Source organism: Vidua macroura, chromosome 26 (genome assembly GCF_024509145.1).
Source record: "Vidua macroura isolate BioBank_ID:100142 chromosome 26, ASM2450914v1, whole genome shotgun sequence".
NCBI lineage: Eukaryota > Metazoa > Chordata > Aves > Passeriformes > Viduidae > Vidua > Vidua macroura.
Window position 1 is genome coordinate 4,327,894 of NC_071596.1, and position 280,417 is coordinate 4,608,310.

Consider the following 280,417-nt stretch of genomic DNA (forward strand, 5'->3'; position numbering starts at 1 on the left):
AGGGGTGTGGGAGCTCGGATGGGGGCTCACACGGATTCCATGGGCTTTTGGTGTGGCAAGGAGCTGGATTTTGGGCTGGCTGAGGAGTAATGAGGAAGGGGTAAAGAGAAGACATGCAGTTTTCACGTTGGAGGTGCATTTTCAGCTGGCAGGCTCTTCCTGGTCCCTGTGTGACCCACCTGGGGCATCGTCCCCAGTGTCCTACCTCATCCTGTGCTTTGGTGACTGGGCTGTCCCCTCTTGTCGTGGATGGGTGGCGTGGCTGTGACTCTGCTCTGCATCTAAAGAGCCTGGGGGCAGCACTGGGGGGACAGGCAGGTTCTGTCTGTGCTGTTTTGAGGTGCCCCCAGGCAGGGTGAGCAGCCCGTGCTGGGCACGTCCCAAAGGCAGGGGAAGGAAAGCTTGGGGACAAGCTCCTGCCTTTCCTGCCAAGCTCTTTGCAGGGGGACAGAGGGCTGTCCCTGAGGGGTCTGTGCCCCAGAGCCACTGTCCCCAGCGCTGGGCTGGCCAGGTCAGCTCATGGAGCACACAGGCTTGGATTTCTCTCTTCTAACCCAGCAGAGGCAGGTTGTAATTAGGCTGTGCTGTCGTGTAACCGGATCTCCCATCCCAGTGCTTTGTTCTTGACTTACCCTTGACGTTTTCCAGTGTCTCTGAGCGAGCTGTATCCCTTATCCATGCCCCATCCTGCCTCCTGCAGAGAGATGCTCTCGAGGCAGGGCTGCCTGGCAGTGTCCTGGGCAGTGTGTCCCCTGAGAGCCTTGCTCTCCTCCAGGCCATCTGAACCTTCTCATGAGGAGCATTTACGGGTGGCTCAATTGCAAGTTTTTCTAGGAAATATCAGAGGAGCTTGTGGTCCTCACATCAGGGCCCTAGAACACTCTGCAGAGAGCTTTAATCTTAAAATAAAATCAAAGCAAGGCTTTCAACTTGGATTTTCTTTGGAAGTCACTTTATTTTAAACCCATTTTTTTGTTCTGAGTAGTCCTTTAGGAGTGAAAAAGCCCCATATCATGAATCTTGCCTATGTAAATAATTTTTGGGCTTGGGCTTTTTGAAGTCACAAGAAGGGTGTGCTGCTCAGTGCCCTCTGCCAAGGCAGTGCCAGAAGTGCTGGCATCACTTGGGAATCCTGTCTGTCCATCCCATTCCATCTGTGTGTGCATCTCTGCTCGTGGCCACAGCCTCTGGCTGTGGATAATGGGAGTGGAGGGCAGAGGAACCCTCTGGGCTGCTTGCAGTGCTGGAATCTGACAACATCCCGAGTTGAGAGGGACCCACGGGGATCACGGAGCCTTTGGGAGGGTGTGCTGGAGGGAGCCTTTGGCAGGGTGTGCTGGAGCCTTTGGCAGTGGTTGCTGGAGCCTTTGGCAGGGTGTGCTGGAGCCTTTGGCAGGGCGTTGTGCTGGAGCCTTTGGCAGGGTGTGCTGGAGCCTTTGGCAGGGCGTTGTGCTGGAGCCTTTGGCAGGGCGTTGTGCTGGAGCCTTTGGCAGGGGGGTGGTGTGCTGGAGCCTTTGGCAGGGTGTGCTGGATGGAGCCTTTGGCAGGGTGTTGTGCTGGAGCCTTTGGCAGTGGTTGCTGGAGCCTTTGGCAGGGTGTTGTGCTGGAGCCTTTGGCAGGGTGTTGTGCTGGAGCCTTTGGCAGGGTGTTGTGCTGGAGCCTTTGGCAGGGTGTGCTGGAGCCTTTGGCAGGGTGTGCTGGAGCCTTTGGCAGGGTGTGCTTTGTCACAACGGGGCGGGAGATGGAAGAACCCACTCTCTGGGGAAGGCCTGGGGGCTCCTGGGAAAGCTCAGGGCCAGGTGGGACGGGGTGAGGGGAGGATGGAGCAGGCAGCAGGCAGCAGACGGGCGCGTGGGACACGCTGCCGGCAAGGAGGCGGTGGCAGGGACGGGAACAGCCCGTGCTGGAGGGGACACGTGGCCCCTGCTCAGCTCGGTGCCAGCTGCTCCATGGCCACCCCCTCCCAGGAGGAGCAGGGAAGGAGCCCTGTGCTGTGCTGTGGGAGCTCCCTGCTGCCTCGGCAGAGTCCGGGCTCCACCGTGTCCCTGCTCCCCTGGAACGGCCCCGTGGATGTTGTGGCAGCGGGCACAGGGTGGGTGGCTGCTGCTGAGCCTGCCTCGACCCCAGTTGTGCCTCCCAGGTCCTGCTCCTGGTCACCCACTGCTGCCTGGCTCAGCCCCTGGCACTGCTTCCCTCGGGTTCTGTTTGCCCAAGGGGAAAACTGGAGCAGCATCCTCGCTCTGCATCATCGTGGGCAGAGAAGCCAGAGCCTTTCCCAGTGCTGGGACCAGCCAGGAGCATGGCAGCCCAGTGTGGGAGGCAGCTTTTGCTCTCCCACCTGGTACCTGCTGTGCTCTGGGATGGGACTTCAGCATTTTGGGACAGTCCCAGCATGGGCTCTGGCACTGCATCATTGTGATTTGGGAATCACCCAGAGCCTGAGGCTGTGACCAGAGCTCCTCTAGGATGGGAGGGATGGGAGGTGCTGCAGCTGGCTGCTGCTGATCCCTGTGTGTGAGGCTGTGTGTGAGCAGAGCTCAGAATCAGCCTCTGGGCACTCGGGAGGCTCCAGCCCTGACCAGGCTGGGGCTGACACAGAACCCTGCAGCAGCTCCTTGTTCTCCTGTTCTCCTGTTCTCCTGTTCTCCTGTTCTCCTGTTCTCCTGTTCTCCTGTTCTCCTGTTCTCCTGTTCTCCTGTTCTCCTGTTCTCCTGTTCTCCTGTTCTCCTGTTCTCCTGTTCTCCTGTTCTCCTGTTCTCCTCCTCCTCTCCTCCTCTCCTCCTCTCCTCCTCTCCTCCTCTCCTCCTCTCCTCTCCTCCTGCTCTCCCAGACTCCTGCAGCTGAACACCCAACCCGAGTGCTGTCCGTGGGCTTGGTGGCTCCAGGGACAGATGGCACCACGGGCACTGCCTGTTTTCATTTCCAGCCCCTCTCATAGGTGGCATAGCTGGGCCCCAGGCCCTGGGGTGTCCTGTTCTGCCTCACCTCTGGGCTGTAACTCTATGTTCCCAGCAGTAACTTCACCTGCCAGGGAGGTCTCGGGTTCCTGTGGGCTGGAGGGGTGCCCAGGAGCCCCAGCACTCACTCCCTGCCCTGTGTCCTGGCAGGGAGCACAGCCCTGGCTGTGCCCATGGGCTCTGTGACCAGCCCTGGCTGTGCCCATGCCCTCTGACCAGCCCTGGCTGTGCTGACACAGCTTTTGGGTCCCTCAGGGCTGGGGCAGGGTGCCCTGAGCACTGCTGGTGGGATAACACAGCAGGAATCCTTCTGGACATCCCTGCTCCCAGCCTGGCAGGGGCAGAGGACAAAGTACAGTGCTGCTGTGTGGGTCACTGGCACCTGCTGGAGCTTTCCCAGCTCCTGCTGGGATACTGGGGGTACTGGGGGGCTCTGCCTTGCCTCCCAGTCTGCCACTGGGTCCTACACTGGTGGGAGAGGCCCTGAGTGGTTGTGGGGAAAACCCTTTGGGTTCGTTAATTCAAGCTCAGGAAAATAGGTGGTCCCAGCTGTGCTGGAGGGAGTTTGGGGGTCAAGGAAAGCCAAAGAGGCTTGTTTGCACTCATGAGTGGCTGCTTGTGGTCTGGCACTGGGCATCAGCATCCCCCTGTGCTCTGCTGGGAGCTGGGCTGTGTGTGGGCTGGTGGCCTCCTTGTCCCCAGCAGTCACAGTGGCCCTGTCTGCCCTGTTCCCCTTCCCTTCAAACTGAGCAGGGGTGACTCTTGGAGAGCTTCTCCCGACCTTTCCAGCTCTGTGCCCTCAGCTGCCACCAAGTGACATGGTGACATTTCAAGTCTTGGATGTCTGAGCAATTTTATGAAAAAAAAAGCTAGCAGAAATGAAATGCTTTGGCTTTTTGTCTCTGACAAATTGGATTTGTTAACCTGAAGCTTCATCTGTCAGCTGGCAGGGCCCCTCTGCAGCTGGCAGCCGATGGGGTGGTGGGAAGAGAGGAGTGCAAGTGTGTCTGGGACATGAGGGAGAGGGAGGGGTGACACCAGCAGTGCAATATTTGCTGCATTTTCAGCAGTGCATTTCTGGAGGCCCTTTTGGAGGAGATGTGGCAAGGTGAGCCATTGAGCCACACGATGGTTTGGGTTGGGAGGGACCTTAAAGCTCATCCAGTGCCACCCCTGCCATGGCAGGGACTCCTTCCACTGTCCCAGGCTGCTCCAGCCTGGCCTTGGGCACTGCCAGGGATGCAGGGGCAGCCCCAGCTGCTCTGGGCACCCTGGGACAGGGCCTGCCCACCCTCCCAGGGAGGAATTCCTTCCCAATATCCCATCCATCCCCGCCCTCTGGCAGTGGGAAGCCATTCCTCCTTGTCCTCCAGAGTCCCTCCCCAGCTCTCCTGCAGCCCTTTGAGGTACTGGAAGGTTCTCTAAGGTCTCCCTTCTCCCTGCAGAGCCCAGAGCCCGGGCGTGTCCGGGCAGGGCAGCGCGGGGGGCTCGGCGTGTCTGTGCAGAGCTGGGCCCTTCCCGGAGAGGCAGGAGCCAGCCTGTGCCACTGCCCCACAGGACAGCCCGTGCCAGGGCAGTGCCAGTGCCAGGGCAGTGCCAGGCTGCTGCTCAGTGACAGGTGAGTATTTCCCTGGTGCTGTTCGTGCTGTGTGTCTGGTGCTCTGGGTGTGGGGGCAGGAGAAGATGCGCCCCCAGGCCCCTGCTGCCATCCCTGCTGTGCCTGCAGAAGGATTCCTGCTTCTGCCAGGCTCTGCTGGAGAGCTCTCTTCAGATTTAGTCCAGTTTAATTCCACTCAGGGGTCAGGCACGAGGAGCCCTGGGTGCCTGGAAAACAGCACTGTTGCTTCCCTTGCCTTTTCCTTTTTTCCTAAAGGCAGCAAACAAGGCTCTCCACGGAGGAGCGTGCGTGGGGAGAGCCAGTTCCCTGTGGAGAGCAGCTCCCTGCCCAAGGGCTGCCAGCAGCCCCTGCCTGGAGCCTCTGGGGACCTGCACCAGCTGCAGCTCCTTCGTCTGAGGCATTCCTGAGCCTGGCTGTGCCCAGCAGTGGCTCTGTCCTGAGTCCTCAGCAGATCCATTACTGCCCACGTGGGCTCCGTGGCAGCTTCCAGCCTGCGTTGGGGTTTTGCAGGTCTCGCTTGGCTGCTCAGCAGGCTCCAGTGTGGGATGGCTGCAGGCTCTGGAAGACTCTCCAGTGCTGCTCATATGGAAAACACTCTCAGTAACCACAAAGAATGGAGGTGGCGCTTCAAAAAAACACAAATAAAGGTCATCAGTAGGGGCCTTACGGGATGGAGACAGCATCGTGTGATGTCTGCTGCGGTTGTGTGACTTGAGAAGCTCTTTCCTGCAGGGTTAAAGCAGAGCTGTGCAGGCCACGTCCCATCCTGTGGATGTCCTTGGGCTCTTCCTCTGCAGCCCCCAGGAGATCACCACCAAACCCCCCCCAACAGCCCCAGTGACCTTTTCCTCAGGAGGGCTGCTGGGGTTTTTGGTTGCACGAGTCTGTGTGCATCAGCTGCTGCTTGGAGCAATCCCATGGGGAGGCACACAGCGAATCCTGAATCCTCCCACGAGAGCAGCCACAGCACTGGGCCAGGAGAGCAGCTCCAGCTCCCAGAGCACCTGAGTTGGCCCCAGCTGGCTGCCAGCCTCAGAGGGATGCACAGGAAAGTCCCAGGCCAGGGGCTGTGTTTGAAGCTGAGGCACCCAAACCCTCCCTGCGCTTCAAGCAGACCAAAGCTCGGGCACGGCGGGCAGTGAATCCCTCAGGAACGCTGCCAGGAGAAACACAATGGAGTGAAAAATCCCTTTATTCAGTTTTCCCGTGTCTGAAGGGCAAGTGGAAGATTTGGGCATGGCTTTTTCCCACTGCAGAGAACAAGGTGAAACCTTCAGTCCAGGTGCTGGTGCCATGATGTGTGTGGCATCTCCTCCCAGCTCTGTCACCTCAGCGTGAGGATTTGGTGTGTTCTGCTGCTTGAAAATAAACAAGGAGTTATTTTGGAGGCAAACAAGATATCAACGGACCACTGGATTTCCTCAGTCATCCTTGATGCTGCACGGGGGAAAAATTAATAAACTATCTGCCAGCCCCAGGAGTGATTTGTTAAAGCCAGTGATAATGATGGGCAAAATGGAGTTCCTGCCTGTGGTGGGCTCCCTCACGACCCTGCACGTTCACCCCATCTCTAAAACATCTCTGTTCCTGTCGGTGGGAAAGGAGACTCTGATCTGCTGTCCAGGTTTGAGCCCCTCTGGCATTGAGAAGAGCAGCACGGGGCTCTCCAGCCTCCCTGGGGACTCGTTTGTACTCTGAAAATTGGGTCCTTTTAGGTGTTTTGGGATACATGAGAAATCTGGATTATCCACAGAGTCGCTGTCCTGCAGTTACTGCTCAGATTTTGGTAAGTTTGGAGGCTTTTCAAGGCTCTTCAGGAACCGTGCCCAGCATGTACCCAGTGAAAACCTTTCCAGCTGGGTTCATCTGGGGGTTCCCCTGTACCTGTCTCTGTGTACTCTGGACCCTCTCTGTAAGCAGAGCAACACCTGTTTTTTTTTTTTAATGGAAGAGCTTTGGCCTGCAGTGCTGGCAAATGAACTGGAATTCCACTGCTCCTGGAGGAATGGGGAGTTGATGGGATCTTCATGGATGGAGCTGTTCAAGGCCAGGTTGGGCAGAGCTCTGAGCTGGCACCTGTGGAAGGTGCCCACAGCAGGGGAGTGGAACTGGCTGATCTTAAAGGCCAGTCCAACCTAAGCCATGACTATAACCTGGATATATATATATTATATATATATATTTTATAAGCTGGTTCATGCTGGATGCCAGCAATGGGTTGGATCCTCAGCCTCACCCTTAGGTTGTAGATGCCTTCATCTCAGGGTGTGAGGCTGGATTATCCCAAGAGAGCCTCTGGGTTGTGTTGGAGCCTCCAGCTGCCCCCATCCCACCAGGCAGGGCCCTCTTGATAAGGTCGTGTGGCAGCCGCTGCGAGCAGCCCAGCCCTTCTCTGGCACAGAAAGGACAAATTAAATAAACATGCTTGATTGCTTAAACATTTGTTTTTTAAATTAGCAGCAGCTTTTTTATATTAAAGTCTGTGGATATGCTGCTGGGGAACACTTTAGCAAGTTGTTTTTTGCTTTTTTTTTTTCTTCCTGGTGCTACTTTTCCAGAGTGGTTCGTGATTTAGAAAGCAAATGCAAAATGCAGGCCAAGTTTGAGGTTGAATCCAGTAGAAGATGTTGATGGGAAGAAACTGCACTGCTTGGAGCTGTGGGGCCCTGTTTGGATGCATGATGGGACAGGCCTTGAAGGCAGCAGCATTTGTAAATTGTGCTGTGCAAGTGCTGGAGAGAAATGTCTGAATTATGGAATCACAGAATGGTTTGGGTTGGTTGGAAGGGACCTTAAGATTGTTTTCCCAACACCTTCCACTGGGCCAGGTTGCTCCAAGCCCCATCCAAGCTGGCCTTGGACACTTAGGAATGGCTTAAGGTGCTCCATGATTGTCCCCAGCTTCTCATAGAAAGTTTCAAGTTGTCCATAAAGTGTCCAGATGTTGAAATCTCCTGGCAGAAGGTGTTTGGAGATGCTGTGTATGGGTCTGTGTGCTGACGGGGAGTGGATTTGCAGCCCTTGCACTGTGCTCTAGCTGGGTTGGGCTTGGCATTTTCCCCTCGGTGCATGGCACGGTTGGTGTCCCTGCACCAAGCCCTGCACCAAGCCCTTCCCTGGCTGTGCCTCTGGTTTTGTGTGCTCTCTGCAGTGTCTGTCCTGTGTGGATGGCAGAGTGTGAGCGTTACAGCCCGTGTGCCATTGGATGAGGGCCTTTGGATGCTGCTCTGATAGGAACCTACGTTGCTAATTGGCATCTCTGGGAAGGCAAAATGCAGCCAGTGAGCAGCTAATGCTTCAGCTTGACCTTGCTTGGAGCATGTGGGGCTTGGCTGTTCCCATGGGCTTGCTGTCAGTGTCCTGGAACAGCATCTGTGCAGGAGGATAACCCAAATGACCAAGTGTGGATCCCCGTGGGTACCTGCAGGAGCCCCATCCCTGCTGGGGCTTCCTGGGGGTGGGGACGGTGCAGAGGAACTGTGACTGTAGAAAGGAATAAATAGAGTTCCACGATGCCACTGCTTTTTGTGTCATCCCTCTGGGTTATTCTAAGCTCCTGGCAGCTGGCTCATGGACCAGCCTGGCTTGGGGGAGCCCACGGGAGAACCCTGGGCTGGCGCTGCTCATTTTCCCTTTGCACGGACTCCAGGGCACATCCTTAATTTTTTAATTAGTGGATGCATCCCCCTCCATGAGCTCAGCTCCAGCTCAGCTGAGTGTCCATGCATGGATGGAGGATTGCCTCGATCCCAGCCCTGGGCGACAAGCAGTGGGTTTTATTGTTGTTTTGTTTTTACCTATTAAAGGTTTAATAAATGGAATTAAATACTGTGAAACTTAAGGTAATTAAATGTGGAAGCAGAAGGAAAAGAATTGTAAAGCATCCTCTCCAGGAAACTAATAGGCTCCATGCCTCCTTATCTTAATGATTTTCATAATTTAGCTGAATGCAGAGATAATGGATCTGATGAACCTTTCTGGAGCTGATCTGAGATTTAATGGGCGTCTTGCTGGGGAGGGGGGTGGGGGCAGGTGCAATCAATGCGCCTGAGGAGGGAGATAAGAGCAGGAGAGGCTGGAATAGAGGCAAACGGCTTTTCCATCCACGCTGAGTGCTCCCTCCTTCCCACCTGGAATTAACCTCGGAAACCATTTTCCAGAGCCACGTGCTTTCCTCCGGCTCCACGCTGCCAGTGGGTTTTGCCTTTCTGCACAACCTCTGACCCTCCCCGGGCCGAGGGAGCCGCAAAGCCGGGATCAGCTGTGTTAATCTGGTCTCGCTGAGGCGGGATCAGTGAAACCACCTCGCAGATTCACTGTATTATGGAGCAGATTGAGGGACTTAGAGAGCAAATTTAATAAATATCATTTCGATATTACTTGGCGGGGAAAGAAAAAAATAAAAATCCTCCGAGAGGCTGATGCTGAAGAGCCCCGTGAAGGTGCTTGAGAGGGATGTGGTGTGCGTGGAGCTGGGGCAGAGGGGATGGGGACATCACTGGATGTGGACACGGTGTGCTGGGGATGGGAGGAGAGAGAGGATGTCCCTCAGGGCTGGTGACAGCAGCACACCCAAAGGGAAGTAGGGCTGGCTGTGCCTGGGGAGGGTGGCAGTGGGGAGGTTTGGCTCTCTCGGGTGCAGCTGAGAGTCTCCTGCTGCCTCCCTGGCTCTGCTGGCAGTGTGCAGAGCACTCCAGCAGCTTTAGGGCGTTGGTGCTGCAGCTGAGCCTGGTCCCAAACAGCTTTGCTGGGTCACTGTGTCCGTGCAGTGATGGGGATGCAGAGCCAACCCAGGTCCTGTTTGCAGATGGGGTCTTCTGCCCATCCCTGAGGACAGCAGCGTTGCCAAGCAAAATCCTGCCAGTAGGACCGGGTGGAAGCTCTGTCCACAGGGGAAGGAGGGAAAGTGATTACAACGGCAAATCCCACACTTTCCAGGGCTGGCTGTGTTGAGGGATGCTTGGGCCGTGCCAGGGTGAGGGGGTGGGCACTGCTGCCCGCTGTCTGTCCCAGGAAGGTCCCTGGATGGAGCACTGGGCAGCCAACACACAGCCCGAGGGGCTGCTCTGTCTTTGTCCCCAGCAGGACCCCCTGCCTGCTGCAAAAACACTTGGGTTAGGAGAAATGTGTGACCTCTTGCTAACCCCCTTCCCTTTCCCCTCTCGCTCTGCAAGATGTTAAAAAGAAAGGGGGGGAAAAAAGGAAAAAAAAAAAAAAGAAAAAAAGAAAAAAAAACCCACGCTGGGGCCAGTCCAAGGAGGGTGAAAGCCGGGGACCATATCATTAAAATGCTAAAAATGAGCGTGCTGAAAACAGACACAATTGGGTATTTAAAGCTCTGAATGAAAAGAGTGTGTGTTAGCCGGCTTGTGGAGAGCTGGTCTCCCAGAGCCCCTGGAAAATATGTGGTCAAGCCCGCACCATTAACTTTTTGTTTCTGGTTTGTGAAGTAGCTGTGAAATCTTGGGGGGACAGGGACCCCACGTCCCTGCCAGGCCCGTGGGACGCCCGTGTTCTGGTGGAGGGGCAGCTGTGCCAGTCCCACGGGCTGTGCTGGGCAGTGCTTTGTGCACACCAAGCCTTTTGCAGTGCTTTTTATCCCAAAATGGGGTAAAAAATCCCCCTCATCACACAGACCCGTGTGTCCACTGCATCCCCAGGGGCTCTTCTGCCTGTTCTGCTGGGATTTGCAGCAGCCAGTCCCTGGTGCCACTGAGGAGTGGGGTGTGTGGCTGGGGTGGGAAGCAGGAGGTGTGACCCCTCCTTCAGCCCTGCCTCAGGCCAGCCACAAATTGAATCACTGCTAACTAAGTCACTTTGGGGCTGTTGAATCATTTGTGTGCAGCTTAGAATCATGGAATTTTTGAGGTTGGAAAAGCCCTCTCAGATCAGTGATCATGTCCCCAAGTGCCACATCCACACGGCTTTTAAGTCCTTCTTCAGGGATGGGGACTCCACCAGTGCCCTGGGCAGCTGTGCCAGGGCTGGACAACCCTTTAGATGAAACAACCTAAACCTCCCCTGGTACAACTTGAGGCTGTTTCCCCTTGGCCTGTCCCTGTTCCCTGGAGCAGAGCCCAACCCCTCCCGGCTGTCCCCTCCTGTCAGGAGTTGTGCAGAGCCACAAGGTCCCTCCTGAGCCTCCTTTTCTCCAGGCTGAGCCCCTTCCCAGCTCCCTCAGGAATTCCCCAGCTCCTTTCCTTTCTCTAGACACGCTCCAGCACCTTCATGTCCTTAATCCTGGACTTCTTAAACCTGCACATCTTGGGCTGCTGGTGGCCACCAGCTCAGGTGCCCAGGGCTGTGCCAAGTGGTGTGAAGTCGTCCAATATTTTATGGTGCCTTTTCACACGGAAATGTGGATCTTTGCAGCCCCACTCCAGCATGTTTCCTGCATCCCAGCTCACCCCTGGGTGGAGGTTGTGGCCTGTGGGGTTATTTCTGTGCACAGGCACGGGTTTCCCTTTTGAGCATACGCAGAGGGAGCCACAGCAGTGCAAAATGCCCCTAAAATGTCTCCCAGGGCAAGTATTAACTGCCAGGCTGGGCTGGGCTCCAGCAGGCAGGAACAGATGAATCAGACATTTAATGGTAAAATCGAACCCCTCAAAGTATAAAAAACAACCCAGTTCCAGCAGGCTCCTCTCTGCTGACCCCAGAGCCCCAGGCGAGCAGGAACGAGAAGGGATTTCAAACCAAACTGGGATTTTTTTTTTTTTGGGGGGGGGGGCCCCCCACCATATCTCTTGGCTGCCAGCCTCTCTGAAGGGAAGTTTCACCCCGCCTCCCGCGGTCTCGGATGTCAGGTTGGCAAGAAAAATCCCATCTGTTTTCAATCTGGATCCTCACTTCCATCCACCCAGCCTCTCTCCTCCCCGCGCTCCCCCGCTCCCAGCCCCCAGAGCTGGCGTGTGCGCCAGGCAGGCCTCGGTGACGCTTTCTTTTTTTTTCTTCTTCTCTCCTGGTTTTTTATTTTTTCTTCTAAAAATGTATGTGGCCTCTTTTGCCCCCCCGCAGCCTCCCCCCCTTCTCCCAGGCACATGCTCCAGCACAGCCCTCTCCACGCCGGGGCCTGCCAAGAACCTCTCTGTGCTCAGCCCCGCTACGGCCGCTGGCTCGGAGAATTCCCAAATGACCGAGGATTTTCAACTCAGAGTTTAAAAAGAAAAAAAAAAATAAAAAAACACCCAGAAAAATATCTCTCTGTGTGGAAAAGGAAAAAAAAAAAAAGGCAAAATTGAGAGGGGAGCAGAGGGAAGAAGGAATTTTGTTGTTGTTGTGATTTTCCTTTTTTTTTTTTTCCTGGTTGGTTCCAACTTTTCGGTATGATTTGGAAAAGAGCAAGTACAGAGTGTTTTGTTCGTGCCTGGAGATAACAGAGCTGCTCTGAAATCCCTTATAGAGTCAATGCAAAGGCGTATACGTCGCAATCGTGATATCCTAATCTCCCTCTGAAGAAAACCCTTTTGTTGCACACCCCCTCTCGCCGCTCCCTTCGCTGTCCTCTCACGCTGCGTTTATATCTTATTTAAACTCTAAAGTCCTTAGGCTAGGAATTACCTTCTCCCTTTACAGATGGCTGCAAGAGCTCAGCACGGCTGTGCAGCTCCATGAAAAATAAATGAAGAAGGTTTTGGCTTCTTTTGTTGATGGTTTTGCTTCCTTTTTTTTTTTTTTTATTTTTTTTTTTTGTGTTTTTAGAGGTGAGAGTTGAATCTCATCACAGATGAGTGGTGGCGGGCATTGTGTGGCCAAAAGCACTGCCGTGAATCTCAAAGCAAGCGTTATCCCAGCACCCGCTGCCGTGCCTCAGTTTCCCCTTCCAGGCCGCCCTGGTGAACGGGGACGCGAGCGGGGTGCGGGGGGCGCAGCGAGGGGGATTCTCCTCTGATTCCGGGGAGTACCGCGGAACGAGGTGGGGGGAATGTCTGAGAGAATCCAAAGGGTCCGGCGTGGGGGGACAGACCCCAGCGGGTGTGACGGAGCCCCAAGGGCAGACCCCTGAGCCCCCGGCCCTGCTGTGCTCTCGGGGGTCCCCCCGGCCGGGCCCCGCTGCCCCCGGAGCCGCCCCCGCCCCGCCCCGGCCCCGCCCCGGCCCCGCCCAGCCCGGCCGGGCCGCCGTGGGCTCCGCCGAGGGTCGGGGGTCCCTCCCTCCGCCGAGGGGTCGCGGGGTCCCCGGGGCCGCCCTCGCCACGGAGCCTCCGCACCCCGCCGGCGCCGGGACGAGTCCGAGACGGTCGGTTTGATTTAAAAATGTAATTATTTAACGCTTTTTTTTTTTTTTTTTTTTTAAACAAGGGAAAGCTGTTTCTCCCTCGGCGCGCACGCCCGGGGAGCGGGCGGGGGTCTCGGGAGGCCGGAGGGGCCCCGCGGGCGGGCGATGGGCAACCGGGCCATGCGATGGGCAACCGGGCCGGGCGATGGGCAACCGGGCCGGGCGATGGGCAACCGGGGCCGGGCGATGGGCAACCGGGCCGGGCGATGGGCAACCGGGCCATGCGATGGGCAACCGGGGCCGGGCGATGGGCAACCGGGCCGTGCGATGGGCAACCGGGGCCGGGCGATGGGCAACCATAGGGGCTCGCAGGGATGGCAGCGGGGGCTGCGGGGCGGCGCTGGGGAGGGAATTCCGCTCCCTTTTCCTCTCCCCCTCCCCTCGCTCTGCCCATCCCTCTCCCATTTCCTCTCCCCTCTCCCCCTTTTCCCCAGCCAAGGGCTCGCAGGGGCGTTTTTTGCTGCGGAACAAGAAAATGTGAGAACCCTGCGCTGGGGCGCTCGCCCGCCGTACAAAGGGGCAGCTCTGCAGCTCGCCCTCTTCCCCAAGTTGCCTCTCTTACTACGTTTCCTTTCCGTACTGGAAATGCCTTTTCTGAATCTTATTTTTAATGAGTTCGAGGCAGCCCGGGGCTGCAGGAGAGCGCGATGCTCTCGGCAGCGCGGGGCAGGACACGGGCTGCAGCCTTTGAGTAACGGGCAGAGTTTATTCACTGTAAACATTGCACAACTCCTGTGCTCCGTTCCCAGGATTAAATACAACTCATTTTCTCGGCCTCACATGACTTGTTTGCTAGTGCTATTAGGCTACTGCTCAAGCTCAAGATGCAGATTTGTCTAAAATGTGTAATTTTAGAAACGTAATAGATGGCGGAAAGAACCTCCATTTAGCTGCAGGAACTGTGTAGCTGGAGCTTTCATGAGAAATAACCACATTTTATCCCTTTATTATTCTTTTCTCACTTTGGCAAAAGCAAAGAACTTTTCTGTTGCAGGTAACTCAGGTAACTTTTATGTCAAGGCTCTGACTTGAATTCGCAGCAGTTGGTCTGACTGGAGGCAGTTATAGCAAGAGTTGAAATTAAATTTAAATTTATATTGTTTGTTGTTGGAGAACTCTCCTGCAGCTAAGGAAAGAAGCGTAAAGATTAAGCTGATCGTTGCTATATATGAAAAGTGGTTTCTAACATTAACATTATGGCTCTTCTCAAAAAAAGAAAAAAAAAAAAAGAGAATTCTCTAGCCTGTACAGCTCTATCTTTCTATAGCTGCATCTTGTTATCCTTTAATTTCCCTTTCCCTGAAAACGTCACTTAGCAGAGGAAAAATCACAAATTCAAGCACACTGGGATTGCCACACATGGTACAGGGGAACATCTGCTGGAAAGAGACTCTGAGAATAACAAACCACCTGCGCTGAGACGCTTTTCTCCCCTGGAGCCAGCCCGGTGTTTGTTGGTGTGGGGCTGCAGCCCACGGGCGGCTGCTCCTGGCGACACCAGGGCCTGCCAGCGCCGGGGTTTTCGGGGCTAACGCTGTTGGTTGGGGTTTATTTCGGGTTTTTGCTTCGCCCAAAAAGGAAGGAGTGAAAAATCTGCGTCTGAGTGAATCAGGCTGTTTCAGCGGCTTCTTGGTGATGCGCGCGTTCTCGAGCGGTTCGGGGGGGTCGGTGCCTTTCGCCGCCCCCTCGCTGGGCTGGCTGCGGGCTGGGGGCGGTGGGACTGGGCTGGAGGAGGGGGCTTCACTCCCCTCCTCCGCCGTCCGTCCCTGGAGAGGAGCCGGAACGCCTTCCTTCACGTTCCTGCTGCGAGAAGCAGCCGCGGAGAGGGGCGGGGAAGGGATCGTTATCTCTTATTCTCTTATCTCCACGGGAGTGTCGTTGGTCCCTAGCGCAGGAAGAGGGACATCATCTCCCGGAGAATTCTCCCAAATCTTCCTGCCAAGTCCGAGTGGAGCCGAGGGAGTGAGGCAGTGTCGGGGTTCCTGCTCTGCTCTCCTGCTGCTCTGCAGCCTCCTCCTGCAGCCAAAGCAGGGATTTACCAAAGGCATTGAAACCAGAGAAGGCCCAGTTATACTTTTGACTTGGAAGAGATGTGCATCGGTTTTTTTGGGAGGTGGAGGTTCCAAAATAAACTGGCTGAAGGTTCAGTGTGCAGAGAGAGAGTGAATTTAGTATTAAGTACTAAATTCCTGCGAAGGTGACAGTTGCAGCAGATAGATGAGGAAATCCCTCATTACCCTGAAGAGCTGGAAAAGCAGGATATGGTGTTTTATTATGTTTCTTAACCTTGATCACAGCGAGTTTCAAACACCTTCTTCACCCTGGCTGTTGAGTGCCCTGTGGGTACAGATTCTTGTAAGGCAAAGCTATTTCACTAGATTTAATCTCTAAGGAGCGTGCCAGAAAAACAGCCTTTGGGGGAATGGCAATCTGCTGGCTTCCTTGTCTGCAGAATGGGAATAGCAACACGCAGCTCCTTGCTGGGAAGAGCTTTAGGGTCCGGCGGTGAGAAGAGCTGAAGTGCCATGGCTGAATCATTCAGCCAAAAGCGAGGAGCCAGCGCAGAGGCGAGGCTCGCCCAGCTCCCGCGGCAGGTCGGCGGCGATGCCAGGAATAGATCCAGGATCTCTGATTCCTGCTCCTGCTCCCTGTCTGCGGCGTGTGGGCACAGGCCAAGAGGAGCAGCAGCGCCGGTGTCACCCGGCTACGTGCAGAGGAGAAGGTGGAGGTTGCACAACCCCGTCCTTGGTGCTTTTCTGGGGGCTGCCCTGCGGTGCCAGGTGTGGGAGTGACAAGCTGTCTGACACCGCTCAGCCAAGAGCTGGAGTGAAGCCACTGATCCTCATTTCGTGCTGGCTCCTGTGCAGCCCTCGTGTAGTAACAGCTGTGTAGAGGCTGCTCACCTGGGCTGAAGCATTAAGGGCTCACCTGGAGATAAAAGGCACTGCATCCCATTACCACTCCCCCCCAAGCCATCCTCTGCCCTCTGTTTGAAGAGATTTTGAACCCTGGGTATGTTTTGTTCCCGTGCAAGGCTTTGCTGTTGGAGTAGGCAGAGTTTGCAGCACATCTCATGGCACCAGGGAAGTGCAATCTTGTTACATTTGAATTTATTTCATGCTGCATTTGCGGGTGTGAAGAATGAACTGGTAAAATTAGGGACTGTGGAAGGTGTGAGACACCGAGTTTGTTCAAATGCTGACGGTGGGAAAACATCTGTTGGAAGCTCTCTTTGAAGGAGTAGCTGCCCTTCCAGAACTCTTTTGTAGGAGTAATAACTGTTGTGGTAGGTGAAACTTCCTGAATGAGGAGGCACCTGGGAGCTGTGAACGTGCACAGGCTGAGGCAGGGATGGAGGTCTGAGGTCTGTGAAACTCACATCTCTACAAGAACTCTACGAGACCTTGATTTCTCTTGTCTGTCTTATGCCACTTCTGAAGTGACTTCTGCCTTAATTTTGCATGATCTCGTGTGCATTTGGGTGAGTTTGGATTCTTAAAGGAGCTCTTCTGCCCTTCCTTGCTCTTTACAGGTAACTTTTATGGGGTGGTAAGGGTGTGTTTCCATTTCTCCATGTACTGATTAGTGCTCTCATTAACACTTAGTGAGTGCATTGCAAAAATTCTTCATTAAATCAGTGCAGAGGTAGATTTTATTTGTGTGATGAAGCCACAGAGTGTTCAGTTTGGGAGCAGCAGCTCCCAAATCGCAGGATGACTTACCTGCTAATTTTGACTTGCTATCTATTTCTGAGCAGGCAGGAAGCAGCGCTGCAGCTGAGGGAACTGAGGCAAGGCCCCTGGTTATGGTAATCCTTAAGTAGTTCATTTGGGTGTAATGCCTTTTTTTACAGTTGCTTCCCTATTACAAACAGATTTTGTGATAATGGCACCTGTGCCATTCAGACGGGATCATTATTATAATAGCAGCAAGTATTGTTAGGGAATCGGGATGTGGAATTTATGTAGGATCGTTACAACGGCAGAAGCAATGCCATAAATAAAACGATGCTGTAGCAGCAGCACTAAACCTGGGTGTAAGAGGGAAAATGACAGTTCAAATTTCCCCCGGATTTGTGGCATAGAGGGGAGGAGGAGGAGGAGGGAGCGTGGGTGGCAGGGGCTGTCCCTGTGGCAGGGGATGCGTGGCAAGGAGGAGGGATGCTCACCCTGCGTAGAAACCATCAGCTGGAGTCGTTTCAGAAGCCAGCTGGGAAGATTGTTGCAATTAATTAGTTGTAGAAACGGGGCGTTGTTCCTATCCTGGGTGTTGTTCCCGGGTCGGCTCCATTGGCACAGATTTTTGGGGATGGGTTTCAGGCGAGGCTTTTGCGTGCCCAGCCTGTCCCTCCTGCGTGGCTGGGACAGTCTGTGCCTGCCCACACGTCTCTTCTTCTCCCGTTGTTTCTCTGAGGGAAATGTGGGAAAGCTTGAAATTGCATCTGTGAAATAATGATGGAGGTTGAGAGAGTGAGCAGCCCAGCAGGACTTGACAGAAGAGGCTGATGTAGTAACTGGAAGCAATAGTAGCAAACTGAAGGAAAAAGGAAGAAAAGGTAAAAAAAGTGTGCGTCTGAGAGGTTACTGAGGGTGTGGAGTGGAAATTATCCTCCCCTCCACCTCTTGCTGTGAGCACATCTCTGGAGATGGGTGTGCTGTCTCAAAGGCCGGGCTCGTGGTCAGGTTTAGCAAAACCAGATAATCCAGATGGCTAATCTGGAGCGTGGTTTGGCCAGCAAAGCCCTTCTGGCAGGGAACAGCAACAGTGCTCTTTAAACAAAGTCCTTGCTAATGCAGCTTCAGCATCGTGTGGACAGAGCACAGATGTCTTGCTCAGGGTTTGATTATTATTATTTTTTTTTTAATAAAATCCCTTTTGTTTTCTCTCAGTGACCCCTGGTTTAAATCCCTGATGCCAGAGGGGAGCTGTAACCCTTCGGTGGGCTCTGAGGTGTTTGGGTTTTGTCACCGTGTCCCCAGTGAGGGCGGTGGCCGCTCCTGTGCCCGGGGTGTGAGTGGCAGAAGGACGCTGGGATGCTGCTCTGCTTGTTGGGCTTTGAACTCGCTTTTTTTTGCCCGGGGCCCCGTCGGGACAGGGGTGATGGGCAATTGCTTTTTGATGCTTGGCGCTGCCTTTGTCAGTGGACATCTGGTGCCAGGATTGCTGCTGTCGGGGCTGGGGGTGGGCTGCAAGGCCGGGGAATTTGATGGATTAGTGTGGTTGGAGGGCTGGGGGAGGGGACGGGTAGGGTTTCAGCTCTCCCTGCAGGTAGAGAGAGAATTTGGGGATTAGGGGCACTTTGCTGCAGAAGGGGAGGATTCAGAGAAGAGGAAGGGTTGGGAAGAAAATAGTCTTTCCAGTTTTCCCGAAGAGATGACATTTGTTTGCTCTGTGAGGCAGCACAAGGGAAATGTGTGTGTCCGGAGCAGGGGATGAAAAAAAATCCACAGCAAATCTGGTGCAGGTCTGTCCCCCCAGCTTTGTCACCCTTGGGAATCCTGGTTGCTCGTGCCTGGCTTTGGGGTCACTCAGTTCATTCCCTGCTTCTTCCTATGGATTCAATAACCTTCTTCTCTCCCCAGAGATCAGCTTAAATTAAAACTTTATCCTTTACTTAAGGAAGCAAGCAGCAGCCTGTCCTCATGCTCTGTTACAGGATCTGGGTACTTCGCACAGCCCTGTCCATCTCTTTCCCTGAGGTCACCAAATGGGCTGCCCTGGGAATTGGCAGCTCTGGAGCAGCAGGAGGGGCACGTGGGGCATCTTTGCTGCTGATCTCCTTGAGTGAAGGAGTAGAAAGAAAAACTGGATTTTTAAAAGCTGCCCTGAGGGCAAATAATTTGATATTGCCTGGCCTGGGAAGGGGAAACCGGCTGATTTCGTGGTGGGGGAGCAGTCCCAGTGACACCACCAGGATGCATCACACCATCCTTTCCCAGAGGTCACTGTGCCAGCCCTGACCATGGAAATGTCACCTGGCTGCCTGCAAGAGCAGGAGGATTTTCATAGCCATGAAGGCCACCAGGAACTGGCCAAAATGGGCACCTCGAGGAACAGCCACAGTGAAATCCAATCTTGGCCAGGTGCTGTGTCCTGGGGTCAAACCCACGTGTAAAATCTGCCAAAAGGTTTAGTGCCTGCTGGCTTTGCCTCCTGGAAATGCTGTAGGAGGGGGTGGGGTCACCTCTCAGGGGGCACAGCCAGGCCTTTAATTTGTGTGTTTGGGCTGGGGTTTTTTGGGGGGGCTGGGTTTTTATGAGGACTGGGATATTTTTTGGGGCTGGGTTTTTTTTTTTTGGGAGCTGGGTTTTTTTGGGGGGGGGTAGGGTTTTTTTTGAGCAGGCTGGGGTTTTTTGGGGGGCTGAGGTTTTTTTGGGGCTTGGTTTTTTGGGGGGCTGGGTTTTTTTAGGGGGCTGGGTTTTTTTGGTGTGGGCTGGGTTTTTATGGGGACTGGGGTTTTTTGGGGGGGCTGGGTTTTTTGGGGGGCTTGGTTTTTCTGGGACTGAGGTTTTTTTGAGGCTGTGTTTGTTCAGGGCTGGGTTGTTCCAGGTGGGAAGGACGTTGGAACCCACAGGACGTGCCCTCCACACAGCTCCTTCTCACCTGCCTGACGTGGGCCCTGTGCAGACCCAGCCAGGCAGGGAATTCCCTGCTTGTGCTGTAAAATAAGCTCCTGTGGGTGATTTTCTTTATGCCTTTTCCATCAGAAACTGAGAAAACTGGGAGCAAGGAGGAGCAGGAGATTTGTGTGCAATGAAGGGAACGTTGGGATGAGATGAGGATGGTATTGCAGAACATGAAATAAGGATTGTTGGGACTGTGGGATCTTTGGTCCTTCCTTGTGTTGCACAATGTCAAGGTGCTGAACTGCCCTTGTGAATTTTGGTTTCTTCTTTGTGTTGAAGAAAGTGGTGGCCAAGGGCCATGGCAGTGCAGCAGATCTTGTGTCTGCAAGGTTTCTGAAGATGCAAAACCTTTAAATAATGGTCTGAAGAAGACAGGGGAATGAAAAATAAGGGATAAAGTTACAACTCCCATCCTGAAAATGTGTTTATTTAACTTTAGCAGCAAAGGGCAGAAAAATTTGGGGGAGGGGAGAAGGAGGGAAGAAGTGACTATAAAAATGCATGCAGGGAAGTGAACAGCTGTGTCCTGTGAAATGGGAGCTGCTGGGATTCAGAGGATTATGTCACTAACCAAGACCTGGTGTTTGCTCTGGAGCTGAAGGCTGGAGCCCTGAGCATGCAGGCAGGAGGGAAAATCAGAGTCACGCAATGGGTGAGGCTGGAAAGGACCTGCAGAGGTTCAGGCTGCTCCAAGCTGCCCAGGTGGGTTCTGTCCTGCTGGAGAAGGGTTCCAGCAGCCAGGAAGGCTCTGGTTTTGCAGTGTCTTGTGAGTCCTGTTCTGGGAGTGCTCTCGTGCCATCCATGCCTTGTTCCTGGAACACTGAGTATGTGTGGAGGAGAGAAAACCTGGTGATTTGCCATTCTCCAGCATTTCTAGATTTGGTGCCACAGCAGGCCACGGGCGAGTGCTCCTCTGTGCTCCCTGCCCCATCTGTGCAGCGCTGTGCCAAGCACTGGTGGCTCAGAGCCAGGAAAAGCTTCACCCAGACAGGTAATTCCTCTGAAGCTCTGCTTTTGGGTGCTGCTGGACCAGATGAATCACCAGTGCCTGCAGCCTGACGTGTTTGATGGTGGCAGGGCTGTGCCTGCAGGGGAAGGAATTGTAGTCCATTACCAGGAGTCCATTTCTCTTGCTGAGGGTGGAGCGCCCGGTTCCTCGCTCGTGGGCCATGAAACACTCCTGACAGCACGTTCCAGAGCAATATCCCCACGTGAATGATGGCCCCACGCTTGCTTTATGCACTGCCCTGGGAGGTGGGGATGTGTAAATCGCACCATCCCGGTGATTTAGCCCCAGGTACAGTTGTGATTCAAAATGAATTTCTGTCCCCGCTTCTCCCCCGTGCCCGCGCTGCTGTAACAACTCGTTGTAAACCACGAGGAAATTGCAGCAGCCCCTGTGCCAGGAGGATGTGGCTGTCCCCTTTGTGTCCCCTATGGGCCCTGTGCCAGCACAGGTGGGTTTTGGTGTCAATCCCAGTCTGGCTCTGGGACAGAGAGATCCAAATCCATTCCCATCCCTGAGCAGGGAGCCACGGCACGCTTTCCATTGGGCTTAATAGGGAAGATGAGTGACATGTTTAAAGTGGCTTTAGGTTTTATGCAAAGCCAGTGATGCTTAAGACAGGTGGGGGATTTTAGGGTTTTCAGCAGGGCAAAAAAATTCCCTTGGAAAGTGTCTCAGGTCCAGTGTGAAATTTCCGTGGATTCAAGGTGATGGGAGTGTGGGTGACTTGTGCTTCACACCTCGTTGCCACTCTGGGGAGTTGATTTTCTTCCCTCCTGCTTTGGGGAAGAAAATGTCAAAGTCAGGAGAAAGACACATTTTCTTTGTGGCAAGGAATGAACATTAATATTAAAACTTCTGGGGATTTTTTTTTTTTTTTTAAGATTAGTTTTGCTTCTTGGCTGTACTCTGGTTTAGGTCTGGAATTGCTCTGGAAATGCAAGTTTAGGCAAACAGAGAAAAGGTGAATGTGGACTCCACTGTGCTGATTTCCTCATGATCTGCAGAACTCTTCTAGTGCTTCACCATTTTCCTGGCTCTGCTTGATGTCCAGGACTTGGTTGTTCCTGAAAATGTAAAGGTCAGGGGTACTGGAAAGAGATGAACCCCAAAAACTCAATCCCTGTTTGAGGCTTTGGCTCTCCTAACACAGACATGGTGTGGGTGCCTTCTTACAAATTCTTAAATCTACCTTTATTCATTTCACTGTTTCAAAGTGAAATAATTTTTTGAGAAAAATCTGCATTTGCTGTTCCTTGCCTGTAACCAAGTGTGGTTTGTGGATAACCAAATAAAATTCTCAGTTCAAAGTGTTTCAGCAATGTGTTAAAGTTTATGGAGCATTTAACAAACTTTTTTAGTGTGCAATAGTTTATAGTGCCAGCAAACAGCCAAGTGTCACATCAAAGTTGTAGTCCTTTCTCACTTAATGGCTCAATGTTTAGTGCTTTTTTGGTTTATCTTGGGTGGCTTTTCAGCCCACAGCTCAGAATGGCTTTTTCTTTCCTTTTTTCCTTCCCCCAAAAACTCTAAAAGTCAGATTATGGATACTGATTTAGGGCCCACAATTCAAGCCAAGTGCTTGGATTTATTTTTATCTTTAAAGAAAGAAAACCACCAAAGGCAAATAATCCCAGTGACTTCAGTGCAGTTCTGCCTGGGCAGTTCCCTGCTGGGCAGGGAGAGCAGAGGAGCAAAATGAAATCTGCTCCCATCAGAGGCAGGGAGAGTTTTGCCATCAACTCTTGCAAATCCTGAATGATTTTTCTCTTCACCAGGAGCTGGGATGTGTCTGCAGCTGAGCCCGAGCCCACTGACACCTGTGGGGCTCCACATTTGCTGCCTTTTATGGCCAGATTTTGGGAATTGCTCCTGTTCTGGACTGGGAGAGGATGGGCTTGAGGGAACTCTGTAAGGGCTTTCCTCTGCCCAGGTTCTGTAGGAGAGGAATAAAGAGGGAATGTACAGGAATCTGAGCCTCCAGAGCAGCTGCTGCCATTGGGAATGTCCTGGAGCTGGGGGCTGTCACTTCTACTAAACTTGAACTAAATAGGTGTAAAAACTCAGTAACAGCTTCTAGATAATGCATCGTAAAGCATCTGATTGACTTTATTGTGGATTTAATTACGATGATGCACACACACATAATCACGTCCGTGCCCAAGATCTATTCAGCAGCACAGGGTTTATATAATGTTATAAATAATGAAACCTGAGCTGTGGCAGGAGCTCCCTGTAGCATCCTTCGTCCTGAAGAAGTCTCCTCTTCCATGTGAGTGACACAGGGCTGGATTGCTGAGGTTCAGCCATTTCCAGGGGGGCTGGGTTGTGGTGGCAGGGGTGTGATTTTTGCCACAGCGCCTGCGTTTCAATCTGAGTTTGCTTTGGAAATTTCCTGTGGAGTGGAAGACGGCGTAAAATGTCTTATTAATGCTGATGGGATGAGGCTTTGGCATACCCAGTGAATTGCTGTATGAGAGGCATGTAAACAAATTTGAAAACCAAAATAATCTGCCTGTGTATTATTAAAAAACAAGCCAATATGCAGCAAGAGAATGTGAGGAAATGCCATTTTGAGTTCCTAGCGACAAAGCTTTCGCACGTTCCTGCCGTGATTTATATAATTGCCGAGTCGCTTTGATGGCTTGATGGAATTACAGCTCTGCGTTACACGATGGATAATCAATCAAAATAAACGGTGTTTACCCCTCTGCTGCAGCGTGTGTGTGACACAGATACATCCGAGAGGGGAATTATTCCTTAAGGCTGGCATTTGTGCGGAGTTTCGGGTGTGATTTTGGGATCTGATATCTGTGTAAACCTGACCTCACCTTGTTGGCTTCAAAATCGTGCTGGCTTCAGCAGGGGCTGTAGTAACTTGCTCTTTCAATGGTGCATGTAGGAACATTTCTGCCTAAATATGCAGTGGGCTTGTTTGTTTAAATATCTCAGAAAATCAAACCGCAGCGAGGAGACAGAAGGTGCCAACACCTGAGCTCTCTGTCAGGGCTGGGTAAAGCTTGTAGGCTGAAATTCTGCCTTTCTAGGCAGGCTTGGAGTTGGTCTTGGCTGATATTAAATGGGCTGTTCTCCGCCTCATTTGCTGCACAAGTTATCGGAGTTTTAGTGTCTGGCTTTAGAAGAATTTCTTACCCTATTTACCAGATGTGCTGTTGTGGAATGTGAAAACCATTTTCTGCAGGACTTCTGGAGTAAAAATTAAGCCCAGTCTTTGTAGGCAGCAGGATGATGTATCAGGGATTGATATTTGTGTTTGAAGAGGTGGCTTTGCAGGAGATGATGCTGTTTTTTACTGCAGAGAGCACCGTCCTGTCCCCCCCAGTGCCTCTTTCCCTCTTGCCTACCCCTGTTTTCATCCTGTTTCCCTGACTCCAGGGGTTTTTGGGAGGCTCTGGAGCACAGCCTGAGTTTGAGTGGCTTCCCCAGCGCTGCAGAGCCGGACTGTGCAGGGCAGCCCTTGGGTCAGAACCTGGCAGATGCTGAGGAGAGGTGATGAAATGGAGAGGCTGGGGCAGGGCTGCAGGCACAGCAGCCCAGCACTCGCCCCTTCCTCTCTGCCCCAGCCCTGGCTCCTGCGAGGGGGGATTTTTGGCCTCTCTCCCCATCGCTGTCCCCGGAGGACCCCTTCTCCTCTCCCTCCTCGCCTCGCTGTAACGGGATCACAGCTGCTGAGTAAATGTTAAGATAATGGTGTTATTACGGAGTAATTATACTGCAAGTTATTGAATTAAAAGTGATGAGGCTGCCGGTGCTGCTGAGTGGGGAGAGGAGGGAGAGGCTGGGTGGGAGAGCAGGGAAGGTGGAGAACGGAGCAAACCTAATAAATTTCCTCTTGTCGAGAGCCCCTTGCTGCCTGCCGGGACTGGGACTGAGAATGAATGAAAGGGAAGCTCAAAGAGCTAATAAATAAACCATTTCCCTGAGAATAGAGGGTATAATTAGAAACCGTGGCCCTGTGGTTTTGTGTCTGCCCCGGGGTGGAATCTGCTCAGCGCTGCGCTGTGGCGATAAAACAGGGAGACAATGTGGAGATGATGTCGCACAGTTGTTAACTTTTGAGGAGGGAGATGCTTTGTTCCTCTCTTTTTCTAGGGAAAAATAATAATAATAATAAATAATTTAGGCTTTATGTTACAAAACTTCAATAACTGACTGTACCCTGGGGCCTCTCCATCAGCAACTCTGGCTGATCCTGCATTTTTCCTTCTGTCTATTTTCTTGGAGGGGAGGGTGATTTTCACTGTAGCCCTTAGAAAACTTTACTTTGTTTCATTTTTCTTTTTTTTTTTTTTTTCCCTCTCAAGAAAGCCAAACCTATTTGTTTGTTGGGGTTTTTTCCTATCTCAATCTGAGATTTATCTACAAATTGAACATCTCCCACTCCTCTCCAGCCACAGCATTGCTGCCAGAGCTCCAGGAAGATCCTCCTCCATCCAAGGAGGATCCTGGGTGGCTTTGCATGAAAAGGGGATGATGCTTATGGTTGGGACCAGGGCAGGTCCCCCCACACGGGTGTTTGTGAAGATTAAGTGATTCTTTCTCAGAAGCTCTTTGGTAGGTATTAGAGAAATGAGGAGTGTTTACCTTACTTTACAGTTTAAAAAGCCCTAATAAAATACACAACAGGAGTGTTAACAGTGAAACTATTTTGAGGATTATTAAGCTGTTATAAAAGAATGGAAGAAAATCTGCCTGGCTTTATGTTCTATGCCACTAGATATTCAAATTAATGCCTTCCTATAGCAGCTCCTTCAGAAATCTTTAAGGCACTTAATCATCTTCAGTGAATTAGGTACTTGGTGGTGTTAGAAAGCTCTTCAGCATCCTCTATTCGTGGAGCAGGGGAGGAAACTGAGGCAGAATGATTTGGGCAGTTCATTCACCATGGGAAGGGTAGAGTGGGAATTTGATTGACATGGGTTGGCATGGTGTATAATGGAAAATGCCCTTGTCCAGCAGTGCTTCCACTGCCTGGCAGTGCTGGGTCCTGCTCCTTTCCTCACCCCCACCTCTCCCTGCTGTTGGGGAGCAGAGCTGTGCTGTTGGCACCAAGAATTCCTCATGGATTTGCCCTTTGCCTAATGGCTGCTGTGGCAGTATTTACAGCTCGGTGCCCATCTCAGGGAGGCCCATAAACCCTGATATAATGGTATTTCCTTGTAAAAGGCAGTTTGTAAAGCTCTGTCTGTGGGCAGCTGCCACCATATCCATGGGATTTATTTCCAGTTTATTTACAGTTTGTGCTCATGTATATGCAGCTCTTCTTTCCCATCATAATCCAAAACTTGATTGTCCCTTGGACTTGACTGTCACTTGCAGCGCTGGCTGAGCAGGTCCCTGGGCTGCTTCTCTCATGCAGGTTGATTTTTTCATTTGATTTTCTGTTTAGAAGGATGGAGAGAAATGTCTGTAGGCATTGCATCAACCTTGCCCTTGGAATTTGCCCCAGGGAGCTGCAGCTGCCAGGCTCCTGTGAGCAGGGCAGAGCCCTTATTGTGGGGCAGACCCCTGCCCCACAGGGGTTGTCTGTGAAATTCATGGCTTAGATTTAGGCTAATAAATGATTTCCTGGCTTTGATGGTGCATCAGTTCTTTGGTTTAGGAGTGGCTGATTTAAGGGGTGATTTCTCCCTGGTCTCTGCAATCTGTTTGTGGTAGGTTCTGGGGACTCTTTTTTCTTTACCTGTTCTTACAAGTCCTGAGTGTAGGAGGTCAATACCTGGAAGTGCTCATTTAAAAATAAGGTTCTGGCATCCAGCAAAGGGCTGCAATGCTTTAAATGACTTCAGCTGCCAAAATTTGGTGTGTCCTCAATATTTCTACTTGCTTCCACTCCTAATGATCCCACCTAAGAGAGAGGCTCAGCTCTCCTCCATGCTGGATATCCTTGGTGGAAGTCAAGGCTCTGCCTTGGAGGGGAGCAGCCACTGCAGAGCTGCAGCTGAGCTGGGAATGGCTCCAGATCTTCAGCATCGAGGTGCAATCCCTCATCCACTGAGCAAACCTTGAAGCAGATCCCAGCAGAGCCCCAATCCTGGGCAGGCAGCTGGAGAGCTGCTGAGCCAGGGGTGCTTGCTTCAAGGAGCAGCTCAGAAAAGGGACCTGAGCTGGTGGATTCCTTTGGTGTGTAGAGGAACACGCTGTAGATATTCTGAAAAAAACAAAATCAAATGGGAGAACAGGTAGTGGAGCTCTTTGAAAGTTGTTCAAAGAGGCTCTGTCAATGTGAAACTTCTATTTATGTTTTTTTTTTCCTGCCTCCTCTTTTCTTTTGTTGATACAATCTTGGAAGTGGGAGGAGGATTTACAAAAATGCTTGTGTTTATAAGCTGCTGCTTCAGACACCTTTTTTCCCCTTGTAAATATTGCGTAAGAAGCCAAAAAGAAAAACACAGAGACCAAACAGAGAAAAGTCCTCATCAGACCATTTCTCTAATCACCCCAGAACCTGAAAATCAGCTTTGTCGTGGGCTGTGCTGCAAATGTGTCCCCACAGATGCACCAAGGACAGACCTGTAAAACCCATCCCAACCTTTCAGCCAGACCAGTGACTCCTCTAAAGGTCTGTTGGGACAGAGCAGGGGCTCAGCACCACCAGGGCTCTCCAGGAGGCACCTCCAGACTCCTTTGGTCCCTTCTTCAGGTGGATTCATCACTCTCTGGCTGGGAAGGATTGTGTGGTGGTATTGAAGGGCACATAAAATAGCCTTGAAGTCAAGGGAAGAGGAGCATCCAGCCTGAGCTGTGCTAGACCCCATCAGGACATCCCCCAGGCCAGCACTGAGGACCACAGCAGCAGAGGGAAGACAGCCAACACTTCAAGCAATAAAAGTGAGTTTTTAGAAAGTTTTCTGCAGCTGGTTTCAGCAGCAGCACTGGGGTGGTATGAATGGTGTCCAGACCTGGCACAGGAAGCCAAGGGGAACTGAGGAAGGTGTGAATTTACTGAAATAAGCACCAGAAGCTTTGTGGATGCTGCCTTTTTTCCTCCTTCAGGTCCTCCCTGGTTACTTGGAGGCTGTATATGGGCTGAGCAGCCTCAGGAGAAGGTTATATCAAAGCAGACTTAAATTTTCCTGTAAAGTAACAAGTGAAGGCAGAACTTATGAGGTCCCTTGGCTTTTCCTTCCCTGCCTGGCTCATGGGAGCTCCATATGTGCTTTGGCTGCTGGGCAATGCTCAAACAAGCTCACACTAAAGCCGTGCCAGCCCCGGGTTTGCAAGGAGCAGGGCTCTAAAATAACTGTTTTTCTTGGGGATTTGCTTGGGTTTGGCTGAACCATTTGCAAAGGTGCAAGGGAACGGGGAAGAGGGAATGGGCCAGCTTTGCTGCGTGGCTGGGCCATGGATCTGTGCTGGCAGGGAGCGAGAGCAGGCGATGAAGAGCTCAATTACAGGGAAGGATGTGGGAACTCGTGTGCTGAAAGGCAGCAGGGTTTGCCCAGGATGTGGGGGGATGGAGCTCAGCAGCTCTGCTCCTAGTGCTGGAGCACGGTGCCCAGGCTGGTGCTCCTGCTGGGAAGTGGTTTTGGTGTCCACTGCCAGTACCTTTACCTCGATTTTTCTGGCTGTCAGAAAAACTCTAAGGGCCTGGAGGACTTGAGCTCAGATGGCTGGTCTGGGTGTCTCTCCCTGGAAGCTATGGAAAGCAGGACTTGCAGTCCTGTTTGAACTTGTTAGTTGACAAGTTAAAAGGTTGTTTTGACCCTTCAGGATATATATTTTTTTTTTTAAATATTTCTTTCACCTTCCTTCTTCCAGCTTTATGAGAGGGCCAAGCCAAGAGCTTTGTACCCAGCAGTAGGAGTGTAATTACAGCAAGTCTGGGCGAGTGGCTCTCCCCCAGGGCTCTTTCAGAGTTGGGTTTTGCTTCTCTTTTTCTCCCTCACCCTGCTCCGTGTTATTGTTCTTGTCCCTCCACCTCCTTTTCTGGGGAAAACTGTTTGGGATCTGATATTCCCTTGTGCAAGTTTCCATTTCCCTGTGACTTTCCATCTCATCTGGAAGCTGGATTTGTCTTGGAATAAACTGGGTGCAACTCCAGATCAGCTCTGCTGGGAGAGCAGTGCTCATCAAAGTCCCTTAATTCTCAATTAGTCTGTCTACCCAAGGCTTTAAAATTGGTTAGCTCAAGCCCATTAGAAGTGAAATCTGAATTAACCTTTCCTCACACAGGCCACCCCTGGGAGCCCCAGTGGCAGCAAAGCTGGTTCCCAGTGGGGCAGCCCCTTCCTGGGCCAAAGTGGGAGCATTTGGGTGCATTCCCCTCCCAGGACACCCAGCACAGCAGGGCTGCTCCTCTTCCCGTGGCTCAGCCCTGCTGTGAGCTGACCCTGGCATGGGGCTGCTGTGCTGGAGTATTTTTAGAGAAGATAAGAGAGTGGTGGCAGGAGAGAGGTCTCCATTCCGAGGCACTTGGACTCTTTAATTATGTTTTTGGTCTAGAAAATTATATGGTTCCTAAGCATAAATAGAGAACCCAGGGAAGGTAATTGCACCTCTGGGTGCAGATGAGCTGGTGGCAGAGGCCGTGTGGAGTCAGGATCAGTGGGAAGAGGTGCAGGAGAGGGAGAAATGAGCTGCTTGGAGCTGCTGGATGCTGCCCCTAGCACTGCCCCCCGGGTTCCTGACACCCCATCCTCTCCATGGTGCTCACGGGGGACCCACAGCCCCATAAAGGTGGGGACCAGTCCTGTGAGCCACCCCACTGCCATTAATCTCTGCATTTTGGGGCAAACCAACCCTTGGGCCCTCCCTGAGTTGTCCACAAAAATCATGGTCGTGATCAGCCCCTGCCAGAATTGCCTTTTACCCACTTGGAGCTGATTTCAGCACAATTGCTGACTTGGCTTTATTAGTTTCTTCATTATCTTTGGAGTCCTGCCAGATGTCCTTGTGGCCTGTAAATTCTGCATTCTTTGCATCCATTATCAGTGGTACATCCTTCTTTCCAAGCTTTGTTAACCTCTCTCTAGGTCTGAGATCATGAGGAGCATGTCCAGCCCTAAACTTTAACAAGGCAATTCTACCAACAAGTAATTTGTTTTTCTAACACCTGGGTATCACTTAGAGCTTGTTTGCTGCTCTGTTTCGTGGATTAAATCTCCCTTTTTGCTGATTAGGCTTGAAAGTATACAAAGACCAAACATCAAAGAACATGCTTGCTTAAGAAAACTTTACATATTCCACATTTTGCAACACCTGGGCACAATAGCTAGTCCAGGTTTTCTGGAGATGGTGGAGATGTGCCCCTGCCTTTGGCTGGGGTGTGCCCTGACCTGCACTTGGCTCCACAAGGAGGAAAAACATTTAAAAAGCGTTTCCATGTTTCTGCCTTCCACCCTGCAAGGACAGCCTCAGTTTTCTCTGCATTTCCTTTTCCTTCAGAGCAGCCTTGGTTTCCAGCTGTAATCCTCAACATGCACGCCTTGCCTCTGTGTGCTGCCCAAAATGATGTCCTTATCCTGCAGCAGAAAGGGTGAAGCAGGACCATTTTCTTTTCAGTTTTTTATTTTAATACAAGCTTAACATTTGGGGCGTGCTTTTCTTTTAAAGCATTTAATTTAAAAACCTCTGAAGCTCTGCGTTGGCAATTTTCTGCGTGTCCCCACATTTGCATGGTTCCTGTGATTGCACAAGGAGGTTCCTCCAGGTGGGACCTCATTTTTCAAGCCCTTCCCGCCCCATCCCTGGAGTCCTGATGTTCTTGGGATCTGCAGCCTGTAATTTGGGGTGAGTCCAGCAAACTCTTTGCCTGAGAGGGAAATCAAAGGTCTTGATGATGGGAGGAAGCCTGACAGCTGGAGCTGGGAGATAGGAGAGGGACTCTGGAGAAAACAACTGGGATTGGGTGAGGAAATTTGGGCTTCAAATCCACCTCCAGCTGCAGTTTGTGGAGCAGTTTTGCAGAGCCTTCCCCCAGCCTCCCTCCTCTGGTTTAACCCTCCACATGGCCGAGTGCTGGAGACGGGGAACCTCCCCCTTCTCCTTCCTCACCATTCCCAGTATAAATACATGGAGCAAAGCCGCCAGCTCTGTTTATTGAACACAAATAGAAGATAAAATAGTGGAAAACTAATTTTTTCATGCTCATTGGTGGGAAAGATTAAAATTATGCAAATCCTCGGCAGCGAGCTTGGTGCAGAGATAAGGGGATGTTCAAGTCAGCTGGCTGCCTGCTAATTCACTCATTGAAAAAGAAATGAGCAGGAAAGCTGTGAGCGGCGTCACCGGCCCCTCACGGCGCTGGGATTTCTGTGAACAAAGAAAAAACCCTTTTTTGGAGTTGTGCAGGATCCATGCTGAGATGCTCAGCTCACTGTCACGTGTCTGCCCAGTGCCTGGGGAGCTCTGGGGTGCAGCACCTCCACCTTGGCCAGGATGTGTCTGCAGCCAGTGTGCAATGACTTGAAGTTGCCTGATGTGGTGGTTCTGGGGGTGAATCAGGTGAAATCTGCCACCTTGGTCCCTCAGTTGGATTCCATAAGCTGGCAATTGAGTGGGAAACCACCAAACATGAGCAATGCTGGTCTTGGTGCTTTTCTGCTGCACCAGTGTGGCTCTGGGGGGCCGCTGGATGCAAAGTGGGATCAGCAGGACGTTCATTAAAAGGGTACAAAGGGTTCTGCAAGGCAGGGGAAGGGCAGGTCCCTGGATCTGGGCTTCCCCCAGGATCCCAGTGCTGCCATGGAGGAACCAGTGCCCGCCTCTCCCACCCATCTCCCCCTGCTTTGTAGTGGGAACCGAGGCTTGAAATTCCCTGCATGGGCAGGTTAATTAATTTTTGCAAAGCAGCAGCGCTCTGGGGGTTTTCCCGGGATGAAAGGGCCGTGTGTGTGTGTCTGGGGAGGATCAGGGTGTGTGCAGATGTGTTTGTGGTCAGGAAGAAGCGAGTGAAGGAGCATCCCATCACCCTCTGACTCTGGGTCTGACTCAGCCCTGAGCTTTGGCCAAAGGGAATGTAACTCCTTTTTACACCAAACTGAGCCTGTAGTGCTGGAGAGAATTTAGTGCCCACCCCAAGAGAGGTACTGGGGTGAATTTTTTGCTCACTGTGCTGCTTGCTTTGCCCAGCACAGGCTCCTTAGGCTGTGCATTTATTTCTGGGGATCTCTCAAGATGTTCCAGGCACAGGGGAGACCAAAAACCCCCACAAACCCAAACCTTGCAAAGCAGCTGAAGCTGCCGACCATGCAAAGGCACCCAGGAAATGATGACGACTGCTCATTGTGCTGGGAGAGGGACCCGCTGCCAGCGAGTGTTTTTGGAAGGGTTTGTCTCACTTCCTGTCAAATCAATATTTATTCACAAATCTATTTGTTTGCTTTTGTCATTGAAAACTCTTGTGGGCCTTTTTTTGTGTGTGTGTGTGCGTTGTTTTGTTCCCCTTGTGTATTTTTGGCTGCGCAGTGCTGGCGAGAGGGGCTGCCACAGCCTTTCCTGGCTCCAGTCGTTCCAGCTGCTTCTCCTAACCCGTGGTTTGGAGCCTCTTTTGTAAGGTGGGACCTGCCTGGCAGCTCTCCTCTGCCTGGGCACGGCTTTCTCCCCGCTCCCCCCACATGCCCTTGGGCTGGAGGGGATGATGGATAGGAAGGGTTTGACCTCAGTGAACATGAGCAGTGTTTTTCCATGACTCTGCTGTGGAACAGGGGTGTGGAATAGATCAACTACCCCCCAAAATCACAGCTTCACGGAGTGGTTTGGCTTGGCAGGACCTTAAAGCCCATCCCATTCCACCCCCTGCCATGGGCAGGGACACTTTCCACTGTCCCAGGGTGCACCAAGCCCATCCAACCTGGCCTTGGGCACTGCCAGGGGTCCAGGGGCAGCCACAGCTTTGGTCCTGCTTGAGTTTCACCATGCTCACCAACCTTCCCCTTCATTTCTCTTCCATTTCACTGTGAGTGAAACAAATAATGGCTGGAGCTTCGCCCTCCCTCAGCTGTTCTCCCTCTTCTCTCCTCCTCCATCCCCTGACTCATTCCTGATGCCTGAGCTGTTTGTTCCCTCCCTGCCCGTGCTCTCACCTCCTGCCTGGTTCATTTGTGCTGCCGAGGTGCTCAGCATGTGGACAGGGATGGGGATGCAGCACCTCTGCCTCCCTCCCTCCCTCCTTCCCTCTTTGGGTTTGGGCTGCTGGCCCAGCCCTTTGCACCTGCCCAAAGCTGCAGGATGGGGACGGAGCTGCAGGTGGACTAAAACAAAGATTTTTAGAGCCAGCTGAGGACCTGCTATGCTCCAGGGTGTGGGGAGAGCTTTGCCTCCCCCTGGGTTTGTCTGCTGAGCCCCATAGCTGGAATATTATTTATCTGCCCCCAGCCAAATCACGCAAAGCTAAATTGAGCTGTGGCAGGCGAAAGTGTGAAGCGTATTATTAGGAACAGGGAGCTCTTGTTCCACAGCTGCTGCTGCTGCTACCGTTGGTAATTAATGTTTGAGGAATTGCAGATCTTCATTAGGAGAACAATTAGATTAACGAGAGAACTCGAGCCGAGGCTGTAGTGGGAAAGGGCTGGGGGGAGGCTTTAAAAACAAACTAAAATCCCTCCCTGGCACCCTGCCTCGCTGCTCCAGAGATGTGCTGATGCTCTTGGGGGCACTGGGAGGAGACTGGTCTGTGACAGGCACTCATGGAGCGGGTGGGGGCTTCATTACGGGCAGGAAAGAAGCAATCCTTGATTGTCATAAATATTTCAGGCAGCCCAGCACCCATCCTCGGCCACAGCCCAGGGTTATTAGCAGAGAGGGCTTTGGGCAGAGGCTGCTCAGGGCTCTGCAAGGTCCTGGGCTTGCATCATTAAAAGCTTTAATTGGTGTCCTTGTTGTTGGAATCACTGACCCCTTCCAGGCAAGAGCACCCTGGCCACGAGGTATCACCTGCAGGGCCTGGGCTTAATTCAGGCCAATAAACAGCCCTGAAGTTGAGGGATTTGAGATGCTTCTTAATAATATTCTTTCAGCAAGAGTTGTTTGGGGTTCTCCCCACCCCCTACTTTCTTCCCTGTGCCCTGCCCCGTGCTGGGTCCATCCGTGAACCCACAGCAGCTTTGCCCTCACACAAGTGAGGTGCTCACAGCTGGTTGATGAGCAGGATGCAGCAGGACTTCACTCAGGATAAATGAACCATTTAGAGAGGTTGTAAAACCACAGAAAGTAGCAACAGAAGGGAGGTTGGAAGGTCAATTAGTCCCTCTCGCTGGCCCAAGTGTGTTTGGAAGTCGTTGGAGGCAGATGCATGCCTGGCCTTCCTAAAAACCTGCAGTGCTGGTGTTCCATCCCTGGGCTGCTCCCTGGGTCAGGCTGTGGCTCCACTGCTGGCTCAGCCCCACACAGCCTCTCCCATGGGGCACCAGCAATGCTCTCCCACTGGGAGATGCTCCCAGCACCCCTCTGGAGCAGCCACACCGTGCCCAGCTTCTGGTGGAAGGGAGGGGATGGAGGTTTCTCATCTCTTCTGGCTTTAGGAAATTTAACCACAGGGAACTCTTGCTCTCCAGCAAGGTGGGAACTCCTGAGTGCTGCCAACAGGTCTGAGCTGGGATGGTTCCACCTTCTGGAACCATGGCAGGGGATGGGAACAAGAGGATCTTTAAGGTCCCTTCCAACCCAAACCACTCTGGGATTCTGAGGGGGAGGCTGTGGCTCAGCTCCCAAAAGTGTTGGGTACAGGGTGTTATAAATCCCAAAGGTGCTGGAGGGGGGCTCAGCTCCCACGCCTTCTCCCCAGCCCCAGGAGAAATCTGGAAGTTTTGCCTTTCAGGGGACAGCAGATTTCTCCCTTCTGTAATTGATGGGGACAAAAAAGTTGCATTTCCTGGCGACTCCAGATGGTGCAGTGACAATAAAGCCATTTTCTGCAATATGGTGGCTTCTGCATGCCCAAGGAGAGATTTGTTGTTGGACCAGCTCCTGTTTGGCTCGGTGCCCCTGAAGATGGACGAGTCCCTCCCGAGCCCTGGCTGAGGGTCGGGGCCCTGGGAAGCTCCTGCAGCCGTGATGAGCAAGAGGAAAAGAATCTGCTTTGCTCTGCCTTGCCCTGCTGGAGATGGAGGACACACATCTCCCTCCCCCCTGGCCTGGCACAGCCCCGTTGCCTGTGGATGGTCCTCACCTGCCCAGGAAATATTATTGCATGTTTAATTCATGGCTCTGTGAAAACATCGCCGTCAACGCTCAGCCAGCCTCGTCCTGCCTGATCCTTCTGGTGATTGACTGCCACAAAGACACCGAGATGATCTCAGCAGCTTGTCAGAAAAAGCCCTTATGTTGGTTTAAAGTAAAATATAAAGCAACATGCCGAGCAGGTGGAGGCTTTTTGAATGCTGGGTAATGGGAATGTTCTCCCATGGTGCTCTCACAAGCTCCTTTCCTACAAGCTCCAGCAGGGATGTTACCAATCTCCAAATGTTTATAAATGTTTTAAGGCACCTCTGATGCATGCCTGGGCTGTGCATGGGCTGCTGTATCCCAGCCAGTGGAAGCAGCCACCTCTGGGCTGGGATATCTGCACTGGCCTTTACAGCTGCTTGGAGCAGAGGGGGAGGAATACCAGATTCAGTAGAAGCAAACCAGCTGGGTGAGATCAGGCTGTCAGGCAGGAGCTGGAGTACTGCGAGGATGGTGTTACTCCCAGTTTCTGCCTAGTTAGCAGCCTCTTAATTTTGCATCTTGTACAGAAGATGAAAATGGCAGCAGAGCCCTGCTTGGCTTGGAAGCGCCCCTGGCTTGTGCCATCTGAGGGCTGCTGCACGTTGGTGTGGTTTGTGGGGCTTCAGTCAATGCATGAGGGTGATTTCTGGAGGCACCTGCTGCAGCTGGGGCTCTCTGCAAGGATGTGACAAGAGCCAGAGGCTTCCCCAGACAGACAGCCCAGAATTAAATCAGAGGGAAAGCAAGCACGGAGCGTGGATGTGGCTGCCTGATCCCACTGCTGACCTTGAGCAGTGCAGCCTAAGACTCTGTCCAGTCTCTTCTGGTGTCTACTGGTCTGCAGGGCTCCACCAGCCCAAGCAGTGACCCAGCATCCTCACAGCTTAGCTCTCAAATTCAGATGAGATCACGACAGCAAGTGATGGATGGGGTTTTTTCTTTCTCCCCTCCTTTCTTAATCTCCCCTGCCTGGTGGGTCTGAGACACAGGATTCCTGCCAGAGCAAGGGAAGGGATTTGCTCATCTTCTGTCTTGCAAGCTCAAAACCAAATCCTCTTTGTGGAATTTAACCCCCTGTGTTGGCTGGCAGGGCTGGAGCGCCTGGCACGTGGGGAGGGAATGAATGCTGAAGGAGAAGGCAGGGTGAGCTCCAGAGGGGAGGCCCAGGGATGACATCTCAGTGCCCAAGGGGTGCACTCTGAGTGGGGCTTGATGGCAGCACTGTTGATCCTGGGGTGGACAAAAAGCAGCTGGAGGCATTGCTGGGCCTGTGGCTGTGGGAGCCACCTTGCCCCGTGTCCTCCCGAGCAGGCAGCTGCCACAGCCAGGGAAGGCAACACTTCCTAATAACCTTGATTAGCTTTCCTTGCTGGTCACTAATCAGCAAGATGCAAGGCGTGGTGATGAAGCCAGGGACAAAGAAAGACAAGCCTCTTTATCCTTCTTACTGCAGCTCAGCAGCCCGTCCTCGCCTGCAGGAGGATTTGCTGGGGTGGTTTTGTGGCTGCCACTCACCCTCCCAGCTCCTCCATCCCCTCCTCACTGGAGCACAGTTCTGCCTCTTCCATGGGGTGTGAGGAAAGCAAACAGCTCATCAGCTGTGCTGTTGCCACAACGATTTTCATTTAGCATCAAATAGCAATTAGGAGAAACTTTGCTTTGTTTGCTTCACTACTTTTATTTCCTGTCATTTGTTTGTCACCGATGAGCAGAGTGCACTGCAGCAATCCCACGGCATCTCCCAGCCCAGGCATGTGCAGACAGGAGTGGCCATGAGGTCTACAGGCCGTAAAAAGGAAATTTATTTATTTTCTTCTGTGTTTCCCAAGGCTCTTGGCTTGCCTGTATGTGGGGTAGGGATGTTCCTGGGCTGGAATTCATGAGAGAGGAGGGACAGTCCCTGTGCATTCCAGGTGTGGGAGACCCTAAAGATGCTAAGCAGTTAACTTTTCCTCTGTCTTGGTGTAAATCCAACTTTGTCATCCTCCATGGAAGCCTCTCTGGGTTCAGTGGGCTGGAAGGGAGCAGGTTCCTTGTCTGTGGCAGGTTAAATCTTCCAGGTTGTTGCCTTTAGAGAGAGTTTTATATTTTGCTTTCGGTGTGAGGTGTGTGCCTGCGTGTAGTTTGGGGATTTTTTGGGGTTATTTCACTCATAACTCCTATTGCTGGGGACTGTTTCTACCTGGGGACCAAAATGAGCCATGCAAAATCTGGATGCAGCTGGGGCTGGTGCTCCCCTCGCTGGGGCCATGCCCTGGTGGGAGCAGCAGGAGGGTGCCCCTGCCACCCCATTGCCCAGGTGCCATTGCCACCACGTTGCCCAGGTGGCCCTGCCCAGGTGGCACTGCCCAGGTGCCCCGGGGCTGCCCGGGTGTGCTCAGAGGAGGAGCAGGAGCTGATGGAGACAACAAAAGGAGGCGATGGACCGGCGGTCCCAGTAATGAGAAGGTCGTTCTTGGCAGGGGCTGGTGACATCCTACACCCATCCAGCACTCACAGCTGGAACTGATAAAGCACCCTCATGTTCCTAATTAACTTTCTTGAATGGTTTTTTTTTCCTTCCTTTCGATTTTTCATCTCTTTTTTTTTCCTTCTGCTCGGGCTGCGGGCTGGTGGGAGATGCTCTGCTTGGCCACCAGCAGGAGGGGGGCAGGTTGCCACACTCTGCACACTGGAGCAGGGATCTGTGTGGGGCAGGGACTGGCCTCCCATGCTCCTGGCCTGCCTGCTGGGGCTGGGAACCCACTGCTTGTCCCCAGGGGATGGTTTGCCCAAGACTTTTTGGTAAGAACCACCTATTTTGTGAGGAACCAGTCCCCAGAGGGCTGCAGGAGAGCTGAGGAGCTGGAGGAAGGCCAGGCAGGTGTCTATCAGCAGGTGAGCTCCCGTCAGTGAGGAGCAGCCCCAGGAATGGGCTTTGCCCCCCTGCTTGCCCAGGAGTTTTGGGGTGGAGGAGGGGGCTGCCATTCCCTGCTGCTGAACACAAAGGGAGTCCCTGTGCAGACCTGGCAGAGCGGTTCGGAGGCTGGAGAAGGTCACAAGATGCAGCAGCATCCAAATTTCTGTGTGAAGGGAGCAGAAAGCCAAAGCTGGAGGGATTAGCCAGGTCAGAGGGACTGATGCCATCTGGATGGGCTCTTCCTGGTTCAGGTCATCTTCGTGCCATGCTGCAAGCCAGGAAAGCACCAGTTCCTCATTGCTGAGTGGTTTTCTCATATGTTCCTAGTTGGACACGCAGAGATGTGAGGCCAGGCAGCCTTTCCTCCCAGGAATGTGGAGCTGATCAGAACCTGCATTTGATCTCAGAAAAAGCCTTTTCCTTAGCTTGGACTCCAGACATGAGAAAAATCTGTTGCACTTTTGTTGGTGTGGGCAGCTAAAGCAGCTCTTTGGGCTCTTTGCTGAGATTTTATCTTTTTTCCCCTCTGCTGGGTGCAGTAACCCAGTGCCACCCATCAGCCCAGGTGCCAGCCTTGGGGCGCAGCTGCTTTGGGAGGGGGCTGCTGGTGGTTTTAGCATTGCTTTCTGTCAGAAGATGGTGTTGGAGGCCCTGGCAGAGCCGGGGGTGCTGCAGGACGTGGCTGGCGGGTGGTTATTTACCGGCGCCGTCGGCGCGCGCGTGGCGAGCACGGAGACGGGATGCAGCCTGTGCCCCAAGGAGCTCCCAGTCTGTCAGGCAGCTGAGCTGGGCCTAATGATGAATGACTTCCTAAATAAATAAATAAAGCTCAGAGGCAGGGAAAAAGAAACGTGAAGTATTACCCCGAGCCACAAGGCAATTTAGTTGACGGTTTCTGATGCCGTCAGGCGCTCGGCGGAGATTGGGATGGTTTGCTGGGAAATGCTGAAGGATGGGGAGTGTTTGTGTGGGAGCGAGGGGAAGGGGAGGGGGAGTGGGGTCCTGGGTCAGATCCTTCCCTTTGTGCATCCTGGAGGAGAGCCCAGCCCTGCAGAGAAGCCACATCTCCTGCTCTGCACTGCTCCAGGAGGATGCTCCTGGGATTTCTGGTGGTTCTGGTGTTGCCTCCGTCTCGACTTGCAGCATGGGGGTCCTTTGGGGTCCTCCCTGGGCTGTGGCCACAGCCCCCAGGGTGTGGATGGGCTTCCTCAGCAGGGTGCAGCCAGGGGAACTGTGCTTCCTCCTCCTCCTCCTCCTCCTCCTCCTCCTCGTGCTGGTCCCCCCGGCGGTGGCGCTGCCCCTGTGCCCTGTCCGTGCTGGGCTGCACCTGCTGAACGCTCCTGACACATCACTGCCTGTCACAGCTGTCACTGCGGGGGGAAATTAATTCCTCCTGACCATCCCAGCCCAACCCCAGCTCTCCTGGCTCCTTTCTGCTGCAGTGACCACAGCTTAACCCTCGCTGTGCCGTCACACCCCCGGGCAGGGAGCAGCATCTCTTGGAACACCCACACGGCTGTGCCCCAAAATGCCCCTTGTGCCCATTGCCTGGGGACAGTGCTGGGCACTTCACTCACATGGGAGGACCAGAAATGCCACAGGGGGAAAAAAAGAGCGAGAGAAAAAGGCTCTGTGTGTGTGTGTGCGTGCAAACACAGCGAGCTGTCTTAGTGTGCAGCTTCCTCTGGTTTCCCACATTGTAAAAAGGGATAATGCTGTCATATTAAAGCACTTGGAGATGTGGGGATGAAAAGCAGCGAATAGGACCGAGACAGTCCTGATCAAAGCTCTTTTTTTTTTTTCCCTCCATCTGTGTTTGTTTCCCCATGGAAGATAATGCTCTGCCTCTTTCTTGTAAATATTTTTTTAAGATCTAAGTAACTCCGTGATAGATAAACAGCCATGCTTCACTCTGAAGGATCTCTGCTGCCTGCTCTAATTGTGTTTGCCAAACCCCTGGCCTGCCTTCAGGAGTGGCTTGGGGAGCTGCATTCAAGCCCAGAGGAGAAACTGTGTCCAGCAGCTTTGGGGTGGAAGGCACTGACTTGGAAATGCTCCATCACCTCCTTTTTTTTTGAGGGGGCAGGATCAGGCCTCTTATGAGATCTGCACAGCCACTGGAGCCTGGCACCTAAAGCAGCCTGAGTGTGGCTGCCCCATCCCTGGAAGTGTTCCAGGCTGGATGGGCCCTGCCTACCCTGGCCCAGTGAGTGCCATCCCTGCCTGTGGCAAGGGGGGTGGAAGGAGGGCATCTCTGAGGTCCTTTCCAGGCCAAACCATCCTGGAACTCCATGGTGTGGGCTGTGCAGGGCTCCAGAGCCAGCTCTGCACCTTGGCATCTCCTCATTGCCCAGCACCAACGGGGAAGGTGCCCAGGTGGGCTCCTGGGCCAGGTCCCTGCCCAGCCCTGCTGAGGCTGGCCTTGCCAAGGCCAGGGTGTTGGAGAGGAGCAAGCTGGAATTGTGGGGTAGTGAATTCAAATTTCATCTCTGCCCTCCTCAGGGGAGGTGACAAATGAGCTGGTGGTTGTGCTAAAAGCTTTTCTTTCTCTCTTTAAAGAGGTTGCTGGGAGGAAATGAAGTGACCCACTGACCTCTGTTAATACGCAGCACAAACGAAGCTGGTGCTGCTGGAAGGAAGAGCCCTCAGTGCAGCCCTCTGCCTGCAAGGTGTTTGCTTCCATTGATGTGTCTAATGGGAGCAATTCTCCCACAGCAGCTGCTGAAAATGAAGATATTTAATCATCTCCCAGATCCTACTGGAACTTTTTGCAGAGAATTTCTTTAAAATCGCCCTTCTCCTTTTCACAGGCAGGTGAAACACAAAAGAAGCCCAAGTGCTTTTTTTTTTTGGGGTTGTTTTTTTTTTTTTTTTTTTTGATTTATTTTTCCAAGTTGTCATATTGTAATGAATCTGAAATGAATGCATGGTTCCTCCCTCCTGGATTTTTTTCAAACACAGAGCAAATGTTTCAATTACCAGCTCCGTGGGGGCTAAGAACAAGTAACATATGGCAAAATGTTGCCCAGAGAGGCTTTGGATGCCCCATCCCTGGGACTGTTCAAGGCCATGCTGGACAGGGCTCTGAGCAGCCTGGTCTAGAGGAAGGTGTCCCTGGCATTGACAGGTTGGAATGACATGATCTTTAATGTCCCTTGCAACCCAAAGCTTTCTGTGTTTCTGTGAAAATCCTTGCACAGTTCTGACCCATCCCAGTGCCTGTCACTGTGCACACACTGGCTTTTAGCAGCATTTCCCTCTTTAAGCAGTGAGGACCAAGGTAGCCAAACCCCTCCTCTTGTATCCCCTCGATACCCAAAGCAGCTTAAGGGAGTTAGGTGTCCAGCACCCTCTGAAATGGGAGTTGCTGGGGGGAAAATCTTCAAAAGCACCTTAGCAGCTTAGGTTAAGTCCCTTTGACTCCCAGGGGAACTTAAGCTCTTAAGAAATGTAGGTGCTTCAGAGCATTTCACCCTCTGTGCCTCGCTCCCCTGGGTCCCTGGCTCAGTCCCAGCTGCAGGAGCTGCCCTGGGAAGCTGCTCCTTGCAAACACTTCTCAGTTTTATTATTTTTAATAATGCTCTGCAGGACCCCGTGCTTGGTGCTTACAAGCTGCACACATGGCCTTGCTTAGAGCTGGAGATTAGGCAGCACACAAGAATGAATGTCTTACAGGAGCTCTTTTACTGTAAGAATTAATCTTATTCCTGAAATGTGACCGTATCTAGCACAAATCTGACCCCACTGGGGGCCACGGCTTCACTTAATTGCATTCTTTAGCAAGGATTGAGGTCTATTAGGTGGTTTGCTTGTGTTGCAGGGGATCCTGTGCCAGAGAATTTAGTGAGGGTTTGCAGGTCCGTGGAGCAGCACAGGAAAAGTGCCATTATGTTGGCTTGGCTGGTGCCAGGAGCTTGGCTGGGTGCTCAGAGGCAGGCAGGGGTGAGCAAACCTGCTCCAGAGAGCACAGAGAAGGTAAGAGAGCACAGACAGGAGCTTGGCTGGGTGCTCAGACACAGGCAGGGGTGAGCAAACCTGCTCCAGAGAGCACAGACGAGGTAAGCTGTGCCCTGAGGAGGGGAGAGGATGGGTGGCAGAGCCCTTGGGATTTGAGCTTTCTCCAGAGCAATTCCCACTGGATTTCAGCCTCCTTGTGTGGCAGCTGGGTTCCAGCAGGGCGACTCAGAACTCAGAACAGACTCATCCCCTGCACTGGAGGCAGGAATTGTGCAGGGGATGAGTCTGCTCCTATTGCCAGGAAGCAGAGCTAACCCTGCCCCAGCCTGTCCTCACATGCACAGGGGAGCCAGGTGGGTGCACATCCTGCTGTCCTGATCCCACATCCCATACCCGGGGGGGGACAGCAGTGATGTACCTGCTCTGAAGGATGACTTGCTGGATTGAAGCTGGCATGTCCTAATATCTCTGCCAGCACTTTCTGTCTCCGTCAAGGGCTCGGGAAGCACATTAGCACCGGAGCAGAAGTGTCACCCTCTGGCATCTCCTCCTCTAATCTTGGAGCTGTTGCTGTATCCCCTTTTCCAGACCTTCTCCATCAGAGCCCATTATAAGGCAGGAAAAGCCGTGCTGGGTGTGGAGGAGGCACAACATTTCCCTGACATTCATTCCCCTGCCTTCAGCTCCATCCTGGGGGGACTTTGGGGACGTTCTTCAGGGAGCAGGGCAGGCTCTTGGCTGCTCTCAGCTGTGGAAGATCACTGGTGCCGTGTTTGGGGAGCACACGAGGCTCAAGGAGATGTTTGGTGGCATTTCTGGCGCTGGCGGGGGTGGATATACTGCTCTGATAAAGAAAAAGAAGACTTTCTGAAATGGTGGCTGAGCCAGCGTGGTTTGTTGGATTTTATTTTAATATAGGCACCTAAAATAGTCGGGTGCATTCTTGCTCTCTCCAACGCCAGCCGTGCTGGTGGGAACGGGGAGCTGCGTGACTGAAGGAGGAAGAAGGGAGAGCCAGGGAGCTGCAGCACAGCTCCATTTGCTGGGCTGGCATCGATGCCACATCCCCAGTTTAATTAACAGTTCCCATCACAGCTATTCACGATGTTCCCACTCTCTGCTCGCCCCTGACAGCAACAAAAGAAACCCCAACGTGTTGTTCTGTGCCCTGGAACCCTGTGAATCCCGAGCTAGGGCTGGCTGGAGCCTCTCTGTGTTTCTCTAAGTGTGTCTAGAACAAACATTTGAAGAGATTCCCAGTGATAGGACTCAGAGTTTTTTTTTTTTCTCTTTTTTGTTTCAGTATTTATGCTCGTTTTTCGTGAGCCGGCACAGAGCACGGTGGATCTGGGCTAGCACAGAGCACACAGCAGAGGCTTTGTAATCCTCAAAGTGCAAGTCCAAAGCTTCTCTCTGAAAAGTTGTTCTTTAGGGCTGAGTACATATGGGGGACTTCTTGTTTATCCTGGCTTTTCTTTTAATTCTGCACGGTTCAGCCTTGGAGAGTTAATGGGGCAGAAAAAGATTAAAATGCCCCTTCACGCTGCCTGTCCCGACAGTGTCCCACCCTGATGTGTGTCAGAAAGCTTAAACAGCCTCACCATCCCCTTAGTCCTTCCAAAGCCTTTGATCATTGTGCAATATCTCCTACCTGGCTTTCCTCCAAAAGGTGATAAACCCTGGGTTTGATTTCTAATTGGAGTAACGATAGCGGGAAGGAATCTGTCAGATCTGAGAGCATCCTTGCACAGCTCTGGCCCTTTATCCCCGTGCTCAGAGTCTGGCTGATGGGAAACCTCTGAGCTGCCGACCCTGCGAGGAGGTTGTGGCTGCAGCTTTCACTCTATTTTCAGCCCTTCTGGGGCAAATCTCACCTCTGTGAGTGAGGGAAGCGTTTACCAGTATTGACACACAGGACTGGGGTGGTGGCTTAGAATTCAGCTGCCTTAATGCCATTCCAGCTTTGCACAGGGATCAGGATAAAGCTGTAAGCAGGGAGCTCCGTTCGGAGCCAGGAGTTGTCTCCATGGAAATGTGCTGGCAGGGTGAGGGGAGCAGGCTGGTGCTGAGCTGGATCTGCCCTGCCACAGCCCTGCTGATCTGCTGCTTCTGTCCTGCTGTCACGTTCTGCCACGTCCAGGGCAGAACTGGGCAGGAGAAAATCTCTCCCACCTCCTGTGGAGGCTGCGTTTGCTTGATCCATCAGGATCAGCTGTGGCACCCCCTGCTCCAGGTATTCTCTCTTCCAGTTTTGTGTAGCTCAGTAACACAGTTCCTCTGTGTGGTGCAAGTGGGGAAACTGAGGCACCGAGTGGGGCAGAGGCTCTCAGGCATGCAGAGTAGCTGCTGCAACCCCAGCCTGGCTGGAGCCTTTCCATTGTGTGTTTCCTGTGCAAGAGAGGCTCTGGGACACCCACAGTGACACCTGGCTCAGGGTCAGGGCTGCTGTGTTGGGGGATCACAGCCTGCCTGGGCAGGAGGATCCCTCCCCGAACCACACAGATCCTCAGCAGACAAAAGGGGACCCAGCAAAGGCATCTCCTGTTTCATCTGCCCTCTTCGGGGGGGATTTGTTTCCTTCCTTGCTGGGTTTTTCATGTGTTGTTTCCTCATGCTGTGCTTTTGTGGAAAAATCACCCTTTCAGAGGGTCCTTGGGCCCTGTCGGGTCAGATCCCTTCCCACCTCACTGCTCGGTGCTGCTCGGCCTCTCCTGTGCTGGGGAGGGAGAGAACCCAATGGGTTAAACTTCAAACTGGGGCTGGGCTCACCCCGTGGAGCTGGGCTCTGCCCACGGAGCTGGAATCTGCCTATGGAGCTGGGATGTGCCCATGGAGCTGGGCTCTGCCCGTGGGGCTGGGATCTGCCTGTGGAGTTGGGATGTGCCCATGGAGCTGGGCTCACCCCACGGAGCTGGGATCTGCCTGTGGGGCTGGGCTCAGCCCATGGAGCTGGGATGTGCCCATGGAGCTGGGCTCTCCCCATGGGGCTGGGCTCTGCCCGTGGGGCTGGGCTCTGCCCGTGGGGCTGGGATCTGCCTGTGGAGTTGGGATGTGCCCATGGAGCTGGGCTCTGCCCGTGGGGCTGGGATCTGCCTGTGGAGTTGGGATGTGCCCATGGAGCTGGGCTCACCCCACGGAGCTGGGATCTGCCTGTGGGGCTGGGCTCAGCCCATGGAGCTGGGATGTGCCCATGGAGCTGGGCTCTCCCCATGGGGCTGGGATCTGCCCATGGAGCTGGGATCTGCCTGTGGGACTGGAATCTGCCCATGGAGCTGGGCTCACCCCATGGAGCTGGGCTCTCCCCATGGGGCTGGGATGTGCCCATGGAGCTGGGCTCACCCCGTGGGGCTGGGATCTGCCTGTGGAGCCCGGCGGGTGCTCAGTGCCACCCCTCAGTGCCACCCTGGGGAAGGTGCCCCGTGTCCCTGCAGGGACCACTCGGGCTCTGCTCATCCCCTGCCCCTCAGAGCTGTTCCTCTGTGCTCCACAGGTGCTGACAAGGCTGGGCAGACGCTGCAGTTCCTGCTGAGCCGGAGCCTTCCCGGCTGGGGCCGAAGGCCTTTGCAGAGGATGAGGATCCTTCCCAGCCCTGGAATGTCTTCGCTGGTCTCCCTCGTCAACGTCCTCTCCGTGCTGCTGATGGACTGCCTTGCTGAAAGTGAGTGACTCTGCTGTCCCCCTGCTCCTTTTTTCACCCTTTTCATCGTTGAACAAGTGAAGCTCAATAGCTGATTGAGTGTTTCATTTCCCCACGTCCTTAACTTTCCACCAGTGCCTTCCTCTTGTTCCCAGCCCCGCCTTGGAGGGACACAGGGCAGCTGGGTCCTCACAGCCTGCTTTGAGTTTCAGGTTGCCTCCAAGGCTGCCAAAGAGCTGGGGAGAAGGAGGGAATCCGCCTGACAGCTCTTGCCAGAGCCTTACCCCACCTTCTCCCAACCCCATCTCCACCCAGCTCGCCCATATTGTCCTCTCCTGCTCCTGCCTTTCAGGATCTGTCAGACACTGGTGACCATTGTCAGGTTACTTTCTGGGGCTGGATTCCAAACAGCATTTCAAGAAAGAGTATTATGTTTCTCCTTCCCCTGAGTGAACCAGTTTCAGTTCAACACAGTTTTTATCTTTGCTGCCTTTCAATTCCTGCTTTAAAAAATGAAAAGGGGAAGGAAAAAAAAAAGAAGTGAAAATCTTCAGCGACTTGAATGTAATGTTCCTTCGACATGAAGGCTGATCGCTTGGGATCAGTGGGGAATAGACTTTTCCAAGCTGATTGAATTATGAGGGTTTTTTTCCTCCCCAGCAAAGCTGCTTGAAGCTGGTGAGAGGGCTGCTCTGGTCAGCGTAGCCCTTGACAGCTTTTCACGTAAACACTTCGTTATCAGGGTTTATTACGACGACGGGGATTGAATGGATCCGCGACCTTTTGTTGCTGGGAGATGTTTTTGGAACGGTGCTCTCTGTCCTCTCTGCAGTGGGCCAGTGGGGATGTGTTTGCCCTTGCCTCTCTCTGAGCTTTGCTGGGTTCATGCTTAATCCCTCTTTGCAGAGAGAAACACTGAAAGCTGATGTTGTGTTTTATTCTTTTTCGTTTCATAAGCCTGGCAAGTGAGCTGGGCTCCGGGAGGGTCATGATTGGGTGAAGTGTTGGCTGTGGGTCAGTCTGCCCCTCAGATGGTACCACTGGTGTCCAGAAAGAGACCCACAGCTTCAGCCCCAGCTGTCTGGAGTGGCAGCAGCACTGCAGAGTCTGGCAGGGAACTGCCACGAGCCTTTTGCCCAAGGATTTATCCTTTGGAGCTGATGCTATGCAGGGTCTTTATGAGCACCCAGAGTCAGTGGGTGCTGCTTTGTGGGCTCAGGGTGGCTTTGTTGGCTTGTGAAATTGGGCACTGGGAATCTCCATTCCTGGCTCTTCGTGCAGTGGAGTCAGGAGTGGGGAATCAGTGGAAATCTGGAGTCAGGGCTCCGGGGTCTTGTTCTTGCCACTGGTTTCCTGTAACAATGCCTGGCAAAATCAGTTTGCAAAGCTCTGCAGGCATGGAGGGAGAGCTCAGGTGTTCTGCAGCACTACAGCCTCTCTGTATAAGGAGAGCCTTGATTCATCCCCAGTGATACCTGAGTAAAATTGGTCCATTTGAATTTTGAGTGTACAACAAGGCCTGTGTGCTGAGTGCTGAGAGGGACATGGCAGAATCAAGACTTCTCCAAATCACAGCTGTGTGACCTCAGTTCTCTTGTGGTTTTCATTTTCCTGGAAGGAATGAACATCTTGTCTGTCCCTCATCTTTGGGGTGAGGTTTGCTCAGAGATTCCAGCAGAGCTGGCAGATCCCATGTGCTGTCTGACTGCTATGGAGCCCTTTTGGGGGAAATGTGCCCTCAGGAAGGGCTGGTGCTGGTCAGACACAGAATGCACCAGCAGAGTGGCCTGAGCCCTGCTGAAATCTGCCACTGCTCTGCAGACACCTTGCTGCTTGCAGCCAAGTTTCTCTCTCCTGTAGTTCTGCAGTGTCCTTGGATCCTGAACTGTGAGGGTTTGTGCTTTTTTTCCCCTCTGGCTGCTCACAGATGTCCGTGCAGGAACTTTGCAGGTTTCTGGGACGGGGCTGCTCTTACCTGCTTGCTGTGCAGATGTTGGGCCAGGTGTTGTCTCTTCTCTTGACCTGTGGAGCATGCCAGCAGCTCCCTGCCCTGTGCCTGTGGGGATGCTGCCTGGTACCAGCTGAGAGCTGTTGCTCTCAGCCTGGTGAGGATGAGTGGGCAGTGAGTTGATGGTTCCTGGCTTTGGAGGGGCTCCTAAATCCTGGGTGATCCCATTCCAGCCAGCAGCACCCGAGCTGGTCGTGCTGCTCCCCACTGAGCCCTGCAAACAGCAAGCAGCTTTGTCTGTCACAGCTGCAGAGCCTGTGTGAGGAGCTGTCACCCTTCTGACAATGTCCTCTCCCATCAGATGGCCCCGGGCTCTGTCACATTCCCGTAATCCCCTGGCCAGCTTCCATTTGGCCACGGTGCTGACCCCGTTTCCTGCCCTAATTCACCCCAGCCCCTGCAGCCCCCCGGCACACGGTGCTGCTGCCCCTCCTGCGATGGGAAGCCCATGCTGGAGATGGGAAACCCCTGGGACTGTGGCTTTTGGAGGACATCACCTCCCAGCTTCGCAGGGAGCAGATCCCAGTGCAGCAGAGCCTGGGCTGAGCTGGACTTGCCTCCTCTCCCAGTGCAGCTCTGGGGGAGCTGTGGCCTCTGCAATCAAAGGACCATTAAAATACTTCCCTTGTTTCCGAGGCTAATTGATCTCAGTCAGTGATTTAAATCTTTCTGTGGCAGGAGTATTCTATTTAAAGGAAACTGCCATTTAAATTAAAAATCCAAAGCACCACACTACTTTCTGCCTGCTGTTCCTCCTTGGGAAGCTGAAGAGAACAATAATTGAAAGGTGTGACACAGACATGTTCTTTCTTTTTCTTTGGTTGAATATGGACATTTTCTTTGTTTCTTCCATATGGTCAAAGGCAGCCATGGAAGTGGAAATTACTAATTCCATGATTATTTTCAGTGGTGTCATTAAATGGAAAGTATTAGCCTTTTCTTAAGGATTCTGCTGTTTGTGTGAGTACCCTGAATTGGCATGGCTGCAGGAAGTTAGGGGAGGCCTCCCCAGGAGCTGCACAGCCAAATGTGCCCCTTGGAGCTGAGAGGAAACCAGGCAGCAGAGACAGATGAGGCCTGGAGATGAGTCCTGGGAGAGGAATAGCTCCCAAATTGCTGATGGACCTGGGCACAGCACCAAGCCTTGCTGTTTCCTGTTCACACACCCAGCCTGAGCCATCAAGCCTCTGTGGTGAGCACCCTGAAACACCTCATTCTGTGTGTGCACAGAGCCAGCCTCTTGTAGCTGGAGCTGTTCCTGCCCAGGTGTGCAGGGCACAGCTGCTTTTGGCCAAGGGCAGTGGTCAGGTCCCCCTGCCCTCCTCTGCCACCCGAAGGAACCACGTGCCTGCTCCAAGTGCTCCTCAGTGGCACATAAAAAGCCATTTACTGCATGGAAATGTGGCCATTTTTCTGACTGGAATCAGCATGCTCGCTGTTTTCAAGTGGATTTTTCTCATTGATTAAACCTTTGTGTTTTACAATAGCACTTTGCTAATTGGCACTTTGCATACACAGAAGGCTGATGCGTGGCTCTCTCCACCCCAGCAAAGATTTAAGGGCAGGGAACATTACTTATTACTTACATTTCCTTCCTTTTATAAATCACGGTATAGAACCCTTACTAGCACACTCTGAAGTATTACCATAAATAATTAAATCTAAATTGCAATTGACAAAATAAAAGAATAAAGCCCCTTTTATGATGCATTACCATGGCTTTCTTCCCTTTTAATTGCCCTTGCTCCATCATTAATTTGCAGAACACAGTAATTCACGGGAGGTGCATGTGAGGGGGGCTCTCGTGCTCCGTGAGCATCCCTGGGGCCAGCAGAGACAGCAGCCAGGTTGGCACCACGTGGGACTCAGGGAGATGATGGAAAGCCTGTGATGGGATGGCAGTGGGGCTCCTCTAGGTCCATGTCCAGGTGTGTTTTGGGGAGCTGGTGCCCTGTTAAAGGTGTGTGGCATGGAAGGTGTGTGCTCTGTGCCAGCAGGGGCAGGAGCTGGTGGTTGGCAGCACGGCTTGGCTCACTGAGATCCAGATCCTATTGTAAAATGCAGGTGAATCCAACGGGTAGAAATGATGTCTGACTCCAGTTCAGAAGGCTGAATGATTTCTTTATTATAACTATGCCATAATACATTAATATACTATATAAAGGAAGATACTAAAACTACAAACCTAATTTCTCTATCATATCTAACTACTAACAACTTGTAACCCTGTTCTGGAGAGTCCAGCCACAGGTAGATTGGATTGGCCACCAGGCTCAAACAATCCTCACCAGAATCCAACCAAGCAATCACCCCAGGTAAACAATTCTCCAAACACATTCCACATGAGAAAAACACGGAGCAGGAATAGGAATTGTTTTCTCCTTCTTTCTCTCTGTGCACCTCTATGAAAAATCCTGAGAGAGAGAGAAATGTGCTGCCACAAGATCCCACCACTTACAGATGTTTCTGCCTCCTCTCCTGAACAGTCCCTCCCAACAGGATTAGCCCCTGCTGCACAGCTCGCAGCTTTTAGCTCTGGAGGCCCAGGCTTTGATCTGCTGTTGGCCAAGACAGCACTTGTCAGGTAAGATGGGAGTAAAAATCAAGGAGGCTCCATCTGAGGACTTGATAGACACGTTAAGTTGACATCAGTGGGGAGGAAATCTCTCCGTGCTGGGGGAAAGCTGCTCCAGTTTGAAGTGTTGGAGATGGATCCAGGACAGCCCAGCAGTGCTGGCTCAGGAGAGGGAAGGTGGCTCAGTGTGGTGAGGCTGAGCTGTCCCACAGGTTGGGTCACAGACCCTGATTGTTTGTGGACAGGGAACTGCAGGGGCTGAGGAGCCAGGGAGATGCTGCAGAAAAGCTTTTCCCCCTTGGGGGTGGGCTGGAGTGGGAGCAGAATTTACAAATTTAAGGTGGGAGCATAGAGGAGGTTTTGTGGTCGATTGGAGCATGGTGGAGTTTTCAGTTGCACGTTGTCCCTGCAGTGAGTGGAGTCTGAGAGAGGAGACAGCTGAATCCTGGAAGGGTAGAGATCACTGCTTCCCTGCCCAGATCCACCTGCTGCTCCTGTTCCCTGTGCACCAGTTGCCTTTGTAGGCAGGGGACACCTCCCTGTCCTTCTTGCTGCACTGCCCTTTCCTTCTCTGCCTTCTCCATGTGCCAGCTGTGATCTTGCTCAGGGTTCTGGACTGGTTATTGTCTCACTCAAGGACACTGAATTAAGCTTCTATGTCACCTTGTTTAAGTGCCTGATTAAATTAAACCTTGCCTGACTGTATCAAGTGATGTATCTCTTTTTCTTTTTTCCTTTTTTTTTTTTTTTTTTTTTTTTAAGATAACTCAAATTGGAAAGTTTCTGTCTTCTGTAGGACCCAGAGAGGAAATAAATCATGTGTTGAAAGAGCTTCCTTGGGGGCAGAGGGGGCTGTCACTTCCCAGGTCTCAGCTGTGCCCCACGCTGGGAGTGCTCATTAGATTAATCTCTGCTGAGGAGCACCTGGGGACAGCAGCAGCCACGGTGTTTGGGACCCAGCCATGGGTGTCTCCTGGTGAAGGATCTTTTCCCAGCCAGAGGCTCTTTCTGCTCAGCTTCATTAGATGGCTAAGTTAGGGGAAAAGAGCATCTGTTTGTTGTGTAAACAAGTGGCTTGTGTGAAAATGTCACCTGCAGAGGATTGGGATGGAGGAAACGTCTGTCTTCATACCTGGATGCCAAAACTGGGGCTGTTCCTCTGTGTCAGGCTTTGCCAAGAAGCCAGGACTTCTTCCTTTAGGACTCTTCCCCTTGGCTGTCCTTTTCACACCAGCACTTCTTGCCCTTGCTGCCAGGAAGGACAGGATCTTTCCAGAGTCTCTCCCAGGCCCTGGGTCACGTTGGCTTTTCTTCTGTCTGGCAGGCTCTCTGTGCTTGTGTCTTTTCAAGACCAACTCAGTATGAATCTCCTGGGCCACTGAAGGGAATCTGTGAGGGATTCCTCCTTTTTGTGGCCTGGCAAGCCCAATATTATTCTTAGAAGGCAAGCAGAGTGTTTTTCAAGGACGCCCGACCAGAGGAATGTCGTTCCTCCATGCGTGGGATGGAATCTGGGCTCGAGCTGGCCTGTGAGACACAATCTCTCAAGAACAGTTTTATTTACTCTGTGCCACTCTTCCCCTCCAGTCAAGGATGTTCTCTTGCAACATAATTGGTCCCAGTTCCCACCTTAGAAAGCTGTGATGTTCTGTGCACTGCAGCTGCCTTTCATTTTTTGGGGATTGTTAAAGTTCATGAAAATAGTCACGTTTTACACCATCTGCTGTGTGCAAGGAGGTAACCAGGGTACGGGCTGCAGGCCAGGGAGTCGGGATCATCCTCACTCTGTGACTGCACCTTCCCAACCCTCCTTTTGCTTGCCTCGATTTGCTTTTTTGAGCGTGTTGTTGTCCAGTGTGATCAGCCCCAGCCCTGGTTTGGTTACAGCAGCCTGGGTTGTGCTCCTGCAGACCCTGAGCAGCCCTGTGGGGTTTGGCAGCAGAGCCCAGGGATGTGGCAGCGATCAGAGCTCGCCCAGGCCCGAGGAGCGCCAGGAGAGCGCAGTATAAATAGATTTTGGATGTCTGCTGCTTTGACTTTGAAAGGGGATATTGGGATGAATGATTTAAAGCGTTGACAGGAGGGACTCTGGGCTGACCTGTTTTCACAGAATCGTTGCATAGAGAACCCTGAGCATGTCCCATCCTGGTGGTTGCAGACATGAAACGCTCCATGCAAGCGTGGTGGAAACCAGCGCCGCTCGTTTCATCTGCAATGCACGGAGTCATTTCTGTTTCCTTTTGAGGCCGAGAGGAAAAGCAAAGCTTTAAAGAAGGAAAAAAAAATAAATAGAAGGAACTGCAACTGGTTTAGCATTCTACAAAGTTTCTCTGAGTCTTCCAAATCTTTAATTGACTCAGGAGCATAAAATTGAGAAGGGGAGAGAGTGAGAGAGCGTGCGAGTGGCGCGAGTGATTTGAATAATTTATTGTCCTTTGAAGTTGCAAGAGAAATTTCAGCTGCCTTGGGGAGTAATTTCTCCCCATTCTGAAAGGGTTTCTCCTTATTTTAAACTCATTCAGAGGATGATAGTTTTGCATTTTTTGCATAATTAATGAGCATAGCTCCCCCCACTCTCACACAACCTCTAAAGAGTGGTGGGATGATGAAACTTGGTGGTTTTTTTAATTAATAAAGTCAAATTAATTTGACTGTGTCCTCATCCTCCCTCACCTCTGTTGGAATCCATGGATTTATTCATAAATTAGTCTGAGCATGCTGCTAGGAGTGCCGACATTTACAAATCTTTAGCCTGGACTTTGATTTGTTGGGATGAATTTCTGAAAAGATGGTGTAAGGTTTTTTTCAGTTCAGCTCTTAAAGATCACCTTGAGACTGGCTCCAGTGATCTCCCAGGGAGCCAGGAAGATCCTCCAGCTCTCATTTTCCTTTGTCTGTCTGTTTGGGGAGGATCTGCTTGCTTTTGAGGGCGTTTGTGGGGGATTTTTTTTTCTGTATGAGTACTATGATACACCCCTTTTCTTCTAGGATCTGCTAATTGTGATTAATTCTAGTAGCTGCCACTTGAGGCAATGAAAGGGAGAGGGATCTTCTTCCTGGTGTCTGGAAGGGCTGCAGGACAGCCTTCTGGTAAGAAGCCATCCCTTGACAGGTGTCAAACATGAACAGGGACTGTCCTACTCCAGAAAAGCTCACCTTCCTCAATTACTGTCTTTGACAGAAGAATTGAAGGCGTAGCTGCTGCTTTTCCATGTTTCTATTTCCCTCTCATTACCATCTTGCCCTGTTTTTCTGGCTCGCTGGGTCTCAAGTGTCCCAAAGCTGAATTCATCACACTTCCACTGCTGTCAGTTCTCAGCACTGTTGTTGAAGTCTCCTTTTTTTTTGGATTCTTTTGTGTTGATGTTCCCACTACAAATCCGAATGATGAGTAGTGTGGTTCAGAGTCAAAGTTCACCACTGTTAGAGGCTGTGCTCATCCATTAGTCATGGCCTTATTAGCTCTTGGTTTCTCATTTTTGAGATCTCCTGTCCCAAGATCCTCGACATCCCAGTTTCAATAAGCAGTGCAGGCTCACTGTTTAGACCCAGGTGTTTCAAGCTTGTATATCCAGAATCTCCTTTTGTTCCTTGGAAAATATGAGCTGAAGTCTCTCACCAGAGGTCAGATAGGAATGGTGTAATGATCTTTTGAGAACACCCCGAATTCTGGGCTCTAGGAATTGCACCTGTTCCTGGAGACAGAGCCTCCTTCTCTTGCCTGAAGGAAAGAAGCAGTAAGTGGAAGTAATACAGCTTTTATTTACAGAGTAAGAGAGCAGAGCTTTATCAGACATATTTTATTTGCCTGGTGTGCCTTTCATCCCCAAAAGATCCCCACGTGCCCGTGTGAGCTGCCTGATCTTGGCTGGGGTCAGCATCTCGTGCATGCAGCCCCTGCTGAGCTGCATTTCCCTGGGTGTTTGCAGTGTGCAGAGCCCTGTGGGGTGTCACTGACCAGGGTGTGGAGCTGATCCCATCCTTGGGGTCTGGCTGGGTGTTTGCAGTGTGCAGAGCCCTGTGGGGTGTCACTGACCAGGGTGTGGAGCTGATCTCCCTGATCCCATCCTTGGGGTCTGGCTCTGCGCTCCCTCAGCAGGACCACGAGCTGCAGGAGCTTGTAGCAGTTTGTTTTCCCCTTGCTGCTGACTCTGCTGTCACTTTGCAGTGGCACAGGACCACAGCTGGGCTGGATTAAGATGGCATTGCCCCCTGGGAGCTGGATCTGGGCTCGTTAAGCTTTTGCTTCTTGCAGGCTTGTCCCGTAGGAAATGCTTTTTCATGTTCTGGTATCCCCTGTGGACTCCGGTTCTTTAGTGACTCAAACAGAGCAGTGGAGGTGGAGCAAAGAGCCAAATCCTTTTTAGCTGGGTCTTTTCTAGGTGGGTGGTGAATCAGGCTGCTCCAGGGTGCCAATATCGATGACATGGCTGGAGGAGAAGCTGTCTTAGCGATATGGCAAGGGCAGGCAGAGCTCCCTGCCTCAAGCTCCTGCTTGCTAACAACCTGGAATTGCTGTCATTGATGGACAAGGGGCCCTCATTAAGTTGCCAGGACAGCTCCTTGGGTCTCTGGCTCTGCTCTGGGTTGTTATGCCTTGTTATGGGACTTGTGGACAGATCTGAGATGAGATGTTGTTCCAGCTGATGGAAAGCACCCGTGCATCCCCAGGGTCCTGGCTGGCCACGCTGCTGTGCTCCTGTGCTTGCTGGAGCTTCCTGATTAAGGGAAGTTTGGGTTGGATATTAGGAAGAAGGTTTTTACAGAAAGGGTGATAAAGTTCTGGAATGGCTGCTCAGGGAGGTGGTAGAGTCACCATCCCTGGATGTGTTTAACAAAGCCTGGATGTGGCACTGGGTGCCAGGGTTTAGTTGAGGTGTTTGGGCTGGGTTGGACTCAATGATCTTTAAGGTCTCTTCCAACCCGGTGATTCTGTGAGTTCTGTGAATCCTGGGCTGCCATCCTCCATTACAGCAGTGCTCATCTTCTTCAGCTCCTGCTGCTCACAAGCAGCAACTTTCTCCTGGCAGTGCCAGCAGGTGAAGGAGGATCCTGGCCAGAGGCCCACCTGCATTCCCACCAAGTTACTCCTCGGCCCTCGGGTTCGTCAGTGCCAGGAGAGGGTGGAAGCAGAGATCAGCAGCTGGGGCACCCTCTGTGCTCCCCAGTGGGATGGGTGAGGGAAGGGAGGTGGGGAAGCTGAGGCATGGGAGGAGGATCTTTGTGGAACGGCCACACAGCTCCCTGTGCTGTCCCACCCAGCAGTTTGCATCCTGTGTGTGTATCACTGCACGTGCCCTGACCCTTTGCATAAATCACAGCTGGAAGAATGTTCTCCTGGGCTGTATCAAGGTGCCAGTCACTGCAGCTGGGACTCATCCTTTTTGCCATGGAGAGAGGTGGATCCTTTCCATGCATAGGGATGTGCAATGGTAGCCTGGAGGGGTCCTGTCAGAACAGGATGACTTCATCCCAGCTGCTGCTCCCATGTGATAAGGAACGGCCCCATCCCTGAAAACCAGCAGTTTAAGCAGACCAGAAGGAAGGATTATGCTTCCCCTCCAGCAGGCAGGATAACGTGGTTTTTCTCACCTTGCATGTCAGAACTGGGAACAGATTTTTGGTAGCCTCAGTCTCCTCCTGCCTCAGTGCTGCAGGCTCGTCCCTCCCTTCCAAAGGGTCTGGATCCCAGTGCGCTGCAAACAGGAGCTTGAAGGCTGTATGGATGTGCCAGATCCACAAATTACCATCCTCGTGGTGAGGATGGCATGTGCTGCCTCAGCCTGGCCAAGGGGAGAGGGGGGAGCTGGCACAGGGGTTGGGGCTGTTGGACTTGTGTAGTAAAGGTGTATTAAACTAATTCTTCATCTTCCTCACCCATTTCTGCGTGTGTTAACTCCTGTGCTGGTGCCATCCTTCTCTGCTTTCCTTCCTCCTCTGGGGCTTTGCAGGAAAGGAGAGGGGGTGATCCTCCAGGTGACATTCCCCCTGCCTGCAGGGGAACAGGCTGCATCCTGTGGTAACCCAGCTTTTCTGAGTCAGGTAAGGGCTTTGGTGGCTCAGCAGCAGGGGAATAGCCAGGTGGAAGCATTTCACTTCTAAAAAAAACATCCTCAATCTTCTTTTTTTTACCCTCCTCTGCCCAACCTTGCCAGTCCCATCTCCCTGAAGAGAGCCAAGAGCTGCTGACAGTAAGAGGAAGTCTCCATCTGAAGCCTATAATTATCCTGTCTGCCTTCCCAGAAAAGGCCAGTTGGGGAGCGAGCGTGCTCCTGTTCCCCAGACCAGCCCTGCCTTCTCCTGCCTCCCCAATTACTGCTTAATGGACTTTTTATGATGATAAGACAACTGGGTTGGGGAGAAGTTATTGACGGGGAAATGGAATATAATTCACTCCCTGTTTGTTTGTTCTGTCAGAAAACCCTCATTTTAATTTTATTTGTGAGGCACTGAGAAACAGCCCTCAGAAAGAAAAAGTGCAAAATCTGTCAGTAAAACCCTGGATTTCATGAGGTCCCTCTGCAGGACCTCTCCAAAGGGTGTCCTCAATCCTGTGGAGTGTCTCCATAGAGACTCCTCCCCAGTCCTTCTCCCAGTTTGCAGCTTTCTCACTTGTCCTGAAGAAAAATGTGAATTCTGGAGCTCTGTACCCCTGTCTGCAGCTCCCCCGCTCCCGAACGCCGCTGCTGTGGAGCACAGACCTGTTCCAAACAGCGCATCATCCTTGCTCCCCACTCTCCATCTGTCTCAAACTCGGCTGCTCTCTCTTGTTTTCATCTGCTCTGTGGTTTGTCTCCTCCATCTAATCTTCACTTCCTTGCTCTGGCTCCGAGCGCCTCCCTCCTCTCCAGCTTGCTCCAGTTCTCTTGCACAGAATCGTGGAATAGCCTGACTTGGAAGGGGCCCACAAGGATCATCAAAGTCCAACTCCTGGCCCAGCACACGTCAGCCCCAAGAATCCCTCTCTGTGCCATTTTCCCTGCTGATGTCTTCTCATTCCCACCGATTCTCCCACCCTTCCTACCTTCTGCTCCCCCTTTTATCTCCGTGTCCCCTGGGGTGACAGAGCTGCTCCTCTGGCTGTCCCTCGCTGCTCCACGCTCCCGTCCCCCAGCTCCAGTGCAGGGCATGGATCTCCATGTCCAGGCAGACCACAGCAGCACCTGTGTGTAAAACTGCTCCCTGAAGCAGCAGACAAACCCTGGGAGCATGGCTGGACCCCAACCCCTCCTTCCTGGACAGGAGTTGAAAGCACAACTGCCCAGGGCTGGGGCTCTGGATACCTTGGGCTTGTTCTCCAACTGGGAGTTGTCTCCATCAGCAGTTGTGGAAAAGGGAGATGGAGTTCCACTAGAACAGCAGAAAGCTCCAGCCCAGAAACCAGAGGGAGGAGGAAGAGGAGGAGAAAATGGGGTTTAATCCTGTGCACAGCAGTGGGAAGGCCATCAAATTTACTCCAGGTTGTTCTGAAAATTAGCAGGAGGTGAGAAATAACAGGGAGAGATGTCTAGATGTCTCATTCCAGCTGACACGACTTGGTTATTGGGAAAGTCCAGAAAAATTTCAATTTTTATCTTCTTCCCCCAAGAAGCACCTCTTGGGGGAAGGTCTCTGAGTTCTCTCTGGTGAGGTTTTTGTGGTTATTTTGTTTTTCTCTCAGTCGTCCAAGGCTGCAGCTGTGCTTGGTGCCACCCGGGGTGCTGAGTGTCGAGCAGGTCTGTTCCCAGACCGTCCCCTGCTCCAAGCTGCGTGTGGTGTCTAGACCAGGACAGACAGGCAGGTGTGAGAGATGAGGGTTGTCACCTCCCCGCGACGCGTGGCAGCCGGAGGTGCGGGAAGGGCGAGCCCAAGGTCAGCCGAGTTTGCACCAGAGCCAGAATCCCAATTATGGGAATGATCTGGAGCTTGGAAGAGCACGCTGAGTTGTGCAGCAAAAAGCAAAATAACGTTACCCATGAGTGGCTTCATGGTCTCATCTTTAAACCTTTGTTCTCAAAGGTGGAGCTGCATGTCTGTGGCTCTGTGTGTGTGCACAAAATGGTGAATTTCCTTCTGCTGAATGTTTTTGAGCGAGGATGGAAGTTGTCTCTGGCTCTCGTGTAGCACGGACACTCTCCCAGGTGGGCAGCTCCGTGGGGAATGTCGGGCTCAGCACCACGGGGCCGTTTGTTGGAGGTGGAAGGGGAAGGATGAGCAGCAGGACGGCTGTGCTCGTGTGCAGGGGAGCTCGTCAAGCGGCCAAGCAGCAGGAAAATGGCCTTCCTGCTGTGCCCTTGCTGCAGCTTCAGCTCCTGTGGCACTCTGGGGGCCAGTGGAGAGCCAGCTCCTTCCCCTGGTGGGATAATGAGGGTTAGTCACCAGCCAGGGAGGAGCTGGAGCTTTGCGTGGGTCGGCGGGACGGGCACGTGGGCTTCCACAGAGCACCCAGCAGGCACCAGGGCTCCAAAAATGGGAAAAAAAGCCCGTCTAAAATACGTGTTTGTGGCTGCCCTTCTTTTGTCTCCGTGGATTGCTGCTGCTGTGGGCGAGGGGCCCTTTCAGGCAGGCTCCTGCTGCTCTGAGGCCAGCTGGAAAACAAGTGGGTTTGCCTTTGCTGGCAGCCCATTGTTGAGGTGCTTTCCTGGGCGTGGCAGGAGCAGGGGGCGTGTGAAGCACACAGGTGAGGTTTGTCATCTGCAGTCAGCGCCAGCTCCCTGCTGTGGGGCTGGAGATGAGGGGAGAGAGCTGGAATGGGGGTCAGGGAGAGCCTGGGGGACAGAGGGACAGTGTCACACACACTGATGGGCAGGGACCATCCTCCAGCCTGTTCCTTGACACCTGTGGGGCCAGGAGGAGAGTGAGTGGAAGGGGACATGTCCCCATCCCTGTGGGAGCAGCTTTCTGCCTTGGGCCGCCCCAAAGCTGCCAGGTGGAGCTCAGGGGGGAGCAGCAGTTCTGGGGTGCTGTGGAGAAAGCTGCTCCTGTCCTGTGGTGTGTCAGGGAGCCTCAACTCCTGCCCAGGCTCCTGTTGCCTCCATAACCCACCCGTGGTGCCACAGGAGAGCGGCCAGCTCCGTCCAGGCATGGGGAGGGAGGGCAGGGACGTGGTGCACATCCATAACTGACTCTTCCTTCTTCTCCCCCTGCTCCCATCAGCTGTCAGCTCAGATATGTGAAGCTCATTTGTTCTCCTGCCTCTCTCCCACCCCTCAAACCACCTCTGGGTTCTCCATCCCTCTCCCTGTCTCTGGTTTTTGATGTTTCAGACAGACATATGGTGGCCGGGCTGTCTCCCTCGCTGCTCGTCCATCACTGCCTATTCACCGTGGCAGAACTTCCTGAGGGACACTGGCTTTAAAGGCTGAGATGTCCCCTCCTTCTCCCCACTCCTGCATCTCTCCAGCTTCCCTGCTGCAAAGCTCTCAGCCTGTTGTGTCATCCGTGTATCCTTAGCAGGGAGATGTTGGGTGGTTTTTACGCGACTGTGTGCGATTAACTGCTCCTGCTTTGGTGTCACATGGAGGAGGGAAGGAGGAGAGGGGAGAGGGGGCAGCAGCATCGTTGTGTTTGGTGAGGAACTGCCTGGCTGTGCAGCCCTCACCCGTGGGCTGGGGGGTGAGGTGGAGACCCCCACCCTTCTCACCTGAATCCCAAAATCCCGGCGTGCTGTGTCCCTTTGGAGCAGGTGCTGCCCATGGTTCCCCAGGCTGTGGTTTGGGAAGGGAATCCCACAGGAGCTGATCCCTGTGTGGGGATGGGAGGGCGAGCGCTGGGCTGGGGCCGGAGTGGTCAGGGGTGTCCAGAGTGAGGCCAAGGGAAGGACATGTGTGTGCTGTCGGAGCACAGGGCACAGGAACCAGGAGGGATCTCTCTCTGTTCCTGTGTGCTGATGGAGCTGCCAGGATGGATCTCTCTATCCTTCTGTGCTGATGGTGGAGCCCAGGGCACAGGAACCAGGGGGGATCTCTGTCCCTGTGGAGCTCAGAGCATGGGAACCAGGAGGGATCTTCCTGTTCCTCATGGAGCTCAGGGCACAGGAAACCAGGAGGGATCTGTGTCCCCATGTGCCCAGGGCACAGGAACCAGGAGGGATCTCTCTCTGTCCCTGGGGAGCTCAGGGCACAGGAACCAGGAGGGATCTCCCTGTTCCCCATGGTGCCCAGGGCACAGGAACCAGGAGGGATCTCTCTGTTCCCCATGGAGCTCAGGGCACAAGAACCAGGAGGGATCTCCCTGTTCCCCATGGAGCTCAGGGCACAGGAACCAGGAGGGATCTGTGTCCCCATTGTGCCCAGGGCACAGGAACCAGGAGGGATCTCCCTGTTCCCCACGGTGTTCAGGGCACAGGAACCAGGAGGGATCTCCCTGTTCCCCACGGTGTTCAGGGCACAGGAACCAGGAGGGATCTCTCTCTCTGCTCCCCACAGCCCATGGCAGCTCTCCAGTGTGGTGCTTGTTCCTTTTGGGAAGTGCGTGGGCAGGAGTGAGCGCTTGGGTTTGACTTGATGGCTTTCCATTCAGCTGTGGAGCAGGATCACAGGTACACAGCAGCCATCCAGTCTTTTCAACCTTCCCTCTGGAGACCCAGACCCCGCAGGAAGCCTCTTGTAGTAGGAAAATTCTTTTAAGCTCCAGATTTTTCTGTTCCTATTTTGATACTGCACAGAAAGTGGGTTTTTCTACTTTGCAAGCAGAGAAAGGGGGAAAAATTATCTCTGTGACCGCTGGACTGATGGAACTCAGACTCAGCCTTTCCAAACCTGGCTTGTTCTCAGCTATCTGTGAGGGAAGGTTGGTGAAGTGATACAAAATCCCCTGGACTGTCAGTATGTTGTCTGGGAAATGTGTTTCTTTGATTTTTATTTATTTATTTAAAGCCATGGTCCTGCAATCTTGGCGGACAGGGACAAACACCTCTGAGTGGGCTGATGGGGTTTCACATGGCACCTTGTCCCTGCCTGGGAGGCTCCCAGAGCCCTTTGCAGAGCTGGAGGCTGAGCTCTCACCTTGGGTTTCCCTTTGAGCTGGGCCTGGCACGGCAGAGCTGAGGCAGCCCCACAGCACGGGGGGCACTGGCCCTAGCTTTGGATCAGCAACATCCTGGATTCCCAGCACCTTGGATCACCAGCCCACTGGGCCACCAGCACCTTGGGTCACCAGCAGTGTGCCTGTGGTGGCCCTGGCTCTCTCCTCCCTGAGAGGAGAGGGCTGCTCAGTGCTCAGCGTGGGCTGGAGACAAATGCTGCAGTGACTGGGGCTGCAGAGGTGGAGAGCGGGAGGAGGGAGGAATGAAATCTGCAGCCCAGAGGCTTGGGCAATTTTCAAATGAACAATTTAGCTCTGATTCTCAGCCATTTTTCAAGTGAGTAGTAAAATCTCACAGGTTGGGTGGTAGGGATTTTTGTTTGGCTCCTTGTGTCTAACAGTGAGTCCCTTGTAGGCAGCTGGGAATTGCAGGAGCTCAGGAAAAGCCCCATGCACAGACAGCTCAGCTCCCCCATCACCCCACACTGAGGCAACACAGGACCCCAAAAAGGGATGCTGAGCAATGGCTCCAAATTCAGTGGTTTTTGGAGCACCATGCCTTTCTTCAGGACGGAAATAGAACCTTGTTTTTCTCCTCATCTGAGCTCTCATCATGCAGCCTGCACCCATTTAAATGTATACGTGACATTAAGGTTTATTAGGGGCTTTTATTTTAGGAAATGAACTTGCATCAATAAAGTGTTCTTAAAAGCCCTGGATGTTTTTAGCTGTACCTTCAGAATTGACTTCTGCAAACTCTTCAGATATCGAGCGGAGGTGAGGGCAGGAAGGAAGTCAGGGGCAGAGTGAGCATTTATATCTTAGCCTGGAGCAAAGTTTGGGTTTTACCTTTCTCAGATGGAAGACAGATCCCCCAGTGCCAGTTCCTCCAGTGGGACTTGCTCGATAACCTTTAGCTGTAACATTGCAAAGAAGACTCTGACCTCTAAATATAGATTTGGATATTTATAAATGCGCTGCTTTGTACACACAGCATTCGGTGGGACGTAAACAGCTCCAGCAAATTGTATTTACCTCCAGCATGGAAACAAATGCTTGATTGCATCACATGAGCTTGCTCAGTGCCTTTTATTTATATACTGCTGGCCATGCCAGGCAGGGAAGGGGAGAAGGCTTCTTTTTGTCTTTTGACCCCTAAAAGACCCTGGAGGCTTCTCCCCAGCTACCATTTGGCCTCCTGTCAAGCCCTGTGGGAGGCTGTTTGCATCTTATTTTATAGCCTCTTGAGTATGAACAGATAAATACACACATCTCAGAGTCACGTGCTCTGCTTTTCTCAAGAAAACAGACGGCAACTTTATGATCTGAGTGATTTTATTTGAACACAGCTGTGGCCTTGTGATTTAAATATTTCAATAAATTTTAAACTAACTAGATGAGAGGAAACAGTTCGAGGAAAACAGGTTAGAGCACGGAAGGAGGATTCCCAGAGGGTGGGGGCAATATGGGCTCTGCACAAATGCTGCTGGCCTTGGTTTCCTCTCATGAGCAGCCCCTTGACACCTCCCTTGGTCAGAGAGCCCATCCCAGCCTCTGCCATCCTTGCAGAGGTGCTCTGAAGGCAGTGGGATGTTGGTGGAAACCAGTGGAGGGGTTGAGGGAGAGGTACTCCGAGCTCAGGTGTTGTTCTTCAGGCCTGGGCTGGCTCAAGCACAGCCTGAGTGTGCATTCAGGCGTTGCTGCTGGCTCTGAGAGGAGTTTGAAGGAGATCGTGGCTCCCTCCTGGAGCAGCATGAATTCCATGTCTTTCTTGGGAGTCTTGTGCTGAGCAGAGGGGAAGGGGAGCTGCAGGAGCAGGCTGGGCTCTGCCCTGGGGTTTTTCAGCTGGGTGGTTCTGACCTGATCACAGCTCTGGTGATTGCCTGCTTTGCCCATCAAATTGCCTCTTCTGAGGGATCACTTGCCTGGCCTGTGCAAATGTACCTGTGAGGACCTGCAGGTGAAAGCAGAGGTGCCACAACCAAGGGCATTTCACACCCTAAAGCCACTGGCATCGGCCTCTTTCACACCATTGTCCTCAGGAGCTCTGTGTGCTGACTCCTGCTCCATCTATTTCATGGTCCTCCTCCCACCTTCCCCCCTTCCCTGGCTATGTTCCTATAAATCTCCCCAGTTCCTTGGTGTTTTGGTCATTTCCAAGGAGCTGGGAAGTGCAATTCACTGTTACTAAGTGTTGTTTTCAGCTCTACCAGCTTTTGGTGATGCTCATTAGATGGGTTTTGCAAGGGCAATTTCCCCTGTACAAAACAATTTAAAAGTCCACTTTTCAGGAGTAAAAGAGGTTTTGCAACATTGAAATCTTCTTTGTAGGATCAGGCCCCTAATCATTTTCTGCTGGAGCTACTTCATATGTAAAGTGGAGGTAAAGGCTGTTCTGAAAAAGGCCAAGAGGTTTAATTTCAACTGGGATCATTAAGAATAGCAGCAACAACACTGCTATTAATTACAAACCGTGTTTATTAGAGTTTGTCTTTGTGACTGCCACTGATGGCATTTCCCTTTTGTCCTCCAGGTCCTCCTGTGTTCATTAAAAAGCCTGTGGACCAAATTGGTGTGTCAGGAGGGGTGGCCTCCTTCGTGTGCCAAGCCACTGGAGACCCAAAGCCAAGGGTCACCTGGAACAAGAAAGGGAAGAAAGTGAACTCTCAGAGGTTCGAGGTAAGAGATGTCCTTGAAATCTGGTGTCTCTGTGAAGAGAGAGACTGACACAAAGCAGCCCCTGCTCCTCTTTGGCCACCCTCAGACCTGATAATAAAGGGAAATTTGGAAGGGGAGGAGTTTTAGCAGCAGGAGGAGAGAAATGCAAGCTCTTGGCCATGTCAACAGCTGGGTTTGTTCCAAAGCAAGAGAGAACTTGGCTCAGTTATGTTATTGAAGATTTTTATTTTGTTTTGTTGCGTTTTTTCCCCTTCCTGGGATATAATATAACTTCCTGCTCTCCTAAGAAACCCCAAGAAAGCCAATGGTACCTCAGCTCTGTAAATGTACCTTTCACGCCCATCTGTGGCTCAGCATTTTAATCCTGGGGCAGTCTGGAGAAAACGTTGCAGTTGTTGACAACCAGACCCAAGCAATTGGCATTGTTTAGATAGAAATGAGAGCAGAGGAATAAGGACTGGGAGGTCATCCTGTGGAATTTGCTGTGGGACTCAGCCCTGCCAGGCAGCTGTGTGCTCAGAGGAGCTCCATGGTGTCAGCTGCTCCTGCAGATGGAGGAACAAGGCGGGGGTCCATTTTTATTTAGTTTTCCTTTGGTCTGTTTCGTCCTCCTTCAGCCCAGTTGTGCTCTGAACAGCCACCCCACACCCCATCAGCGTGGCTTGTTCTTTCAGAGCCTTTGAGATGCACACTGGGGGTTTGGTGGGGCGGTGGTCACTGGCAGGGTTTGGCTGTGACAGCTCTGTCACCTGGAGCTCGCTGGAGAGCCAGGCTGACCGTGCTGGTGACGTGTGGGGGCTGAGGGGCAGCTGCTGGAGGCTTTGCAGTGGCTGTGTGCGTGTGTCTGGGGTCTCTTCACGAGCAGCAACCCAAGGACACTGACCATGTGTGTGTCTCTTTGCCTCTGTCCCCCAGACCATTGAGTTTGATGAAAGTGCAGGTGCTGTTTTGAGGATCCAGCCCCTGCGGACCCCCCGGGACGAGAACATTTACGAATGCGTCGCTCAGAACCCTCATGGGGAGGTCACTGTCCACGCCAAGCTCACCGTCCTCCGAGGTAAAGAACCTGGCCCAGCTGGGTCAAAAATCCATGGCTAAGGTACAAAATCCTCCTGGGTTGGGTTTGGTTTGGTTTGGTTTGTTCTGACCCATCAGATGTGTTTGCTGTTCTTACCTCAGAGAGACATAAAACTGCTGTGTAAGAAACAGAGCTAAAACTGGACCACTCCAGGAGGGTTGACTGATGATGTGCTGGGGTTCCTTCCAACCTGAATTATCCCTATGACTCTTATGATCTTCCTCCCCTCCAAAAATTCCTTCCCCAGATTTAGGAACAGCACCAGGAGCTCCCCATTATACACAGAAATGTGGCTCCAGGAAATCCTTCCTTGAGGAATCACTTCACGGGATGGGGTTGAGGTGCTTGTGGATCTGCATGGGCTTTCACACATTTGGTAGCAGTACAAATGTCTTTCCTTTCCTATTGTGCCTTTCTGGGCTTCTCCCCTCTTCCCAGAGGTCCTTGGCTCTGTGGTCTCTCCAAGAAAACAATTCCATTCTCCATTTTGTTCTGGTTCTTTTTCCCACTTGTCCCCGTTACAGAGGATGTTTACATGGATGCCTCCCTCATGTCATCTGTTTGAAATATGCTCCCTGAACTGGATGTGGGGGAGGGAACAATATGCTGTTGCTCTGGATGCCTCTGGATGTTTGCTGTTATTGCCCTGGAGATCCCTAAAATCACTGTGTGAAGTTCTGAGCGAGGCTGGGTGCTAAAACTGACCCATTTTAGGGTTTGGAACACCCATCAGTGACGTTCTCTGCTCAAACCACAGGGCAGTGCAGGTGATCCTGGCGGGAACGGGGTGGTGGATAACTGCCTGAGAGCTCCCAAGGGGAATTTAGCTTGGCTGTGGATGAAGCCATGGGCATTTCAGTGGCAGCAGCAGTAAAAGCCCTTCTCTCTGCAGTGAACAAGACTAACACCAGTTCTAGGAGCTCCAGGCAGGAGCCCCACAGGGCCAAGGGGTAGCTCTGCTTGTGGGTCAGTTGCTTTTCCTTCAGCAGGTCCAGAGTTCCCTCCAGGAGCAGCTCAAATCCTTTTGTTAGAACAAGCAGCAAGCACGTCCTTCATAGTGCAGAGCAAAATTGGTGTGTGACCCCCCCCCCGCAAAGTGCAGCAGGGAATTCACACCAGACATGAAGGGCACAAGGCAAAGCCCCCAGCCTCCCTTTTCAGCTGGGAATATCCCTGCTGTGGGCTCTGTGCTGTCAGGATTTTGGCTGCCTGGGAGTGTGGGGGCCCGTGGTCCAGTCATGCCTGACAGATTTGTGTAGGTGACTTAGATGTGTGTGCAGCTCCTGTGCCTGGCATGGCATTTAACCTTCTGTTGGAGGAAGGTGGTGGGATGGAGCTGTCAGGAGCTTGGAACGGTGCAGTGTGACAGGAGTGTGTCTAACTGTGGTTATCCCAGAGGGTGGGAGCCTTATTCTTCACACTTATTCCCATGAATTCCTTTGGAGCTGTGACAGTCTGGGAGAAGGGCCCCTGCAGTCATATTCAAAGCTTGTACCCCTTGAATTTAGCTACAAGCAGTGGCAGGGGAAGGTTCTCCTCCAGCTCCTGCAGTGGTTTTAATGCACTGCCCACCAACAGTGAGCTGCAGTGTGTGGGGTCATTGTATCTCTGAATCATCAGCGTTGGAAAGACCTCCAAGGTCACCAGGTCCAACCTTTGACCCATCCCCACCTTGTCCCCCACTCAGAGCACTGAGGCCCATGTCCAGTTGTTCCTTCAGCACTTTCAGGGTTGGGCACTCCAAACCTCCCTGAGCAGCCCCTTCCAAGGCCTGACCACCCTTTCCATGGAGAAATTCCTCCTGATGCCCAACCTGAGCCTCCCCTGAGGCCGTTCCCTGCTCCCCTCTCTGGTTGCCTGGGAGCAGAGCCTGATCCCACCTGGCCACAACCTCCCATCAGGAGGCTGTAGAGACTGAAGTAGGAATGAGCTGAGCTCAGGGACTGTCCTGAGGGACCTGGGCTCTTTGTACGTGTCTTTGTGCAGCTCTTCCTTCTGGGATCAGCATCATCCACGTCAGCCAGAGGCAGCTGACAGCACAGGGGCTGCATCTGCCCACTGCTGACTAATTCCACCCTTTGCTGAGCCCACCAGAGCATTCTGACTGTGGCTCTGCTCTCACAGCTCCCCTGCTCTGTTTGTCTGATGGGACATGGTTTGGAGTCTCCTGGAGCACTGGGGGTTCATGGAGCTTGAGGGAGCAGGAATTACCTGCAGGGTGGGCCAAGGCAATGTTGAAGAGCATCAAGGAAGCAGATTTTGTAGCATATCCCCCCCTTCTCTCTCAGCTGGAGTTACTCCATCCTCCATCACTCCTTAGCTCTCACACAGCAGAGTTTGTCTCCTCTTTATCTGTGTTTTTAAGTGCTGGGAAAGTTAAAAGCACCAAGCCAAATGCACTGATCTGCACAATGACAAAGTGAGCATGTTGGCATCTACTCCTCTCCTGTTCCTCCCCTCTTCTGCACTCACCCACTCTCCTGTTTGTCTTTTCTCTCCCTGCTCAGCCTCCTCCTCTCTGTCTCTGCTCTCACTTGCACAACTGATGCTGAGCAGAGAGAGGGGGCTGCTCCACGGCTGCTCCACAGCCTGGAGATGGATGGGAGCTGTCATTTGCAGAACCTGTTACCTTGGCACACTCTGGAGAGTGGAAACCTGAGCCCAGCTGCTGCAAACTGAACTGGGGGGCTCTGGGGTAGCTGTGCAGCCTGTTGCCTGTGCTGCTGTGATCCCAGACATACCTGTGGGTACCTTCCTGCACCAGCATTGCAGCATTTCCTCAACACCAGTGCAGTCTCCTAACAGCAAACAAGACAGAAAATATTCCCTCTTTTCAGAAGAGAAAACAGGACATTCTTCCCTACTAGATGCAGCTGCTGAAGGGATTGAGCATAAACCCCTCTTGCTTATGCACATGATTACTCCTGGATCAGACCCTGGTAGAAACCCACATGCCTTCACTTGAAAACAGGAAACTGCAGGAGAGGAAACCTTGGGGAGCTTCTGAGAAGCAGAGCTGTGATGGACACCGTTCAACTCACACAGTCCCTTCACAGCAGCTCTGCTGGCTTGCTTGTCCTTCCTGCTCTGCTTCTCCAGGGATCCCAGTTTGGTAGGGCTGTGGAAACTGGCTGTTCTTTCCACAGCTGGCTAGACAGAGTGCCTGCAAACCTGACTCCTGCAGAGCTCGGAGAAAAAGAAAGAAAGGGGATTTGGGAAGCATTTTCCAGTTGGTTTTGACTCCAGCTGCTGTTGTTTTTCATTGTAACTTAGGCAGGAAGGAAGGTCGTTGGCACAGGCACGCCAGCCCCCAGTTGGTGTAGATTCTCTAAGCTGCCCACTCTCAAGAAAGATATAAATATCTACATCTGTATCTCTTGGGATAGATACAGACAGAGAGGTTGTGGACTCCCCATCCCTGGCAGTGTCCCAAGCCAGGCTGGACCGGGCTTGGAGCAGGCTGGGACAGTGGAAGGTGTCCCTGCCATGGCAGGGGTGGGATGAGATGGGCTGTGAGGTCCCTTCTGTCCCAAACCACGCTGGGATTCCATCTGTGTCTACATTTCTATCTCCATCATCTCTGCCCATATGATGATGATTGTTATTACTTCCTGTATGCAGATTATCCTTTCCCTCCATGTCTTTAGTGGCCTGAGAGAGGCTGTGAAGGCTTTCCTGTGCTGTCAGAGCTGAGTGGGCTCAGGGGACAGGGACCTCAGCTGTGGGAGGCACGGGCTGGGTTTCAAGCAAAGACCAGGCTGGCTCCATTCTTTGCTCTGTGGAAGCTGATGGAGGGAGTTCTGTGGGGGTTATTCTTGTGAGCCATTAGTAAATGCAGCACAAAAACCAGTGATTAGTCCAGGTCAGTGTAAGGGAGCAGAATTTGGTGTGTCCTGACCCACCCCTCGCTGCATCCTGGGCAGTGCTGGCTGTTCCTGGGATTGCTGCACTCCAGAGCACGAGGGAGAAGGGGCTGTGGGACACATCAGGGCTGTGGGACTCCCTCCTGGAGTGTCACTGGGGCTGCTGCGGACAGACTTTCACAGCTTTTAGTGTTTCCCTCTTGGTTTCCTTTCATGAAGTATTCAGACATTTCTTTAACAATTCCAGCCTGAAATCTCCCTCACACATTTCCTCCTCCAAGAGCACATCTGGTGTGGGAATGTGTAAAGTTATAGCAAGATCCCTGTGGTTTGTTGGGGTTTTTTGGGGTTTTTTTTGGGTTTTTTTTGTGATTGTTGGCTTTAAATCACAAAAGGGAAACAAGATGCATTCTCTGGATGCTCAGCAGAGAATCCCATGGGAGCACATGGGAAAGGGAAGCTGCTCCCTCTGAAATGTTACCTTGCCATTTGGAAAATTCCTGGCAGTCTTTCTTCAAACTTGACTTGTTTTGCTTTTCTTGTAGTGACCTGAAAATTGGGTGACATTGACAGCAGATTAATTCTGTAGCTCCTGAATAACATCAAAGTAATTCTAACTGAGATGCCTGTAGAAGGAGGGTACCTGGGGACACATTAGAGGAGGGAACACAGGCATTACCTGCACTGTTTTGGGGTGCAGCACACATATCTAAGGGTGCATTTACTGCCTGTGAGCCCACAAATTTTAATAACATTGTTAGGCTATTACTGTTTTCATAGTGGAACTTCGAGCTCCAAAGAAATGGAATCAACAGACAGAGCACATTACTGAGACTCCTCCCTGCATTAAAATTGTTTTTGGCTGGGCAATAACAGAGAACTGAGACACAGGTACAGACACACGGGTGGAAATGACTTGTTGATGTAATTTCACAAGGCATATAGTGCCAGGATACCTGGGGAGAGGGCAGCTCTAGTGTTCATAAACATAACAAAAGGAACAGGGACGAGTTCAAGAGTGCTGGATTTTGATTTTGATCCTGATTAAAACTTGGGTCACTCGAGCTGCTCCATCTCTGTGTTCCTGCTTCTTCCACCCTGAATGAGGACAGTCGACTGTAGAGAGCAGCCAGCATCCATATCTCCAGAGGAGAGTGAAAAATCCCTCCTCCTCTTCCCTTCACAGCATCCTCATGGCTTTCTGCACTGACTCCATGGCATGACTGCTCACGCTCACACCCTCCTCCTCTAAATTATTAAACAACTGTGTACACCCTGCGGGAAAAAGAGCAGCAGCAACACCCGCTTTATCTTCCTTAATCATCCTCATTTCCAGCACAGCTAATTAGCTAAACCCAGAGCTGCCACCTTCCAGAGTGACAAGGGGACAGAGCAGCTCTGTCCCCTGGCTGGGGCTGGGGACCCTCGCTGTGTGTGGCAGCCTGAGCTGGGTCCAGGCACAGAAGGTGTCCCCGGGTGGGGTTTGTTATAAATGACAGCTGAAGTGCTGCTCTCTCTTGCCCTGCCTCTCTCCATCCCTCCTCCCCTGCTCTTTCTCACCCTCCTTTGCTCAGTGAGGCACTGAGGTGTTTCAGCAGCTTGGGGTGGGGGGGCTGTGAAGAGCTGGGTCTCAGTCAGGGATGAGCAAGGTGTTGGGATGCTCCCTTCATATGGCAGCTGCACCTCAGGAAAAGCTTTGCCTGCACGAGCCAGCTCGACTCCAGCAGCAGCAGCAGCTGCCCAGATGTGCCCTTGAAGCATCTCCAGCTTGTGTCTGGTTCTTTTGTTCCTGCAGTTGCCTGAGCTGCTCTCAGGAAGAGAATTCACAACCAGAACCATTCCTTGTTTATTCGGGGACAGCTCTGGGGGGTGTTTGGGGGTGGATGGGGAGGGTGGCAGGGCACGTGTGTGCATGTCTTGTGGGGATTGCAATGAGGTTGTAACTGCATTGTTACAGGGAACCCAGCTGATAGGGGATGGGGGAGTTTTACTTCCCTGACAGGAAGGAAATCTGAGCACTTGAATCAGAGCAGTCTGTGATGTTCAGAGATGCTTCCTCTGCTCATCTGATCCTCAAATCTGATCACGCCTCTAGTCACAGTTGTTTTAATTAAACTCAGAGGAATTCTGCACATTGTGCTGCGAGATTAACGTTTTTGTTTAATTAGAAACACTCGGTAATAATGGTTGTGCCCGGCCTCCCCCAGCACACACGCACACACATGTGCACACACACCCTGCCAGGCACAGGTTATTCCCTCTGTGCATGAATTGGCTCATGGAAGGAAGGGGCAGGGGCTGGAGGCAGGTGGAGCAGCATCACCAGGGAGCAGGATAAAAGCAGGGATCAATAGTGATGTCATCTGCAGCCAATGCGGCTGCAGCTCCTCACCCTCCCACGGCTGCTGAGAGAGAGGAGGGGAGGGAGGACCATTAAAGCCTGGCTGAAAGCTGTGCACAGGCACAGCAATTCCCAGAGCCCCTGTGCTGGCCTGACATCGCTGCTGGGGGGCTGCAGGAACACACGGTTTGGGGGGTCCTGCAGTGCCCCAGCACAGCCCAGGGAGCTCAGAGGGCTGGGTCAGTCCCTAGTTAGAGATGTGTGTGGACAGCCCCAATTTATGATACAAAATTCTGGTTTAGAGGTGCCTCAGATGCACCAAAACGGTTTTAAACTGAAAGAGTGATGCTTTAGATTAGATACCAGGAAGAAATTCCTCCCTGGGAGGGTGGGCAGCCCTTGGCACAGGGTGCCCAGAGCAGCTGTGGCTGCTCCTGCATCCCTGGGAGTGCCCAAGGCCACGCTGGGCAGGGCTTGGAGCAGCCTGGGGCAGTGGAAGGTGTCCCTGCCATGGCAGGGGTGGCACTGGATGGGTTCTGAAGTCCCTTTCAGCCTAAACCACTCTGGGATTCCATGAAAAAGCACCCACCACAGCAAGGCCACTGGGTTTGTCCCTTGCCCTGCTGTCTGTGGTTTGTGCCATTTGTATTTGGCTCTGTTCCTCCTTATCCATCATGAGCCAGCCTTAGGAAACAAGCTCTGGGTGTGTTTGCAGGTGGCAGGACTGTTCCCAGCCAAGCCCAGCCCCATCTCAGTGCCACTGTGAGAGCTCCCATCAGTGTCAGTGGGGGGCTGGTTGTGATGGATGTTCATTTTTTAAGAATCCCACCTTTTTTTAATTCCCTGCATTATTTCCCTTCTGTTCCCTCACCTGTTTTGGGATGGATTCCATGCCACAGACTCCCAAGGCTGTGATTCCCTGACATGGCTCATTGGAGATGACAGAGGATCCCTCCCAAATCTCACCCTGCTGCTGGCATCCTCCTTCCAAGCTGCCCTCCCCTAAACATGTTCAAAATGCACATTCCTGAGCTGTGGCAGCATGAGACAGCCCAGGAGTGAGGGGCTGTGTCAGATATCACTGGGGAAACACTGGGGTTTCATAGGAGCTTCCACAAATCAGTCAGCATTGTTGGGATTGCCCTCCTCACCCTCATTAGTGAAGGCAAAAGCAGCACTGAGAGGAGCAGGAAGCTCAGCTGAAGCTCAGTTGAGCCTCTCTGCTGGGTGCTGGTGCCACTCTTCTTGGAGGGCAGCAGCACTCGGAAGTAATAAATCTAAAAATCACACCCTGGCTGACAGCACTTGGCATACTGTTGTTGTGTGTGTCCCCTGTGGTCACTGCAGCTGAAGGAGGAGATTTTCCTCTCCTTTCTCCCCCAGTCCCACTGTCTTTGACAGCCCTTTCCACGTGGGTTCTTCCATTATTTCTCGTGTGCAGCGTGTTCTGCACAGTGAGGTTTGGAGGGGAAGGTTCCTGTTAGCTGTGGCTGCTCAGAGTGTTGTGTGCAGTGCAGGGATCCCTGCACAGCCTCTGCTCTGCCAACCTGCCAGTGCCAGCCCCTGGCCTGGCAGAGCTTCCTGGCAGCACCTGGAGAAACTCTGACACGGTGACTCCAACACAAATCCTGTGAGGAGCAGGAGGGGGAGTTGGGGGGGCTCAGCCTGGAGGAAAGGGACCTCAGAAGGGACCTTCTCACTCCCTGCAGCTCCCTCACAAGAGGGTGCAGCCAGGTGTGGGTTGGTCTGTGTTCCCAGGTAACAAGTGATAGCACAAGGGGAAATGGCCTCAAGCTGCTCCAAATTGTTCAGGTTGGCTATCAGGAAACATTTATTCACTGAAAGAGTGAATAAACATAGAACATAGATAGGAATAAACATAGAACAGACTGCCTGGTGGAGTCACCATCCCTGGATGTGTTCAAAAAACAACTTGACGTGGCACTGGAGAACATGGCTTAGCGGGCAAGTGGACTTGGGGGATCTCGGAGGTTTTTTCCAACCTTAATGATTCTCTAATTCTATTCTGCTATCCCCCAAAGGGTTTTAAAAGATTTCACTTAAATGTAGAATCCTGTGGGACACTGAAATAACCCCACAAAACGGACAGGCTGGTAAATTTTATTGTGTCACGTGTTTTTCATCTTGGAGCACTCAGTGTTTGAACTTGCACTGCACAGGGCGGTGCCTGCCTGATGCTTTCCTTGGGGTGTTCCACTGAACCCTGGCACCTGTTGAAGCCCTTCCCTTTGCTCTCCACCCCCCCTTCCCAGAGGACCAGTTGCCTCCTGGCTTCCCCAACATTGACATGGGGCCGCAGCTGAAGGTGGTGGAGCGGACGCGGACGGCCACGATGCTCTGTGCGGCCAGCGGGAACCCCGACCCCGAGATCACCTGGTTCAAGGATTTCCTGCCCGTCGACCCCAGCGCCAGCAACGGCAGAATAAAACAGCTGAGATCAGGTAAGCTCTGGGGCTGACACTGGACGAGTTGAGAGCAAATAGAGGTGTGAGGAGACCGCTCAGAGGCTCCTGAAGCAGAGGAGAGGGCTGGGAGATGCAGGCCCCGCTGCTGTGGATTGGGGCATTTGAGTTTTTTTGGTTTTTACACCAAGAGCGGTTGGAGATTCCACTTCGAGCCCTCCTGGTCTTCTCTGCTGCCCAGTTGGCACGAAGGGAATGACAACAGGGAAGCTGGTGCCCATCCAGATGAGTTCCCTGGATCATGGTACTCTTGAGCTCAGGGCAAACTGGGGCCTGGATGGGGCTGAGGGTTGCTCCTCTGAGCAAGAACTGGCAAAGGAAGAAAGAACCACTCTGGCAGACACAGCTTTTTAGGCCACACACACCTGGTGTAGGGTCCACAGTTCAGGCAGCCTCTTGCTGTCAAACACGATGGTGTGAACGGAGCCTCTCAGAGCTGGTGTTGAAGAACAGCTCAGCCCAGCTTCACGTCCCTGCAGCCATCGCTGGAGAGCACTTGGGAATGTTCTGGAGTGACCCCTCGGTGCCTCTGCCCATGGAGTCCATCTCCACCAACAGATGTACCCCAGCTCCGTGGCTCTTGTCAGTTTTCCATCTTTCCCCATCTGCTTGTCCATCTGTCTCTCTTGTTTGTTTTCTGTTTGCTGTTTTGTGTGTGTGGCAACGTGACATCTCTTAATATTCACGTTTCAGGAGCTGTTTTTGTACTTGTTAAATCTGCCAGTTCTCTGTGTGAGAGTGTGTGCAAGGAGGGCATAGGTGGACTTATTTTTGAGTACTACTGATAAAACACTTCCACTGATAGCTGCAAAAATGAAACAAGTTTTGCGAGTTCTACCTTCTGACAAAAACTAACCCAAGAAATAATCCTTTTCACAAACTGCTGGGGCTGACTGCTTTGACCCAGCCTAGAGGAAAGGTGTCCATGGTTCATTTTTAAGTATCCTTTGGCAAAAGAAAGGCATTGTTGTAGGCAGAGGGAAAGCAGAGGCTTTGGTGAGGCAACTGGAGTTGATTTGTTCATATTAGACCTTTCACAAGTTCTCTAGTAAAGTGATAATCAGCTGCTCCTGCCCAGATCTCTGCTGGCCCTGGAGAAATCAGTTCTGACTCTGTCCTGCTGGATCTGCACAGCAAGGCATGGAAACACCTGGTTTTTCTCTTGCTCGCTTTGGCAAAGATTCTGCACAAAGTTCTGTGGGCCACTGGTGGAAAACCTCAGCACAGCCCCGGTTTAATGTCTCTTTTACACACCTGCATAAATGCCTCCTTGTTCAGTGAAGCAAAGTTACAAGCAGATCCTTAAACTGCTTTGTTGAATTAGAATGCCTTGTTGAATCCCACGAACGCAGATGAGATTGACCTCCCTGTTTTATCATAACAGCTGAGGCAAATGCAAATAAAAAAAATCACTCAGCATAAATAATGAGAGGTAAACTAGAATTATATCATGCTCTGTGACCATGATCTGAAGTGTGAGTAATGCACAGGCAGATTATTTTTAATACATTCATCATCTTGCTAGAATGCCTTTACTCTCTAGCTCGGTTTGATCTGGTGTTTTCCTTGAAGCCACCTGAGTGCTGCCTTTTTATTCCAGTGAATTTATTAACCTCAGAGCGAACCCTTGACCCTTCTGATAAATAGAAGATACCTGCTGAGATTTAATCTCATTTACAGCTGCTCTAAATTAGTAAACTGGTGAAACCCTGAAGCATCCCTGTAGTCCTCAAGGCACAAACCTGTTGCCTGTATGTCAGGGAGTGCAGAGCCTTGGGCAGTCAGGACTTCCCAGTTCTCCAATTTCATCTGCTTCCATGGCCTTCCAAACCTTGCACGTTCTGCAAAAAATAAGGCCTGCAGAAGTGCAAAATATTAACACTAGTGTTGTTAATATGCACTGTGTCAGCACTTGTGTCTGTGGAAGGAAGTCAAGGCCGAGGCAGATTCCAGTGTGGGATTGTGAGTGAGGCGAGGCCTGCTTGGGCTGCTAAGGTCAGATCTTTATTTAATATGTTCATCTTCCCAGAAAACAAACTCTGCCGCCAGAAGGGTGGCACTGGGGGTGCTCCAGGACACTGCTGATGGCCTTCAGGCTCTGTCAGCCAGCAGTGGGACTCTGGCCACGAGCCTCAGGGTGCCCAGTGACAGCCAGTGCAGGGTGCCGGACAGATCTGCCACCAGGGAGGAGCAGCTCTGCAGCTAAACCACAACTGCACTCCGTGCTAACAGGTTCAGGAAGATTTAGGAAGGAAATCCTCCCTGTGAGGGTGGGCACAGGGTGCCCAGAGCAGCTGTGGCTGTCCCTGGATCCCTGGAATTGTCCAAGGCCAGGTTGGAGCAGCCTGGGACGGTGGAAGGTGTCCCTGCCCATGGCAGGGGATGGAATTGGATGGGATTTAAAGTTCCTTCCAACCCAAACCAGTCCAGGATTTAGTGACTGTTCCCTCTGAGGACTGAGCTGTGTGTGGCTCCCTGAGGGAGCAGCAGGACAGGACAGACACCCAGATTCCCCCTGGACATGAAGCCATCAGGTTAACAGCCATGCTGCTGGAGGACAGGGGCTGTGAAGAACTGAATTTTTATCGATTATGAGTTAGTGGCAAATACACAAATGAGCTCATTAAAAGGAGCAAGTGAAATGTCAGACAAGGAGATCTGGTTTGGTTCTTATTTGTGTTAAATCTGAATGTTTGGCTGGCAATACAAACAGACCTCTGAGACCATGGTCATTATATTCCCATATCCCAGGAACCCATTTGGAATGTGGGTCTTCACTCTAATCAAGACACGGGTTATACATCATTGACCACAGTGGTTTTTCTCTAGCGGATGTTTCTGCTTCCCCTTTCCATCTCCAGATGAAATTTCCAAGCACTTGGAAATGTTTTAATGCTTGGGGGCTTGGGCTGAGTGCAAAGCTCAGTTGTCAGTCAGAGGAGAATGGGAAGAAGCTCTGTCTGGGCTCCTGCTTCTCTTAGACATCATGAACATCTCAGCCTTAGAGATCCAGGTTGGACTAGAGTTTAAGTGGCCTTGGAAAATGGATATTTCTGCTTATCTTGGGACATTTAAAGCAGAAGGCAAAGCCAATGTCCTCTGCTCAGCTGCCATCTAGGGGGGACACGGGAGGCAGCCTTCAGCCACCTTCCTCAGCACTCAAACACTAAAACCTTTTGTGTCTTGTGTGTGTCTTCTGTTTTCTAAATAACTGGCTATAACAAGCTTTTCTTTTCTTTTTTTCACTTTTTATTTAACATTCAGAGACTTTTGGTAAGTTTGTTCAATTAAAAAAAAAATTTTAATCAAACCAAAAAACCCCAAACCTGCTAATGTGCAGATTTGTAACCCTTGCCCTTTAAACTAATTCCTTTGTAACAGCTTCTTGAGAGGCATGCTCTGCATTTCTTCTACTAACTCTTTCAGTAGGGATGTTCTGCCCTCTAAATTAATTTCTGCAGGGGTATTGCAGGCTACAAAAAAAAAAAAAAAGAAAAAAGAAAAAAAGAATAGTAATAATAATTCTAATTAATTTATCTGTATAAAGAGATAACAGCTAAATATGAACCTTTTTTTTTTTTTTGTATCTTAGCAACAGTTGTCCTGGAATTCCCCAATTACACAATAGCTTGTACCCTGGAACTGTGATAATTGTGTTCACACCTGCAGGAGGTCTTGGAGTTTCACATCTAACGGGGTTATTGGCATTCGGAGGAGGGAGAACAGGGGGTACAGCATTTCCAAACCCAATCACAGGCTGCTGGCTGAGGGGAATGGGTTGAGGGAAGGGAAGAGCCCCCTCCAGCCCCTCTGCAGCCCTGGGAAGGCAGGACCTGCCCCAGAGCTCCTGTCCCTGTCCCTGCCAAGCCCCCTTTGCCCCCCTTTGTCCCAGGGATGTGGGGCTGCAGCTGCCAGCCAGCATCAGCCTTGCAGAGCTGCAGGGACCCCGGGGGCTGCCTGCTTGTCTGGAGCAGAAAAGCTGCAGCAGCCCTGGGGAGAGCAGCCCAGCACACACATGTTCCCACACGTGGCCTGACAGAAGGTGGGGATGTGTTTTCTGTCATTGCCATGGCGATGGTGGCTGTCCTCCTCTCCTCTTCCCCAGGCTCAGAGAATCCGTGGGCAGCTGGGCATGTGGGAAAGCAGGGCAAGGGATGGTGGGAGAGCAGACCCCATCCTCAGTGACAGAGGGGGGACACCTGCACAGGGAATTCTGCCTGGCACCATCTTGGGCCTTTATAATCCAGAGGCAAGGCCTTTAAGCTGCCTTTTGCCTCTGCTGCTAAACCTCAGGCTGGCCATCTGGGCTCATACAGCCTCAAAATTTGCCCTAAATAGGCAGATCTGGAGATCCAGGGAGGCTGTGCAAGGCAGTGGGAAAAGTCTGCACGTAGCTCTCCAAACCAGTTTTTCACCCCAAAGGTCAGCATGCAGTGTGAGCTCTTCCCCCTGTAGTCCTCCTGCAGAGCTGGTGCCCTCACTGTGCCCTAGACCCTGGCAGCCTCGTGCACATGCCAAGCCCTGTATAGGACACCAGGCAAGCCAGGTATTGACAGCCTCCCCTGCACCCCCACGACCCGTATCAAACCCTCCAGGACCTGTCAGAGTTCCTCAGATAATTAATCCAGTGCATTTCCTCTTCCAGCACCCTCCTGCTGCCCCTGTGTTGAACACGGAGCTGGTTAGATGTGAAACTCCAGCAGTGAAAATCTCCCATCTGTGTCTGTGCCCCACCCAAAGTGCTGCTCGAGCTCACTTGACTGAAATTCTGGTGTGGGGCATCATCCCAAAGCTGTCCTGCCCCTCCCTGTGTGCCAGAGTTAGAGCTGGGGAGCCCAGGGTGGCACTGCCTGCTCTCCCAGAGCCCAGGGTGGCACTGCCTGCTCTCCCAGAGCCCTGTCCCCAGGCCAGGCTGTCCCCAGAGCTGCTGGCAGCCCCTTTCCAGGGACAGTGCTGGTGCTCAGAGGAGCAGGGAGTGACAGCCTGCAGTGACACAAGAGGTAATGCTAATGCTGTGTCTGGGCTTGCACAGCTCTAACTTCCAGCATGTTTCTGCTGTCAATTAGAGTGAACTTTTGCAGGAAACTGCCAGGCTTAGCAAAGGCCAGAGAAGCTTTTGAGCCATGGGTGATGTTGGGATCTCTTCCCCTTCTCTACCCTCTTCCCATTAGCTTTGTTCCATATTGGTGCCACAGATGGCAGATTTTCACTCCAATTTTGAGACAGAAGGATGTATCAGAGGCTGTTTTTATTTCCACTGAATTGATCTATAACCTTTTGCTGCTTTCTCTCTCTCTCTCTCTCTTGCTTTTTAAACCTTCCTGCCACCTCCTGGGTGGGGATCTGCCCAAGTCCATGCTCCCCCACCTCTTCCAAGCGCTGTCTCTCCAGCCTTTGTCCTGAGAGCTAACAACCTGCTTCATTAACCTTAGCTAGTTCCTAACCCTAACTAGATGCTAACTTTTCTCTAGCTAATAACCTAACCTCATAACTAGAAGCTGAGTCTAACTAGAGTCTAATCCCTAACACTATAATGCCTCTGTTCCCTTAGCTCCTTTAGAAAATAAAGGTGAACTCTACTTAGTATCTCTATATTTTTACCTTCTATCCTGAGAATGGAGGATTGAACCGCAGCAGAAGGATGAGCAGGGCTGAAGGATAAGGAGGGAAGGGGTTTTTGGTGATTAAGGCAGAAGATTGGCACGGGGGAGGCTTTGACTCCTGTTCTTGCCTCTGCCAGTCTTCCCTCCATGACCTTGGGCAAGTTGCTTCACCTCTACCTCAGTTTTCCCCGTGTGTAAAGCAGGATCATAACTCTGCTGTTCCTCCCCAGGGGAGAGGAGAGGGTGAGAGGCTGGTATTTGTCATTTAAGGTGCTCTACAGCCCTGGCTGGGAGTGCTGCAGAGTGGCAGCAGTGTCACCACTGCAGAGGAGCTCGTGCATCTCTCCCTGGGGAGAGGCAAAACCTGGCACTGCGGGTCTGCCCTGTTCTCAGGATTGGGGTAAAAAACCACCAACTAAACCCCCTTCTTTGATAAGTTTTCAATGCCACTGTGAGCAAAAGGACCTGCCGTGTTTTCAAAGGAAGATGGTTTGGTTGCAACCCCAGGAGGTCAGATGGGGGACAGAGGTTTTACCCCTGATGGTCACTCCCTCCCACCTGGGAGCCCTGCCCGAGGCTGGGCATGGAGAGACAACAGGAGGGGCTTGGAATAAAACAAGCCAAGGGAGAGGCAGCCAGCAGGCAAGTGTAGCAGGGCTCTTCTCTCCACACAGCCCCTCCTCGCTGGCAGCAGGGTGGCTCCAGAGCCACTGCAGGAGGTACCAGGTAGCTCTGTCACCTCTTCAGTGCCCAGATCTGCCCCAGTCCCTGTGCAGAGCCCTGAAGGATGGCCAGAGGTCCTGAGCAGGACATGCACTGAGCTCCCACATCTGTGCCAAGAGCTCAAGTTTGGAGCTGGGGATTCGCTGGCCGAGGTGGGATCAAACCTGCAGCTTAATGTGGTGCAAGGTGCCCACGTGTCCCTGTCCCTGCCTGGGCTAACACAGCCCTGATGTCCCCAGGAGTGGGAAGGTAAATGCAGGGTCATCATGTGTTCAGTGAGTAGCAAACAGTGATGTTAGCTGAGAGCCTGAGGGGTTTCTTTACATTCCTACAACAAAATGGAGCCAGTCTCAAGCCTTTTGAAGCCAAGAGCCACGGGAGGCTCTGCAAACAGCCACCTGGATTGGGCTGCTGAAAAGGACACCCCACTAAAGTATCCCAAGCCCTCTCCAGTGTCCTGTAATTTAAGATGAGATAGACCAAGAAGTTTCCTACTGGGAACTGTCTTCCTTGACTCAGGTCCTTTTCCCACGGGCAGTGCAGGTGTTTGGGGTTTTGCAGTCATTTCACTCATTTTCTTTGTTTTCTTTGCAGAAGGTACACCGATCCGAGGTAAGACACCCCCAGCTCACTCACTCACCCACTCTCCAAACACTTCTCTCCACACAGACCCCGTTTCATTGCCCTGTGCCCAATACAGATTCGTGTTGTTGTTACGTTTTCTTGTCCTGCTTCACCTCTGGATATTTCTTTTTTATACCTGTCTTTATTTTATCTATGGTTATAATGTCCTTTTTTGTTTGCTGGGTGCACTTGGTAATACTGATACTGTTATTCTAATAACATCTCTGGCTGCGCTGCCTCAGATTTATGGCAGAGTTTTAAGAGCTAATCTCTCCAGGACTATGAAGGACTGAAGTTTATCTCGAGCATTAAATGCTATCAGAGCTTGGTAAATACTTAGGACTTCTCTTGATTGGTGCAAAGTGCTCCCGAGCTGCTGCTGGTGATGAGTTTTCCAGTCCTTTGCTCAGGCAGATCTTCAGCACTTACCATCTCAGCATACTCATTTGTTTGGCTCCAGAGCCTCTTTCCACTTCCTCCCCACTCTCTTACCCTTAGGTTTCTCTGGGAAAGATCCATGGTAAGTAGCTTCTGCACTGTCTCTTTAATGGAGTCAAAGATTGACCTCAAGCTGAAAGGCAGGAGGAATTGGGTGTGCACCCCTTGGAAGACCCTGCTTTGGTTTTATCTCCACTGGCACATTTAAAATTCCATAATTCTCTGCTGGTAAAAGCAACAGGAGGTGCTGTAGGTGAGATTTACGTTTTCACACATCATGTCTGTTGGCTCCTGGCAAGTGCTGAACACTCCTCACCCTCTCTGCAGCCTCATTTCTGCCATTGCCTTGACCAGCAGGGGTGAGGAGTGGGCAGGGAGGGAGGGATGAGTCCCTGTTCCCCAGGGAAAGCTGCCCACTGCAGTCCTTGGTTCCCTTCCTGCTCTGGAGTGAGGCTTCATCTCCCATGGGTACTCTCAGACCAGTGTTGCTCATGAGCAGCACAGAAAATGTATCTGGAACCAATGGAAACAACCCACAGATTTGTCCAAATTAACAGAAATTTCTGGGAAAACTCACCAGCAGCTTTCCACCCAAGTGGAGCTCTCCAACAGCAGAGCTGGAGCTGTAATTCCATATGAAATATGCTCAGCTGGGTGCTCGGTGGGAAGCTCCAGCCAGTTTGGGTTTTAACTCCTGTTGTGCTGAAATACCCGCAGATTCTTTTGGAATGGATTTTGTTTGGTTTACTGGCCTGGGTGGGGCTTTTATGGGGTTTAATTCCCTCTGTTGTGCCTTTGGGGGCTCCCAGGCACAGGGGATGCTGTGGGGAATTGCATTCACACCCCAGCCCTGTCCCAAATCCTCTCCCAGCCCCACGTCCCCCCACCAGCATCGTTCCCACCCACGCACACGCAGAGGAACGTGAGCTCTGTGTCCTCCTCTGTGAACACACTGCTTTTTCCTTCCTGAAAAGGCTGTATCTGCAACCAACAATGATCTCATTTGCACTCCTCTCACTTAAGATTTTATCAATACTATTACACTGAGCTGAAATTGTTTGGTTTTCATATTTAGGTGGGGTTTTTTTCCAGAGATGGGAGTTAAGACTCTTACCACATGTGAGCTCTGTCCATATCTGTAGTATAATCATGTACTCCTAATACATAAAACATTTGAGAGCCTGTTGAATTATTTATGTAGTATGTATTTTAACTGGAGTTTTGCAGGGATGAAGCCTTCTGAGGTAAATGAGGCAATTTTCTTCCATGTAGTTCCATGCTGCATCTCTCTGCATATTTGCTGACAGGAATCTTTAGTTTGGGCTCTGGGTAGATTCTTGTAGCCTGCAATAATATACAAGTTTAAGAAAAACCTTAATCCTTTTGGCCCAGATGATGTAAACCACGCAGGCAATTTTGAAGTTCCAGTGCAGTATTTACAGGGTTTTCCTTGGGGAATATTTACTACCAGCAAGGTGCTTTTCACAGGGCCTCTTATCTCCTGTAGGCTTCCTGAGGAGCAGGTATTGGCCACAAAACAAAGGCAGCAGTGATAGAAATTCCCCAGGCAGTGGGTGACAAAGCCTTTCACTTTTATGGTCACTGCTTCAAATTGAGCAAGGGAAAGTCAACTGCCTGCTGATGGATTTCTGGGGATCACAGTAATATGGATTATTGAGGCTGGTTTTGGGAGTTCTGGTGCAGAACGCCTGCATTGCAGAAGCCACAAAAACTTGGTGCCTTTGCTGATGAGTTCAGGACAAAGAGCAGCACTGCCTACAGAGGGGGGATTACATTTTCTCACCGTGCCGGCTCCGTGTGCAGCCACAGCGGGTCCGCAGGGGCTCCGTGCTCCTGTCCCGCTGTGCGTGAGCCCGGGCTGGGAGGAAACAGCAAAACCGGGGCTGCTGCCCTGCCTTGCAGAGCCAGCAGAGCCGTGACGATGTGTCTGTGCTGCCGTCTCTTCTCCCCTCACAGGTGGGCTGCAGATCGAGAGCAGCGAGGAGACGGACCAGGGCAAGTACGAGTGCGTGGCCAGCAACAGCGCCGGGGTGCGCTACTCGTCCCCCGCTAACCTTTACGTGAGAGGTAGGGAGCACAGCGGCTCACCGGCACTCAGCCTCCTCCTCCCGGGCCCATCCCACCCATCCCGGCAGCTCCCCCGCTGCTCCCCGCATCCCTGTGGGGCCGCAGGGCAGGGCTGCCTCGCCCACGGCCGAGTTAAGCGTGAGCCAAAAGAGCGCACCCCAAAATCAGCCCGCAGAGCCCGCAGGGGAGTGAATCCCTCCGGCTGCAGAGGGGCTGGAATTGCCCTTTCTCCCAAAGGAGAGGGGCAGAGAGGCCGGAATTGCCCTTTCTCCCAAAGGAGAGGGGCTGGAATTGCCCTTTCTCCCAAAGGAGAGGGGCAGAGAGGCCGGAATTGCCCTTTCTCCCAAAGGAGAGGGGCAGAGAGGCCGGAATTGCCCTTTCTCCCAAAGGAGCCCTGCTCTCTGGAAGCAGGGCGGTTGCAGTTCTGCCTCTGTGGCTGTGAGAGGAGGGCAGGACCCCTCTGTGTGTCCCTGGATCCCCCCAGATTGCAGCAGGAGGATGCATTGGCACTGCTGCCCTCAGTCCCAGCTGCTTTTCCCTCTGCCAGCAGTAATTTGTCCCTGGTTCCTTGGGCACAGAGCTGGACACCAGCAGCCATCCCTGCCTCGGTGACATCCCCCTTCACCCCACAGCAGGGGAACAGATGACAGGGGATTGGCTTCTGCTCAATGTCCCCTCGATGTTCTCCCACCCCGTGGGTCAGCACCCTGTCCACTTTCTCTTATTTTGATCTCTCTGACCTGTAATATTTTGTGTGTAGCTTTGGTTTTAACATCTTTCCACAGCAAAAAAAAAAAAAAAAAACAAACCCTTTTGGTAATGAGAGAGCAGGGCTGGTCCTTCTCAATTAAAAAAAAAAAAAAAAAAAAAAGTTGGGAGGAAAAAAGAAAAGTTACATCCCAGCAAACTGTTCCCATTTCCATCCCATCGACAGAGGAGGCGCCTCCCACCTACACTCACGTTAATCTGCAGTCCAATGCAGAGCCATGCTCCTGTGTGCACTCCTTTCTCTCTCTCTTTCTCTCTCTCTCGTGTCTCACGCTCACTATATCACATGCACATGGAGAGAAGGCTTTTAATAATTTAATGTTTCCAAGCTAAATTTTTAAATAGCCTTTTGTGGCCAGCTGGAAAATTGCGTTTGAAATTTGCCCTGTCGCCTGGCCCCGAAACTCCGCTTTTGGGAGTGTCAATCTGGAACCAATACTAATTCAGGGCTGAATCCATTGCAGACAGCTTAGCTGGAATGGTTTGGGTTCTTAAAAAAAAAAAACAAAAAAAAAACAAACCTAAAAAGAAAAGAAACAGGAAAAATGTGGGGATTTTTCATTATTGTTTTGTTTATAAATTTCCTCTACTTTTCTGGCCACTCGGAAACTACCTGGGAGACAAAGGTTGTAACACGGTGTTGTCTCCACACCTGGATGAGAGGCTCCAGGTGATAGCCCTGTTCCTCCCCCAGTTAGCCCGTGTCTACCTGGGCCTGCCTGCAAACCAGCACTAACCTGCCGAGAGAGTGCAGAACACAGCGTGTGCCAGCTCGGCCTGTGGTTTGGGTGTTTTTCATGCTGTTTAATTCCTTGTTTCTTGTGTGTTAATATCGTGGAAAGGTAACAAATTTCTGAAATGGATTTGCTTTGGTGGGAGGGAGAGTTCATGCACATTTTTCTTCCCGTTTTATTTTTTTTTTTGTTTTAAAAGAGTCCCGAGCACTCTTGTGTTTCCAATTGACTTGTTTCTCCCATAACATGCTTGTCTCTATAGACCACCCGGGATAGGAGTTGTAAGTTTGAACATTGCAAGGAAATGGTTTGGTTTGGTTTTGCTTTTCTTTTTCCTTCTTCTAATTATTTCTGTTTTCCTTATTCAGTCCCGTGGTGGAGTCAGAGTGAGCAGGGCTGGGTGTGGGGCTGGGGGGGAGCGCGGGGAGCGGCGCCCGGCCGGGCTGCTCCGTGCGGGGCCGCTCTGCCCGGGGGGCTCCGCTCCCCTTCTCCGAGGAGCAGCAGGACTGCAGGGAGGGAGAATCCTGCCTGGCCTCAGCACCCCTCTGGGGGCTGATTCTGAGCTAGGATTGCTCCCAGCCTGGCCTCCCTGCGGAGCTTGGTTGGGCTTGAAGGGATGGGAGGGGGAGCGTTAGGAAGGCAGGAAAGAGGGTCGTTACTATCTTCATTTTTTTTCCTTTCTTTTTATTTTGGTTAAGAGAAAAAAAAAATCAATCAATTTGCAGCTGACAGCCTTGAGAAGGCCTTTTTTTACTCTCTCTGTGTTTCCCCTATTTTTCTCTTCTCCTCATGTCATTGTGTTCCGCATCAAACCCCCTTAACATCCCTCAGAGCTACGAGAAGGTTGGTGTGGTTTTTTTCTTTTTTACTTTCTTTACCCACATTTTTACATTCGTAAGAGAAAAAAAAAAAATGAAAAAAAAAAAATTTAAAAAATGAAAAGAGAAAAAGCAAGAAATCTTTAAGATGAGCGAGACCCGCGCATTCCCGGGTCTCACGGAGATGAGTTGAGTTGCATTGTGGGCCTCTCTATGCATCCTTTGGTAATGTTGCTGAGTTCTTGCACTTTTTTGTCGTCATGGTTACCTTGCCGTTTGGACATTGGGCCTGATGCATGATAGGAGAATGTAACAATCTTCTTTGCATGCCACTTTTTAAATTAATTATGAATTATTTTTTTTCTATATATAAATATGTATCGTTTCTTTTCGTTATACAATTCTGGTTTCTTTGAAGTGGATTTACTCTTACTTTCCAAATTTTTTGGTTCTGTTGGGTTTTTTGCTTTCTCTTGATTTCCTGTTTCTGTTTTGATTGGTTATGCTGTGCTGTAGTTTATTCCAAACGCATTGTGAGAAGCCAGTGTTCCTGCCCACCCGGTGGTAACTGAACTCCTCAATCCCTCCAGGAGGAAAGGAGTCACACAGCTCTAACGCCTGTCCATGGAAGCCCTGCTATTTGGGACAAGCCTTTGTTTTGGGGGAGGGAGGGATCTGGGAAGTGGAAAAGATGGTGAGAACCCAGGGGGTCATTCCAAGAGTTAGAGCAGACCCTGGGTCACGTTATTGCTTATTTATTTCTTGAGGTGTGGCTCTTGTTCCACCTCCTGCACACAAAGAAAAGCCCTGACCCCGCTCTGGGGGCTTCCCCAGCCATGGGAGCTCGCTCACTGGTCACTGCCCAGTTCCCTCCAGTAACACCAGGAGCAGGGGCTGTCAGCCCAGCGTGGCACTGACAGAGAGCTTCCTGCTGATCCCAAATCCCACGCTGTTCTCTCCTGGAGCACCCACGAGTGCATGGAGAGCCCGTGGCCAGGCAGAGCCCCAGCTCCAGGCAGAGCCTGGCAGAATCCCGTGGAGGAGGTGACACCTCGTCCTGGGAGGGCTGGGAGGGAAGGGCAGCCAGGCAGCTGCCTCCTGGCTCTGCCTGTCCCCATTGTCCTGCTCCCTTCCTGGGATTGATCCTTTGCTGCCTGGTGCAGGCTCCTCAAAACCCAGCCAGGCACAGTGAAGGCAGAGCCTCCTTCCTAAAGGAGCGTGGGAGGAGAAGTGCAGCTGTGCAGGCACTGCAACAGTGCTGGGGCACGTCTGGCAGCTGCAGCTATTGCAAACAGCAAGCAGCAATCTGGCCAGTGACATTGGAGCTGAAAATGCCTCTTTTCCCTCTTCTCATCTCCCTGTTTATCCCCCAGAAGCTCCTGTTGCCTCCCATGTGTGCATCCCGAGCGGGTGAGGCACATGGGAGAGTCAACAGGGGGTTTGCAGTGTGTCAGTGGTACCAGTGGTGCTTGGTGCTTCCCCTGTGCAGAACTGAATGCCAGCCCTTTCCCTGGCTATGCCAGCCCTTTCCCTGGCTATGCCTTTCCCTCTGCCCGCCAGTCCTCACCTCTCAATCAGCTACCAAAGGAGTGGCTTTCCTAGGGCACAGGTATTAAAGCTGTGTGATTTTTGAGAAATCCAGTGCAGTATTGACACAGTATCTGTCTCTCTCTTTCTCTCTCTCTCTCTTTCTCTCTGTCTGTCCTTCTCTTTTTTCTTAAAATGCTGAGATTTCAGTGCTCGGACCCTCAGTGCTGGTATTCTCCCCTCCCCTTCCGAGTCTCCTCCCTCCCTGTAGGTACCAGGGTACCACTCCCAAATGCTGCGCTCTTGATAATTCTCTGGGAAGAGACCAGCTGTGGCTCTTCTGACTTGGATGCCAACAATAGCCAAAAAACATCCCTCAGTCCCAAGGCTCTTTTTAAAGGCAAAAAAAAAAAAAATCTAAAGAAATGAAAAAAAAAAAAAAAAAAACCAAACTTGTTCTATTAAAAACAAAAAGAGGAATAGCATTGAAATGAGGTTTTCCCATCCCACCTCCCTCCTGCCTAGGACTAAAAGGTGATAATCACTCCTAATTACAGGATTTTCCTTCATGACTAGGAGTTTGAGTTTCAGGATTTAGGTGCAATTAAAAAGGGATTTATACACCATTATTTTTTATTTGTTTATTTTCTCTTTTATAAAGTATTTCTAACATGGCCAAACTGCACTGCTGCTGCTAAGAATCTCTTGTGATCTGAGAAGGCTTGAAGATTAAATTCTTCCTTAAGAGCCAATAAAAATAGAAGTAATGATAATGATATCAACAACAATAAACTAAAGCTAAATGGGATGTAATCATGATAGGCTGGAATGACACTGGGTGAGGAAATAGAGACTTGATACCTGCCTAGAAGAGGTTGTGTGGTTTGCTAAAATTATGGTCTCTGAGCAACCTGGTCTAGTGGAAGATGTCCTGTGAGAACAGGATGGGCTTTAAGGTCCTTCCAACCCAAACCATGGGCATGGAATTGAAATTATTGGTGAAGGGTTTGCCTCGTGTGTTATTACAGGTCAGATCATGCCAGGGTCCAAAATAACAGAGTGCTAACAGGGGATGCCCAAGGTCAGAGGCAGAAGCTTCTTTCTGGAGACCACAAAAGCAGGTCAGAAGCAGGTGAGGTGATCTCTGCCAGCAGCCCAGGTGTGTGGCAGTTTAGGCTGAGCCACCTGTCCAGGGTTCACCTGTGGCAGGTGAAAAGATGGATGCAGTTCTAGGGGCAAGCCAGTACCTTGGTGGGAATCCTGGTTTTTATGGGAGCCATGCAGCTCACCTGGCTTTCAAAAGTCTCCTTGGATGCTTCTCTGTATCCCTAGGGACGCAAGTGCCATGAAACTTGTGGCCCATAGCGATTGCAGGAAAGGATGGATTCAAAATCCTGCAAATGAAGAGCTGTCTGCCCATGGTTGTGTTTCAGAGGCTGCCCCATCCCTGGCAGTGTCCAGGGCCAGGTTGGATGGGGCTTTGAGCATCCTGGGACAGTGGAAGGTGTCCCTGCCCATGGCAGGGGTGGCACTGGATGGGCTTGGAGGTTCCTTCCAGCCCAAAGCACTCTGTGGTGTTTTTGTCTGTGATCAGGGACCACGTGGGGGGCTCAACCATTACCCCAGCAAGGACACATGTCCCCTCAGCCAGGACCTGTGTCCCCTCAGCCAGGACCTGTGTCCCCTCAGCCAGGACCTGTGGCCAGAGCTGGTTTGCCCCCTGGAAATGCAGCACTTTGCAGCTCTCCTCTTAATTTGGGAAGCTGCAGGCGGCCACCTCGGTTGCTCTGGTTTGATCCCAAAATCCAGCTGCTGGCTGGGATGGAGCCCTGTGTGTAAGGACCTCGTGTCCCTGTGCTCCTCCATGTCCCAGAGGGAAGGAGGGATGAGCTCTGTGGGCTGTGCTTCAGATCCCCCAGAGCTGCTGCTGCTGGTACAGGACACGCTGTCGTGGTTGAATTTAGCAGAATTAAGAATTTTCCCCTTTTTCACACAGTGGGGCCGTGTCAGGAGGTACAAAAGGCAGCAGTTGGGATGTTGCAGGGATAATCCTTCCTGCTCTCTGCTCCAGCTTCTTTTGGCTCTGCTCTTTTCCAGTCCAGGGAGCTGTAAATGGCTCAGCAGGCATTTAAAGCAGCCCAGTGCCTGCTCAGGCCCTGCCTTTGCTGCTTGTCACCATCAGCACAAGCTTTGTCACCCCGAGCCAGGTTCTGCAGCCCAGGCCCTGCTGAGAACATTCCCAGGAACTCCCAAGGCTCTCTGGAAAACCTCAGCTCATTGAGAGACCAAAGATGAAACCAGGCCAGGGCAAAACATGTAAGAGCTGAACTAGTGGAAATCAATTAAAATAAAACCCACAGAAAGGGCAGGGATAGTGTGCTGAGCACCTCAGGAAATAAAGCTTCAAAATAGATTAAAATGTGACTAATTTAAGCAATAATTTAGCCTGTAGCCTGGGTTAAGTTTGGCACATGAGTAATTTGACCATCAGACCAGAGCTGTTAGTTGGTTCCAGGTGGAACCATTGCTGAGCTTTTCCCTTTCAGTCCCATTTAGAGGTTGAAGGAAATAATTCCACATGCACTAGAGATTTAACAAATAGCCACAAGGTCAAAACAGTCATTGGTATTTTAAACTGTAGGAATTTTAATACCTTTTTAGACTAGATTGATAAATTCTTTAATGGAGAAGGAGGGAGGCAGAACCACCACTGGGTTGTACAGCTGCCTCTGCAGTGCCCAGTTTCCAGGTGCTAAAATTGAGGGATGGAAAGTTCTGGGATGATTTTAAAGGGTTATTTTAGCACTTTTGTGGGTGGGGGAGCGCCCTGTCCATGTTTGGGGTGTCCTCAGCTCTGAAATTCTAGTTCCAAACCAAACAAAGCAAACAAAAACTTCACTGTGTTTCTGCAGAAGGATTTCTCAAGGGTATCAGGAAATGGAAATGGATACAAAAAGCCACCCCCCCAAAAAAAAACCAACCAAAAACAAATCCAAACTGTGTATATATCTATGTATATACATGACTATCTCTCTATAGAGGGCACTTTGCAGGAACACTGTGCTGTACTGATCTCGAAATCTCTGCCTGCCTGTGTCTCTTACACCTTTTGCATCGCTGTTCTCTTTGTTTTAGGGGAAAAAATTAGATTACACCTTGTCAAATTAAAATAACAATAAAACAGTCAAGTCTGTGTTTAAAATTACAGAGCTGCGTGAAAAACAATTGGATTCTGATTATTTTCTGTTCAATCCTGTAAAAAAAAACCAACAGAAAAAAATATAAATAATTGCAAAAGACCAGAGATGTTCAGCCAGCCTGTCGCTCAGCTAAAGTGTTTTTTTAAGTGAAAAGTAACAATTATTGGGAAGGTAATGGATTTCCTCCAGACCAAATCCAAGCCTTGGTCTCATTCTTTATTTATCTACCTACTTACGTATTTATTTTATTTACTGTGAAGGAAATGAGGAAGGAGATGGGCAGGAGGAGGGAAGCTGCTCGTCCTGTGGAGGGGCGGAGGTCGGAAATCCAAACCCCAAAAGGTCTCACGCCAGGGGAATGAGCCTGGAATTGGAACGGGAGAGGGAGAGGCAGAGGCGGCTGCACGGACACGCAGGGGCAGGGCCAGACCACATTTGGGAGGGGAGGACAGGTGTAATCTAAGCTTCACTAATAATGTAGAGGCTGCACATTATTTTGGCACCCTTTCCCCTACCCCTCCTCATTTTGGAGCAAGACGGAATGACTCCTGTCTCCCCAAAATGGCCAATAATGTCCGCCTTCTCACCTCATTTGGAGCAGCAGCTTGCTGAGTGTCAAAATGTTTAATACCATTTGGTTTTGTTTGGTGCTTTCAACCAGTCACTTCACTTTCTTTTGTTTCCTTTTTTTTACGATTAATTTCTTCTTTAAGGTACAAGATGCATTTCTCTTTGAGTTGGTTTAATGTGAATCGGGGTTTGAAGTGACAGGTTCTTGTCCAGGACATTCTCCTTTTACCCACCTCGCTCCTCCTCCAACATTTTTTCTCTCTGAGGGAATCTGGAAGGGGCTTTAAAAGAGCAGCTGGTGGTGTTCCTCAGCACAAACTGGTTGGTCCTCGGGTTTCTCTCATTAGCAGCATCATGGGAACACATTTTAAGGATGGATTCTGGTGTTGCAAAAGTCAACCCTGGATCTCCCAGTGTCTCTTCCAATCAGGTCTGTAAATCTTGCAAAAATACCTCTCACCCTGTGGACCCCGAGTGGTGGTGGGGAACCTGAGCCGTGCTGATTGGGACCAAAAAAGCCAAAAATGCCACTCACAGAACACAAACTGGGTCAACCTCTGCCTCCATGAGCAGCAACAAAACCAATTGGCTTCCCAAGGGTGTGAAAGGTTATGGATCTGTTCTGTTTCTAAAAAAAAGCACAATTTGGGGTGCAGATTTGCAGTGTGAAATGCTTATCCAACAATTAAACAGACTCATAACTAACTGCACTTAAGAAATTTTCCTGTGCCTCCGAAATGGCTTCTCTGCATTGAAATAATTTAATTGCATCCCAAACATCCAGCTCTAGTCCTGGAATCTGGTTCTATCCGTAACAAGCTGTATCCTTGTTTGAAAAAAGGCTCCTGAGAGTTTTTTTGGCCATGGACAATGTCTGTTTGTGTGTGCCTGCTTGTGTGTGTCTGTCGGGAGCTGTTGCACATGGAGCATGCACATCCGTGTACGCATGCGGGGTCTGGCAAAGCTGTCCTGGAAACCAAACACCCCTGGAACTCAGGGAAGGTCCTTCTTGCACCAGAAACTGGGAAAAGTATTATTAGACAAGTGTCTATAAAGCAGAGGCCTGACTGCTCCATCCCAATGTTTCCTTTCCAGAGAGGGCAGTTCTGTTCTTCAGATCCTTTGAAAGTGTTGGATAGCAAAATGGAAGGGGTCTCTTCACCCGATTTTTTTTCTGTGAAATTCCTCTCCTTCAGCTGCTGTGGAGCTGGACCCAGAGCTGAAATTGGTCTTGATTCCATCTCCAGCCTCCTTTCCACCACGACTCTCCTCCTCCTGGGCCTTGACCTAAAGGCTGACCCAGAGATTCTCAGCTTGACAAATTCCCTGTCTCCAGCCAAATGCAAATGTTACAGCAATTAAAATAAGCAGCAGCCTGATGGCTCTGGGTAGCCAGAGATGAACCCTGTGCCTGTTGTGGTTGTCACAGCCCTAAGCCATCACAGGGCTGTATCCAGGGGACTCTCTGAGGTCCCCAACATTTAATTGGAGTTCTTTTCCCATCCTAGATCAGTGTGTGGATGTTGGTATATCTGTGCACACAGGAGAGTCTAGTTTTTTTTAAACCAGGATGCACCAAGGAAGTGCTGCTGTCTGTTTTGGGCTTGTATCAGCCCTTTTCCAAATTCTCCCTCCTTGTGGAACGGGTGGTGCTGAGGGCTGGCATCCAGAGGTGCTGGTGCTTCCCTTGGAGGGTGACAAACGCCACTAAACCAGCCCAAAGTAAGGATCCCTGAGACCCCAGGGCTGGGAGCTGTCAGGAGGAGGGCAGGGCTGCTCTGCAGCTTCCTGGGAACGTGCTCTGCACAGCCCCTGAGCTTGTGTTTTGTGAGTGGATTTCTCCTTCCCTGCCCCAAACCACAGCCAGGAACAGTCGGTTCCCTTCAGACTCCGATTCTCAGCACTCCGCCCTACATCAGATGATGCTTTTCAGTTATTAAATTCTGGTTTGTTCTTTCTTTTCTTTGTTTTGTTGGGTTTTTTTTTCTTTTTTTTTTTTTGTTTTCCCTTTCCTTTTCCGTTGGGTTTCATTTCTTTGCGATTACCTTCGGTTTGAATTAATTGTCTTGTTCTGTTCCCATGACAACTCAGTGTTTGCATCCCACCTGCCGTTGTTTGTTGCTGTTGATGCTGTTTGCTGACCGGATCTTGTCCGGATGTGTCTCCCCATTCCTCCTCACCTTTCCCACCTTGCCTCCCCTCTCCAGAAGGTCACATACCAGCCCCCCCCTCAGGAGAGTCATCCCCACCCCAGATCTGTCTGCATGTTGACCCCACTTGTTTCTTTCCGAGTTCTCTCCATCTTGTCTCAGAGTGTGACAGGTGTGGTTTCCACCTGGCTCCATTTTCTGAAGTGTGGTACTTCTGGAAGCAGTGGGAAGCAGGATGGAGTAGGAAACAGGGGTGCACCCTCCTGGCTAGGGCTGAGTGTTCTCCCTAGTGGCAGGAAGGGAGCAAGGAGCAGGTTCCTGATCCTTTGAGCCAGTGCTTGTGCCTAAGGTGGAATAAACACCATGGTACTCCCCTACACCTTTCTGCAGGTAGAAAATCATCTTCTAGTGTCAGTGGCCAGGTGGGTTTGCAGCCCCTCCCTCCACATCCCCATCCTTCTCCAAGCTGAGGGCATGTCCCCCATTCTCTCTGCAAATCCATGCATGCAGGAATTCCCCTTTGCCACCTCTGAGCCACCAACCTGGAAGTCTTCTCTTGCTTGCCTCCCAGTGCTGGTTCCTGGCTACTGGTTCTCACAGAAAAGGGTCTGACAGCCCAATGGGGAGAGCAGATCTTGCTGTGACAATGTCCCTTGTCACCTTGCAGGGGCTGCAGTTGGCTTTTGTTTGCCAAAGCCCCACTAAAGATCAAACAGCCTCTACCTCTCCTGGCAGTGCCCTTCCCCTTGGAAAAGATCCACAAAGCTGGAAGATAAATACTAGCAAGCTCCAAGACGGTTCCAGGGGACATCTGAAGGCACTGGGAGGGACAATGGCAGGCTCAGCCCTGCTGTCCTTTGCTTGCTTTGGCATGAGGCAAAGCCACCAAGCTTTGGAGAGGTTGTGCAGAGGTTACCTGGGAACAGACAGCAGGAACAGGGAGTTCTCAGCCCTCCAGCACTCAGGACCCTCCTGCCCCTCACCCACCCTGCCTGTGGCAGTTCCTGCATGGCTGTCCCTGGAGCTGGAGGAATCTTGCACCCCTGCTAGCCTCCAGCTGCTGCAGTTCCTGCATTTCCCCCAGGTCCTGTATCCTTTTGTCTTTCTTGTGGGAGGAGACCCTGCCCTCAGCCCCCTCCCTAGGCCCTCTCTGATCCACACACGTTCTCCTTTGTCCATTCCCCTGCTTTCCCCCCCCTAAGGAAGGGCACCCAGCATCCCTCCAGCCAGCCCAGGCAGCTCAGAAAATGGAGCCAAGGAAACCACAGCCTCCCCTTTGCGTCCATGTTCTTCCTGTGTAAGGTCTGGAAGCTGCATCCACCTCTCTGCTAAGGAGATGCACAGAACATGTCACTGTTTTCTCAACGTTAAAAGTTTCATTACCTTGTTTTTCTTATTAATTCTATTCTATTTATTATTCCGCCAGGGCTGAGATGTGACAATGTGAGCCACCACATTGAGTCACATCAGCTAGAAAAAGTATGCAGCATTAAAGTGGGTTTCCCCCTCCCCTCCCTCTCTCTCTCTTCTTTCTCCCTTCCCTTCTTGTTCTCCTTCTCCTGGTCTTCCTTCCTTTCTCTGTCGCTCACTTTCTATCCAGTATCCATGTGGGCATTTGCTGCCGCCCAGAAATTATATTTCTCTGCATTTTCCTCTCTCTTTCTCTCTTTCTCTCTCTCTCTTTTTTACCTATTTTGCATGATGTTTGTGACTCTGAGAGCTGCATCTATCGATGGAACCGTGTCAGATCTTAAAGAGGCTTCGTTAGGGTTTCTATACCCGAAAACCACAAAAATTTCATTAGAGTTTCTCATCTTTTCCACACTCTCTCTCGCTCCAGGGGGGCTGTGTTCCCCTGGACGCTTCTCACACGCAGACACCGACCAAATTCTGTCCCACTCCGGGGACTCCCTCTCCTCCCTCGCTTATCCTTTTGCTTTTCACTTCTCAAGTGGAGCGTCTGGCATTTGGGGATGTGATACTTCTCTCTTTGTTGAATTCTCTGGGTCCAACAAGGCAAAACGTTGAGAAGTTTCCATCTCCATCCCAACCTTCTCCTGGGCCCCCACCCCATGTCTGCAGCAGCCCCGGGTGGGAGAGGGCCCCTCTCTGGAGGGGGCACCTGGACCACGCCGGGTGGTGGTGGATGGAGGAGGAGACCTTCTCTCCTCCTCGGGAGAAGGGGACCCGGGACTCAGACCCCACTGGGAGAGGGAGGAGCAGGTTCCCGGGGTGTGGAGCGGGGAGCTGGGGGCCCCAGCGGCCGCGGAGGAGAAGTTTGGGCTCTCGCCATGCCAGCTCTTGCCAGTAAAGATGAGAAATTGCTAATAAATTTTTGTGTATTTATCTGTGCTGTGATGGGTCTAATCTTGATCAATGGAACCCTGTTGCTATGAAATATCGCTTTTATGTCTATATTCTATATATTGTTTGTGAAGTACGAATTTATTTGGAGTTCATTTTTTTGGTTTTTGGTTTTTGATTTTTTAATTTCTTTGTTTTTTTGTTTTGTTTTTAATGAAGGAAGAAAATAAACTATGACAAACCCCATCTATATTTAAATTATCTTTTACTCTTTTTTCTTTTTCTCCTTTCTTTTCCTTTCCTTTCCTTTTTTTTGGTTTTTTTTTTCTTTTTTTTTTTTTTTCCTCTTTGTTTTCTGTTCGTTCGTTTGTTTTGCTTTGGTTTTCCGTTTTGTTTTTTTTTGTTACCTCTGTGCGTCTCGTCCACAGTTCGCCGTGTGGCCCCTCGCTTCTCCATCCTCCCTGTCAGCCATGAAATCATGCCCGGGGGCAACGTCAACATCACCTGCGTGGCCGTGGGGTCTCCCATGCCCTACGTGAAGTGGATGCAGGGAGCAGAGGACCTGACACCTGAGGATGACATGCCCGTGGGCAGGAACGTCCTGGAGCTCACGGACGTCAAGGACTCTGCCAACTACACCTGCGTGGCCATGTCCAGCCTGGGAGTCATAGAAGCCGTTGCCCAGATCACGGTGAAATGTAAGGGAGTGGGAGCAGGGTCCTGAGTGCACGTGTGGGAGTGGGCACGTGCCAGGCAGGTGTGCGGGCACGGCCAGAGCTGAGTGTCCGAGCATGAGTGCGGGGGATGCCTGGGCACGTGTCCTGCTCGTGCATGGGAGCGATGGTGGGACGTGTAGCAGAGTGGGAATGTCCCATGGTTTGTGCCTGTGTCATCGTGTGTCTGCATGGGGAGAGCCTGTGGCTGCCTGACCTGCCACAGGGGACAAGGTCCTGCATGTCCTGGTGCTCCTGCACAAATGGGATGTCCATGGATAGAGACACAGTTCTGCATGTTCTGGTGCTCCTGCACAAATGGGATGTCCATGGATAGAGACGCAGTTCTGCATGTCCTGGTGCTCCTGCACAAATGGGATGTCCATGGATAGGGACACAGTTCTGCATGTTCTGGTGCTCCTGCACAAATGGGATGTGTGTCCATGCATAGGGACACAGTCCTGCATGTCCTGGTGCTCCTGCTCAAATGGGATGTCCATGGATAGAGACACAGTTCTGCATGTCCTGCTCAAATGGGATGTCCATGGATAGGGACACAGTTCTGCATGTCCTGGTGCTCCTGCACGAGTGGCATGTGTGTGCATGGACAGGGACAGTCCTGCATGTCCTGGTGCCCCTGCACGAGTGGGATTTGTGTCCATGGATAGGGACACAGTCCTGCATGTCCTGGTTCTCCTGCACGAATGGGATGTGTGTCCATGGATAGGGACACAGTCCTGCATGTCCTGGTTCTCCTGCACGAATGGGATGTGTATCCATGGATAGGGACAGTTCTAAGTGTCCTGGTTCTCCTGCATGAGTGGGATGTGTGTCCATGCACAGGGACACAGTTCTGCATGTCCAGGTGCTCCTGCATGAATGGGATGTGTGTGCATGGCCAGGGACACCATGGCTGTATCGTGAGCACCTGGCTGCAGGAGTGTCAGTCCCTGTCCTTACCTGTGTGTACACGTGGAGCTCTGTGAGCACGAGCAGCAGGACAGACCTGTGCACCATGAGTGCCCCGTGCTGGGATCTCTGCATGTCCTTGGGGATCCCACACACAGGGAAACCCACAATGGAGGGCAAGCTGGAGGCTGGAGACCTTCCCTCGCTTTAGGACACCTGAGCTGGTTGTTATGAAGAAAACTGTGGCTCAAATCCCTGCATGCTGTATCTGTCCTGACATATGAGGCTGGCTGGGCACTGTGCAAGGAGCCTTGGATGGCTTGGAGCCTGCATGCCATCCTGTTCCAAGGCCTGAGATTCAGCCAAGGCCCTGAGGATCTCTGGCATGTGCACCCTTGCAGTAGAGCTTAGTTCCAGCATCTTAGTGGCCATTGTTGCCTCAGCAAGATGGGGAATAAGCCCAGCTTCCAGCTAGTGATTCCCAAGAGGAGCACGGGTGCCATCTTCAATCTATTCTGTCCTCAGCAGGGGAGTATTAAACCCAAGCAGGAACCCCTGAGGTTGGGTGAGTGTAGAGCTCTGTGTGAGCTGGTGTCTGCTCCAAGTACTGGTGCTGCCCATGAGGGACCTGGGAGATGTGGGGTGGGAAAAGATCCATGGGTGGGGGAGTGGAGAAACACTTGGGAGAAAGGGAGGGATAAGGAAAAACAATCCTGTTGTATCAGTGATCTGTCTGAGGAAGGGCTGACAGGAGAAATGAGTAGGGACTAGAGAATCTTGGCGTGACACCCGTTCTGAGCTTCTGCACAGGCAGTGGGGCTCTCGTGCCAGCAGAAGGATGCCTGGGGCTGGACTCAGGTTCTCTTTATTTTCCTGAGTATTTCCTTCCTTCCTTCCCTTTTTTCCCTGTCTTACCCTCTTAATCTAAAAAGCTGCAGTGTAGGGCAGATTGTTTCTGCTTCCAACTCTCCCATCTCCTCACATAGGGAATCTCACCCTGCTGGTAGCTTCTGTCTCTTGTAATTTAGTTTGGATCATGTTCCCTGCACTGTTCCTGTGTGTGAGCACCTGCATTTCTCCCGGGCAGAAGGTGAAAGGAGAAGTTCGAGCTTCACTGTGATCAGGTCTAGAGAAGTTAGGCTTCAAGGCCGGGTTGGACAGGGCTTGGAGCCACCTGGGCCAGTGGAAGGTGTCCTGTCCATGGCACGGGTTCCACTGGATGGGCTTTAAAGCCCCTTTCAACCCAAAATATTCTGGGATTCCATGATAAGGAAGGAGGGTTGAAAAGGGTCTAAAGTGTGCAGTGAGGACAGCACATGAAGCTTGAGAACAGGTGAAGTGAGAACATGTATCAGGTGCGGTTAAAGTGTTGAGCAGCGTGCAGTCCCCAGCAGGCTCACGGGGGACTCCCTGGCTGAGGGAGAGGGGAGATGGGGATTAACACAGTTTGTGACTCTCAGCATTTCTGGAGATTTGTTCTGGAGAGCAGAGCCTGCCCTGTGCCATTCCTTGCTCGTGGAGGCTCAGCAGAGCTGTGAGCACGTGCTGGGAAGGAGCTGAGGAGCTGCTCTCCCTCCCTGTCCCGGGAGGGCGGATGTGCAGCTGAAGCCTGTGCTAATGATTCCAGATGTTTAGCTGAACACTTTGCCTTTGATGGAGCAGTTTAAGGAGGATAATGGAGTGGATAACTCAGTTCCTCATATTCCAGCAGCACTTTCCTGAGCTGCCAGGATTGATGCTGTGCTTCTGCCTCCTGCAGCCCTAACCAGACCAATTAGGTGCCATTTCAGCATCCGTGGGTTTTTTTAAATGCCTGTTCTTCCTGATTCTCAGCACTTCCCAAGGCTCCTGGGACGCCAGTGGTGACAGAGACAACAGCAACGAGTATCACCATCACCTGGGACTCTGGAAATCCAGACCCCGTGTCCTACTATGTCATTGAGTACAAGTCTAAGAGCCAGGATGGACCATACCAGATCAAGGAGGACATCACCACCACGCGCTACAGCATCGGGGGGCTCAGCCCCAACTCCGAGTACGAGATCTGGGTCTCCGCAGTCAACAGCATCGGGCAGGGGCCTCCCAGTGAGTCGGTGGTCACCCGCACTGGGGAACAAGCTCCTGCCAGTGCCCCCCGCAACGTGCAGGGCCGGATGCTGAGCAGCACCACCATGATCATCCAGTGGGAGGAACCGGTGGAGCCCAACGGGCAGATCCGAGGGTACCGAGTCTACTACACCATGGAGCCCGACCAGCCCGTCAGCAACTGGCAGAAGCACAACGTGGATGACAGCCTGCTGACCACCGTGGGCAGCCTCCTCGAGGATGAGACCTACACCGTGCGAGTGCTGGCCTTCACCTCTGTGGGGGACGGGCCCCTGTCCGACCCCATCCAGGTTAAGACACAGCAAGGAGGTGAGCACCTGTGTCGCTGGCCTGGGCTGTGGGAAGGAGAGCTGCTGGTTAGATTTGGAGGTTTAGATGCGATGCTGGGAAGGAATTATTTACTCGGAGAGTGGGGAGGCCCTGGCACAGGGTGCCCAGAGAAGCTGTGGCTGCACCTGGATCCCTGGAAGTGTGCAAGGCCGGGTTGGACAGGACTTGGAGCAACCTGGGATAGGGGAAGGTGTCCCTGCCCATGGAACTGGATAAGCTTTATGGTCTCTTCCAACCCAAACCATTCCATGATTCTAAATGTCTTTAACAGATGTAAAACTTTAACTCTCCCTAAAGTACCCAGGAACTACTTTGTCAGAGATGAGTGGGGAATGAGCCTGATGTGTTGAGCTGCAAATACAAGTGTTTTATCACGGGCTGTCACCCAGCACATTTTTGGCCTGGGGTATGGGAGGAAACCCTGTGTCCTCAATGGGCTGCTCATGGGCTTCCTACTTCCAGAATCTTGTAATACTGGGACTGGTGGGAAGGGTTGTATTCTTCACTGCTGAGAAAGAGGCATATGATCCACTGGGATTCTTCCATCTCCAGCAACTCTGGATACGCTGAAGTCCTGCAGTGGGATGTAACTCCACAGCTTTAGAGGCAGGACCTGCCCACGCTGCAGTGTGGCGTTTTGCTGCTGACGTGCTCTTCCCACACAGGCTTTGAAGAAAACAGGGCAAGAGCCTCCTAATTAGCCAAGTTAATGTGGTTTCTCCTGTTTCTCATCTTGCCTCCTCTGCCCCGTCGGCTCCCTCTCCGTGCCAGTTCCCGGGCAGCCGATGAACTTCCGAGCAGAAGCCAAGACCGAGACGAGCATTGTGCTGTCGTGGAGCCCCCCACGCCAGGAGATCATAGTGAAGTACGAGCTCCTCTACAAGGAGGGAGACCACAGCAAGGAGGTGAGTCCAAAACTGGAGCAGGGTTGAGGCTGAGGAGCTCCCCGGCCCCGCCGTTCCCTGCGGTGTCGGAGCGAGGGGAGCAGGGCAGGTGTCTCTGGGCAGGCCTCACCTCTGCTGCCTGTTGTTTGGGTTTATTTTTTTTTCTTCCCCCCACCCCCTCGCCCATCCCAGGTGCTGAAGAACTTCGAGCCCACGACCTCGTTCACGGTGGAAGGCCTGAAGCCCAACACTGAGTATGTCTTCCGGCTGGCCGCCCGCTCGGCCCTGGGGCTGGGGGCCTTCACCCCGGAGGTCCGAGAGCGCACCTTGCAGTCTAGTAGGTGTCTCTCCTTTCCCACCCTTCTCTGAGGGGACCACGGTCAGGGAGCCAGAGATGGTGGGCACAGGGGTACGGAGCTGGGGGTTGGCGTTTCGCTCCAGGGAGTGGCGGGGGGGGACACCTTTGGGACCTGCTCCCCTCTCCCTTCACCGGTCCAGCGAGTTGAGGCGTGAGCCAGGAGCAGAGCTGGGGTTTGGGGTGCTGGGGGGCCCGGGCAGCACCGTCCACTCGGGGTGGCAGCAGTGAGGGCTCGGTGGTGGCCACGCTGGCCGTGGTGCTGAGCATGCTCAGGGGATGGCAGCCACAGCCCGTGCCACACAGCCCCAGCCGCTGTCAGGAAGGGGCACAAGCAGTGGAGCGGGGAGACGGTGGGGAAGCGGGAGGGAGAGGAGAAGGGAAGGCGATTGCTCACTGGCCCAACCTTCCCCAGCCTTTGGGGAAAGCAGTCCCCATGCTCTTTTCCATGAGCACCTCCACAGCCATGGGGAGGAAGGCCTGGAGCTCTGGGAATGGTCCCGTTTGGGCTCCAGCAGAGCGGGAGAGAGGAGCCCTGTGGAGGCCAGGAGGGGGATATTGATGACACCAGGATGGAGTGTATGCAACTCAAAACGTGCTGGTTTTAGTTTAATGGATTGTCTCCCTTTGCTGTTGCCCTGGGGACAATAACCCTGGATGGCAATATTTCAACCTGGGCTTTTCACAGATCTTTGCTTTTAAATGAGGTGTTTTTTCACTGCATGAGTGGCTGTGGCAGCTGTTCTTTGTGTTTTCTGTCTCCTCTCATCTCTACTAAATCACTCCGCTGCAGTTTGGAGTAGCCGGGAGCAGAACTAACTCAGAAGTGGCTCTGGTCACCAGTGTGAGGAGGGAGAGCCCTGCTCCCATCCCTCAGAGTCCCTAACAAGGGGGAGCAGCAGGCTCTCGGCTGGGCTTTTTAATTGTCACATCCTGCTGCCTCTCCTTCCCCTGTCTCCTTCTCTTTCTGTCCCCCGAGGAGTGGGAAGAAAGGGGAGTCTGTTTCTGCATAGACACAGTTCCTTACTGAGGCTTTCTCAGGCCTCCACTCCATTCAAAGATTTTTTGTTTTTTCTTTCCTTCAAATGTTTTTCCCCTTTTTTCTTTCTGTTCTTTTTCTCCATACTCTCTCTACGTTTCATAGGAAAATCCTTTCCTGACTCTGCTGCACATCTGCTGGTTCTGATCCCAGTGTGGTACTGTCAGATGGAGCATCTCTGTGGGGTGGGAGAAATGAACTGAAAGCACCTGAAAAACAAGTGTTAAACTTACACTCTGCTTCTGTTTTCCAAGGGGTTTCTCTCCTTGAGACCTGTGGGGATGGGAGGCAAAGATGGTCTGGGATTTGTGCTTTTCTGGTTCAATAAAACAAGCTGGAAGAGGGGTGTGGGAGCTGGTGGCAGTAGGCCTTAGTGAAAAATTTGTCCCTTAAGGGTGAGGAAAAGGGGATCTGGGAAAAGGGAAGGCTTTGGGGCTTTTTCTAACTTGGCATCTGCCCAGAACACGGACGGGTTTCTCTCTCTGTAGCTCAGCTTTTATAGGGAGAGTCTCGTTAATTTAATGCTCTTAAGAACATCAGCTGGGAGCTGTCAGTGTCCTGTAACACGGTGAAACATTTTTTCCTGGCTGGCTGTTGGAGGAACGAGTCAATTCTCCCTGGTCCGGGTGACATCCTTCGGCTCACAGACCTTCTGGCTCGGGACAGGCTTTTGTGTCTTCCCTCCTCAGCTCCTTTTCCGTTCAGCTCCTCCTTGGCCTGCTCCATGCCTCTTCTTTCTTCTCTCTTCTGCTCTCTGCTTGCCTGCCTGCATGCCCTGCACCCGATGAGCCAGCTCCCTGCCGTCCCTGTCCCTCGCTGGGCGATGTCACACCACGATGGCATCTTGTCTCTGGAATGACAAAGCCTCTCCCTGCTCCTCCCGCTGCTCCTCCCATCCCCTCCCAGCAACCACCCGCATGTGGCAGCCCCTCCCTGCACCTCCCTGCCAGGGTGGCTCCTCCTGAGCATCATAACCAAAGTAAAATCCATTAAACTAAAGGTAAAGTATCTTTTTCTTCTTGAAGTGGCTGGGTTTTAACTCTTCAAGTACCAGAGACATAGCTTGTAAAACTGACAGACTCTCATGGCTGGGAGAAGCTGGTTTGCCGTACCTGGTTAGCCATGACCTTCCCAGGCTCCCTGGCAACTCTCCCACTCAGAAATTGCAGAGGGCAAAGCGTGGTCAGCAGGCAGGGGTGGCAGGGTGGGTGCATGTGCAGATGTAGAGGAACAATGGGGCTTTCTCACCCTCTGTTCCTGCCCAAGGAAGGATTTCCCCCCACGCAGCTCCACTCTCCCTCCTGTCCCCCTCCTCACAGTACATGAAGTGAATGAAATACCCAAAGTCTATGGTACCTAAAGGGTTAAAAAACATGATATTGTGCAAGGTCAGTAAGGGTCATTCTTGTGGCTTGGACAGTCAACTTTAAAGCATGTAGAAGGTGCAGCTCAGGTGAGTACTGGCTGGTCTCAAGCAGATTCACAAATACAGTCCACCCTGTGGCTGCAGGCTCACCGCTGGTGGCTCTGCAGACACTCCCGGACGTCCTGGAGCCCTGGGAGGGTGGGGAGGGGTCCCAAAACGCTGGTGGAACCAACCAGCAGGCCAAGGCAGAGCTCTCCTGGCTGGGGGCTCCTGCCTGTGCCTGGCTCCCCGCCCAGGGAAGGGCTGGTTGCAGAGCTGAGCTCGCAGCCCCGGTGGGGTTGGTGGCACTGGGCTCCTGCCGCGGCTCCTGGCGCTGTCCCCAGCGTCCCCAGGGTCACACAGGTTGGGCTGGATTGTGAAGGAAACAGTGCCATGAGCTCCCAGAGGTGTGTCCAGCGTGGCCAGCCAGCACCCCTGGCTGTTCTCCTCCGCTGCTGCAGTCCAGGGGTGACGGGGAGGGGGCCGGGCAGGACCTGGGCCTTCTCCCCCATCACCCACCCCCCACCCTGCCTTTTTGACCAGAGAAAGTGCAAAACCATCCCAAAAGGAGGCCTCACCCCAGGGCCTCTCAGTAGGTCCCTGTGCTGGAGCGTAGAGGGTGAGTGAGCGAGCGTGGCAGCGCAGACAGTGACCCCAGTGCCAGCTGGAGCTGAGCTCTGCTTCCTGGGGCTTTCAGAATGAGGTGCAGGATGAAGGGTAGGTCAGGTCAGACCCTCTCTGCAGTGGGTTTCTCAGCTCTGGTGGCTTTGGCTGGAACTAAGCAGGAAAGGTGGATTTTAATGTGCCCAGCCTCTGATGAGGACAAAAAAAGAGAAGGGAATGGCACCATGGCAGCAGTGGGAGAGGGCTGAGTCTGTCCCTCCATACCTTGAAACCATCCTTGAGCTGGTTCTGGGACATGGGATGAGCAGTGCACCTCTGTCCTGGAGAGGTGGTGCAGCAATCACAGCAGATGGAGAGAGCCAGAGGGAAGGAGATCTGTCACTGGGAATGTGCTGTCCTGCTCTTTGTGCTGACAGTTTAGCAAAAGAGAACAGATTGGGGTCCAAAATTGCCATTTCTGCAATAGCTGGGGTTCTGCTGGTGGGGGAGGACTTGGGGGGACTCATCATGAGCAGAGTGGCATTTTAAAAGCCAGTCATGTGCAGAAACCCACCAGGAGCTTGGTCTGGCCTCGTAGCTCAGTTCCTCTTGTTCTCTTGTAAGAAAGTCTTATAAGTTAGCAGTTGAAACGTGGAAGGTAGGTAAACAGACTGGGAATGTTCTGGAAGGAGTCACTTTTTATATCAGTATTATTTTATTATTATGATTTCCTTTCTGGTGTTTGTTTTTTCTTTTTGTTTTAAATTATTGGCTTGGTTTGTGTTTTATTTTCCAGTTTGTTCTTTTTGGTTTGGTTCATTTGACATCTTCTGTGTTATTTTGCGTGGCCAGCCATGGCCAGGGCTTGTCAGCCTCCTCACTGGGAGTGCTGGGGAGAAGGGGGTCATTCTACCAGGTTAAAGACAGCAATAGTGCATAAAAAGAGAAGGAAAACACCCAAAATGTCCTACTGGGCAGGGTGCTCAGACAGCAGTGGAGGGATTATCTCTGCCCTTTTTGAAAAGCCATTTCCCTCTGTCTCCTGGAGGCTCCTGGAAAGTGTGTGGCTCTCACTCCAGTGCCAACTGGGCTAAGTGTGACTGGATTTAGCAGAGTCCTCAAGGCAAACTGGGCCTAAACATCTGGGTTTGACTCAAGAATGGGAGTAAGAGGTTTGAAAACAATCATTCCTCACTGAAAGAGCTTTCTGTTGATTAAAAAGCATCAGAGGAATGAGAAGCAGTGACCAGCACTGATCTATTGCTTCTTGCAGGTGATACCTGGGGGGCTTGTGAGTTCACCCCAGTTTCCTGCCCTGCCTGCAGAGAGTTAAAAGCTCTTTATTGCAGTTGGGTGATACTGGATTTATTGATTTGCCTTGAGAATGTATCACATTCTGCTTCCCTGGGCTGATCAGCTGTCCTTAGTGACTGGCAGAAATGTGGTCTAGTCCCTGGAAGTGTTCAGGGCCAGGAAGGAGCCCCCTGGATGGTGGAAGCTGTTCCTGCCCAGGGCAGGGGATGAAACCAGAGGAGCTTTAAGGGAGAGCTGTAGGTTCCACCTTCCCCACCTCCTGATCACCCTTGGACAGGCGTCTGCTGCCACCCTGAGAAGGTGCCTGGGTAGGGCCACACTTCCCAAGGTTTCCTCCCAGGATGTGCAGAAACACCCTGGTGTAGTTCAGGCAGAGAGTGCAGTGAGAATTAGACCTGCTGCTGCTTTTTGGCAAATCCCCTGGATCCCTGAATACCTCACCAAACCCACTGCCTCCCTCCTTCTGCAAGTGCTCTCTCAAAACCCTCCTCTTTAAACACCATGGCTTGGCAGCGTCCTGGGCATTCCCACTGTGGGATTTGGCCTCCTCCAGTCTGGGGACAACTAATCACTTCCATCTGGAGGTACAGACTCTTAAATTTAAGCCTCCTGGCAAAAGATTTGCTTTTCTTACTTAATTTTCATAGATCACTTCAAAGAAATTCAAGATCCCAGAGACTGAGGTTGGAAAGTGCTTTCCCAGCCAGAGCAGGATTTGCCAGGCTGCTGTAAAACAGGGAGCCAAAGGAAAGGGCTTTTATAGGGTGCAGCTGGGTGTTTAGCTGGTGCCAGCTTAGTGGAAGCAGCAGGACCCCTCTTGGCTGGCCCGCTTGCTGGTTTAGTCTTTTGCTTTACACCATTTCAGTTTTGATGCCCCATTTAATTTCTGTTGGCTTTTTTTTTTTTTTTTTTTAAAAAAAAAAACCTCTTCATTTCGGAAAAAAAAAAAAAAAAAAAAGACAACAACAAAAAGCTCTCTTCTCTTTTAATTTTATCTTCCTAAACCAAACTTTTGTACGTTTTATTTTAGATTTTTTTGTTATCATTTTCCTTTTTTTTTTTCTTTTATCTTTCCCATCTTTTGTTTTTTTTCCCCCTCCCCTTCCCTTCTCCCTTCTTTCCCTTTCCCGCTCCTGAATTTTCCCCCCTCGTAGAACCGTCTGCCCCCCCTCAAGATGTAAAATGTGTCAGCACCCGCTCCACCGCCATTCTGGTAAGTTGGCGGCCGCCTCCGGCCGAGAGCCAGAACGGCGTCCTGGCCGGCTACAGCGTCCACTATCGAGCGCTGGACTCGGAGGACACGGAGCTAAAGGAGGTGAATGATATCCCCCCAACCACCAGTCAGATCCTGCTGGAGTCCCTGGAGAAGTGGACCGAGTACCGCGTCACCGTGGTGGCTCACACGGAGGTGGGGCCGGGCCCGGAGAGCTCGCCGGTCATCGTGCGCACGGATGAAGATGGTGAGTGAGCTTTTTTGGGTTCTCCCGGGGGGGCTCCTGGCCCTGGAGGGGGTTGTTGCCATGGTGGGGGACACAGCCAGGCCCTTCCATGGCTGTTGAGTGGTGCCAGGCCAGAGCTGGAGTGGGATCCAAGGTCCGAGCTGTGTGGCATCTTCTGGTGCCATCACCCCAAGCCCTCTGAGCACTGGGGTCTGTAGGGTTCTCCTGCTCTGGGTGTATGGGGGCTTTCTTAATATCTCTGAGTTCTGACTGCACCACTCCCCCTGAAAAGCTGCTCTCACTGAGCCAGGAGCAGCCAAGGCACTAAAAGCCTTTGCTCTGAGGAAACCTTTGCTGCCAGAACTTGAATCATTGTATATCCAGAGTTGGAAGGGACCCACAAGGATCAGCCAAGTCCAGCTCCTGGTCCTGCATGGGACAGCCCCAAGAATCCCACCCTGTGCCTGACAGCACATGTTTTAAAATATTAAAGAGTTCTTCCCACACGTTTCTTGTTACTGCATTCCTTGTTACTACCTCCTCCTTAAGTCAGAGCTTTTGTCAGTCATAAAAACGAGGAATCTGTTAAAGTTTCAAAAGTCTTAAGTGACAGCAGTTCAGTAGCCCCACTCAGAGACTTGAATTTTCCTGGTATTTCTACAGTAAAATAAAACCAGGGAAAAGCATGATTGGGTGCATGAAGGGAAAGGAACACCCTCAATGTGAGGACCTCAAATAATAAAGGTCAAGTAAATAACATATGGAAATCAAAATTTTCAGGTGTTCTTCACCTATTCCAAATAAAAAGAATTTTTAAAAAGCAACAGGTTTGTCCCCAGTGTTGGTCCTGTTTCCCTGAGCCTCTGCCCACATCCAAATGCAACATAGAGTACCCTGCTCAGAAAGTGTGATTTCCTGGTAGATGAGGTTGCCATGCCCTGTGTGATTAGTAGCAGTAATAGTGGTATTTCCAAAGATTCAGCCCAAATTCCATCCAAGACACCTCTTATTTTCTGTCCTGAGATTCCACAGTGGTTGTAGCCACCAACCCCCTGTCCTGCCAGAGAGATGAGGGAGCTCCAAGGACAAGCCCTCTCCTGATCCTCTCACAGGCAGGACCAGGGCTTTTCTGGCTCGCTGGAAATTGTCTTTGCCCTCAGAAGGAGATGTGGAGCTATAATAGTTCCTTCCATCTGAGCAAACTGGGCACAGAGGAGCCTGTGGAAGGCTGGCTGGCTGATGAGATGGGGCTGTTCCCATCCTGTGGATGTGACAGCCCAGTCAGAGAGCGAGAAAACTAGATAAGTTTTCCCAGAATTGGCCTGGGAGACTTTAGGGAGCTGGAGATAAACAGTGATAGCTTTTCTTTTTTTTGTTATTCTCATAAGATTGTTTATAAATGGGTGTCTTGTTAATTAGCCAGTCAGGTGAAATGTATTGATTAAATGACCAATCTACCTGGATGAAAACAGTGTATAAAAGGAGCTGTCCAAAGTGAAGAGGTGTGCTTTATGCCACTCAGCCTTCTGATGACTCTGTGTCATTTCTTACCAAACAGTGACACCATCCCTGTGTCCAGGCCATGCAGATCAGGTCCCACAGAACTTCACAACCCCACAGAACTGAGAGACCAAGTGACAGGTGATGAGATACTCAGGCGTTCAGGTCTCCCCGTCCTCCCATAGCTCAGATCCAGCGTGTGCACATCCCAGAGGAGCAGGGACGGGCTCCAACCAGAACCCCAAGTGACTGGAGCCCCTCGCTTGCCTCCCCGCAGTGCCCAGCGCTCCGCCGCGCAAGGTGGAGGTGGAGGTGCTCAACTCCTCGGCCATCCAGGTGTTCTGGCGCTCGCCGGTGCCGAGCCGCCAGCACGGCCAGATCCGCGGCTACCAGGTGCACTATGTGCGCATGGAGAACGGCGAGGCCAGGGGGCTGCCCCACATCAAGGACATCATGCTGGCAGACGCCCAGGTAAGGACTCACTATGGCAGCAGCTCTCTGGCCACAGAGAGCAGGAATCCTTCCATCTGAGGATTTTTTTTTCCTGAGAGAAGCTGTGAGAGAAGAGAATCAAAGCAATTCTTATCTCTGCTGGTTGTTGCGCCCATGTGGAATGTGGTTTGGGGATTGTTTACCCGAGGTGATTGCTTGATTGGATTCTGGTGGTGGTGTTTGGATTCAGTGACCAATTGGATCCACAGCTGTGTTGGGACTCTCAGGAGAGAGAGTCAGGGGTTTTCTAGTTAGTTAGTGAGAGCTCTTGCTACTGTAATATAGGTAATAGTATAGTAGAATATACTATAAAATGATATAATAAAAAAGCAATTGATCAGCCTTCTACAGTCATGGCATCAATGCTAATTGTTACCCAGCTGGGGGCCTGCAGCAACAGGCTCACCTGTCTGAGCCCCCGAGGCTGTGAGGGGTGGGTGATGCAGCCACCCTGGGCAGTGTAACCCTGCAGAAGGTCCATATGGGGACCTGTGACAAGGTGTGGTTGTCACTCTGCAGTTTGTTTGTGCTCCCAGATAACATTGCTGTGGAAGAGTATGAACTGCTGTCCCAGCACTGAGATAAATATCCATCCATGCATTCATCCTTGCTGTGTCTGGGAAGTCTTTTAATTCAGGCCAAGGCCACAGTGGAATCTACTAATTTCTCCCACTCTACTTCTTCCCTCATGCTTGCCTGGTAACTTCTGACCTTGTGTGGCTGCTTGCTCAGGGACTCCTTCCTCATGCTGTGTCTCTGTCTTTCCCTTCTTTCCCCTCTTGTATTCTCATGTGCCAAACCTCTCTTGTTCTCTGCCCAGTGGGAAACAGATGACACTGCTGAATACGTAAGTAAAAACATAAAAATCCTCCCATGCTGGTTCTGCCTCTTCCCTTCTCCTACTTCCTGTTGTGGTGTGATATTTTCCTTTTCCTTTTTTTTTTTTTTTTTTTTGGCAGTGCAAGTGTGCCTGTTTTAGAGCCTGCTTATGGTGTTCCCATGCATTGTCCCCTCCCTGTCACTGCTCTGTGCCCCTCTGTGATCGTGTCGTTTGTCAGCACGCAGCAATCCCACAGGGTTTTCCCTTTGGCTCTGAAGGAGAGATGGGTCTGCTGCTCCTCCATGGGGAAGCAGATGGCATATTGAATTTGGGGCTGCTTTGAACATATGAGAATCCTAAAATAGTTTGGATTGGAAGGGACCTTAAAGGCCATTTTGTTCCACTCCCAACCAGGGGCTCCCAACCAGACCAGGGAGCTCAGATAGGCTGCTTTGTAACACCTCTGTGTCTGGAAAAGATAGCCTGGGAAGCACTGGGAGGACAGAATCCATGAGTCCTGAGCTATCATGGCATGAACAAATGCTTTGTACTCTCAAAGGGCCAAGATTCTTAGAAACTCATTGACGCAAAGCACTGAATCATTATTGGTGCTTTTACTTTTGAAGTACCTTAAAATCAGCTTGGCTGTTTCTGCTATTTCTGCTAAAATGATAAATGTTTTCCAAAATCCTACAGCTACCAAGAAGTAGGAGAAAGCATTTTCTTCTTGGAATGACAGGGTTCTGAGGTAACACACAACTAAACTGGTGGTGTTTGTGTCTCCTGGGGATTGCCAAGTGCCCTGCACAAGTGAGTGGCCTCTCTTTGAGGGATGGAGAATGAGTTGCAGGGAGGCAAAGCCCCGTTCCTAAAATCTTAATAAAACTCAGTGGCAGGCGTGAAAGCAGAGCAGTTTTCTTGATTTCCAAAAGCCAGACCTGTCCCTGCAGCTGACAGCCTCCAAAGGCACTGATCAAAATCCCACTGTTCCAAAGTTCTGCTGTTCCACTCCCAGCTCACCATCAGGGGAAATAGTTATTTTCAGGACTAACAAATTCTTTCCAAGTGCTGCCCTGAGATTTAATATCGAATGCACAAAGGGGTGAGGAGAGGGGAAAGCCATAAAACATGCACAACATTCCCATCTCCCTCCTTTCTGGGGCCTTGGGGAAAACCCTGCTGCATGTGCTGTCATCCTGTTTGATTTAGCACGGGTGTTCCTTTTCCAACACAGCCCTTTGAAAGGCTGGATCCCTCCTGGGGAAGGGCTGTTCTTGAGGCCAGTGTTCTAACAAAAGCTCCTGGGAGCCAGGTGTGGGGAGGCTGATAGAGGATGGGGAAGGAGGGGTGGGATTTAGCAGGGAGCTTTAGCGTGAGCGGAATGTGTCGTCTTGCACATTGCATTCCAGCAATCCCTTTAATATTATGAAAGCATTAAAAATATCTCTTGAGGAGAGAAGAGAGGGCTAATGGTGAAAAAAAATGTAATCTCCCTGAAACCTCTGAGCCTCCTCTGAGGCCGCACAGTGGAGAGGAAAGCTTTGAAGGGAGCGACAGCATTTGGATGCTGAAGTGGTTTGTGTGAAGACAGGGAATGTGTGAGAGGCAGATCTGGAGGAGGATGCCTTGCACAGGGCCCTGCAGAGCCAGGTTGTGTTTGCAGAGCTGTGAGTGCCTCGCCAGGGGAACAGGGCTCTCCCCCTCTGCCACTTCCACAGAAGCCCCAGAGTGTCTCGTGCCCTTGGAGTCGGTGTTCCTGCATGCTGGAAAAGGGCTGAGGCTCCTGCAAGGAGGAGAGAGCTGCTCTTGGGTGTGGGCCTGAATATTGACACGATTTCCCTTTGGCATCTGGCAAACAGGAAATGATCATTGCTGGGCTCCAGCCAGAGACTGCCTATTCCATCACCGTGGCCGCCTACACCATGAAGGGAGATGGTGCTCGCAGCAAACCCAAAGTGGTCACCACCAAGGGTGCAGGTGAGAGCCTTTTCCTCAGCCTGTGGGATTCACCCATTCCCTAAAGCCAAGGAGCTTCTCCAGACTCACCTTCTTTCATCCCACTCCCTTCTCAAAGACTTGCAGCGAGAGCCAGGCTGCCCCAAAGCCAAAATTAGATTTAGTAAGGTAGAAACCCCTTCATTCCTCACATGCAGCCCTCACCAAATGTCACAGTTTTCTGTCCAGCGCTTCAGAAAGCCCAGGCACACCCAGAAAGACAAGAGAGGATGAATTTGTCCCTTATAATCTCTTGGGCTGTAAATTCCAGTGCACCAGAAGGAAAGTGACTCTTCCTGGTCTGACTGGAAGACTGCAGCTTTGCAGGTGGCCCACGCAGGTACACTGGGGACAGGAGAGGTCTGCTGTCAGGGTGGTGACTTGCAAAGACATGAAGAGCAGCAGGCAGACAGTGGTGCTTGTCCTGCCCACTCTTCTCGTCTGGTACCATGTCTGGATGTGCATCCCCTGTGTTCAGGACTGCTGGAGGGAGAAGCTCTGGCAGTATTGACCTTTCCTGGCTCCCATTTCTGGGCTCTGCCTGCACATACCAGCCAAAGCCTTTTCCTTCACTCACCCTCTTCTCCTTCCCCTGCAGTTCTGCCCATGTTTCTTCTCACTAACTCCCTGCTTCTCTGCTTTCCTTTTTCCCAAGGCTCTCCACTCTTTCTGTTTTCCTCTCCTGGAGCCTTTCTCTCTGCCTGGCTCCCTTGTCACTCTCCCTTGTCACCCTCCCTCATCTCTTCCCATTAGGATTTGCAGTGCAGGTGATCAGTCACAGAGGGATGTTTTCTCCAGCACAGCAGCTATTACCCAAAACTCAATTTCCCCTGACTTGAAATAGCTATTAAAAAAAAAAAAAATCTTTCAAATGGCTCTGTAACATTCTTACCTTCTTTGCAGTGTTGAGTCAATACACCTTCTGAGAGGAGAGATTTCTTTCTTTATCATTCAGGGCTGGGGGCTGAATTTAAATACAGTAATACATCTAATTTTCTCCTTTACTGTCCAAACCAATTGCAAACTAAAACACTTCCCCCTCTCTGAACTTTCTTCTCACCTTTATTCCAAACAATATTTGTTGTGCAGATGTAATACTTTCAAGCTCAGCTGATTACAGTAACATTAGTGATAAAAACTGAAACATAAAGGTAATGGCACTCCTTTTCTCTTTAATGTGTTCCTTAGGCATTCCCAAGGCTGGGTCTCCCAGCACTTTCCCTGCCATTCTTTGGCAGTTTGGAAGGAATGCAGCTTTTGTTTCAGAGACAGCCCCTCATCCCCACTGAGGTGTCAGTGGAGGCAGCAGGCAGAGGTTCCCCAGTGTGACCCTTTCAGGATCCCTGGCACAGCAGATCCTGCCCTGCTCCCTCAGCCACACCCCAGCATTCCAGCCCTCACCCCTTGGGTCAGGCTCATGCTGTGGGAGTGGGCTGGGACGTGTCCCAACTCCATTTTCTCTCCTCCTGTCCGACCAGGAGAAATACCAAGGCGGAGAGAAGGAAATTAGATCTCTAATAGTGGAGCTGAGTGTCAATGACGCGTGAGCTGCTGGAATTAATGCTCTGCTTTCTCTGGCTTCGGGGATCTCTGGGCCTGCACGTGTCATTTAACTGTGGCTGTGGGCTTGCTTAGCAGTCAGGCAGTGCCAGGGCTCATTAGGCAGAGCCATGGCACTGCTGAGCTCCCCAGAACCCCCAGATGTGGGGGAGCTCACTGACAGGTGAGGAGAGACTCAATGAAAATGTACCAGCACTGTGAGTTCCCTTCCTCCAGAGGAGAGGAGCAGCACAGGGTGAGCAGCAGCTCTCCCTGCCCTCTGCCTCACCCACATTTTGGGCTCTGGTTCCTCTGCCTGTGCTTCCTTCTGTACCCAAACAGGCGATGAGCTGCCTGCCAGCCGTGTGAGCTGGCCCTGTGCCTGCTGCTCAGGACCTGGGGCTGCCCAGACTTCCTTCCATCCTTCATTGCTTCACCCTCAGCTGCTCTGGACTCCCCAGCCTGGCCCAATCTGTTCCAGTCTCTTTCTGCATGAGTTGGGCTGTGTAATGGAGAGAGGGAGGGAGGTTGGGACTTTTGGGGACTCCAGGTTTCTTTTTCCTTGCCCTGGGAAGCAACTGGGGCAGGAGGCTGGGAGTCAGGACTCCTGAGTCTGTTCTTCCCAGCAGTGGGAGGGTGAGTGGTCCAGGGACAGGAGAGGAGCTGTGCACATCTTTCCATCCTGAACAAAGGGAACAAATTTATGAATGTGTCAGCAGCTCACGGCTGACATGTTGGCAGTGCTCCTCATTTCCCAAACTGTTTAGGGCCCATCCACCTGTACGGGGTGGCAGCAGTTTGGGTTCAATGGAGCCGGGCTGGAACATCACTGCTGACTTGAGGAGCCTGTTGCTGCAGCTGAAGAGTCTCTGCAGCTCCTCTCCCCTGCCCCAGCCTTGGCTGAAGGTGTCTCTCTTCTCTCCTAGTCCCAGGAAAGCCCATCCTGTCTGTGCACCAGACAGAGGAGAACACTCTCCTGGTGAAATGGGAGCCCCCGCTGGACGCGGAGGGCCAGGTGTTGGGCTACCGGCTCCAGTTTGGCCGCAAGGACGTGGACCCTCTGGCCACCTTGGAATTCTCAGCGCTGGAGGATAAGTACATCGCTCCCAGCATCCACAAGGGCGCCACGTACGTGTTCAAGCTGGCCGTGAAAAGCCGGGCTGGCTTTGGGGAGGAAGCTGTGCAGGAACTCACCACCCCCGAAGACATCCCCAAGGGTTACCCCCAGATCCTGGAGGCGAGCAACGTCACGTCCATGTCGGTGCAGTTCGGCTGGCTGCCCCCCGTGCTGGCCGAGAGGAACGGAGCCATCGTCAAATACACCGTGGCCTACCGGGAAGCCGGTTCTCCCGGGAACCTGCTGGAAAAAGACCTGCCCCCCTCCCCAGAGAACTCGTACACCCTCAACGGCCTCAAACCCAACACCGCCTATGATGTTAAAATCCGTGCTCACACCAGTAAAGGCCCCGGGCCCTACAGCCCGACCGTCCAGTATCGGACGTTCCAGCTGGACCAAGGTAGGACTCACCGGTTTCTCCTCCCTCTCTCCCCTTGTATCCGGGGCTGGTGCCGGGAGGCAAGAGAGCTGGAGAGGTCAGGCCAGGCTCAGCCAGGCTCGTGAGTAAATGCAAAGCACTCTGGTGTCACACTCAGTCCCTCCGCTCCTCTCTGCCTTGTGCCAGGTAAGTCCCTTTTACCACTTTCTTCTAAGTTAAGTCCGGACACCTTCTGTCACTGGCACCTGAAGGGGGGGGCCAGTCGCTGTACAGGTGGGAAGAGCATTTTCTTCAGCTTTTGCAAGCAGACAAAAGAAAAGAGCAAAAAATTAAAAAAAAAAAAAAAAAAACCCTCGAGCCGTGACCTGGGATGGGTTTTTCTTCACCTGAGCATGCTCAGCCAGGCAGCACCTCGTTCCTGCAGCAGCCACCCAGGCCCAGAGTGTGGGGGCAAAGCCACGCGCCCTCCTGGGGTTAGGCATGGGGACAGGGAGCACTGGGAGATGGACCTTGGCAAAACTCCAGCACAGTGGAGGAGGGAGCAATCCCTTCAGTTCCTGCAGCCGCAGCCAGACCCAGCCTGGCAGGCCCCTCTTCCAGCACTTGACATTCTCTTCCTTCTCTTTCCTGCTCTTCCTTCCCTCTGCTGCCTTTTCTTCTCCTTTCTCCCCTTCCTCCTCACTTTTTTCTCTGCAGTTTTACCCAAAAACTTCAAGGTGAAGATGGTGACAAAGACATCTGTCCTTCTGAGCTGGGAGTTCCCTGAGAACTACAACTCTCCTACCCCATACAAGGCAAGTGGAGTGCAGGAGGGTTTTTTTTTCCCCGTGTGTGCCCCAGCTCTGCAGGGCTGGGTGCTCCGTGTTCCCTGCAAACCGAAGGGATGGGGAGGAAGGAGCTGGAGCAGCACCAGCCTTGCTCAGGGAGCAACCTCCTCCCCTCCCACAGATCCAGTACAACGGGCTGCACGTCGACGTGGACGGACGGACCACCAAGAAACTCATCACCCACCTGAGGCCCCGCACCTTCTACAACTTCGTGCTGATGAACCAGGGCAACAGCATGGGGGGGCTGCAGCAGAACGTCGCAGCCTGGACTGCTGCTGACATGTTGGCCAAGAAGCCAGAGGTGACCCACAAGCCTGATGCTGATGGCAATGTGGTGGTGATTCTCCCCGACGTGAAGAGCTCTGTGCCTGTCCAGTAGGTTTCTGTTTAACTGCAGGGGTGGGGTGCTCAGTTCGTGTTTTGGGGGTCAGCCCTGATGGCTGGAGACCACCACAAACCCCCAGGGGCGGTACCAGGAGGGCGATCCCTGCATTTCCAGCCTTCCTGACTGTTGCCTTTTGGAGGCACTTCCACAACTAACAGGGAAAGCCAGAGAAGCCTGAAGGGAGTACACAAGGAGACATGGGGCTGCCACTCTCCAGGAGCAGCAACTGTGCTGAATGAAAAATAAGGGGCTTGAGCCAGGGGGCAGTTTGGGCAAACTCACATCAGCGTGTGCGCTCCCTTCTTCCATGGCTAATTCCTTCTGATTCTTCTTATCATTCCCAACGTTTAGAGCTTTCTACATTGTGGTGGTGCCTCTGAGGAAGTCCCGGGGAGGACAGTTCCTCAACCCCCTGGGCAGCCCTGAGGAGATGGACCTGGAGGAGGTGAGTGTGGGTGAAACTGCACTCAGCTCAGGGGGAGAGAGAACAGCTGGAATGGGATGGGGACCTGAGGGCTGGGAGGGGGATTTGGGGTACCTGTGCTCCTCATTCAGGGCAGCCAAGGAGCGGCCAGTCTGGGAGGGCTGGCTTGGCTTTCCTTGCTGCTCCTTTTCCAGGGTCTCAGGGTGTTCCTCTGCTTCCTGCAGCTCATCCAGGACATCGCCAGGCTGCGGCGCCGGAGCCTGCGGCATTCCCGGCAGCTGGACTTCCCCAAGCCCTACATCGCTGCCCGCTTCCGCTCCCTGCCCTCCCACTTCATCCTGGGGGACATGAAACACTACGACAACTTCGAGAACAGAGCCCTGGAGCCAGGGCAGAAATATGTGCTCTTCATCCTGGCCGTGCTGCAGGAACCAGAGGCTGTAAGTGCTGCCTGCTTCCCCCGGCCCTCTCTGCTCCCTGGCATGGACCAGGGAGCTGCCACAGCCCTGCTGCCCTCCTGGCATCCTTGAGGGGTTTTTCTTTCCAGCTTGTGGAGCTTTTGGATGTGGCTCTTGTGCTTGATGAGCTGCTTGTGCTCATGGCTGCATTTGTCTCTTCCAAGCAGCAAGGACAGGAGGAGCTGTGATTGTCCCAGTCTTTGTGGACAGACCTTGTACACTTGTGGCTCCAGACTGGAGTGCAGAATGGGGAGGAGCACTGAACTGTCCCCTCAGGACAGGACAAGAGTTCAGAGAGCCCTGGGTCAGACCCCTTTTTGAACAGTAATTTCCTTTAAAGGCTGTTCTTCAACTCCTCAGAGCAATGACCCCAGACATGCTGCTCCAAGAGCATGTCACACTCTGGGCATTGCTAAGTTCCTCTCTAAGCACAGAGGGGAGCATTTTCTTATGGAAAACTACAAGTTCTCTCTACCAATTCAGCATCTCTGCTGTTTTCACTGGGGCTGTATTTGGCTTTATGAAAACAACTATTTTAATATTTACCTGCCTCCTCCCTCACACACAATGGGAAACAGCCTAATACTTTGTTGTTTTTAAATCCCCCTATGGAATTGTAGCAGGGAGCAATTGGAAATTAAGGGTTTTCAGAGGTTTTTTCCCCAAATAAATATTTACTTGTGTATTTGATATTAAAGGATTAGGCTGACACGCTCCTGAATGGGTTTCTCAATCGGATTACTGCAGCTTGAGGTAATTTCTGCTTTAGAACAAGGTGCTGCAGACTCACTCCCAGTGGCCTGGATCCACAGCAGCTCCTGAGTGTGGAGCAGCATTCCAGCCTGCTCAGAGCTGATGGAGTTCAAGGACCCAGAGCCCCTGTTCTTGTCCTGTCCCTGGCTGCTCTCCCAAACCAGGCCATGCCAGTTCTCTGTGCTGTTCAGTTTCTGTAGTTCCTGTGTAGGATGAGAATTCATCCTTAGTCAGGACTCTGAAGGGTTTGAATGTGCCTCTGATGCTTCTCAAGAACCCAGCTCAGTGCAGAGGCAGCAGAGGACACACACAGTGTTTTACTGCTTTGTATTTATTTGTCAGGGTTGGTTTTTTTCAGTCACCAGACCAAGCATTAATTCTTGTTTTAATCCCTTCGCTCTTGCTCTGTAATCCCCTCTGACTGTCAAAATCCAGATGATTACGTGAGAGCCTGGAGAAAGTGTTTATGTGTTTGTGGCAGTGGTGAGGGCTCAGGGCAGTGGTGGAACAGAAGCAGCTGGATCTCTAAAAGCATGAGAAGGGGTGAGACAGGCACAGGGCAGGCTACAGCTTCACAGGAGTGTGATTTTTCCGTGCTCTGTCTCACTGGAGCATTGGAAGTGGAAGATACCCCTCATGTGGATGCCCAGGAGCAGAGCATTTTCTCTAGGCTGAAGAGGGCATTTTTCCTGTCACCATTTGGGTCGTGCTGCAGAGAGCTCACATCCTCTCCAGCAGTTCCTCCTGTGGAATATCGTGTGCTTGCCCACTCTTCAGCCCCCATCCCATCTCTGAGCTCTGTTCCACCCTACTCCCTGTTTTCCAGACCTATGCTGCCAGTCCCTTCTCTGACCCCATCCAGCTGGACAACCCTGACCCCCAGCCCATCATTGATGGTGAGGAGGGGCTCATCTGGGTCATCGGGCCCGTCCTGGCCGTGGTCTTCATCATCTGCATCGTCATCGCCATCCTGCTCTACAAAAAGTAAGAGCTGCTCACTGCCCACTCCTGAGATGGTTCTGAGTGTCCCCAGGGCCCTAAAGGGGATTTCTGTCCTGCTCAGCTGAGGGCAAATCCTTCCTTGGGCACTGGAGAGAGAAGCCCTGAGGCACAAAGGCTGGGATGGGAGAGTCTGCCCAGCACAGGAGAGTTCAGCAGGGGGTCAGGGATTTGCTGCTGCAGATTCTGCCCCGTGGCACTCCCAGGAAAGCTGTGCTTGTCCCACAGACACTCCCTTGGGCACTGAGCGTGTCAGGACTCAGCCTTGCTGCTCACAGCCTGAGCCCCTTTCCCTGCTCCCTGTGCCTGTGGGCAGTGGGGGGGTGCAGGGGAGGCACCCCTGAGCTGTGGGGCAGCAGAGACCTCCACTGCTCTCAGACTGGTTTTCTGCTGGAGCTGGGAGACAGGAGCAGGGTGTGAGCCTTCAGGAGAGAGAAGGGAAAACCCCTGGGCATGTCTCCCTCTCCCTTGGCTTTCTGAGCAGCCCATGGTGTGTGGATGAGAGCTGAGGGTCCCCTGAGCACACACACAGGGCAAGGGGCTGAGCAAAGTAAATAAAGGTGGCAATGGCCAGCAGAGATGTCCTTAGCTGGGACAGCTCATTCCCAGGGTGGGGGGAGCTCTCCTAACCCTGCTCCACCTTTGACATGCACAGGTGTGTTCCCTTATGCACAGGAGTGTGGCCTCTGCATCCCAGCATGTGAGGCTGCTCTGGGGCAGGGGCTCAGGGGTCCTGGTTGCTGTCCCTCTGGCTGGGTGATCTTTGCTGGTCCCACCTCTGCTGCCAGGGTTAGAGCTGAGCAAATGCTTCCCCTTCCCTCTGCAAGTCCTTTCTAACCTGAACATTTGTCTTGTCTTCTCTCCACTTACTGCTTTCCTGGACAGCAAACCAGACAGGTAAGAGCACCAGATTTGCCATTTATTCAGGTTTCTTGCTTGCTGTGTGTTAAGCAGTGTTTGCTGTGTGGTGTTGGGGCTTTGTTGGTGCAGTTCCCACCTCTAGATCTGTCCTCACAGAAACCCCATGTCAGACTAGCTGGGACTATGTTTGAATTGGACAGAAAAAGCAAAGCAAGCCCAGTTTTCTCCTGTTTGTCCATTCCTAAATGAAACGGCCCTTTCTCAGGTTGAGCAGCAGTGACAGTAAATGGCTCATAAAGTGCTGGGTTAATGGAGCAGAGAAGCTCTCATTTGTGTGGCAGTCAGAGGTGAAAGTGGGTTTCTGCATGTCTGGCTGCTCCACACGGGCTGTCCCTGAGCCATGGCACGCTGCAAGCAGGATTCTCACCAGCTGAGCTGTCCTTGTCCCGTGGCAGAAGCTGCTCCTGCCCCTCAGCCAAGGGCTTCTGACAGAGTCTGTTTATGACTGCAGAAATGAGACTTTTCCCCAGCCATTTCCAAGACTGGAAGAGCTTTCACTGGACGTAACTGATGGGTTCAGTGCATGAACTGTTAACGGCAGCTTCGGAACTGCGGCAAAAATGAACCTCTCCCAAACTGCAAAGTGGTGTCATTCCAAAATGCTGCCCCATGCAGTGCTGGCAGGGCTCAGACCACTTCTTCTGGCTATTAATGACATCAAGAGACAGCTAAAAATGTCCTGAATAACCTCCTCTCTGCCTAAGTGATTGCCATTGCTGCTGCAGGCAATTTATTGGAGGCTTCTGTGCACCCTGAGCAGGAGAGGTGAGGAGCTCCACAGCCCCTCACTGGAGGGGCTGGGACCACCTTTCAAAGCCTCGGGGTGGGGGCCACCTTCTCTGCTCTCTGGAGAAGTTCAGCTCCCAGCAGCTCATCACTGTCTCTCTGCAAGAAGTTGGTTTCTTGCAGAAACATCACATCACATCTTTAGGTCAGCACTGGGCTTTGCTTCTAAATTCTCTTCAAGGAGAATGAGCCAGGTCAGCAAAGACTTTTTCAGCTGCCTAAGCTAACCTAACCCATTTGGAGGAAAATATATTAGGAAGCACTTCCATGTGCAGCTCAGCTGGCGGGTTGGAGCGGGCTCTGGCACCTGGCAAGGAGAGGTGGATCTCAGCAGGCACAGCTGTGTTGGGAGAGGATGTGTCTACACTGTTTGTTGAACCCAGATTTTTAGGGTTCTGCAGTTCAGAAAAGATTGAAAACTGCTGCTCTGACTTCTCTGTCTGCAGCAGGGCAGCTCTGAGGGCTCCTGAACAAGCCAACAGCAATATCAGAGCTCAACATGCAAGGTCACGGGCAGGAGATTCTGTACTTTTCCAAATAATTCTGCTGGCTCTGGTTCTCTCAGGCTGGAAGTGGCTTGGCCAGAGTTGGAACATTTTTTTTGCTCTGCAGAGTTCAGTGGAGGCTGCTCTGAGCAGGGAGGGTGAGGTATGAGTTCACAGCACCTCAGCTGCTCCTGGCTGCCAGTCTGTGCTGCTGCTGGGAGAAGGGGGGAACTTCCAGACTTACCTGAAAGCTGCTGAGGGGCTCCCAGGCCATTGTCAGCCCCTAAAGCTGGCAAGACTTCCAAACCTCATCCCTTTTCTGATGTGTTCTATGTACTTACACCCTTGGCTGCACCTTTGATTTTCTGTGGGAGCTTTGCTCGTGCCTGAACATGAGTAGCTGGGAAGTAGCTGAGCCCACAAGGCCCAGAAGCTAAGCTGCTTTTTCTTTCTGGTCTCTTTTGTTTCTTTTTGGCTTTGTTGTGAAGCAAACGGAAAGACTCAGAGCCACGGACCAAGTGCCTCCTGAACAACGCTGAGATTGCTCCCCACCACCCCAAGGACCCCGTGGAAATGAGGCGAATCAACTTCCAGACCCCAGGTAACCAGCTGCTGACCAGCCTGTCCTGCTGGGAAGGCAGGAGGGGGCACCTGCCCCTTCCCTAAGCCCTTCCTGCCTGCCTGCAGCTGCTGGGGCACTGCCTGGAGACCCAGTGCTGCCCTTGGGCACAGCCAAGGAGCCCCAGACTTGTCTGTGCTAAGTGGGGGTGCTGAAAGAAGCCTTTGCTGGCATCCTCAAGGACCTTGCACAGGCTGTGCCCAGTGCTGGCGAGGCAGAGGAAGGGTTTTCCTGGATTTCCAGAGAAATTGGTGCATTTTGGGCTGAGCTGCAAGCGCCATGGCTGTGCCAGACATGCCAGAGCACCAGTGCTGCCCTGTGCCCCAGCTGGGAGCTCCTGGGTGGGGAGATGGAGTGTGGCAGGCTGCCCAGCACCCAGTGCTGCAGCCACACCTGGAACTGCTGCTTTCTGGTGCCAAACCACAGCTGCTGGGAGCCAGGCCTGCCCCGTGGGCTGTGCAAGGGGAAAGGAGCTGGTTGCTTGGTGCAGGCGAGGCAGCGTCTCCTCGCTTGGTGCAGATGCTCTGATGGAATCCCAGACTGGTTTGGGTTGGGAGCACCTTAAAGCCCACTCAGTTCCACCCCCTGCCATGGGCAGGGCACCTTCCACTACCCCAGATTGTTCCAAGCTTTGTCCAGCCTGGCCTTGGGCACTGCCAGGGCTGGGCCAGCAGCTGGGCTCTGTGCACCTCCCTCCTGCACACACGTGTCCCCGTGTCCATGCATGTCCCAGCTGCCTGCATGGCACCTCTGCAGCACCACTGACACACCTGGCACGTCCTCACACAGGTGGGCACGTGGCCATGCTGACCCAGTGCCTGTCCACACCTCTGCCTCCAAGTTCCTGGCACTCGAGGATTTGGAAGGGAATTTATTGTGCTTTTTGGGGGCTGGCTGTTGTTTTCAGTTTGTTTGGTTTTTTTTGGTTTGTTTTTTTTTTTTTTTTTTTTTTTGCTGTTTGTGCTCGTTAGTAATGTTTCTGTAGCTCCTGTTTCCCCTTCCCATCCCAGTCCTGTCCTTAGCATTGTGAAGTTTCCTTAGGGTGGGGCTGGCAGTAGGGACAGAGAGCAGGGGAAGCACAAAGGCAGGGCTGAGCTGAGGGGCTCTTATCAAAATGAGGTAGGAAGCACCTGCTGGGATCAGCCCAGGCTTAGGAACAGTGCTCAGCTGAGGGATGGCAGCAGGTTCACTCCAGGGACAGCACAGGTAGGTCCCTAAATCAGCTCTTAGTGCTGCTCTTGCAGGAGACTCTGAAGGTGTGGGAGATCTTTTGGGTGCTGCCAGCTGCAGCTCAGCAGCACTTTGCCCTTGCCTGGGTGCTGCTTTTGGAAGCATTCTGTGCATGCTGCAGGTGGAGGGAGGTGGGAGACCCAAGAGAAGGAGCTGCACTCCCTCAGATGAAAAGACTGTGCTGAGATAAAAATAAAAGGTTGTGGCCTTCCAGCTTGGTTTTGGTGCCAAGAAGCAGCTGGAAGTGCTGGTTCATGTGTTTCCCTGAGTGGGAGTTTCTGTGTGTCCCACAGGACAGCAGAGTCAGCTGAGGGTGCTTCCATCAGGTGATGGGATCAATGGAGTCAATCTTCTGTTGACCCCACTGCTCTGGTCATGCTGTACCCTCTGAATTCTGGCTCTGGGAGGTTTGGAAAGGGTGGCTGAGACATCAAGGACCTGCATTAAGGCTCTGCAGATCCCAAAAGACACTGCCTGTGTCCAGTCTGGCTTTAGGAGATGCTTTCCTTACCAAATCTATCTGGCCAGAGTTGACCTACCTGGTGTTACTCTGCTCTGTCATTTGTTAAGCACTAAAAGGTTTTAAAGTATTTGGGGGAGTTGATCGCCTGCCTCCCACAGAATTTTGGAAACACTGGGTGAAAATGGAAATGGATGGAAAAATGAGCTTGGATTGCGTTGGTGGTGATGGAGAGGTTGTGGTGCCATTTGCAGGGGAAGAGTCCACAGGTGCTCTCTGAGTTAAAGGCATTTAAATTCAATATATTTAATATATATAGGTTCAGAAGGGACCTGTAGGCTCCTCTCCAGACAGGTGACCCCAGGTAGAATCTCCAACAGTGAAACAGAGGAGAGACATGGGAATGGGAATGTGCAGCTCAGAGAGGGGAAAGCATAGCACATCTTAGATATCCTGTCCTAATCAGCACAAAAAATACCTTTCTTTTCCTCTTTAGATTTATGTTGTTTTTTTGTTTTTTTTTAATTAGCATGAAATTTTTACAAAAGTGTATCTTTTATTTATTTATTTTTTACTGTTTTCTGCAGATTCTGGTCTGAGCAGCCCTCTCAGTGACCCTGAGTTTGACTTGGAAAGTTAGTTCCTGTGTGTTTTTGTTCCTGTTGGTTTCATTTTTCCCCCCATTATTATTTTCCTCTTCTATCACTTTCCTTTCCAATTCTTGTTCCGTTCCTGTTACTATTTTTTGATTTTCTGCCGAATTCTCCGTGTTCCTGCGGTGTTTGCCCATCTCATCCCTTTTCTGTGCCATCTGTGTGTCTGAACTGTGCTTCCAGTTTTACAGTTTCCCGTTAGAGCCCTTTGGAGGACACGGGGGCAGCTCAGAGCCCGGGGAGCAGCTGGGTTCCCGTCCACCCCTCGCTGTCCCAGGAGGATCCAGGGCTGCCTTTCCCCCCTGTGGAAGATGTTCCATCGCTGGTGCTTGGCTCAGTGTCCTCAGTGTCCCCTGTACTCGTGCACTGGTGTCACTGGTGGGCTGTGCTTTGGTGTTTGTGATGCAGGGAAAGAGAAACTGGAGCTGCAGCTGCTGATCCCCCTCTGAAAGAGCCACACGGATTTTCATTCAGATGGGGAAGGGGCCATTTCCCAGCTGTGGCAGGTGCCTGCTCCTTGGCACCCAGCTGCTCCAGGAGCACAAAGACCAGGGGCCACCCCAGATTTCACAGGAGTGCCTCCAGCCACGGTGATTTTGCAGGATAAATGGGCTCTGGCCCACGGAGCAGATGTTAGGGTGACGTTTCTGGCGACTTGGCTGATGCACAGAGAATCAAGTCTTTTGTGATAAGATTAGAGAGATTCAAGTGATTGAAATGTTAGATGAGACTGGCTCGAAAAGATTTCATCCCATTAGGAGCCAAGATCCCAGCCTTGCTGGGTGGTGTGGGCTTGGATTTTTTTTTTTTTTTTTTTAATACTGGGCAGGGGAAGGATGTGAGGTTTCAGCTGACAAACGTGAAGAGTCACAGATGCTGCCTGTGCTCGGAGATGCAAGGGCTGGGAAATTTCCCTGAATAGTTTAATCCAAATATTGGTCTCTATGGTATGGAATATGCCACAACTGTCCCCTCAAACCCCTCAGTGTAACAGAGGGGTTGTGGGTATTTTCCTGGCTGAACTCAGCCCTTCATACCCCAGATGAGTTCCTGAATAAAGGAGAGGAGAGCAGCTGAGCTGAGGCAGTGCCACTCCTGCCTCATTTCCCAGCAAACTCCTGGATCCTATTGGAAACCTCAGGCACTTGGCATTTTGACCAGGGAAGTGTTTATTGCTGCAGAGGTTCTTTTATTCCAAAGAGCCCTAGAAAATGATCCCATGAGGAGTTCCTGTCCTTAACAGCAGCAGAACAAGGCGAGTTCCCATGTGCTCCCAGCCAGGCTCTGTGCAGGGAGGGTTGGAGGGGAAGCAGGATGACCCCCAGCAAAAGGCAGAGCTGCTGGTCCACTCTGGGTTTTTTCTGGAGCTTTTATGAAGGAAACTTGTGAAATTCCTTCAAGGGCAAGGTGAGTCCTCATTCCATATTGGCACAGTGGGCTTTTCCCATGCAGCCCACTGACTCAGAGGTTGTTGCTCGTGTTGCTTCATGATTTCTGAGCCAAGGAGGATCTGGGGCTTTTCTTACTTGGTATTACTGGGGTTTCAGATTGTTTATTTTCTCCTTTTAACCTACATGTCCATCAAGTGTTGGTGGTGTTAAACTGGTTTGGTCTGATCTGGAACATCTCAGCCAGGGTGGCCTCCCCATCCCACACTGAGAGAGGACCAGCTCCTCCCAACAGCCCAGTCTGCTTCTGGTGCTGGGGTGGACGGCAGCCCCCCTCCATCCAGGACAGGACCACAAGAGACTAAATGGAAGTTTTTCCTCCACAAACCAAGAGAGGTTTCCTGCCCCGATCCCAGCAGGCTGGAATGGAGCCAGCACAGCCCCTAGGATAGTTCAGGGTTATTTTTGTGAGCTTTTTTTGCTATATTTCCCCTCTCCATCTATTTTCAGCCATATTTCCTCGTGCTGAAAATAGATGTGTGGTGAGCTTAGGAGAAACCTGTCCAGGTATGGCAGACTCATCCCATGCCCAGGCCTGGGGGAAGCAGCACCTCTCCCAAACCACTGTAAAACTGAGGATGTCATGCTTGCTTTGCCATCTCTGTGCTGAGTTTTCAGAGTATCTGACCATGCTGCTGCCACGCCGCTGCTTTGTCACCCACCAAACACCCACGGGGCTCGAAATTCTCCCTGGCTTCCATCTCTTCTCCACTCCTGTCCTTCTCATCGGGGGCACTGCCCAGGGCTTCTCAGAATGCTGCTCTCCAAGCCTCTGGAGAGGCTGGCAGACAGCATGGGAAGCCTTTGGAAAAACATAATCCGATGCAGATGAGCAAAGCACGGAGCGCTTTTCCTCCCGGGTTTGCAGCGTAGCCTTTGAGGGACTGTGGCCAGGGAAGGGCCCCTGCTCTTCCCAGAGCTCCAGCTGCCCCTTTCAGAGCAGGATGTGCAAATCCCAGGCTGAGAACCGAGTCAGCCATGGCTGCTCACCCCGGTGGTGGCTGCAATGTGCCCCAGTTGGACCAGTCCCACCCCGGGGGTCGTCCCAGTATGGCTCCAGTGAGTTCCCCAGCAGCTCTGGCTGCCTCAACACCAGCACACCAAAGTGCTGTGAGGGGATTGCAGGGGCAGCAGCTGAACCAGCTCAGGGGCATCAGCCACAATCCCTCTGCCTGAGGAGGATCTCCTGCCCGTCCATCCCAAAAGGTGACAACGTTCCCAGCAGAGCCTGGACGGGGCCGGTACAGCCCGGCCCACGAGGTGGGAGGGAGGGCTGTGCTGCAGAAGGAGCATCACCCACCAGCCAGGAGTGGGAAGAGGAGCCTGTTGGGTGCTTCCAGGCCTGCCTGCACTCTGGGAATGGTGGAGGTCAGAGCTCAGTGTCCATGAGCAGACCGAGAACTTCCAGAGGCAACGCTGTGCCAAAAAACACCCCAGAGAATCCCTGAGGTCGGAAAAGACCTTAAAGATCATCAAGTCCAGTTCCTGAAAAGCCTCCCCTGCTTCCCCCCATCTGCATATTCCCATCTCCTGCCCACATCTCCATGGTTGGCTGGATCCTGCCCTTGCCTCCCTTTCTGTTGGAGCTGGTTCCTGATCCTGGTGGGTGCTGTGCCATTTGCTGCGTGGGTTCCTCTGGCAGCGTTTGCTCATTCCAAGTCCACTTTGGAATCGCTAACACGCATCTGCTCTTTGGATTTTCCTTTTTGTTTTGCTCTGATCTCCACATTGAAAATGGGGCCATCACGGGAACACTCTCATTTTACTGGCTTTTTTTTTTTAATTTTTTTTTTTTTTTTAATTTTATTTCCTTGATTTTTATTTTTTACTTCCAAGGACACAATTTCGAGCCCTGAATTCTTCTCTTCTAACCTCCCTACTTTCATTGCAGATCTTACATTGTAATTTATTTTCTTTTCTTGTTCCTTCTTTCTTATAAAATGCGCAACGGTTGTGAATTTTAGGTATTATTAAATGCAATCCTTTTCCTGCTGTCTTGTCTTTTAGGTATGCTCAGCCACCCACCCATCCCCGTTTCCGAGCTGGCTGAACACACAGAGCATCTCAAAGCTAATGATAACCTGAAATTATCCCAAGAGTATGAGGTATGAGCAAGAGTGAGTGCTGTGCATGGGTTTGCAGAGCCAGGAATTAGGGAATTCAGACAGGACTTCATCCAAATGAACAGTTTCATTTTAAAGACCTGGTTAGCTGAAATTTAAAAGCTATTTATGTATTAGAAATTAAGTACTTGCTGAGAGCTCTGCTGGGTTCAGTTCTAGTTCATAAAAAGAAAGAGGTTGGTCCATGAGCTGCTCCTGTTGGGTCAGCAGAGGCTGAGCTCCCTCAGAGAAGGGATGCAGTCCTGGAAGGTGACTGCTGGATGGGATGGGACCTGTCCTTGGGGTCCCCATGACTTGCTGCTGGACACAGAGGAGACCAAGACTGTGACACCCCGTTTTTACAGCTGAGCTTGGGTGAGATGAGCAGGGAGTGCTCCACAGCAGATGCCATCAGCAGCCACGGAGCTAAAGATGGGAAAACAGGATGATTTGTGCTTCCTTGTCATGTCTGAGGCGTTTGTGCACATTTTCCCTATCCTGGTAGTGTTTGTTACCCAATCCCAGACTGGATTAAAGCCCAGACTGGATTAAAGCACCTTAAAGCCCATCCAGTGCCACCCCTGCCATCAGCAGAGACCTTCCACAGGCCCAGGGTGCCCCAAGCCCCATCCAGCCTGGCCTTGGGCACTGTCAGGGATCCAGGGGCAGCCACAGCTGCTCTGGCCACCCTGTGCCAGGGCCTGCCCACCCTCACAGGCAGGAATTTCTTCCTTATATCCAACCTAAAACCTCTGTCAGTTTAAAGCCCCATGTCCTGTCATGCTGTAAAAAGCCTCTCTCCACTCTTGGTTTTGTTGTTGAAAGGCATCAAATGCATGCCCTGGTGTTTTTAGCCTAATAGAGAGTCTAGACTGCCTGTGTCTGTTTGCAGGCAGGGAGTGAGGGGATGTTTTCCAAACAAAGGGATGCTTTCTCCCTGCCCTGACTCCTGGATATCACCAGGCACCCTGAGCAGGGGTCACACCTTGGAAAAGGCACATTTTGCTCTGCTTGGGTCTCTCCTCCCACGCTGGGTCGAGAGAGCAGCAGCAGCTCATTCTGTGCTCCATCCAGATTCCAGAGGCTGATCTGCATAATGCCACATCCCGAGTGCCCTGGCTCTGAGCCAGCCCAGCCTCCTCCAGAGGGAGAGCCAGAGCTGAACAAACATCGCTAATGAAGTGAAGGCGAGGCATGATTAGAGGGATGGAGAGCAAACAGACACATTACAATAGTATAAATACCCATTAGTTAGGAATTCTCCACAGCCAGAGTGCTGGAGCTCGGAGCTGTTCTGTGGATGGTTTTGTAGCAGCTGTGCCCCGGGAGCTCCGGGGTGGGCACAGGCAGGGAGGGCAGCAGGGCTGGGCAAGGGCTGGCTCAGAGGGGTGGATCTGGGATCTGGGACCCTGTCCCCAAAGGGTGGCAGTCAGAGGCAGAGCAAGCAGCAGCAAACACAGCTCAGCACGTTCCTGCCAAGCCTCCAATTGAGGCAAACCCCAAGGGCTCTGCAAAATGATGAAGGAATTAAGCCCTTGTTTTATTTAATTCTCTGGCTGAGGATTTAGAGTTAAACGTAATTAACCTAATTTCCATATCTGGGACAGCTGGACTTTAGAGAGGAAAAAAAACCTGACCACCAAACCTGGCATAAATCACTAGGACGGGCAGAGGGGATTTTTCTCTCCAGTGCATTTCATTTTTATTCCTTCATCCCTTCTAGGAAAAATCCATGTTGATTGAGTGTCCTAGGGCCAGGGTCCTTACCCCTGTTCTGTCCTGGGGGATGCATTCTTGTCCCTGCCAGGCTCCTGTGGGGCTTCCTCCCCATTGAACTGGGAAACCTTTGGTGCTGAGTCCAGAGGGGGAATGACCTCAGATACTCCACTTGGGGCCAGGGGAGATGGGACATCAGCTGTTCCATGGGGCCGGGGCTTTCCCACAGCAAAGCTGCGTTCTTGCAAACAGTGAGCTCAGCGAGACCTGCTCGTGGAACAAGTGCTCAGAACTGCATTTGCTGCTTTTCTCCTCACTGACTCTCCCGTTTCCTTTCCCAATCCCTCCAGTCCATCGACCCCGGCCAGCAGTTCACCTGGGAGCACTCCAACCTGGAAGTGAACAAGCCCAAGAACCGCTACGCGAACGTGATCGCCTACGACCACTCCCGGGTCATCCTGCTGCCCATCGAAGGTATGGAGCACCCCCACTCCTCCAGGCAGTGCTGGGATGGAGTTCCTGCAGGGAACACACTGCACACACTCTTCTCTCATCTCTATTTATATCCTTCTCTTAACGTCTCCCTGGGAGTTCGGCAAGCAGGAGACACCTCTGTAAACCAGGCATTTGTTAAATTCTGGTGACTGACATATTCCTCTGGAGGTGCAATTCCTCATATCAAGGGCTGGTTTATCAAGAAACTGCCTTCCCTTTGCTTGGAGATGCCTGTTTGATACATCTCTGACTAACAGGAAGAATTCAGACCACATAGTGCTTTAGAGGGAGCAGAACAGGGCGACCGGGAACGCAGAGCGGGGCTGCCCAGGGAGGAGTGGGAAGCAAGCCCAGGGCTGATTGTGCAAATGTGAGAGGCAGCAGCAGCAGCAGAGATGTGGCTGCTGAGTTGTGCAGGCACAAAGATCACTTGATATGCAGCCCCTGCTGCAGCCCTGGCCCCTAAAAGGCTCGGGATAAGAAGGGGTTAGTGCGAGCCTGGCGGGTCATAAATTGTTTCCTGAGCTGCTTATGTGAGTGATGGTGCAGTCAGAAAATTTACATTAAATTTCACAACTCGTGGCTCTTGACAGAGCTGCTCCAGTGCACGCCAGGATAAGAGGGGCTTGAGATGGAGTTGAACAGGGCACCTGCTCGGGTTGCTGCTGCCGAGATAATGTTGGAGTTTCATGGGCTCAGGATGTGGCTGTGCCGGGTGGATAAAGCGTTCAAGGCCAGTCTTGCGTTGCCAAGAGCTGATCATCAGAGCAGAGAGGATGTGGGATGTCCTGGTAACTGCCTGGTGAATGGAGAGGTTAATTCCAAAGCTTTTGAGACCAGGGAATTGCTAAAATAATCTCCCTGTGCCACGGTAGCTCTGAGGGGCACAGGGAAGGGGGAGAGCTGAGGCAGCAGCAGAGCACGGTGATTTGCCAAAAAACTGCACAAATCTGGATTGCTCTGGTCTGCTATTAGAGGGCTTTAAATGTTTCTCCTTGTGAAGCTGACTGTGTTCTGCCTTGGTTTAATTCCGAGATTAATATTGTATGAGCCAAGGAAAGCAGAGGCTTTAAAAAGTTGCTTTGTCATTCAAGGGAGGGGAGGAGAGCACAAGTGTGGGAGTGAAGGACACTTGGGCTGGTCTTGGATCTGAGGCTGGATGCAGGCAGCAGTTCCAGCTCTGCCCAGGGCTCTGTGAGGGACCAACAGTGCAAGAATGATGGGCCAAGGTTGAATTTTCAAGCATCTGAGAGGTTCTGACATGTCTTGGCTGGTGTGCTCCTTCCCACCGGGCTCTATTTTATGCTCAAGGCTGGAAGATGAAAGGAGCTGGAGGAATTAGTTTTGTTGCATTCTCTTTGTTTTAAATCTGGATTTGTCAAGGATGCAGACTGTCACTGCCTGCTTGGGCAGGAAGAAGCAGTGGCTTTAATTCTGTGACTTCTCTGAAGCTGGGCCTGTCACACAGTGAAACCTTGCAGGAGCTCATGGCCACCATTTCAAAAGACAGAGTGGACCCCAGGGCCTGAAGAGGAGATTAATTCTGGAAGCTCCTTGAGCTTCTGCCATGACAACCACCTTCTCTCCCTCCTGAAATTTCAGACTGGGAGGGAGCAAGGGTAGGGAACCCTCCAGAAATTTAATCAAAAGCCATTTCCCAGCAGCTGAAGTTGCTGAGGGCCCTTGAGGACAGGCAGGCTGCTCTGGGCTCGCCCCTCACCAGCAGCATCAGCCCCGATTGATCCCAACTGCTCACTGGTGCTGCTCCCCAGCCTTGGCTCCCCTGGAGACAGGAGTGAAGGGCTCTGCACCGAGTTAATCATGGGTTTGCAGATCCTGCCAGCCTTACCAGGTGTTTGTGCTCAGGAGCAGCCAAACCAGCCCGGAGTGTGGCTGCTCCGTGCCAGGCGCCGGCTCTGGAGCTGAACCTGGGCAGTGCCGCCTGCCAGGGGCATTTTAACTTCAGAGCAGCTTTCTCCTGCCATGTCCCAATCAACCTCTTCACTCTGGCAGTGCCTCCTGCTCATCCCAAACCCTCAAGCAGGGACCCAGGCGAGCAGCTGGAACTCAATAGCCTGTAACTCATGCGAGTAGGAAAAAAAACCACTCTTAAAAATGACAGCGGGCAATTTACAGCGAGTCAAAGCCTGTAATTTCAAAGCCTTCATTGGCTAAATCAAGCCTGGCTTTATTCTTTACTCTGTCCAGCTGTAGCTTAATGCCTGGGATTAGACTGGACACAGTCATTGACCAGGTGCATTTGCTGCCTGGGCTTGAGGCAGGCTGGGAAAAGGACTCGGGTTTGTCCTATGGACACTGATGCAGCAGGAGCCCTGTGCCAGGACTTTGCACATGAGTAAAAATACCACAGTTTCAAGGCCTGATATTTGGTCTCTTTAATACTTTTTGCAAGGAGTTACTGTCTCTCTGCAGTGCAGGAGCTTGTGCTTGGAAAACCTTGCCAAGAGCCTGGGTCATCCTGACCCACCAAGCCACGAAGGCTCTGCTGTTTCTGCAGGGGGCTTCTCTCTAACAGCATCCCTGCAAAAATCTCCTCGTGCTTCCAGCTGTGTGAAGTCCCGTGCAGTTCCCTGATTCTTGCTGATTTGACACAGGAATTGTGGGCAGTGATTACATCAATGCCAACTACATCGACGGGTACCGGAAGCAGAACGCCTACATTGCCACACAGGGGCCCCTGCCAGAGACCTTTGGGGACTTCTGGAGGATGGTGTGGGAGCAGCGCTCAGCCACCATTGTCATGATGACTAAGCTGGAGGAGAAATCACGGGTAAGATGCATGAGAGGGATGACTGGTTAGTCATAATCCAGGGGGATTGGAGGGGAGAGTCGGGGGAGCAGCAAATCCCTTTGATGTGCAGCCAGGGGGGGATTTCTGCCTGCTCTGCCAGCACCCTGAAAGTTCAGTGATTCATTGCTTTTAAAAAAACAAACCATTCACCCTGGAAAGCTGCAGCCTCCTTGGCAACTCCAGGAGAAGAGGCTGCTGGATCCTACTGCATGTCTGTCTTGGAGTTAATCATGTGGCAAGTTTCACATTCAGTTCTCTTGTTTAACAAGCCCCAGTACATTCCCTCTAATCTTCAGGATCATTCCAGTCTGTTGTCTGTGAGATTGATGTAGCATCAAAGTCTGTGCTTAGTCAGTAGGAGCTTTTTCTGATGGGTTTGTCCCTGTCCTGGTGCTCTGCAAAGACACTTTTTGCAGCTCCCCTTGCCTTTGCCACCGGCCCAGCTTCCCCTGTAACAGGGCAGTTTGGGAAGGAGCATCCCCACCAGTGAAGGGTTTGTCCCAGCACTGAGCCATCCCTGCTGTCTTGCAGATAAAGTGTGACCAGTACTGGCCAGGCCGAGGCACAGACACCTACGGAATGATCCAAGTGACCTTGCTGGACACCATTGAACTGGCCACGTTCTGCCTGCGGACGTTCTCCCTTCACAAGGTGAGCTGGCTCCCGCTCCTGTTTTCCCTGGAGATGGGCTGGAACATTCCTGGTGAAATGCATGAATACTCAAGGATTTCTCTTAAGGGAAAAACTCAGAACAGTGGATGGGAAGAGTCACATGACCTGAACTATTTTCACCTGCAGGCTCCAGTTACAAAGGGGTCTCAGGCTGCAACATTCCAAAAGATCAATAAATCTTTGATGTGACCACTTTGGCTCATGGCACTTCCAAACCTTCATTCCCACCCCCAAGAGCCCTGGATTTCCCTCCTAACGTTCCCTTTGCATGGCAGGGGTGGCACCAGATGAGCTTTAATGTCCCCTCCAACACAAACCACCCTGCGACTCGACTTTAATGCAATTAAAATAACAATAAGCATTACGGACATTATTAACAAGCAGGATCCTTCTGAAGCACCTCCTGCCCTTCCCTGTATACATGGGGCAATAAATGCAGGGCTGCACACGTAGCACAGGCAGGTTTGGGGTGCTGCTGTACCCTGACCCCCGTGCTCCTGTGCTGCAGAACGGCTCCAGCGAGAAGCGCGAGGTGCGGCAGTTCCAGTTCACGGCGTGGCCAGACCACGGCGTGCCCGAGTACCCCACCCCCTTCCTGGCCTTCCTGAGACGGGTCAAAACCTGCAACCCCCCGGACGCTGGGCCCATCGTGGTGCACTGCAGGTACAGCTTCCCTTCCCCTGGCACGGGGCCACCCGTGAGGGAGGAAATTCAGGGGGGTGTGGATTTACCTGGGGGACAGGGACAGCTCTTAGCCAGAGCTGGATTCCCAGGCAGCTTCTGAGAAGGAAACCTGGGGATTCCATTGACCACAGCATTTCCTGAGATGATGGGGGATGGAATTTGTGCCAAATCAGTTGGATTGAGTGCTCCAGGCCAGGCTGGACAGGGCTTGGAGCAACCTGCTCTAGTGGAAGGTATCCCTGCTCATGGGACAGGAAGAGCTTTAGGGTCCCTTTGAAACCAAACCATTCTGGGATTTGGTGATCTTGTTAAGCAGTGGGAAGTGTCTGGTTCTGTGTGGTGGGGTTGTCTCTGGTCACAGTGGGAAAGGAGGAGGATCAGGTGTGACCTCAGAGGGTGTTGGAGGTGTTTGGGAGGCAGAGCTGCCTCAGCTGCCCAAGGCAGAGCTGACAGTGATTGACAGAGGGTTTCTGAGTGCTGCAGCCTTCCTGATAATGCCAGGCTGAAGGCAGGTAACATTCCCTAATTCAATTTACAACCCAGTGAGGAATCCTTGAAGCCTCATTGCAGATAAATCCCTGTGTTCCTCAGGAGGGTGTGGAGGAGCCTGCGGGTTCCTGGGCACTGGGGGAAGATCTGAATTGTACAAGCTGCTGGGGAAGCTAATCCTGCCTCTGCTGGAGGATGCCATTTAAACAGTCTTTGTGAGTGGGCAACTTATCACTACCCTTGCAGATGGCAATTATTGTGCACCTCAGAAAATGAATAAAGAGCTGTCAGCTCACAACCAGCTCCCAGATCAGCTGCTAAATTCTTGCCAAAGCTCCAGTCACCTGCTTGGTTCAGGTGTTAGGCAGTCTAATTAACAGAGATCAAGAGGGCTCAAGGAAAAAAGGGACAGCACTGGAATGGTAAAGAAAACCCTTCATTAGCAGTGGCACAAGAGAGCACAGAGCCCTGCTGAGGCACAAATGCCATTACACACAGGTCTGATGTTACCTGATGCACAAAAACATTGAGGGAGAGAGGTGACGCATGTTACTCATTACAACATCAGCGGTTTTGCAGCTGCTGAGATCTGAGAGATTAAAGAGGCTTTTTCAGCCTTCAGATCCTACCAGCCCCTTGCTGGAGCCTCGGGCTGCTCCGGCTGTGCCTGGCCCAGGGTGTCACAGTGGAGGGGACACAGGACAGAGTGGTGTGGAGGGGGACAGTTCTAGTTCATAAAAAGAAAGAGGTTGGTCCATGAGCTGCTCCTGTTGGGTCAGCAGAGGCTGAGCTCCCTCAGAGAAGGGATGCAGTCCTGCAAGGTGACTGCTGGATGGGATGGGACCTGTCCTTGGGGTCCCCATGACTTGCTGCTGGACACAGAGGAGACCAAGACTGTGACACCCCGTTTTTACAGCTGAGCTTGGGTGAGATGAGCAGGGAGTGCTCTACAGCAGATGCCATCAGCAGCCACGGAGCTAAAGATGGGAAAACAGGATGATTTGTGCTTCCTTGTCATGTCTGAGGCGTTTGTGCACATTTTCCCTATCCTGGTAGTGTTTGGTTACCCAATCCCAGACTTGTCTGGGTTGGAAGCACCTTAAAGCAGTGTGGAGAGGGGACAGAGCAGTGTGGACAGGGGACAGCACAGTGTGGAGGGGGGACAGAGCAGTCTGGAGGGGGACAGAGCGGTGTGGAGGGGGACAGAGCGGTGTGGAGAGGGGACAGAGCGGTGTGGACAGGGGACAGCGCAGTGTGGAGGGGGGACAGAGTAGTCTGGAGGGGGACAGAGCGGTGTGGAGGGGGACACAGGACAGAGCAGTGCAGAGGGGACACAGCACAGAGCAGTGTGGAGGGGACACAGGACAGAGCAGTGTGGAGGGGCAGTAGACACCTGCCCAGTGGAAGGACAGTCCGTCACCTCCCTGTCCCCTCGTCCCCAGCGCGGGCGTGGGACGCACCGGCTGCTTCATCGTGATCGACGCCATGCTGGAGAGAATCAAGCACGAGAAGACCGTGGACATTTACGGGCACGTCACCCTCATGAGGTCCCAGCGCAATTACATGGTGCAGACAGAGGACCAGTACAGCTTCATCCACGATGCCTTGCTCGAGGCCGTGGCCTGCGGCAACACCGAGGTCCCGGCTCGGAACCTCTACAGCTACATCCAGAAACTGGCCCAGATCGAGGCCAGGGAGCACGTCACGGGCATGGAGCTGGAGTTCAAGGTAAGGCTGGGCGCTGGGGTGGGATGGCAGGGCCTGCCCAGGGTTTGGTGGTCACACAGAGCCTTCATCAGGCTGGTGGGACCTTGCTGCTTCTGTGCAGGAGGTACTTGCATTGCTGAGTTATGCAGTTCCCAGGGGACACCTGCCTGGCACCACAGGCTGCTTGCCTGGTCATTCCAGATCCAGACTGAATTTGCTCCCTCTTTAAATTTTTAACTTTTTTAGTAGTAGTACTATTTTCTGAAAGTTTTGCTGAGGGAAAGGCCTCCATCTCTGTGCCCCACCCCCCAAAAACAAACCCCAGGAGGGCACCCAGAGGGGCAGAACAGGTTGAGGGGCTGGCACAAAGTCAGGAGAAGCCTCCAGCTGAGGTGTCCCCTGCCCGCAGCGCCTCGCCAACTCCAAGGCCCACACCTCGCGCTTCATCAGCGCCAACCTGCCCTGCAACAAGTTCAAGAACCGCCTGGTGAACATCATGCCCTACGAGACCACCCGGGTGTGCCTGCAGCCCATCCGCGGCGTCGAGGGCTCCGACTACATCAACGCCAGCTTCATTGACGGCTACAGGTACGGCCCTGCACGGGGAGCCTGTGCTGGCCCATCACCTCCCAGATCCCACCCCACAGCCACCTCCAGCCTGCTGAGAAGATTTTTTCCCCTCTGGTGGTCTTTAATTACCTCTATGAATATTAAATTATTAAATGATTAAATTATTATTAAATGATCCTCTAAAGCAGTGCAGCCCTTCCTCAGTGGCGGGTCCTGAACACAGAGGGTCAGCCAGGGGTGGATTTTGCTGTTGGAAAGTTTCTAAATATGGATTGGCCTTTTTACTACCTTTGTGATTTGGGGGGATTGCAATCCCCAAAGCTTCCCCCAGGAAACTCCAGCCCTGCGAGCTGCAGCCCTCCATGGGCGGGTTTGGAGGGAACAAAGCAACTCCATGTGCAGGTTTTCCTCCTGTCCAGGACCAGCAGTGCTGGCCACAGCTGTGGCACTGGGATTAGGGCAGCTCCATGCCTGGAGGTTGGATTTACCCCTTGGAAGTGATATTTAAGGAGAGTTTCACCGTTGGCTCTTTTTTTTTTTGACCACTGGTACCAAAGACATCCCTTTAGACCCTGTGCAGTTCTAGTCCTTCCCCAGCATTTCCATTTGCTCTCCCACTCTCCAGCCTTTCCATGCCTTTCCCAAAGCTGCTGCCCATGCAGTTCTCCCCCCCCTGACCCCTCCTTGCTTTGGGCTCCCCAGGCAGCAGAGAGCCTACATAGCCACGCAGGGGCCTCTGGCAGAGACCACCGAGGATTTCTGGAGGATGCTCTGGGAAAACAACTCCACCATCGTCGTGATGCTGACGAAGCTTCGCGAGATGGGGCGGGTGAGTGGGGCTGAGGAGGGGCTGGGAGGGGAATCCTGCAGGATGGGGACAGGGACTAACGGGACCTGTTTGCCCTGGGCAGGAAAAGTGCCATCAGTACTGGCCCGCGGAGCGCTCGGCACGGTACCAGTACTTCGTCGTGGACCCCATGGCTGAGTACAACATGCCCCAGTACATCCTGAGGGAGTTCAAGGTCACGGATGCCAGGGTAGGTGCTGGCATGGGGCAGTTCAAACCAGGAGAAAAGGGGCTGGCAGAAGACACAGGGTTTGGTGGGCTTGGCTGAGGTGTCCACACTTTCTCTGGGGTTATCAGTGGAGGAGAGCTCAGAATATCCTGCTAGGAAGGGACCCACAAGGATCATCGAGTCCAGCCCCTGCACAGAACAAGGTGGGGGTCAGGCTCTGCTCACAGGACAAGACAAAACAGCCTCAAGCTGTGCCAGGGGAGGTTCAGGTTGGACATCAGCAGGAATTTCTTCACGGAAAGTGTGGTCAGGTAGTGGAAGGGGCTGCCCAGGGACGTTTGGAGTCCATGTGCCCAAGAGCTCAGTTGTGGTGAGGAACAGAACACATACACACACACAGATTGTACTGGAATATTTATTCTTACAAATTGAAAGTAGTTTCAAACCTCTCTCACTGCCTTGAGTTGCTTTGTTAGAGATGTGCCTGGCTTTGGGGTTTAGCTGCAGCTTATTTGAGGTGAAAGCAGAAAGTATTTCCCCCTGAAAGCTGATAAAAATCTTGCAAAGGTTTCTCTGCACCCTTCAGAAAATGAGCACTTCTATGGCTGGGAGAGGAGCCACTGTCAGTCATGTTCAAAGGGACAAATTCACTCCAGTAATCTTCGATTCAATGTCAGGTTTCTCATCTGAAGGAACATTTCAATACCTTCTCAAATTTCTGTAGCAAACATAACCCTCCCTCTCGCAGCACAGCTTTTGAGGTTGCCAAAGTATTCCAGAACCTGATAATTCAATTTGCAAGGTTGAGGAGGAGGATGCCTCATCAGTCCTCGTAGAACAAGATTTATCTTCCTGTCAGCTGTAATTCTGACACTGTGGCAATTCTTTGTGAAGATTGATTAGAGGGGCCAACACCTCACCTTGAACGTTCCTTTGCTGAAGACTCCATCTGTGCTGTCTGCAGTGGTCAGAGCTTTCAGCACCTGCCAGGATATGGATCTGTGCTGACAGCCTGCCTCCAGGAACGTCAACTGCAACACAAGCAGCTTCATCATGGTGGGGCTGGATAATAAATACGTGTGCACTTCACTACAGCACTGAGCTGCCTCAACTTTTCATGCCCTTTAACGAACTAGCAGCAAAAATAGGGGAGTTTTTTGCCTTTTCTGTTTGTTGTCACAAACACAGGTGTTGAACTATTCCTGTTTTGTCCCCCAGGATGGTCAGTCACGAACTGTTCGTCAGTTCCAGTTCACTGACTGGCCAGAACAAGGTGTGCCAAAATCAGGAGAAGGTTTCATCGACTTCATTGGGCAGGTGCACAAGACCAAGGAGCAGTTTGGCCAGGATGGCCCCATCTCTGTCCACTGCAGGTAGGCACATGGACACACCTCATCCAGATGGGATGGGGGAGAGCAGAAGGAATTAAAATCCAGATATCCCCTCTTTCCACCCCATATTTTCAGGGAGATTTCTCAGGGGTGTTGGTGCCTCTGCCAGCCAAACTCACCTCCCTTCAGCCCTGGCACTGCCCACAAGGCTTTTGACCCTTTATATTTAGAGGAGAGGTTATGAAATATCTCTGAAGGGGATGGGAGCCACAGTGTAACGTACAGCATAGCTATAGAATATCTATAATATTTGACCTGCAGAATTAAAAATATTTTTTACCAGTCTCAACCCAATTTGCACCTCCAGCACTGCTGGGCTGTGTTTGCTGCTAGCAAGAATTGTACCTCCTTACCCACAGGCAGGACAGGATGATCCATCCTTATTAAAATCATTCATTTTCAAAAGCCCAATATTACATATTAGGAATAATTTTCCCACTGAACGCTGTTTGCCACTACCCAAAGCTTTTAACTTTTTCAATTTCCCTTTCTCAAACATTTTTTGGGTCACACTCTGGCACTTGGGTTATTTCTGGGTATCTCTCCTGGAGGACTGACCCAGGCTCTCCACTTCCAACGTGTTCATAGGGCACAGCTCAACCCCACCCCAAGCAGCATTTACAGGAGCATTTGGACACTGTAGCACACAATTCCCTGATTATTTCCTCCCCTCCCTGCAGTGCTGGCGTGGGCAGGACCGGAGTGTTCATCACCCTGAGCATCGTGCTGGAGCGGATGCGCTACGAGGGGGTTGTAGATATTTTCCAGACAGTGAAGATGCTGCGAACACAACGACCTGCAATGGTGCAAACAGAGGTGAGGGGGGTCCCCCACCTCTCCCAGGAATCATAAAACGGGTTAGGCTGGGTTGGGTTGGGTTGGGAGGGACCTCAGGCCCCTCTTGTTTCACTCCCTTCACTGGCCCAGGTTGCTCCCAGCCCTGTCCAGCCTGGCATTTCTAACCATTACCAAACCCTCACCTGAGGTCACTCAGCAAGCCCAGGCTGCACTGCTGACTTCACCTAAGAAATACAAAATGAATTAAAAAAAAAAAAATCCTATTGTTAGATAGTCTCTTAAAGATTCCATCCCAGTCTGGAGCCTTGATTCTTACCCAAAAACAAGAATCTGGCTGTGGGGCTGACAGGAGAGGGAGGTTCAGTACCTGAGGGGCACAGGCATAAAGGGGAGAGCTGGAACTTCCCTCTCCCAGGAGTTCTCAGCTCTTTGAGAACCACAGAGGTTCCTGCTCAGCTTTGTGCTGTCTGGAAAGCAGGACAGGGATCCTGAGGAGCCCATTCCCACCTCTGAGGCTGCTTCTCTTTGCTGTTGGCAGGATGAATACCAGTTCTGTTACCAGGCAGCTCTGGAGTATCTGGGAAGTTTTGATCACTATGCAACATAAAAAGCCATCGTTGTGCAGACTCTACCAACCACTTCAGTCCTGGAAGGCCCCTTCTGACCCAGGAGGAGCGCTTGAACTTACAAAACTGACTCAGAAGAAGAACCTTTTCATCTGGACAGTGCATCGGGAGCAGGGGGGAGGATTGGAAGGAACACCCCTTGGGGATCTCCGTGTTGTGACCTGGCCCTGGCAGGGGCAGCTCGGGAGGGCTGCTCGGAACTGCTCTGGAACCTCAGGAGGTGTTCGCTGGGGAGGACGGATGGACACGGGGAAACTGATCCAAAAGCTACAACACACCTTGGGAACTGTTTCTGCTGGAGAAGGGAAGGAAAAACCGACTTTGGTTACATCATTAGAGTTCAGTTTATTTACTAATGTAGTTGGCAGTCTTTAAAGGAAGTCACTTGCAGAATTGAAGGTGTTCTGTGAAAGGAAAGGAGCTAAATCTCAACACTTAGGCAAACTTAGGGTCAGGAGTTCTTCTAGCTGGAGTCTTAATAACCTCAGTATCAGCATTGGGATGATTCTGGGCTTGCAGGCACCTTGCAAACAGCATTCACGGGATGCCCCTGCCACGCCAGAGGTTTTATAGCTCACATTTTGAATACTTGGAACATTCCTCATTTCTTCTAATTCCAAAATTTATTTTTTAGGATATTTAAAAGGATAGAGAAAGAGCGAGAGTTACAACCCCCAGAGCTGGCTGTGGGGGGTAGCCCCTCCCCTTGCTTGGGCTGGGGTCTCTGACTGCTGGGTCTGGGCCCCTTCCCAGCACATCAGGCTTTCCTTGGAGCAGGGTGGGACACCCTGGGAAGAAAGGCAGCCCCTTCCCCAGGCTCTTTGCACATCCACACCCCACTGCTGCCGTGAGCAGCTGCGTCCCCCTGCTCCTGGCCAGCAGCATCTCCCTGCCAGGAGCCCCAGAAACACCTGCAGAAATTGATTTCCAAAACCCAGCTGGTTCCTGGTGCCAGCCCCTCACCTCTGGACTCAGCAGCTCTCAGAGCTGCTCTCAGGACTGGCCCAGCACCACGGCACTCCTTGCACATCTCCCACGTCCCACTGTCCCCAACATGCCCCAGCTGTAAAAGAACTGGGAAAGATCCAGGAAGGTGCATCCAATGGCAAATACTGTGAGTGGCTTTCTTTAAAGTATCGATGTAACTGTAACAAGTGACATTACCTTTTTTTTTAAATAGTGTATTTTTTCCTTTTTTTTTTTTTTTAAAGACAAAGAATATCAGTCAATGAATTTAAAAGAAAAATTTGCTTATTTGTTCATATTATGTTCAAAGACAGTCTATTTTTTCACTGTAGAAATGTTACGTGTAATGGCTGTGATATATAAAAATGCAGTGCAAATTGCTACTTCTACATATTGCTTTTCTACCATTTAAAAGGTTTAACTTGCTCATGTAAGAACAAAATGTCCTTTCTGGATTTTTTTTTTTATTATTATTATTAATTTTTTTTTTTTTTTGGGTTCTCTTGTTTTAAATCACAGACATATCCCACGTCCCTGGAAGGGTGGGGGAGCAGCAGGTGGAGGGGTGGTGGCAGTGCCAATTCCCTCCCCTTCAGCTGTGGCCGTCCAGGGCCAGGGCTGAACTGGGAGATTCAACACCACCAGTGGCTTTTGCTGACTGGAGACAGAGATGTGATTTTGGAGCCTTGACACCCATCAGGTGTTTTTAACATCCCAGGTGTGTTGCAGGTACCAGCCTGGCCTGTCTCTGTGCTGGTTGTGGCTCCAGTGCCCAGGAGTTTTCCTGCAGCCGTGCACAGAGCACAGGATATCTGAGAAAAGCCACCCCGCCCCAAGCTCTGCTCACCTCTGCCCCTCTCCTTTTTTTTATTTTTCTAGAAGGGGTAATCATGGCCATCAAGTGCTGCCCAGAACCCCCCACACAACCCATTTCCTGTCTTTAACTGAAAAAAAAAAAGAAAAAGAAAAAAAAAAAAAAAGAACCGACTGAAAGGCTTCTTCGAGATTTTACTTATTTGTGTGAAAGTTGCCCAAATTTCTAAGTATGTTGCAGCAAAATCTTACTGGACAAGTTGGGGGGAGGGGGGAGGTTTTTTTCTTTGTATGAGAGCAAAGTGCTGTTGCTTTCACACTGTTATTTCAAACTGAAACAGTAAGTGGTTTTCATACCACGGTGTATGTAGATATATTGACTTTGTATTAAAGGAAGATTGTCTGAACGTGCTGCAGCCCTGTGTGTGTGGGAGGGGCAGGGCCTCCCAAATCCATCCTGCTGCTGCCCAGGGCTAGGGAAGAGTTGCTCTCCCTCTTCTCCTGCTCAAATAGGCACCTGTACCAGCCAAAGATGTGGCTGCAAAGAAGGAAAATGCTCATCTGGGGAGCTTTGGGCCCAAAAGTGCAGCAGCACAGGCACGAGGTTGGTGCTGGCCCAGTGATGAGGAGTGGGGGAGCTCAGGCAGTGCCAGGATCCACCAGGAAGGTTCTGCCCCCTGCCCCCGTGTCCCTGGGGTGGCACAGGGCTCAGACCCCTGCCCCTGCTCCCGTGGAGCCTGGAGGGATGAGGATGCAGAGCCATGGCCCAGGTGTCACCTGCAGAGCCACGGGGGGATGCCAAAGCTGAGCTCCAGCCCAGGCATAGCCTGGAAGGGGCTGTGGCTGCCCCTGCATCCCTGGCAGTGCCCAAGGACAAGTCAGAGCACCCTGGGACAGTGGAAGGTGTCCCTGCCATGGTAGGAGTGGCACTGGGTGGGCTTTAAGGTCCTTCCAACCCAAACCATTCTGGGGTCCTCTGAGCTGCTGAAAACCCTTTGTCCCACTGATCCAAACCCTAAGGCTTTCCCAAGCCTGGCTCCTCCAGCCTGAGCTTCTCACCTCACCCACCTTAGTCCAGACAGGAGCATGGCAGGGAGAGGCTGGTGAGGACAGGGGGTTTGCAGAGTGCTGGGAGAGTTGATCTGGGATGTGGGATCCTTCCCTCCCTTCCACAGCTCCCCCTCGCCCTCCTACACTGACACCAGCAGCAGCAGCTTGACTCCAGCTTAAAGAAAAGAACAAAAAATTCATTAGCAAGTTCACAGAGAGCCATGATGAGCATCAGGTGAGCTGAGATCCCAGGGAATGGCAGCACCTCCAAAATGTTGTTACTCCATGTGAGAGATGGAGCGGGGAGGGAGCCAAGCACACATCAAACAGCAACAAGCCTGATGGCACAGGAAAAAAGAGAGAGGAATAAAACCCAGAAATCTCCTGGTTTATAACCACATCTCGTGTGCCTGTGTCCCTCCAGGCAGTCTGGGAATAGTAACGAGTTCTGACTTCATAATCTGCGCTCAAAGGAAATTTGTAGCACGAGTGGCTCCACAGCTCAGCCACGAGACACGGGACAGGCACCTCACCAGCCTCACATCAGGGAGGGGATTTTTGATGCTCACTTTATGTTATCATTGAAGAGTAGAAAGAAAAAACTGATTCTTCTTCTAAGCTCTGTTTCTCAGCCTTCCCCTGCTCCCCTGCACTCCCAGCACTGCTGTTCCTGTCTCTCTGTGATGATAATCATCCCCATCACTGCTCTCCAGGCTCTCATTTTGCTTCCATCCTTTTCTGAGCTGGCATGACCATCCCCCAGGTTGAAATCCAGACCCCTCACAGAACTGAAATAAATTCCACATGGAGCACAGGAAGGTGAGTGGCAAAGGGAATTGGAACAGCAGCTGGGAACTAAGTAAATCTTTCAAAAAATCCCAACTGACTCCACAGGAAGCCAGTTAGGGAAACAAATACAGGATGAAATCTTTTCAGAGAATCATGGAATATCTTGAATTGGAAGAGACCCACAGGGATCATCCAGTGCAGCCCCTATCCCTGCACAGACCCCCCAGCAATCCCACCCTGAGCATCCCTGAGAGCTCCTGGAGCTGCCAGGGCTCCCTGGGGAGCCTGGGCAGTGCCCAGCAAGAGTGAGGCTCACAGGGAGCAGTCCCAGGAGAAACTGCTGGAATTGCATCCCAATTACAGGTTTTGAATGTGGCAGCCTGATGTAGGCATTAATAAATGATAAAACAAATGATAAAATAAATGATAACACAAATGATTCCGGGCTCTGGGATGTGCACGGGCACCCTGGTGCCCATCCCAGGTGCAAAGAGCAAATGAAACAGGAATTCTTGCTCTGAGCTCAGTCCCTCTGGGTTTGCTGTGCCAGACAGCACCAGCCTGAAACCTGGCACGGGGCTGACTTTGGTTTTAATTAAACTCTAAGTGATGGCCCATTAATGCCCGTTTGCAGCAGGGAAGGGGGAGGGCTCTTGTTCCTTATTGATCCCAGGGCTTTTCCCCTCTCTCTCTTCTCTTTCTCTCTCTCACACGAGCTCCAAATGACAGCTTTGACAGGGAGCTTATTAGCGATGTGAGCAGGGGTGGAAGGAGAAAATCATTGCAGGGAATATTTCACAGTCCCAAGGGCTGCAGATCCACATGGATCCAGCTCCCCACAGAGAAGCAGGGTTAGGACATGGGCAGGTTTAACCAGGGATCTCAGAGCCCTCTCTTATTAGAGATGAGAGCAGAGCCAAACTCATCCCTCCAGCTGGAGTTTTCCTTATGGAATGTCCAGGGCATGGCTCAGTGCCTGCTCCAAGCAGCAGATCCAGGCAAGAACAGTTCTGGCAGCTGCCCCCAGCCCTGCCCAGTGCTGGGCCCATCTCCAGGGACCCCTGAAGGGATTCTCCTCACAGTTTGATTAGTCTCTGTCAGCCCAGGCTCTGCCCAAGGCTCACCCAGACCCCCACAGCCCCACCCCGGTGCTGCCCCATAAAGCTCAGAGCAGCAAAGCCCTTCCCAGGGGCTTGGAGGGAGCAGGCTCGTCCCAGTTCCCATTTACACACTGGGCAAAACCAGTTTGTGCCTCAGGTGGAATCTGCAGCAGCCTGGATGCCAAATCCCCGAGGGATTGATTTGCAAAAGCCCCCAGGCCCCTGCACAGCCCTAAACCAAGAGCCCCCAGTCCCCTGCAGCAGAACAAAGGCTTTAAAGTAGCTGTAACTGTAATTTACATTCCAGAGGAAAAGGAAAAGCTTTTCTTGGTTTACAGAATTACCCAAGTGGCAAAGCAGTTCCCAGGCCAGGAGAAATTCCTCACGTTGCAATATGCTTTAATTATACCAAGAGCAGCAGTAACAGACCGAGAAATCAATTCCTTCTCCTAAATAAGATGGTTGCAAATTCCAAGTCGGCAAGTGAACAGATGTAGAACTGAAATGGAAAAAGTAAATACCCTCAGAGGTGCCGAGAAAATTGTCTTACTATTGCTACAAGTTCATCCTCTGGGAAGGGGATACAGGGAGCCTGCTCCCAGATTTCCCAGGGAGGAAACCACAAGTTCAGTCACTGCCACCGCAGCATCACCACAGGCACTCGGGATGCCACAGCGTCAGCAGGGATGGAGAAGTGACAATTCCTGGCTGGCAGGGTGGGCAGGCCCTGGCACGGCGTGCCCAGAGCAGCTGGGGCTGCCCCTGCATCCCTGGAATGTCCAAGGCCAGGCTGGATGGGGCTGGGAGCAGCCTGGGACAGTGGGAGATGTCCCTGTCCCTGTCCATGTCCCTGTCCCTGTCCCTGTCCCTGTCCCTGTCCCCATCCCTGTCCATGTCCCTGTCCCTGTCCCTGTCCCTGTCCCTGTCCCTGTCCCTGTCCCCATCCCTGTCCATGTCCCTGTCCCTGTCCCCATCCCTGTCCCTGTCCCTGTCCCCATCCCTGTCCCTGTCCCTGTCCCTGTCCCTGTCCCTGTCTCTGGGGCTGTGGCTGAAGCCTGAGCAGCACTGTTGCCCTTCTGTGTGATAACATGTGATATCATGTGGTATCATGTGATATCATGTGATAACGTGTGATAACGTGTGATATCATGTGATAATGTGTGATATCATGTGATATCGTGTGATAATGTGTGATGATAACGTGTGATAACGAGTGATATCATGTGGTATCGTGTGATAACATGTGATAACGTGTTATATCATGTGATATCGTGTGATAACGTGTGATGATAATGTGTGATAATGTGTGATGATAACCTGTGATAACGTGTGATGATAACATGTGATAACATGTGATATTGTGTGATGATAACCTGTGATATCGTGTGATACCATGTGATGATAACATGTGATATCGTGTGATACCGTGTGATACCGTGTGATATCGTGTGATATCGTGTGATGATACCGTGTGATGCCGTGTGATAACCACACCCCTCCCAGCCATGTGATGCACTCACCCCAGCCCAGTTTCAGCCTCCCCGCTTTGCCGGTGCCCGCTGGGCCAGCAGGGATTGGCCCCGTCCCGCCGTGCCTTTATCTGCCCGGGCACCAAGGGACCAAGGGCACCGAGGGACCAAGGGCACCGAGGGCACCAAGGGACCAAGGGCACCGAGGGCACCGAGGGACCAAGGGCACCAAGGGCACCAAGGGACCAAGGGCACCGAGGGCACCAAGGGCACCAAGGGACCAAGGGACCAAGGGACCAAGGGCACCGAGGGCACCGAGGGCACCAAGGGCACCAAGGGCACCGAGGGCACCGAGGGACCAAGGGCACCAAGGGCACCAAGGGACCAAGGGCACCGAGGGCACCAAGGGCACCAAGGGACCAAGGGACCAAGGGACCAAGGGCACCGAGGGCACCGAGGGCACCAAGGGCACCAAGGGCACCGAGGGCACTGAGGGCACCGAGGGCACCAAGGGCACCAAGGGCACCGAGGGCACCGAGGGCACCAAGGGACCAAGGGCACCAAGGGACCAAGGGACCAAGGGCACCGAGGGCACCGAGGGCACCAAGGGACCAAGGGCACCAAGGGACCAAGGGCACCGAGGGCACCAAGGGCACCAAGGGACCAAGGGACCAAGGGCACCAAGGGCACCGAGGGCACCAAGGGACCAAGGGCACCGAGGGCACCGAGGGACCAAGGGCACCAAGAGCACCAAGGGCACCAAGGGCACCGAGGGCACCAAGGGACCAAGGGACCAAGGGCACCAAGGGCACCAAGGGCACCAAGGGCACCAAGGGACCAAGGGACCAAGGGCACCAAGGGCACCAAGGGCACCAAGAGCACCAAGGGCACCAAGGGCACCAAGGGCACCAAGGGACCAAGGGACCAAGGGCACCAAGGGCACCGAGGGCACCGAGGGCACCAAGGGCACCAAGGGTACCAAGGGCACCGAGGGCACCAAGGGCACCGAGGGCACCAAAGGCATCGAGGGCACCAAGGGCACAAGGGCACCGAGGGCACCGAGGGCACCGAGGGCACCAAGGGCACCGAGGGCACCAAGGGACCAAGGGCACCGAGGGACCAAGGGCACAAGGGCACCGAGGGCACCGAGGGCACCAAGGGTGCCGAGGGCACCAAGGGCACCAAGGGCACCAAGGGCACCAAGGGACCAAGGGACCAAGGGCACCAAAGGCACCAAGGGCACCGAGGGCACCGAGGGACCAAGGGCACCAAAGGCACCAAGGGCACCAAGGGCACCAAGGGCACCAAAGGCATCGAGGGCACCAAAGGCACCAAGGGCACCGAGGGCACCGAGGGCACCGAGGGCACTGAGGGCACTGAGGGCACCAAGGGCACCAAAGGCATCAAGGGCACCGAGGGCACCAAAGGCACCAAGGGCACCAAGGGACCAAGGGACCAAGGGACCAAGGGCACCGAGGGCACCAAGGGCACCAAGGGACCAAGGGACCAAGGGACCAAGGGACCAAGGGCACCGAGGGCACCAAGGGCACCAAGGGCCGGCTCCTTCCCGCCGGGACAGCGACAAATTCCGATGGAGGAGCCTGGGCTGGCTCTGCCCACGCGGGGCACAGCGCAGATGGCAAGCCCAGATTAAAGGGTTACACAAGGGGTTTATCCCGGCCTTGCTGAGGATAATAAACCCCTCAAAGGGGAAAAAAAAATGTGTCCAAATGATTAAAAAAGAAAAAAAATCTCTTTTATTTAAATAGATAACGTTCTGCCTGAGCCATGTAAGGTGTTGTTCAGGAAATTGCTGAGCATCAGTGACTCAGGTTCCTTCTCCCAGGGGAACAACCAGCAGGATGGCAGGGTGGGGATGCCACAGATGGATTTTTATTTTTAATATTCTTAATATATTTATATTTTTATACATCTATTAACACATCGATGTATTTTTATATTTTTTTAGGACAGCAAACCCCCTGCTTAAGGCTCACCCTGTGTCCTGGGCTAGTGGAAGGTGTCCGCCTGTGGCAGGGGGTTGGGATGAGACGAGCTTTAAGGTTCTTTCCAATCCAAACCATTCTGGGGTTCTGTGAGGTGAATTCTCAAACCCAAACCATTCTGGAATTCTCTGAGGTGAATTCTCAAACCCAAACTCTTCTGGAATTCTCTGAGGTGAATTCTCAAACCCAAACTCTTCTGGAATTCTCTGAGGTGAATTCTCAAACCCAAACTCTTCTGGAATTCTCTGAGGTGAATTCTCAAACCCAAACCATTCTGGAATTCTCCGAGGTGAATTCTCAAACCCAAACCATTCTGGAATTCTCTGAGGTGAATTCTCAAACCCAAACCATTCTGGAATTCTCTGAGGTGAATTCTCAAACCCAAACCATTCTGGAATTCTCTGAGGTGAATTCTCAAACCCAAACCATTCTGGAATTCTCTGAGGTGAATTCTCAAACCCAAACCATTCTGGAATTCTGTGAGGTGAATTCTCAAACCCAAACCATTCTGGAATTCTCTGAGGTGAATTCTCAAACCCAAACTCTTCTGGAATTCTCTGAGGTGAATTCTCAAACCCAAACTCTTCTGGAATTCTCTGAGGTGAATTCTCAAACCCAAACTCTTCTGGAATTCTCTGAGGTGAATTCTCAAACCCAAACCATTCTGGAATTCTCTGAGGTGAATTCCCAAACCCAAACCATTCTGGAATTCTCTGAGGTGCCTGCCCGAGTGCTGAGGCTCAGGAGAAGGATGGGGCAGTCCAAAATGCATCCACCTCCACTCCTCCAGGACACAGCAGGGAGGAGCTGCCTCTGGGGGGGAGAGGTGCAAACCCTTCCCCCAGGGGTGGCAGCTCAGTCACACAGCCAGAAGTGCAATGAAAACCACCAAAAAAAAATTTAAAAGAAAGAAAAAAAAAAAAAGAAAAGGAAAAAAAAAAAAAAAAAAACAACAAATTACTAAAATAAAATAAACCCACCATGGGGCCTGCAGGTTTTGATATTTTCAGAGGCCCTGCAGGTTTTGATATTTTCAGCCAGAAATGCAATGAAAACCACCAAAAAAAAAGAAAAGAAAAGAAAAAAAAAAAAAGACTAAAATAAACCCACCGTGGGCCCTGCAGGTTTTGGTATTTTCAGAGGCTGGGGAGGAGATGCTGGAGGTGCCCTCAGGGAGTTTCCCTTGCACCTGAGGCTGCCCCGGGGGTGCCACCAGAGCTCTGGGCCACAGCTGGAGCTGCCCCAGCCCCGCTGCCTCCCCCCGGGGATTTGGGGGGCACACCCCAACCAAACCCACCCTCTGCACCGAGGGACTGACAGCAGGGAGGGAAAAAAGAGCTTGGAGGAGGAAAAAAGGAATAACAGCAAGCAGAAGAAGCTTGGAGGGGCACTGGGAGGAAGCCAGGGGTGCCTGAAGTGACAAATCCACCCCATGGAACCCCAGGTTTGGGTTGGAAGAGACCTTAAAGCTCCCCCAGGCCCCCCCTGCAGCTCCCAGGGCTGCTCAGAGGAGCAAACCCTCCACGGGTGCAACTCACAAGAGGGGGAAACTTCCCCCCAGGTGACATCTGGAAACACAAATGTGACCTTTTTTAAGCAGGAAGAAATGTTTTCACGATTTCTTAGCCTCAAATGTCTCACTCCCCCTTTCCCACCTCCCTCAGAGCTCTTGGACTTACTGGAGGGGTTTTATTTTAGGGTATCCCTTTTTAGCTACAAATAATATTTTTAGGTTGAAACCTAAAGATAGATCAAACCAAATTACTATTCCTTCAGGAAAAGCAGATTCAAATTGCTGCACAATTTTTTTTTAAATCTAAATAATGCTTAAATTTTAAAAAGGGGGGAGAAAAAACTAATTACATCTTTGTGTGGAAGATCATAAATCACATAATTACAATGGGAACCTCTGCATCTTTCCAACACACCAAAAGCAGTCTACACAAGTTCTTATCTCATTGCTGTTTAATTAAGAATTATGTTTGAGCATCTTCTTTTTAATTATCACGGAGCCCAGATGACTTCTAATCTCCTTTTTACCCAAAATGAGAGAAGGTGCAGTCCAAAACTGGCCCTAATGAATTTACAATTTGCTCTTTGGGGAACTTTAATAAAATTTACTCCACACAGAAGATTAACAGTGATAAAGTGAACTTCTAAAAAGAACATTTGGTTCCTTTCGATTGGCACCACACGAGCGTCAGGAGCTGCAGGGGGGGGTGCACAGGGGTCACTTTTGGGGGAGTTTCACACCCGGTTCTGTGACTGCACCTGCACCCCAAAAACACCTCTGAGGGCACAGCAGGGCTGGGAAAGGGGGAGCAGCAGAATCAGGAGCTGCACAAAGGCAGGGACACCTCCCACTGTCCCAGGCTGCTCCAAGCCCCAGTGCCCAACCCTGGGCTCCACAGCTGCTCTGGGCACCCTGTGCCAGGGCCTCAGCCCCTCACGGGGAGGAATTCCCTCCCAAAATCCCATCCAAGCCCTCGCTCTGGCTGTGGGAAGGTCCATGTCCCTCCTCTGAACACGAGGAGAAACTTTTCCCCATCTGAGGTCTCTGCCCCGTGTCCTGCTGACCCCGTGACCCGAGGTGACAGCACAGACACACAGATATCTATTTATAAATTTGTGAGGGGTTGCTTAAGCCCAGCACACAGCAAATACCTTTTAATTCAATTGGCTGAATCGACACAGGGAGATTATTAGTTTTCAGTAAGATTTGATTCAATTAATTAGCCTGAAAATATCAGCACAGCCAGGCGAGCAAAGAAAAACAGAGATAAATCCCTGCCATGGCGCTGCTTCATCTTTTAAAGGCAATTAACTCTTAGTTATTAGCTTTTAATTAGGGAATAATAATGACACCATTAATACAGTTTATTATACTTGTCAGCAGACAGCTGTTCCAAGCAGGCTCTGTTATCAGATCTTGGCTTTTGTCTGCTCCTTGCAGGGGAGGGAGGCAGAGCTGGGGGTCCCCGGTGAAGCCCTGGGCTGGTTCCCCCTCCCAGTGCCCCCAGGCAGGGATGGAGCAGAGCATCAGCTCCTGCCAGGCTCCAGGGGAGGCTCCCAGAGCTGTCACTGCGGGGTGAAAGCAGCTCTGCAGTGCTGCCTCCCCCCCTGGGGCTCCTGGTGGCCACAGCAGCCCTGGCTGTGCCTCTGGCTCTGTCCTGGGTGCTCCCCGAGCCCTTCCTGGGCAGGGGGAGGCTGGAGCTGTGCCAAAGGTGCTTTCACACAGCTCACTGTCACTATTGGACACGAAATGAGTGCACAGAGGCTTGGTGAGTTCAAAAGAGAAAAAAAGAGCCAATTTTATTTCTGATTTTGCAATATACAGAGTTCCAAAAGTGGCAGTGGATTGGAGGATGGAATTGCCACCTCTCCAACCACACTGGTCAAACCAACATCCATCAATTCTCTCCTCCCACAAAGAAGAATGCAAAACAATCATTATTTACATGAACAGTGTGTGAGAACTCCAGTAGAAATATTTAAACATTATCAGAAGGCTAAGGAAGTTTTATCAGTTTTAAAAAAGAACTATAAAAGAAAACATAACACTTTTAAAAATCAGGGCAACAGCTCACAAGAGCTAAGATGGACCCCAAACATTCACAACACCAAAAACTTCCCTGGTTTGTTTTAATCCCCCTCTTTGGAAGTGCCAAGCAGAGCAGGGCAGAGCTGACTCAGAGACAAATAATCACCTTAAAGAAATGAAACACTTGGAATAATTCTACCCATCCCTAATCTCATTCCAGGCCCATGTCCCTGTGTGCAGGCAGCTGCCGAGGGTGCCAGAAACATCTTGGAATTCTCTTTCTTTTTGCCCCAGATTTATTGTGAAACTTCAAATCCTGCTGTAAGAGCAACAACCACGACCTTGGCAGTGGCCAAATACCTCAAGTTTTCATTTCTGTGTCTGCTGAGTCACCAAAAAAATCTCCAGAGGCCAGTGATTACACAGCAAACCACATTTCCCATTATTTTTCCCATTATCCTCTTTCACTGTGTTCTAGCAGAGACTTGAAACCATTTCCAGTGCACAAGCCTGATTTCACTGTGGGGTTTTTTTATTCCTTTATCACACAGGAATTAATCTTACCCCGAATTATGCACACAGGATGCTCCAACAACACAAAAACACAATGCCATAAATTTCCCCGATCTATTCTGCAGTTAATAAATCACCAAAATAAGTGTAAAATGTTCTGGTGGGTTCCACCACCTTGGTTTTAATTTGTTTTCCTTGCTCTGGACTGGAGGAAGCCCTAAGGGAACCACCAGGAGCTCCTTGAACTGGCAGCCTGCTCGTGGAAAGAATTTTCTTCCTCCTCTCCCAACACAGTGCAGTCAAATCCTGAGGAAAGAAATGGAGTAGGAACAAAGCAGCTGGGAGAGCCCATTTGCAATTTTCTCCAGGAAAGCAGAGCTGTTCAACTGAAAGCAAAGCTGTACAAAAGGAAAAACTTCCCCCACTGAGCACTGACATAAAAATAAGGAGGAGGAGGATGGCAGGAGAATAAGCAGATTATAACCATGGACCTGGGAAGTGTGGCACAGAGAGGCTGCACTGCAGGGAAAGGAAAAGGGGAAAGGGGAGAGGGAAAAGGGAAAAGGGAAAGAGGAAAAGGAAAGGGAAAAGGAGAAAGGGGAAAGAGAACAGGGAAAAGGGGAAAAAGGAAAAACAGGGAAGAGGGAAGAGGGAAAGGGGAAAGGAAAAAGGGAAAAAGGGAAAAAGGGAAAAAGGGAAAAAGGGAAAAAGGAAAAGGGGAAAGGGAAAAGGGAAGAGGAGAAAGGGGAAAGGGAAAGGGAAAAGGGGGAAGGGGGAAGGGGGAAGGGAAAAAGAGAAAAGGGAAAAAGGGAAAAAGGGGAAAGGGGAAAGGGAAAAGGAACAGGGAATAGGGAAAGGGAAAAGAAAAAAAAGGGAAAAGAGAAAAGGGGGAAAAGAGAAAAGGGGAAAGGGAAAAGAGAAAAGGGAAAAGGGAAAAGGGAAAAGGGAAAAGGGAAAAGGGAAAAGGGAAAAGGGGAAAGGGAAAAGGAAAAGGAACATCAGTGCAGGGAAGCTGCAGCAGGACACGGCAGCTCCCGGGACAGGCTGTTCCCTGTTCCCAGGCTGGCAGGTCCCAGGTGCAGTGCTGGAGGTGTTGTCACCCCTGTGCCACCCCTGTGCCACCCCTGTGTCACCCCTGTGCCATCCCTGTGCCACCCCTGTGCCACCCCTGTGCCACCCCTGTGTCACCCCTGTGTCACAGCAGCTCCCAGCCCGAGCTCCCTCTGCCCTCACACCCAGACTGAGCCTGAAACTCTTCACATCTTGGTACAACCACAGAAACTTCTCAGCTCAGGGGTGGTTTTTGCTCAGCTGTATCCAGGTGTAAATCAGGAGAGGAAAACCAAAAGAAAAATCAAATTTCAACCAATTTTGTCTCTCATCTCACTCCACCCCTGCCATGGCAGGGACACCTTCCCCTGCCCCAGGCTGCTCCAAGCCCCATCCAGCCTGGCCTTGGACATTCCAGGGATCCAGGGGCAGCCACAGCTGCTCTGGGCACCCTGTGCCAGGGCCTGTCACTGCTACTGCTCAGGGCAGAGCTCCACCAGGTCCATGTCACCTGCAGCTGCTTCACCACTTGGGTCTGAGCACAAACACATGAAGCCAGGAAAAATCCCAAGGACATCTCTCACTTCTGAGAAAAACTGCAGGGAAATTTATTTGGACAAAATGGACCAAGTGCTTGATTTGGGAGTATCACAGAAGGGAGAGAAATCACAGCATTTAACAAGCAGCCAATTGTCTCTAAGCAGAATTAGTGAAAAATGTGATGATAAATTGCTCCTGTAGCCCAGGCCCATCCCCGAGCAGAGGGATCTCACACAGTTGTGCTCAGGCAGATTTTTCACTTCGTGCTGACAAAAATCTCACACTAATCACCCAGCCCAGGCCACAAAGCTCCTGGATTGCAGTGTTAATTCCATGTTACAGCTGAATCCCAGATTAACCAGACACACCACGTCCCCAGCTCCAAGTGGCTCCGAGCTATTCAGGTGACAAAGAGAAGGAAACCTCAGCTCTAAGCAGAGCCACGAGGAAAATCAGACTTGCACCAGAGCTCTTCTCCCACCTCGTGGCTTCTCCACAGAGAAAACTGCCCAGCAGCCCTTCTGCATCCCCAATCAACTCAGATTCATCTCTTCAGTCAGGCAGATGAATCCCTGCTCCTCTCCAGGCAGCAGCATCTTGGCCTGGATCATGGGTAACTGACCATTCACTCCTAATCAAAGACAATTTGCTGCATTTTCCAGAGATGGCTCCGTTAAATGAAGCAGATGAGCAGTGGATCTGGCCATTTCTTTATTTTTAAACCCTGATCTGGGGCACAGGGGAGGGTGTCACTCCTGTTTCAGAGACAGGCTGGCTGTGAGCTCGTTTGCTAGGGGATATTAGCAGCTGGCATCTGAAATGGCAAAGCTGGGTTGGAGAGGTAAGCCAAAGTGAACTGTGCTGAAACAGAGCCAAAATCCTGTTTGTTCCACAGGAAAAGTGGTTAAACTGTGGTCACTGTGTAATTCCAAACAGTGTTTGCACAGTGACCTTTACATTTCCCCTGTTGGAAACCAAAAATTTAATTGTTTTGCTGCTCTCATGCAGAATAAATAACTCCCAGTGATTTTCTATTGGTGAGCAAGTAACCCAAGGACTTCTCTTCTTCTGCTACCAAAGCTGCCAAATAATTCTGTGTCAACAGCTCCAGCTCATTTGAGTCTCAGGATTGTGCCAAAACTGCCTTTTTTTTGTGTGCCTGTGCCAGCACAGTCGTTCATGGGACGAGGAACAAGAGATGACCCAAAAGTGGGGCTGGAAATCAGGAACCCACAGGGGAATCTCTCCCCGGGAGTGCCAAGCAATTTGTTCACTCTGTCCCTGTAACTTTGGGATCCCTGCAGGTCCCACCTGTGCCCTCTGACTCGGGCACTGCTCCAGTGTCAGGCTTGGACTCGCTGGTGTGAGCTCAGCCCGGCCCTCCTGGCGTTGCCAGGTGTGGGAACCCAGCACACCCCTCAGGCTGCCCTGGCTGTCTCAGACCCTGGCAGGGGGCTCAGAGACCTTGGCATGAAGTCAAAAACACCTGTGGCTTCCATTTTAGCCCGTGGAAAAGCTGCCAGCTCTGTGTGAGGAATTACAAGCCACAAGGGTTTGAGCAGTGTGGTAGTTGAGTTAACACAGGGTGGAAAAGTAGAATTTTGGGGTTTTTTAGAATGTGATTCAGGGGACAAGCTGGAGGGATTTGGGCATGTCCTGACCTTCTTTTCCTTCTCCTTGCCCTCCATGTCTCGCTGTGCTGGTGACACTTTTCTGTTGGTTTAAGGCACAGACACACTGTCCAACATCAATGACAGCCATTGGCACGTTATTGTAACCACAGCACACGGAGTTTTGGGTATAAAATGTGAACACTGCCCTGAGGGCAGACAGAATGCCAGGGCCGAGCTGCTGGACAGAGCTCAGCAGGGCAGAGAGAGAATGTTCTAGAGAAGGCAAAATAAACAACCTTGAGAAGCCGACCCTGCGTATTCAGACTCCTCCTTTGGCTGCTCAGGCTGGGAAATGAGGACTTTTACACTCTTGGGGTCACCTCGACACCCAGACCCCGAGAGCCATGCCCAGGTCAGAACCCCCTGGAGCCCCACAGCTCCTGGAGCAGCCCCGGGGAGCAGCAGAACCTGGGAGTGCCCATCCCACCCTGCGGGGGCTGATCCATCCCCGAGCCCGGCTCCGGGCAGCTCCTGCTCCAGACATCTCCAAAATCACACAGCAGAGCTCGACCTCCAAAAGCTTGGTGGGTTTCAGTTCCTTTGTGGGCTTTGTGTGGGTGTAAATTCCAAGAGTTCCTCCCCACTGGACAATTCCTCAGGAAAGCTAAAAAGCTGCAAAAGACTGGAAGTTGGAGATTTCTTTTCTTTCACATAACCTGCAGCATCAGCCTCATCCTGCAAGAACTGGAGTTTATCAAAAAGCTCTGGATGGGAAATTTAAGGTGTTTAAATGAAGTTTCAGGAAGATGCTGCTGTTTGAGGAGGTTCAACGACCTCCTGCTGCACAAGACTTGAAACTTAGAAATGAAGAGACTTCAACCCCCCAAAAAGTGTCATTCTGAAATGCTCAACAGCTTTTAATTCATTTTGAACCTAGAGGCAGAGAAAAAAATAGGCAAAAAATACATCACAGCCTTCATCTAGGGGGAGAAAGAAAAAAAAAAATCATTGTTTTTATAGCACATAATCAGACACAAATATATTTCACTGGAGGAAGGGGTAGGAATGTGCATTTCCTATTTCCTTTTCAATAGGCTGATGCCCAGAGGCCATCAGTATGGCCACTATCCTGAATCTGCACAAGTCATTCCCAAACCAAAAAGAGGGATTTTAAAAATAACAAAAAGAGAGAAAAGCCTTGCACCAAGGAAGGGCATTCGACAGTTCCAGGTTCATGTTTCAACATAACTCAGCATGTGAATATGGGGTGAGGAAACACACTTCTGTTTTTACAATATAAATAGTATTTGGGAAAGGTACTACATATGGATACAGCTATTGCAGGACTCAAACATGCAGAGGAAATTCCCCGTCGCTCACAACCACTCATCCCATCCCACCCTTCCCTCCCACCTCCAAAAAAATTCCTCTGCTGGTTAAATTTCTCTTTCAATTGTTTTAAATATTTCTCTCGTGGCCTGGCAACATTCTTAAGTCTTTTATACAGCAAGTTTTCTATTTAATCACATTTCAACCGACGGGAGACAGCTCTGTAGGAGGAACAACCGAGGCTCGGGAGAACCTTGCCAATTTTTTTAAACTTTTATTAGTCTCAGTTTGGTTTTATTCGTGGAGACATCTACTGAAAACGTCAAAAACTCAGAAATACAAAAAAAAAAAAAAAAAAAACAAAAGCAGAACCCTGTTTCCAAGGTCTTCCAACCACGCACGCGCGGCCACGCACACAAAAAGGACCCGTAGCAGAGGCAGGAGAAAGGATGAGACTTCCAGTCCTCAAGGGAGAACAAAACCAAAGTAAAAAAAAGAATTAAATTGCTTTATTCTATCTCCACTCTTTCACTAGGACAGTTTAATACCCACGGAGTCTCTTAAGATGCTAATCTACCATCTGCTAGCCCACAAATCCTTCCCACTTATTCCCTTAAAGATCCAGCCAGAGCGTTGCTTAACAGCCTCTCCCCAGAACAACGACCACCTTGCAAAGGGGCTTAAAAATAAGAATAAAAACAAAAATATTGTCTCTCTCCATCCAGTAATTTCAGGGAATTAAGTGGGAAAGATTGCAGTGCAGCATTCCAGGTTGCTCAGGCTGGGGCGTGGAGTGAGGGGAGGGTCCGGGTGCCCTCTCCTCTCTCCCCCCTGCACCTGAACCTTCCCAGCTCTGCCACGGCCCCTGCCAGCTCAGGACCAGCACTGCCTCGTTCTGTTCTCTCCCTCTGAACCGACTGAGGTCCTCCAAAGAGAGTGGAAGACTTTCCAGTGACTTCGGCGGGGTTTGGATGAGGCTCTTTCCCAAGCACTGCTCCACATCAGCTCTTCGGCCCGAGGCGATTTCCAAACGTCCAGGTGGGAGCTGCCCACTCAACACTTCAGGGTTGGGGTCTGCCTTTAATGCTCCTTCAATCCTCAGTGAGCTGAGTCCAATCAAAGGCAGGGCTTGCACTCCTCTTCCCCAGGAGTAAATCACAGGCTCAGTCTTTACTTAAGGAAAGGATGTCACGACAATCAGATGTTTGAGGAATTTCTTCTTTAATAGGATAAAAGAAAAACATACAAACACCTCCCAAGCTTCTGTCATGGAATGATTCTCACACTGTAAGGAGCACAACTCAAAAAAAAAAAAGAAAAAATTAAAAAATAAAGAGACAAAGGAAAGAGAGAGGAGAAGTGCTAAGGGAGAAGTGCTGCCAGGGAGCCTCTCGCCGCTGCGGACGGGGGTGGCTCGTGGGGAGCTAACACAAGCAGCAACAGAACACTTGCCAAACCAGGGTGGCACACTGGAACTCAAAGCCATGCTGATCCTGAACTAGAAAGCAACTGTGATGGCAAAGATGGGGAAGGAAGATGACAGGAATGAGCCAACCTGGCCATTTCTTCCCTAAGCCCCTCCCTGGTGACGTGGCAGCGATGCCAACATCCATCCCAGGGCTTTCAGAGAGCCAATGGCAGAAACATCCCAGCGGTGAACATTTCTTCCCCCACCTTCCCCAGCTTACAAAGGTAGTGTTTCTTTACAAAAGAAGAACCCAGAACATTCCAGGACATCTGCTCTTGCTCTCCCTCTCCCCGCTGTAACATCAGTCACAATTCGTTTGGGGGTGAGGGGGGAGGATTTAATTTATTTTCTGTTTTAAAGCCATAATCTAGAAAAATGTTTTGTGGAAACTTTCATTTTCCTATTTTTGCTTGCTTTTTTTTTTTTAATAATGCTCATTCATAGAAAACTTCACAAAGGTGACGTCTATGTACAGAAAACACGATTCCAAAGGCTGCTTCAGTAGTCAATGTAATAGCACCTTGAAAGACAAAAGTTTGACAGATTTGAAAAAGTCATTTTGTTAAATTTTAACCCTTTCCTCATAAAAAAGAACCAGTCACAAAGCTCCATCTGTAGAAACTCTTCCAAAGTCTCCGTGTGAAAAGCTGAAAGGTTTCCAAGATCCCCAGCTCTTGGTCAGCAACTCCTGGCAAGGTCGAGGTAGCAGCCAGACAGGGATTTCCTGCAGTCCAAACCAAGAGGAGATGAAAGAAATTCACAGCAGACTATTGCACAGGGCTGGTCTTCCATTCCACAGTTTCCTATTTATTTTTCCACTAACTCAAAAAGGGTTAATTGAATATTTTCAATGAATCCTGATTAAAACATGTTGCTCTGAGTCCCAGGCTGGTACTGTGTCTGCAACAGGCTCTCCATAAAGGCCAGGTAATCTGGGGGTTGTCCATATTCTTCAGGATTTCTTGGATTCCCCAGCCGGGGACGCTTGGCTGCTCTCACTTCATCTCCCAAAAACACATCTTCCTGAGGGGCCCCAGTGCTGAGGGACTGCAGGAGACACAAAACAACCATTAAAGGCACAGCAGGAAAACAGGGAGATCCCCACAGTCCCCTTGGGCTGGGAACAACCTGGGCATTCTCCAGCCCCATCACCTGGTTAAGTTAAATGAAATGGCTTTAAAGGGTAAAGCACCAGGTCTGAAAACACCCAGCAGGTCTGGAACCAAAAAAAAACAAAAGCTATGAAATAAATCCCTCATCTTTTCTAGGCTCTGTAATTCCACTGTATGCACTTAGAGACAGCCTGATCTTGTAGATTAAGAGATTTATAGGTAAGAGCCACACTCTAAATCTCCAGTTTGGTGAGAAAAGGGGGTTTGGTCTCACGGTGATAATCACTTCTCCAGAAACCCCTGAGCTGCAGCCCAGCTCACCTCACACTCGGACAGGATGACTCCATATAAATGAATTCATATGGTGTAAAATGATCTGAACATAATCTTTTAACCAGAGAAAATAAAACTCGGAGCTGAACACATGCAAGGGGAAATCATTTCTGTGCCTCTCAAGCATCCTTGGCCAGGATTTCTTCCACTCTGTGTATTTTGGGAATGACAAGCAGTTTTACAGACACAGAAATTGGAGGCTGCATTCACCTAATGTCTAAAAAATACATGAAGAAAATGTGAAGAGGTTCTGCAAGCTGCAGCTGGTTTATTGTTTGCTATTTTGGTACCCACCAGGCGAGACTTGACTCTCTTGGGAAGCTCTTCCTCCAAGGTATAAATATCCCCACGCTTTACCATTAGCTGAGAGCCATCTTCAAACTCCACCTGCAGGGAGGCAGAAGATGAACTCAGAGCCAGCATTTGAACAGCCCATTCCCAGCCTGTGCCACACCTGGGCCCTCCAGGAACACCCAGGAAGCATCAGGGGCCAGCTCCCATGGATGTCTCCAGGGCTGCTGTGGAATGAGCACTCCCAAGCTCTGGTGAGGATGCTGAGCCCAAAAAGTGCTGCTTTCAGTGCTGTTCAGGCACCTCTGTTTTATCCAAGTGGATTCATTCAGCTCTCCATGAATCCCAAAATATCTGTACTCCAGCTGGCCCAGCACCTCACATTTCTACTGATTTTTGATTCATATCCCGAAAAAAGCAGCTTTTCACATATAATGAAAGCAGCCCTCTGTTCAGGCCAATATGGTAATAAGAATTTCTTTCATCTTAAACAAAGCATTTTCACAGGTCACAAGGAAACAATTCCAGCTACTAAAGTACATTTGTATTTCAACCAGCAGAAATAGTCAGCCAGGTACAAAAAAACTCCTCCCATGAAACTCTTTTTGCTAAGCACTGATTATATAATGAATTATGCATCAGATGTTCCAGGGATGTTTATTCATTGAAACGTGCACAGCAAAATGTTAAAACTATTAAAAGTTTTTAAGGGATTCTTATTTCCTTTGCCCAAGACTTTAATACACTTTTCTGCATAAAGCAGAAGGACACAGAGCACAGTTTAATAGGGGGTGTCAAGTTCAGGCTAGACAAACTCAGAGGGAATAAATCATCTGCTCCCAAATCCTCCTCCTGCTCTGCCCAGCTCCAGCAGCCCATCCCTGGTGCAGGCTCAGCTCTCCCATCCTGGAGCACACCCCAGGGATCCCTCTGCCACACTCACCTGGTAAATCTGACTGATCTGGGCTGCAATGAACTTGGCCTTGTAGATGATCCCGTCCGTCCACTGCAGCTGCACCAGCTCCCCCTCCGGAGGGGGCCCCATCCGGATGCAGTCCCTGCTCTGAGGACAGAGAGAGAAGGGTCAGAGACACAACTCCACCAGAGCTCAGGAGCCAGAGGTGTGCTAAAATCACATGGTAATGAGCAATAAGGTACATTTCTGCACTTGTGATTAATTGTGGGCATCTCAAACAAAACCAGCCTGAGACCAGCAATCGACTCTGGCAGCTCCTTCTGCTGCCAGCACCCAGTTCATGGACATTTCTCATTACAAATCCCACAACATCACATCTCCTGTATCTCAAAAACAAGCAGGGCAACTCAGTGAATCAGTGGCACGATCAGGAAGGCAATGCATGAGCTGACAAATCAGCCTCTTCTAGACATTCTCTCTATTAAGTGAATTCCCTGTTTTGAACCAGAAGTGCTTACGAACAATCTGCTTCCCCCATGAATCACACTTGTCAGTTGAAAAATAAGATTATTCAACCACAAAACAAATAGGATGAAATTTAGAACAAACACTGCTTTCTGTGAAGTCATCTGCATTCAGCAAGATCACATCTTTGTAAAGCAACCAAAAAATAAATGAGATAATGTCAGAAACAAGATCTGTCATGAAGAGCGGGATGAGATTTTCTAGGCAAGCAGCAACTTAAAAATTAAAATGAAAAAGTTGAGTTTTGTTTTGCTGTTCCACCCCAAGGCACAGATCACAGTTTGTACACTGCCTGTGACACAGCAGTGTCCCCAGAGCTGCCTTACAATGATGCTCTCGGGGTAAACGTTGTCACTGTAGGAGCCATCGTCGAAGTTCACTTCGTAGAAGGTCTGGGTGCTGGTGCCGATGACCCTGCAGCGATAGTAGAGCCCGTTCCTGTTCTTGGTGATCACTGTCTGCCCCAGGGCCACCTCCCTCCGGAACGGGACCTGCAGGGACACAGCAGGATCAGCTGCCAGCCACAACTGCAAGAGCTGGCTCCAAAATTCCATGGAATCATGGAATGGTTTGGGTGAGGAGGACCTTAAAGTCCATCCAGTCCCACTCCTGCCGTGGCAGGGACACCTTCCACATTCTCAGGGTGCTCCAAGCCCCGTCCAACCTGGCCTTGGACACTTCCAGGGATCCAGGGGCAGCCACAGCTGCTCTGAGCACTCTGTGCCAGTGTTCTCCCCTCTTCACAGCTAGGAATTCCTTCCCAATATCCCACCCAAAGCAGCCCTCATGCAGATTAAAGCCATCCCCAACAATGACTGCCTGGACAACCCTTCTGCATTAAAAGCACAAAACATTTTGAGCCAACACGGGTGGGGAGAAACTATTTTTAAAAACCCCAAAAACCAAACAACACAACAAAACCCCAAATCCCCCAATCCAACCCCCCCAGAACAGAAGCCCAAATCCCAGCCCAAAACCTACGTTCTGGTTTGCTGCTTTGTGCTTGAAGCAGGTGATGGACACGACGTAGGGCCAGTCGTCGGGCTCCATGGGCACGCCGGCCGCGTGCGCGCACGTCACGTGGAAGGACGTGGAGCAGTGCTCGTAGGAGCACTGGACACAGGCCCCAGACACCTTCTTCATCCTCTTCCTGCAGTACACACACCTCTGCAAGGGAACACAGCTGCAGTCACACCCAGCTCTGCAAGGGAGCACAGCTGGAGTCACCTCTGCAAGGGAGCACAGCTGGAGTCACCCCCAGCTCTGCAAGGAACACAGCTGCAGTCACACCCAGCTCTGCAAGGGAGCACAGCTGGAGTCACCTCTGCAAGGGAGCACAGCTGGAGTCACACCCAGCTCTGCATGGGAACACAGCTGGAGTCACCTCTGCAAGGGAGCACAGCTGGAGTCACACCCAGCTCTGCAAGGGAGCACAGCTGGAGTCACCTCTGCAAGGGAGCACATCTGGAGTCACACCCAGCTCTGCACGGGAGCACAGCTGGAGTCACCTCTGCAAGGGAGCACAGCTGCAGTCACCTCTGCAAGGGAACACAGCTGGAGTCACACCCAGCTCTGCAAGGAACACAGCTGGAGTCACCTCTGCAAGGGAGCACAGCTGCAGTCACCTCTGCAAGGGAGCACACGTGGGGCTCACACCCAGCTCTGCACGGGAACACACCCAGAGCTCAGATCTCTGCTGGAGCCCTGCAGAGACCCCACAGCCCCCACGGCACAGAGCCCGTGGCTGCAGTGCCACAGCCAAAGTGTTGTTCTGTGCCAAGGGGTCAGGCCCACACGGCCAGGACTGTCTGTGTGCACCCACTCAGGATCTCTGCAAGCCAAGAAACTCCAGCAGATATTGTCATTCCCTACCTCAGCACTCCCGTGGCCATGCCAGCACCTCCAGTCACTCAGCCCTGCAGAGCCACGCTGGGCACAGACAGACTGGGCTCCAGTTTGGACTGGGCTCACTGGAACCAGGCAAACACCCACCAGTGGTACCAGAGAACTGCTGCACCCTCACCCTCCTCACATAAACAGTGCACCTACACTTCATTAATTCCAGCAGCAGCTGGATCCTCACAGGTGCACTGCTGGAAAAGAACATTTCCATTTTTCTGAAAGGACAGAACGCAGTAACTGGGTGGCAATTTGCTCGATTCTATTTAATGGGACATTGTATTGATCAGATCTCATGGAATATAAAATCATATAATGGAACAAAAATACTCTGTGTTTATTTTAGATGCATAAGCATATCAACCATAAATATTTTATCAGCATCCACGTCAGATGAGCCACTGTAGATAATTCAGTCAGTTTTGCAAACAAAAGAAATAAACACATTGTATGAAAAAAACAGAATTATGGGGGAAAAAGGTCTGAAATCTTGGAGACATTTTCACATTCATTTTCTGCAAAGCAGATCCAGTTATGAGGTAAATCGATATGTGTGACTGCTTTAGAAAGAAATTACATTTTCTCAAAGCTAAAAATCCTGAGCCTGATGGCACTGACAGTGAGCAGGAGCTATAGTGGGAACAAGACAAATTTTCTCACTCCCTATAACAGCACCAATTCTTGTTTCCAGCCCCTCAGAAATACAGAAAATGAGATTTTGGGAATCCCAGTCTAAAGAATGGATGCTTGCATAATGTTTCCAGGGATCCATTTGGAAACACCACTCAGTTTTTAACATTTCCAGGAATCTGTCACTAATTAGCAAATCCCAGAATGGTTTGTGCTGGAAGGACCTTAAAGCTCATCCCACTCATCCAGCCCCATCCAATCTGGCCTTGGACACTTCCAGGGGTGGGGCAGCTTCTTTACCTTATCCGAGGCTGGGACAAGGCAAATCAGGGCAAAATTAATATCACAGACATGAGACAAATGTGCCTTTCATGGTTAAAATGAACAAAAGATGTCCCTGACCATGGCAGGGGGTGGAACTCCAAAACCTTCAAGGTCCCATCCAACTCAAACCATTCTGGGATTCTGTGATTTCTTCTCCAGGAACATTTCTCTTCCTTGAAAGCAAAAGATGCCAAAGAACAGATTTGTTCTTCCTTATTCCTGTGCAACACCCCCCTCCCTCTCTGGGCTCTGCCCCACATTTATATGAAATAAGTCCCATTCCTTCCTATGAATTAACTGAAGGCAGTTTGTTTACACCAAAGATTAATTTGGCCTTTTTACACAAATGAACAAAAGCCAGGAAATTCAAAGCCAGAGCCTGAGTGCTGCCAGAACGTGGGTTTAGCCTTTAATAAGCTGAGCCTTTATCACTCTGCAAACCATGTTCCAGAGGCTGATAAGCACCAGGAAAGTGCACAGCAGGACTGAGGGGAGTCAATAGCACAGATGCCTTTATTAACCTGTCAATATCCCCTTGTCCCAGCAGTAGGGACAGCTGCTGACACACAGGGGGCTCGGGGGGGCATTAACCCTCCCAGGGCAGGAATCTGCCCCTCCTGATGCCAGCAGGACTCTGCCAAGCCAGGATTAGCACACAGCCAGTGCCACCCTGTGCCCACACAAACTCCCTGTGACAGGCACAAGAGCTGCAGCAAAGGGATGTTCAGAGCAAATATGATCAAAAGATAAATGTGAGTGACAGTGAGCCTGATGTGTAAGGAGTGATGGAGGAAGTGACAATTCTTGGCTGTGAGGGTGGTAAAACACTGGCACAGGGTGCCCAGAGCAGCTGTGGCTGCTCCATCCCTGGCAGTGCCCAAGGCCAGGTTGGACAGGGCTTGGAGCAGCCTGGCACAGTGGAAGGTGTCCTTGCCCATGGCAGGGGTGGCACTGAGTGGGATTTAAGGTCCCTTCCAACCCAAACCAGTCTGGGATCGTATGAAAATGCAGATCTGGAAGTGTGAGAGATGGGATGGACAGAAATACCAGTGCCAAGTGCTGGGGGAAAGCTGCACATGGAGATTTAAAGGCATTTTCTGTGGGAGGGAAAAGAGTCCAAAGCACAGGAGAGAAATCTTCGGAATAAATGCACACCAGAGTCAGGTCACTGCTGAGAGTAAGAAATGGGCTGTCTGCTGCATGATGAACACTGCAATTCATTTACTCCACTGAGGAATGACAGCTAATTATTCCAAATTTCCACGTCATAAATAATTTACGTGCACAGGCCTGTAATGTGCCATCAATCTGGGAGCAGGAAACTGCAGTCCTGAAAATGGTGCCATACCCACAAAAGGACTGAAAAGTCTGTGCTTGCACAGGGAGACCTGGTCCATGCTTAGAGAAAAGGATAATATTCCTTTCACCAGATCACTGCCACTCCTTGGTACCTCAGCCCTCATCACAGGAACTTAAAACAATAAAAAAATATTAAAAAATCAAATTATAACCACGGATAACCCCTACCCCCTCTCTCCTCCACTACCCTCATCTATTTACATCAACTGTCCTCACCCTTCACATCACTCCTCCTCTCCTTTTCCATGTTCTCCAGCCACAAAGGTCATCTTCCCAATTTTATCAAGTACTGCACCAAGTCCATCGTTGCCAAAGTCAGGAGCTCCAATGCCATCACCTTTTAGTCACCCTCAGTTTATCTTCCTAACTGCAGCTGCTCACCTCCAAAGCACTCAGCCCCCAGCTCCTCCACTGACTCCCCACACGCTCCAGGAATTACCTGCAAATTCCCATGAATTAATAAAACTCCCCACCATGGCTCATGAGTCTCTGCACACAGTCTTATCCAATTTACACTCCCTTTGTACCTCACACCCCACACCACAGCCTCTGTATTCTGCCATCCAAATTAATCGTTTAATCCTTACCTAATTGATAACTCTAAAACTTTCCAAGTGAAGGGCTTAAAGCCAGGCTTTGACATTTGAGCTACAAGCCAGGCTCTGGCTAACAGCAGCATAAGGAATATGTGCCTGTAAATTCCAACACTGGCCTGTGTAAGTCGAGGCACTTCAAGCAAAAATTCTCCAGGTTCCCTGAGAAAGGAAGAAAACACGAGGTGCAAATGGAATACAACAAACAAAATTTCTTTCCAGAGCTCCAGCAGCATTTGGACAACACTCTCAGGGTGGGATTGTCCAACTCAGGATATTCTGGGATTCTATGAAACTTTGCAGTTTTAATTGAGGAATGAAGGAGAAATAGGTGCAGTGAGTCCATGCAGAGGTTCTGGTAGGCACAAGCTCTGCTCTGGAGCAGAGCAAAGCAACGGAGTCAGACACACACAGACACTGCCCTGACTCTGCAGGACTGCCAGGCAGCCAAGGAAGGGTTAAAGAATTAAGTCATGTTTCCTTGAGAGGCTCCATTAAGCAATACAAGTGAGTGTTGTGTAAAAGGATTTTAAGTTCAGCGTTACAAGTGCTGGTAATGAAGAGGATGCACGTTGGAAGTGTCAGCTGATCCATAAAGAGCCACCGCTGCAAGATTTATCACCCTGGCACTGCGCTGCCCCATCACTCCTGCTGAATAATGAATGCTTTTTACATTCACATTTGTGTACAAAACCCATTTGCACAACAGAGAAATAACTCTGGAAGCAGGGATAGGTTCCTCCTAATCTCTCACCCGGGCTCGCTGCACTAAGTAGCAGCTCTGTTAACGAATCCATCAGCACTAACCCATCTATCACTGCTCCAGCACCTTCCCCATCCCACACTGTGTCACCCAGCTGACTTCTGTACCAAAAAAGCAGCAAAAGCACAATTTATTTTGCAATAACACACTATAGTGATGGAGCATTAACTAACATTAAGATAAATTGCTCTGAGCTAATGAATCGTCCATTACTAATCCCTCGGATGAGGCCACACAGCTAAATAACAACTTGGAGCTGGGCTTGTATTAAAATCCTTGCAGTCTTGCCTTGCAGTCAGGGTCACAAAAATGTTTATTCATTTCTACAAGAGATTTCTTGATAGAAAAAGAGAAATGTTGTAAGGAAAGGTGAATTAGAGATGAACAAGTCAGCTTCTCTCTAGTCACCATGTCCCTCTGCACTCCTGCTGTGCAGTACTCGGAGTAAACGGAGCTTTCAGGCACTTTACACCTGACTGCAGGTGGGAAGGAGTCCCAGACTCTGCCCAGGATACAGCACACACCCAGAGAGTAAAGGCACAGCTGGAAATCAGAGCTGGTTTTGTGTGAAAGAGCTGACAGGGCTCAGCAGACACAAACAATGCAGCTTTTGTTTGGAAGTGAGAGCGAGATCACCTCCAATCTCAGCTGCTTCACGAACCCACACAATGATTTTCTGTCTAGTTACAGCTTTTCCCTTTGCCTCTTGTCCCCAAACACTGTCCCCAGTAAAAGACACCCACCAGTTTCCACCTCTGCTCGGGGATGGCGCTGATATCCACAGGATGACGCTCTATGACATTGAGGAAACGCGCCTCGGGGACAGCAATAGCACAGATTACATGGACCCACCTGGGGAGCAAAGTGAAGACACAAATCAGGGCCTGCCATCATTTGAATGAAATGCTCAGGAGGGCAGTTAACATTTCCCTGCCTCCCTCAGCATCGAAGCACATTTCCAGGGGTTGGCAGCCTTGGCAATGTTCCCAATCAACTGTTAATCAGGGTGGCACAAGGTAAATGTCTCTGGAACAACAGAGATCAACCTTCTTCTACACCTGATATTGCACAGTGCTAAACATTCTCTGAGAAGACTTTTCTCTGAGAAACAACCACATTCAGCAGGAGTTCAGAAGCTCTGCTGTCGAGCAGCCTGGTGCAGTGTAGGGCAGCACAGTCTCTTGGGCTCATCCTGCCAAGTCAGCGAGGAGCAGTTCACTCCAGAACCCCAAAACTTGCTGCTACACTGAGCATTAAGACCAAATTCACAAGACAAGGAGATAAGGTGCAGCATGGAAGGAAAACACACTCAGAACCAGCACTCACCGGCCATCAGTGGTCATCTGGAGAGCTCCTCCCCTGAGATTGCACAGGCAACATTCCTGCAGGAACACAACCCCTTCAGCACGCGACCCAAAAGCTCTGCCAGGCTGTTCATCCTCCCCAGAAAGCAACTACACCCCACCTGGGATGTCAAAGGCCACGTGAATGCTCCCACCACCCATGTGTGTTAAGCAGTGAGTGATGCCAGCAGTGCCAGAGGGAAGGGTGCTGCGTGCAGTCCTTACCGCTGCCCAGGCGCCGGCCGAGCACCGCGAGCACGACCAGCTCTCGTTCACCAGCTCCGGGCGTATCCCGTAACAGCCTGCAACAAACAGAGCCACAGCCTCCTCAGAGCAGGCCTTTCACAACACTTCCTAGTTTGACTCCATGACTTTTCAGTTCAGAAGTGACTTTGAGAGCGTTTGAGGAACTGTATTCCACAGGCTCCGACAAAATCGGAATTGGGACCAGCAGGTCTGAAAACAAACAAACAAACCAAAGCCCCCCACACAGGTAACCCTCACATTTGTTTTTCACTTTTCTAAGGACTACAACAGCAAGACTTTGTTTCTTTAGGCAGGAACTGGGCTCCAAGGTGATGCCACCACTGCTGGAGTACACCCACACATCAAAACAGGGAAGGGCATTGAATTTTGGCAAGGTTGAAGCAGCTACTTTTGCTGTGTGGTGTTATGAGGAAGGACAAGCCCAATAATACTGCAAGGAAATTAAATACCTGCATTCCACGTAGTTAGCAGTATTTAATTTAAGGTTATAGGAAGTGTTAAAAACATTTCATTTTACAGAGCATCAATTACTGTAATATGCAAGCACCAAATCCTCCTACAACACCACCAAAATAGTAAAGTGGTATTATGCCCATTATAAAGGCAGGGAAATAAGAACAAAAAAAATCCTTAAAATTCTATAAAAGGCACTAAGGTTTGTCACTGAAATAACAGGGAAAAGACACAAATACAGTTTTGGAAAAGTAGATCTATGTGATTCCTGCAAGCTTGTAAAGTGAGTGGAAAATTGAAGATAAGCATCTCAACTAATACACAGCTCGTTCCACCCAGCCTCTATCCTTCCTAACAAAATCTCATCCAGCCTTCACCTATCCTAACAAACTGAACAGAAAATTTCAGCTGGGAACAACAATCTCAAATTACTGAATTAAACTTAAAAGAAGACATTCAGAAAGCACTGGGGTTGCTACCACAGCCTGATTTATAAATATCATCCACTTAACCAGATAAACAGCATGTCAAAAAAAAGTCAATACTATGGATCTGCAGCTGCTCTCCACATCTGAGGTCTCTTTTCATCATATGGCAAATCAGGGCAGCAAATTCCACACAGGCCTAGAACAAGGACAGGGGTTTTCAGTCCAAAACTGAGCTGAGGGAGAGCCAGACCCTGAGCACAGCCTCAAGCTGCACCAGGGGAGGTTTAGACTGAAAATGAGGAAAAATATCTTCATGGAAAGGGTTGTAAAGCTTTGGAACAGCCTGTCCAGGGCAGAGGTGGAATCACCATCTCTGGAAGTGTTCAAAACATCCATGGATGTGGCACCTGGGGACATGGCTACTGGTGGGCAGGGTGGTGATGCTGGGCTGACATCTGGACTTGATGGCCTCAAAGGTCTTTTCCAACCTCAGTGATTCTGTAAGGGCAGAACAGTCCCATTTACTGAACCCCAGGTTGTCCCATAAGGATAATCCAAGAAAAATATGCTCTTTTTATGGATTTTGTCAGTGCCTCAAAAGCCCAGAAACCTTCCCAAACCTCTGTAGGGCCTGGCTGCTGGAAGCCAGCACAGTTTGAGAGGGCACTTCCCAAGAACACACAGGCTGCCAGCTGGTTTTAGTCAGCCAAAATACATCTCACCACTGCAATCCTGCAATAAAAGCAAATGGATTCTCTGCAGCAAAGTCAAAGGGATGTCACAGAGCACAAGGAAACAACCAGGCACTGGAGCCTCCATCAGATTTAACACCTGTCCTGTCCTACCCTCAAAGGGAGAGTACAGCCAAAATATAAAACTGAGTTTCTCTAAAAAAAGATGGATCTCAGGTCTGAGCCTGCAGATTAACATCATCTTGTCCATACCCCTCTGTCCTTAAACAGAATTTGGCCACAGAAACCATTCTGATAGACTGGACTATTGCAGGCCTAAGGATGGACAAGATGCAGCAGCCCTGAATTGTGAAGGCAGGATGAAACCTTCCTCCTCACACCCACTCTGCATCCCATGGCCTGATTAGCCAGAAATGACCATAATTAGGGATTCAGCACAGAAACAAAAGTTGCCTTCCAGTTCCCCAGCCCTGCCGAGCTGCACGGGGACCTGCAGACTCTAAAATTGGAACAACAAAAGTAATTCCAGCTGATGCAAGTCAAATAAGATTCCCCATCTGTCAAGATCAAACAGCTGAACAGTAATTCGTCACAAATGTTAACTGGATGCTGTACAATCTCCACTGAAGGTACACTCCACCAGGATTAATCAGATCTTCTTTTAGACATAACTATCAGGGAAGCAAACAGACATATGTTCCCTTTTGTAATCAAGTGCCATTACTACAAACACTATCAGAGACACTAATAAAATATATCTCAAACTACTCCATAATCTCTGCTGCATGCAGGAACAATATAGCCTCCCCCAGCAGAACAATATTGGAACGAAATATGTGAGAGAAAAGAGTGCAATAAAGCCTTTGAGTTCTGCTTTATTACAAAAAAATGAAAGGTATCAAAAGGAAGAATCTTTTCTGTGAGACAGAGAAGAATCAGCCAACAAAATAAGCAGTAAAAAGAATATTGGTGTGTATTTTTAAGATCAGTGACTGCCAAGATGGACTTGAATACACAGATGTGCCTTGAAAGGTTCCCTGCCCATGGCAGGGGATGGGAACTGGAGGAGCTTTAAAGTGCTTCCAACCCAAACATTTCTGGGATTCCTGATATCCTGGTACCAAGATAGATAAAAATGGGAGTGACAGGATACAAACCTGCCAAGAAGGAACTCAAATACAGCAACACACAAACTCCTGAGTTTCTCAGGACCCAAAGGCTTTGGGGAAGGTGAAACACTCACTAGCATGAACCTGCAGGCAGCATTTGGCACAGGATATCAAGGGACTGGTTCCATCCTCTCCAATGTAGGAATTTGAAGGAAGGGGCTCGGTGTTTTCTCCACTTGAGGTAAAGCACATCTCTGGGATCAGGGGCTTGGTCTTCTGCCCACACTTGGAAAGGTGCACGAACGAGGACGGCTCCCCTGTGGAGATGGGGGCAGCTTCCTTCTCCACCTGTGAGGACTGCAGAGAAAAGCCCATCACTGGAACCACCTCTTCCTGGCCATGGTTTTCACTTTCCACTCTGAGCACTCCCCTTGCAAAAAAAGTCACCCAACACCTGACACCCAAAAATGGCCTAAAATCCTGATTTCACCCCCTTGTTTCTCCCCCTCTTCTTCAGGCTTTGACTGGGATCTGTAATTTGTTGTGGAAACTCAAAGAAGCATCAGAATAATGAGCAGCTTTTCCTGGTTTTCTTCTGCAAAAATCTAAATTCCTGAATTGCAGCTGAAAACACCAAGGAAAAATAAAAAGGAAAACATTACTAAAAGCAAGGCCTTCCCTCCCCCTCTCCCATTCCTTTGGCATCCTTCCCTACTTTTCCTGCAAGAAGTTCTCCTGAAGGACCTCTCAAGGTTTCTGGTAGCAGACAGGGTTAAAAGCAATGGATAAAACCAGCTCAGCTGCACCCAGTTTTCCTCACAACAGCTAGCAATCAGAACAGATATTTTATTTTCAGTCTGTATAATAAATCAAGAGATTTTATTGAAGGGGGACGTGGGTTCTGCTTTCCTCAGGAAAAGCTTCCAACACAGCTACAAGTATCTAAGGCACAAATTCCTGGTGGGCACACAAAGCCAGATTTGGCTTTATGTGAGAACAAATCAATGCACAACTGCACAAATAACTAATTCATCTGATGAATTTTGCCTTTCTGCTCATAACGTCTCCCAAAGCATACTGGTAGTTTCCAAAAAAAGGTGATGGATGTGCTTACTCAGTAAATTTTTGTTTTGTGGCTTGTTTGCATAAATTCAGCAACTCAGGCCTGTATGGAAACAGGAGCCTGGTGTGACTTTTCTCTGCATGGAACAGTGTTTGCAAAGCTCTTTCAGTGTGATTTCAAAATGAACACTGAGCAAGCCAGAGAAGCCAGGAAAGATAACAAAAAAGGCTCCAGCCACTGCCAAATCCAAACACATTTCTTTGGTGTGCAAATTAGTACAGGTTTGTCTGTATCAGAAATGTCTGCATCCTAACTCACCCATCTGAGCAGTGTCAGAGGTTTAGATGAGGTATTAGAGAAAATCTCTTCATGGAAGGTGTGGTCAGGCAATGGCACAGGCTGCCCAGGGAATTGGTGGGGTCACTATCCCAAAAAACACATGGATACAGAGTGGGGGACGTGGCTTTAGGGGGAACACAGTGGTGGGGGAGTGACAGCTGGACTTGATCCTAGAGGTCTTTTCCAACCTTAATGATTCCCTGTCTCTGTGATGAGGAATTACCTGGTTATAGGGGTAGAAGAGGGTGCAGACAGCACAGTATGGCTCACTCAGGGCAGCAGCTGCATTGAACTTCCTTTCAGCTGGGAAATTAAGGGCTTTGTTCTTCCACTGGAAGGAAAGTAAAGATTTCAAAGCCTCTGGATCACTCATATCTTCCTCTCCAGAAAATGGAAACATTTCTAGAATGAAAAGGAAAAAAAAAAATCCCAAAACAATGAGCAGTAAGTAAAGACAGAAGAGTTTATGGTTAGAAGAGGCAAAAGGAGCAAGGGTGAGTTAAACAGCTCAGGTCTCAACAACACAAGAAGTGCAATAAACAAAAACATTCAACTCCTCCATGGCCTCCCATATGCCTATGCCCCAAATAGTTCCTTAAATGGACAGGATATTCCCTTTGGGGATAGGATACACAAGACAGGGACAGCAGTGACCTGAAGGAACTGGCCACGAGGAAGGAGAGAATGGAGATTTATTGCCTTTGTAACTCCCTCCCCTTTCCAGCTGGGAAACCTCCACCACCCTTTTCATGAAGATTTAATTTGAACTTTGATAAGTTCAAAACACATGATGCCAGTGCAAGGAAATGGCCCTTTCCTGCCTGCAGCAGGGAGCTGCATGCTCTGGGAGGTGGGGATGCAGCTGGTGCTGCTGTGGCCAGGCCAGCTCCCAGTTCCCACCCCCCAGGCTGACCCAACCCTCCCAAGGTGCATCCCAGAGCTGCCCTGCCCATGGCTGGGGTTCAGTGCTCTGGTACAGCCACTGAACCTCCCACCTGCACTCCCCACCATCCCTCTCTCTGCCAGAGCTCTGCCAGCGACTGCTCCTGCTAATTCGTTTGCTAATTCTTTATTTTATAAACCTTTAAAAGGTCCTTGGCGTTTCATGATTAAACCACTGCAGAATCCATTTGTGGCAGTCTGGGGGTCTGAGTTTCTTACCCTTCCTTGTGAAGGAGTTTTGAGTCACTGTAAGTGTTAAAGACATTTTCCACACAAGGCTGAATGTAAATCATTCCCTGCATCACCAATCTGCAAAGTTTCCAAAAGAACAGGGAACTCAAAAACATCTTGGAAGAACATTATCCCCAGAGCTCAGCACATTAAACCAAATTGTTCACTGCTTCACTGTTAATTACTGGAAATAAGCAGTTTATGTTCTGCTCTACAAGTCTAAGTCTCCTCCCCAGTTCTCCCTCCCTTTGAAGATTTTCTGACTCTTGGGTTACCTGAAAGGATAAAAGGAATTTGGAGTAAAATGTTCATGGCTGAGTTTACATCTCAGATTTTAAATGTTGGTCATAACATATTTGTCAGACAATGTGGAAATTTTATTGTGTTTGATGAATCCCTTTTTTGAGGTGATGAGTGCTGGGTGTGTGGCCCCATCACATTTCATATGAGGGTTACCCTCTAAAAAGTGTTTATTTATAAGACATGAATCAAAACCCACATTTCTCCAAATTTCAGGTGACAGACCAGGATTTATGACACCAGTGAAATCAGTGAAACCAGCTGCTTAATCCAGAGTGACAGAGGGAGAGAAGAAAGGGAATGACTGTGCTGTCACCTTGGCTCCTCCCAGGATGGATCCAGGGGGACACAAGGCATTCAGGATGGCTCCCACGTTGCAAACAATTTGTCTGGGCTGAATCTTTGTGTAACATGTGCATTCCCTTAAGTTACATGCTCACTGTTCCTCCTGCAGATCATCCTGCACATCATTCCCTGAAAAAGCCCGGGGTGCAGAGAGCTGCCTCTATTCCCTCGTGGGGAGGGAAGAATCTGTTTGATCAGATTTTGCCCAGCAGAGCTGTAAATCAGTCCCCAGGAAATGCCAGCTTCCACAAGAGCTGCTCCTACTCCACCAGCCAAGTCCCCAAACACCATCCAACAAGTCAAAGCAGTGAGAAGAATCTGCCTAATGAGGATCCTCCAGCACAGAGCTGGTTCCAAGGTCTCACACCAAAACAACATAACAAGTCTCAGCTGCCTCTGCACACTTCATTCCAAGTTACACACTTGGAAGGCATCAAATGCATCCTCCTTGGTGAGGGAAGGAGCTCTGTGTGCTCAGGAGAAGCCCTTCCTGCAGGAGGCTGCTCTGAAATCAATGGATGCACTCCTGAAGGAGAGTGAACAGGAAAGATGATGTCCTTTGGAATGAGGAGTTGTGAGCAGGGACTGCCAGCTGCCATGTGCCTGACCCAGCACACAAAAGCTCCTTGCTGGGAGATTGTCCATATTCTGAGTAATGTGGAAAACACCTCAAAGTGGAAAATTACACCGCAAAACAGAGTTGAGAGGTAAGAATCTTTTCTTTCCCCGTGGTCCAGACTGTTAGGGACTGGAATGTGGGGAAAGAAGAATCAGTGATGTACAGCTAAACACTGCAAAACATTTTAATTCTCATTTCTGCATCTGCCAAGGAAAGCTGGACCCCAACACTGATGTGAATTAGGACACAAGCAAAAGGTTAGAACTGATTTTCCTCACACACATGAGAGCAGATCTGACCTCCACTGCCTCCAAGGGGAACAGCTCTCATCCCACTGCAATATCCAAAACAGAGCTTTGCCTTTAAGATATTATCTTCTGCAAACTCTTTTCTCCCTTTGCCCAAAACGCTGCCTCATTCTGCAGCCAGCAAAATATTTTTCTTGAGTGAAAAAAGGGTGGGAGGTGAGAAGTGACACCTCCCACGGAGGAGTTTTGTTTCCAGCTGGGTTATCAAAATGGGAACACGCTGCATTTCCTACCAGCTACGTGTAACACAGACTTTCAGGCCACCCAGTTTTGTCAAAGGCTTCAGCAATTCCCTGGCTCACACAGGACATCCAGGGGTCCCTGGTGCTGCTCACTCACCCTCATCACTCGAGGTCTCCTGTTTGACCACGGACAGCGGGGAGCGCGTCGGGGGCTTGCCCAGCGGGTGCCGGCGGCTCTTCTTGATCTCCATCTTCATCTTGGAGAAGGCAGAAGCAGCCTGGAAGGAAGCACAACAAGCTGGGTGGGCACCCCAAAGGAAGGAACAGGACAAGAGAGGCAGAGCCCCTGTCATAGAGAGTTCTTGGATTCACACAGCAAACTTTTCTCTGCCTTTTGGCTGAACCACTGAAGCCTTCCGAGCCAGTTCCTGGAGCAGATAAAAGCCAACACCAACTCTTAAGAAGTTGGATAAATTACAGACTTTTCTTCAAATCAGGCCAGCCTCAGAACATCTGCAAGCTGCTCATGAAAAGTCTGCTCAACCACATACACAGCTGGGAACTCCACGGAAATTGTCACTCATGGAATCCCAGACCGGTTTGGGTCGGAAGGGACCCGAAAGACCATCCAGTCCCAACCCTGCCACAGGATTGTAGACCTCTAGACCAGGTGGTGCTTGCACCCAGCCTGACCTTGGAGCTGTCCTGACGCCAGCCACGGCAGCCTGCGAGCCACTGACCTCGGCCGCGAGCTCGGCGCGCTCCGCCTCGGCGCCGTCCTGCTCCTTGCCGGGGCCCTGCTCGCGCCAGCCCAGCCCTTTCTGCGTGGCAAACTGCTCGAAGGCCTGCTGGCAGGACATGTGCTCCTTGTCGAACACCACCTTCTTGCTGCGGGGCACCACGTACAGCATGGGGATGATGGGCCGCGGCTTGAAGTCGTCCTCCTCGGCCGGCGCCTCCGAGGGCTGCACCACGTTCAGGGGGGCCGCGGGCCGGGCCTGCTCCGTGCCCGGGGCTGAGGGGGGCCCCGGGGGCCGTGCCGCCCCCGGGCCGGCCTCGGGAGGAGGCTGGGGGGCCGGGATGGGCCCCGGCGGCGGCACGGCGGGCTGAGGGGGGAACAGCTGCTTCTTCTTCCGCTCGCCCTTGGCCTTCGGGGGCCGCGCCTTGGCCTTGCACTCCCCTGCTGGAGAGAAAGGCGACACTGAGCTCCCATGCCAAATTCTGGGAATGCAGCATTTCCCTCCCTTCCCAGAGCTCTGTGCTGGGCTAGCATGTTCCACCATGGAATATTGCTTCCTCTCCCTTCCTAGAGCTCCGTGCTGGGCTAGCACGTTCCATCACGGAATTCAGCATTTCCCTCCTTTCCCAGAGCCCCGTGATGGGCTAGCATGTTCCATCATGGAATATTGCTTCCTCTCCCTTCCCAGAGCTCTGTGCTGGGCTAGCACGTTCCACCATGGAATCACTGCCTCTCTCCCTCCTCAGATCTCTGTGCTGGGCTAGCATGTTCCACCATGGAATATTGCTTCCTCTCCCTTCCCAGAGCTCTGTGCTGGGCTAGCATGTTCCATCACAGAATGCAGCATTTCCCTCCCTTCCCAGAGCTCAGTGCTGGACTAGCACGTTCCACCATGGAAGCACTGCTCTCTCTCCCTCCTCAGAGCTCCATTCTGGACTAGCACATTCCACCATGGAATTATTGCTTTCCAACGGGCACTGTGAAAGCTGCACACATTCAGCGGAGCCTCAGCACTGACCTAGAGAAGCCACTTCAGAAAGAAAATACTTGTGTCATTTCTATGGACTGTTAAATTCCTGACTGGAACACAAAGGCTGCTAAAAGCAGTGTTTCCTGCAGGGAAAATATCTAAATCCCTAGGAAACTGGACAGTGTGCCAAAAAACCTGTAATACGTCACATTAACCATGACTCCGTGCTTCAAGTTTTTTGTCCTCCAAAGTCAGGGGCACAAAACCATCCACTGGGGTGCAGGAATTAAATATTTTTGTACCATTAATAAAATAAATATTTTAAACAGTATTTTTTATCTTTATGCCTTCCTTTTCTAATCTCTGTTTTTCTGTATATTTATATTAGCACAGAAATACACGTGTACATATGTATTTCTGTGCTGTATATGAATAAATGTGTATATAAATAAAGACATACATCAGGAGGTGTGCTCAGATTTTTTTTGGTTTTTTTGTGCTGATAAGGAGGTGCAATCAAAAGAGCTTGGAGACCCCCATTCTGTATCAGTAGTTTGCTGTTCCCTGTGTTTGCAAGCACAGCTCTTATCTGGGTATTACTGTGTGTCAGTGCACCCAACAGCCCCAGGAAATGAAGAACTGAACAAAGATACTTGAATCATTATTACCCAAAGATTTCTGCTATCAAGCTTTTTTAAAAAATGCTTTTGAAGCATAAATCAGGTGCAGCACAGAGCTCAGCTGGATCCTGAGATATCTTTTACTCACACCCATGTCCTTGTTTCTCCCAGCTCACTGTCACTCAGTTTATCTGCACAGCCCTCATGGATGTGACAACACTTCTTGAGCAGATAAACATCTCAGTATTGTCACCAGAGGCAGAACTGGCCTCTAAAAGTCTTCCCCACCTCTCTTCTCTGTGAAGGGATTCACACACTCCCATTTTAGAGCAGTGATTAAAATTCCTGCTCTCCACTGAGGGTTGGGATAATCAGGGGCAGCCTGTTCACCCCAGTGAAGAAGTTTCACCAACCCAAACCCACCCAGACCCCTCCACTTCAGGCTACACCAAACCTGACCAGCCCAACCCATGAATGGAAAATCAGAATAACCATCACATAATAGAGGTTTCTGCATGAAGAAGGGTGAATAATCCCACAATAGGATAAAGTGCCAAAATCCCTGCTGAAACCCCCTAGGGATCACCTTAACCCAAGCATCTCCCAGAAGTCTGATCACTTTATTTACACTAACTTATAAAAATGGGAACAAGTCCAGCTCAAATAATTAGAGTTGTACTTGTGTAGGCAGTCCCTCAGATAAACTGGTTTGTTCTATCACAGAGAAAGGAATATTGAATTTCCTTAGAGAAACAAACATATTGAATGAAAGGCAAATTGGATTTCTCCCCAGTTGCACAAAACCAGATCATATTTACTCTCTATACACTCCAAGAATTCTCTCCCCAACAGCACCACAAATGCCATTCACCAGCTTTATTGACTTCTAAAGGGTAATTTGACAGCAGCTGGCACTGAGGACTGTGCTTGAAAGTTTTTGCATTAAGATGAACAAACGAGTTTGCAAGTGAATCTATGGAATCAGAAGCCAGGAAAATGGGAGGAAAAATTCCAAGAGCCTATCTGGGTATCCTGAACACTGCCAGGAAGGAAAAGGATCTGAAGGCACAGGTAGGGTTAAATGTCTTTCCTGTCCTTCCACTGCAGGAGGATGGCAGGTGTGGGTGGGACACAAGGAACTGCAGGTGACACAAGGTGACACAAGGAACTCGTGTGGCAGTGCTGTGCTGCCTGCCCAGGGACAATCTGAATCCTCAACAGACCTCTGGAAACTGAGGAGCAGCTGAGGGAGCTGGGAAGGGGCTGAGCCTGGAGAAAAGGAGGCTCAGGGGGGACCTTGTGGCTCTGCACAACTCCTGAGAGGAAGGGACAGCCAGGGGGGTCGGGCTCTGCTCCAGGGGACAGGGACAGGAGGAGAGGGAACGGCCTCACATTGCACCAGGAGAGGGTCAGGCTGGACACCAGCAGGAATTCCTCCCTGGAAAGGGTGGGGAGGGCTTGGAAGGGGCTGCCCAGGGAGGTTTGGAGCCCCCAGCCCTGGAGGTGGCACTCAGGTTTGCAGTTCCCCTCCTGGGCACAGCCCCACAGGGAAGAGCTGCTGACTCACAGGAGGATTTCTGCTGCTCAGCACACCCAGACAAGGGCAAAGCCTCAACACTCTCCTTCCTAACGTCCCAAGACAACCTGCTAAATTTCTAAATATATTAATAGCAACATAATAAATTATGAATATAAAGCTGAGTCATAAAAACCAAAAGTAAACACCATAAGGGATCTGGGTCAGAAATCCTGAAAACCTCGAGTTATAAATACTCAGCTTGTCCAAACAACCAACACAAAGCACAAGACCTACTTTGGAACCATGACTACTTTGGAATCTCATTCTTTCTCCTTCTCAAGGTCATGTCTTCTGGTGTAATAGAAAATGAAGTCAAATTAAAACCAGGGAGATAAAGAAAGGAAGTGCAGGAGGTGGGGGAGCAGAATTACCACGAGCAGGGCCATCCAAACAGATGCTGTTTTCTTCTTCAAGATGAAACCCTAAGACACTGGTGAGAGGCAATGTAGACAGCAGGATGTGGAAAACTAGAGAAGCCATTGGGATTTAATTGCTGTATTGCAGTAGGGAAGTTGAATATTTGTGAGCAGCCACACCAAGCTGGAGTTTGCTCCAGTGGCACTTCTGCAACGGTGCTGAAAATAAGCTTTTCCCTCCTGAGCCAACAGTTACAGAGCTCTTAAGAAGTAGTGGAAGTGTATGATTTGGAAGCCATTCAGCTAGAACAGAGTTTTCATTATTCCTTGGCCATTCTAATGATCTCAGATCTGTCCTTGTCACTTATCTCTCGTCTCCAAAGAAAAATCAGCATTTTTGGGCCATTTATTACAAGCATCAAGTGTTAAACTTGTACAAGAGCCAGGAGCAGACAATTTAACACATTGCTGATGCTCTCAAGCTTAGGGCAATAGAAATTAAGTATCTGCACTGTGCAACAATGGTTTTTCAACTCCTTATTTCTCATGAAAAGAGAAAATACACTGTCTGGCTGAGAGACTGAACAAAGTCCTCAATTCTCTTCCCAGAGCTTCCACAGCTTTCCTTTAAGATCATTATATCGAGGTTCTCTAAACAGTTTGCAGCATCAGTTTCTCCAAATGCTAAACAAATAATGGATATATACAAGAGATGTAAATTAATTCCCTAGTAAGTAGTGCTGGAGAAGCCTCAAAGAGGGAGTGAGTGTGTCACAGACACAAAAACCACTTAACCACACATCAGGGGGGAAAAAGCAGCTTTTCCCCAGCAAGAACTCCAACCTTTTCTACACAGCCAAGAAAAAGGTGCCACAGAAAGAGCCCCCTGCACAAAGGGTGTGTTCAGGCCAGGGGACTGGATGTGCAGAAGGAATCCCAAAGGACTGGGAGTTGTCATGGCCTGGTTTTATTTTCAGCAAAGGTTTTATATTTCATGCAGAGGAAGCTGAAAAGCTTCCCTGCTCCAGCTAAACTTGAAGAAACCCAAGTGGGACTCGTGCAGCAGCTGTGGATCCCACCCAAACTGAGGCTCTCTGGATTCAGTCTCTGAGAAATGGGAACAAAGGGAGGGGAAAAGGAAAGAGGAATTGCACAAGGCAGTGCACAAATCATTCTTTTTCAGAGCAGGACACAAAAATACATCTATTTGTTTCTCTAAGAAATAATTCAAAATATTCCTCACATAATATATATTTTTTACAATCCTGCAATAGTTTGAGCCTATAGAATTTTCAGGCCCTGCCAAAAAAGCTATTTGGATTGAATCCTTAAAGAGAGGGAAAAATCAATTGCTGCTGTGAATGATGACATATTTCAGTGAGTTTTTAATATTGGGGAAAACTGCTGATATTTCAACAGAAACCAACAGCAGCAGACAAGTTATTCACAGAGGTGTTTTAGAGCTCACCCCAGCTCCTCACTGGTCTGGCCTCACCTTCTCCCTCCATCCCTTTGCTTCTCTCCTCTTCCTCCAGATCCGGCCCCCTTTTCAGCTCCTCTTTTACTTTCACATCTTCCAAGGCAGTTTCAATAGCCATGACATCCCCAAGAGACTTCTGATCCTCTGTTTTGTGTCTTCTGGGTTGACTCCTTTTTCTGTGAGACCTGAAAGCACAGAAGTGTGATTTGACATAAAAGAACAGCCTTCAAAATAGAAAACCATCACTGACTTAAGAAGCTGAATAAAAAACAAAAGGATCTTTTTGGAGAGAAAACACAAGGTAGCTAAAATAGCTACAGGGCAAAAGAGATATCTGAAAGGGAGCAGATGAACCTTGCATAACACAACATTTAAGATCCATTCACAGCAGCCATTAATTGTCTGGGTTTCCTGAAGAGCTTTTTCCTACCATTACTAATGTAAGCTCACAGGCTGCAGTTAAAGTGATTTTAATTGTGTTTTCAATCTATTTTGCTTGTATTTCAAAATACAGATGAAAACTTGTTTAAATCTCTCTTTCATCCTCTGCCTCCATTCCATTATTTCTTTTCATTCTGTCCGTGCCTCCCTTTGGCAAACTGCTGGAAGTCTGCAAAACATCATCTCCCAGCTCTGAGACATTACCCAGCACTGCCAGTTCCCAAAAACACACTATAATGAATGCTCAGAGCAAAATCAATAGGCAGTCTATGATTTTTCAGCAGTAAATTCAGAAGGTCCAAGGCCTTGAAGAAATCTAACTAAAAAAATATGCATATTAATAAGAACAGACAAATACTAATGAGGCAATAGCAATGCTGTTCATTCTTTTTAAAGTCAATGCCACTAAGGCAAAGATTACAGGAGCCACAATGCAAAGAGAAATGGAAATTCAGAAGTCAGGAGAAGATTTTTGGGTTGGGAACTGTACCCTCAAAGACACTCCCCACTGCTCAAGAGGGACAGGAAGGGAAAACTGGAAGAACAAGAGCCAGAAATTTTTAAGTCAAGACAAATGCAGTTTAATAGGTGAAGAAAAGAATAAAAAAAATAAAAGAAAAAAAGAAGCCCAGGAAATCCACTCACCACCTCCCCAGGCAGATCAATGCCCAGCCAGTCCCCAAAAAAGGCACCTCAGAAGCCAAACCCCTCCTTCCTCCTCTCTCCCAATTTTTATTGCTCCCCATAACATTTTATGGCACAGAATTTCCCCTTGGCCACTCGGGGCCAGCTGGGTCCCCTCCCCACCTCTCACCCACCCCCAGGGTCCCACTGGGCCAGAGTGGGACAAGATAAAGCCTTGACATTGTGCAAGCAACAGCCAAAACTTCAGAGCCTTATGAGCACTGGTGCAGCCCCAAATCCCAGTCACTGTATCCCAGCCAGCCCCAGCACAGGGCTTTACACAATCTGTAGAATTGCTCCTTGAATTTCAGGTTTAAATCTAACAAGCTGTCTTTTTCCAAAAGGACTGATTCAGAAACTTGCAAATTTTACCCCATTTTTAGCATGTAAGCATTTCTTCTTTGGTTGAAAGCTGCATTTTCCTTATGGCCTCATATCCATCATCATGTGACAAAGACTAAAACACACTTTACTCATCAGTCCCAAAGTCTAGAAAAACTAAAAAGCAGCTCCCCATCCTCAGAGCCCAGAAAACTCAGCTGCTAATTACATTTGGAGCACAACAGAGTTAAGAGCCCTTAACCAGCCTTTAAACTGACAAAGAAGGGGGAAAAAAAATCAACCTGAGATGAATGATGAATAGAAAAGCAAGTTGATCCATATGCACAGGGACCTCTAATTGCCAGACTCTGAGCAGATGGTGGCCCTCTAAGAAGAGCTGGTGCCTTCACACCTGCAGGACAGTCATTAGCAGGAACAGGGGCTGAGCCTAGAAGGATCAGCTCTGCTCCTCTCCCATATTCCAAGAACACACCACCTTCCCTGGGAGGGGAGTGTAGGGTGGGAGGTGAAGATAAAGCTGTAAGACTTTGCCACTGCAGCTGGAACGTTCTGTGGCTGAAGGAGGAGTAGAGTCAAGTGTTACAAGCTGGTTTTAGCAAAGTGTGTTTTATTCCTGTGGTGTGGAAGTGCCAGGCAAAAATTACAGCACAGAGCTTTATACTCACAGGAGAGAAAAAAAATGATCTGTTTTGCAGTGCTCTTCTCACTCAGGGGTTGTGGGGGAGAGAGGCAGAAAGCTCAGCATTTAAAGAAAGTGCTTCCAGAACTACAGGCTGAAGGCTGAGCACTTCCAGAAGTGAAGCTGTTCCGTGTCTGACAGAATTCACACACCAGAAATGAAATGGGGACTGGACTAAAACAGTCTCTTGCTGAAGCCATAAAGTAAACAAAGTTGGGTTTTTTAAGGTAACAAAGTCTGACTGACCTTAGAGAAGAAATAACACCTCTCTGCAGAGTTTAAAAGCTCCATTTTTCCAAGAGAGCTGACAAAAAAGCAGCGTTTGTACTCTTTGAAGAACAGACCACAAAGTGACTTAAATTAAGTAGCTACAACTGTGAAGGTTTGGGCAGAGGTGAATCCCCTCCCTCCATCCTGCTGAGAAAAGTCAGGCTTCAAGTAAAACGATGTCTTGGAAAGACATAAGCACAGGAGAAAGTACAGCTAAGGAGTATTGAACAGCTTCAAAACTGCTTCAGGATAATGCTGGAATAATCCAGGGAACACTGAACAGATAAGCAAAAAAAGTACCTGGATCTTTTGCAATAGGCTCAGGCTGAGAGAGAGGCTTCTCTGCTGGGTAATAGGCTCAGGGAGGGAACATAATCCTTGGTGTTCGTACAGTACCTTACACTCTGCACATCAGCTACATCAGGAACCCTGAACAGTCACAAAACTGCAGCAGCACTTCTATCAGTGACCAGTTCCCTTTCCCCATCCCCAGTTAGCACCACACATCCCTGCCAGCCCAGGAGAGCAGCTCAAGAGGGGAAACCAGAAGAGCCATGAGACAGTTGAGGTTCTCCAGTGATGGAGATCACAGAAATCCAAACCAAGATGAAACCTGAGGAACCTCAAGGCCTGAAGATTTCCTGGGGGCTTTCACAAAAAACTCAGTGACTGAGGAAAAGAGTCCCAGAGCTGCTATTTAAGAAACTTGCCAGGAAAAAGAATGAAAGGATTGACATTGCTGAGGGAAGTCACATACCGGTGTTTGTTGTCCTCTTCCTCATCTCCTATCCTATAAAGCAAGATTCCAACAGGAAAAGGTTAGCATGCCAAATTTTCAATTCAAGCATGCTGTAACACACAAAAATCACAGACTTGTAGAAAATTAATACAAAGATCAAAGGAAGCACAGAAAGGCATGCATAAAATCCCCTTTGCAACTGATGGGCTTTTTTAAACTCCTGCTTTCTGATCAGTGAAGCTCTAAATGTTCACTATAGATTTTTTTTGTCTTCCAGGATAAGAGATGAGATATGAAGGAGCACAAAGTGTCCCACTTTGAAAAGCATGTGCTTTTATAACATGGGAAGGAAACGGGACATGAGGAACACATTACCCCAGACAAACAGCACAAGGAACTGTATGAAAAGAACAAAAAGAAGAAAATAAAAGAGTCTGAACTATCTCCAGTGGAGAAGGGCAGTTAAGCTCAGAATCTCAGCAGTTAAACTGCAGGGCAGGGCTCAGACACTGCCTGGCTTTACCTGCGGAGCAGTTTTGCCTTCAGCTCTGCCTTGGTCTCGTTCCAGGCGTCGAGCTCGGGGCTGCTCAGGGCCGTGGGCTTCATGTGGTCCAGGACAGCGATGTCCTTGCCCTGCTTCCAGAGGTCGTAGCGCTCGGGCTGCAGCACCCTGACAAACACGTCCATGGAGATCTTCACCATGTCCTTGCGGCACGTGCACTGCAAGAGACCCCAACACGTCACCAGGGCCTCCAGAGGGAAATCAGCTCTCCACAGCTGGCTAGAGAGGGCTTCTGGAAGGGTCAGAGCTGGCAATGCCTCGGCTCTACCTGCTCCTGGAAAACCAGCTGCCACTCCAATACTCTTCGAGGCTAGTGGAAAACTCTTTCCCAAGGATTTTGTTCTCCCTCTAAGCTCCCCAACAAGACAAAGCCTCCTGGGACTGCCACTGCTCGAGTCCTGTGCTGCAGGCATTAGACACAATTACTCTGTCTGGTCTAGCCCAGGTCAGAGTCTGCCCTCAAGCCCACGTTCCCTCCATCAGCCTCTGTCTGGCAGAGTTTCCCAGGCTGAAAAGATATTATTGGTACCACTTCATAACTCAGAAAAGCCTTACAGGAACCAAAGCCTGACCTAGAGCACAGGGCAGTTAAACTTCATAATGATACATCCTGACATGGCACAGCAATCCTGCACAAAAGGGAAGAAATAAAACCCCTGCAGTAACTATAACCTGCATCCAAACCATTAAGTGAGAGAAAATGTGCTTTATTCATTTCAACTGGCATATGCTCATTAAAACCAACCTGGAGTTACACCCCTGCCATTGCAAGGTGGTTTTCCTTGGATGTATCCCTTTGCTGTGATGAATCAACAGACTGAGTGCAGCAAGGGGATTCTCACCCTGGGCACTGATGTCAGTCTCAAAGAATGAGCCCTTATAAACTTCATCAGAAGAAGGTAGAGGATGGAAAAGGACCCAGGAACCCCCCAGGTGCCTCTGGGGGCTGCAGCCACAGCTCTCTTGGGGGTTCTGCTCTAAGGTGCAAAGCTTTGCTTGCACTAAATTGCTTTTCAACTCCAAGCTGAGGCTGAGGTAATTGGAGCCACTTTGCAGGACTGATTTGGGGTTTTTTCCACCCTTCCTTTACACTTTTTCAAAACCATTCTATACATTCTTTTGGCAGAAGTGCCTGAAATTAAACCTGCTTCTCCCCTTTCTCCCTTCCCTTTTCACCACCATCACTAAATAATTTATGGCCATAGCTGAGAATTCACTGAGAGAGGGAGAGAGAAGAGTCCTTCTGTACAGTTCTCCAGCATCCCACATCCTCCAGCTCCTGTTTCTTATTGCAGGGACTGGGGCAGTGTTGGTAACCCGAGTGAGCTGAGTGGGAAGGAGCATTTATGGATGGGCACTCTCAGGAAAACTCCATTTAATGAAAAACAGCTGAGGCCAGAAAGGCTGGGAATACAATTTGGCCACAGCACAGCAGGAACACAGATGGCACCCAAGCTTCCAACCCCAGCCCAGGCAGGAGCTTCCCACAGCACCTCCATCAATCCTGGCCTGAGGGACTGAGTAGATTTCTTTAAAAGAAAGTTTAAGAGCACCTGTGCAGAGCTACAAAGAGGAACACAGAAGAGCATCCCCAGCACAGCTCTGGGGATTGACCTCCTCAGAGGCTGAAAAATGGCTTCAAAGGGGAGCTCTGTGTTTGGTGATCTTGATCTGGACCCAAGATCAGCACAGACACACCCACACCTTCAAATCTGCCAGCAAAGCCCGAGGCACTCGGGGCCAGAGATCTCCAGAGCAGTTTCCAGCCACCAGCAGCTGCAGAGGCTCCCCAGCTGCACCCCCTGGGCACTGCTGGAGAAGCCCACGCCGAGCTCTGGGGATGCTGCTGGGCTGGACTCAGCCCTGGCACTGTGGCCTCCACATCCCCCAGCAGCCAAGTTCCTTTCTGTCCACAAATCTGCCATGATGTATGTTTATATTTCAATTTTAATTTAATTCTGTCGCTTTCACAGAAGCCAACATGAATAATTTACAAAGCCTCTTCCCTCTGGGGCTCCTTCTGGACCGTGCAGTGCTATTTCCTCAGCTGCTGCAGTTGTGTCACAGCCACATTCCCAGCATGGCCAGGACATTTTTCCACACCCTCCCCTCAGACAGGAGAGGGATCCTACTGATGCTTCCAATACAACTGGAAAAGGGAATGTTCTTGTGTGTGTGAGAGAGTTGGAGAGGGAGAATGGGGGAGACCAGGAGGAGAGTGAGGGTACAGAAGGGTGAGGAAACTTTGCAATAAATTCCCTGCTCTGCTCCATTGCAGCAGGACAAAAGCAGCAAGGTTGTTTCCTGGCAATGATCTCCAGTCCCACACCCTGCCTTCCCCCTTCCACATACACAGAGCTGTATTTCTTCCAGAGTGTTTCATTGTGGTCATAAACACATGTATTTCCTAAAAGACATTATGTCTACACCCCCATCTCTGTCCATCCCTACCCCAATTTCTGCAGAATATATCCTCTCAAATTCCCTTCAATTCTAACACTTTTATATTCCTCTATTCTTAAACTTTATAGAAAAATAAAAATGAACATATCAACACTAAAACACCACCACTAAAGGAGAGATCTTAAACCTCATTTCCTTTGCACGAGACAGAACTGAACCACAAAGCTCCAGTTTGGGAATTCACAGAATTCCTATGGATCAATAACCCTGAGAAGGATTTCAGGGTGATGCAATCACCCAGAAGCACAGGAGTGAATGGCAACAGAAACATTTTGTCCAAATGACAGGTGAGAAATTCCAAGAACTCTGAGATCCCATCCAGCACCTTCCCCTCTCCCCTCCATCACTCCCAGTCTGGCTGCCAGACCCCACTCCTGGGAGCAGCAGGGGCTGGCAGAGCCACAGATCAAACAACAGAACAAGCAACAGAATATTCATAACTGGCATCTCCAAGGACCCACTGCAAGTCCTGAAAATGGGAGTGCAAAAAAAACCAAACCAAAAATCAACAGCTTTAGGGTCAGTTCTGTGCCTTTGGTTACAGGGGAGCTGAGACCCAAAAGAGCAACAGGAGAAGAGTTTCCATATTCACCAAATCTGCAGGAACTTCACTTATTCCACCTTCTGAAGGCTTTTCCATGAGTTAATGGCTCTGTTAACTATAAGCACATGGAAAAATACTGTAAGGAAATGCACAATTAAACCTTTTTCCAGCCTAAAACCCCAACATTCTTCCTTTCCTCATTATTTTATTATCTGCAACTCTAATTTGGAGCCTGTGGTAAAATATGTGACCACACCAGGAGCCCTGTCCCATCAATTCTAACTCCAAGACTGATAGGGGGGAATTTGTGGCTATGGAATGTACAACCATTCTCTTATTTCCAATATTTTTTAACATAAAAACACAAATAAGCCTCTATAAAATAACAGTCAAATAAAATGACTGTCTCCTTGAAGTCATAAAATCAAATGATTTATGGAAAAGTGCAGACTCATTCAACTTCAACCTTCAGCAACAGTTTTGTGAGGATATTTCCCTCAATTCCCAACTATTAACACTGGACTGAACCTCAGCAGTTCCATCACATAGGAAAGGTTAATGGAAAAAAAACCTTTTCATTATGCAGAAATAGTGACCAAAATTACATATTTAAAGTGGCACCACTGGTTTTGATGGACAAAACCCTTCATATTCAGATGAAAGCAGTTGGTAAGACTGAGCTGAGCCTCCCACTTCGCCTAAATGGAAATTTATCCATCACAAAACCCAACATGCTCGAAATTGAAGCTCTTTCAGCTTTTAAATGCCAGACCAAAATCTTTGCTTAAAGCCTTACATAAAAATGAAGCCTAAAAGCAAGTTGCTGGGAAAGAGGGGTGGTTCTGGGAAAAGGCAGCAGAGGAACTCAGTTACAGGAACACAGACAACACCTCTCAGCTTCTCCTTGTGCATTCCCAGCTCAAAGCAGAGTTGCAGCTTTTGGGAGAAACAAGCCCCCAGTAAAATCAGGGCTTCCAAAGAGCAGCAATCCAGTTTGTTCCCATATTACAGGTGTGCTATTGGGATCCAACAGGACAGAAAAAAAATTTAAAAAACCCAGTTTGGGGCTCCAGTTTTCTTTTCCTTGCACTCAGCCAGTCCAAGCAGGCTCCTGAAAGATGAATGGCAGCAATTCTGTTAAGTGAGGAGTTCAACTTTGAGGAGGAGAAGGAAGAAAAGCCCAAACTGCAGAGTTTGTGTGTTTAATGGTTGGTGGTTGGAAGCTTGTGGGAAAGAAGATGAGCCTTGACCCCCTGTTTGCAGAGTAATTACCGGTATCAACAACAAAGCAGTTCATTAGGAAACCCACTGGAAACCCTTCCCAGAGCTTCACAAACAAAACAATTAGGGAAGATTTCCATGGACTCCCCCCGTCCCTGGCTGCAGGGCACCATTCCTGCCTGCCTGCTTCCCTGCCTGCCCCCAAATGCTCTGTGAGGATTCCTGGGGTGCAGGGTTGGGGGGGCAGAGTCACCCCCCTCCCTTCACACACAGCATTTATGTGGGACAGAAATGCTCTGGGACTTGTCCCAGCCCAAGCAAAGAAAATAATTCATCCCAACATCCAGAAGGACCTGGTGGCACCGATCCCCCCACAGGGACATTCAGCCACCCCACCCTGCAGCACCCCCAGCACTGGAATCCTGGAAATCCCAGGAAATCCAGGGATTCATTCTGCTCACAAAACCCCATTTTGTTTTTTTTTTTTCATTAACAAAAATCGTGCCCAGAACATCTCAGCCAGAACTTCAGGAGAGGAGCTCAGTAAAGAGCTGATAAAACAAAGATTCCAGACAGTTTCCAAAAAATAACCATCCCCTTTCCACCTCAGCACAAAAAAAAGCTGTAAAAGTTCCTTTTTCTTGCACAGAATCAAGAGCATTAGGGGTGTTTACAAATAATCCAAGAAAATAAGTATGAAGAAAGGTGGAAGAATTTGTACAAGAGCAATTTTGAATCTGTCTGACGAAAATAAACCATGGAAATGTTATTCCATAATAGATTTCTTTAATGTATTCTAAGCTTAAAAGGTCTAATTAGAGTAAAAGAGCAATTTTGAACATCTGACAAAAATAAACTATGGAAATGCTATTTCATAATAGGTTTTTTTTTATGTGTTCTCTAAGCTTAAAAGGTCTAATTAGAGTCAGTTGAAGCACAGACACAAAGTAATGCAAAAATACAGTTCTGATTTGCCTTATTTTGGGGACCAATTTTGCAGTATTACCAAACAGGTTTCTGCAAAAACCTCACAAGTTTTATTTTCTTGGGAAATACAGACATATTGAAGAAAAAAAAAAAACCTACTAAAATGTAAATAGTAAGAAAGTTTCAATTTTAGCTGAAAAATTATATGCTAGACAACATTAAATCACAGATATTCCAAGTGTAAATTTGAGATTATTTCTATATTATATATACAGTAGAGAAAAAATGAGTGAGCAGAAGGTTTAGAAGCAACAAACCATGTAAAGGATCCCAGGCTGGGATCCAAAAGGTCCCTTTTTTAGGCAGACCAGGAAAATCCAAAGGGAAGAGTTTTCTTTGTGCCCCCCTTCCCCAGAGGAGAGAGCAGGGCTGCTCTGGAGGGAGGGGTTTGATGGGAGCACTGTTTATTTCAGAGCCCCAAATGCAGGATTTGGGCAGGAAGGGCAGCCTGACCCTGTTTTATGTGGAGAGAGAGAATTCCAGCAGTTTCTCTGGAGTAAACAGGAGATAAAGGAAGGTATGAAAGTGGCAGCCAGCAGGAACCCAGACCTTCTCCAGGAGTGGCTGCACTTAATTGAAAGGAAAGTGCAGAAATTGCTCCCCTCCCATTCACTTATTTCCAGTACAGTTTGTCAAAGAAATAGAAAAGCTGAGCTGGGATTTGAATTTCTGCTAAAGCTCTACACTCTGAAAGGGTCTCTGAATAGCAGGAGGCTCACAGGGCACCTCAGCTACAGGGAGGGCACTTTCCTGAAGCCCCTGGTTTAAAAGGGATGTTTAGGCAAAGACACAACTTAAAATCCTCTGGTGGTGGCATCCAAGGGTTTTCAGAAACAAAAAAAACAGGAGTGCAGGCAGGAACTGCAGGCTCATGGTGCAAAATAAAAAGAAATATAATAAAAGATATAGTAAGGAATGAAAATTATAATTTCCTGCCTTTCGCTCAGCAGCTTTTTTTGACAACCAAACAGAAAAAACATATGACAAATGGAAGACAAATGACTGAGGAACTCCAGCTACAGAGAACAAAGGGAAATATTTCTCCCTAATTCCTAAGCTCTGCCTATGCAGGCAAACATTAACTGTAGTATATACAAATAAACCCATCCCTCCTCAGCTGAATCAGGAATGCTGAAGTCCAAAGCAAATATTTGGATTACAGCTGACTCTGAAACATTGTGCCAGGATCTCCAACGCTGTGAAAACCCCTCTGAACTCCAAGCTGTGAAAACCCCCCCTGAACTCCTTTCTCCTGGGTCCCTTTTTGCTGAGCACTGTGACAGTGACACCATGTCAGCCAAACAGGACTGCAGCTCTCTGGAGCTTCCCTGCCAGAGCTCTGCAAAGGTCTGGGATGCTGGGATGAATCCCCAGCAGGCCCTTGGGAAGGGCTGCTGACAGCACATGGGATTATCCTTGGCAGCCCCAGGATCAGCTGGAGGTTGCTCTGATTTTTAAAAGTTTTTTAAAACTGATTTTTAAAACTTTTATAGTTCTTTTAAAAGTTTTAAAGTTCTTCTAAAAGTTTTCCATGCCTTCCAATGTTTACATATTTCTACTGGAGTTCTCACCCGCTGTTCATGTAAATAATGATTGTTTTGCATTCTTCTTTGTGGGAGGAGAGAATTGATGGATGTTGGTTTGACCAGTGTGGTTGGAGAGGTGGCAATTCCATCCTCCAATCCACTGCCACTTTTGGAACTCTGTATATTGCAAAGTCAGAAATAAAATTCACTCTTTTTCTCTCTTAAACTCACCAAGCTTCTGTGCACTCATTTCGTGTCCAATAGCAACATCTCCCATCCCTAAACAAAGCTCTGCTGCTCAGCTTTTGCCCAGGATCAGGTGCAAGAGGAAAGCTGAGGTTGGCCTCAAAGTCACCTTGGCTGGGAGGGAGTCAGCTGCAGCACGAGGCTCCTCCAGGCCAGATGGAGACATTTACATCAGCAGTACATGGGAGAACAGCTAAAAGCTGTTCTTTCTTCTGGGCACACTGTCCAGCTGGATGGGGGACATCCCCCTCCCAGTGGGGCACCCTCAGGCTGTGAAGGAGGATGTCAGACCCTTCCTCTGGGTCTGACACTTGCTGAGAGCACAGAGAACCAGTCCTGAAGATTTCTGCACATCACGAAAGACAATGTGGAATTTGGCTGTCACAAAACACACTCAGCACTAGGGCTGGAGGAGCAATTAAAAGGAGGATCAGAAAACCAGACCCAAGGGGCAAAAGCACCTGTTCTAACGAAAAACCCAAGGAGAGAAAGACTCCACATTCTCAAAAAGCTTTAAACCAAACAGAACAGCTTAGATTATTCACTTGGTATTCAGCAAACCAATTTCCACTGGAAATTCTAAGGATTTGTCCATCCTGGTTACTCATTTACAGATACAAGTGGATTTACCCACTGTTAGTTTCCCACACTACTCTGCAGCCATTGCTATTTTTTTTTTTTTTTTTTTTTTTTTTTTGCTAATCCTGACACTTGTTCTACAATTAGAGCAGGACCAGTGTCTCAGAAGGTGATCTTTACACTCCAGGCTGGTTATTCTGTATTTTTTACAGGCCAGGCAGGTTCTCTGTGGGATGCAGAACATTGCACCCATCTGGCAGGCAATTAGCACAGCTCTGCTCTCCGAGGTGAACCATTACCTTCCTCTCCTGCACTGCACCACTGACACACAGCTCTCAGCAGAGCAGAATCCAAATCTCCTCCCCAGGATAATGTCCAGGAGAACATTACAACTGGCTAATTATGAACCTTGCCTTGTCCCCATTCTCCTGAGTGCTGGCAGGACAAGAGAGCTGTGCTGGCAGCCCAAGGAAAGGAGGGAATCACTGCAGGAAGCAGGAGCAGGTGCCTGCAGAGCTTTGCCCAGCTCAGACTTCCCAAGAACTTCTATAAATGAGTATATGGTAAGGAAAAAAAAAAACCTCCTAACCTGCCTGCATGTGAGCAAGGATAATCTAATTGTGCCTGGGAGCATATAAATCAATGAAGCCATTTTTGAAATAGAGGAAAGCTGTAGTAGTTAAGTAAAAATCACATATTCAGGGATGGTGTGGGTTGGGAGGGACCTTAAATCTCATCTCATCCCACCCCTGCCATGGCAGGGACTCCTTCCACTGTCCCAGGCTGCTCCAGCCTGGCCTTGGGCACTGCCAGGGATCCAGGGGCAGCCCCAGCTGCTCTGGGCACCCTGGGACAGGGCCTGCCCACCCTCCCAGGGAGGAATTTCCTCCTGATGTCTCTCCAGGAATTCTCTCCCCACAGAGGTGCAGGCAGCTCCCAGTGCACACCCTCAGCTGATCCTTCCTTAGGTCTCTGCTTAACCTCAAATGAGATTTAAACAAAGCTTTGCCCTCACAGTGTAACAAACCCCCCCCTCAGCTGAGACCCCCAGCCAGGCATCCCAGGGTTAATTAACACGTGGTTTAGAGCAATATTAACCAGGAAGCTCAGAACAGACAAGTGCCACGGAGTGCAATGGGAATAAATTGGGCATCTCCTTCCACACTTCCACTTTGTCTCCCCAGATCTGCTCCGAGCTCTGCTGCTGCTTGTTCAGTAATTTCACGCTACGCTGCTTAACAATGTAAGCATGGAGGCTCCATCTAAAACTGCACTTCCCAAATGTCACTTGTTTGTGAACACATGGCTGAACCCAAAATTACTTTTAATATTCGAGTGGTGCCTGCTGGCTCTGTTGTAGTTAAGGGTCTGTCTGAATTTCCATGATAAACCCCATTTTCTGGGGTGTAATACCATGACCACTCACTACACATAAACCTGCTTTACAAGGTCACAGCAGACAAACACCATTTTTTTACATTTTTAAACCAAGATTGCTTGGCTCTTTTTGAGTTTCAGACACCTGACACTGATTTAAGTCTCTCACAGTTTAAGGTTTTTCCTACCATCCCTTTAACTCCAGAACAAATCTAAATGTTTGACCCATCCCTGGAAGTGTCCAAGGCCAGGCTGGACAGGGCTTGGAGCAACCTGGGATAGTGGAAGGTGCCCCTGCCTATGGCAAAACTTCCCAGATTCTACTGAATGAGCTTTGCTGGTCAGTTATTCTGCAGACTTCAAACCAGGAGAGCACAGGTGCTGTCACAAACCAAAGTACACCAGGATTCTGCCCTAATGAGAAATAACCACACAAATATAACTCTCCAAACTTAACTGAGTGCACAGATTAGAGGAATTCAGGTATTTTCAGTGTTATTACCATAGTGTTATTAAAGCTTAAAAGTATTTCCAGCTTATTCCTTCCCCTCCAGTGTGTACCTAATGAGTTGTGCTCAGTTACATCAGTCACCTTATTCACTGTGAAACACAGTTTGCATGCACCAGAAAACTAATTCCAATTTACCAGTCCCAAAACAACCTGTTCACAACCTGAATGCAACACTTGAGAAAGCCACTCCTACACCCTCAGAATAAAATGGGGCTGGGGTTGTTTAGCCTGGAGAAAAGGAAACTCAGGGATGACCTTATCTCTACCTTATCTCTACAACTTCCTGAAAGGTGGTGGTAGTCAGGTGGGGTTGGTCTCTTTCTCCAGGCAACAACTGACAGAATCAGAGGACACAGCCTTAAGCTGTGTAGAGGGAAATATAGGTTGGATATTAGAAGAAGTTTTTTCCAGAAAGGGTGATAAAGTTCTGGAATGGCTACCCAGGGAGGTGGTGGAGTCCCCATCCCTGGATGTGTTTAACAAAGCCTGGATGTGGCACTGGGTGCCAGGGTTCAGTTGAGGTGTTGGGGCTGGGATGGACTCGATGATCTTTAAGGTCTCTTCCAACCCAGTGATTCTGTGAATTCTCTGAAAACAAATTATCGAGAGGCAAACCCAGCAACGTGGGACAGTGAGAGAGCACATCCCAAAGCAGAGGCATTTTCCATGCTGTCCTCAGGAATAAGGACAAACAACTGGCACTGCTGTGTGTTCCAGGAGCTGGTGGCTTGCCCCAGCCCCTCCCAGCTGGCCCCACCTGTGTTGCCATTTTGCCATAGTCAATCCAGCGCAGGGTGGCGAAGTTGGTGGACTCAGCGCAGTTGAAGCCGTGGTTGAAGCCAGCGTGGTAACCATAAGGAAATGTGATCATAAACTCCCCAGCTTCCTGGGTGATCTGAAAAACAAAGGAAGAAGGAGGAGACACCCCACAGGTCACTTAATGCAGCAGCTTGAGAACAGAGACCCATTAGAAAACCCCACTGATGAAATCTCTGTCCACTGGAGGGTCAGCAGAGCCAGCTCTTGGCTGAGCCTGGAACATTCCTGGTGAACTGCAGGAATGCTCAAGGATTTCTCTTAGGGGAAAAACTCAGAACAGTGGATGGGAAGAGTCACATGACCTGAACTATTTTCACCTGCAGGCTCCAGTTACAAAGGGGTCTCAGGCTGCAACATTCCAAAAGATCAATAAATCTTTGATGTGACCACTTTGGCTCATGGCACTTCCAAACCCTCATTCCCACCCCCAAGAGCCCTGGATTTCCCTCCTAACATTCCCTTTGCATGGCAGGGTCCTTCTGAAGCAACCCCTGCCCTTCTCTGTATTTATTTCCCCACTCACATTTATCAGCTTCACTGTCCACCCTAAAAATTACAGCCCAGCTTTGGTCTGCTTTGGGAATTGTCCAGAGCAGCTGTGGCTGCCCCATCCCTGGGAGTGTCCAGGGCCAGGCTGGGCTGGGAGCACCCTGGGACAGTGGGAGGTGTCCCTGCCCATGGCAGGGGTGGCACTGGATGAGCTTTAACGTCCCCTTCACCACAAATCATCCTGTGACTCGACTTTAATAAAATTAAAACAACAATAAGCATTACGGGCATTATTAATAAGGGTTGAAGTCTACAGATCATAGCTAGAACCAGAGGCAAATCAATCTTGATGCTTCAAAAACAAAAAAAAAAAAAAAACAAACCTCTTTTTATATCTTGTGCAGAAAAGCCATTGGGAAAAAAAGAAGTTTAATTGTTAAGAGCATGGCCTGAACCACAGGAGCAACTCCCAGCCCAGCTGCCCCTCATGCAGCAGCACCTCCCCTCCACAGGGTATGGAAGAGGCAAAGCTTGACCTTCCCTGTCTTTCCAACCAGCAGTGCTGACAGAGCTCTCACAGCTGTCACAGGCCAAGAATTCTGTTTGGATTCCTTCCCACAGCCATAGCCCACACCCCAGCAGCTCTGAGCCCACAGAGACTCCAGGGGACTGCACTTCCAAACACAAGGATGGGACCAAATGCAAAATGTAAACAGACAGAAGTTCAAACAATTCCCCCTTGGCTGGGCCAACATCTCAACTTGCAGATGTCATTAACATTAGAAGAATCATTTTAAAAAGAGGGAATAAAAGCTGCTGTGATGCACAAGAAGCTCCTGCAGGATTTCAGGAGGAGGTGCTGAAGTCCAGGCTGCCTGCAGCCCCCTGGAGCACCCTGCATCCATCCCCTCCAGAAACCCCAGCAGTGCTGCTCTGCTGGCTCCAGAAGATGAAGAGATTATGTTTCTGTCAGTGAATGCACATCCTGGTGTCTCCATTTCAAGCCCACATCATCCATGGCACTGCTGTCAACATTATCCCACAATAAATTAGAAAACACTCCAGATGATGGATAGGCCATGCAGAAAAGTAATAACTATTGAAGGAAAGCCAGCACAAACTGCCACTCATGAAGAAAGCCCCAAATTTACTGACTTCTGCAAGCTCTTGAGGAATAAATGGAGAAATCAATAGGGGATTACAGAAATACACATTTTTAATTATTAAAAAGCCCTAGTATTGATCTGTTTCTTTTTTTCCAGAACAGCATTATAGAGATTTATAAATGCTGCCTATTTCAACTTCACTGAAATCTGCCAAGGATTCAGATGAAGGGGTCCTATCTCTGTTCCTCAGGAAAAGAGGCACTTGTTCCCTGTTTGTGAATAACAGTGATCCTCCTCCAACAGCCACTATTTCAGGACAGGACTTGGAGTTTGGGACAGTGGAAAGTGTCCCTACCCGTGGCAGGGGTGGGACTGTTTGGGATTTAAGGTCCCTTCCCACTCCATGAGTCCATGAAACCAGTTTGGAGCAGGCCTCTTTGACACTTCCCACATGCACAGGCAGCTCTGGCTCCATGTGCTGGGAACACTCAGCAGCAGCAGTTTGAGTGATTCTGCACAGATACAAATCCCTGTAACCACCCCTGGCTGAGGAGATTTACTTCTTGCCACAAGACTTTAAGCACATTAAAACGATCATACCAAATAAACATGACCCCTCTTTTCAAATCAGGGCTTAAGAACTGCAGGGATCTTTCCAGGCTTAGAGCAGCATGAACACTTACACAACAGGGAACCAGCACAGCCAGCTCCACTTTGGGTCACACTGGATCCACAAGAAAATAAAGAAGTGTTTCTGAATCACCACTGGGGTTTTGCTGCCTCTTGATGAGCCAGAACATCCTTATCAGCTCGTCCCTCTCTACCTGAGAGGTTCCCTAACTGCCAGAGTTTGTTCAGTGACAGCTTTTCTTCCCTTCAGTGTCTCAGCCAAAGCCCAACCCCTCCTTTTTGCAGGCAGACCTGGTTTGAACACCGGGCTGCCCTCAGCATAACAATGCCCTTGGAAATGAAGCCAATTTCCCCCGGTGGCTCTGCTGGATTGATTCCTCAGGAGAGAGGTGCTGTGCTGCCAACAGCCTGCAGGGACCTACCCTGTCAAAGGGAATCCCGTATTTCTTCAGGATGGAGGGAGAAATGAGGGTCATCTTGTGACGGAGGAAAGCATCACATCCCTGAGAGCTTCCTGGGAAAAATCCTGTGGAGACATTCAAAGGAGGAGCATCATGTTACACTGTGACAGAAATAACTCACAGAAGCAGGTTAGTTGTAAAAGGAAAGAAAAAGAACTAAAAAAGGCAAACTTTATTTTCTGACATCACTATATATAAAATAGCAAAAGTGGCAGTGGATTGGAGGATGGAATTGCCACCTCTCCAACCACACTGGTCAAACCAACATCCATCAATTCTTTCTACCCACAAAGAAGAATGTAAAACAATCTTTGTTTACATGAACAGTGTGAGAAAATTCAGTAGAAATATGTAAGTATCAGAAGGTATAAGAAATTTTTAGAAGAACTTTAGAACTCTCAAAAAAACAGGGTGACAACTACAGGACTGTTCTTGGGAAAAAAAAAATATAATCTGCTACATTCCAGATCAATCTGCCCTACATATGGCTACCTAAAGGGAAAAAATGTTAATATTCAGTGAAAAGAAAGGAAATATCTCTATCCCAGGCAGTGGCACGAGGGACACATTTACAGTGCTCACCAACAAGTGGCAGAGGCAGCAGGACCTGACCCAGTCAGCACCTCAACACCACTAAGTTTTAAATTCTACCACTGAGTTATTAAAAGAAATCACAAATAATTAAGAAAACGAAAACAGTGGTAAACACTGACCAAACCTCTCAATGGCAGCTCAGCCAATGTAACCCAATTTTTCTCATGATCATGTCCTTCCCTGCAAGTGGTTGACTCCATAACAAACTGTGTGTTTGTAGGGACTCAAACCCATCACAGTTTAGGAAAACAAATAACCCAAGCTCTGGAACCAAAACTAATTGATGAGACATAATGGAAGTGGTTTCAGAAAGTCAAAAGGATTACTGGATTCCAGGTTTTCTTATATTTTTGTACTAAAAGCATTTCAATTCAAATTATGACTGTCTGCTACCCAGTCTGAAGTCCCTCTCTGCAGTTCCTCTTTTTAATGCACAGTTTAAGTGGCTCTCATTAAAGCCACTAATAAAGAAGCACATTTTAAGTGATTAGCACCAATAACATGGCAACACATTAACATTCTCTCCATGGGCTCCATGGCTCTCCCAGTGAGCCCATTTACAGCTCAGCTATTCATTTTCCATATTAATTGCACACTCATTTCTCCATGGTAAACTTCTCCCCACTGATGCACAGGACAGGGGAATGGCCAGGCAGCAATTTTGGCTCTTTGCAGAGTTAAATCATCACCCACCCAGCTTCCAGAGGCAGGAAACTAAAATAAAGACCAGATCATTGATAATTTGCTCCTGGTTTTAGAGCACAAACCATCTCCGTGCCTCAAAATTGATCATCCGTAAAAATTAGTTACAAACAGCAAGAAACTTATTATTGCTCCTGTCAGACTTGGAGTGGTATTTCAGAGTCTGCAGAACACAAGTCATCTGATTGATTGACTTCTAATAAAAATTACTTTTCTCATCTATTAAAACCTGGCAAATTACTGAGCTGTAGTTTTGAAATGCAACATTTCTGAGCAGCCATTTCCAGTGTTATTTGTATTTAGGGATCATGGAGCTCAGTGCCCAGGAGAACAGCACCAAGCCCCAGGACACTCATCCCCAGTTATTCTGCATTTTACCCCACATCATCAGCTGCATCTCTTGACACCCTGGAGTATGCTCAGCAGGAAAAGGCAGTACAGGAATTTGCCTGCTTTCTGAGAAATCAGCATTAGAACTTCTTTCCTTTTGCATCAGAGTAGAACCTTCCAGATTTTCCCTGCCTGCTCCTACCTTCACCACCAGATTTAAACCACCCCAGCTGCCTCACTGGAGATGAACCACGGAGATTTGGAATTAATTATTCTGGGCTAGCAGCTTTTTTTAGCTGGGCAGCTCCTTGAACATTTGCAAGTGAACAAAAATAGAAACAGCACCAATAAATTAAAACATATCCAATTCTGCAGCCAGACATCTTCTCTGAAGCTTGAGAGGTGGGAGTTTGCCACAGCTCAAAGTAACTCTCCCTTCCCCTCACTTCCATTTTCCTTTTCTTTTTTTCTCCCTTTCATTTTTTTTCTTTTTAATATGAACTTTGTGGCACTGAAAAATAAAGGAGGAAGAGGCTAAAATAAAAGGAAAACCACCAAATACAGAATGTATTTATAGGGTGAAGAAGCAATGGGTACAAATAGGAAGAGGGGAAATTTAGGTTCAATATCAGGCAGAAAATGTCTTTTGTGAGGGTGGTGAGACACTGGAACAGGTTGTGGCTGCCCCATCCCTGGAGCATTCCTGATCCAGTGGAAGGTGGCCCTGCCCATGGCAGGGTGCAATGAAAGGATTTTTAGGGTCCTTTCCAACCTAAACCCTTGTAGATTAAACCCATTGCCCAGACATGGGAGGATTTGGCCTCAATGCCTCAAAATTCAAGGGTTTTTTTTAAGGAATTTTAGTTCAAGTCAGGTTTAGTTTAGTTTAGTTCAGGTCAGGCCATGCCAGGAGACTGAGGCTTGGAGGGAAGAGCTGCAAGGGAATTTTCCTGACAAGTTCTCTGGCTCTGAAGCTGCTCCACCAGCTCGGCAGGTTCCTCAAGCAGCCCTTGAAGTCACCAGCAGCCTCAGTTGGTGCCAGTCCTTCCTCAGCCCAGCCCAAAGCCAGGGCTCACCTTTTGCCAGGCGTTCCAGCCTCTTGCCGTGCTCTGGGGGAATGGCATACCTGGGAGGAGGGAACAGAACAGACAGAAAGCAAAATATCAGTCTTTAATGTCAAAACAGTGAAAGGAAAAGGCTAGGAACAAGTGGGGTAATAACCCTCAGCACAGCACACAATGGCTGGCAATAAAACCAAAATTCTGTATGTCTGAAAGGCATCAGTAACACACAATCCATGGAAAAAAAAACCAGCATTTAATAAAAGTCCTTAGATATTTTACATGAAGTGTGTGTTTTCCTGCCATTTTCTCAAACAGCATCACAAGATTTCACAAGGTAGAAGGAAAATGGAGAAGACAAAGTGATGACACAGCACTGGAAACCCCAGAAATAACTGAGTGCAGGGAACAGCAGGAGTGTTCTCCATGGGGAAAATATCTGCAAAATAAAACTGTGCTAAATATTAATAAGCAAGAAACAGATGGGCTGAAAAGGTGTGAAGGAGGGTCTGTGTGCTTTGGAAAAGAATAAACCTTTTTCTGTGCAAATAACTTTCATTTTCTTCAAAAATGAAGCACAGCTCAAGCAGTCACGGCTCAACCCTTATGTCCCTGCTGGATTTTATTGTCTGATGTGAAATAGTGGAATTCAAGTATTCAATAATTTTCTTGATGAGGTGACCCTGAACATGCAGGGTCTGCTGACGAAAACATCATTAAAGGGTGTAGGGAACAACTTCTACACTTTCTAAAGACAGTTTTCTTAGATTTGGGGTCAGTAAAGTGCAAAAGAATTTGACTGGAATTTTTTTTGGAGTGCAAATTATTGAATGTAATTCTGGAAAAACAATCAACTGTCCCTCAGGTCTCAGACACAGGGCTGGGTGTGCCCAGCATGTACAAACATCAGGGACGTTTCAAATGGCTTTTTCTTCCCAAAAGCTGTTAGTTCTCTTAGTGCTTTGAGGTTCACAATATTCTCAGGAGCAAAGCCCAGGTGACAAAGATTTATGTGTTCAGGTTATAAGAAGGGAACTGAATAGCAGGACACATTTAAACGTGTTTAACATGATGACACACAATAAAATTGCCAATGGAAATTTGTAAATCATTGGTTACATTCTGCAGCAAATTAAATATGGCTCTCCCTGCTTTTTGTGACAGAGAATTCTGAGAATTTACATTTGTGGGAATGGCATTTATTGCCAGCTATAACTTCTCTTCAAAGTGAATAATAAAAAATGCATTATTTTTGCTATTTCCAATAAAGATGTCAAACCCATCCTTCTCATTATCCCACGCTGGGATCAGGATATTGCAGGAGGGGACTCAACAACAGGTGCCCAGCACTGCCCCTCCTGGGGTGGGGGCTCAGAATACACCTGATTTTGGGGGATTTCAGCCAGACAAATTCTGCATTTTCCAGTGTAAAACTGTAACTGGAGAGGAGCAGCTCGAAGGCCCAACCTGTGTCAGGAAATCAAACACACCTGTGCTGGCCTGGCAGGGGGGATGAGAGCACACAAATCCCACACAGGGGCCTTCAGGGTTTAGGCACTAAGCTGATTTGAACTGATGGCTTGAAAAAAAAATTAAGGTAAAACACTATGTAGCACCTAATCTTGTAAAATAATAAATGCAGCAATGGACTGCCAACATTCCCTGACCAAAGTTTGACAGTGCCTTAAATTGCATAATTATCAAACAATTCAATTTCATTTGTCTGGGACAAAGCTAGTGGCTTTTATTTTACAAAGACCATTCATCACTTACATAAATGTGATAAAACTAATCCCGATCCAAAGCTCCTTTGTGGGATTAATGTCCCTTAAAACAGGGAAATGAGACATTCCATTCCTTCTGGGAAAAATGCTGAAGGATTGGGAAAGAACTAATTTATGGCTACAAGGCTGCTGATGATTAATGTAATATCCCCAGTCTACAATGCAACCTTCACTTAATTAGTGCCTGTAATTGGGAGTTGTAAAGATAAGATTAATTGAATCTTGAGGATGTTAAAAGTTTAATACATTGGAACACGGTTATTGTGTTATCTGAAACTGCAGCCTGCAAAAAGCCAAGCGAGGCTTCAGAGAACAGCCCATGGAGAGACAAAGAAAAAAGACTTGCTTGGATAGAAACCAGCCAGAGAGGAGGAATTTCCAGCTTATAAAAAAGAACTATATGTAATAATATACAAATGAAAATACCCCAGCACAAAATGGTAATAGCTGACTCCAATTTTAGAAATTAACTTTTTTCTTTGGGCCAGTCTTTAGGAAGCAGAGCCTACACATCCCTCTGCATTTATTCTCAGGAATTCAAAATATTAACTGCAGAAGAGAATTAAAAGTAGGTCAAATTCTGCTTTAAGTTATGCTCACAAATCTGACTGATTTACATAAAGATAGGCAATAAAGACAGATTTTGGGCTGCTATTTAAAACTAGGAAGAGAAACAGAAGGCTCCTGCACGTATGGCACAGATTGAGCTCCATCTACACACAAAATGATTGATTACGAGGCAGAACAACAATGGAAAGATTAAAAATTGCTGCAATCCAAGGGGTGCAGTCACTGAGCAATGAACACCCAGCAAGGGCTGGCCCAGGGTGCCACTGATGACCCCTGCTCTCTGTGAGAACCAGCACTCCTGGTGTCCCTCAGCACACTTTGTCACCATCCCCACAGCTGGGGCTCAGCTCAGCTGCAAAACCTCAATTCCACAGGCAAGCCACAGGTAAAATACATCCAATAATTTCCTTTTCTACAGGCATGACTTTAAGAGCCCCCAGTGCTGGGAACACTGACCTGGATGTGCCCCTCTGGCTCAGCCTGTCCCCAGGACAAGGGACACTGATGGCCACAGAGCCAAACCAGCAGCTGGGAGGAGATAAATCAAACCTCCAAGGCACTGGGCATGCAAATCACCCTCCAGTTCATATTCCAAGGGTCAGCCTTGCACAGGGTGAGCAAGACAAAGGGCCAGGCTTCACCCAAAACCCTGCCACTCAGCAGTTTGGGGATTACAGCAGGAAAAATGTGCTGCTGCTCTGCCAGGGAGCACGAGATTTATACAGTGGGGAAAGAAAAACCGGCTCGAGATAAAAAAAGTTATAGTTCTGTGACTCAAATGTCATCTTACCCCCAAGTCAACAACCTGAAAGTAATATACTGAGCCTTTTAAATTACTTTTTTCTACTTTCCACGAAAACAACAGAAAATCCCTGAAGTGGATCAAGTACCACTTGTACACATCTAGAACTTGCTGTTCTGTGGGAAAGACTCTCAGCTTCCAAACTTATTTCATGAAACCTAATTCCAGCATTTCTGATCTCTACTTCCAAGTAATTTTCTGAGTTCTCGAATTAGAATCACAAATCCAAAAGATTTTGCCACAGAGCTATAAATGTGTTACAAAATTATCTTCCTGGAGTGGTGGCTTGCTTTTGTTAATATGGAATCATGGAATCCCAAAATGGTTTGGGTTGGAAGAGATCTCAAATATGCATTTCCATCCCTGCCATGAACAGGGACACCTTCCACTGTCCCAGGCTGCTCCAAGCCCTGTCCAGCCTGGCCTTGGGCACTGCCAGGGATCCAGGGGCAGCCACAGCTGCTCTGGGCACCCTGTGCCAGGGCCTGCCCACCCTCCCAGAGAGGAATTCCTTCCCAACATGAGTTTAACTGGACAGTCCCCTCTCTATCCTTAACACAAAAGAGAGGTCTGTCCTATTTGCCATCATAGGATACCATTAATAGAGCAATTTTCTTGGTGTTTTGTTTATTCCCCTGGAATGGGGCTTGATGGATGTGGATAATTATCAGACTATAAAAGCCAGCAAATGTGCTATTTTCTATCGCTCTAAATCATCAAACAAATAAAGTGTGAAACAGCATTTCTGAATACAATTTTCCCCTCTAATGGTTTAGAATTATTATCAGGAACAATGAGAATAAATAAGCAAATGTCTTGTGAATTAAGAATTAAACAAGTGTGTCAGTAAAAAGGAGCATTCAGGCCATCCTGGGATGCACGGATGCCTTTGGAGGCCACCAAGGAATGATGGAACAGGGAATTCACTTGGGCAGTTTCCCTGCTCCTCAGGGACCTCCCAGTCCCAGGTTCTCCCATCCCTGCTGCTTCCTCAAAGGGAGCCAGCTCAGTTTTGGCTTCCAGTGGCCAAAAAACTAAAACTTCATCCCTAGCAAAGGCCTGCTCATAGCCATTTTCTCCTTGTTTAAGAGGAATTTTTCTCACCTGAATCCATCCCTGCCTTTGGCAGAGGACCAGACCATCCCGTCCCTTCATCCAAAGCTTCCAAGACCTTTTCCCACCCCACTGTCACTCCCAGAGTTTTTGCTTGTTACACCTTGTTCCACACCTCACTTACACTCTCTTGCACCACCACAGAGCAATTAAGCAGTGATTAGTTCACCAAATCCCACATCCCACTCTCTGGGAGTCTGGGCTCCATGGGCAGGGGAAGGTTCAACCACAAAACTTTGGAAATGTCACTTCAGTGCCATTCCTGGGAGAAGGTAAGAAACTCAATTTCACAGTGTCTGCACAAGGTCTGCCCAAGCAGGCCCCACACAGTTTAACACACCATAATTATGGAATAAGGAACAGAAACAGAACGGGAGCAGCACATTTAAAATGTCCAGGCCAACGTGTCAAGCTGGGGTGAGTTATCTGTCTTCAAAGCAGATTTAATTGTGCCAAGAACAGTGACCCTTTAAGATTCAAATGCCAGCCTGCTCTGAGCCACACAGGCAGAATGAAAAGCTGCTATTTCAGCCTCTGTAAGGCAAAGGGTGCCCATAAACCCAGAGTCTGAACCCTGACCTTCAACTTCTTTAGCCCCCACGACAGCAGCAAAGCCTCCAAAGAAAACCCCTTGGTCCATCAGGAATATTTATCATCCAACAGAAGCATTAAGAACCAGCATTAGCACAAGGTGGTCCCTCCCTGCAAAGTTCAGATCCTGCTCCTGAGGCCTCATTTTTCTACAAGGTAAATCATTAAACAACATCTCCTCACTGTGTCAGAGCAAAGCTCAGGGTAGAAGTGGGGGTTTCCATGCTAGAATCTCCCAGAATATCCTCAGCTGGAAGGGACCCACAGGGATCAGAGACCAATTCCTGCTGTGCAACACTATTTTTAAGCTGTTTTGCCTGTATGAGGGGAAAAAAAAAAAAAAAAAGATAATTCAACAAGAAGAACTGATTGTTCCTTTGTTGGTAGCACTGTCACCTCCCTTCCATGGTCACCTCTCTTCTCCTCACCTTTACCCTCCTCCATAATTAACATCCCTTCATCCCTCTCTCCCAACAACTTGTTAAAATACTGAAATCAACTCCCTTTCTTCTTTTCCTCATCAAATCTGATTTCCAGCCCACACTGAATGGGCTGGAAATCTCCCATTTCCCTTCTCAAGAGCCTGGTTAGGAAAGGAGAATCCCTGGCCTCCTTCTCCTCTCCCCTTCTGCTGTGGCTCCTTCCCATCAGCAATGCAAACCCTGCCTGGAGATAAGATCACACAGGGACCAGAGAGCTCCTTGTTCCTAGCAAAGAACCTTTATCAAGTGCCTGCAGTTTTATCTTGAACGGATCATTTCACAGGACAATTGATGATGGAATTCAGTATCTTTAACCAGCAGTGTCAATGATTTCAAATAATGACATTTTTATTGAAATACACCCAGAGCGAGAGATAAACACAGAGGCTGGGGAGTATCAACTCCAAAAGCCATAATTAGGAGTAAATAGATAATGACAGGACCAAATCACAACCCCAAAACACACCAAACCCACCTGCCTCCCACAGCTGCTCAATGCAACCCTTGGGGAAGCAGCACAGGGAGAAAATCAGGGCAAACCTGCTCAGGAAGGGCCTGGGCACCACCAAACAGGGCCCATTTCACTCCAGACAATCCCTTCTCCGCACACAGGACTTTCTCATGATCCACAATATGAAGAAATGGCAGCGATTTTGCTGCCAACGGAAGAGCAGGATGAAAAACTTCCTCCTTCCCCAAAGAAACTGAAGTTGTGACTGCAAACTCTCCATTTGTTTTCCAGTAAGGATGGGCAGAATATCTCAGGTTACTCTGAAGCTGGGATCAAATCCCTGGAGATTGAGTACTGGAAGATTAGAGTCAAGCCTAACTTGTGCCAATCATGTACTTCTGAAAGACTCTTCAACCCTTAGAGTTGCCTTGAGCTAGAAATAGGATTAAAGAGCCATTAGTTTCAAGAAGTGACATTAGACAGGAGCTTTTTAAAATTCTGATTTTAAAGCAATATGAATTTTCAAGAGGTACAACTGAGCTCCAAGATTAGCACAATGGGCTACTTTCACTGTGACTCACTAACCCCCGACTCAACGAACACAAAGAGGAGATTTTTCCAGAACTCCAAATGCAATTTTCAAATACATTTTGTTAAAAGCAGAGAATTTAATGTGAACAACCATCTGCTCTTGGAAGGACTCGCAGTGCCCCAGTCCAGTCAGCTCCACAGCACAAGTGCCAGGCACAAAGCACAAAATTACAGAGCACATTGGAGTCTCTCCCTCCACGTGTAAAAATAACCCATAGCCTGCCTCTGCCTGCAGTGAATGAGCAGCATGAAGGAGTCATTTTACTAAGAAAAGGTGTTTGGGGAAAAACATTATGAAGTCATTTACTCATTCACTTTAGCCAAGAAGATAATTAGTACACAATTCAACAGAGATGAATGACTACAATATTCATCCCCTTGCCATTCCCCGTTATTTGTTTGGAAGAACCTGTTCACATCAGATTTATTTCCCTAAACTGGCAATCAGATTATTAATTACTGGTTGTTTTTGTAGTGGATACCATACAAATAGAAAGAAAAGCAAAGATTATGCTTCAAAGAGCCTGTATTCTAAAATAAAAGCTCATTTCAGCTCCAGAAACAAGGAGAAAAAAGGTAACCAGGGGAGATCACAGCTATCTGTGCCTTGTACCAAGTGACCTGTGTGAGCTGCCTCCCTCACCGGGCACAGCAACATGTATTCCTGAAAAAACCACGGATAATTGCCTCCAGCAGAACAAAAGAAATTTGCTCATGAGTAATGAAAGATATTCTTAGATTAGGAAACCCCTTGTGCTAGAGGTGCAATGCCTCTACACACACACACTCTTTTCTTTTCTGAGGAGAAAAAATCCAGCATTCCAAAGGTTTAATGCTCCTCATCCATCAAACTGCACTGTTCCCAACTACAACTGCTTTGAAGTGAGAGCTGTGTTCTTGTCAGCATCAAAGCCACAAGTGTTGTAGCTGAGATTTGATAAAGATCACTGACACAGTTTGTAAAGTTTCCTTTATTTCTCCTGTTTGATCCCCTTTGTGTGGCTGATTGGGCAGTTGGAAATGAAGTGGATGCAAACCCAGCACATTTATTCCTTGGAACATTAAGGGGTTAATGAGTGCACAGCTCTCAGACAGCACCGAGTGCTATTTAAGTGCTGTCATTACTACGGGCTCCTCTTATTTTAAACCTCACTTGTGCTGCACTTGGCATCACCCCTCGACAATTTTCCCTGCTGAGTAAAGAAAAAAAAAAAAAAAAATCCCCGCTGATTTCTGCCAACGTGTTAACAAAATGTGAGTAAAGACAAAGCTCTGCAGCACCACTCCTGGTTCCTCCCAGCCTTCCCAAGCCCTGCTTCCAGCTCTGTGCCAAGCTGGAATTTGCAAGCTCATTGTCCCACGGGGAGTCAGATCAGGCTGAAGGAGTGAGATGGAGCATGGAAGCACATCTCCCTCCCCTCCAGTCTCAGTGCTCTGCTCAAAAGCCTCTGTTATTAAACCAATCTGTGATCCTGTCAGACTTCCATAGATCTTCATTTCAAACCAGGCCTGAGCTCTGAGCAGACACTTTCAGAAGGCAGGAATGGGTTGGAGCAAGAGCCTTCCTGGATCAAAGACCTGCTTCTCTCAGTCCAGCTGGGGCTCCTGGGCTGACAGCAATTCCTGCAGCCACAGCAGGGACCAGCCCAGGATGCTGCTGTGGAAATGAGACATGACCCCAGATCAGCACCTCCTCCTGCTAAAATCATTCTGGAAAGTGCCAAGAGGAACCACAGGTGGGAAGGGTCTCCTCTTTGCTGGGTCAGGTACAACAGCTCACAGATGAGCCTCAACCTCTGAGATTTCTAATTTCAACCAACGGAACAGGCTCAGTAAAGATGGACATGAAATGCACCAATTGAAAACTGAAATAGCAGCAAAGCACAAAGTCATTCCATGCCTTTTGCAGTGGGTTTGGGTGAGAATAAAAACCAAAGAGGGCTCTGGAGGGGAGGCACAAACAGCTGAGTGAAAGGGGTGCTGAGGCTGAGATCAATCCATTTGTGCCTCCTCAGACAAGTCCCACAGCTGATTCCATCAATCCCAGGGTCTGACCTGACCTTCATGGTATTTTCTCTCAGTTAGATGAGGGTGAATGAAGCAAGGCAATACTTGAGTCCTAACTCCCCAAATCCTGTGCCTCCTCTGCAGCAGAAAAATGACCTTTTAATAATCTATCTACAACAGCCTAATGAAAGACCACAAAAACCTGAGTCTATTAAAAAGAGAAATCTCCACTATTCCAGTTGCAGCACCTGATTGGGAAGATAATCCAAGCCAGAGCTCATTCAGGTCCTGGACAATGTGGTGACCCCATGGATTCTGAAAGTAAACCAGCAGTGAGCACTGTCCCCTTCCTGAGGGACCCCCCTCATCCTTCTCCCACAGCACCACCTCCAGGAAGAAGGGCTGGGGAGCTGGGCTGGGAGTGGTTTGTGTTGATTAACTAATGACTGCAGGCTTGCAGGGCTGGATTAATGACTCTCTGCTCTCAGTTATCAGGGAATTACAGGGGGATACAGCTCTGCATCCCAACACATCCCTCCTTCCATGCATCTCCCAGCAAACCCACATGCACACAGATTTTCAGTGCAGAAAGCCCATTCCAAAGCAGATTTCACCTTCATTTTAGAAAAGTCAGGAGAGTGAAAAGCTGTTCTGCCTGGCCATACTTTATCTCACTTTCCTTTTATCCTTTTTAATGAATATCCCTGTTCCTTTCTCTCTCCCTTTTATCAACAAAAAAGGGTCTTGCTCTGCCAAATCTGCCTGAGAGCAAATGGTGTTGCAGTTAATCTATAAATCAACCATCACCATAAATTCTGCTCTTTCTCCATCCAAAACAGCAGAGCTGTAAAACAGATTACATGGGACAGCAGAGGCAGGAAGGAAATCTGGGAGCTGTGAGGAGCTGCCATCATGTCCAAATGGCCTTCCCTGCTTCTCCTTTGTCCCCACTCCACCCAAAAAGCCTCCAAACCTCTGCTGCCAGGCCTGGAACACTTTTAGGAGCAAGGACACCTCACACACTTCCCATGGAAGATGATGCAGACCTTGGGGATTGAGGAAGGAAAGGCTGCAGAATCTTCTCCTGAATTCCCTAACACCAAGAAACAGGAAAAGTGAAACTCAGAAAAATAAAAATTCTCAGTGTGGAGCATCAGCTCCCTCAAGGGCAAATCTCAGCTGTGATTCCAGCTAATGCAGCCTAAGGAATCTCAGGATCTCCAGGGTGCAAGGGCTACTGAGACCCCAAAAACCAACACTTGCAGTGACATCTGATCCCTGCAGTGATTCCAGCAGCCCGGGCAGTGCCCCCGGAGGGGAGGGAATGATGGGAGGCAATAAATGATGAAGGGACAATGGCCTGGCCCCTGCAGCCACACAGTTCTGTAGCAAACATTAAAGCAGCTGCTTGCAATGGGATTACACCGAGCCCAGGGAACATCTGGGAGAGTGTTAAAGCAGGGGGCAGAGCAGAACATCACAGAGATGGTGACAGGGGTGAGGGGCAGCATCCTGCACAGCAAATGAGCAAAGTTAAGCTCCATGACTGTATTAGGTCATTTTCCTCCTCCAAGGCAGTTTTCCAGGGATTAACATTTCCTGTCCTGAGGGGAGGACAGGACAAAAGTTCAGCAAAGAAAGCTGCAGTTCTTGCAGACCAGAGTGAGAAATAAAACCAGGGAAATCCTCAGCACTTCAGATCTGCTGCTGCTTCAGGAGGGGCTCTCAGCCAAGGCCAGAGAGGGCTCCTTTGAGAATTCCTCCCAAGGGAACACCCACGTCCTGGCTGGAATCTCCCCTCACAGACCTGGTAGGAAAGGTGAGCTTTCCCTGCTGACAGCAGCACTACCAGATACTACAAATGCATTAAACTGTAAATGCTACAAGAAAGCCATGGAACTCCTGAGTGGTTTGGCTTGGAAAAGACCTTCAATCCCATCCAGTGCCACCCCTGCCATGGCAGGGACACCTTCCACTGTCCCAGGCTGCTCCCAGCCCTGTCCAACCTGGCCCTGGACACTTCCAGGGATCCAGGGGCAGCCACAAGGAGGATGTGCCCTCCTTGACTGGACTTGTCCCACCCAGGGAGCCTCACTGGGCACCTGGAGGGAAGAAAGCAGAAATTCTGAATTATTTTAACCAACAAAGGTTAGGGGTAACTCCATGGACTCTCAGGCTTGCAGTCCTCAGACTTTCACCAGACAGAATTCCAGAAGTGTTTCTGGAATGTAATTGTATCTGTGACCAGTGCTTCCAACTAATCATATTATTTTAAAGTTCTTTTGGTAATTTGTCCTTAATTCCACACAAACTGCTGTTCTGGCATAAAGTGTACTTTGTGATATCAAAGTCAAACAGATTAGGCATGATCCACTTCCAGCGAGGGAGTGTTTTGGAGAGGAGATGATATAACTTAAAAGCTAAAGCTGGCTCCCTGTTTTAATTAAAGGGGATTAAACATCCATCATGATAAGGGAAAAGGGACATTTTATAAAAATCAATTACCTTCCTCAGTGTCATTCTGGTTTAACACCTGCAGTTTCGGAGAGAAGGAAGAGTGTAACATTGCACCAGCACTCAGGGAAGGTAAATTAACTACTGTTACAGCAAGATCACAAAATATCCAAGAAAAATAACTGTATCACCCAATCAGGTGGTATTGACAAAACAAGATGTTACACTGCTAAAGTGTATCAGGCAAATTCACAATACTCAGGTTCAAAGTTTCCCTGCAGCACTTCCCCACGCCGGGAAGCCTCCAGGTAAGGATTGCACATCTTTATGGAGATAAAAGGAAGTGCTGGTGGAGCACCTCAGCATCTAAAAATATTCTTTTGGAATTGCAAAGGCTAAGCCACATCCATTCCTCAATAAAATGCCATAATAACCATGAAGAATGAGGCTTGGCACTCAGCTTTGTTGCTTCTGTCATTATAAAATCAGTTTCTGCTTGCACCGTTTGACAATATGCTCAATTTTAGATCTCACACAGGAGTGTATGAGGTAATTATACACAATATGTATAATTGATACAGCAAAAATTCCCACCATGAGAGGTTTAATATGGGGCTGCAGAATTAAATACATTTCAGTCTTTTCAAAAGTTTGAGACTATGAAAAGGTGGCAATTAAATTCCTAATGCGAGAGGGACATTTTACTGTAATTTGAGAAAAAAAAAAAAAGCAAGTGAAAGGCTGGATCTGGCAGCTCCCTGCCTGAGGGGCTTCACATGAGGTTACACAACTGCTCCCAACTCTGGGGGTGCTGCATGGGAAGTGCCCACACCTCCCATGCTTCCTGCTCAAGCTGTCAGACTGATTTTCCAGCTGCAACAGCAGCAGTGTGAGAACAGTGAGGAGCAGAGGCTGTGTCTGGGAACAGCACATCCAGAGGGAAAATCCCCCTGGAATGGGGTGAGGCCAGCCCAGAGCAGGGTGGGATGAACACAAACAGCCCTGCTGCAACAGCAGAACTCAATAAACAAATGCACTGCAATCTACAGGCACAGATAAATCATTCAATGAGGCTGCAAAGAGGAAAATGACTGTTCTCCATTACCCCCTTGCTCTCCCTCATCACTGGGTGACCCTTCATTGCTCAACTGCTTCTCTTGGTGCTGAAGGAGCTCTCGAGCTGCATCCATCCCAGTGCCCCAGCTGAGTGCAGCCCCTCTGAGTGCTGCAGCCTGTCCTGCTCTGCCAGGGCCAGCCAGGGAGGGCTGGCAGCAGCACCTCTGCAGTGACAGGGACACTCATTCAGCACGGACTTGTCACACCAGGCAGATGCTCTTTAGCCTGTCCAAAGAAGCCACTTTCAGCTGGTGAAGCCACACATTGATTTTACCTGCAATCCCAATAGGCCCCAAAACAACTGTCTGGTAGGGGGGGAAACCCAAAAATGCAAAGACAGAAATGAGAGACACGAAATACTCAGTAATGATCCCCCCTGGCCCAGGAGAACAATTGCTTTGCCACCCAGAGATGGTTCTTTGTGGTCCAAACATTCCACCCATAGCACCCTGAGAAGGAATTTCAGCTCTCCCACAGCTCTGCTGTGAGGAGGGACTGCAGGAGCTGGGCCTGGACAGTCTGGGGAAGGGAAGGCTGAGAGAGGATCCCATCAATCCATACAAACACCTCATCAATCCATGCAAACATCCCTAGGGCATCAGAGGATGGTGTCTCACCCCAATATGAGGAAGAATTTCTTTCCATGGATGGTGGCAGAGCTCTGGGACAGCTGCCCGTGGAGTCTCCCTCTCTGGAGACATCCCAAACCCACCTGGACATATTCCTGTGTCACCTGCTCCAGGTGACCCCACCGTGGCAGGGGTTAAACTGGAGAGTCCCCAGAGGTCCCTTCCAACCCAAACAATTCTGGGATTCTGCGAAATAAACACAGATTTTTCCTAAAACACACTCAAAAGGAGGTTTGTGAGGGAAGCATCTCCATTCTCCCCTTCCCTTCAGAAGGCAGCAGGGCTGGTGGTTCCTCACCCTTCCCACAGCCTGGAGAGAAGCACCCCCAGATAATTTATGGGAGGCATGAAGAAAGAGTTACGGTTTTTAACGAGCAATTTTGAAGCAGATACTACCAATATACAGAGTCCTTGGTTCCACTGAATAAATATCTCTGACAGCCAAACAATAACTCTGCCTCTTATTTTAGAGCTCAACCCCAAACTGGTAGACTTTGTAACTCTCCACACTCCTGCTATTCCCTGAGGTGCTTCCAAGATGATCACTGTCAGAGCCACAGAGTCTATAAAAAGGATGAAGGAAGCTGGGAAATTTCCACAGAGGTGGTGCCAGCAAAACAGAACGAACATTTTAGCCATTCCTGAGCAAAGCCAGGCTGCAGCACTGGAATTCCAGCAGTGCAGTCCAAGAGCTCCCCCAGCTGAGCTCTGGGGCAGCTGCAGTCACTCCCAGAACAGCTCAGGTACCTGGAAAGTTCCAGATCTGCTTCAAGGGGATTCAGATTTACTCTTTGCAGCCAATGCTTGCTCAGAGAAGAGATGGAGAACTCCTTAAGAGGAGTTGTCACGGTGCAGAACAAGGAAGGAGGGGCTTGGGAAGTGGCAAACTCCTGCCTGATGCTCAAGGGAAGAGCAGGGAGGCCCTGCCAAAGCAGCAGTGGCATCCTGTCACAACCCATCCCATTCTGTGTCACCTACCTGTGAAAACTCCACTGAAAGGGAAAAGCTTCTGCTCCAAACATGGCCTGTCTTCAAAACCCTCACTTTTCCCCAGCTGGGGCAGCTTTAGAGGAGTGACTCTAACAAACACAGGATGGCTGGAGAAAGGATGGAACAACCCAACCCAAAGCTCAGGCCAGCTGCTGCCACCCCTCGTGGAGCAGCCCAGTCCTGCTGGGACTGTGCTGGTGTCCCTGAGCCCCTCCTGGGACTGTGCTGGTGCCCCTGAGCTCCATGGGCAACAGGGATAAGGAGCTTCCCATGGGCTGTGGCACCATCTGCTGGAGAAGGGACCAGGAAAATGAGTTGGAATTGAGGGATTCTGGAGGAAGAACTGACAGGATCCGAAGTGAATCATATTCTGAGCTGGAAACCCACAGGATCATCTGTCCAACCCCTGGCCCTGCACAGGACATTCCAAAAATCCCACCCTGTCCCAGAGCAGTGTTCAAATACTCCTGGAGCTCTGGCACCCTTGGGGCTGTGACCATTCCCTGACAGTGTCCCAGCACCCTCTGGGGGGAAGAACCTCCCTGGGATCAGTCACATCCCAGTCATAATCCAGAAACACATTTCTGGAGCTCCACCTTGTTTAACAGAGGTATCACAAGAGATTCTGCAAAATCCTCATGCATCTGCCTCAGACAGTGAGCCCAAGGTTCAGGAATGCTGAGAAACAGATTTCATGACGTGTTGGAAGGATTTTAAAAATTCCCATTCACGTTCCACAGAGTCAGCCCCTCCCTGCACCCCTTTCCAGGCCTGGAAAAGAGCACTGGAGCCATTCATTTACAGCCTTCTGGCTCTTGGGGGCTTTTATGTGCCACAGGCACCAACACCCAGAGCCACCAGGGAGCCATAGCCCTGAGAGGTGGGAGGATCTCGTCTGCCACTGCCAGGGCACGGTGACAGCAGAGCCTCCCTGTGACATTTCTGCTCCAATTTGCACGCAAATGTCAATATTTATTAGTCACATCAAGATCTTCAGCAAAGCTCCCCTGGGTTGCTGAGTCTCTGCACTTATACTTTGAAATTGCTTTTAAAAGAAGCATATTGGCTCTTGGTAACTTATCCCAGATTTCCTACATTCTTTATTTCATCCTTAACTATCTACTGCTTTTGTGGGAAGTTATTTCCAACCAGTCTATGCATCAACAGTGTTGAAAAATGCTTTACCATCATGCCAAAAAATGACCATGGAAAAGTAACCTTTTCACTTAACTTGTCCCTGGAGCTGTGAACATATTTATGTATTTAAATAATGGAAATCTGAAAGTAACAGATGTTTCCTGCCTAGAGCACAGTGCAAGAACAACAGTGTTTCACTATTACAGTGTCTCTGAAGCATCCACACATTCCCATCCCCATTTGCTCTCCTGTGCATTAGTTTGCAAAAATCCCCAAGTGCTGAAATCTGGTTTTAATCGTGATGTCAACAAGTCTCCCTAATCCTGCTGAAAGTCAGGAATTAGGCCTCTGAGCAAGCCAGCATGAAAGAAAGTGAAATTGCTTTTAAATGTAAAGTAGGAGGGAAGAGGAGAGAAAAAATGGGAATTGAGAGATTAGGTAAACCTGATGGAATTTGGTAGAGCTGGGGAAAGGATATTTTAGTGGTGTCCAAGAGCCCTCACTTACCAGGATTTGGGCTCCCCAAAATGCAAGTAGTTGATGCTGTAGAGATCCATGTCCTCTGTATGCCAAGCAAAAGTTGTCTTCCACATCCCAAAGTAGAGGTAGGGAGTGTTCACACCCTCGATGATGATGCCACACTCGTGTTCCACCATGTCCAGGAGGGTGTTCAGATTGCCAATGTTCCACTCATCCACGTCCTGGAACCCATCAGAAATGGTTTGTACTGGGAATGTCAGGAGCAAGCACAGCCCACAGCTCCCTCCCAGTGCCTCAGTGTGCAGGTACTGGTGTCACCTGCATTAACAGAACACCCCCTGCTTCCAGGAAGGTTTATTTGATGCTCCTCTCTGACCACAGGCAAGAGGCAGCTCCAGCACTCGGAAGAGGCTCTTGCACTGTGCAATACCCCAGCAGTAATTAACTATTCTGGTAATGAACACAGCATAAACTCAGGGTAAAGCAAACTCCTCTCAGATGTTCTTCCCCTGATCAGAAACACCTCAATGTGCCCAAAGGGGCAGAATCTTCTGCCTCAGCTCAGAGCTTCAGGTAAAAACAGGAAACCACCTGGAGAACAGTTGTGCCTGGCTGTGTCCCACCCTGATCACAGCAGGGAAAGGATGTGATACTCCCACCCAAGCACCAAATCCTCTGCATGTCTGCCATGTCCATGGCTCTGAGCAGCTCAGATATCTCTGCTTATTCTAATTAATCCCATATTAAACCATACTGATAATAAAAAGACACTCATACATTCACACACAATCAGACAGCACTCCAAAAAAGGCCACTTCCCACTCAAAAGAAAACTACAGAGGAAGAGATTTAAATTATCTGCCTAAAAAGAGTAAGAAGAGAGAAACCTTTATCATTTACAGAATTACTTGAAGCAGAGGATGAAATTTTACCATGGAAAAGATTAAACAATTTGAATTGTAAAATAATTCAGTGTGCAGGTGCATTGTATCCTAATGGAGCTGCCTACAAGGAAAAAATCCAAATGCAAATAATTTAAAATCCAAATGCAAATTATTTATGTTAAGAATCAAAAAATATTTTTGATGAAGCACCATTTCCTTGAAATGCTGCTTTTTTCTGGCTAAGGAGCTTCAGCAGAAATCTCCATTTTTATTCCCTTAAGAAAGAAACAAAACCCTAGGCACAGACAATTTTTTTGCCACAGTCTGCAAAAGAATTTGTTTAAATCACACTTTTCCTCATTTTTCTACTAAAAGTCAGCTTTTCACAGCTTCCACTGACTAGTATCCTGAATCTCAGGGGAGATTTAGTCCCACTTTTGTAATGAGGGGGAAAAACCAAAGGCATTGGGTTTTTTTTAGGGTGGCTACATCAATGAAATTCTGAATTACTGCTCCATAATAAGAAAAGTGCAAAAAGGAAGTCAGTGTCCGTGTCTGAAATAAATAAAGGAGAAGCACTGCACTTACTGCATCGTACAGGGAGCCACTGATATCAGCCCCATAAATGGGAGACACAAAGGTGAGATTCTTCCAGTACTTGCGCTCCAGGTCCTCAAAATCCTGGTGGCGAGGGGTGCAGTACCTGCCAGGGAACACAGGGATGTCAGGAGTCCTGAGAGCAGCCAGCACAGCAGGTGCTGAGGGTGCATTTCACCTTTAATTCACAGAATTTCTGCCTTTTCCACCGCTGCACAAACCTCTCTGGGCAGGCTGAGTGACAGGATGTGCAGCATCACATCCCCATCCCAAGGTGAGGTTACCCCACAGCTCTCAGGTGGCAGGAAAACTCCAAAGCTGATTATTCTGGAATGGCTTGGCTTGGAAGGGACCTTAAATCCCACCCAGTTCCACCCCTGCCATGGGCAGGGACTCCTTCCACTGTCCCAGGCTGCTCCAGCCTGGCTTTGGGCACTGCCAGGGATCCAGGGGCAGCCACAGCTGCTCTGAGCACCCTGTGCCAGGCCTGCCCACCCTCCCAGGGAACAATTCCTTCCCAATATCCCATCTAAACCCACCCTCCTTCAGCTTAAAGCCTTGACTGCATAAACTCAGTGCTGATTAAAACCCAGAGTTCTCTCTAGAGAACTCCAGACTCTGGAAGCAGGATGAGACAGCAGTTGGCACATCCCAGCTGACTGAAGTGCCCTGCAGAGTCCCCAGGCACTCTGGAAGACACTTGTGTCACCAGTCTCAGCCCAAGCACCCCAAGGTATTTGAATTTCCATGGAACACCTTCTCCAGAACAGCCAAGAGATCATTTTTTGGTCCAAGCCATTCTTTTCAGGAATATTCTCAGCCAAACACTGACCTTGAACAATCCTTCTACGCCAACTCCCAGAAAAAGATCCGAAATACACCAAAACCCACCAAGTCACAAACTTGTCTGAGACTCAAGGAAAAGCAGTTCCCCCCAAAACGCTTCACATTTCACATGGCTGCATTTTCTTGTCAGCTAGTTTGTGGAAAGAAAAGCTTCCCAGGAGCTGCCCCATCCCCACTTTGAAGCCCCTCCAGCCACGCACTTCTCGCTGTTGGCCAGGCGCCGGTACTCGCCCACAGTCATGGGCTTCTTCTGGATGTTGTACTGGGTGAAGAGCCCTGACTGGCCCGTGACCACCTGCTGGATGGGGGCTGGGATCACCATGTCATCAATGTCATCGTACGTCCGCCGCGGCTTCCACTCCTTGGGGGGGATCACCTGCAAGGGGGGGACAACAAAAAATACGGAATTGTTACGGACGCTGGAGCTGTGGGTTTTGGTGGGCACCATGGGCTCGACTTCCCTTACAGGGCTCTGAACTGCAGCTGCAAGAGACACAAAACTGACCTGGAATGCTCAGATTAATCCTACAAGTAAAGTCATTTCTTTACAATATCTGGAAGTCACCAACAAGCTCTATTAAAATAATCTCCCTAGCAGAGTCCTGGAAGGTAATTGCTTGTACACTTGAGTGGACAAGGAAACATTCCACACAGAGCTCTTCATCAATAGCCAGCTCTCTTTAGAGCAGCAATAAACCCAGTAATTGACCTGTGTTTTAGAAGAAATAAGAATTATTTCATGCTTAACAGCTTTATTTCTCCACTGTGCTTTATTAAGGCCAGCTAAACACCACTCCTAACAAGTCCTTGTCAGAACAAATGATCTCATCAGCCTGTGCTGACATGGCCACAGAAATACCCTTTCTAATCACTTCATCTTGGAGTTTTCCAAGCAGTTCCCTGTCAGGTACTGGAATTTAGAAGCTTCACATGAAAAGTTCTCATAACCAGAGGGTGCTGGGCACTGCCCAGGCTCCCAGCCCCAAGGCTGCCAGAGCTCCAGGAGCTCTCAGGGATGCACAAGATGGGATTGTTGGGGTGTCTGTGCAGGGCCAGAAGCTGAACTGGATGATCCTGTGGGTCCCTCCCAACTCAGGACATTCCATGGCTCTACAAAAGCCCTGTAGCTCCTCTCCTTTCCTCTCTCCATAACCAAACCAGAGGTACAGTGTTGCAAAAAACACACTGTGCTCAGCTCCATGAACACAAACAAGATCTCGGGCCCTCAGAAGACAGCTCCACCTCCTGAGGAGCCCTCACCTCAGCCAGCTCCTCACCTTGGCCAGCCCTGCCCCGAGCAGCCCTCACCTTGGCCAACTCCTCACCTTGGCCAACTCCTCACCTTGGCCAGCCCCTCACCTTGGTCGACTCCTCACCTCAGCCAGCTCCTCACCTTGGTCAACTCCTTACCTCAGCCAGCCCCTCACCTTGGCCAACTCCTCACCTTGGCCAACTCCTCACCTTGGCCAGCCCCTCACCTCGGCCAGCCCCTCACCTCAGCCAGCTCCTCACCTTGGCCAGCCCTGCCCCGAGCAGCCCTCACCTTGGCCGACTCCTCACCTTGGCCAGCCCCTCACCTCGGCCAGCCCTGCCCTGAGCAGCCCTTGCCCTTGGCCAGCCCCTCACCTTGGCCAGCCCCTCACCTCGGCCGGGCCAGCTCCTCACCTCGGCCAGCCCTGCCCCAAGCCACCCTCACCTCAGCCAGCCCCTCACCTTTGCCGGCCCTGCCCTGAGCAGCCCTTGCACTTGGCCAGCCCCTCAACCTCGGCCAGCCCCTCACCTCGACCAGCCCCTCAACCTCGACCAGCCCCTCACCTCGATCAGCCCCTCAACCTCGACCAGCCCCTCAACCTCGACCAGCCCCTCAACCTCGACCAGCCCCTCAACCTCGACCAGCCCCTCAACCTCAACCAGCCCCTCACCTCAACCAGCCCCTCACCTCGGCCAGCCCCTCACCTCGGCCAGCCCCTCACCTCGGCCAGCCCTGCCCCAAGCTACCCTCACTTCAGCCAGCTCCTCATCTTGGCTGGCCCTGCCCTGAGCAGCCCTTGCCCTCGGCCAGCCCCTCACCTCAACCAGCCCCTCACCCTCAACCAGCCCCTCACCCTCAACCAGCCCCTCAACCTCAACCAGCCCCTCAACCTCAACCAGCCCCTCAACCTCAACCAGCCCCTCAACCTCAACCAGCCCCTCAACCTCAACCAGCCCCTCAACCTCAACCAGCCCCTCACCTCGACCAGCCCCTCAACCTCGACCAGCCCCTCAACCTCGACCAGCCCCTCAACCTCGACCAGCCCCTCAACCTCGACCAGCCCCTCACCTCAACCAGTCCCTCACCTCAACCAGTCCCTCACCTCGGCCAGCCCCTCACCTCGGCCAGCCCCTCACCTTGGCCAGCCCCTCACCTCAATCAGCCCCTCAACCTTGGCCAGCCCCTCACCTCAATCAGCCCCTCACCTCGGCCAGCCCCTCACCTTGGCCAGCCCTGCCCGGTGGGCTCCCTGGGACTCCATGAAGGCGATGAACCTCCCGAAGTCGCGGAACTCCTCCAGCGAGGGCCGGAAGGTCATGATCTTGCAGCCAGGGTTCTGCGGGCTCGGGTTTTCCGACCCCATAGTTCCAGTCCTGCAGAAGGGACACAGAGGGACACAGGAAGGAAAGGGGCAGGAAAAGATACTGGTTAAAACCTTTGGGGTTTAACTCCCAGCTCTAAGGACCTCCACAGAAAGCCCAGAGAGATTTTTCATTTCCTCCCTCTACTCCCGCAAGGGGGGATTTGTAAGAACTACCCTCTAACGTGGACATGAGGAGCTTCCAACCAAAAATCCACTTAGTCAGGAACTCCTGATACCAGGATCACCCGAGAGCTCGGACAGGGGCTAAATATAGACCAGGGGCTTAACATCTGCCCCCAGTTCACCACAGAAAGTGGTGCCTCATCAGGATGGTGTCACAAAAATAACAGCTTCTCACCACCCTCAGCTTTGTCAGTGTGTAAAACTCGCCACCCCGCAAGTTTTCCACCAAAATGCTTCACCATTTTCTGTTTAGGTTCAAACCCAACAGCTTTCCCCAATTTTGGGGTTTTTTCATGTGCTAGACTACATTAAAAATTACAAAATTAAGGGTTGCTTTTTTGGTTTTTTTTTTTTAATGTAGCTTCATTACACTTTGTATTTGCAATGTACAGAAATAGAATGAAATGTCAAGCAAGCCTCACAAGAAATACAGAAGCACAACTCCAAAACATCCAAAACAAACTCTCAAACCGTTCAGGATGAAATCACAATTTTTAAAATAGACTTTTTTAAGGATATGCTGGAAATCTGTAAGGGAAATAAAAGGGTTTAGTGGCATTTCAGCTGCAAATATCCCCATGGGAGAGTTCTCCATGTGAGGAGCTGCAGCAGCTCCACACCCCGAGCGCTCACGAGATGGCAGTGCTGGGCTGTGGAGGATGAACTGCAGGAAAACAGCTCCTGCCAGACTTTTACATGGAATAAAAAAGCATTTAAAGTGCCTTTAAACTGATTTCAAAGCAGCCAAGAAGTATTGCAGATGCTCCTGGAAGTACTTGTAGTGTTAGAAAAACAGAAAATAAAGCAGGGAATACTCCCAGATCTGTGTTTGAATGGGTGAGAACTCACTCCTGACACAGCCAGTGCTCCCAGCTCCTGGAATTAAAACCAGCTTCACACACTAAAGTGGGCAGATTCCACACCCAGGGCACCAAGGTTTCATTTTAACTGGGTAAAACTTTTCATTTCACAGGCACGTGAACAGTTTTGAGCGAAATTTTAGAAGCCAAAAAACATTCGAATTTTACACGGGAACTTTTATGCAAATGTGTTTCAAAACAGGGATCTGCAAGTCTCACGTCCTTCCCCAAGGAGTATTTAAAGGAATTTTATGCATAAAATCACAGCTTCTCATAGGCAGAAAAGCCCTTCCCAAGCCAGGAGCCAGAGATGCAGAGCCCAGTCCAGAATAAAATCAAATTATGAATCCCAGTATTGTAGGAAATCCCAGAGCAAAACCAATTGAGGGAGAAAAATACCATTTCACCCCTTTCACCCCAAGATACTTCCCATTTCCAACAGAAATTGTTGCAGTTTTGAAACAAAAGGGCCATTTAACCAACCCCTCCATCTTCAGGGTGGCCCTGCCCAAGGAGATCCCCAACCTTGCCAAACGAGGAACAAAAATTGCCTTTTGAGAACAAAAGCTTCTGTTTCAGGGCCAGCACGTGAGGAGAAGCAGCAGATTGATCCGTGCCCTTGGGAAGGCTTTCCTACACAAATGTTTTGGAGGAATACAAGCAGGAAATCCCTGGGATGAGCCACGGGAGCTGTGGGGACCCATCTGCCAGAGGTTTGCTCCAATCCCCAAAGGCCAGCGCTGATCCCAGGAAAATGGGGCTGAGCTGGAGGGAAAGGGGCTGCTGGGGAAGTGGGACAGGGACAGAAACCATCCCAAACCCTGACACAACCTCCCCGGGAATACTGGGGCTATTTTTGAGCAGGGTCTGGAAATGCCACGGGGCCGAGGGGAGCGGGGAGCCCCGCCAGGATCCTGGGAGGAGCTGGCTCGGGAGCGGCGCCCGAATTCCGTCCTGAGGAGGAGCCCTGCCAGCACCATCTGCTCCAGAGAGGCTTCCCAGGATTTGCAGCTTTACCCACAACCAGGGGGAAAACAAACAGGCAAAGCCAGGCTTTATCTCATCTTTCCCTCAAGATTCTCTCACAAAATTCCAATTTTTAGTTAATAAACTCAGAGCAAAGAGTGAAAATACATGCTCCAGTAAGGAAGGGAGATCAAAAACTACTTCATGCAAAGCTTAATCAATTAATTAAAGGATAAAATTACTTCCTGCAAAGCTTAATTAATTAATTAAAAGGTCTACCGCCTCAATACAAGCAGCATCACCTGGCACTCTGGAATTCTTTAGTCCAGAGACAGCAAAGCACAAGATTTTTCCATGTACAGTCCTACCTAAAGAACATTTCAACACCTACCCTAGATAATGTACTTTTAGCTAATCAAACTAATTAAGCTATTACAACAAAATGGCCACAGAGCTCATGGGAAGGGAGAATGAGGTCCATGACCTCAGTGAGATGTGGGAGCTTGCCCCACCAACCCCAAGGAGCTGGGAACACCCAGGCCACAGGAAAAGCTTGGGGAGAAGAGAATTTCTTCCCCAAGTGCTTCCCACGTGGCAGCAGTGATGTGTTTTGGGAAAGCAGTGCCAGCACTCGTGGTCACCTCTGTCCCAGGATTCATGGTCACCTCTGTCCCAGCTCCTGGGATCACACAGGACAAGGCAGCAGGACAGGGCTGCAGCTTTATCTGGGATTTTCAGCAGATGGCCCCAATTAGCCAGTGTCCTAACGAGCTCCCAGCATCACTGGAAGGTTGCAGAGCAGAATCTGACTATTCTGAGAACACTGAGAGCCCCTTTCAGCCTGGCAGGGCTGTGGGTGAGGGCCAGATGGGAACAAACCCTCCTCTCAATACTGAGAAGGAGGATTCCGTAGTCAGAGCCCCCATTAGCTCCTGAAAAGAAGAGTGAAGGTATTTTTCTCAGCTGGATATATTCTGTTTCTTTGTAAGAGAGTAACAACCTGAAATATTATGAAAATGTTCTAATTTTCAACCATTGTGAGGAAGCACAAAAACGTGTCTCCAGAGGGACAATCTCGGTGCACACAAAGAACTGAGTTTTAATTTCAATGACTTTTACATGAGACTTTTCCCTTCCAAAACTGCTGTGAACCAAGACACTTCTGTGACTGAAATCCTGCACCTGTTGACTGAAACCTTTGTACAGCACAGAAAAAGTCCAAGATGCCCAGCTGAGATCAATGACTCGAGCTTGCTACAGGACTGCCAGGACTGGGAATCCTTCCTCCAGGAAAAGGTTTGGGATTTCTGAGCAGTTCCTGCTGCTGCCCCACTATTGATCTCTGCAGAGTCGATAATGCCACGAGCCAGGGGTGACTTTGACTTAAAGCAGTGCCTGTTGTGGGAACAAATGTGGCTTTAGGCAGCAGCACTGGGGCCCATCCTGTCCCCAGTGCCAGCAAACTGGTGCTGGCAGCACTGAGGGCACAGCAACACCACAAAAAACCACTTCTGATCTTGCCAAACAAAGTTAACGCTCGGTTTCTCCACAGACCAGAACACGAGTTCCTGCAGAGACCTTTGGAGAAGGCAGCAGGTCTCAGGGCAAAGCTGTGCCCAGGTGATGAGGACGCTGCTACCCCGTGACAGCACCAACCAGAACAAACCCACTCCTGACCCAGCAACACCCCCAGGGTTTCCCTGGGGCTGCGCTGGAAAGGGCTAAAAAGACAAATGGAAATGCTGCCAGCCCTGCAAGCTGCTGCCAGCCCCGAGCAGAGGGTGGCTCACAGGAGGTGGGCACAGACTGGCACGGGCACCACGCCCTGCTGAGGGAGCAGAACCCCACACCGGAATTCCAGGGGATAAACAAAGCTCCAGCTTGGGAGCAGGAGGAAATCTCCCAGTCTGCATGGGGCAGAGCTCGTGGCTGTCTGTCCCTCTGCTGTGCCAGGGGATGAGCTGGGATGGTTCTGCCAGGGCTGGGCACTGGCAGGGAAATGGGGCAGAGCCTCTCAGCGTCAGACATGTGACACAAAATGACACCAACAAAATGCAGATTTCAAGCGGGCCTGGATTAACTTTTCCTGCCTCACTCAGTATTTGAGGCATTTCCCCAACAATAATGAGAACCCTGCTCATGAGAAACTCCTTTAAACTTGCTCTTAACTCATTATTTAACTATTAAGTCCTGCACACAAATATTAATGGAAACCTCATGTGTTTATCTGAAATGGCATTTTTAGATGAATTAGGCTGGAACACAAAGGACAGATTCTTCTATTTCCATCTACTTCCTTTCTCTCTAAGCCAAAAAATTACTCTGATTTCCATCCATTCTCACTGATCAGGCTCTATCCAAAGTTTCTTTGCAGAACCAAAGACAAACTTTTGCAAGACATCAGGTCTTTGTATAAAATAGACTACTAAAATCTATATATATTTATATTAAAACTAGAATGGTAAGGATATCTGAGACAAGTTTCCTTCCTTCCCCTCTATTCCCAAGAATCAGATTCCAGCATTTAGACAAACAAAATGTAAATTTTTAAGTTTGAAGTTTGCTGTTGCTCTGCCCAGTTTTAAACAACTGTACAATTACAGCAAGGATTTAAACTAACACCTTTCCCCCAAAAAATATTTATAGATTCAATCCATTACATTTTTAACATTCAAATTGCTTTGAGTTTCATATATCCTCCATAAAGGCTAAGTAAACACAACAGAGGAAATATTTGGGAAAGAGGAACAGAGACAACATTCCCATCCAGCACAGGATGAAGATCTACAGTGCCTGGGATCTGACAAACTGAGAGTTATTTTCTATTAATTTTTACACTCCACAAGACTCCTCCACAATTCCAGATCCTCCTGTACTTGAAATCAAGCAGCATATGTAGCTCATTAAGGGAAAATAAAATTTTCCCCCAAAACACCCTCTTTGCTGTAGAAGTGCACAGTTACTCACACATTTTTCTAACAACAAAATTATTTAGTCACAAACAGGATTTAAAAGGGGAAGAAAAAAGTGGTTACGTTTAAGAGCAATAAATCTGGATGACTTTAAAACAGTCCATTATTGCCTGAGGCAAGGTAATTAACATGCAATGGTCATTTCTGACTAAATCTAGATCAGAACCTCAAAAACTCAAAAGTTTGACTGAACAGACGAGATAAACTCGTCCTAAACCCACACAAATCAGTTCACAAACCACTGCTGAGGCACAGCCTTTCCAAGGACTGCAGGAGCCTCCGTTTGCTGCATGGCACGAGTTATCTCTGCTGCATTTTCTTATCTTCACTGGATTCACTGCAAGGCTTCAGGAGTCTTTCAAACACAACTTAAGTATTATAAAAGGCACTTCATATGGACTGAGCTGTTGAATCTGAACAGGAATTCCAAGTTTTAGCCCATGGCACCTCAATCCAAGGCAGCAGCACTGCAAATGTTAAAATAAAGCATCCACAATCTCTTATTCTTACAGGAAAGGACGTCAGGAACCTTGCAAAGCAAGCAGGAACCTCGATTACTGCAGTGCTTTGCCCAAAAGGTGATTCCTGCATCAGATAACACCTTAATAAGGACTAATTCCCAGTTTTCCTTCCACAACCCTGCCAGAACAAAAAGCCTGGAGCTCTCAGCAACTTGCTCTACTTCTCTAAGCTCCTTTAGGTTTTTAGAACAAAAACCCTCAACAAATGGGGCTGTCGGAGGCGTTTTTAACCACCCTGCCCATACAAAAGGAAGCCCTGGGCTGGTTTTGTGCCCGAGGCAATGCCCGGGCTGGGTGTGACACACTGACCCAGTTCCAGCTGCCAGCACATCCCGGAGCTCGGGCAGAGGAGCAGCGAGCCTGGCACGGCCCTGCAGAACCACGGCTCACCTGGCCAGGTACTCCAGGAACCTCAGCCCCTCCCTGGCTCACCTGGCCAGGTACCCCCAGGAACCTCAGCCCCTCCCTGGCTCACCTGGCCAGGTACCCCCAGGAACCTCAGCCCCTCCCTGGCTCACCTGGCCAGGTACCCCAGGAACCTCAGCCCCTCCCTGGCTCACCTGGCCAGGTACCCCCAGGAACCTCAGCCCCTCCCTGGCTCACCTGGCCAGGTACCCCCAGGAATCTCAGTCCCTTCCTGGCTCACCTACCCAGCAATCACCAAGAACCTCAGCACAGCCCTGTAGAACCCCGACTCACCTGCCCAGGTACACCCAGGTACCCCAGCCCCTCTCTGGCTCACCTGCCCAGGTAACCCTAAAAAACCCCAGCCCCTCCCTGGCTCACCTGCCCAGGTAACCCCCAGGTACCCCCAGGAACCTCAGCCCCCCCTGGGCTTCTCCCAGCTCGCAGCCATTTCACACCTTTCAGCCACCTCGAGGAGTGACAATTTAAAGCCTAAATTAAACCCAGAGCTTCAAGGTGAAACGAGACAATTTGAATCTCTCCCAGCTCTGTTTTATCCAGGTCTCTCTGGAAGCTGCAGTTCCAAACTTGACTCACCCCTCCCAGGCAAAGCTGTGCTGCTTGTTCTGCCAACAGAACTGAGATCAAATATGGGAAACTTCACAAAAACTTCTTATCTGCACCAAAACCTCACCAAAGGCCTCTCCATTGCCCTGGGGTGTATCCAAAATTGTGGAGGAATATCAGAAAACCTCAGAAATCACCTTAAGCCCCCACCCACTTCCAGCATTCACTTTTTGGGCCATTTTCAAAAGCAGGTTTTCTAACAGCTTTAGGAACACAAAGACAATCCTGTATTCTCTAAGGATCTGGGCACTGTGGCTTGTTCATGAGCCTCATAAAACATAAAAATAATGAAGCTTCAGGTTACTCCTGCCATGAGTGAGGCACACACAAGGAAGGGCAGAATACAAATGTGTTCTGCTGTGTAATCCAGTAAGAGCTTGACTGAGGAACTGCCTCATCTATAAAGGAGAGTGATTTACCCTATGAAAATATAAATGAAAATAAGTACCTTAATTAAGCCATGGTAGCAAATGGCTCTATCCCTAAGTTGTGACAAGACAGAACATATTTGGTCCAGAACAAAGGTTAAAAAGAGAAAATCTTATTAAGCAACGATCAGTTTAGTGGAGAACACTTGAAAATGGAAAAAAAACCTTCCTCATCCCACAGTGATAAGTCATTAATAACCCCCAACCTGTGTGAAATGACAGGATTCCTGCCAGCATTTTGCAGTACTCCAGGATTTCAGTTGCTACTGCAAACGGACAAACCCTCTTGAATTCTTCACCAGATGACAAATAATTATTTCCAGCAGCGCCCTGTGCAGCCCGGGAGGATCCCAGTGGCATCCAAATCCATTAAGCAAATCCCTCACTTGTGGTGACATATTTAGCTGTCATCCATCTTTGCTATTAACAGATGCTCCAGTGAAGGAGCGTGGAGCAGCACAGGCTCTGCAAACCCTTCCCCACAGCACACCCTGAGCTCTGGATGAGTCAGGGAAGGGGAAATCCAACAGTCCCGAGTCCTCCTGACTGCCCAGAATTAATTAAGGAACACCAAGTTTCTCCTGACTGCCAAGAGCTTTCCCTCCCTGCTGCCTGGGTGGCTCAGCCTGCAGCTCACAATGATTATTTCTGCTCTCAGGTGGATTGCCTGCTCTCAAAAATGAGATTTAAACTTGCAAGGTGAATCAGAGCCTCCTGATGCTGACACTGTTTGCTGTAGTGCAGCTGGACATCCCAGGAGGAAATAAAACATAACCCTGCTTAAATGCAAAATCCCCACAGAGCCCCCGTGCCCTTCCAGCAGGGCTGGCCCAACTGGTTTTCCCAACGCACATCAAATTTCTTATGACCTTTTATATGGAAATAGCTCTGAGTTTTCAGGAGCTGTCTGTATTTTGGGTGATCTAAAACACCTGCAGAGCTGTGGAACTCCCACTTCATCTGCTAAATCCTTCTCTGGTGCATGACAGGGTTTGAGAACAGTTCCCAGTGAGAGCAGCACTGTCCCCACAGCTCAGGGTAACAGGTGAGCACTTCCCATGACCAATGGCCAGGATTAGCTACAGGAAATTGGTGGGATTCTCCCTGAACGTGAATTTTGCTCTTGACTTCCCATCAAAAGCTGCTGAAACCTTTCATGTGTGTGAGGTTTTATTTATAAAAGCCCACGTTCACCCTAAAGCCAAACTTGGAACGTGACACTTGTGTACTTTGGGTCTTTACCAAAGTGTTCTGACTTACTGGCAAAACTGACTCCTTCTATATATTTTACATGTATATAAATACATTTTACATCCTTTTGTGTATATATCACATATTTCATACGTCATGTTTAAATATAGGACCATAGATATTCTGGTCCCACTGGGCCAGTCAAGGGAATTATCTCTTTCCAATCAGCATAAAAAGGAGAAAGAATAATCCACCACAGAGTGTTAGACAGAATTTTCCTGTCAAAAGATGCTCCAGTGAATGTTTCATCCATGAATATCAACTCTGGAACAAGGAATCACTTTATATCCACCTACATCTCCTTTGCATGGGAGGAACTCCTGCCTCTCATGAGACAGAAACAGCCGTGGATTCCTTCAGGATTCCTTCAGGATTCCTTCAGGCACTGCAGGAGTTGGTCAACCTGCCCCAACTCCTTCTCTTGTTACAGAGAAGCCCAAGAAATGGGAACTTGCTGTCACAGAGCAATTACTGGGTGCTCCAACAGTTACTTGATGTAATTGCTGAAATGTAACTGTAAGTTTATGATTCTAGGCTTAAGGTTTCCCTGACTCTGTGAATTTCAGTGAAACAGGAAAAGGAAAGTGATGAGAAAAAAGCAAAAGATCCCAGGAAAGAAGCAATGTTGTGGGTGAAATGCTATCAGGTTTCAGATGGACAGAGCTCCTTAAAATTAACGCTTTTTGGTTAAAGGAAACTTAGTTTTGGGAGGGTCATAGTTGATATAGCACAGGTTTAAACTGGCCCAGCACAAACGAGTTCCAGAGCACAAATCTGCTGTCCCAGCAGCAGCCCAGCCCCTGCAGCAGCTCCATTACCAAGCAGAGGGAGCACGGATGAACCTGAACCTTACTGCTGACTCCATTCTTCAATACAAAGGGGTCCAAAGCTACAACACCCCTGGCTCCTGAACAGCTTCAAAAGCAAGAGCTCCAGGAAAGCCAAGAACCACCTTTGGGTGAATCCCAGGACGTCCTGAACCGGGAGGGACCCACGGGAGAATCCAGTGCAGCCCCTGGCCCTGCACAGACCCCCAACAATCCCACCCTGGGCATCCCTGGAGCTCTGACAGGGCCGGGACCATTCCCTGGGGAGCCTGGGCAGTGCCAGCACCCTCGGGGGGAAGAACCTTTCCCTGAGCTCCGTGCCCAGCCCTGGCACAGCTCCAGCCCTTGCTGGGCTCCTGTCCCTGGCCCCTCTGCAGACCCTCAGGATGGTTTTCCTGAAGAGTTCCCCTTCCACCGCATCCCCTCCATCTTCTCCGCTGCTGCGAACAAGGGCAGCTGGAAGCCGGGGAAGTCACCAAAGCGTGCCCGGACACACAAATCCCGCAGCCCCCAAGGGTCTGGGGGCTGTCCCCGCTCCCCCCGGCCCGGGGACACCGGGGCCGTGCCGGGGTCCCGCACACGTGAACGAGTAACGCAGGAATTCAGAGAAACAGGAACGGGAAGGGAAGAGCTTCGGCTCGGCCCCAGACTTTGACAGTCTCCGGAGGGGGAAAGCAGAGATGAAACAGCCAAACCCCGCGCCGCTGTCACCTTCCAGCCCCCGGCTTTCCCAGCACGGAGCGCCCGCACCGAATCACGGAGCCAGCGGCAGCTTCTGCTCGCCCCCAACCCAGGGCCCCGAGCCGAACCCCCGGGATCGCCATTGATCCACGCCTGGGGCCCAAAGCCCCAAAGCTGGCTCAGGGGGAGCGGGGCCCGCCGGGGCCGCCGCCGGCCGGGCTGCCACCCACACAAAGCGCGGCGGGGCCGGGGCGCGGGCCCGTCCGAGCCGGCCCGCGGGGGAGGCCGCGCGGGGGCCGCGGGCCCGGAAGGGAGCGGCAGCGCCGGGGCCGCGCCGGGGACGGGGCCGGGGCCGGGAGCGGCGGCGGCGGGCCCGGCGCCGCGGGGGGCGCAGCGCGGGGGCGGCGGGGCCCGCCGAGGCCGGGGCCGGGGCCGGGGCCGGGGCCGGTGCGGGGCCGGGGCCGGTGCGGGGCGGGGGCGCGGTCCGGCCGTACCTGCGCGCGGGGCCCTCGGCGGCGCGGGGGGCGCAGCGAAGGGGGGGGGGGCGCCCAGGCGAGCGCAGCGCCCCGCGGCCACCACCTGCGCCCGCCTCCCCGCCGCGCCCATTGGCCGAGCGCGGCGCCGCCCTCGCGCCCATTGGCCGCGCCGCCGGGGACGGACGGCGGGTCCGGCCAGTGGCGAGGCCGATCGCCGAATAACAAGGCGAGCGCGGGCGCTGATTGGCCGGTGCGGCGGAGAGGCGGCCCGCCCACCGACGGGCGGGGCAGCGGGGAGCGCTCCCGTCGCTCAGGCGCTTTCCGCCAATCGCACGCGGCCTTCCGCTGCCGGCGGCCCGCCCCCGGTCGCCATTGGGCGAGGCGTGCGCCGGGCGGGCTCTGATTGGCGGCGCGCGGTGCCCGTCGGGGGCGGGGCGGGGCCGTGAGGACGTGAGGAGCCGCACAGCGCGGGGCGGGGGCGCTGCGGCCGCGCTGCGCCAATGGGGGAGCGGCGAGCGCGAGCGCCCCCGCGCGGCCGGGCGGGGCATGGCGGGGCCGGGGGGACACCGGGGACCCCAGGGGGATACTGGGGATCGGGGGGACAGCGGGAATTGGGGAATGTTGGGGACCCCAGGGGGATACTGGGGATCGGGGGGACAGCGGGAATTGGGGAATATTGGGGACCCCAGGGGGATACTGGGGATCGGGGGGACAGCGGGAATTGGGGAATGTTGGGGACCCCAGGGGGATACTGGGGATCGGGGGGACAGCGGGAATTGGGGAATGTTGGGGACCCCAGGGGGATACTGGGGATCGGGGGGACAGCGGGAATTGGGGGAATGTTGGGAGATATTTGGGACCAGGGGGATATTGGGGATAGGGGGACAGTGGGGATTGGGGGATATTGGGGACCAGGGGGATATTTGGGATCAGGGGGACAGTGGTGACCAGGGGGATATTTGGGATCGGGGGATATTGGGGACCAGGAGGATATTTGGGATCGGGGGATATTTGGGATCAGGGGGACAGCAGTGACCAGGGGGATATTTGGGATCGGGGGGACAGCAGTGACCAGGGGGATATTTGGGATCGGGGGGATATTTGGGGTCGGGGCTGTTTGGGATTGGGGGGACAGCAGTGACCAGGGGACCATCGATCCCCATCCCCGCAGCGCCGCCGCTCCCGGGCAGCCCCCGGGCCGGGACGGGACGAGGCCTCGGACGGCGCCGCCCGGGGAGGTTTTGGGGTCCCCATCCCTGCAGGTGAGGTTTGGGGGTCCCCATCCCTGCAGGTGAGGTTTGGGGGTCCCCATCCCTGCAGGTGTGGGGACACAGCGGGGACCCCTGGCCAGCCCCAGGCCCCCGGGAGCTTTTGCACTCAATTACGCCGAGCTGAGCTTGGAGTCTGTGCCCGCCCTGGGAATTCCCAGAATAGAAGCGGATCCTCGGTTGGGTTTTTGCTGCTGTCACTCCCCTTCCCGAGTCTTTACCCAGGAAACTTTGTTCCCGTTCCCATCTCGGGGATTTGCCCCAGAAATGGACCCGGGTGTGAGTGGGAGGTGAAACATCACCCCAGCACCAAATTCCTTTGTGCCCGCTGCGCAGCACAGGCGTTTTCCTAGCAGGGCTCTGTAATTTGGGACAGATAATTTTGGCAGACCTCACCAGAAAGTGTCCAATTTGCAGAGGAATTGTAATTGTTGCTTTAAAAAGCCACGAACAGAACAGTACATTGGCACCTATGGAGGAAACAAAGTTTGTTTTTCAAGTTCCAAATAACAACAAAACAAATAAACGAAGGAAGTCATTGCAGTTATTGCAATTTAAATGCAGAAACACTCCCTCGCTTTCACTCACTCACCCCCAGTTACAGAATAAAAAGTGCAAGGACATTTTCAATGAAATCTAAATATCTGAAAGTGTTTAATGTTAACAATGACCTTAAAATAAACATTATTTTAAAGAGGGCAGATGGTGCTTAATTTCACAGGTTTTGTTTTTACCACCTTAATGCTGCTTTATTTCCTTCATCTGCATTTGTGAAAACCCCAGTGGCTGAATTTATTCCTCTGGTTTGTGGAGCTCACACTTGTTCCTGTAACACCTCAAATATGATGCAGGACTTGGCACTTGCAACAATTTTGGAGTTTATTCATTAAATGGACAAACAATTCCAATTGCCAGTTGATACCTGGATTCTGGAGCACTGGAAATTGAATGCAAGTTAAAAGAAAAATTTGGGGAATCTTGAACATAACACATGCCCTCACTAGTGCCTAGAAGCAATTACGTTGAAGAACAGCAAATGAGGATTTTCCAAATTTGCAGTGAAAAATCATAATAAAAATCATAGCCCTTAGAAAAATAAACTGCTTGGCTTAATGGGACATAAATTCAAATTCCTGCACAAGGAATTTGGTTTGAAAATCCACTTTGGATCAAAAGAATTAAGGAGAACAGTCAACAATCAATTTGAAAAGATATTTATTTTGAGAACATCGACTTGCACATTATACAAAAAATTGACAAGTTCACCAAAAAATGTATAAAATGTTGCGGGGTCTTTTTCCCTAACATATTAACATAATCACTTTCCAAAGGGTAAGGGTTGAGGAAACCAATAATAGGCACATTTGTTCCAGTCTGTCTGCAGAAAAGTGTGATTAAAATCATCCCTGTCTTGCTGAGGTATCAAACTGCAAACTTTGGTAATGTTAGAGGGAAACCAAGGGAGCCTTCTCCAGGCATGGCCAATACAAAATGGTTCATTAAAAAAGCCAGAATTGGTTATTTTTCATTTCCAGGTAGAAATGCAGTGAAACAAAGAAAAAAAAAAAAAAACTCCCCAATACATCTATAACTAGGAAACCTGATCCTCTGTAAATCCCCACTAATCACACACAGCTACAGTGATCCACGCTCCCAAAGAATCCGGCTGGCAAGTCCCAACAATTCAGTGCTTATGAAAAAAAAAGGAGACCTTGATGGTGATTCAGAGCCCAGTCTTCCAGCAAAGGACAAAAGGCACTTAAGAATGGCTTTAGGATATTCCACAATGGCATTTCGGGACAGGGGACAGCACCTGGCTGAACAAATCCTTCCCTAAGAGAAGTCCAGTGAGGTAGTACTTCATATTGCTCCAACCAACTTGGCTCTAAGCAAGCAGCCTTCTGGTTCTGAGATACAAAATTCGCAGGAAACGGCTTTTTGTCAAATGTATAAAACCCAGTTCTTACAAAAAAAATAGTAAAAACCTACTTGTGGTACAAAAGCCAGGAACCATCTTGTACAAATTCAGTATCAAAATGCTGCCAAGGTGATGCACAAGTCTACCTTGATGGCCAAATCCCCAGACAGTGAAGATTGTTCTAGCAACCAAGCCATTTTTGGAATAAAAAATAAAAATAAAAGGGGCACAGGGGCACTCTGAGAACTTTCCTCATCATTAGCAGCCTCACCGGAAGCACTTTCAGTCCATTAGAAACAAATAATTCTGTGCTGATGAATGACAGGTTTGAGGGGATGAAAAAAAAAAAAATGCAAAGTTCAACATAGAGAACAAAAAAATCCACGAACATACCAAAGGATAATCCTTGGAGTTTACAGGGTTTGTTTTTTTTTTAAAAACGAGGAAGACTTAAAACCATTTTTGCTGGGGGTGGGAGAAAACACAAACTACCTTTTTTTTTGTTTTGTTTTAAATTAAGCCCAGGAGTAGGTTTGGGGAGGGAGGGAGAAGTGCTTTGGGGGATCACCGGCCGCTGCCGTAGCCGGGGAAGAGCTGGGCCAGGACGCTCTGCAGGGCCTCGTTCACCTCCATGCTGTAGCTGCGGCCCAGCTCGTAGCGACACGCGGGGCAGCTGAACACCGAGGCCTTGAAGGACCTGTCCAGGCAGTCCTGGGGACAGAAGCCAGCAGGGGTCAGGGACAGGGAGCCAGGCTCCTTTGGCACAGCGAGACTGCTGGGAATGGCCCAGAGGGACCAGGGCACTGCACTCCCAAGTTGGACGCAGCAGAGATCGGGGAATTCCAGCCTGGGTGGGGATGGAGGGGCCTTAAACCCCACCCAGCGCCAGCCCTGCCACGGCAGGGACACCTCCCACTGCCCCAGGCTGCTCCAAGCCCTGTCCAACGTGGCCTTGGACACTTCCAGGGATTCAGGGGCAGCCCCAGCTGTTCTGGGAATTCCATTCTAGGGCCTCACCACCCTCACAGGGAACAATTCCTCCCCACCAGCCCAGGCCCAGCCCAGCAGAGCCCAGCCCACCTTGCAGACGTTGTGCTGGCACACGGTGGTGACGGGCCGGAACACGACCTCCTGACAGCAAATACAAAGAAAGGCCTCCTCCACTTTATTCAGAAATTTCTGCAAAGAGAACATTTGAATCAATTTAGTGCTGAAAGACACATAAATTAACCCAAACCCTCACCATTAAAAGCAAGGGAGTACTTTGATCATGGAAAGATTCTCAACAAATCTTAATATGCAAAATCTGTCCCATTAAACCTGCTGGGGGTGTTTACACTAAAATAAGATGGTTTTAGGTCCGAGGCTGTTCTTTAACTCAGCCAAGGGTTTGTGTCTGGGGACAGCACAACTACAGCTGGGGGAAAAGCCCATTGTACCGGTCCATCTTTGAGAGCCTCTAGGACTTCATTCCACAGTTTTTCATTTGCTTCATCACTTTTTATAAGAGATTTCTGCTGGGATGTCAGCTTGTATGGCTCAACTTTAGTTTTCTTTGGAGTCCCTGCTGGAGAGGTGACGGGTGTTTCCTCCCCACCTGAATGAAAACACAAAGATTTTTTTTAAAAACCAAAAAACCACCAGAAAAGAGTAACCAAGTAAAATGCACAAAGACCTCCAAGGCTTTCTATATCCACTTGCCTACTCCACAAACCTGCTGATTTCCTTTTCCTCTTCCCTTTCCCCGGGGTATCAAACTCATCATCTCCATTATTTTCTTTTTCCTTATCTTTGTTTGCAACAGCTTCCAAATATCCTTCAGGATACTGCAGGGAAACAAAACAAAGAGCATTCAATGCAAACACAACAGGTCAGACTTGCAGACCAAGACAGGTCCAAGAGTGACCTCTGAAGAACTGCTCCAGGGGCACTTTTAATCTATTTTAAGGAACAGATCTCTGCTACAGGGAAGCACTTCACAGCCTATAGAAATTCCTTACCAGGAATAAAGTGAGTTTTGTCCTTTTAGCCTCTTGATGTGTAAAAACAAACAATCCAGCAGACTGGAAGCATTTATGTCCCCCTTAGTCTCAATTTTTAGCTAAGGACCATCCTCAGTAAGAACACGTAACAGAAAAATCCCTGCTCTCCATCAGGTTCAGAGTCCAGGTGATGTCCCAGGGCAGTACCTGCATTGTCAGGCCAAGCTTTTTCATCCTGTCCTTTCCCTCTTTGGTCCATGGAGCAGGTTCTTCATCGTCCCTCCTAAGCAGGTAACGCCACACTAGAAACCCAGATTTCCCTGTCTCAGGCCAGTATTTCACGACCTGAAAAAGCCAGAGCAAGTCCATCACACTCTGTAAAAGCCCCTTGGCCATAACCACATCTTCTTTTCCTGGTTCAGGCAGCGAGTCCCAGCCCTCCTTACCTTGTAGATGCCGTCGTATCTGTTGCCCTCCAGAGGAGCATACTTGCTGTGCTTGCCTCCCTTGACGTTCCTGACCACCCGCACCGGCTTCCCCGCCCGCCAGTCCTTGGCCTCGGCCCCGTGCTTGTCGTTGATGGGGGCACTGCAGTTCAGAGCCAGGGCTCTGCAGGAGAGGCCAGAGTTCAGTTGTGTTTGCCTGAACACAGCACTGCCATGTAACCTGTGTGACACTGACACCTCAGCACTCAGTGACCCTCCTGATGGGGGCACATTTTAGACAGCTGATTATTCGTGGCATTACCCTCATGCACCAGCCCAGATCATTTCCTCCACTCAAGTCCAGGCTTATCTGTGAGAGCAGTAGTTCAGAATTACAAATGGTCTGGTCTCCTGAGGTGACCAGTGGCTACAAAGGTCTCCAGGAGAGAACAGAACTCCTACACCAATTTACTGCTCTGTTCCTTAAGTTTCAGCCAGTATGGCATGTGACACCAGCCCCACTCACAGCTCTGTCCCATTACAGTGCGCTGAAAGGAGCATTCCCATTCTGCAACTGATCTGCAGCCTAAACCACAGCCCAGAGCCAATTCTGGCCCTTGTTCTGAAGCTCAGCCAGTTTCCCTGGATGCAAACAGCCCCAACATCCCCTCGTGCTGACACACTGCCAGGTGCTGAGGGTAGAAGGGAGCACAGACGTTGCCAACCTGTTCATGTTGGTGAGTTTCTGATCACAGGACTGCTCTGCCGTGCGCTTGTTCCCAGAGAGGTCTCTCCCCCCACTCCCTGTGTACGTGAAGGAATTCCCATGATCCTGAAATGAATGCAGATGGTTTTCACACAGTTACAAAAAGAATTCAACAAAAGCAGAAAGGTCTTTCAACCAGGTAGGTTGAGCAGGGCATTCTCAAAAAGGGAAGATGCTTCCTGTATTTAAGCTCCCAGACTGGGCCAGTCTCTGGCTCTCCCTCAGGCTGCCAGGAGAGGAGACCAGGTGACAATGGTGTCTTGTCACATCCCTGAGCAGTGCAAGGACCCCTGAGCAGCCCAGGCTCACACAGGATCTGCTGGAAGTGAACAGCTGCCAGCACAGCCCACGAGACTGTTCCAAATGTGGGTGTAATGCAGACCTTGAAAAGTCAGAACTCTGGGACCAAAAGCTGACACAGGGATATTAAATTGGGTTTGGATGATCCTGTGGCTCAGGCTGGCACAGATTACTGCAGCTTTTCCTTGCCTCGTTTGCTTCTGAAGGAAATGGATGAAGCTGAGCAAGTGTTTGGTGTGGAGTTTTAACAAGTTTGTTTGGTTCTGTGCATAAATAATCAGAATCCACTCACAATGTCATCTTCATATCCTCCTGCCAGCACCAAGGAATAGGCCCCATCGTTGCTCCTGCCGTGGATCCCCGCCACGTGGGGCCTGTGCACCCCGGACTCGCTCACCTGGGAGACAAAATCAGGTTTGGAGGCACCTGCCCACAACAGGCCCCACACAGCACTGGGCTTGGAGCTGAATCAACTGTGCTATTTCACATTTGCCTTCCGTGCATCACAGGGGGAAGCTGCTCCCATCATCATCCTCCAAAAAGCTCCAGGCAGAAGAAAGAAAAATAAAAATGCATCTAAAAAAATAAGGCACTGACTGTATCAGTAAATTGAACACATAAATAAAGTTTGTGATGTAAATCTAACAATTTGGATATTTCTTCCTGAAATTGCTTATTAAAAGGCTGCAGGTATTTAGAAATAATACAGATATTAAATATTTGTATAAAGTTTTGAAAGAGTTGTAATAGTAACTTTTCAATACTTGAAAACAAGATCTGGATAGGCCAGTGCTTTTTTTCTGCCCCAACTTTCTAACAGGATGAGAAACCTTCTGTTTCATATATGTGGATATTTGAGACACCCTTGCCAGGGCACACTACACACCTCCAGGACAAACTACTGGGAACAAATCTGCTTGCTTTGGGGTTTTTGAGTTACCAAAAAGAGGACTAAAACAAAATAAACCAGCACTTGATGGGCCCAACAATGCAGCATTAGTTATGGAACACTTGATCCAGACAAAGGCAGAATTCTTTTCCTTCTGCACTTCCATATATCCAGTGACACACGCATTTCCACATTAACTGTTTCAGGTTTCTTGTAGGAGCTGGATCATTCCCATTTTTCCCCACAGTAGGTCAAGGCCAGGATTCAGCTTCATACCTGAACTCTGAATTTCCACATGGTGCCAACGGGGATGCCAGGAATTGGTCCATAGTGGTTGGAGGGGACAATGGTGCATTCCTTGGTGCGCCCAACACACGCCATGCCCTGGGCAGAGAGCAGGATCAGCCAAAAGCCCAAAGGAACAAATACAATTCCAAGTAAAACAGCTTTGGACTGACCTTGCCCCAGTCTCTCCGGGAGGAGGAATTAGCAGATGCCATCTTTTGTTTCTTTTTACTTTCTTTTAATTTCTCTCCTGCTAAAACCACCTCACTTGCATCATTTCGACATTCAGGGCAATACCTAAAGTCAGTAAAAATTAACAAGTAGCAAAGCCTTCAATTAGGAGCATTTCCCTCCAAACATAGTGAGTTATGTTACAATTTCCCCACGTGAAAGCAGACATGACATGGAAACACTCTCCATACTGGAATTTGACCTACAACAGCTCCTGTCCTTGCACCAGCCACTGCAGATGTGTCAGGGAACAGCTGTGTCATAAAACCATTGTATACAGTGTTGAAACAGGCCAGAGGGAATAAACCAGGGCATTTCACTAACTCTGTGTCTATTGAAAGATGCATTTCACTATCCACATCTCTCACTGTACATATCTCATGTACAAACCAGCCTGATCTGACGATGGGGCCTGCCTGGAGTGGCCCATAAAAGCCACTGCACAGCTGAAGCCTCCCAACATCAAGTTCTCATTTGGTCCTCTTTGGATCCCAGGCTGGTTTGGGTTGGAAGGAACTTAAAGCTCATCTCATTCCGTGCCCTGCCATGGCAGGGACACCCTCCACTATCCCAGGTTGCTCCAAGCCCTGGCCTCAGGCAGGTACACAGAAAAGGCATCTAGATCCCAGAACCAGGAAAAGGAGTGTGCAAGCCACGGGCTTAAAACCTACTCTCATTAAACTCAAGAAAAGCTATGAAGTTTTACCAAAACAAAACAAAACAAAACAAACCACCCCAAAACACACACATCCCTGTTCCTAATTAGATGTAATTGTGACACCCCACACACCTCCTCAGAACCTACCAGTCCTCATCATCTGGGATTCTGCTGAGGGGAGGGTTGAGGCAGTAGATGTGGAAGGCCATGTCACACTCGTCACACATGAGCTGCTTATCTGGATCCTGCTTCCCCCCACAGATGTGACAAGCACAGACCCTGCAGGTCTTGTTTGGGTTGTCCTTGCAGGCTTTACACACAGGTCCACTCTGTCCTGTGGGCAAACACAAACCACAGTCAGCAAGTGCCAAGATCCACTGGAAATGGTCAAAGGAGGCACAACTGAACATGTCTAGGAAAAACCCTTAAACCTTTGATGCTCACAGAGACAACTGGCAGGACACCACAAGGTAAGACAGACATGCAAGAACTCCACACCACACTCACGTTTTGGGGTACCAGCACTGATGGGAGAAGCAGTGCCTGGCTCTTCAATTTTATAGATTTCATCCACTAATATAATTGTGCAGTCATTCAAGGAATCACCAGCTTCCCTAGAAGAAGTTGAGGAAAGGTCAGAGTTTGGAAGTATCCCACAGCTCGAGTTCACAGCTGTGCATGCATCAGACTGCTCTGGTATTAAAAATCAAATCATTTTCATGCAATTAGAATTAACCCCATCTTGTCTCAGGGAGAATCCAGGCACTTGTAGCATTTCAATTATCAAGAGTGACTGTACTCCCTGCCCCCAAATATATCTCAGACTAATGCTTATCATATTTTATAGTTTAAAAGTCAAAATCACTGTGGTGAGAGGAAAAAGGAGAAATATTCTGACAACTGTGAAAATTACCTGAAATTTAAAAAAAACATTTCCTTTTCTTCCTGAAGTTGAGAGTCTCGTTCAGGAGAGAACTGGAATATTTTTTCGTCACCTTTATAAAGTGAGAGTTCATTCTGTATCATCCTATCTCCACAAAATATTACACTGTAGTTTTTGTAAAGCCATTATGGATAACTAACACGTGAACAATCATTTGCCTCATGGTGAACATCGAGCTTTGCATCCTTTCAGCATTAAGTGAATCCATGGATCAGCATTCCTTAAAGTGTCCAATTCCTCAGTGGAAGTTAATCAGAATTGCAGAATGCTGAAGTTAATCACCCAAAAAAGACAGGCCACTTCTCATCTGTCCCCAGCACTACTGTTGCACCATTTTTTGCCAGCAGAGTCACTCAGACCTCAGAAAGCTGAAAGGAGAATTCCATTTATTCCATACCAACAGCTTACCCAAGTAATATCTTTGCATTGAGCTCCCTGGTCATTTTTGTTTCCCTTTTCTGCAGGATCTCAGCATCATACCAGAAGCCCCTCTCCTTGGGCTCATCGGGGTTGTAGTTGACCATCACCACCTGCCCCACCTCCAGCTGGTGCCACTTGAGGATGGTCCGTGCCCGAGCCCGCACGTTACCCGAGCTCATCTGCACCACGCCGTTCTCTGGATAACTTGAAGGGAGGGACACAACAGAAATCAGATTCAGCATCAGCTCTGAGGAGGAACAGGTGTTATGCAGACAGGTTGATTTTGCTGTGCAAGATAAGAATACCATCAAGGATAAAATCTCCTCCCACACAGACACAGCCAGAACCAGCCAGTCTGACTTTGCCTCCCTTTAACACTTGGACACCAGCATTTCCTATAAATGCTGGTATCCATAAAAACATGATTCCAGCCCCCTGGCATTCCAACTGCAAAACAACCTTACAGTTGCCAGGACTCAATGACACAGTTACTATGTCACTGCCCTGTTTTAATTTGTGCAATATCTGCAGTAAAATTTCCCATCAACATCACCACCCGAATGACTTTATTGGCCAAGAAGGCAACAAAACAAAACTCACTCATCATATTTCACATGATAAATTACATCTTTTTCAGGGACAGCTGTGGGCTGGTCAGGATCTGTGCAGCTCTCAGCTGATTCACTGGTGGGTTTTTTCCTGGTTACATTCACAACTGTGGCTTCAAACCACGCTCCCATGTCCGTGTCCCGAGCATCCACCAAGTCATTGATCTATACAGAGCAAAGAGCACAGCTCAGCAAAAGGGATCTGCAAATTAGGCATTCATTTCCAATCTACTTGAAGATTTAACCATCTCAAGAACTGCACCATTATCAAGATATTTAACTGATCACCTTAAAAATTAGTATTTCCTCTGCTTTCCTGGTCCTGTTGTGCAGCCCTACGGTATGCCTAGGTTGAATTTGTAAGGTTATAAATCCATTCTACACCAGCACATGTAAACCCAGCCCTGTTAGCGAGCCCAAACCATTATTGGTTAGTCTGTAATAGAGTTTCAAAGTGTCTTGCTCATAACCTGGCAAAGACATCACTAGATCTGTAATAAAACCCATTGAAACAGAGAAATAAAATTATTCTGAACAGCTGCTTGAGATTTTCTTTTGTTCATTCAAGAAAGTTTCAGCTTTGACAAATGTAGTGACTCCAAGCAAAAATATTGGGAAAAATTGTAAAAAATCAAACCAGACACTCTGAATACTTTTTTTTTTAAATCAATTAATGTATTGTAGTTTTAGTTCAAAGGACAAAATGAAAAAAAATAAGTATTTTGACCTACAGCATGTTGCATTAAATTGGTTTGTGGGTTGGTTGGTATTTTTGTCTTTGTTGTCGGAGAGTTTGAGAGGAAGAAAGGAACTGCCCACACAATTGGAGTGTACAAGATTTTCAGCAATTCTCCACCACAGAGAACAATTCCCCTGGCAAGGCGCAGGTCCGAGGGCTCTCAGTGTGTGAGCACCCACCTTGTAGAGGCCGAAGCAGGGGTCGGTCCAGTCGGGCTGAGCTGCCGTGCTGGGCTGTCCCTCCAGCTCCAGGGCAGCCTCCCCGTTGTGGGAGCTCTTGTCGGACTCGCTGGGGCCGGAGCCGCAGCCGGAGTCGGTGTCCGAGAGCTCCGAGTCCTTCTCCTTGCTCCCAGCAGGCAGCACGGCCGGGCTTTGTCTGACCAGCAGCTGAACAATATCGTTCAGCCCCACGCTGTAATCGAACAGGGAGTGACCATCTTCCATCTGCAGGGAAAGCACCAAACTGGCTGGTCACTGCCTGCACCCGGGCCCACTCCAGCCTCCCATCGTGCTCAGAGCGGCTCTGCCCGCCAACATCCACCACGTGGCTTCAGAACCTTTATCAGCCAGATCTGGGCCCTTCTTCTCTCTTAGGCCTGCTATTTAAATGCTCTTTTTTTCAGCCACCCCACAATCTGAAAGAGCAAGGCTTCCATGCTGCTCTGGACTTGCTACCCAGCCTCTAGGAGATCTAGAAAAGTTTGCAGCACATTCCCTAGAAACATCAACTGAACAACTACAGACCCCCCACACTCCCATCAGGACTGAAATTCCACGTTACCTACAAACTCAAAGGGAAATTATTTCTTCCTCAATCCAGACACATCCCAAATGCTAAAGCAGATTGTCTTTATGTTTTAATTGTGTGTGATCCAGATTATTGTTACACCATCTCCGTTAATCGTAGCATTAAGTAGAAGCCAGAGTTAATCACACACTCTTCTCCCAGCAAACACACATTTTTTCCATTGAAAGTAAAATCAAAAAAGATTCAATTCAACTTGAAACTACCCAATTTCTCTTCAGCATAGCCAGGCGTGTCCTAATTTCACACTCTCTCTAATTCTAAGAGTTTATCTGCCAAGTCTGGCACGGTTTGTAGTCAAATCAAGACCCTGCCCCTGCAAAAAGAGAAGTGCAGAGGAAGAAAGAGGTCCCTCAATAACCTCTCAAGAGCTCTAAGGAGCACAACCATTTTAGAGTTAACATGTAAGGCTGGAGCCCACGGAGCAGTCAGAAGTTCAGACAAGCTTCCCCACATATTTAAGGTCTGACTAAGAAATTATACAGGAAATGATCATCCCTTTCCAGCCTAAACCACCAGAAAAAGCAATCCCTGGAGCTTTGTTCTCTATCAGGGGGAAGCAGAGCAAAACCACAAAAATTTACACTTCACAGGAATCACTATGATAATTCAATTCTGATTTATGGCATCAAATGGCTACGGAACAATCCCTGGAAATCTGACTGCACAGGAAGAGGTCTGAGCTTTTTGCTGGTTTAGAGATGAAAACTCCTTGAGGTGCATAAGAACACACCAGAAATTGGTTATTTCTTCTCAGCCAGGACACAGAGAGACAAACATGGGAACAAGAGCAGCAGAGGACACGAGTGACAACAGGTGCAAAGCGAAATGGAAGAGCACAGGAATGGGACAGGAAACCACAGGAGTTCAAAGCAGAGCTGGAAAGAAGAGCCCGGGACTGAGGACAAACCTCGAACAAAGGAGGCAGGTTTTAACTAACAGCTAATTTTCTAACCCCATTGAAAAATGATCACGAGTAAGAAATGGAACATTTGCAGGGATTCCAACAGCCAGACAAAGCACAAGGGGAACAAGGCCTAAGAGAGGCTGGGTCTCGTTCCTGCCTGAACTAAGAACACTGGAACTGCAGGAGGAGGGGGCATCCTCACTGAGAAGTCACCGCTCCTGAAAATCTGTTTAACCCCAGCTGCCTGCACAGACGTCAGGGAAAGGCTGACAGGTGGCACCTGCCCTGAACCAACCCCTCCTTATCACTCGATTTACAACACAAACGGGTCGTTAATGCATCCAAATCTACACCAACCCAACAGAAAGGTGGGTTACACCAACCAGCCCTTCCGAGATGTTACACCATCCTTCTGGCCTCTTTATATGCTAGAACTGGTACCTGAGCTTAGATTGAGGCTAGTCCAGGTGTATTTCCATGTTCTACAGCCACACCTGCTAATTACAGAGTACAGTTAGCTCAAGACTGCCTAAAACAGAAAGAAAAGCAGCTAGAAAAAATTGTTCAACTCAGCATCCTGCTGCTTTTCCTGAAATTAATCCTGTGATTAATCAAACACCAGATCAGGAGTTTCTCTATCATGGAAGTTTAGCAGCATAGGACTAGGCAGAATACAGCAACTGTATTTTAAAATGGTTTTGATTGACTTCAGTGCTAATTTAGTTACATTATTAACTCACAGGGAATAAAACAGTTGTACAACAGCAATTGTAAACGTATTATTGAGAACATAACACAGCACTGAGCCGCTCAAGTGCTCTGTACCTAGTGAGAATTTGATATCAGAGCTGAAGAACTTCAAAATTATGAGTTGCTTTTCCCAATTTACAAAGAAAAATGAGATCTTTACGGCTCTCAGAGCAGTGAAACTCGCAAGGCTCAAAACCATTAAGCACTTTAAAGACCATAAAATCACTGGTAATTTCCAGACACTTCATAAAGAAGATGTCAAGGCAGACGAGCAACACATTAGGTGGAAAACAGCAAAGAAAAGTAAGAATAAAGGCTACTCAGCAGCTGGCACCTCTCCTCGCAAAGCCACGGACGGAGCAGCGCGGGAGGGAGCCGCGGATCACTAGATGGCAGCAAAACCCCTCATTTCCACGCGATTAAAAATAAATAAATTAAAACACCCGTCCTCAGCTGGAGGGGAGCACGGGGCCGGGCGGGGGTGTCCGGGCACCGCGCTGCTGCCGCTCCGAGGCTGTCAATCCGCGCCGCCGCGCCGGTACCTGCTTGCCGCGGTAGAAGAGCCGCTGCCGGTGGGGCTCCACGCCGAACACCTCGTGTATCCGCAGGCGCAGCCCCTCCACCTTGGTGAGCTTGGAGAGGGAGTCCACGCGGTGCGTCTGGCTGCCGTCCATGGTGCGCACCTGGATCCACATGGCGCCGGTGCTGCCCCGGGAATGGGACCGCGCTCAGGCGGCGGCACCGGCGGGGCGGGCCCGCCGCCCGCGGCCGCGCCTCCCTCACGCACCCGCCGCACGCCATTGGCCGGCGGCCCGGCCGGCTCGGCCGCTGATTGGCTGCGCGGGGCCGGCCCCGCCCCTCCCCACGCGGGAGCCTAACGGCTCCGCTCGCGCCGGCCGCATCTCGCGCCACAATTGAAACCCGCCCGCCGCGCCCACGGGCCAAGTCTCGCGCGATCATGCAAATGAGAGAAGGGATAAAAGGGGTTTGGGGGGTGGAGGGGGAGCGTGTGGTCTTAAAGGGGCCGTCACCGCCGCCCGCCCGCGGTCCCGGCCGCCGGCCGCCCCGGGACAGGAGGGGAATGGCGGGGCGTCAGCGACCCCCGCCGCGCCCGGACCCGCCCCAGCCCGGCCGCGTCATCCCCGCGCAGCCCCCGGGGCGACGCCACTCCCCGGGCCCGCAGGGCACCGGTGCCGCCGGCACCGCCCCTGACGGCCACACCCCCTCCCGCGGGCCCGGTCAGGGGCGGGGGTCGGTCCCGCTGTCGCAGCCCCGAGCGACGCGTCCCCTCCGGGGCGCCCGGCCCAGCTGTCACCGCCCGGGCGCCGCGGAGCGCTCCCACCGCTTCCCGCAGCGCCCGGGCAGGACGAGGAAACCCCCGCGCCCCTCGCTGTCCTCCCGCTCCCGGTGCCACCGGCCGCTCCCCGGCCGGCGGCGGTGCCGGGGCTGGGGGATCCCGGTGGGCTCACCGGGGTGCGGTGCCGGGGCCGGGGCTGGGGGTTCCCGGCGGACTCACCGGGGTGCGGTGCTGGAGCCGGTGCCGCGCGCGCTTTCCGCGGGCTTTGGAGTTTGGCGCGGAAAAGCCCCGCGCGCGCCCCGCGCGCGCCCATTGGCCGCCGCTGGCGGGAACGCGCGGGCGGGGCGGGGCCGCCGCCGCCTCCCGGGCCCCGGGGGGGGACCCTGGGGGGAAAAGGGACCGGGAAAACCCCCCCTGGGACCGGGGGCGACAACGGAGATCCCCCGCCAGTGCCCCGGCCCGGCGCCCCCTGCTCCGCTGCGATGGTGGGGGCGAAAACCCCCCCGAATCGCCAAGGGCTCCATCACCCCTGAACCCCCGGGGCCGTGGGCACGGTACCGGTTATTGTCCTACAAACTGGGGAGCCCCAGCGGGAAAGGAGACTCCAATGACCCCCCTGTGACAGCCACCCTTCCCCGAGGTGTCCTGTTTCTCCGGGGGGGCTCCAGGAGGGCTCCTGTCCCCCTGGGGGGCTGCAGGCCCTACCGTGATGCGAATAAACCGAATAATCCGAATGATGCGAATAAACCGAATAATCCGAATAACCGAATGCGAATAAACAGAGCGGTCCCGAATAAACCAAATAATCCGCAAAAGGGCTCTAACTCCCCAGGCCGTTAGCTCCAGGGGGACTCGTGCAAGGCCCCACTGGTGACAACGTGGCCTGGGTGACACGGCAGGGCCATGGCGTGGCCGCGTGAGCCGACAGAAAGGGCAGATCCAGCGGGATGTTTATCCCCAAACCCACCGATGCTATGAGGAAATTAAAAATGCTAATATGTGCTTAAAACAACCGTTGGGTGGATGGGGGGGGGGAAAGCGTGGCCAAGAGGCCCCTGAGAGAAGCTTGCTGGAAGAGGAAGATGAAAGGCCAAGGATTGGCGTTTGTGGGGGAGAGAGGCCGGGCTGGGGACGCGGGGATGGCGCGGCTTGGGCCGGAACAGCCGCGCCGAGGCTGCGCCCGCCCGGCCCCGCGGACAAAGGAACACGAGGCCACGGCAAAGCCCGGCAAACCCCGTTTCCCGTGCTCCCCTCCCCGCCCCCGCGGCCTCCCCTCGGCACTAGAACACAGAAGGCAGCGGGATGTGGTGCCCTCCCGCCCCGGTGCGCCGGGTGCCGCGGAGGACGCGCAGGGCAGCGCCTCTGCCGCGTCCCACTCCCTTCTTGGACCTGCCGTGGACCCCACAGGCTGGCAGAAGGCCTGGATGGGCTCGGTGCCAGGGGGCTGGGGGGTTTCAGGGCACTCAGGCAGCCTGCAGCGGCCAGGCTTCATTTCCTGCCAGGGCTGAAGGCTCTGCCTTGACACAAAGTCATTTCTCGCCCTTGTAGATAGATGTACTCGAGGATTAACCTGAAAGCATCACAGCACTTCCTGCAGCCTGAGAGGGTTCTTGGATGTTGGGAAGGAATTCCTCCCTGCCTGAGCTGCCCAACGCAGTGCTTCACCACCCCTGACCCAGCTCGTCCCACAGCGGTGACAGCCAGGTCCCAGCCCCTCAGTTTCTGTGCTGGCAGGATGTTCTGTGGAATGGAATATCCCTCTGGCCACTCCAGGCCAGCTCTCCTGGCCATGCTCTCACCCAGCTCCTTGTGCCCCTGCTCGCTGGCAGAGCCTGGGAAAGTGAAAAGTCCTTGATTTGGAGTAAGCACAACTCAGCCACAACCACAACATCGGTTGTTATCAACATTATTCCCATGCTAAATCAAAAACACAGCTCTGGACCAGCTACTGGGAAGAAAATTAACACTATCCTAGCCAAAGCCAGGTCACAGGCACTGCCATTTATGCTTTTGTGTGCATAAATACCTATTCCTTGCATAGCTGCTCCCAAGGACAGGTGAGGATTGAGGCCTGTGACACACAGCACAGTGAGAAACCTGCCCCAGGTGAGGCAGTGGGGCTGCAGGTCAGGGGGAGCAGTGCAGAGCTGTTCCAGCCCCACGTGCTGTGGGGTGATCCAGAGTCAGGAACTCTCTGGATTCCATGTTCCCCTCCCTCCATGCAGAGCTCTGAACAAGCAGCAGTTTACAGGGGCAAAGCTGGCCAAAAGCCCAGGGCTGGGGAGTGCAAAGGAGGCCTGTGGCTCTGGGGAAGCAGGACCTGGGGTCTCAGCCACAGCTGAAGATGGAGGGGACACATTTAGCAGGCCCAGGGGACATCCCCTCTCCCATCTACCAAAACCAAGCAGCATTACACTACCCCAGCTCACCTCTACCTCAGGCAAGAGAGCAGCAGCAGAGGGAGGAGGAGCCAGGCTCGTAGAAAACCATCCTGCAGCCTGAAAAAGCAGTAGAAAGGTGAACTGGAATATTGGGAGAGCAGCCAGGAACCATCAGGCTGTTCCCTGCAAAGTGGCTGGAAGGGGAGCAGGAACCTGCCACCACCTGTCCTTCTGGGAGGTCCTGCTGGAAGGGGAGCAGGGCCTGGAGAGGGAACAGGGGCTGGGGAGCCCAGGTGAGCTGCTGGAAGGGGAGCAGGAGCCCAGGTGAGCTGCTGGAAGGGGAGCAGGAGCCCAGGTGAGCTGCTGGAAGGGGAGAAGGAGCCCAGGTGAGCTGTTGGAAGGGGAGCAGGAGTGGCTCACCTCGAGGTGAGCCGAGCAGGCACAGGAGACAGGAGGGTCCTGCTGGGCTGATGCAGCAGAGACCTGCAGCAGGTCCTGACCCAGGAGAGTGTTCTGAAGGCCTGGGGGGACCAGGAAGGTTGGTGGGCTTTGTACAGCAGTGAATGACAATGACACAGAGCTGTCCCCTCCGTGGGCTCTGCAGAGCTGCCCAGGCAGCTCTGGAAGCCCAAGGGTTGTGCTTTGCTTACCTGAGGAACAGAACCAAAGCTCCTCATGCCCCAGCCCTGAATCATCATTCTCATCACTTCTCGTGCCTGCCCCAGGGGAGGTGACATGGGGAAGGTGACTGTGGCACGGTGGCAGATTACTCATGGAGTCAGTGCCCTGGCAGAGCAGCAAGATGATTTCCGCTGCAGCAGATGAACACTTGCAGTGGGAACTCCAGTGTCATGTGTGGCCTCTGGGCCCCAAAGGGACAATGCTGAGCTGTGACACACCACAGAGCAGGGAAAGGAATGGCTCCCAACACAAGGATCTGACCCTCCAAATCCCCCACACACCTGCAGGTTTGCACTGCACAGAAACCCCACCAGGATGGGACAAGTGAGAAGCTCGAGGCTGAGGCCTCGTCCCCAGGCAGAGCCAGGAGGCAGCTGAAGGAGCCAGGAGGCAGCAGAAGGAGCTAGAAGGCAGCTGAAGCAGCAGGGCTGGGTGACAGGGGCTCCTGGCTCCCACAGGTGCAGCAGGTGGGGTTCACACCTGAAGGATCCTGCCCCAGGTCTGGATACTGCAGCTTTGCTCAGGGCTGCTCCAACCAACACAGCTCCTCTCCCTTCCCCAAACGTGTTTCTCCACTTCCTCCCACACCCTTCCTACCCCACCAAACCTCTCATGATGATTTTAGACAGATTTAAATCTGTGTCTTTCATACAGCACCAAGGGTCACAGAAACAATTGTGCAAACCTTTGCTGTGACACTGCAATCCCCCAAATCCAGTGTGCTGACCCTGCAGGCAGTTCTGCCACCCAGCAGGAAATCCCAGCACTGACATTTTACCCTAATATCAAAGGCACACATTAGTTATTAAACACTGCCTGGTTAATTTTAATTACTGATTATCACTTCTCACATTCCCCTGGGCCCCACCACAGCCACATGAAGGTGCATCATGCAGACAGTGCTGTTTCACTCACTTAGGGGATGAAATAGAACCTGTCCCAGGAGACTTTCACCATCCCCACCACAACTGGGGCACTTCACATCCCTGAACCACCTGGCAGCTGGATCACTGACATTACCTGAGGATGCAGCACTGCTCATGTCAGGCCAACACTCCAAAATACACAGGACTCATGTCTTGATTCCCTGTTCCTGTAAAAAAAAACCTTCATTTCATCAATTCTTCACAGGACAGACAAGAACAATTTTTATTTCCCTTACAAACATCACTATTGTAAAAAGCTGGCTTCAGTTTTAGTACAAGATATCAAACACTTCAGAACTGCATCAAAAACTTAAGGTCCTTCCCACCCAGACCATTCTGGATCCTGTGACTCTGTGACAGCTTCCCAGGTGATGATGGAATATGGAGTTTATATCACACACACAAATGCACAAGGACTGTTTCCAGCAGTGCAGGTGATCAAACAAGAGGCAAAAGCCACAATTTGTAGCTGGAGAGGCTCAGAGTGGACACTGGGAGCAGCTTCTCCATTAATGCAACATCCAGACCCAACGGGTGCAGCAGCCAGAGAGGCTGTGGGAGATCTCCACCCCTGGGAGGTTCCCAGACTCAGCCAGGTCCCAGCTCTCCAGGAGTGCCTGAGCTCCAGAGGCCTTTCCAGCCAGCACTCCCAGCTAAGCCAGCCTCAGGATGAGGATTCCTTCCAGCCCCAAAGCTGAGGAGTGACAATTGTCTACATTTTTGTCAGCTTAACAGCACATTTCTCAAAAACCACTGGCACCCCCCTCTGCCTGAATGGCAATACAGAAACAGAGCCAAGGTCTCCTGCATCCAGAGGCCCAAAACAAGGTGACTCAATCACTGTAATAGTGTTAGAAGACTTCAGATAATTTTTACCTGTGCCTCAGTTTCCTCCCCCGCTGATCTTGAAAACAGACAACAGGAAGCTTAATTGATGTTTTCAAACCAGTTTTTGAGAGCTGAAGATGAAAAGGCACAAATAGAAAAGAAAAGCATTAACTGGAGTTTTCAGTATTTGTTATAGCTGTTAAAAAGCCCTGAGCTCCCTGGAGTCCTGCCCTGCTGGGCCCTCTGCAAGGATAAAAACATAAATCAACTCCTACCCTGAAAATCCCAGCAAACAGAAGAAGCAGAAGGTTTCATCATCAGGTGTCTGCTGGGGCCTGCCAGGGACTGGGGTGGGAGAGCATTTCTGACTCCTCAGGGAGGCACAGCAGCCCCATGTGGGGAGGGGAAGCTTTGCCAAGAAAACATCAGGATGGTGATGATGATGGCTCACACCACAAACACCACGTCCTGCTTCCCTGGGACTTGGTGACAACATCTGTGACCCCCTGCAAGGAGCAGCCCCAGGACAGCCCCTGTCCCCCCAGCTGGGGGACAGACAGGGGCTCAGCTCCTGTCCCAGCACCCTGTCCCCAAGCAGCTCCAGTGCTTGAGCAGCTCTTTGCAGGAACAGCTCCCAGGCACGGGGGGATTGTTGGGGTGTCTGTGCAGGGCCAGGGGATCCCTGTGGGCCCCTCCCAACTCAGGGTATTCCACGATCCCATGACCCCAAGGCCAAAGCACCAGGGGATGGGACACCCTCTGACAGATCCCCTGCACACCCTGCCAGGTCTGTCCGTCCTGGCGGGACAAACAGCAGCTCCCAACACCCTCCAAGGCCCCGAGGGGACCTCAGCCCCTCACCTGCCAGCCCCACCCCACTGAGCTCCCCATTGGCCAGGCTGGCTCCTGATTCCATCAGCCCCGCACTGCCAATCACCCTGCGGGGTATTTAACTGGGGCGGCGCCCAGTGCTCCCAGTCTCACCAGTACCGGGCGTGGAGGAGGCAGGTAAGGCTGGGCTGGGGGAGGTGGGTAAGGTGTGGGAGCTGAGGGGGCTCTGTGACTTGTCTGGGGGCTTGGGGTGACTTCCCTAGGGCTGGCCCTGCTCTCCCAGGGGCTCTGCAGGGCACAGGATGGGTGGCCCCGGCTCGGTGCCCACAGCCGGTGGCTGCAGGAGCTGCTCCAAGGTCCCTGCCGTGGGAGCTGTGTGTGCCACAGGGCCCTCAGCACCCTGGCAGAGCAGGAGCTGGCTGCTGTGTCCCTGTTTTTTTTTTCTCTGTGTGTGTGTGGGGGGGGGGGCTTTGTTTTCTGAGGCCAAAGGTGACATTTTCTGGTGTTGTGATGTGTCTGCCTTGGGTAACAGCTGAGAGGCTTGGGAGTGGAACTAGGTGATCTTTAAGGTCTTTCCCTTTAGGGAATAGTTTGGGATCTAAACCCTTCCCTAAAGGCTCCTTCTCAGCTTTGAGATGACTCCTTGGTAACTCCAGGGATATCTGAGCTGTGATTGAGCAGTTTGGGGTTTTAAAGCTCATTTCTGCTTCTTGTTTGCTGAGGATCCCGGCTGGGGGGTCCACAGGAGGTGACTCCCACCAGTCACCTGCACGTGCACAGCCCAGCGTTGTGTTTGGGACGGTGGGGACAAGGTGGATGCTCCAGGGGCAGGTGACACCCCGGGGACAGGTGGTGCAGGTGACCAGCCGGGCATTCCCTTCCTGTGACAGCGCTGCCAGCCCTGCCCGGGGCTGTTTCTCATGATCCCTCGGTGGAGGCACGAGAACTGCGTGACAAGAGAATTCCTGCTCAGGAGCGCCCTGTCCCTGCAGGGCTCTGCCAGCTCCCAGAGGGAGCTCTGGCAAACGGGATTAGCGTTTCTCAAGACTAACAAGGCTTTAAATGTGGTCATGACTACCCTGAGCTATGGAAGGCTGGGAAGGATTTCAGTTTCTGAAGCTGGTTCTGCTGAAAATTCCAGATGGAAATGTGCTGAGCTGCTTGCTCTGCAAGTTACAGCTTCCAGATGAAACCAAGAGTTCTGTTCTCATGGAAAGATTGGGAAGTACTGAAAAGCTGTTTCTCAGTAAAACTTCCTCTCCTCTTTCCTAAAATATCTCTGTTCCAAGCAGTTACTGGCCCAGTGGTGGCCACTGGCTGTGGTGTTTAATTTCTGCTGGAGGTGTGTGGGGGAAGCCCTGCATCCATCAGCAAGGGTGGCTTTGATCTTTGAGGTTTCCTAATGCTGCTGGTTTATCCAGAAAGGTGAGATGGGCACCTCTGCCAGCCCTCCAAACTACTGTCCTCAGGTCAAAGCTGGGAATCATTTGATCTTCCTCCTAAAACTAATTCTGTCCTCAGAGCATTTGCAGCCCATTCCCCACAGATATCCCATGACCCAGTTCTGCATTTTTGGGAACCGGGTATCAGTGGCAAATCTCGAAAAGAATGTAAATAGGTGCTTTAACTACAATTGAATTCCTGTGCCCTGATTAGCCTTCCCTGCTCACATCTAAAGCACTACATTTAGCTTTGTTTTCATCAGTGGTCATTAAGGAATTGCCAGTTAAGCCACTGAACCAGCCGTGCTGGCTGTGGCTCCGTCTGTCTCCCAAGGTAAAATCCCTTGGAAGTGAAGGAAGCTTCCTGAACATGAAGATGCTACAGGAGCACACACCAGCAGCTGGTTCTCATGGAGCTGAGCTGCTTCCCACAGGGAAACCTTCCAGCCAAGGGGAGTAAAGAACCAGTTTTACATGAATGGTCACTGCCAGTGCCAGGAATCAGGGAGCCAGCCCTTGCTATTTCACTGACTCCAACTGGGCAATGATCAGGAGTTCAGCTCCTGATCCCAGAAAATCTCTTGACCTTGATGTTAGAAAAGGGCACTGAAGTTTCATCGTTCTGAAACCACCTGTTTCAAGAGCTTTCTCCAGCAGTGACCTAATATTTCAGATGTAGCAATGGTGTGAAGTCATCTGATTGTCACTTTCATATGAAGGAAACCACAGCCAAAACAAAGTGCTGCTGTTTCTGTTCTTCTGCCCACTGGGATTTCCACTCCCAACCATCCTGGCTTGGCTGTGGCTTCTCCAAAGGATTCAGGACCACCTCACCCAGAGTTGCCAAGCACTGGACTTTCCTGCAATCTCTGAAGAAAAGCAAGGGCTGCTCAGCAGGGAAAGAGAAAATAAAACCAAGCTGTGGAGACCTGCCCGCACTGCAAATCCGGGCGTTGCAAAACATGGATTTCTCCTATACAGTGGAGAACAAACCTTGTTCCAACATGACTGTGCTGAAGGATTGTCCCTGGCAGCCTGCATCCATAATTAACGTGGGATTCCTGTACTCCAGAGGATGCTCTAACCTTACACCAGTTTTTACATCAGCCAAGAAGTTACTCCTGGATTATTCTAACCAGAGTCTTCCTCTCTGTGTTTTGCTGCTGTATCTCTGAGCTGGCCCTGACACCAAGGCCACCACAGTGTCAAACTCCAGTTTGAGCTTTTTCCACCTGTCCAGAAGTAAAATAACTGAGCAAAAGGGTTGTTTGTGATGGTGTTGAAAGAGCTGTGCTTTGCCCCTCAGTCAGCCCTGCTTGGCTCTAAAGAAATAATCCTGCCCTGAGGCAGAGCAGGAGGAACAGCCACTGACAGCAAACCCCGTGGACTTTGGGACTCGGGTTTCATATTCAGCCTTGCTTTCTCTGGAGCAGCTTTTTACAACTTCTCCCAGCCTGGTGAGGATCCATTGGTGTTTCTGCTGTGCAGATAACCTGGGGAGGGCTCCCAGAGGAGTGCTGGCTCCCAGCTTCTCACTGGGGAGGCTGGAGGTGACAACTTGTGTTACACTTGTGTTATAGGCATGTGCCACTCAGCATCCCTGCCCTGCTCAAATCTCACTGAATTCTGACTAATTCAGTGGTTAACACAGCAATATTTGGTGTTTTGCCAAGTGAGATGTCCCTGGCCAGTGTCAGAGCCCAGTCCAGGGCTCACAAATGCTGGTTTCACTACTTTTCTCCATCTGTCTGTTCCTGTTTCTCAGCAAAATTAAAACCTTGCACGAGGCAAAGAACACAAGAAAAAAGACAATGGGCTCCACCACAACTCAGATGGCAAGTTGTTTTTTTTTTTGGAAGAGTCTGCCAGTGAGCCTGGAGCAGTGCGTGGCTTGGAAATCTAGTTTGGGAGGAATTTTGGTTTGAAGAGTTTTCCAGTGGAAAATGTCATAGCAAATCTAAGAATAGGAATTAACTGGCAAAGGAGAGAAAAGCAGACTGTCCCAAAGAACAAATGTGCTGAAATCCCTGCTGTGCCTGACTAAGACTCAGAGTAATCCTGGGTTTATTACTAATACAGGAGTGTCCAGATACCATAGGAGATCTATGCTGGGGGACCAATACCCATTCAGATTATTGCAACATTTTCTATTTCTTCAATCCCATTATGTCAAGAGAATGAAACCAAGGCTCAGAGACACAGGAAGTGAGATTTCCTGCCTTGCTGGTCAGTAGGATGTGAAGGCAAATCTCCAGGTAGCCATGGAATGCTATACCTGGAAAACCTGGTTCATCCTCCAGGGAAAACTCCACAGGATTTTCATATCCTTCCCAAACTGGTTATATTATTACATTTTCTCTCCCCTGTCCAGCTGAGGAGGGGGGTGATGGAGTTGTTTTAGTAGGTACCTGGTGTCCAGCCAGGGTCATCCCACCCCACAGAGAAGACACAGGATAAAATAGTTTTCATCTATTTCTAACCTGAACCTTCCTGGGAGCAGCTGAATGATGGATCCCAGCTTTGTTGCCCTCTGCTTTTCCCCTGTTCTGGCAGGATTTTATTTCTTTGGAGGCAATGAAGTTGTGCTCATGATACTCTTGTTTTTCCTTCCAGCTGCAGCTGAAGTCAGTATGGCCTCAGGAAAGACCCCCACCCTAGACCTGCTGAAGGCTGAGGAGCAGCAGACTGTGGTAGGTGCCAGGGCACCCACAGCTGTTAAATCACCCACTGACATGTGCTGGTAAACTTCTGCCAGCACCCCAAAACCAGGCTGGGGGGACAGAAAGATTAGCCCTATGAAGCTGTGGCCAAATGAAAACCCCCTCACTACAGAAAGTAATTGTTTTGCTCAAGAGACAACTTCAGGGCTGGCCAAATGATGCAAGTAGCTCTGAAACAGGAGCTGTTACAGGTCCTACTTCCACATCTGGTTTGGTGCTGAAACCAGCGTGACTCAGAATTCACGAGCACAGAGTTCAGACTTCTAAACCCTGGCTCGTTCACTTGGTGGAGGCCTTTGGATGAGTTGGAGGATGAGGAGATGGATTTGCTGGGACCTTTCTGGACAGACACGTGGCTGTGTTCACCCTCCAGCTCGGGCTGGGCTCTAATGTCAGGGTTTCTCTTGGGTTTAGAGCGCTGTCAATCGAGTCACCAGCCTGCCCTTGCTCAATTCTGCCTTCAACCTGGTCTCCTCTGCCTACAACAACACCAAGGAGTCCCACCCCTGCCTCAGTGGTGTCTGCAGCGTGGCTGAGACCGTGGCTGCTGTGGCTGTGGGCAGCGTGGTCGGAGGGGCACAGCCCATCCTGAGCCAGCTCGAGCCACAGAGTAAGTGCAGGGCTGGGGGGACCCTTGGGACAGCAGGGGAGGGGAGGTTCATGTGCCTGTAGGGTGATCCCACCTCCCACAGCACCTTCTCCTCTAGCACAGAGCCTCCCACTCAGCAGCTCCTGGACACTGAACTGCCTGGGAATGAAATAGTTTCCAGGAGAAGCAGAGTTTGATTTCTTGATTAACTCCCTGCTTTCTGGCTCTCACTGCAGGTTCTGACCATCCCAGGCAGGAGCTGTGTCAGTCTGGCTTATCCCAACATTTTTCAACCCTTTAAACCCAATGCCCTACCCACCAAAGGCAGGTGCTACAGTGCAATTGGATTAAAGTCTACTATTAGAAAGCTGGAAAGGCAAAATGGAGACTACTGGAACCTGACAAATTTTAGGGTTTGTTCACTTTTAACAAGATGCCCACACACATCCCACCCTAGAATAGGGATTTATTTTTATGAGTATATGCTGAACTGGCCACTGTAGGGTCAAAAACCCATCCCCAAATGTAAGAATAAACTGGTGTCTGTTTGTCTCCTCCAGTTGCTCTTGTGAATGAATATGCCTGTAAAGGTCTGGATCAGCTGGAGCAGAACTTGCCCTTCCTGCAGCAGCCAGCAGACAAGGTAAGGAAAGGCTTTTCCTGGGGGAAGCCATGGCTTGATGGAACTGTTGTGGGTACAGAAGAATATGGGGAAATAAATAAAGCTCAGCAGCAGGGAAAGCTAGAGAGGTGCCCTCAGCATGCAGGAGTGATCGTGTCCATGTCAGTACAGGTATGCTCACCTCCCTGGCCTTCCCACACACTGCAAGCGCAACCAACCCAAGTGGAAAAGCTTTTTCAGGGAGGGAAAACATATTTTGGAACAACAACAAAAAAATCTTTCTCTGCCTCTCCCTGGTGCAGGTAATCTCAGACACCAAGCAGCTGGTGTCCACCAAAGTGACATCTGCCATGGATGCTGCCTGTGAGGCCAAGGAAGCGGTGGCTGATAAAGTCACTGAAGCTGTGGACCTCACTAAAACTGTTGTTGGGGACAGTGTCAAGCTGACCAGGTCTGTGGTCACCTCCACTGTCAGCAGTGCTGTGGAGGCTGCCCAGGGTGCCAAGGAGCTGGTGACCAGCAAGGTGACAGAGGCTGTGGATGTCACCAAGCACATGGTGGAGGACAGCGTTGACAGGACCAAGTCTGCTGTTGCCTCTACGATTGTCAATGCTGTGGAGGCTGCTCAGGGTGCCAAGGAGCTGGTGACCAACAAGGTGACAGAGGCTGTGGACCTCAGTAAGCACCTTGTGGAGGACAGCGTTGACAGGACCAAGTCTGTTGTGACTTCCACCATCACTGCAGCTGTAGGGGCTGCCCAGGGAGCCAAGGACCTGGTGGCCAACAAGGTGACAGATGCTATGGACAAGGTCACCAAAGCTGTGGATGTCACCAAGCACATGGTGGAGGACAGTGTTGACCTGACCAAGTCTGCAGTTGCTTCCACAATTGTCAGTGCTGTGGAGGCTGCTCAAGGGGCCAAGGAGCTGGTGACAGACAAGGTGACCAAGGCAGTGGACCTCAGTAAACACATTGTAGAAGACAGTGTTGATCTGACCAAGTCTGCAGTTGCCTCTACAATCGTCAATGCTGTGGAGGCTGCCCAGGGTGCCAAGGAGCTGGTGACCAACAAGGTGACAGAGGCCGTGGATGTCACCAAGCACACGGTGGAGGACAGCATTGACAGGACCAAGTCTGCTGTTGCTTCCACCATCACTGCAGCTGTGGGGGCTGCCCAGGGGGCCAAGGACCTGGTGGCCAACAAGGTGACCGAAGCAGTGGACCTGACCAAAGGGGCTGTTCAAGACAGCGTTGAGAAGACCAAATCTGTGGTCACCTCTACGGTCAGTACAGCTCTGGATGCTGCCTACGGCACCATCACCAGCAAGATTAACACAGCCCTGGAGCAGGGCAAGGAGGCTCTCCAGGAGGGTGTGGAGATGACCAACTCAGTGGTGACCAACAGCATAAGCAAAGCCAAGGCAGTGAGCCAGGCAGTGGCTGGAGGTGTGGAATCTGTCCTGGGAATGTCAGAAGATCTGGTGGATCATTACCTCCCGATGACCGAGGAGGAGCTAGGTAAGAAAATACTTACCTGGCGCTCGTAGATGCAAGTCCTTTCCCATGTGAGTAGAGAGCACCTGACACAGCAAGACTCGGCTTCTGAAGCAGACAGGTAGCTCTGAATTTGTCATCAAGTTGCTGGCTAAGAACACCAAATTGCCATGTGGCATGGGACAGAGATCAAGCACTTGCTGGCTGGTCCTTGTCCATCAGCCTCAAAGTAAAAAAACACATGGGTTCACGCTTCAACCTCTCCATCAAGTCTGCTTACCTGAAGACTGAGCAGGAACTAACCTGCCTTTAACACATGAGCAACTATAAACCTCCTGCTCCCACAGCAAGCTCCAACCTTCATGTTTTCCAATGGGTGATCCAACCTCTTCCACCCCTCCCAGCTGGCAGCGATCCCAGCTGCAGCTCTGTTCTTGTTTCCTCCAGGTAAACTGGCCACCACGGTGCAGGGGTTTGGCGTGGCCTCCGTGGAGGAGCAGAAGAGGCAGCAGAGTTACTTTGTGCGCCTGGGCTCGCTGTCGGGCAGGGTTCGGCACCGAGCCTACCAGCACTCCCTGGCCAAGCTGCAGGGCTTCAGGCACCGCACCCAGGACACCCTGTCACGGCTGCAGCTGGCACTAAAACTGGTACCAACACGCTTTGCCCTTCTTCCTCCTGTCTGTAGCCTTTCCTGCCCTGCTGTCCAGCTGGAAGCTCTTCCTCCATCCCGCACCAGCTCCGTGTCACCTTGGATCCTTCCCTGGCAGGGAAGCGCTTGTGCCTCTCTGTGTGTGCTTGCAGTACAACTTTTCCTCTCGTTTTTCCTATCAGATTGAATCTGTGAAACAGGAGGTTGGCCAGAAGCTGCGGGAGGGGCAGGAGAAGCTCCATCAGCTCTGGGTGGACTGGAGCCTGACGCAGCCCAAAGGAAACCAAGTCAGGACTGCGAGCCAGCCAGAGGTATCCCCGGAGGGGCACGGAGCAGCCCCGCGGGCCGGGCCCTCCCGAGCCGTCCCTGAGCTGTTCTCTCCCAGCAGGTGGAGCCGCGCACTCTCGCCATGCTGAGGATCATCACCCAGCAGCTCCAGCCCGCCTACCACAGCCTCAGGCTCAGCATCCACGGCCTCCCCAGCAGCATCCAGGAAGCTGTGTCCCGGGCTGCTCGACACATCCACAAGCTCCACAGCTCTTTTTCCAGGGCCGTGTCCTTCCAGGACCTCTCCAGAACCACCCTGGCCCGCAGCCAGGACCGTGTGGCAGAGGCCTGGAGGTCCCTCGATGTCCTCTTTGAGTATGTCACTCACAACACCCCTCTGAACTGGATTGTGGGGCCCTTCAGGGCCATGGCTAAGGTGGCACAGGACAGCAGAAAGCACAAGAAGAGAGAGATGAGGAGCGATAGAAAATTACCCAAGTTGGAAAAGGCTCCACTATCACAGGAGGTGACAAAGACACCTGAAGAGCCAAAGGGAACCAACAGGCTCTCAGAAAAATGGTGTGAAGTGCTAGAGAAGCTGGAGGAGAAGGCAGGGAAGGACACAGAGGTGGCCCTGGCTGCAAAGGAGATAAAAACCAGTGCAGCAGAGGAAGATCTCTAATAAATCCCAGCTCTTCTGGCCAAGGCTACTTGGCTAGAACAGCACTGGATCTTCTAATTGTGTGCCCACTTGTGCCACGAGTGCCTCTGCTCTCTGAATTTAGAGTCCGATGTAGTTGTAAGGAGATTTGATAACCAAGGTGGGGAGATTCTGAATCTTGATTTACTGTTTTTAAATGCAACTGCTGTGCTGAAAGGGGAGATGGGACCTGCACTGCAGCTTTTGAACTCAGCTCAGCTGTAGGTGTGAGTAGCTAAATCTTGCTGAGACAAGTTGTGGGAGAGAAGTGATCTCAACTTGTTTTTAATGCTGGATTTGTTTTTAATTTACCCAAGCTGTCAAACTCTTGAGAAGATGCTATGCTTGACCTTTGATACCGTCTCCCACCTCCTCCACATTTAAAAATACAAGTTCCAGACACAACTTCCTTTGTGCCTGTTGTGCTTCCGGGGAGGCTTGGCCCTGCAGCACATCTGGCACAGCTGGGGGCACGGAGCTGCTTCTCAAGAAGAGATTTCATGGATCAGCCAAACACTTTTTCCTTCATGGAGAAGTACTCGGCAGTGTGGGGTTTTCTTTAATCATCTTTCCTAGTTCTGTGGATGACTTCAAGGATTATCTGTGAGTAATTCAATGTGTGAAACACTTCACAGCCATTAAATGAGGCAGCTTTTCCCAGGAGTTACTCTGCCATAGGATTAGGATATCCTGTTATTAAAATAGGGGGGATTTTAATCCATGTGCTGGTTCTTTTCCAGAAAACGCTACTTTGTAATAATTTCTAATGTAACTTATTTTGGTAACTGTTCCTGGCATTGTCCCTGTGCCAGGGCTGGTGAGCAGACACTGGAATAAAGTGTGACCTGTGTTCAAAACCATGTGGGTTTGTGTGTACCTAAAGCTGCAGGGTTGTGTTCTCCCTTACCTGAGCTGTGATGAAGCTTTGCCTTTACCAAATCTTCTCCCTGCCCAGCTTGTCTGTTCCCTGCTTTTGCTGGAGGGAAAAAAACAAAGTTCCTTTAGCAGGTCCCATGCTTTCTTAACCAGGAAAATACCTTAATAATTTTGTTTCCCTGACTTCTGCCTGTACTCCTGAGGCTCAGGTGCATCTGTCCATGCCCTACTCTTCTCCTCGCCCCCAGCTCCCTCTGCCACTCCTGGGCTTTGCATTGCTCGTCCCTATTCCAACACTTTCCCAGTTGGAAAGGTCGGTCCCTGCCTGTCCCCAGCGCTCTGTGTCACCTCCGGGGCCTGGCTGGGGTAGGTGGCGGGTGGCTCACCCGGGACAGGGCCCTCCTGCCGCGGTTCCCGAGCCCGGGCTGTGCCCTCCCGGTCCCCGGCTTTTCCTGCTCCGCCCCGCTCTGCCCCGCCCGTGCTCATCGGCCCGCGCCGCTTCCGCCTGTCCCGGGCACCGGCCGCAGGTAGGCTGCTCCCTTCCCCTCCCGGCTGACCCCTTTCCGTCCCCACTCATCCCTCCCCGGCTGACCCCTTCCCTTCCCGGGGGAGCGGTCCCGCGGTCGCGGCGCTGGGCTCGCCCCGAGCGCTGTCCCGGCCCGAGCTCCAACTTCCTCCCGCTCGGCCGTGCCGCCCCCGCGCCCGTCGGGGGACACGAGGCAGGGCTGGCCCGGCCCGGGGACCGAGGGCAATTGGGCAATTGCAGGGTTTTCATGAGACAGGAAAACAAAATTGAAATTGGAAACTTTCCCCAGTTGAGAGTTATATCGGGGCCTTTGCTGGGGCTGCCTTTAAATAGGGAAAGTTTCTGCAGCAGGCTCAGGCAGCGCCTGGAGCAGTGTCCCACCGGGACCCCACTCCTCCCCTCCAGACCCTCCTGTGGTTTAATTAAAATCCCATCAGAGGCCTGGGGTGAGTGCAGGAGCTCAGGGATTACCTGTGGATGGAGATTTAAAGTCTCCCAATGAAAGAAGGACGTGGAGCTGCTGGGACAGAGCCCAGAGGAGGCCACGGAGCTGCTCCAAGAGCCAGAGCCCCTCTGCCCTGGAGCCAGGCTGGGAGAGCTGGGGGTGCTCACCTGGAGAAGAGAAAGCTCTAGGGAGAGCTCAGAGCCCCTTCCAGTGCCTAAAGGGGCTCCAGGTGAGCTGGGGAGGGACTTGGGACAAGGGATGGAGGCACAGGACACAGGGAATGGCGTCCTACTGCCAGAGGGCAGGTTAGGTGGGATATTGGGAAGGAATTCTTTCCTGTGAATCTTCCCTGATAACACAGGTTATCAGCTACAAGGGGTTTCCTCTACACCTGTTTTATTCCTCAACTGTCATCACACGGAGCCTGCAAGACTCCTAGAACCAGCTGCCAGGAGGAGACACTTGGATTTACCTAAATATAGCATTATTTAATCAATTATCTTAAACCAGTTGTAATTAATGTGAAATGAACACAAAGAATGTGCTTTTTGCTTAATCACAGAGTTGGAATAATGCACAGAGCACTGGCACAGCTGCGAGCACGGAACAGATGCAAAAATATTTGGGAGGTGTGAGAGAGAGAGCCTGGCAGCTCCAGGAGCATCCCCCAGTGCCCACATCACCCCTCTGAACGCTGTCCTCTGTTCTCCTCACAGACTCCCAGCACTGAGAGGCCCCTGGGCACCGCAGGTTTGTGTGGCACGAGGAGCGCGACCGGGGCACGCCGAGCCCCGCAGGCAGACAACAACCCTGTGCTGTAAGATGCTTTTCCCATCCCTGCTCCAGTCCGTGGTCTGGGCCAGCAGCTGATGAGATGGCACAGAGCGCTGAGCTGCAGCCCAGCTTCGAGGACGTGTTCAACATTCTGTCCCAGGCGCCACCAGAGAAACTGCTGAGCCTCAAACTCAAACTGAAGCACTTGGTACCTGGGCCCTGCAGCAAGTTACTGCAAGCTATGGTCCTGCTTACTCTGAGGCAAGAAACGGATGCAAGAATTTGTCTGGATGCCTTGAGGGATAACCGGGCAGCCCAGTACGTCCACCAGATCAAACTGGGCGCTGCAGGAGTGCAGGAAGACGGGGAGGATTTGCAGCCTCCCCAGCTGGATGCAGGTGCCATGGCACTGCTGGCACAGGTGTACACAGTGCTGGCACAGGAAAAGCTGTGCAGTCCTGAGGCCAGGGACAAAGCCTGGCATGCCAGCAAGGACACTCAGCGGGGGACACTCAACAACATCCCACCCAAGGAACAGGACAGACAGGGCTCTGCAGCCAGCGGGGGCTCAGGGGACAGGTTTGGGACTCTGAGATCCCATGAGGACGCAGGATTTCCCCACACAGCCAGCTCCCACTACGTGGCGAGGAGTTCACCAGTGGAGATCGGGGACAACTCAGACCTTTCAGGCCCACGGACCCTGCGCTCTGTGGGGAGCTCCTCCCTGTCCAGCTGTTTGGAGATCAGTGCATCACCAACAGTTGCTTTTCACACCCAGCCTTCTGTCCCTGAGTGTGTCCCCTGGCCCAGCCGTGCTGGACACCCCGATGGGGACACACAGAGCCATGGCCCACAGGAATGCAGCTGGGCCAGCACACCCAGCTCTCTCCCTGGGCAGGACACAGCTGCTCAAGGGCCCCAGCCAGAGAAGGTTCTGCAGGTCAGTCCCTGCCACCCCAGCCCTCTCCCCATTCCCGAGACACGGCTGCCCTCGGAGCCTGCCCAAAGCAGTGACGTATCCAGCACAGTGACAGAGCCTCACACACCAAGAGAAAAGCAGGATGAAAAGCAATTATCTGCTGACGTCCCTGATTCCAGGGCTGCAGAGGATACTGCTCCTGCCCTCATGTCCATGCAGGACTCCAACATTCCAGCAGGCATTCCCTGTAACTCTGCACCTGCTTCTATTTCAACCTGTTCCCTTCCTCCTCCTACTTATTCCTTCTCAACTCCTCCTCCTCTTCAGGAATCTCCCTCCAAACTATCATATCCCCCTCCCCTGCATTCATCCCCCTCTCCAGCCAGGCCTCCTGCTCCCCCAGCCATGGATCCATCAGAGCCAGATGGTGCCAAGTTCTTCACGTTTGTTGTCCTGCATGCCAGCGAAGATGAGATTGTGGCCCGCCAGGTCAAGAACCTGCTGGAGGGCATGGGGGTGTCCAACGGTGCCACGCTCAGTGAGGATTTCTTCATCGCCGGGCGCAGCCACATGATTTGCTTCCAGGAAGCCATGGAAAACTCTGCCTTCATGATCCTCCTGCTGACCAAGAACTTTCCCTGCAACCTGTGCCTGTACCAGACAGACACTGCTCTGATGCAGTCCATCCTGGACCCCTCCAAGCAAGACTCAGTCATCCCATTTCTACCCAAGGCAAACGCCCTGGAGCGCAGCCAGATCCCCAGGATGCTCAGTGTGCTCGTCACCCTGAACGAGAGCTCTCCTCTCTTCTCCAAGAACGTGGACAAGACTTTTAACCCCGAGAAGATCAGGAAGAAGAAAGCCCTATGGGAGCAGATGCAGAGAAGGAAGCTCCAGGCGCGTTCAGAACAGCACCAAGCCCAGCAGAACTTGGCTGCCCTGAGCCTGGGCTCCCCTCCCTGGGTGCCTCCAGCAGCGCCACGGCCGTGGCCACCAGGGCCACCAGCCCAGCACTGGTGTCCCCCTGCCCCGATGGACCCCCCTCCTGCTCAGAGTCCTCCCCCTTCCCAAGCACAGCTCCCCCCAGGCCACTACAACTTCACACCAGGCCAGGGAGGGATGCCACCCCTCATCATCCAACACGCCCGCATGGTTCAGATCGGGAACCACAACGTGATGCAGGTGGAAACTGCCCCACCTGAGGCAGGGCACAGCCAGGAGCAAAGCAAGCACAACGTCTGACCCGGGGCAGCCAAGGTCAGACAAAATTCAGTTCAAATCCTGGATTAGAGTGATTCTGCTGCGACTGGGACTGTTATTCTATGCATCAAGAGTGCAATTTTCCTGAAGCACAGAAGAAAATTCTTCATTTTTTATTGGAAAAAAAGATCTCTTGGAATTGTTTTTACTTGTGCTGATTTTCAAGTAACTGAGAAAATTATTTTCCTAATTGTCTGGAGCTACTTGAAGATTTTATAAATAAATTTTAATTAATTTACTTGTGTTCCTCTGGTTCTTTCCTGTAGAATTAGAAAAGGGATAGTCAGGCATATATGGAAAACTATTCTGTATGTTGGCTGGAGGGGCTGGGAGATGGCACCGACCAAATTATTTGAGGGACAATCTCCAAGGAATGCTTTGGGAAGCTGCCTTTCAGGAAAAAAGTGAAATGAAAGACTAAAACCAGTGAGTAGAGTGGTGCGGAAGGGTGGAGAAATCCAGGAATGCAGAGTGGGAGGGGTAATTTTACAGGATCTGAGCAAGGCATCTACCAGGGTGGTACCTACTGAGCTTTAACACCAGGAGGGCACCTGGAGCAAAGCCCTCGCTCCTCCTCCCACGCTCAGGGCACAGCCATTTTCCTGATCGTCAGCAGAGGTCACCCCAAAGCCACCGAGAGACTGGAAATGGGGCTGTTCCCTCCCGGAGCAGAGCCCAGAGCCAGCTCAGCCTGTGCCAGGAGCAGGGCAGAGCTCCAGGCTCCTCAGGAGCCACTCCCTGTTAAGGTGGATGCCGCTGTGATCAGTACAGGGAAGTGACCCCATTCCAGGTGTCCCTGCAGCTCTGTGTGTGCTCGTGGCACTCCTTGGCTTCCCCAGCAGGTTCCAGGAGGATCCAAGGCCATCCCTGCCCGAGCTGGGCCCTGTCAGGCCTCATTCCAGACTGCAGCCTTGGTCCAAGAGCCCCCCGAGCCCCAAGCCAGCCCCTGGGTGAGACAGATGTTATTAAATCCTTGGAGGAGGCTCTGAGCTGCCCCCAACTCTTGGCTTCCAGCTCTCAAAGATTGGATTTTAACTCTGCAGGACCCAGTGACAATGGATTAACTCATCCACTCTTCCAGAGCCTGCTGGCATCCTCCAAGTGCTCAAATTCCTTTTATTTTCCTGGTTTCTCTCCTCCATAGCACCATTAAGAGTTGTTGTGTTACTGCAGTTCCTGTCCCCTGCCGTTGGTGCAGGACAGTCCCTCCTCTTAGGAGCACTCCCACATCCCTCCTTTCCCAGCTCCTCTCTTACTATAAATAATCATGCAAAATTAGTCAACTGGAAGCTGCTCCAGCTTGTAAACAACCTCAGCACAGCCACATCCAGCGTGCTTGGATCACACACAGGGGAGGGAGAGCTGAGAGGAGGGTCTGCAGCCACCACAGTGGAGAAAAGACTCCTCTCTGTCCAAGAATTAACAAAATAATCACTGAAACATTGCCCTGCTCCCCACAACTCAGTGTTTTGCCCGCATGGAGCTGGCCCTACAGTCAATCAGGCCTGTTCAGTGTAATTACCCCTAAATGATGCAGTGATTTCTTCCACCCTGTAATTACTATCAACATTTAATTGCTGGGCCCTCTGTGTAATTACAGACTATTTATGTGTTTAAAAAAAGTGAAGCCTTTTCCATCACACAGAATATTCTCCTCCTTGGGGCTGTTGCACCTGATGGATCCCCCAGCTCCCTGACCACAAGAGCCCAGCTCCAGATTTGCTCCTGCCTGGATTAACTCCCTTCCCTCCCACCTCTCTCCTGCCAGCAGCCTGGGTGCAGATGGAATTGCCCTGAGGCCACCTGGCTCCTTGTACCTGCCTGGCAGCTGCTCTCCCCACACCTGGAGATCACCTGCAGCACAGGAGGAATGTCTGGGTGGGAGAAGCACATCCCCAGGCTCTACAGACACTGCTTAAATAGAATTTATAGCACAAAGGCACCATCATTCATCAGTGCATCAAGAACGAAGGATGGAGCAATAAAAGACAGGACAAACATTCCAATATTTTATCCACCCACCCTCCCTGGGGAAGACCAAGCATTTTTGGGATCCAGGTCCCTGTGTGGAACTAACTCCAGTGCCATTAATTCCTCTGTTTCTACAACCCCTGATGGATTTGGGGTTGGAAACCACACTGATGACAGTGTCCCTCTTTCTTCTTGCTGTGTCCACTGTCCCTCATGTGTGAGGCATGGAATACCTGAGTCAACAGAGATCCTCTCACGTTGTTTGATTTACATCAAAACATAAGGCAAAACATAGAAGAAGAGGTGTCATTTCAGTGTCAGTGTTACTCTTTTCCAGGAGAAATGTTTGCCACTGCAGCACAGATTGGTTTTTTCCACAGGAGTAACCACGAAATGAACCAATCACACCTGTTAATTGTAAACAGCCCAGAATTCCATACCCACAGTGTCCCATCCCTGGGAAACAAACTGAAAATAGAGGAAAACACCTCAATACAGAGGCTTATCAGGAAGAACTCCAAGGCACTTGCATTCTAGCAGCCATTTTTTGTTTTATTATTTAAAGTTAAGAGCGCTCATCAGCTCACAAAGGAACAAATCCCATTCCTGCAGTTTAGTTCAGGTTTCAGCCAAAAGGAAAAAAAAAATAGAAGGCAGCTAAACTAACTCTGCACTTTACAGCTCAATTCAAGTTAAACCTCCTCGCTTTATAAATAAATGTTATAGTTAACACTGCAAAATGTACTGGCAGAGCTACAATACCTTGAAGGGGCAGAGAGCATGGTTATTGAGGCTGATAAATACAAGTAGAGAAGCTTCAGTAGCACAGAGAGCGAGGGTGGGGCCAGGGGTCTGCTCTCCCAGGTGGACCTTTCCCAGAGCTCCAGGCAGCTGCTTTCCCCCCTCAGCTGTGCTTCCCGCCCTGCTCAGGGCCAGGGAAGGAGCCACAGGCTGCCCATCGCTGCCTGCACAAGGACAAACTGCTGGAAACTCTTTGTTTTCCACCACGGAGGGGGTCTGCTCATAGAGGCAAAAACTTGCCCTGAGACTACAGAGTTAAAAACAAGGTGTGTGCAGATCCTCATCAAAGGAAGGAGCTTGCCCAAACAGCAGCCAGGTGAGATTTCAAATTCCACCTTGGAAGTAGCACCATCCTCAGTGAAGTTACCAAAAAAAAAAAAAAAAAAAAAAGAAAAAAAAAAAAAAAAGAAAAAAAAAAAAAAGAAAAAGAAGACTCAAAGCCCAAACCAGCTGCTAAGAACCCACTGCATGAGCTTTCAGAATGGGGCAATAACAGAGCCCAAGCACATGATACTAAAACCTCAGAAGGACAAGCAGGCACCTTAAACTTTCATTTCTTGCTTCTTCCTTCAGCCCACCCTGGTGCAAACCCACCACAGACACTCACTTGCTTTCATAACCCCCTCCAAGCACCTCCACACTGCAGGTACCTCCTGGCCTAAAGGGCTTGCAAGAGCTCAGCTTTGAAAATAGTTCAAAATGTGCTGTTTTGGCTGCCAAATCGTCCACATTCACCCGTCCAGCTCAATCCCTGCTGCCCTCTGGAGCCAAAGCACGTACATGCTGGGAATGGAGCAGATGGGTGTGGAATGGACAAGCCAAGGGCCTAAACACCACATCAGGATCTTGTTCTCAAAGTAGTTTTTTCCTCCCCATTCATAAACTACAACATCTATGGATGAAACTGTATAACCAGAACTGACCTTCCTCTATCTTACAGGATTGGAGAAGTCTTGCAGCATAGATAGGGCCTGGCTCTACAAGAGAAAAAACATCCCAGCTTTATGCACAATCATGGAAATCTCAGGCCTTTAACACCATTTGCTACTTGGCCAACCAAGAGAGAGACAAACCCCATCCTCAGCACACCCAGCCCTGTGCCATCCCTGGGCAGAGTACAAGCCCCAGGGCTGTTGGGCATGGGCTGTCCCAAGCCTGACAGGAGGGAGGGGAAGGGATTAGCTGGAGGGTATTTCAATCCTCACTCACTTTCTACCTGTTGGGTGTGTGGGGTGGGAAGGGCCAGAGCACGTGGGGGATGTGTAGCTGCTCCAAAGCTGAACACTGAGTTAATCCAGCACTAACAGGAGAGGCAGCAGGTCCCAGGGAATCTCCATTTCCTTCCTTCTCAGGACACGATGGTGGCATGGGGAAGGGCAGGGGCTGTGGCCTCTGTGGACAGAGTGCACTGGAGAGAGCTGCTACCTGAAGGTGACAACGAGGGACAGCCATGAGCTCTGAGGCCTCCTCCTCCCCTGCCCCAACACGCCAGCTGGGTGGTGACAGATGGGGACAAAGCTCAGCACAGCGACGGCCCTGGGCACCTTGGCACAGCCAGCCCAAGCCCTCCAGCTGCACAACCTCAGCGGGGTGGGACAGGCTGGGGACTGTTGGCTGTCACGCCCTAGTGCAGCTCAATGAAGGCTTCCAGCTCCTCGGGGATGAATCCCTTGTAGGGAATCTTGTGCTTGTCCAGGGCACGAGCAGCAAGGCACTGGAGGGTGATGTAGTTGAAGGGCTGCATGGTGCTCTTGGTGAGCAGCTTCTCGTCCAGCAGCTCGTAGGCCGTCTGCTTGAAGGCGTTGGTGGCGTCCATGTGCGCCCCGGCCTCCATCAGGGCGCTCATGATCAGCGGGCAGTTGTTGCGGGCAGCCACGTGCAGGGGGGTGTTGTTGTCATAGTCCCGGCTGTCCGGGTCTGCCCCGCACTCCAGCAGCAAGTTCACCACGTGCAGAGACGGGAATTTGCCCACGGGGTACCGCCCCACCGTCGTGGTGTCTTTGTCCACGGCCATGTGCAGGAGGGTGAAGCCGTTCTTGGCACGGGGGCTGCACTTGAGCAGGCGGTAGATGGTCTGGCGTTTCTGGTGCTCCTGCTCCGGGGTGCACTCCACCTTCTCCAGCAGGAAAACCAGGTGCAGGATGATGGCCAACGTCTTGGTGAACTGCGCCGAGTCGGCCACGGGGTCCTTGCCGTGCACTAGGGCCCTCTCCACCTCCCGGACCCCTTTGCTCAGCACCCCAATGAGGTCGGAGAAGCCCAGGTGGGTGGCTAAAGTGCCTTTGGAACGGTCCTGGAGCACGTAGGAGTAAAGCTCGGCAAAGGAAAGGAAACTGCTGGCAGTCATGGGGCTGAGGGGCTCCAGGTTGCCTTGCTGCATGTCCAGGGCGTACTTCCACAGGTTAATGCAGCGCTCGAAGTTGCCGGAGTCGGCGTAGACGGCCCCGCGGTACCGGATGTAGTAGGAGGTGTCGGGGTGGGAAGGGCCCAGGATGCGCTCCCGGATCAGCAGCGCCTGCATGCGCATCTCGTCGGGGTCCGTGATCAGGGCTTCCAGCTCCTCCAGAGAGCTCACCTCCCGCGAGTAGTCGTAGGCCAGCACCAGCTGCCGGGGCTCGGGCTTAGGCAGGTACTTCCCACCCTCGCAGCGCAGCTCCATCGCCCTGCGCCAGTACTTGTGGGCTCCCAGCAGGTCTCGTTTCTTGTCCACAAAGGTGGCACCCAGCAGCTCCAGCGCTTCCACAGCAGCCTCTCGAGTGCAGAACACGTTCGGGACCTCGTCCTGACTGGAAGCTGAAGCACCGCAGCCCTCACAGCCCTCTTCACTGCAGCCCCTCTGATGGCTCCCACCTGAGGCGCAGGTCCCCGCAGCCTCGTCCTGCTGCAGCCCCCCCTGGATCAGGTACTCCACGATGTTGGTGTGGCCGGTGACGCTGGCAGCGAGCAGAGGGGTCATGCCATAGCCGTCCTTCTCCATGCGCGCCTTGGAGCGGAGCAGGAGCTGCAGGATCTCCAGGCTGCCCGACTCAGCACAGTCGTGCAAGGCCGTGTTTCCCTTCACGCTGCGCCGGTTCACATCGGCCCCTTTCTCCAGCAAGTACCGGGCGATCTCCCGGTGCCCTTTGTAGCAGGAAATCATCAAGCACGTGTGGCCGTGCCGGTTGGCCACCTCCAGGTCGGCCCCGCGTTCGCCCACCAGGTACCGCACGATCTCCAGGTGCCCATCGAAGCAGGCGGCCCGCAGCGGGGTGGAGTTGGTCAGCGTGGTCTGGTTCACCGAGGCGCCGTGGTCCAGCAGGCTCCGCACCACGCCCAGGTGCCCCGCAGCCGAGGCCGCCCACAGCGGCGGGGCCCCCTCGATGGTCTCACCGTCGAAGCTGACGGAGCCGCCCTCCTCCACGCGGGCCCCGCAGTGATCCAGCAGGTACTCCACCACCTCCAGGTGTCCGTGCCGGGCCGCGATCAGCAGCGGGGTGCTGCCGGCCCCGGGGCCTCCCCCGCCGCCGGGCCCCGCCGTCAGTGCCTCCAGTTCCTCCCGGCTGCGGCTGCCCAGCAGCTTCTGCAGCAGCTTCAGCTTCCCGTCGCGGGCCGCATTGTACACGGCCGTGCGCAGGTCCATGGCGCCAGCGGCCGCCTCCAGGCCATGGACCGGCGGCGGCGGCGCGGCCCCAGCGCGGCGCGGGGCGGGCGGGGGGCGGCGGGACCCCCCTGCCCTCAGCGCGGCGGGACCTTCACCGCCCGGGCCCGGCCGCCATCTCAGGCTGCGCCGCGGAACAAAATGGCGCCGCGCGGGGCGGAGCGGAACGCGCGGTGGATGACGGGAATTGTAGTCCCGGGAGCGGCACTGCTCGCCCAGCGCCGCACCGTGCGCACTCTGTTTCCCAGAAGGCAGAGCGGATGGGGGGGGAGAGGTGGGAAGGATGTGCGCCCTCTCCTTGCGAGGCATGCTGGGCAGTGTAGTCTCCTTCGCCCGCTGCGGGTAGCGCCGCTAACGGGATTTCAGCAGCGCCGGGACTACACTTCCCAGTGCGCCCCGCGCGGGCCAGGCGCTGTCCAGGTGTGTCTGTGACTCCCGGCGTGTGCTGGTTTCATAGCGGTTTTAGTTCTCTTAAATTCCTTCATGTTACGGCACTTCAAAACACAGCGGCTGCACAGCATTAATCTGACGTGGTTTAATTGCAGGTTTTACGAAGTCATAATGTCCTGAGCTGTCACGGAGCCACAGAGGTGACGCAGGCCAGCCCATGGGATGCAGTTTCCTGCCTAGGAGGTGGCAAAGCCTCGTCCCCACCAGCGAACACAGATTTATTCTCTCCAATCAGGTCCAATTCAATCCATTAGGCCCAGCTCACTCCATCTCTGAGCGACAATACCTGCCCTGAGTGAGGGAAAACACTCAAGCAATAAATAGCTCAGCTTAGATGAGCAAAGCTTTACTCACCAGAGTCTATTTTTAGGGCATACGTTGAGTTTAGGTGTCCCTAATCTTTATACAGAGAACTGGCACAGGGTTTCTCCCATTGTATTTTATTTATAGCTGGGTTTCTCTTACCCAGGGAAATAAGCTTAGTCTCATTATTTCCATTATTATTATTCTGTCTGTCATGATGATTATTATTCAGTCCATCCACCCGTTTTAGGTCTTGTCTGGAATTACACTGGATTATCCCACTGATGCCTGTTGCCTTCACACAGAATATCACTTTTGTTGCTAAGAAACTGCTTTTGCATAACAGGCAGCAGGAGCCCAATTTTCACTTCAGCAGCTTCTGAAAGTCCCCGGGAGCAGCAGCAGCTGCTCCTGGAGCAGAGTGTCCGTGGCAGAATTCCCACGCCAGGTCTGTGCCCGGGGATTGTTCCCTGTGAGGCTGGGATGGAATTCCCAGAGCAGCTGGGGCTGCCCCTGGATCCCTGGAAGTGTCCAAGGCCAGGCTGGACGGGGCTTGGAGCAGCCTGGGGCAGTGGGAAATGTCCCTGCCATGGCAGGGGATGGAACTGAATGGAATTTGAGGTTCCTCCAGCCCAAAACTTCCTGGAATTCTGTGACACAGCGACTTTGTGTTTGAGAAGAAAAGGGGCAAAGGTCCCTTAAAACATCTGCAGGGTGTCTGTGCTGTGCAAGGGCAGCTCCCTGCACGTCGGGGCAGGAGGAACCAGGGAATCCTTGAGCTTGGAAAAGCCCTCCAGGATCACCAAGTCCAACCTCTCCCTCAGGGCTGTGGGAACACACAATTCTGGGCAGGAGTCCATCATGTTTTCACCCAGAAAAAAAGGCCCACGAGTTCCATTTGAACACTCTGGGTGTGACAGGGCATTCCTGGGCTGGGAATGTCCAACCTGGGAGTGTCCCTGTCCCCGTCCCCGTCCCCTCTGTGAACAGCCAGTGCAAACCCCCAGCTCCCAGGCTGTTTGTGCTGCAGGTCAAGGCACAGACATGGTGACATTTCCTCTCCCCGCTGCCTCTCGTGTTGCCATGGTGACCAGATGCACTCGCTCTTTTATCTGAAGTATCTATTAACCAAAGCTTCCTATTAATTTCCCCTCCATAGAATCCATTAGGAATTCACCAGAACACCACACAGGTTTTTTTAGGTCCCAAACCCAGCTCAGAGCCCGCCCCTCGTTCCTGGGTAGGCTCTGAGACATTCGTGGGGTAAAGTGCAGCTGATGGAAATGGTTTTTCCATTAATAAGAAATTTCTCAGTAATGAGGGAATAAAGAGCAGGAGGAGAAGTGTCACAGCAGCCTCTCCCTGCAGATCCCTGGGTGTGGGATGTGCTGAAGCCTCAGGATTTCACCCCAAACCTTTTATAGACCAGGGCTCCACGCCCAGTCCAGCCTGGCCTTGGGCACTGCCAGGGATCCAGGGGCAGCCCCAGCTGCTCTGGGCACCCTGTGCCAGGGCCTTCCCGCCCTCCCAGGGAGGAATTCCTGCCCAAAATCCCACCCATCCCCACCCTCTGGCAGTGGGAGCCATTCCCTGTGTCCTGTCCCTCCATCCCTTGTCCCAAGTCGCTCTCCTGGAGCCCCTTCAGGCTCTGGATGTGTGGCTGCTCCCCCTCTGCTCTGTGCCATCCCTCTGGGGGTGCCAGGGACGTGTGGCTGCTCCCGGGGTGCTCCTGCTGAGCTCCAGCTGCTGCTGCTCCTCCCCGTGCCAGCAGCAGCTCAGGAACGTGGGTGAATCCCCACATCTGGGGCAGGAATGAGGGGCTGGGACCCCCCACATCCCTCCCCTACAGACCCCACGGGGGACACCTGTGTGGGGTTTTTGGGATAACACAGAAAAAGCCCCAGAAAGAGTTCTGGGAATAAGAGCAGAGTTAAAGCCCCATGGGAGGAAGAGCAAATAAAAAATGAGACGTTGTGACAGGGCTGCCAGGCTGCGTGGCAGGAGGGTTAATTTTTTGTGAAACTGCCATTTCATATTCCCTTTCAGACAAGCTGAATTACACGGTGCTGCCTGCTGCAGGAGGAGCATAATTTCCCTCACAGAAATAATGACAGGGTACTTAAAGAGCAAGTGAATGGATGGCTGAAGTACTGGGCAGAGACTTCAGAAATCCAGGCTGAGCCCTCACCTTTACAGAAGGCTCCTTTGGTGACCTTGGGCCAGTCATTTAATCTTCCTGTGTCTCGATTCCCTGCCAATAACCCAGGAATAATAACTGTTCTCTGTCTGCCTGGCTTATTTAGGCTGCAAACTCGGAATTTACAGCTCGTGTTTGCTCTGCTTTGAAGCCAAAGAGCTTCAATCCATGCTGAGGTGTGTGGGACAACCACGGTGTACAATGTGGAGAATAACAAAGGGCTGGCATGGATGGTTTGGAACATCCTCAGTGTGAAAGGCTCCAGAATTCCTAATCCATGGCTCCCCATCTCTTCCCTCAAAATATGGAGAAGTTTAGTGCTGTACTAAGAGTTCCAAAAGCATCAAAATAATTTAGGAGCAGAGTCCATGCGGATTTATTGAATCCCTGAGTTCCTTCTGAAGCAGAGAGTGGATAATTTAGAAACCTGCAGAAATTTCCTTTGTGCTCAGTCAGGACTGCAGCAGCTCCTCAGGTTTTTCAGTGTAAATTGAGGTTTGCAGGCTCCTGTGTGCCCAGGTTTTATCCATCTCCAGCTTTCAGCAGTTTGTGTGATTTCCTGAAGCCAGGAAAGATGGGTCCCTGCTCCCAGAGTGATGAACACCAGATTGTCTCTACAGTTAAGCAATTTGCTGTACAAAGGCAACAATTCTAAAAATAGGGAGAAATGGCACCCTGACATTAGCAGGAACGATGACCCAATCCCCACCTTGCTGCAGGGCCTTTGTCCTGTAACTGCCTCCATCAGCAGGGCTCTGATGACATTATTTTCTGTGCTTGTGTGGGGCAGGAGGCCGTGGGTACCTGGGAGGGAGGATTTTGATCAGCCTGCAGAGGATGAACACGCTGGGGAGGCTTCTGGGGGAACACTAAATCAAAGTTTCATTTACATCAGACACCAGCCTGGCCATTGCAGCATTAGTGGCTGCACTGCTGCCCTCGAAATTTTGTGTGGATTTAATCTGTCAGTGGGGAAGAAAAGGACAAGGAGGACAAAGAGTTGTCGTGGTTTATGAAGCCGGGATCTTTTCTTTCAGGCACCATCAAATGACAGCGATTTGTACAGGTTTAAAACTCTTCTGGCAACAGATTTATGGCTGCACCTGGATCCCTGGGAGTGTCCAAGGCCAGGCTGGACAGGGCTTGGAGCAACCTGGGATAGGGGAAGGTGTCCCTGCCCGTGGCAGGGGTGGCACTGGGAGAGATTTAAGGTCTTTCCAACCCAAACCATCCTGTGATTCCTAAATCACATCTGCCATAGTACCAGTGATGTGGACAATGCTGAGCATGGTAAGTTAAAAAAAAAATAAGGAAAAAGAAAACTGCTCGACAGCACGAACAACCCAAATTATTAAAGATATTTCAGTGCTTTTGCCACTGGCCTTGGCAGGATTCAAGAGTTTCATTTTCACACCTAAATACCTTTGAGAATGGAGGCTCTGAGTGGTGTTGAAAATTTGTTCTTTTTATATTTTAAGGCCCTGTTGGAAGCAAAGGGCTCAGCTCTCCAAATAACTCTGCCAGGCATCGAAGTCCCAGCAGTGTCTGAGTGCCCTGACCCTGCTCTGGTGTGTTTGGGATGGGTTCCTTGGGTCCTGTGCTGCCTTCAGCTGGGGCACAGTGAATTTCCTTCTCAGTGGCTGCTCTGGGCTGTGTTTGGGTTTGTGCTGAGCACAGGGCTGATAATTCAGAGATGTTTTTGTTCTTGCTGAGCTCACTCAGAGCCAAGGACTTTCCTGCCCTCGTCCAGCCACGCTGGGGAGGGGCTGGGGGTGCCTGGGACTGACCACAACTGACCCCAGGGATGTTCCAGACCACAGGACATCATGCTCAGGATATAAATAATATTCCTTCATGCCAAAAGAAGGAATTGAGGGACATTTAGACTGAGGAGCAGAACAAGCCACGACAGGAGCTCCAGCACCCCAAAACACTTGCACACCTGGGCCGTGGCAGCCTGGGCTGTATGGCAGGCTATGATTTGTTGTCACCTTTACAAACACAACAACAAAATCACTAGTCTTCCACACAGAGCCAGGCCAGGAGAGCAGCGCTTCCTCCTCAGGGACGTTCTCCTGCACGTCTTCTCCCAGCATCCTTCCTGAGCTCTTCTCATCCTGTAATCCTTGTTCCTGTCACTCCTTCAGGGATGGATGCTGTCCTTTGCAGCGTTCCTCCTGAGACCACATCAAATCTCCCCGTAATAATCTCTCCAATTTGTGCTGTTCCCTTGAGTTTCTGCTCCATTTTCTCACTCCAGAGACTCTACAGGGACATCAGGACTCAGCAGGGGCTCCTCTTGCCTTACCCTGGGATAAACTTCTCCAGGAATGCTCTGTCAACTGTCTGTGTCCCAGTTGTATTTGACTACAATAAGCAAATGCAATATATGCTGGGGAACACTGGAGAAAAGGACTCTGCAAAGAGAAAGATAATGATAGTGCCAAGTTTCCTGGAATCCCACTGAGAGGCTGATTTAAGCAAGGAAAACAAACCCCTTTTGCTGTTCCCTTTCTCTGGATTTGTTGATGAGCAATCTTTGGTTCAGGTCCAGCTTTTCTTTCACTGCCCAGGTTTTCTCTGTTAATCCCTCACATGGATGAGGTGTGGAAGGACAGTGCTGGCTCACACCCATGGGAAGGATCTGACTTTATTCCTTGTCCAGTAGAGCTTTACTCACCTCAGCCTCTTAAATCAGGCAGGGAACAGCCTCTTCCCATCTTCACCCATAGCTGTTATGGATACTTTTGTAAGCAGGTGAGGAAAAAAGGGAAAGAAATAAAACCATTCCTCAGCAGCCTTGGCTGCTCCTTCCATGGGAGGATGAAGAGTGTGCAGCTACAGGAGAGGGTTTGGGTTTGCTGCTGCTGGCAGGGGCTGTGCCCTGTGGGAGCTCATGGGGAGCAGTCCCATCCCTCCCTCTCCTTTTTTATAACATATGTGCTTTCTATGCACACTTTATTCTAACTCCAGATGGGTGTTTCAGTCTGGGGATTTGTGCTGCTCTGAGATAACAGCCCTTTGTGCTGGCCTAGGTAGCAGGAGTGTTTGTGATAGCTGGGGCTGATACCAGGAGATGTCCAGGTGGTCTCATTTAACAGGGAGCATTAGTGATACTGCCATTGTCCAGGAAATCAGATAAAAACGGGTCCAGGTGTTACCCAACACCGTGTTTGTGTAAGGACAGAGCCAGCTGCTGAACACAGGGGGATGTGTTCTTGTACAAAACTGCTGTCACCCCAAACCTCCCGGGTAAATTTTAACCAGGAGCTGAACTTGGATGATCCTTGTGAGTCCCTTACAACTCAGGGTATTTTGTGATTCTAATCTGAACATCAAGTGGAACAGTAGTGAGTATGCAGTGAAAACATGTGGGGGGTGAGACAATATTTAGAAATAGAAATTCGGTACGATTCAGTCTTTGGCCCAAGTTAACTGGAAGAGAGGGTAAATTGTAAAGAAGAATGAATTTGAAAGAGAAGACAGTTTGGGAAGTGCTAAGCTGGACTGGAATTCCAGGTGACCAGGATACTTTTCAGTCCTTGTTCTGGGACACAGCTCCACACAGAGATTTACCACAAATCATTGCCAGACAGTCAGGTAAAAATCAAGACAGGAGACATGTGAGCAAGAGCTCCTCTCTTGGTTTCACACCAGCCATTCCCTGTTTAGAGTGAGGTGTTAAGTAGGAAACATAAATTGCAGCTCGGAGGCAGGTGAGGTTTTTGTCTAGACTGTCTCTGTGGGGCTGTATTTCTCAGTTTGGTATTTGTCAGGAAGGGATCTGCCACTTCTGCTTTCTCCCAGAGCTTTCAGGGATGTGGCTCCTTGTACTGGGGGCAGCTGGACCTCACCCCTCTCCCCAGCACTGAGAGGCTCCTTGGGAATTATTTCTATGGATGGGAGCTAAACTTAGCTCAGAACACGGGAAAAAGCCTGTCTGGAAAGAGTGGGGACTCTTGGCCTCCAGCTATCTCCAACCAGGCTCATCACGGAGAGATCCCCAGCTGCACTTCCAGGCTGTAAATTAAACAAACAGAATTTCCTCTACACCAGACCACAGGGAGGGCAGAGAGAACAATGTGGCCTTATTGCTGTTATTTCCTTTGGTTTCAATCTCTGTCCTCTGCCCCCCACCTCCTCCCCAGCCCCGTGTCTCCCACTTTACCCGATTTGTCATTTATTACCGTGCTTTAAAGAGAGGCAGGGGGAAAAATGCTCAGTGCAAATTATATTTTGAGCTGTTGTGCTTTGCCTCTTTGGTGGATAATAAATCTCTCTGGCAATGCTCCTCTGTATAGGATTTGTCATTAAATGCAATTAAACAAACCCTGCAGGTGTCCATGATCAGGCCTGCAGCAGCCCATTCACAACTGCAATGTTATTATCAGCCTGACAACAAAACACCAGATATTTCCTGAGCTCCTCTGATCGATGAGCTTGCCTGATTTGGAACTGGAGGGAGGAGAGAAGGGGGACCAGAGCGGTTCAAATGCTCTTTAGACTTATTGATGGAAAAGTCAAAAAGCTGCTCAGCAATCAGAGGGAAGGTGGAGAGAGAAAAGGGCTGAGGGACAGAAGGGCTAAAAGGGAAAAATGAGAGGAGTGTTTGGGAGTCAAAAGGCAGAAACAAGGCGAGTTATCACATGGTGCCCTTCCGCCCAATGAGTTGGTTAATGCACAAGACTGGAGTTTAAGAGGCAAGAAGGATATTTCAGGGATGATTCTATGGCAGCTGGGCTTTCAGTGTAGTGATGTAGCCTCCCTGCCCAGTTGGCACAACAATTCCTCTCACCCTGGGACAGGACTTGACTGGCAGGTTATCCTGTTGTCCAGGGATGTCCGTCTGTCTCCACAAACTGTAGCCAAATGGTTGGATCAGACACCCAACTAATTTCAAACCCCACCTGGAACAGTCCATGGAACTGGACAGGGCTTGGAGCAACTTGGGATAGTAGAAGGTGTCCCTGGCCATGGCAGTGGTGGCACTGGATGAGCTTTATGGTCCTTCCAGGCCAAACCATTTGGGATTCTGTGACTCTCTGAGTGCAAGTTCTTCCCTATCCTCATTCACACCCTGAAGCATGTCCTGGCACAGCTTTGGGAAGCTGCAGAGGTGCTGCTGACAGGACTTGTCCAAAGCAGATGCAACAACATTCACACCAGAATTGCTGTGTGCTCTGACAATCAGGAACAGGAAAAAATCTCCTGTGGTTTCTCTGAGCCATCCCAGACAGCCTGTGGAGTGTGAAGGTCAGGGACTCACAGGGGACTGGCTGCCGTCAAGTCCAGTGAGAGAGAAGAATTTGCCAACGCCAGTGGAATTTTTCTGCCTGACTCGTTTGCTCAGCTCAGCCTCGGGGTGCTCTCGGGATGAACCTCTGTCCCCTCCTGTTCTCACCCCAGGAATCCTGGTTCAGCCCAGTTGATTCCGGGGCACACATGGAATTGCAGTGACAAGGGACAAAATCCACATTGCTGTTCTAGTGCCACCTAAACCAATGGATTTTGGGGTTGGATAAGGGGAGTCAAGGGTATCAGTAGTGCCTATGTAGAGTTTAAGGGGTGTTTATTTACTCCTACAATAAAAAGCTTTTGCAAGGGTCTTTGACTTAAGTTTTGGAGCCTCATCTGTAAGGCAAATGGCCTGGGACCCTGTTTGCTGCCATCCGAGGTCACACTGGGACTGTGACAGAAGGAGCCAGGAATTCTGTGATCAAGCCATGGGTCTCAGAATGAAAATATCCCTGAAGCCTGCACCTAGATCACTCTGCAGCACTGGTCTCTGGCTCTCTGGCCCTTGTAAAAATCCATGAATAAAATTTATGAATAAATGTATTTTGCATGGCCTCTCCTACAGACCGTGGGGACATCTGAGGTGACACTGGGTCAGAACATCTGGGAGCCATGGATGTGGGCAAAGCCAGCATCTTTACTGGAACAGGCATTGCCCCACTCCAGTCCCTTCCATCTCCCTCTGCTCCTGCCTGGACTCCGCTCTCGGCCCCATCTGCCAGAACCCACAACCGCCTGTGAGTCCCTCCCGCGGTGCTGCGAGGTTGGCGGGGCGCTGAGGCTGTCACACAGGGACCTGCTCTCTCCTGGCACAGAGGGACAAGAGCCGGCACGTCCCAGGGCCAGCCCGAGGAGCCGGGGGCTGCTAATGAGCGTCCCTGGGACGGGGCTGAGCGGCGTCAATGAGCCGGGGCTGCTGCGAGCAGCGTGCGGAACTGCGGATTTCCACCCCGGGAGCAGCGGGGCCGGGGCCGGGCTGGTGGGGAAACCCCGCCGAGCTTCCATCAGCGGCTGCGAGAGCGGGGAGGGAGCAAATTTAGGGCAGGATGGAAATGCACAACTGATTGGATCGACTTCAACAAACACCTTTCCCCCCCCCGCCCCCTCCCTTTCTTTCCACTTCTCTTCCTCCCCACCTCCAGCAGCTCCTCTCTCCGCGCTGCTCATCTCCCTTTGTGCACCTCTTACCCGCACTCTCCTCTCCAAACAGGTGCAGTTGCCACTCAATAGACTTTAATTACCACTTCAAGGGCTCTCACCGGGGTCTGCGGGAGGGTGGAGATGAATTTTCCCGAGGATTATGCGTGTGGCTGAGTTCTCTTCAGTCAGATGGTGATACTGCTGCCAGCCGGGATCCTTCGAGAGATCGGTTCTTCGGTTCTCTGTTCGTGTTAACAAAA

General features: G+C 50.7%; 7 protein-coding genes and 1 long non-coding RNA gene across 24 annotated transcripts; 4 read left to right on the plus strand and 4 right to left on the minus strand.

Annotated features, from left to right (window-relative positions):
- Window positions 1-12,749: 12,749 nt before the first annotated feature.
- PTPRS (protein tyrosine phosphatase receptor type S) lies at window positions 12,750-141,373 on the plus strand. Of its 6 annotated transcripts, XM_053999225.1 has the most exons (34): window positions 12,750-12,830; window positions 44,998-45,165; window positions 63,265-63,410; window positions 64,326-64,467; window positions 72,966-73,154; window positions 82,541-82,651; window positions 95,151-95,420; window positions 98,178-98,759; window positions 99,552-99,685; window positions 99,857-100,001; window positions 105,535-105,840; window positions 107,597-107,790; window positions 108,632-108,658; window positions 110,491-110,608; window positions 113,092-113,682; window positions 114,358-114,455; window positions 114,610-114,863; window positions 115,225-115,318; window positions 115,522-115,737; window positions 117,335-117,492; window positions 120,188-120,300; window positions 122,596-122,643; window positions 126,117-126,214; window positions 128,278-128,401; window positions 131,038-131,213; window positions 131,766-131,885; window positions 132,415-132,569; window positions 134,522-134,807; window positions 135,196-135,374; window positions 136,059-136,185; window positions 136,268-136,393; window positions 137,591-137,745; window positions 138,444-138,579; window positions 139,100-141,373. In XM_053999225.1, exons 2-34 carry the CDS (start codon window positions 45,078-45,080, stop codon window positions 139,166-139,168), a joined length of 5,775 nt encoding a protein of 1,924 aa, XP_053855200.1. In that variant the 5' UTR covers window positions 12,750-12,830; window positions 44,998-45,077; the 3' UTR covers window positions 139,169-141,373. The 6 variants fall into 6 exon arrangements, with proteins under 6 accessions (XP_053855200.1, XP_053855203.1, XP_053855201.1 ...); XM_053999228.1 differs by lacking the exon at window positions 122,596-122,643; XM_053999226.1 differs by lacking the exon at window positions 108,632-108,658.
- Window positions 141,374-155,528: 14,155 nt separating this feature from the next.
- KDM4B (lysine demethylase 4B) lies at window positions 155,529-230,303 on the minus strand. 5 transcript variants are annotated; one of them, XM_053999320.1, is made up of 23 exons: window positions 230,262-230,303; window positions 219,906-220,056; window positions 217,632-217,807; window positions 216,577-216,691; window positions 215,132-215,325; window positions 199,923-199,972; window positions 197,182-197,285; window positions 194,473-194,610; window positions 184,223-184,419; window positions 183,718-183,750; window positions 180,560-180,729; window positions 175,541-175,980; window positions 174,958-175,078; window positions 172,097-172,275; window positions 170,606-170,828; window positions 167,748-167,824; window positions 167,506-167,561; window positions 166,923-167,031; window positions 161,593-161,778; window positions 160,938-161,102; window positions 160,114-160,233; window positions 159,174-159,266; window positions 155,529-158,481 (listed from the first exon to the last, which is right to left on the minus strand). In XM_053999320.1, exons 2-23 carry the CDS (start codon window positions 220,044-220,046, stop codon window positions 158,296-158,298), a joined length of 3,273 nt encoding a protein of 1,090 aa, XP_053855295.1. In that variant the 5' UTR covers window positions 220,047-220,056; window positions 230,262-230,303; the 3' UTR covers window positions 155,529-158,295. The 5 variants fall into 5 exon arrangements, with proteins under 5 accessions (XP_053855295.1, XP_053855292.1, XP_053855293.1 ...); XM_053999317.1 differs by having other exon boundaries at window positions 175,541-175,983; XM_053999318.1 differs by lacking the exon at window positions 230,262-230,303 and adding an exon at window positions 229,798-229,854 and having other exon boundaries at window positions 175,541-175,983.
- Window positions 229,468-230,791, minus strand: LOC128819533 (translation initiation factor IF-2-like). The gene is made up of 3 exons (XM_053999787.1): window positions 230,262-230,791; window positions 229,837-229,920; window positions 229,468-229,735 (listed from the first exon to the last, which is right to left on the minus strand). The coding sequence occupies exons 1-3, from the start codon at window positions 230,789-230,791 to the stop codon at window positions 229,468-229,470; spliced, it is 882 nt and encodes a 293-aa protein (XP_053855762.1).
- A 1,918-nt stretch (window positions 230,792-232,709) lies between these two features.
- Window positions 232,710-260,894, minus strand: UHRF1 (ubiquitin like with PHD and ring finger domains 1). 8 transcript variants are annotated; one of them, XM_053999135.1, is made up of 22 exons: window positions 260,826-260,894; window positions 260,471-260,539; window positions 250,298-250,380; window positions 249,516-249,588; window positions 249,181-249,274; window positions 248,235-248,335; window positions 247,863-247,931; window positions 241,855-242,118; window positions 240,929-241,101; window positions 240,317-240,532; window positions 239,473-239,579; window positions 239,113-239,299; window positions 238,250-238,373; window positions 238,068-238,175; window positions 237,195-237,299; window positions 236,562-236,668; window positions 235,858-236,020; window positions 235,619-235,756; window positions 235,144-235,255; window positions 234,869-235,026; window positions 234,510-234,608; window positions 232,710-234,140 (listed from the first exon to the last, which is right to left on the minus strand). In XM_053999135.1, the coding sequence occupies exons 5-22, from the start codon at window positions 249,266-249,268 to the stop codon at window positions 233,994-233,996; spliced, it is 2,466 nt and encodes an 821-aa protein (XP_053855110.1). In that variant the 5' UTR covers window positions 249,269-249,274; window positions 249,516-249,588; window positions 250,298-250,380; window positions 260,471-260,539; window positions 260,826-260,894; the 3' UTR covers window positions 232,710-233,993. The 8 variants fall into 8 exon arrangements, with proteins under 8 accessions (XP_053855110.1, XP_053855111.1, XP_053855109.1 ...); XM_053999136.1 differs by lacking the exon at window positions 249,181-249,274; XM_053999134.1 differs by lacking the exons at window positions 249,516-249,588; window positions 250,298-250,380; window positions 260,471-260,539; window positions 260,826-260,894 and having other exon boundaries at window positions 248,465-249,246.
- Window positions 255,153-259,961, plus strand: LOC128819534 (perilipin-3-like). Its single transcript, XM_053999788.1, has 8 exons — window positions 255,153-255,212; window positions 255,657-255,852; window positions 256,392-256,474; window positions 256,756-257,745; window positions 257,875-257,971; window positions 258,395-258,594; window positions 258,779-258,907; window positions 258,982-259,961. The coding sequence occupies exons 1-8, from the start codon at window positions 255,153-255,155 to the stop codon at window positions 259,543-259,545; spliced, it is 2,319 nt and encodes a 772-aa protein (XP_053855763.1). The 3' UTR covers window positions 259,546-259,961.
- Window positions 260,895-260,922: 28 nt separating the features above from the next.
- Window positions 260,923-264,601, plus strand: TICAM1 (TIR domain containing adaptor molecule 1). Its single transcript, XM_053999141.1, has 2 exons — window positions 260,923-260,966; window positions 262,127-264,601. The coding sequence occupies exon 2, from the start codon at window positions 262,285-262,287 to the stop codon at window positions 264,343-264,345; it is 2,061 nt and encodes a 686-aa protein (XP_053855116.1). The 5' UTR covers window positions 260,923-260,966; window positions 262,127-262,284; the 3' UTR covers window positions 264,346-264,601.
- Window positions 264,602-266,865: 2,264 nt separating this feature from the next.
- FEM1A (fem-1 homolog A) lies at window positions 266,866-270,842 on the minus strand. The gene is made up of 2 exons (XM_053999142.1): window positions 268,345-270,842; window positions 266,866-268,112 (listed from the first exon to the last, which is right to left on the minus strand). The coding sequence occupies exon 1, from the start codon at window positions 270,752-270,754 to the stop codon at window positions 268,760-268,762; it is 1,995 nt and encodes a 664-aa protein (XP_053855117.1). The 5' UTR covers window positions 270,755-270,842; the 3' UTR covers window positions 266,866-268,112; window positions 268,345-268,759.
- LOC128819190 (uncharacterized) lies at window positions 270,471-271,571 on the plus strand. Its single transcript, XR_008440668.1, has 2 exons — window positions 270,471-270,559; window positions 271,318-271,571. It is a non-coding gene; the product is annotated as an uncharacterized LOC128819190 (long non-coding RNA).
- The last annotated feature ends 8,846 nt before the right edge of the window (window positions 271,572-280,417 follow it).

Coding starts and splice junctions, on each gene's coding strand:
- PTPRS (XM_053999225.1), top strand. CDS start 45,078: ATGAGGATCCTTCCCAGCCCTGGAATGTCTTCGCTGGTCTCCCTCGTC. Junction 95,421..98,177: donor TGCCCAGATCACGGTGAAAT/GTAAGGGAGTGG, acceptor CCTGATTCTCAG/CACTTCCCAAGGCTCCTGGG. Junction 131,886..132,414: donor GGACGTTCTCCCTTCACAAG/GTGAGCTGGCTC, acceptor CCTGTGCTGCAG/AACGGCTCCAGCGAGAAGCG.
- KDM4B (XM_053999317.1), bottom strand. CDS start 220,046: ATGGGGTCGGAAAACCCGAGCCCGCAGAACCCTGGCTGCAAGATCATG. Junction 215,326..216,576: donor GTGGCTCCCTGTACGATGCA/GTAAGTGCAGTG, acceptor GATGGGTTCCAG/GACGTGGATGAGTGGAACAT. Junction 167,825..170,605: donor CTGCCTGCAGGTTCATGCTA/GTGAGTGTTTCA, acceptor TGTTTGTTGCAG/GCTGTTACGGGATACGCCCG.
- LOC128819533 (XM_053999787.1), bottom strand. CDS start 230,791: ATGCCCCGCCCGGCCGCGCGGGGGCGCTCGCGCTCGCCGCTCCCCCAT. Junction 229,921..230,261: donor GCCGAGGGCCCCGCGCGCAG/GTACGGCCGGAC, acceptor TTTGGGCCCCAG/GCGTGGATCAATGGCGATCC. Junction 229,736..229,836: donor GCCGCTGGCTCCGTGATTCG/GTGCGGGCGCTC, acceptor AGACTGTCAAAG/TCTGGGGCCGAGCCGAAGCT.
- UHRF1 (XM_053999132.1), bottom strand. CDS start 248,588: ATGAGTAATCTGCCACCGTGCCACAGTCACCTTCCCCATGTCACCTCC. Junction 240,533..240,928: donor TATCATGTGAAATATGATGA/GTGAGTTTTGTT, acceptor CCTCCCTTCAAG/TTATCCAGAGAACGGCGTGG. Junction 236,669..237,194: donor GAGGATATGAAGATGACATT/GTGAGTGGATTC, acceptor CATTCATTTCAG/GATCATGGGAATTCCTTCAC.
- LOC128819534 (XM_053999788.1), top strand. CDS start 255,153: ATGGCCTCAGGAAAGACCCCCACCCTAGACCTGCTGAAGGCTGAGGAG. Junction 255,213..255,656: donor CTGAGGAGCAGCAGACTGTG/GTAGGTGCCAGG, acceptor TCTTGGGTTTAG/AGCGCTGTCAATCGAGTCAC. Junction 256,475..256,755: donor TGCAGCAGCCAGCAGACAAG/GTAAGGAAAGGC, acceptor TCCCTGGTGCAG/GTAATCTCAGACACCAAGCA.
- TICAM1 (XM_053999141.1), top strand. CDS start 262,285: ATGGCACAGAGCGCTGAGCTGCAGCCCAGCTTCGAGGACGTGTTCAAC.
- FEM1A (XM_053999142.1), bottom strand. CDS start 270,754: ATGGACCTGCGCACGGCCGTGTACAATGCGGCCCGCGACGGGAAGCTG.